Source organism: Pseudonaja textilis, chromosome 1 (assembly GCF_049901715.1).
Source record: "Pseudonaja textilis isolate UNSWEBS1 chromosome 1, rPseTex1.2, whole genome shotgun sequence".
Taxonomy (NCBI): domain Eukaryota; kingdom Metazoa; phylum Chordata; class Lepidosauria; order Squamata; family Elapidae; genus Pseudonaja; species Pseudonaja textilis.
This window is the reverse complement of record NC_141990.1, coordinates 272,971,398-273,259,755: the sequence shown is the minus strand read 5'-3', so window position 1 is coordinate 273,259,755 and position 288,358 is coordinate 272,971,398. Positions and strand designations below refer to the sequence as shown.

Genomic DNA, 288,358 nt, shown 5'->3' with positions numbered 1-288,358 from the left:
TGTCAGCTTATTGATATAATAACTGATACTTATGAACATGTTCTGTCTTACACCCTTTTTGGAGTAGTGTTATACAATTTTATTTATTCATTTATTTGTGTTCCTTCCAGTTAGTTTTTCCTTCCAGTTAGTTTTTCATTCCTGACAACTTCCTGAACAAGTCCCTGCAATTTTCTCTTGGAAAGGTTTTTTAGAAGTAGTTTGCCATTGCCTGCTTCCCAGGGCTGAGAGAAAAAGTAACTATCTCCTGGTTTCTAGCCTGATACCTTAATCATTATACTAAACTTGCTCTCAATGTTATGTAATATATTGATAGAATTATTGAGAAAACTGGATTTTAAAATATGCATATTACACTGAAATGTATACCGATTACTGGGAATTTGATTCTTTTTCATTTTTCCATGTTCTAATGACAGCAAAAAGAATAATGAAAAGTATTACAATTCCTGGCATAAATAATTGGATTTTAGAAATGTGTAATTTAACATGGTTTGATATTTTATTAATCCAAAATCTCTATCTCTGGGGAAAATATCGTTAGACAGATTGGTCAACATTAAAAGCTTAGTTTTTCCTTTTAAAGCAAAACTGGATTTCTTTAAGGGTCGGATCAGCATTGTAATTGTCCTCCACGAGCTGGGTGGGGGAGGGGGACAGAGCCAGATCTAAGGACCCATGGGCCAGATCTGGCCTGTGGGCCTTGAGTTTGATACCCTTATTTTAAAGACTTAAAAACCAGGAGAAATGGGGTATAGTTGTAATTTTTGTTTGTTTTTTTGTATTTATTTATGTATCTTTTTAAATTTTTGTTTATGGTAAATTGTTCACTTTTAACCATATGTATGTTTGAAAATGGATTAATAAAAACTATTTGGTGACTTTAAAAAAAGTCTTCCCAGAATGTGTTCATCTCCTCTACAATTTTATTTATCCACCTTCTTATTATTATTATTTCATCTTTCCCAGAACTATAGACTTCTCCAGACAGCAAGGCTTTCACATAATATGTGTAAAGTATGATAATTTGAGCTAAATCATGAATGAGACTTGAATGAGAATTCTGGAGTGGTCAGTTTGATTATCTATTTGTTTATTCAGTTATATGAATGTAGCAATAGCACTTAGATTGAAGTACTCTACCCCACAGTGGGCAGTTTACAGAGTCAGCATATTGTCCCCAACAATCTGGGCCCTCATTCTACCAATCTCAGAAGGATGGAAGGCTGAATCAATCTTGAGCTGATCAGGATCAAACTCCTGGCAGTGGACAGAATCAACCTGCAATACTGCATTCTAACCACTGCGCCATCAGGGCTCCTTTTCTTAAGAACCAATATTTTTTTTCTATCTTGTTCCTTCAAAGTCCAACTTTTACTTCTATAGAGTATCACAAACAAAACTGTTGCCTGCATGATTCTGATCTTTGTAAGCATAATGACATCCCAGCATCTTAGTACTTTTTCCAAAGCATTCATTGTTACCAAGTGCCAGTTTACTGTATATTTCTTATTGGTGATGCTTGATCCTAAAAGCCAGAGGCTATCTGGCACCTCAATATTTTAATTCTTTATTTTAAGGCTGGTTGCTGTGTCTGTTAAAGGTATGGTCCATCCATGCGGTTTTCTTGATAAAATACGGAAATAGTTCACCATCACCCTTTCTATACAGCAGGGGTGTCAAACTGATGGCCTGCAAGCCAAGGCATCACACGCAGGCCATGCCCACTCCAGCTCCACAAAGGGGGTAAATGTTGCGGTATGTCATGTGATGGCAATGTGATGCTGCAAGTTTGACACCCGTGCTATACAATATGAAACTATTGACTGCTATTGACTCTAAAGAAAGTAGATTCTTCTAGCTCCAGCGTCTTCCTCCAGCATCTTCCTGCATCACTACTGCTCAGTGTAGGTCCCTCTTGTCTTAGCTAGGCAACTGCAATAATGTACAACGAACTTAGGTAAATGCCGGGATTTTATTCATGGCATATACTCTGGGCATTCTTCATCCATCCCAGAATCACACATCTTGCCACCATAAGGTTTCACAGCAGGGCTCAGAGCAGTATTGACCAACAGACATTCTTACTGATAGATCATCTTTGACAAGTAGTCACATTTCACAGAAAGGCCGAACAAACGATTTCATATGTGTGGGTGGGAAGTATGATTTGCATCATAAATTTGTAAAAAAACAAAAACAACTAGAAGGGGGAAATAACATTATGGAGATTTGTCCAAATCTTTCAATTAGTAATTTTAAAGGAATTAGTGTTAACAGCCTAAAACCACATCAGAAGGTTAGATTGAAACAGATCTCATGTTAGATAACTATTTGGCCTCTTTGGCAGCACACAAAGAATAATTAGTACCAAGTGTTTACAGCATGTGCTTCTTTCCTCAGTGCAAACTTTCCTATTTTATAATTTTGCCATATTTTAAAAACTCATAATTTGCTATAAGTATTAAGTATTTCTTTTTATAATCCATGACAGATATATTTTCAGGGTGAGATTATTATTTTTCTTTTAATTTGCTTAATCTCAAATATTGGTATAAATATGAATGTTTCATAAGATCCCATCTGTTGTTTCTCATCCAGCATAGGAACTTTCAATGCTGAATTTTGATTGTGCATTGGAATCAATACTCCATTGAAGGAAGGAAGGAAGGAAGGAAGGAAGGAAGGAAGGAAGGAGGGAGGGAGGGAGGGAGGGAGGGAGGAAGGCTTCTCAGCATTTACACTTTAGTAAGTTTATAAATACATGAGTGGCATGTGCACTCTATCTATCTATCTATCTATCTATCTATCTATCTATCTATCTATCTATCTATCTATCTATCTATCTATCTATCATCTTCCTAAAGAGCCATGGTGGCACAGTGGTTAGAATGCAGTATTGCAGGCTAATTCTGTCATCTGCCAGCAGTTCAATTCTTGCCGACTTAATTTTCCATCCTTCCAAGTTCTGTAATATATGGACCTAGATTGTTGGGGGCAATATGCTGTGTAAACTGCTTAGAGAGGGCTGCGAAGCACTGTGAAGTGGTATATAAGTCTAAGTGCTATTGCTATCTATCATCTTCTTTCACTGGGAGGAGGTTCATCATTTATATGCCTTCCACATGTTGCATTCTTAGGTGGAAAGGAAACAGATGATATCTCCTAATTCCCCACAGTAAACATAGTCTGAAAAGTCCACTACAAACATGATACATGTAACAGCGAGTCCAGCACATAAAAACATGAAATGAAATGCTAAAATTCTTAGTGTCTTGGTGTCTCCAACTATTCCTCATATGTTTTTTTTTCCTTCAAGGAAATTTGGTAGCTAATTTTTTTCTCCTCTGAATTTATTATTCTGGTTTCTGCCTGCCATTCTAGACTATCAAGATTCTCCTGAATGTTGTCATCTCGGGGAATTTGTGATCCCTTTAGCTTTATGTTATTTAAAGCTACATAATTAGAATGGTATTTTCTAATCCCTTATTCAAATGTATAAGTACAGATAATCCTTGATTTACAATTACAACTGAGCTTAACATTTCTGTGGTGAAGTCAGACATTTGTGAATTTTACCCCATTTTATGATCTTTCTTGCCACAGTTGTTAAGTGAATCACTGCAACTGATAAATTAATAACCTAGTAGTTAAGTGAATCTGGCTTCCCCATTGACTTTGTCAGAGGCTCACAAAAGGCGATCACATGACCCCAAGACACAACAACAGTCATAAATATGAATCAGTTGCCATGCACCTGATTTTTGATCACATGATCATGGGAATGCTATCAAGGTCATAACTTTGAAAAACAGTCATAAGTTGCATTTTTCAGTGCCGTTGTAACTTTGAACAATCACTAATTGAATTGTTGTAAGTTGAGGTCTACCTGTAATAGTACATCAGATTGGTTTGGCCTGGCCAAGCCATGTTGGCTCCTTCCAAACAACACATTCCTTTCTAAAATGTTCACAAACTGCTTAATTAAATGCCTTAGAGTTTTGCCTGATATTGATGTCAAACATTATCATTATATTTAAATCCTTTCTTTTCCTGTTTTAAATACAGGAACAAAAACTGTCCTGTAGTCCTTTGGTTCTGTATCTACCTCCTATGGTTTTTCAAAAATTGCAGAAAGAGACTCAAAGATAACCTTCATAAAACTTATTCAAAGCTCTCGAATGTAACTGATCTGCTGCTGGAAACTTAAACTAATTCATGGTAGTTAGGTGCTCTGAAACCATTTTTACTTACTTTACTTACTCCTTATATCAATTGTTATGGTTAGATCCAAATTCCAAACTCTTGTGGAGAAAATGGAAGCAAACAACCAGTTCAGGAAAATTCCTTGTCTCCAGCATATGTTATCATCTTCTCCAAGCAATGGATTTAACCCCTTCCTCCCTTCCCCTTTTTTTCTTCATTACATTTCTTTTCCATTCCTAAATCCCTTTTGTCCTTTAGTATTTCTGATTTTTTTTTCAGATATTACCTACTTGTTGCCATGCTTCCTTGATGACTATACTTATTTTATTTTCTGTTCAGCTTTTATTTAACTCTTAGATTACTCAGCAGCTGCATATGCATCCACAACAGTTTCCTAAACCACCCTGGTCCCTACCCCATCAGCATGACAACTGGAAGAAGAATATGCAGTTGTACATACAGTATCTTATTTTGACATTCTCAACTCTATTGTGATTCCTTTGACATATTTCTGTCCATGAGACCCCAACTATAATTTTTCTAAGCTTGTTTAAATCGAGTCTCTTAAAATCTAATGTGCATGTACGACTATGCAGAAAATCAAACACAATGTTGCTCTTCAGATTTAAACCATAAAACATATTAAAATATTTCTGCCTTTCCTTGAGACACATACCCTTTTAGGCATGGATATGTCTGAATCCAACCAATGTTATAGAAATATGAAGAAAATAAATTCAAACCAATATCCATCACTATTCCTATGCTGACATTGGTTTTGCTTTGTTGATGCTTAGAGTCTTGGGTAGCAAAAGGCTGAAAATTGTCAGTGCAAAAGACACAACAGTTGACAATATCCCAGGCCAAGGACAAAGAAAAACTTTTCAAGAATTCTTCTCTTCATAGCTTTGTTATAGAACTTTGATGGATTATCCGTTGCTGGTGTTGCTAAGTGACCAATGGAATTCATTCTTTTCAGGCTGCAGTGGTGTCACAGAGGGGGTTATGATGTCATGAATTTGTCTCCATGTAGTGCTCTCCTATATGGTCCAAAGTACATATAGCTTTTCATATGACTGAAAATTTTGAGTTGAATCATTATCTGGGCAACTTTGTTTACCAAGATAGTACAACATTTGTGAAGTACATTCTTTCCCTGTTTCTAAAACAAAAGGCTTTAGTAATTATCAGGAGAAGCTGGGGAGGGGAATGGAAAGGCAAAAACTGACATTGGGAGATTTATTAATGTATTCATGTATTCATTCATTCATGTATTCATTCATTCATTTACACCACCCAATATCTAGCACATAAACTGTAAACTGATCCCAAACAATAAAAATGATATAATCAAATGATACAATAATAAAAACAAAGAACAGAAGGTGGCAAAAGATTATAATAGATAGCAAAAAAAAAACAGGCAACAGAAGAAACAAATAGACACCGCCCAGAATTTGCGGCACAAGCCATTTTAGTTTGTGTTGTACATTATTTATAACCTGACCAAGACAATTTAAAAAAAAAGTCTTCTGTGAAAATAACAATTCATATAATATGAACCTTTCCTAGGGAGGTTTTAATACAGGGGAGTTTCTCGATTGTTTAAATTGAGAAAAATATTTATTTGATCTATTCATATGCAGCACTTCCTCAAGTCTTCCCAAATTTATGACAATAGGTTGGAAGATATTCTAGAATACCATACGGTAGGTGCAAGGACTGTTTTCCACTAGCAGGGACAGTAGCAGAATAAAAACGTAGGGAAAAAATATAGACTGCCACACAGATAGGAATAAAGCCACAAATAATATCCCTCCAAAATTAACCACAGACATTTCCATTTTTCTTCATATTAATATCATTACTATTTCAGTTGCAGCTCTCACATCCCCCTTCTTTTCTCTCTCAGGGTCCTTCTAGCCTTCTGTCTGTCATTTTTTGATTTAGATCAATAACAACTGAACAAACAACTTGTTAGTCATGAGGGTCACTGACCTTGTCTCGCCTCTATTTTTTTCTTTTCTGGATTATGTTGCTCTGTTGTTTTGCAAACGTGGAAGACAGAAATGAAGGCATGCATCCAGGCCATCAAAACAAGCTACACAGAGTGGGCTTTGGAGATCACAGACATATATTAGAAATAAATCTAAGAAACTTAAAGTTACATCATCTCCCAATAGGCTACATTATAAATAGAGCATGCAGAACAATTTTGGAAACAGCAAGAATTTACTATGATTGAACTTTGGGTGTATTTACCTTTCAAAGTATTGCTGCAAAAACTATTGCTGTGTGAGGTAAGAATATATTTAAACATTGCTCTGCACTGCATATGTTTTCTAAGAATTTCCATGTGTGAGATCAATAAAGATGCTGCTGGATAATAAAACCTTTCGCTGGTGACAGACTAACAGCTTTTGATTAATAGCTATGACTTATACTATTCTAAGAAAAGAGTATCAGATGAAATCTGTTGCATGAGACTAACAACCAATCACACCATACATTATGTCTCAGATATGGCCAATCAGATACCTACAAAATGCTCTCCTGTTTTATTATTCCAAATTTGCTATATTCTAAAGGATGTGCTATAGGAAACCAGGTGATTGATCCATTTAGTCCAGCTCCATGCACTCAACATGATAGTGGTTTTCCAAGATTTAATGTGGAGCTCTTCCACTACTAGACCTTCAACCAGCTCTTTCTTCTGAAAGTTCAGATGATGTGAAGGATTGAAGTTAGAAGTTTTTTAACTGTATGGCAGTCATGAGTGCCTAGGAGATTTGAACTAGAAGAGTCCTAATTGTTCTAAATGAAAATTTAATTTTAAATGTAAAAATTTAAGTGACAATCATTTATCTGAAATGGTATGGGGTCTCCTGTTTGAACTCCAAGGTCCAGGTTTCTTCCAACTCTATTATTCTATTTGCTATTTAATTGGGATGCTTCTTAGGTATGTAAAAAAATAAAATAGGAAAGCTGATTCTATGGTTTGAAAGGTTTATTTATATAAGTATGACAAGGCAGGTATTGTCAGACTAAAATAGTATAATCTGATTTGAAATTCAATACCAATAAATAACTGGTACCAATAACTGCCTTTTCACCCCTTCAAGAATGATATACTGCACCATTTAGCATCAGAGGCGGTATTCAGCAGGTTCTGACCAGTTCTGGAGAACCGGTAGTGAAAATTTTGAAAAGTTCAGACAACCGGTAGCAGAAATTTTGAGTATTTCAGAGAACTGGCAAATACCACCTCTGACTGCCCCTGACCCCATCTATTCTCTGCCTCCCTAGTCCCAGCTGATTGGCTGGATCTTCTTTTGTTGCCCTGCACAGGAAAACAGAGCTGGAAAGCAGGTTAGTGGGATGGGGAGAGAATGGGATTTTATAGTATACTTCCCCTGCCACGCCCTCCAAGCCACACCATGCCCACCAAGCCACGTCCACAGAACCGGTAGCAATTTTTTTTGAATCCCACCACTGTTTAGTATACTTCATGATGAGTAAAACGTTCTTCTGATTTACTACTATATTATTACAATGGTTTCAGTTTTCATTACAGCTGTATAATAGTACTATTTGTCTAGTATAATGTTGACCAAACTTTTAAATATATGTGTAAACATACAAACCAAAAACAAAATCGTAAACCTGGAAAGCCATTGCCAAAAACTATGCAGCACTGTGCTATGTGGATTGGCCTAACTTCATATAAGGAAGTTTGCCAAATCCTCACATTAAAAAAAACAACACCTGTTTCATTTGGGAATGTTGTGTTATCTGCTATTGTCAGTGGTATCCAACCACTAAAACAAATTTTCACTAACAGCAATACATTTATTATACTGAATTCATTTTAGCTACTTCCAAAGGTTTTAATCTTTCCAAATTCAGATTAAACACACCCAAAATGGATCTGAGATCTTTGGATAATTCTCAGACCTATTAAGATACCAGAGTAACAAGAGCAATAGCGCTTAGACTTATATACTGCTTCATAGTGCTTTACAGCCCTCTCTAAGTGGTTTTACAGAGTCAGCATATTGCCCCCAACAATCTGGGTCCTCATTTTACCCACTTCGGAAGGATGGAAGGCTGAGTCAGCTTTGAGCCTGGTGGGATAGTCAGCAGAAGTGACCTGCAGTATAGCACTGCGCCACCGAGGCTTAGCACCGAATGCGAAGAACACGGGCTTATTTGCATGTTTACACATTTATGTATTGGCAGAGAACTGCTAGATAGTCAATATGGTTGAGATCTATCAGCCAGACAGTGCTTTCCTAGTACCAATAATTGAATTTTTCATCCCAACACCTCAAAATCATACTTAAACACACACGCCATCTTGCTGAAACACGCATCCTTTCTTATATTTCCCAGAGTAGAATATATTACTTTTTGCCCATGTTAGGAAACTTCTGTTGCCTTCAAATTTCCAAACTCTGGAGTGCTGGCACATCTGCATGTTGGTTTTCTTTTGTCATCATGCCAATAAGATGCTACAATAAAATAGTAGCAGTAGTAGTAGTAGTAGTAGTAGTAGTAGTAGTAGTAGTAGTAGGTGGAGAAGGAGGAAGAGGAAGAGGAAGAGGAAGAAGAAGAGGAAGAGGAAGAAGAAGAGGACTCCTTCAAGTACAAAGCAATGATATGTTCCATTTCTGAAGTGATGTTTACTGTTTTGAAATGGCATTTTCCAGTTCATAATTTCAGTGTTGCTCATACACGGATATATACTAATTGCTTACATTTGGAATCCTCTGGTTACATCATATGAACACCAGGGAGCAAATTTCCCACAAGTATTATGGTTGAGCTTTTCTCTGGAAGAATCCAATGACTTCATACGAGATTTTTGAAATAGTTAATGATTTTACATGAAGACATGGGTTCCACTTCAAGTAATTGTTATAATAACTGTACATAGTTATAATAATAAAAAGCAGATACTTGAAACAATGTGTTTTTGCATTACAAACTATACAATTCCAACAGATCTCTGTTCAAGGACCATAAATAAGTGTTAACTATGTAATGGCCCAAGATTTGATCCAAAATAGTAAAGAGCTCCATGGTAAATGAATATGTCATAATTTTATTTATTTAAAATATTTATAGCCTATGCAGATAAACCTGTGGGGAGTACAGTCCATAAAAGATGAAACAATAAAAACAAGTAAAATAAATAAATAACTTAAGACATATGACAATAAACAAACATCTGTAACAGAGAAATTGAAAAGATAAAAGGTATGGTTGTTAAGCTGTAGATGCAAAGGTCCCAAATGCAAAAGCACAAAGGCAGATAATATCAGCATTTGCTTGGCTTCCAGAAAAATAAAATTGCTATGCAAGAGAACCACAACAGAAATGACTTTCTCCTGTATCATTACCAAATGTGCCTTTCCCTGCTGTGGTCAGTCTTAACTTTTGGAAAGGCACATACTAGCAGAGCTGTTCTCTATAGCAAGGATTCCCAATCTTGGCAAATTTAAGGTGTCTGGACTTCAACTCCCAGAATTCCCAACAAGTTAGTAATATTGGGAAATCTTGCTCTATAGTATCAGGATGTTAAACTACTAAGGGATGTAAACAACATTAGTAATATGTTAAAGTTAAACTGGTAATGTATCAGTGATGGTATTCTACCAGTTGGCCCGGTTTTGCAGTGGAGACTGAACCAGTTCTTTTCACCACTCTGCTGTTGGCCCACCTGCCTGGGTTCCCATACTCACCTTTATCCTCTGAATTTGAAGCACAGCTGCTTTTTGTGGCACAGAAGAGTGCCGTGAGGCAGCTGCTGAAGCGATTGGGATCATGCAGGCTTGCAGGAGGTGAGTTAGAATGCCTCTGTGCCTGCACAAACACCTCTGTGCCTGTACGAAATGCGCCTTTGGCGCATGCATGCATGCACCCACCAAGCCACGCCCACTGAACTGGTGGTAAATATTTGAATCCCACCACTGTAATATATATGGATCTACAGGAGGCAATTCTTTTAAGACCAGAGTTCAGTGCATTCCAAAAAGTGTTTCAGATAACAGCCTTGCTACCAGTTTCTACCTCATCTGAACTCCAGGTCACCTTAAAGGGCTGACTCACATGGAGTATTTTGCAGGATCCAAATGGGTAGTTAACAGGGAGTGAACTACTGGAACCAAGATATTTAAACAAGATATTTAGGAAAGGTTGCAAATACCAGGAAAGACCCAGTTGGTCAAATGAACTCTGGCCCTCTGATGCCCCTCAGGCTTATGAAGTCAATGATATATCCAGCACTGCGCTGAGGCTGGAAACCTGCTTCTTTAGAGGCATTGCTATCCCAAGTAGAATTAGAGTGTAATCTACTTTGTGGATCCGTGACCTTGCAGGCCAAATAGTCTAGATAATGTCATGTTTGCCCTCATCTAACCCATCACAACCCAGAGCACTAGTCCAACAGCATCTCTTCTGACTATGATGATTTAACAAAAAGAGCTGAATGTCATGAACACCTCAGGGGCACCAAGTCACAAATTATTGGAAGATCATTAGATGATATGAACCTAGTAGCTTCATATGTCTGAATGTTAAATCACAAGTTTAAAGCGCAGCTTAGCCACTATGGAGTCCTGAACAGGGGTGGAATTCAAATTTTTTGACACAGGTTCTGTGGGCGTGGCTTAGGTGGTGGGCGTGGCTTGGTGGTCATGTGACTGGGTGGACATGGCTTGGTGGTCATGTTATTGGCTGGGTGTGGCCAACTCAACATCACTCACTTCAAGGCACGCATCTCCTCGCCTGGCCTCTCATGACTGTGGGGATGCTGCAACAGTCGTAAGTGTGAAAAACACCCAATTACAATGGTTATAGCTAATCAGAGGTGGTATTCAACAGATTTTGACCAGTTCTGGAGAACAGGCAGTGGAAATTTTGAACAGTTCAGAGAACCGGCAAATACCACCTCTGACTGGCTATTTTACAGTATCCTTCCCCTGCCACACCCACCAAGCCACGCTCACAGAACCGGTAGTAAAAAAATTTGAATTCCACCACTGTAGCTAATCCATTTCCATCAAGAAGTTCTGAAACTGATTAGCTACTGTCTGCTTGAGCACCTTGTCTTAAAAAAAGTAAGGTCTCAAGTAACACTACTAGGCCCATAAACATGCTATTGAGGAACAAAATATTTTAGTTTCAAAATAATGAGGAATCAGCATTAATATAATAAGGCATTTACCACTTTCTTGGATCAATCTACCCCTCAGTTAGATCTTGGACACCTAAGATCTCAGTTAAAGAGAATATATGTAGCTCAGGATTAAACTGTGGAGTCCTTGGTGCTCTCTGAGTTTGCTTGCTTGCTTGCTGATGTTTCATAATCAAACTGCTGTACATAACACTGAACATATGTAAGCAAACAGCCAACTCAGAAAGCACCAATGATTCCACAGGAAGAATCCTAAAAGCATCTCACTAGCTGATCTTAAAGCTTCAGGTACATGACCAGTCCTTGATATACAACCATTTGTTTAGTAACCATTTAAAGTTACAGCTGCACTGAAAAAGCTATTTGTGGCTGTTTTTCACACTTATGACCATTGTAGTATCGCCATGACCAGGGGCTTGGCAACTGGCATGTACTTATGATCTTTCTAGCTGGCTTCCAACAAGCAAAGGCCATGAGGGAAGTCAGATTTGCTTAACAACCACATGATTCACTTAAGAACCATATGATTTGCACAACTGTGGTAAAAATGGGGTGCAACTCACTTAACAATTGCCTTGTGTAGCAATGGAAATTTTGGGTTTAACTGTGGTCGTAGGTCGAGGACCACCTGTATGTCAATAGTTTTTCCCATGATTTTTCGTTTGTTTCTTCTGTAATTCTGTTGAAAAGTTCCAGGCCTTTAAACTTAATAGGTAACAGAACAAACATCTGGGAAAAACCTCTAACATTGCTATTTTTAAAAATTATGTTTAAGTGTTGTTTTACACAACAAGTCTATTTCTTTCATGTTGTTTCTTTTGTTGGCTTTGTTCTAGTGTTGTTTTTCTCATTTGTTCACATAGTTTGGGTTTCAAAATTATCCTGAAAATGTGATTGCCTCACAACCCTCTGTGAATGTTAAATTATAACACAGTTTAAAAAAAAATCTAAAAAAATCTGAATAAAATTCAGTTTGGGCATCTTGAAAAATAGATCCGTACCAGGAAAGTCTATCATGTATGTACTAAATCAAACTTATTTCTAAAGTAGTAAGAGATGTGAAAGATGAATTCATTAAAATGTGATCTTACTAGAAAACTATTGAACATATAACTGGGCTGAGAAGTTCAGAGCCAACATTCCATTCGACAATATGGTGACATTCTTAGGCAGATGATGCTGGGAACAGCAGCTGAAGGGAACAAAGATTGTTTCCACCATTTCCCCAGTTATCCTGATGTCATGCACCCTGCATCCTGATTATCCTGATGTCATGCACCCTGCATCCTGATTATCCTGATGTCATGCACCCTGCATCCCCTGGTAACTATTAGGAAGTAGTGGGATTGATTTATTTTTTTTAACTACCGGTTCTGTGGACGTGGCTTGGTGGGCATGGCATGGCTTGGTGGGCATGGCAGGGGAAGGTTACTACAAAATCCCATTCCCTCTCCATCCCACTAACCTGCTTTCCAGCTCCATTCTCCTGTGCAGGGCAACAAAAGAAGACTCAGACAATCAGCTGGGACTAGGGAGGCAGAGAATAGATGGGGGTGGGGCAGTCAGAGGTGGTATTTGTTGATTCTCTGAACTAGTCAAAATTTCTGCTACTCCAGAACTGGTCAGAATCAGCTGAATACCACCTCTGGAAATGATGGAGAAAAATGTCCTATCCGTAATATTTAAGTAACATTCTAATGCCAGGTTTTTGTTTCTGAGAAAAGGTGTTGGACTAAAAGTTATTATTGAAAAAATGATAAACTGCTTAAAAATATATCTCTGATGGATTTGCAATGGCTACGCAAGAATTTTGGACTTTCATTTTCATCAGCATTTCTTAAATTCTGGATTTCAGATCAAAATCCTAATAACTGCTGATTCTCAGTTCAAATACCTGAGTTAACAATATTTAATTCTGAGTGTATATTGTTTAATGCCACTATTCTGTCTTTTTGACACCTTTTGACACAGGTTTTGTCTATGAGAGACTCCAGACACTGAACATGTAAGGTGAAATGGAAATATAAGCTTGTGATTTCAATATTTGAAGTTTTACAGAACAATTTGGTGAATGTATATATCACAAATCTCTCCAAACCAAATGTTATTCTCCTCATTCTATAAACTCATGCATCCTCATACAATGAGGACATACCTGTAGCTGTAACTTTACAGAGAAATACATGAATAGGAAGTGTTTATGTATATGAAAAATTCAATTAGAATGCTCCTCATTCTTTCCCCATATTATGTTATACAACCATTGGATGGATAAACTATTACAAGGTTTGAATATGGGTAGAAGCAAAATAAATAAATAAATCAAAGCAGAGAGACAAGTTGGAATTTTCAAAAATGAAAAGGTCAAGTGGAATTCATTTTATAGGGTGAACTGTTATAATGGAGGTAATGATTATAATGTATGTGAGTTTAGAACAGACAATAGAAGGACTGGAACACCATACCCATATGGAGACAACATAGTGGTACAAGGTAGCAACTTTTTAACCACATTTTAAAAGCTTCATACTTATGGGGATTTTTTTCATGTAAATAAATATTCCCAAAACAGGAGTTATCAATTAACACATAACACTGAATTTGGAATGTCAACAATATCCAGGATTTGTTTTCATAAATTAAAAAAAAACAGATTCAGTCTTACCATGATGGAATAACTGCCAGATTAGCCATACAGATTTTGGTGGATGGCTCATGAATACGCTTTCAAATTGTTTACAAAAACTTACCACAAAATTGTGCGCTTTGCAACCTGAAAAAACCCCTATCCATCTGTGACATTTTTCTACAAACAATTCACTCAGTAGAATGAGTGAATGAAAGATTTGATCATGCCTTTTTTCCTGCTTAAATGGCAACCTCAGAGATCAACCACATTTCCCTCCTTGTCTATTTACACTTATAGTACCTTTAACAGAAACAGGCTGTGCTCCTTGACCTAGCAGGAAGAACACATTATTTCCAATGGGATTTAAGCCATTGAAATTCTGGGAGAATCAAACTGTCAAGAAACAGGGACAATTTTGACAACTTATTGTGAACAATCTGAGCAGAGTATCTCTGATTACCTTTCATAGGTGAATACATTTACAATCAGAATAGAGCTGGAAGGGACCTTGGAGCTTCTAGTCCAGCCTGCTGCACAAGCAGGAGATCCTATATCATTTCAGACAAGTGATTGTCCAATCTCTTCTTAAAAGCTTCCAGTGATGAAGTACCCACAATGTCTGAGACAAGCTGTTCCACTATTAGGAAGTTTCTCCTTAATTGCAGGTTGCTTCTCTCCTTGATTAGTTTCCATCTGCAAAAAAAAAAGAAAAGAAGAAACCACGCCCACCCAGTCACATGGCCACACCCACCTAGCCACGCCCACAGAATCAGTAGTAAAAATATTTGCATCCCATCCCTGCTCCAACTGTTCTTCATGTGTTTATCATACATAGACAATTGCCCTTTGATTTTTAAAAAAGGTGACAGTACATATACTAACAGCAAGAAATTAATCTTTGGCACTCAGAAGTTGTACAAAGAAATCTATGTTGTTGATGAAAATATTTTTGTTGAGGCTGCCATTTCTACTGGTATGATCCAACCAAACGGGGGGAAATGGTTCATTGTGTCTAATGACTTTTATGCTTTGCTTATTAATTAGGTATATCAAATAAAGAGATGTTTTACTGAAAGCCACAATTCATATCGCTGAAAATCAGAATATAACCAAGCAATTTTCAGAATGTATGTGGAAAGTGTTGGTTAGATAGGCCAATGTTTAATGAATTGTCTGGGCCCATTGTCTAACTGAGAAATTTGAAATCTCGGTCTCCCTCCAAAAAGAACCATAAGCTTTCATTACTATCATCCATCTCAACATTTCTCTTTGACAACATTACTTCAGCATTACTTGTGGTACAAGCCAGAAATAGCAAGCTTTTCAGTAAACACATGTTCTGTAGGAGAAAATTATAATTAGTAACCCTGGAAGGCTTGGGCCATTTCTTTTTCAGACGTTAACTCCTAAATTCTGAGAAGTTGTTCATTCAAAACTTCCCTGTCATAAGAAAGCAAAAGGGAGAGGAGTTGAATTATAATGAGGACACTGAAAAAGCGGACATATCTAATGGATAGAAATCTTAGATAGTATATGCGTAAAATAATCTACACATATTTTTCAGATATGTTCAATTGATCTTTGAATTAAAAAAAAATCAGGTGCAAAAACCCACCGTATGGAAGAAATTAAAATTAATCATGCAAAAATGCATTGTCTTGATCTTCCAATTAGTTTCATAATCATTGCACCCCAAATCAAGTTTCAAAGTCCCACAGTGGGAATGTTTCCCCCAAAATGAGATTGTGATTAACCCATTCTCAGCCATAATTTCTTGCTGGCTCTTCTGGTATCTGTGAAGACATCTAAACAGAACAATGTGAACTTGCTTTGCTAATGTAAGGAGCTGAGAATAGGCTTTAGTTTAGATTCTGATTAGGAAGTAATTCGCATACATGAAGGAAGGGAGTAAAAATGGAGTGGAAAGCCTTAAAAACACACAGGAGAACTCTGGAAATAAAACCCTGGAAATGAAGGTGTCTGAAATCTATGAAGCAATTTTTTTGGCACAATGCAGGGGGAATGCTGAAAGGGGCTGTAGGATAAGATGTGGGACTTTAGCTATTCATTGCAGAGGACATTGATGGAATGGAAGATGACAGAATTACCCATATTTTTCGGACTATAAGACGCTCCAAAGTATAAGATGTACCTAGCTTTGGGGGAGGAAAACAAGAAAACAAATCTTCCTCTGCTTCTGCCTCCCAGCAATTTGCCTCCTTAGAACAAACAACAAACAGCCTGATCAGTTTCAGCCCAGCCTGATTAGCACAAGCAGCTGATTGTTGGTTAGATCGGCCTCCTGACGATCAGCTGTTTCAGGCTGCAGGGATTGACATCACCTATTGCCACTTCCACGTGCCCTGTTTTCGGCCTCTGTGCCCTTCATTGTCAGCCCGTACCAGGCAGCAGGGATTGGAACAGGCCGAAAACAGGGCATATAGAGGCTGAAAACGGGATATGGAGGCTGAAAATGGTGCATGTGGAGGCAGCAATAGGCAATGGCAATCCCTGAAGCCTGAAACAGCTGATCATTGGGAGGCCGATCCACCCAACAATCAGCTGCTTGTGCTAATTAGGATGTGCGGAAGCTGACCAGACTGTTTGCTGTTTGCTGCCAGGAGGCAAATTGCTGGGAGGCAGAGGCTGAAGGGTGTCGGCCAGTGGGTGGGCTTCACTGTATAAGACACACAGACATTTCCACCCACTGGGGGGGGGAGTGCATCTTATACGCCAAAAAATATGGTACCTATCAGAGGAACACCAGCTAAGTCAAACTGCTAATGCATCTCATTGAACCACAAAAGAGGAAATCTTGTCACTAATACCAGCAAATCCTTTCTTGACTCTACAATTGTGGGTGGGGGGGAGAGAAGAGTAGTATTATAATAGTCCATATAATGGTTAAGCTTAGATCTTAATTTACACACATATTCATGTTTAGAGTTGGCTAGAGCAGAAAGTTGAAATTAAGAGGGAAAATGCCATGACTTCTATTTTTGAAACACTGTCTTATCAGCTAAAGAGGGAAAATTGTTTGCCCTGCAGAGTAATTAGAAGCGTAAATACTACTTCTAAAGAACTGCTGGAAATGAAAACATGTTTCTGTTATAGGTTTTATCAGTAGTTTACTAAAGATTGGGAGATAGGGAGAGAATGAAATGCTGTTCTCTCTCTCTCTCTCTCTCTCTCTCTCTCTCTCTCTCCCTCCCTCCCCCTCCCTCTCCCTCTCTCTCTCCCCCCTTTCTCTCTCTATGAAAAATCTCTGCTGATTGAATTCTCACATCATGCTAAGGCATAATGTGGTTGCTTATGGTTTAGCATTATTTAAAAAAATATCCAATTATCCAAATTATCCAATTATGGTGTAGTATGCATCAATTAGTTCATTCTTTGTGGAAATAGCATCTTTTGTTACACTTAAGAAAGCTTTTTCAGTTTCCCCCCTCTACTCACACCATCTCCACTCTAAACATCCCTATATTTGTTATACATCTCTATATTGTGATCTTTTTAAGCATACCAAACCTTGATCAAGAAAATGCACTACTGTAAAGTCAAGGTGCTTTTTTAGGAGGCAACTGGACTTTCTTGCTTTTTCTTTGAAGACGTTTCACTTCTTGTCCAAGAAGCTTCTTCAGCTCTGACTGGATGGTGAGGAATGGAAGGATTTATATTCCTTGCAGACAACTGGTCATTTGCATCCTTTTTTAGGGCTGTTGAAGCCCTTGGAGGTTTACCTGTGTCCTCAAGATCACCTGAGTAGTGCTAATGGACTTTTAGCTATGCAATTTGGAATGAACAACCTTTGAATGGTGTGGGAGTAGGAATGGATTTCCAGAGAAAAACATTAATTAACTAAACTGAATAATTAATTAAAACTTAAGATTTCATAAAGAAAAGGAAGGGAAAGAATATGGTGGTTGAACTAAGCCTATTGTACCATGAAAACTGTATTCACAATCAAAAAAGAAATCCAGATCCTTAAGAACTATTGCAAAATTGAATAAAGGCTAATGTAGTCCTTTAACCTTGTAATTATTATAAAACTTTAGTAGTAGCAAAATTCTTTTTCATTACTACTTGTCCATAGATCACTTTAGCAATTTAAATACAGTTCTAGTTAAATGATATTGCAGAGAAAATTATTTTCTTCAGAATACTATCAACAGATTTTTATCAAAGATGTTAGGATTCAGAGCATATAACGACAAAGGAAAAAGTGAATAACTTTATACTAATTCAAAAAGCAAATTATAAGGAAAAGAAAATTACACAGGAAAAGATAAAAGTTGACCTAAATAAAATGTCAAGTGTTGAAATAAATAAATTTGATAAAAGACCGCAGTTCTGCAGTTATTGAGTCAGCAATTGGATTTTCCCAGGAAATTAGAAAATTTGGCACCAGAGGTGGTATTCAGCAAAGTCCTTACCAGTTCTGAAGAACCAGTAGCGGAAATTTTGAGTAGTTCAGAGAACCGGTAGTGGAAATTTTGAGTAGTTTGGAATACCACCTCTGACTGGCCCTACCCCATCTATTCTCTGCCTCCCGAGTCCCAGCTGATTGTCTGCATCTTCTTTTGTTACCCTGCACAGGAGAACGGAGCTGGAAAGCAGGTTAGTGGGGTGGGGAGGGAATGGGATTTTGCAGTAACCTTCCCCTGCTATGCCTACCAAGCCACACCCACCAAGCCATGCCACGCCACACCCACAGAACCAGTAGTAAAAATATTTGAATCCCACCACTGTTTGGCACAGCAGAAATGTATGATGAACAAAATAAATATTATCCCTTCCCACACTTGTCTAGTTATTTTATGATGAACACGAAATCTCTTTCTTCTTTTCCTTACTTGCAATGATTTCAAGTACAATTATCATCAATAAAAGTACAAAACAGAAGTAACACCAGACTCTCTTCTTTTTCCTTCCACATGTTTGCTTTCCCCACAAACATATATGCAGTTACAACACTTGTTAGACGCTCTGCCTTGAATTGTTACAGACATAAATATGACTGAAGAATACCTGCATCCAAGCGGTTCTCATCTTGACTGTATGCTCTGCTCTGCAGCTGGGAAAAATAGGATCCAATGCTGCTCACCACCATTGAAATCCTTTTCTTTGTCCATTCTAGAGCTCCTAGGGGGAAAAAAAACTTGAGATGACACACAGAAGATGGCAGAATTTTAAGAAAGAAACTGCTTGCCATTTTCTCAGCCAATTTTATTTATTTATTTATTGACTTTATATTGCCGCCTATTCGCCCATGGCGGCTCAAGGTGGCTTACAGAATATAAAACCACATTTAAAACAATAAAACTAATGAAAAGAATCAAATAAATTATTATAGTATAATATAATAAAATTACCCCCACCCCCTGCACCAGCAGATCAGATGAAGCATTTAATGGGCTCCATCTGGGTTCCCCAGACTCTTGTGTTTAGCCGGCAGCAGGTACAGATGGCTGAGGAGAGCGACGACTCTGATGAAGGCCCAGGACCATCAGGGAGTGGACTGCTGTCTTCAGAGATTGTGGGGGCTGGCAGCAGTGACAAGGAGGTTCCCGAGGAGCCTGTGCCAAGTGCACGTGCACACAGGATTACTCAGAGGAAAGAACAATTACAGCAGTACAGGCAACTCAGAAGTAAGGCTGCATTGTAATGGCCCCTCCCTCAAGAGGATAAAAGCCAGGATTAGAAAAGTGTTCTTTGCAGACAGCAAAAAAGCTCTTAAGCTCAACTGGTGGACATCTTAGTTCATGTCTGGAGAATCTTGTAAATTAGTTCTTATCTCTGGGTTTTTGGCAGCCTTGACAAAGAACTTGACAAGACTCTTTCTTGTCAGAGCTAATTAGTGGAAAGCAGCCTTCAGAACAGAATTCATTATTAAACTTTAAAAGGTGGGGGCTGCTGCCTTTGTCTGTGTTTGCTCTTTGGAACCCGGTTGGGTCAGAACACAGACCCGCTGGCAGAACCAGGTCTTCAGTGCCTTCCAGAAGAGTATTAGAGTTGCTAAATGCTTAAGGAAACAAAATGGCTATTTACAACTTAAGGGACACAATACACAGAGAGACAGAAAATGTTAGAAGAGAAAATAAATGCAGGCACCAAAACATTTGTTGTGGGATATAATATAAATATGTAAGGGCCAGATGGAATAGTAGTCAATGATGGTTCAGGAAAACAGTTGGCCCCAGTTTGCTGTGTTCTCTCTTGTCTCCCTAAGTTGCTACTGGGAAGGACGGAGGGTCATACAGCAAGAGAGAAGTCATTGCCCTAATTGGGTTCTCACTTCTCTGTCTGAACCAGCCACATGCCTTAAGCTTGAGATGATTAATAAATGTGCAAATGATATATTTATTTATATAGTGCTCTTAGTGTTGACAGAGGTACACTGGTAATTTATCTTCTAATAGGGCACTCAGACTCCAACTTTAAAAAGAATCAGAGTGGACTGACTTCTTGGATCTTATACAAAAACACTAGAAAGCATTTTACAAATGTCCATTAAACACTCAAAAGATGTGTGGCCTTGTTTTTTTGCTAATGCTGTGGTACATCTGAACCATTTTTTTACTACCAGTTCTGTGGGCATGGTTTGGTGGGCGTGGCAGGGGAAGGATACTGTAAAATCTCCAGTCAGAGGTGCTATTTGCTGGTTCTCTGAACTACTCAAAATTTCCACTACTGGTTTTCCAGAACTGGTCACAACCTGCTGAATACCACCTCTGATCTGAACACAACTCATTGATGAAGAGGGATTTTATATAATTCATTCCACAGAAAAAAAGTGAACATTTTCACTAATTTACTCAATTACTTTTAAAATATCGCAAACAAATAATTTTGCTCATGTTGTATTTGTTACTAGGTTATATTAAGATTTATATTAAGATTTCTTCTGCATATTCTGAAGTTTGCAGCATTATATAGTAACTAGATGTGGTTACTTTGAAAGAGAGCCATTATTCTAGCATTTTTGTTATTTAATATACACATTATAATTTATATAACTAAAGTAATATATGTTGGGTTAGGCAATATTTTAGATGCTGTGAATCATATTTAACCTGAGGGAAGGAGGATCCAAAGGCCACATTATAAAGGATACAGTGATGAAAAAAGTACAGAGCTATAGCTATAGATGCACAGAGAAGAGGCTGAGATTTCCCCTTTGTGGTGAAGAGGGTTGAACTGTTCTTTCAATATTTAACTAAGGGCGCTGCCAAATGGTTGCATTAAAGGGCTATCCATAAGACTTGGGCCAGCAAATATATATATACTGTAGCAGCACTACATTTATGACCCCAGTTGCCAATTCTTACCTTGCCACAATAACAAGGACACCAGCTGTTGCTCTCCTTTAAAGTGGGACAAGCATAGATTTCATACATTCCTCTGGATTTTTCCCCCCTCTTCTTCCACTAAGCATGCATCATCTTCTAGCAAGAAAATCACCATTCTCCATAATGTGAGCAGAGCAAAATTTGGTATTGTCCATACGGGCATGGAATGACATGTTTAGATGCATGTCAAGTAGTCCATTTAATATTCACTTGAGAACTAGTTCTATTTATTACAGGTCTAGAATGCTCTACTTGAGCTTTAAAAAGGACTACCTAATATTTGACAAGTGCTTCAGAAAATGCCAGTCGGGTATTATGCCTCTGAGGAAGCCAAGGGTCTGTCTCTACTGCACCTTAGCCAAAATGGCCATGAATGGCAGAGGGAAGGCTCACAGGAGCCGTAAGTAACATCTCAGGAAATCCCAGCCCCTGATTATATCTGAAACCACATCTTCAATACAGCAGATTAGATCAGGGCTGCCAAACTTGCAGCCCGGGGACTGGATGCATCACACACTGGCCACACCCATACCTGGTTTAGAAAAGTCGGGAAAGTCACAATACATCAAGTGGCAACACCATGATGATGCAAGTTTGACACCCCTGGACTAGATCATATCCATATCAAATCTGTATGGGGCAAAAAGGGAAACATTATTTGGAAACTGGAAACCATTACAGGCAAATTTTTGTGCCCATTGCTTATCGCTCCTATTTATTATCATTTCAGCTGCTCACTTATGAAAAAGCTAGATATACTTTTCTGTGCTGATTCATTTTATTTAAATTCATAGAAACACTTTACATTTTTTAATTACAATAATTACATCTGTTTCAGAACAAGGCGTACTTAAAAGTGATATATAAAAGAGAATTTAACAAATTTAACAAATAGTAAAATCTATCCAAGTAACAAAATCAACTGTTTTTATGACAAACGAGGTCAAATGAGATGTTTGTTTCCAAATATTGCCTTTTGCTCAAATTACAATATTGAAGATACATCAAAACAAAATATTATATTCCACTTTCCTATATTTGTTTAGTTATTCCTGTGCAGAATGTACATTTTGTAACTTTTTGCACTCTTTCTCCTACGAGAATAGTCGATAGTGCAAAATTTGGAATGCAACCCCATAAATGTCTGCTTAGAAGAAAATTTCACAATGTTGAACTGAATTCTGCCCCAAAAGTGTGTCAGGCAGCAATAGGAAACCTGATGTCCTGCAGGTATTTTAGACTTGGCAGCAATTACGCTATCTATACTTGATGACAATGGAAATCCCAAACACTGGAAACAGCACCAAATTGTCAACTCTCAATGATTAGGTTTGCAACCTGAGTTGCTGAAATACTCAGCATTCAATTATCATTGTGCATCTATTCCCTTAAATTGCCTGTTTATCAATGCCATAATTAGATGTATTATGATAAAAGTAGTAAATGTGGAGAAACTTCATTCCCAAAGGCACAGATATAAGGGTCAAAAGGAAGCCAAAATCTAGTCTTAAACAGGGAATGGCCAGAGACAATCAGACTGAGGACAGTCAAACCAAACCACATAATTGAAGATGCTCTCTCAGATACACTTTTAAAAATAGGAATGGCCATGATTGACACTCATTGGACGATGAAGTATCTCTCTCTCTTCTGGCTGGCTCAAAGATGTGGGATTGGAGATCCAGATGTTATACAGCAACTGAGGAATTAAGTGGGAGCTAGATCAGCCATAGAATAATTTGTATTATGGGAAATCATTGGAATTGTGGTACCATTGTTTTGTGGGGTCCCTCTGTGTATTTCTAGCTAAAAGAGCAGTCACTGGGATTAACCCTACAGCAGGGGTGGGATCCAACCAGTATAACTACCGGTTCGATGATTTACGTTTTGCACTGAGAATTTTTATCAACCCACAATTGGAGTGTTACTTTTGAAAAAGCCTTCCCAGTAATGGTGAACCACTGTAGGGCAAAGCCATCTAAGGGCTTGAAAAGATGATCTTAAAAGTTCTAGTTTGAAGGATAATCTAGCCCCATTCATTTGGGATCTTTAGTGTTAACCAGCACTTTGAACAGATTTGGAAAATAAGATGGGAAGTCCTTACAGATGACAAAGCAGTGGGATCCCATTGTTAGGCCCAGTTATTTATCGGTACACCATGTGTAGTTCACCACAGTAATGGGGCAATTAATGTTAAATAATTTGTAGTATGGAAAGTATATATTTCAGCTGGTATATCAGTATAATCTAAGACAGGGGTGTCAAACTTGTATTGTCATGGCATTGTCACATGACATATTGTGACTTTTTTCCTTCACTAAACCAGGTGTGGGCGTGGCTAGGTGTGGGAATGATGCATCTGGCCCGCTGGCCATGAGTTTGACATGACCTAAGAAGTGCTCTGAGCCACCAAGATCATTTAGATCTGTAATGACAATGCTGGATAAAAGAATATCCTCAAGGTACAAAGCATTCTGCCCCAAAACAAGCCAAATACTACTTGACTCTATTGTCAGAAATAATCAGACCTACTTATTTCCTTGATTATTCTGACTAAATATGTTTCTCCACTTAGGCCTCTGTAAATAGATGATCATTGGGGAACACTTGATATTGTTAAGAGACCACAATGCATTAGATTCCATTATTTTCATTGTTCAATGTAAGGCTTGAAATCTGTGAAGAGCCAATAACATGATGAAAATCTTGCTTATTTGGCTTCAGTCCAAATACAATTCTCTGAGGAATTTTTTTTTTTTAAGATTCCTCATATTGGATAAGGACCTTTCTTTCTTTTTTTAAAAAAAAATCAATTGTCTTTTGAAAGTTTCCCTTTGTATGCATTTATTTATACTTGGATAGTAGACTACTTAACAATTGTAATGGAAGGATGGGTGGATGGGTGGATAATGGGGAAAGGAGGGGGAGAGATAGATCCTTCCTTTATTGCTTTTATAAATAACTCAAGGTAGCAAATATACGTAATTCCTCCCCCAATTTTCCCCACAACAGCAACTCTCTGAGGTGAGTTAGGCTGAGAGTAGCTGGGCCAAGGTCATCCAGCCAGCTTTTATATCTAAAATGGGACTCACAATCTCCTGGTTTCTAGCCTGGGGTCTTAACCATTAGACCAAATCTACTCTCTTTGTGCTTATGAATCGTCCAATCCAGGGGTCTTCAAACTTGACAGTTTTAAGACTTGTGGACTTCAACTCCCAGAATTCCTCCTCCAGTCATGTTAGCTCAGGAATCCTGGAAGTTGAAGTTCACAAGTCTTAAACTTGCCAAGATTGAAGACTCTTCATCCAATCCCATGGAAAGGAAGAACCTACAACCTAACTAAAGGGGCTAGCTTCTGCTGATCCACATAGACTCAAGGTTTATCTTGTGGGAAAGCTCTTTTTTCCCCCCCACCCGTCCCAAAGTGGGGCCAGAACTGCTCCAGCTAATATAATTTGGCATGGGCTCTAGCGCTGTTTTCCTGATTAAAACGCCTGGCATGAGCACTTTGATTCGATGCCGTGGGATTAATCGATTAATCGTTCCAATGAGCCAGCGGGCCTTTTGGGGGCATAATAATGGTCTTTTCAAGAGTTGGGCATCACCCCCACCCCGCTTGGTTCTCGGGGAGCCTGGCTCCGTTTTTGTTTTTTTGTTTTTTAAGCGGGACAGCCAAGAGCAGCGGTCAGGGAATGGAAGGTATTCCCCGTTCCGTTCTTGCTTGGAAGGGAACCAGGATTACCTGGTGTTTGTTTGCTTACCTAACAGTCACAAGGCAACGAAGCGCAAAGAGCAGCTTCGCCCAGAGCAGAGGTCTCCGAACTTGGCAACTTTAAGCCTGGTGGACTTCAACTCCCAGGATTCTCCAGCCAGCATAGCTGGGAGTTGAAGTCATCCAGGCTTAAAGTTGCCAAGTTCGGAGACCTCTGGCCTAGACATTTGAGGTCAGCCACCCGCCCCTCCATCCCGGGTTGCCTCCCGTTCCAGGTTAAGAGGTGGAGGCCCTGGATGAGAGTCACGCTCGCAACGAGAGGGCTGCAAGCCGGCTCCGCCAAACCTGCGCAACGCGAAGCTGCCAAAAAAAAAAGGGGGGGGGAGCATCGCACCTCTGCTAAATCCCCGTTTAGTCTAGGTGGGGAGATCTTGCAGCAGGGCCGAGGGGAAGTGAGGCAAAACAGGAGCCGGCCAGCCAAACCTCATTCCTTCCGATGTAAGAAGTTAGACGGGGCCAGCCAGCTTCCTCTGGGTGGTTTCTTCCCACTCGCATCCAAACAGGAGCAAGTGCTACGAAAGTACGCACGGGGAGGGGCGGGGGGGAGACGTTTGACGTTCCTCTTCCCGATTTTCTATAAAAGGGAAAAGGCAGCCGCCCGGCCGGCCCGGCCGCCCTCCCCCAGCCGAGGAATGCCGATCTTGAACTGGGATCCCTTTTTCCTCGCTTGACCCGCAAGATAAAGAATTCATCCGGCGCCCCCTAGCGGACATTCCCGCGGCAATCGGAACAAAAGGGGAACGCGCGCGCCGGTCAAAAAGGAAACGTGACGATCCAAAAAAAAAAAAAAATCCTCCGTCGCTATTCGAAATAGCGGGGTCCTGAAGTAGCTGGAGGCCCGCCGTGCATTGCCCTCAGTTGTGTCCAAAGCCGGTTAAAGAGAACAAGCTAGCTTTTGTTTACTCACAGGATGACTTTAGTAACAATGATTTTTAAAAAGGAAAAGAAAAAAAAAACTAGACGGTCTCCAGACGCTTTTGATAAACCTTGTTTCACGCGCGCGCGTGAGAACACCTGACCGAGTTCAAGTTAGAGTCTCCTAACTGGGGGGGGGGGGTCAGAACCCTTTGTCCGCCCCCTCCCTTCTCCCCGTCCTCTTTTGTAACTCTGGGTAGAGATAACGGAACTAGAGTCTTGTTCCAAGGTGGAAAGTAGGGAGAGGAGGAGGACAAAAGGCGCAGGAGGCTGTCAAGAAACGTTGTTTGACCACTGAAGTTCTTGAGACGAACGGTAGCAAAGTTGAACTTTGGATGCAGGTCTGAAGCACAGATGAAGGAGAAGGTGCTGGAAGGAGCAAACGCCTATAATTTGTTCTCCTTTGAGGTGCTCTTTGTTTTCGGCAGGTCCAGGGAGGGATAGGGAACCTGTCTTTCGGGCAATTTAGCTACACAGATCCCGCACAGCGCATTGGCTCCCTTGCTGAGAGGACTTTCCCCGCACCTTGTACACCCAGGAATTCACAACTGCCCGGAATGTAGAAAAATATCCCTTACCATAAGAGAAAGCTCCAGGGACAGCACAGCCTCCCCCTTCCCCCAAGCCTCCCGGGACAACACGGCCTCCCCCCCACCACCACCAAGGTGGCCAAGGAGTGGGTGGGAATTCCCACTGATCGGAACGAATCTGTCACCAGCCGCCCCCGCGCATCACTGACTTCTCCCGGACTGCGTTTTAGGTATGGGGGTGCCTGGGCGCGCGCATGCCTGTGTTCTGCCTCGTTGCGAGTTAATTGGATTCGTTCCAGCCCGCTTCCTGTCCGCCCGCCGCTGATTGGCTGGCGGAGTTTCGGGGGTGCGAGCAACCGACCTCCTTAAAGGCGAGGGAACTCCTGCCGCCGCTTCAGTGCAAAGAGCGAGGGTGATCACCAGGGGAGACCTGCGGGGAGGGGCGAGCTCCTCTTGATCCGTTTCAGTCCGCCGGCAGCAAAAAGACCCCTCGCGCTCTCCGGACTGCTCCAAGGACCGCAAAGGACACCACTGGCTCGGACGTGTACAAGGTGTTAAGCCCGCGCTGGGGAAACTTCGCAGAGCCCAAGAACGCCAGGAAGGATTTTTGTACTAAGCTCTATAAAACCACATTTGCTCTCAAAAGGATCTGATTCTGGGGGATCCTTCGCCGCCTCCTACGAAAAGTAAGTCCTGAAGGCATTTTTTCCTCCTACAACTTCGCTTGGAAAAGACAAGATAAATAGGGAAAAGCTACAGCGCCCTTCCTTCCTTTTTTCCTTCCTTCTTTCTTTCCTTCCTTCCTTCCTTCCTTCCTTTCCTTCCTTCCTTCTTTCCTTCCTTCCTTCCTTCCTTCCTTCCTTCCTTCCCTTTCCTTTCCTTCCTTCCATCCATCCATCCATCCATCCATCCATCCATCCATCCATCCATCCATCCAATGGTTTCCCCTTCCTTCTTTCTACCTTGCTCGCTCGAGGCTTCGGTCGGTCTGTGGTCACGTTTCTCCCTCTTCTTCCTCCACTTCACCGCCCCTTCCTAGCTTGCGCGCTTCTTCTTGGAGCCGGCTGCTTGTGTTTAGAAGGTGAGAGGGCGAGAAGTCCGAGGTCGTCGAATGACCGGTGACGGTTTGTTTCTTGCTTGAAGGTTGTCCTTTGGGGCGAGATTCCTGCCATGGAGCTATCCGGTGGTCTCTTTCTCTTTCTGATGCTTGGAGTCTGCACAACGAACCGGATTCCAGGTAAAGATTGTGGGATCGCAGAGTGGGAGGGAGGAGGCGTCGCGGGTAAATAGGGAGGCTATGCCGAATTGGGAGACTTTCCGGTCGAAATCGGGATTAAGTGTCGAGGGAGAGAGAAGGGAGAAAGGCTCTAGAGGACCCTCGTCCAGCTTACGTTTATTTAGTTTATTTTATTTGGTTTGTCAATCGCTTACAAGATAATAGGTATAAGTAAAAACATAGTTATGAATACATGGATACATAGAAGAAAAATAAAAGAAACCATAGGACAGGGACGGTAGGCACGTTGGTGCGCTTATGCACGCCCCCTACAGACCTCTTAGGAAAGGGTGAGGTCAATAGTAGTAGACAGTCTAAGGTTACATCAAGGTAGGGTTGGCAAAAACTGCTTAAAACGGACCAATACAGTGGGTTACCCAGTACAGTGGCTAACCTGGCGCCTTCCAGCTGGACTTTATACCATTTATCTGAAGTGGTGTAGGGTTTCCTGTCTAGGCAGGGGGGTTGGACTAGAAGACCTCCAAGGTCCCTTCCAACTCTGTTATTCTATTCTATTCTATTTTATTCTATTCTATACCTCTCGTTCTCTTCTGTGGGCAACGCCAAGGAGTTGCAACCAACAGAGCCGAGAGTACCTGGGTTGAAAAGACAGCCTCCGTTCCCTGAAAGGATGTCCCACTGCCCAAGCGACTTTGCCTGCGAGGCGGTGTCCTCCACCAGCCAAGGGTGGGAAGCTGCCTGTGCCAAGGGATGGAGCCGCGATGCGGTCAATTGATTGTCCCGCTTCTCTTGCTTCAGCGGCTCCTGTGCCCAGGGCTTCCCCGGCTGGGCTTGATATTTGAGAAGGGACTTGGGGGCTCGAGGCATTTTCCTTCTGGGCTCTGGCTCCCAGTGGACTATTGACCTTGGCATCCGCCTTGCTTGGGGCCAGGGCGCCGTGCCAGGGACGCTCCGAGCCAGACCAGGCACACAGCAAAGGGGCAGGTTGGCGGGCTGTCATAGTTCTGTATGGAAGTGTTTTTTATCAAGTAAAAGAGGTAGCGGGAGGGGAAGCTCAGCTACCGGATTCTGTCGCAGGAGGTGTATTGCAAGAAGCGATGGGTGGAAACTAATCAGGGAGAGAACTAATAAGGAGAAAATTTCCTGACAATTAGAACAATTGATCAGTGTAACAACTTATCTTCAGGAGTTGTGAACGCTCCAGCACTGGAAGTTTTTAAGAAGAGATTGGATCACCATTTGTCTGAAGTGATGTAGGGTTTCCTGCCTAAGCAGGGGGTTGGACTAGAAGACCTCCAAGGTCCCTTCCAATTCTGTTATTCTATTACCCTCAACCAGATCCCTGATGCTTCAGGGGATTCTTGTGTGTCCAATCGCACTTGGCCCATAAAGAATTTTATCTATCTGTCTGATCCAAGGCATTGTGCCTGACTTCTAGGTTGAGCCAGATGCTAGCAATGCTATTTATTTTTTTCACCTAGCTGCCCTGAAGCTTTACTGAGCTCCTGCGGTTCGGCTCTGCTTCTTTTGGGGAAGAGTTGGCTTCCCATCCTCCTCTATTGCTTTGGGCTCCCTCTTTTGGGTTTGCTCCTCACACAGCCACCCTAGGTCATAACTTGGGAGCCTCTGCTTTACGTCTTTGTCTTGCTCTCCACTTTGTAACTTCAGAGTCCCTGGAGGAGGCAAGGGGAATGACAAGAAGAATCCTGGATTTTGCTTTCTTTTGTCCTTTGGCCAAATGCTCTTCTTTGATCCTCTTGGCTCATCCAAGAAGAACTGGGAAGCCAAGTATTTTTTGCAGCTTGCCTCCATTGCTTTGCTGCAGCAGAACCCAAGCTGTAGGGATGGGAAACTGCTGTGGGACCAGAGGACTATAAGATCCAAACCCTTTCCTCTATAACTTTTGATAGCATATATTTCTTGGGACTCCTCTTATCAACAAAAGAGAGTGTCCAATAAGAACAGCAGTAGCAGCTGTTTAGATCGGGGTCTCCAACGTTGCTGGCTGAGGAATTCTGGGAGTTGAAGTCCACAAGTCTTAAAGTTGCCAAGATTGGAGACCCCTGGTTTAGACCCATCCCTGCCCAACATAACCATCTCTTTCTGCCTCTCTTTTCCCCTCCCTTATTTTGACAGAGACTAGTGATGACAACAGTGTTTTCGATCTCTTTGAGTTAATTGGCTTTGGCCGCAAGGGAGCTCACAAAGGCCAGGGGGTACATTCCATTAAAGGACTGGAGACTTCCAGCCCTGCCTACCGCATAGATGATGCCAACCGTATCCCGGCAGTTTCCGACCACAAATTTCAAGACCTTCTTTATGCCATCCAAGCCGAGAAGGGCTTCATCTTGTTAGCTAATCTTCGCCCCATAAAGAAGGACGCTGGCACCATCCTGGCCGTGGAGCGCAAGGACAATTCTGGCTATGTTTTTAAGTTGGTGCTCAATGGCAAGGCAAAAACTTTGGACCTGAGCGTCTTTCCTGATGAAGGCAACCAAAGTTTGGTGTCGGTGGAGGAGGTGAAGTTGCCCCTGGCGCGATGGAGTAGCATCACTCTCTTTGTGCAAGAGGATCAGGCTCAGCTCTATGTGGGCTGTGAAAAAATGACAAATGTTGAGCTGGAAATTCCTATCCAGGACATCTTCACTCGGGATCTGTCCAACAGAGCCAGACTCCGTATTGCTAAAGGAGGAGTGAATGACAACTTCCCGGTAAGATACTTTCTAATAACAAATTCAAGAGTCCAATTCAAGGAAGCCAATTTGATTTGCCATGGGGGGAGGGGGGGAATAGTTTCAAGAATGTAAAAATTTTGCCCCCGACTACTCATTATTGACTACTATCCACAGCAAAGGGGATTTAACTGACACTTGGAATATTAACATGTACGGTTAAAATGTTTCCAATGGTGTAAGCTTTAAATTGAATTTGAGTTTTTGGTTAAAAATTAGGCAATGTTAAGATTTGATCGTTGTTGATATGAAAAGGAAGTGAAAGACTGACTTATTATCAATTCATGAGAATTCTGGCCAGTATAGTTTACGCTTGCCTTACAAATTAAAACAATAACATCTTTAAATATAGGTATGAAAATTCTTACACATGCTGAATTAAATATAGGTCATTCCTAACCCAAGCTGACTAATAAACTACAGGAGAAAACAATGTGAGAGTTAAAATATAAATTGATGGTTGTGCCCACTTAAAACATATATGCATCAAGAATTCCCCTGGCAATAGTGATGGATTCTTTCAATCTTTATGTTTTCAGGGAATGCTTCAGAATGTTCGGTTTGTGTTTGGAACTACACTGGAAACCATCCTGAGGAATAAAGGCTGTCAAATCTGTACGTTAGAAACCTTTTTCTTCAAATGTATTGGCCCATTCATTGATTATAAGATTCCTGTTTATGTGAGATGAATGAGTTTAGACACAACATGAAATGTAGACCACTGTATTTTAAGGAAATATTGACTTACATTTGTTTAAGCTGAATTCTCTCAGTTTTTGACAGTGTTTCTATAGATAATCTGTATGTGTTTCACTTGTTTCTTTAGCTACTGGAACACTTATTAAATTAGACAATCCCATGAACGGCTCCCGTCCAGCCATTCGCACCAACTACATTGGCCAGAAAACCAAGGACGTCTGTGGCTTTTCTTGTGACGATCTAACCAAAATGTTCATAGAACTGCAAAGCCTGCGTGCCCTGGTTACGAAGGTTGAAATCTCTGTCAACAATATGGTAAGTGGATATTAAATACCCAAGAAAGTAGCAAAAGCCTCCTAAGGGCTCCTTGACTCATCAATGCTAACTATTTTGCATTCCAAAATGATGGGAAACAGACATTCACTTACAGTACTGTAAGAAAGAAACATTTTTAAGTGACCAGCCTGGACAATGTTTGTGCATAAGAAGAAAGTTACTACTTTCTTCTCAGCCACCCACCTAAGATGCTTCATACATGTTAAGCCATGATTAGATCTGTGTTGTAGTATGCTGAATGAAATATAATGTTTAGCTCTACCTACTTAGGTTAAAGCAAGGCCAATATAGCATTACATTAAATTTAATCAGTGTCTAATATCAATAGTTTTTGTAACTGACCTAAAAATAGATATATCCTGCTGTACAGGTAATCCTCTACTTACAATCAGTTGCTCAGCAACCATTCACAGTTACAATGAAAAAGCTACTTACAACCCAGATTTGAAGTTTCAATGGCCAGCTGCCCCGTATCGTCATGTGATCACATTTTGGATGCTTGGCAATTGGCCTGCATGCATGATTGTTTGCATGGTCACATGACTGGGATGTATCATGCTTTTGCTGGAAACTGGCATTTACTTCCAGTTTCCAGCAAAAAAACCACAAAAACCTATCCTATAGCAAACAATGGGCTTACTTATCAAACAAAGCATTTGCTTAAAGTCATAAAATTGGGTGGGGGGTCACAAGATGACCCACTTAACAACTAGATTCAATTATGGTCATAAATTGAGATCTTCCTATAGTCATTTGCAGTATTTTTATTAAACTTTCTCTAGCAACTACAGTCCTAGACAGCTGGCTAAAGCTTGCATCTGTATATAGTCCAGCTTCCCCTGAAGCTTCTCCCTATGGTCTAACATAGGTGAGCAATCAAACGGACAAAAATAAATGTATTACTTTAGTTATATCATTTAAATACTGCGTAGGTATTTAGAGCTATAGCATTTAACATGGAAGCATAATCCTTTCTAAGTAAGTGTAAAAGCAATTTTCTTGCTCTGTCAGATTCAGACTGATTTATAAATTTTTATTATTATCTATTCCTTTTATGTCTGATGTAAAGGAACTTATTGCCCCACATAATATAAAGAAAGGAATATGTCTCCACAATAATGTTGTGTATGAAAATACAGCTGAGTGGACCACTGACACCTGTACCACATGTACCTGCCAGGTGAGATTTTTTTTACAGCTAACCAGGTTTTATCATGCATCTAGTTAATACATTATGCAAAATGTAACCCATGCAGAGAAATTGGTGACCCAAATACCTATTACTTCATAAGAAAGTTTGAATTCATTCTTTTCAACTTAAACCTGCCACCTTCTATATGTTGTGAATGAATATTTGCAGCAAGGAAAGTTCTATTAAACTTGCCTCCTAATCAGAGCTGCCTTTTGACTGTTTAAGACAGTTGTATTTGGCTAAAGCTTCTGTGTTTTTCTTTGTACTACTGACATCCAATTCAGTCTTTGTTTATGTTATCCCCTAAAGCTACAAATCATGTTATCTATTATCCTTTAAAGAACAGAATTGGCAAAAGTTATCATTCCTTCTTTTGCACAGTCATTTGTTTTGTTTTTTGGCATAAGATGAAAATACACATCAAACTACAACATGGACTGTTTGAATGTGGAGCCAACTTTCCTAAATCCGTTCTCTGATGATCAAATAAAATTCAGGCAAATAACCAAAATGGCAATTTTGAGAATTTTTATTAGCTTAATGAGACAAGATCTGGAAAGCTACTCCACAAGATTTGGTTTTCCCATTTTAATAGTAGCTGTTGATTAAATGAACAAAGGGATACAAAAATAAATAAGGGTTGCAATTGGTTGAAGGGCTTCATATTCTTGGGTTTGCTTTGACTTCAAAAAGCTTCAGTATACTCCACAAAAACCAAACTACCCATTGTTTAGATTCCAGGAAACAATCACCTGCATACTTATTAAAATTGCATTCAGCTTAATGGGACTGTAAGTCAAAAATAGGCTTCAAAACTTACAATCTGGACTAAAAATCAGTCCTGACTGTAACATTTTAAGCCTATTTTTGGCTTCATGGTTACTAACTTGATGACATAAGTTGTTTTAAAGTCCATTCCTAAAGTATCCTTACTGCTTCCAGTTGGAAAGGAGATGGGTTTATTTCTCTTTCTCTTCTCTCGTACTAATTATAGTCTCTCCTTTTTAAATGTTAAACAGCTGTTGGGAAAAATACTTTGCACAATGGAGTATGACTGGTTGTAGTAGAGCATTAAGGCATTGGGAAACAAAATGTCAGATTTATGTAGGGTGTTTTATTTTAATATGAGGGTTCCTTCTTCCTGTTTAGAATTCCGCTGTAATGTGCCATAAAGTGTCTTGTCCACTCATGCCTTGTTCCAATGCCACAGTTCCTGATGGTGAATGCTGCCCGCGATGTTGGCGTAAGTACCTACATCCCCTTAACTTATTTAATAGGATTTAGGATTTGTTTGTTTTTGTATTTTCAATGCCTGTGCCTAGAAGGTATAATTTACCTTGAAAAGTGTATATGGAAGAGAGCACAGTTTCTAGCCTGAGATTCTGAAACCAAGGTAGACATCTTTGAAATTGCCACTACATTCAGGTTCAGCTATAAATATTAGATTTTGAACTAAGCACACAATAGCAATCATTGTTATTGTTTTTTAGTTTGCAGATAGATGGCTTATGTCAAGGTAACTTGAATGAGGTAAAAATTAAAAGACAAATAAAATCAAGAAAGAACTACAAATCCAGTCAGGACAGCATATATGAGAATAAAAATGCGTTAAGAATGATGAAACTCCCATGAATTTATTCTGAGTTGTGTTTCATAGTTTGAAGAAACTACAGCAAAATCTTAATACGGTTTTTCATATCCCTTGGGAGATTTCAGGAACTTTTAGCATGAATATCTGTGTTTATTTTCTTTTCCTGGGTGAGCACAAGGTGTCCCACAAATCTCCAAAATATGCTACAAGAGACCTTAGTCATCTGGTTCTGAATATTTCTTACATTCATATGTAATTTGGATAGTTCAATTATCAAATATCAGAGTATCTGGAAACTTACAGGGCAATATAGGATCTGTCACTATATTATTTTGGCAATCTCTGCTCCCTTTTGAGGTAATTTTGAGGTGGATAAGAAGATACTCCAGAGAGTTATAAACACAGCACACACAAAAATCAGTTGCTCTCTTTCTTCTTTGGATGAGATCGCGAAGACCAGACTCCTCTCTAGAACACCAAAAATCTCCACAGACCGTTCTCATCCTGGACATTCATATTTCGAACTGTTACCATCAGGGAGGCATTACAGGTGTCTTAAAATGAGGACTAATATATTGAGAAACAGTTTCTTTTCCAAGATATAATTGTCTTGAATCAAACAGTGCATTTGTGATTTGGTCCTATTATTATTATAATTATTTTAATTTTTAAATACTCTGTATTGTGATTGTGATGTGGTGTTTGGGGTACTGTGCTGGAGTAGCTTTCAAATTTCATTCTATTCATGGAATGCAATGACAATAAAGATATTTTATTCTAAGAATGGTGATTATTTTTATTATATATTTATTATATTTATTTCTCTTCTTTTTACAGCAAGCGATTCCGCAGATGATGCTTGGTCTCCCTGGTCTGAATGGACCACTTGCTCTACAACCTGTGGCAATGGGATTCAGCAGAGAGGTCGCTCTTGTGACAGAATCAACCATCTTTGTGAAGGCTCCTCAGTGCAAACACGGATATGTAACATGCAAGAATGCGATAAGAGATGTGAGCATTCAAATTCTTTACATTATAGATAAATGCTATCTGTTCTTACTCTGTCCTTCCATGCTTAATATTGGGAAACATTGGTTTACTTCAGATTAAGTGTAAAACATTTGGTTGTGATAGGATTTATGAGATGGTTGATGATTTAAACTTCCTATACCTCCTATAAAAATGATTTTCTGAAGTGACAGCAATATCTAAATATTTTTTCAGTGGGGTAATTAATAGAAGATAATATTTGTAGCTCGGGTTGAGGTGTGGATTCTTTGGTGCTCTCTGAATTTGGTTCTTTTCTTGCAGACGTTTCATTACCTACTGCAGGTAATGAAGCTAGGTAATGTCATCAGTGCTAGCATAATCAAAGAGTTCCAAGAACCCTACAGTATGGTGATTTCCTAATCTACTATAACAATATTTTGATACTTACTAAGCAACATTTTACTGCTTACAGTCCGACAGAATGGTGCTTGGAGCCACTGGTCCCCTTGGTCTTCCTGCTCTGTTACTTGTGGAAGTGGGTTAATCACTCGAATCCGTCTGTGCAATTCTCCACTTCCTCAGATGGGAGGCAAAACATGTGAAGGAGAGGCACGAGAAAACATGCCTTGCCAGAAAAGCCCATGCCCAAGTAAGTTCACTGTCTAAAATGGCTTTCTACAAGAAACATGATAGCATTTTAATATTCATCATTTGAGATTGAGAACAGAAATTATTAAAACTTTTTCAAAAAGTCACCCAAATCAACCTGGATTTCTAATACCAATGGCATTTTCCCCTTCAGTTCCAAGATACAGAAATATTTGTGGGTTTTTTTCAGTTAATGGAAACTGGGGACCATGGTCGCCTTGGGATGCCTGTCCAATTACGTGTGGAGGAGGCATTCAGAAACGCAGTCGTCTCTGCAATAATCCAGAGCCCAAATTTGGAGGGAAGGATTGCATTGGTGATGCAACAGCCACTCAGATATGCAACAAGCAGGATTGCCCAATCGGTGAGTAATGGCCTATCAAGAACTATTAAGCAGCGTATGTAAGAGTGCTGTGTCATTTTCAGAAGAGTATGGCAAAGTAGAGAATGCAACAACTTAAATTTCATAAGAAAGAAATGTGAAATAGTTTGGCAAAATAACTGCATTATGACTTTCATGATCTTGTTGCTATTTCTGATACTCTGTCAGGTATTTTTAAGGTGCCCATCTCATTCTGTCTAATGACGAGAGCAGCCAAGAAAATAAAACTTGATTTGTGCCAATTTTCTTGTCGTTTTTAGATGGATGTCTATCTAATCCTTGTTTTGCGGGAAGTAAATGCACTAGCTTCCCTGATGGTTCCTGGAAATGTGGCCCATGCCCTGTTGGCTATCAAGGAAATGGAATTAGATGCAAGGATATTGATGAAGTAAGATAATTTGCATGCATTAATATAGTCAATGTTCAAGATGTTTGTAAAAGAACCTATGGCCAAATTTTTCTCCCACTTCTTCATATTTCAGTGCCAAGAGATCCCGGATACTTGCTTTGTACTTGGTGGAATACACAGATGTGAGAATACTGTACCTGGTTATCACTGCCAGCCTTGTCCCTCCCGCTTCACAGGACCACAGCCTTTTGGTCAAGGCGTGGAAGATGCAATGGCAAACAAACAGGTACTGTCAAAATAGAAATGTTTCCTGTTTATAAAACCTCAATCCCTGTTGAATTAAGGCCTTTACAGTCTTGTAAATGACCAAGAATTAAAGAAGATAATAGGTAGCAGTTTATTTTAATTACATGCAACCATGTGATTCTGTTCAGAGGCAACCAGTTGCATATAAGAAATTCAGTTTGAATCAAGCTGGAAACCCATTAAATAAGCAAATGGAGAGCCACAAATGGTAGGTGGAATTCACAGGGCAGACCTTTCTTTTGTATAAAGAGAGTGACAATTGAGAATTGAAGCCCTAGTCCGTATCTAAAACATGATAAAGAAAACCATATGCCTAATTCTCTTTAAAGAGAATTCACACATAATCAATAGCTGCTTGCTTTGAAAACACAGTAGCAATGTCAGGTGTTGGTTCTTCCATTGATTCATTAAAAGAAGAATGAGGTAAAGGCATCTCTGTAAGTGTGTTCTTACATCTGTCTTAGGTATGCAAGCCACGTAATCCATGTGCTGATGGAACTCACACCTGCAACAAATATGCCAAATGCATCTACCTTGGACACTTCAGTGACCCAATGTACCGCTGTGAATGTAAACCAGGATATGCCGGCAATGGGATTATCTGTGGAGAAGACAGTGACTTAGATGGATGGCCAAATGAGAATCTTCAGTGTGTTGCCAATGCTACTTATCACTGCACTAAAGTAAGCCCATTTCTTGATTATATGCCATTCCATCCTTCAATACTGGGGGAAAGTGGTTTGGTTAGCATTTTAATATATGAGCTTATTGAATTAATACTTCTTAAATGAACTTCTGAGATGAAACAAGAGTTTTTCCATTTTTCCAAATTTTGTGATGCAAACTTCTGGGGAAAATAATCACATGCCAAAAGGAGATAGTACAAAAGGGCACAATATTATGAAGATCTGATGGTGGACATATTAACTATGCAGTGTAGTATATTTAAATAAATTAGTTGCCATGGACACAACCCAAATTTAATGAAATACATTAATCATAACTCACATGTATTTTTAACTGCTTAGTTTGAGTAAGCAAAAGTGTTTCAGAATAATTTCTTGTTGTTGTTGTTCAAAAGTCATGGATTTTAGTGATGCTGGCAGTGCTCTAAATTAAAGAATCATCAAGAAAGGGTCTGTCTTTGTAATCTGAGTATTAGTTTGTGTGAAATTAAAGACACAAGTTCTGTATCTTTTTCTGCAGGATAATTGCCCCAAACTTCCCAATTCTGGACAAGAAGATTATGATGATGATGGAATTGGTGATGCCTGTGATGATGATGATGACAACGACAACATTCCTGATGATAGGGCAAGTTTAATAAAAACATTCATGTTCCTCTGTAGTATAGACAATGTCCATCTCAGTGATAGCCAAAGACCACAAGAAAATTGCCTATACATCCAGTGAAACCTTGGAATGGATTAGTAGATTTCTCCTCATGCAGTCAGTGGAAAAAAAAGTAAAATGTGAAATAAAATCCTTGCCCATTTACTACTCTGTTCATAGTAAAATGACAAGTCACAGGTTTGCCCACCAATGTACTGTCCCTCCCTACTACTAATGTAAAACGAGGAAAGAGGAGGAGATTGAAACCATGATACAAGATTGAAAAGTAGCTAGTCTTTGGCAGTAATTTGAAATAGTTATCTAATTTGTAGCTGAAAATGGATTTTTTTAAAAAAGTTTCACAATAAAAGATGGATGCTGCATCACATATCACTTTTACATGGCAAAGAAAGAATTCCAGCAACGTGCCTTTGCTACCCTACTTACTCTAGTAACTCTACTGAATACATTATTAATGACACTTCCTGCGCCAATATCTGAGCAAATTTTAACAAGGCTTTTCAATTTTTCTTCTGCAGGATAACTGTCCATTCAATTTCAATCCACAACAGTATGACTATGATAGGGATGATGTTGGTGATCACTGTGATAATTGCCCATACAACCACAATCCTCTTCAGATAGACACGGACCAAAATGGAGAAGGCGATGCCTGTGCTGTGGATATTGATGGAGACGGTAAAGTTTGGTTGCTTCTTCTTTTCTTCTTTTATGGCATGACTCTCCAAGTCATCTCAAGGTAGAGAATCTGCCCTTGAGCACGTTCTACTCTTAATGATGACCTGGACATACCAAACATTTCAAGTAAATAAATGAAAAACAGAAAAACGCGAGTTATGCACTCGCCATTTTGGAGGTACTTTTGCAAATTCGAATACATTGCATATTCTAATAGCATCCCAGGTTTTTTATCTGCTTACTTTATGTCATATATGGCAGCTTCTATAGAAGCAGATTTTATTTTTATACTGCATCCTATTTGGTTTGTAGATATTGTTGAAGATACGCTGCCATTGAATGGTTAACTGAAATGACAGTTCTATTAGTATTAGATGCCTAAAGAGATAGACTATTAGTATGGCTTTTATGAACCATTCTCTCTCAATTACTTTTATGCAATAACTGATTATCTAGATGCATTTACTATTAAAGATACTTGAATGGGTTCCTCTACATTTCTAGGCATTCTTAATGAAAGAGACAACTGCCAATATGTGTACAATGTGGATCAAACGGATTCCGACTTGGATGGTGTTGGAGATCAGTGTGACAACTGTCCAATGGCGCACAATCCAGACCAGGTCAGTTTAAGTGCCTTTAGGCCATCAAAAATTTATTTCATCTTCTAATATACAGAATGTCATGTACAGAACCTGGGTCTCCTCAGCCCTGATCTAACAACTTAATCACTACACAGTACTCAGGTGAAAAATTATATTTTGTACTGCAACAACATTAGCCAGCAATATAGTGAAAGTAGTAATTGGAAAGGGAGGTCTATGTACCGTTTACCGTTTACACGTTTATTAAATGCAGATTAAATAAAATAAATACCCCAAATTATTGCTTTTCAACCTAAGCATTTCAGGAATTTAGCAATAAAAATACTGTTAATATGTCAAACAATATATAATCTGCAAAAGAAAAAAGTTTGTACGTGTTGGGGTATCATGACTTATGATGTCCTGAGGTGAGGAATTTAGTTTTACAAAAGTGCACCCCTTAAAAGGCTCATCAGGGATAAAGGATACAGTAGTACCAAACACTTACATCACTAATGTTTTTTTAATTAAATTTTAATTTTTTAAAAAAATTTAAAATTAAAATAAAAAAAACTCAAAATAATTTTACTTGATTAAGGACTAAAAAATATGGAGAGATCTATTCCATCCCATTTAATTCACCCAAGTCTAAAGTAGCAGTGGGAAAAGCCTGCACAGTTCTATCCTGTATAAAAAGTAGGATTAATAGCCTCAGCAGCATAATTGAAATGCTTGAATTGCCACATTGCAATAAATAGCTGGAACCTAGATTTATACTGTAGATTATCTAGTTAAAAGGACATGTACAGTCTCAAAACCCTATTGGTTTCTAAAATAATGTGCCACACTAAAGCACTACAATGAATTATGTCTATTTTTAAGATGAAAATCTGCTTCAGAGAACTTATTTTATGTGGTGGCTAAAACTGGAGACCTGTTGTTTTTTATATGATTTATGAACAGTCTGAGGTTTTTCAGCTGCCCTTGCAGCAAAATAAAGCCAAACAATTTAGGATTAATATAGCCTTCTAGATCTAAACATTGTTTGATTATATTTTAGAAAGGCAGAACCAATACAGTTGCTACCAACCTGAAAAATGCACTGTAGATAATAGAAACCATAGCTAAGTTTGACTTTTCCCCAATATGCCAAAACAAACTGGCTAGGCGTTAAGAAGTTATCTTTCACTAACTGAAGGTGAATCCTACACAGAGCTAAAGTTCCCAATAATTCCAAACTTTGAGTGCACATTAATATCCTATACATATTTATCTTTGCTTGTTCTGACAAAGGCTTCCTGAGACCATAATTAATCACACAGTCAAAATAACTCTTGTTTTATTTCAACACTGGGAATTATGTTCATTACCAGCCCATAATGAGTCCCAAACAGTCCCTTGAGATAAGCACCCACCTTTAATCTCCTTTGAATTGCTGCCAACAACTAAAGTGCCAAATTAACTGGGGGGAATCAACCGAAGTACAAGGTCCACACAGAGCTTCAAGGTTTAATCAGAACAGAGTGAACAACTTTGCTTCCTGCAAAGGTTTCTCTACCTTTGCACCTCCTTTATACCTTAGGGGAGGGGTAATCACCTCCAAGCCTTACTCCCAAGTTGCCCCTTTTGTTTCAACTGTTCTTGCCTTCCAGCAGCTCTGCGCACACCGCGCACTGGGAACAGGGTCCCCTTGTTCCTCTGCCTCGCTGCTGCCAGACTCTGAAGGCTCTAGAGTCAGCACACAACTCCCAGATGGTCCTGGCCCCATCTCTGCATTGGAGTCCTCTCCAGACTCCTAGACTGGTCCCCGTTCTTCCCCACTGTCCGATTCCGCTGCCATCTGCACAGGCTGCCAGCGAACCACAACACTGCTCATGTTACTAAAGTGAAAGGCCCATGAGTGCAAAAAGCACTTCTTCACAAGCTACTGAAATGAAGGATTCAATCTGACCATTGAATCCAAGCAAGACCTCTGGATTGCCTCCTGTTTCAAGATACTACCTTTCAGGGTTGGGTGAATCTTTGCCCTGATGTGTTCCACATTTTGCTTTCAGATGGATTCAGATTCCGATCGCATAGGGGATAAGTGTGATGACAACCAGGATATTGATGAAGATGGCCACCAGAATAATCTTGATAACTGTCCTTATGTGCCCAATGCGAACCAAGCTGACCACGACAAAGATGGGAAAGGGGATGCCTGTGATCATGATGATGACAATGATGGTATTCCTGATGAAAGAGATAATTGCAGATTGGTTCCCAACCGTGACCAACTTGATTCAGATGGTAAGAAAGACAATTTGCATGAAATTACAAAGAGACTGCATAACATTTAGACGTGTAATGCAGTCTTCAATGTGGTTTACTAAAAAGCATTAATATGAATATGTTGTTTTGCAGCAAATGCAGCATTCCTTTACTTCTTGTAATATTTAAATTTTGTTTGTTAATTTATTAAAATGTTAGGTTATCCCAATTTGTATGTCTCTGAATGGCATACTGTACATACATAGAATACATATATGCATACAGGCATACATACTTTTTCTACATCTAGAAAAAAAACAATAGAAACAAAGTCTAGAGAAAAAACAATGAATTAAACAATGAAATATCTTCCAAGGGGAATATACTATCCATGGTAATCCAGGATCAGGGAACCCAGCCAGGTTTTAAGGACATGTTTAAACAGGCTCTTCTGTTGAAACATTTAAAACTTGTTGTTATTTAAAGATTACTTTAGCTACTAAGAATTCCAGCCACTTAGCTAATTCTTGAGCTGGTTCATATGTATAATTGCTCAAGCCATCTGCTACTGGAAGACTAAAATATACCACATATTTGGCTCTGGTGTTCATTTCTTTCTTTCTGAACTCATCCTTTATTCCCCTCTTTTTTGCCAGGTGATGGGCGGGGAGATGCATGCAAAGATGATTTTGACAATGATAAGGTTAACGACATTGATGACATCTGCCCTGAGAATGTTCACATAAGTGAGACAGACTTCCGTCGATTCCAGATGATTCCCTTGGACCCGAAGGGAACATCTCAAATTGATCCCAACTGGATTGTTCGTCACAAAGGCAAAGAACTGGTTCAGACAGTCAACTGTGATCCTGGACTTGCTATTGGTGAGCATCAAAGTTTTGCACACACATCCACTGAGAATCCCCTTCTTCTGGTCAACAAATATCATATTGCTGTATTAGGATATAGGTATTCTTCATCCTCACATTCACATTCCTTCACCTCATCACCACGTTTATAACTGTTTTAATAATTTATTTTTTAAATGTTTTTCATAAAGCATTCTTAAAAATACCAGCTGCTCAGTTTTTGGAATGAACAGGCCCTGAAGGAAAGAGGGCAAGGATAAAAACATTGATTTCAGGAAATTAAACAACAACAATGTTACTTAAGCTCCTTTAAGCCTTATCCAATAGGACAGCAAGTCTGTATAACAGAACTTCTGAATATACATACAAAAGCTCTTTCTGAATACTGGATCCCTGTTCAGTATGCCATTCACTTTTGCTTTTGCTGGAAAGATGCAGCTTTGCACAAGGCAATGGATGTAAATTGTGATTTAAGATGTGGTTATGAATCATAGTTGTAATTCCATTTAATCCCAATTCGTTGTATAAAAACACTTTGACGATGCAAATAGTGAGGGGAAAAACATAATCATCCAGAAAATATATGCTTTCATTAGAAGTTTTGAACGCAAACCCCGGGTCAATTTTGAGAGAGAGATTTGTTAATGAAAACCTTACATGGACTTTAAAGCATGAATTGACATCTTATTTTTCTTTTTCTTAGGTTTTGATGAGTTTAATGCTGTTGACTTCAGTGGTACTTTCTTCATTAACACGGAAAGAGATGATGACTATGCTGGCTTTGTATTTGGGTATCAATCCAGTAGCCGTTTTTATGTGGTCATGTGGAAACAAGTTACCCAAACATATTGGGAAGTACAGCCTACCAGAGCTCAAGGATATTCGGGTCTTTCTATCAAAGTAGTAAACTCCACCACAGGTCCTGGAATACACCTTCGAAATGCCTTGTGGCATACTGGAAATACTGTTGGACAGGTAATAAATAATTTCTACTATTAATGAACTCATTTTTCTTTTCAAAAACCTTAGCAAATTACACTAATGTAAGGCATAGCTATCTTAATAAAATATTTTAAGGATAACAAGCTTTTTTTTTAAAAAAAAAAGAAAACTCTTTCTGTCCCTGCTAAGAGCTGCTGGTTTATCTCCAGGGCTTATATAAATGTAATTGCAATGCACAATTAATTCTTTACATTTACCTTTCAGGTAAAGACTCTGTGGCATGACCCTCGTCAGATAGGTTGGAAAGATTTCACTGCTTATAGATGGCGTCTCAGTCACAGGCCAAAAACTGGCTTCATTAGGTAAGTATCACTGATATAGACTGAACCATTGATATCTTTTGGGAAAGTCTTGTTCAAGGTTACAGTGTAAGTATGTTGTTTCATGCTAAAGATGAATTATCACTGCTCTTCCTTACAGAGTGGTAATGTATGAAGGAAAGAAGATCATGGCAGACTCTGGTCCTCTCTATGACAAAACCTACGCTGGCGGTCGCTTAGGACTGTTCGTCTTCTCTCAGGAAATGACATTCTTCTCTGATCTAAAATATGAGTGCAAAGGTAAGAACATACATGAATAACCTTGTATTGTTAGATTTAATATCATGAAGTATTTAGTATATCTTTATAAACTCTTTTTTTTTTAAAAAGGAAGTATTAGATCACACTTAATAAATGTAAATAAGAAATGTATTTGCAAACAGTTTATTTGCTGGATGAGAAAAAGATGTTAAATTTAAAGTGATTTAAATTAAATAACTATCTGAATTACAGGTATCTGAGTTGGGCAACTGCTTCATTTGAGAAGCAGTAGGCTTGTTACTCTGATATATTTTCCTTTGAAATAACCCCACCTTTTGTACAAGAACAAGTCGAGTTAGGTGTTTATTTTGTATGTTGATTACTATTTTATAAATGTATCTCTAATTGTAATTGCTTAAATACTAAACAATTGATGGTTTTTGTCTCTTTTTTGCAGATCAATGATTGGAAGGCAATTCGTTATAGAAATTCAAAATGCTGGTATTGCACCTTCTGAACTGTTAAATTTCTAGGACCCCTGGTGGACCTTTTGTTGTGTTGTGTTTTGCTTTTGCTCATTCCTCTCTTCCTGCCTTCGTGAGACTCAGACTACATGACCTGTTTCGAGGGAATGCTTTTGAGAGAGAGAGAAATTTGCAAATCTTCCCATCTGATCTCTGTTAACACAGAAGAAACATGTCTTTCAGGGACAAGGACATTCCTCCGCTTCAGAAATGAATAGTTATTTCTTTGAGAAAGATGTTTGTGTAGCTGGGCATTGTCACTGCCTCTTTTTAACTGGAGGTCCAATGGATCAGCACTTTTGCAACAGCGGTATCTTTATGTGGACTACTTAAATATTAAACCAGAGGTTTCAACCTATAGAAGAAGGAAGGGAAGAAGGTTTGAGTTAGGTTTGAGTTTTAGAGTTTTCTAAAAGACGGTTATGCTTCCTTGGGTTTATGTCAAGGTAAATTGGATGGTAAGATAAAAATTATTGCATATTGTCCTGCAGCATTATCCAATGCACATTTGCTCAGGCATAAGCCCCACTTAATTCATCAGTATGGATCACTTTATGCTCCCACCCAAGATTATACCTTAGTTCTATTTCCACAAATAGTGCCTACTTTGCTTAATTGCGTAGGAAAATACTTGCAAGTTATACTTGCTAACTAGCCAGATGCAATATTAATGAATTAAAACAAAATCTACAATGGGGCAAATGAAACCACAATTATGGCACATTTGATTGAAGCAGGTTTATGGCGGGGTGGTGGTGGGAATGGACAGCAAGGAACAACATATGGGTAAAGCAAGATTTCCTGTGCTGCTGCATCCATGGTCTGGTTCTCATGCAGATCCAGCAACAATATTAAAAGTGTCAAAGAGCACTTTCATCTCAATTTAGCACTTGTGGTCGCCTTCAGTAACTTTTTAAGCATTTTTTAATGAAAGTTTCAAAAGCACAATGAGTGATAAGTGCAGTTAAATGCTAAACTTCTGTTCTACAAAATGCAAAAAAAAAAAAAGTTCCAAAAATGATTTTTGTGGAAGACATCTGTAGATAAAATAAATGTAAAATATTTATTTTTTACCTATCCTGCCGGTTCTGAATAACAAAAGACTGTAGATTGAAACGGAAACAATGCGTCAAGACTATCCATTCTGCTACATTTTTCTATGACAGAAAGATTGTAAATAAAGGTTATTTATTGTTCTAAATGAATTTTTATAGTTACTTGCAATAGTATTTTAGATTGCAAATAATAAGTTCCCCTAAGCAATGTGGAACAGTAGGGTAGGCATTGTTCTCAGTGTGTTTTCTTCCTCTGTGCAAAACAGCTGACAAAGTAACCAAGCAGGCTACTTATTGTTGTATTGCCAAAGCAGAAAATGTATCGATGTTGAGTCCCTGTCAGTCAAGGGAAAAAATGGAATAATTTTAAATTATTTTAAATCACGGTCCTTTGACCTGTTATTTGCACAGGGGGTATTCATGTGTTGGCCTTATCACCTTTGCTGGTTAAGATTATAGTACTGTTGGTCAGTATGACAAATAAAAAAGAAGAGATCCGTTTGGAGGATACTGAGGACTAAGGGCATCATTTCATTCCAACAGAATACCCAATTTTCTCACCAGTATGGACTGCAGAAGACACATTGCATAGGGGGGCGGGGGGGGTGTTGTTTGGGGCATCATTTGAAGACTGCTTTTAGTATAAGACTAGCTTCATTTTCTCTACAGCCCTGTTACTAGAAAACAAGGAATGTCAAAGGCAAAAAATTTTATCTACAAATATTACCTCATTGTTGTTTGACTGAAAAATGAAAAAAAAAAACCTTTGGATCAAGCAGAGTTTAAATATCTAACAAAATTTAAAGCTACTGTAGTATTAGAAGGTTTTTTTAAAAAAAAAATATTGCAAGTTGTATATAGTCAAAATTCATATTCCCAGTAAGAAAACAGCATTGGAATAGTGCTGAGAACAATTTCCTATATTCTTGTTAGATTTTTTGTTCTCTAACATCTTGTATTCCATTCTTTGAATTTTGTATAAATTATTTTTTTCATAACTGTTGGAATAGTCAATCTCCTGTTTTAGATGTTCTATTTAAATAAATTATCAGGAAATGCTACCTGTAGGGCTGTAGTGTTTCTATTTTTATATTTCATTTGCACACTGAACTGAAGAATAATTTGATTTTCCTCCCCACTAGTGTTGCTATTAGTAAATACTTTTTTCAAAGAATGAGAATATTTTGTACACATTTTAACCATTTTACAGTTTTCAAAGATGTAAATTGTGTGATAAAATTTCCCATGTACATGAAATAAAAATTTCAAAGTTTATATTTACAACTTTTAGCTATGGCTTCATATTTTTCTTCCTATTTTCATTAAAACAAAAAAAGTATTCCAGTTCAATACTTCTTCCATCTATATACCACTAAAACTATCCTGTTTGTTTGTAACCTTCAATTAGCTGAAACAATTTAATATAGGGCAACAATTTTGGAATTGTGGTACCTCAAGTGCAGTAACTTAAATAAGGCATAGAAAACCCAGGATCCATTAACTTCCACTGAACTGAATTGAAACTTCAAGGATCCTCAAACCAGTTGTATTCACAAATATGTGGTCACTGCAGTGCCATTGCAATCAGCTGAGGTCATGTGATCATGATTTCTGACACTCTCTGTGAGTTTCTCACAAGCAAAGGGTCATTCCCAGTCTCACTGCTTTTTTGCCTGCCCGTGGTCATTCTACAGTATATATCTCTTCAGGTAAATAGGTACTGACAAAAGAATGCTGAATGCATCATAGGTTGCCTAGTTGCTATATATAGCAATTCAAATCAATGGTAAAATATTAGTAAGGAAACATACTTAATAAAATATAAAATAGTAATAATTAGACATATGAAAATTTTTATGTGTGGACTATATGTGTTTGGGTGATCGATCACCAAAATAAAATTTATCTTTGGAATATTTTATTCTTTATCTGGAACAACAAGAAGCTCTTTTGAGGAGAATGGGGTCGCAAGATATGGAAAGAAATATGGTTGTTCTGGGCAGAAGTGGGTGTTTGTGGGATGGCAATGGTAAGAACCAGAAAAAGCCAATGATATCAATGAGGAGAGGAGGAGACTCAGGAAGGGAGGACGGAAAGCAGGTGGCTGGGATAAACCATGCTGGGAGCTGTTCAGAGAGGGGAGAATGGAATAAGTAGCACCCATTTTGTTCAACCCGCTGGATGTTTCAGCAAAAAAAAAAAAAAAAACCAGAACAATCAAAGCATTATGGATTGCATTTTGGCAAATTATAGCTAATCAAAAACTATTTTGTGAGACTCTTGGAATGTGATAACTTGTTCAGGACAAAATGTGTTTTCCTTTTATGCTGAATCATTATTGAGCCAGCCATGGCCCAATAATGATTCAGCATAATCAAAGCCTGCAATGCAGTTCAGGTGAACATAGAAAGGTTTCTTTCCTTTGCGGTTCCCAGTCATTCCCAGATGTTGCCACTAACATTGATATCCAGCATTGAATATCCCACTGGATTGCCTGCCCAATATCTTTCAAGTGCCTTCTCATTCCTCCCCTCAGCTGCTGCTATACAACATCCATTCATCCAATTTCTAAGATTAGCAAAGCCATCTCCCATCTTAAACTACATCCAGTGCAAACAGCCAATTCTCAAACATCTTCCTAAAAGCCATTGGGGTCCTGTCCATATGGATCTCAGGAGTAATATTATTTCAAAGGGTGAACATAGAAACAAAGAAATGACATTTGCTGGGTCCAATTACTTAACTTAAGCATGCTGTCCGGGTCTGATTTTATAGGACAGAAAGAAACAATTCAGGAGGCAGAGGTTGTCCTGTAAATATTCAAATTTTATGCCATAAAGAGCTTTATACATGACCACAAGAATCTTGAATTCTTTCCAGAAGCCAACTGGTAATGAGTGTAGCTTGCAAAGTTACAAGTTTACATGGACATATTGTGGTGTGACCATAATTACCTGTGTGCTAAATTCTGGATCAGCTGCAGGATGTCAAAATGGCGGCCCGTGGGCCAGATGTGTCACACACAGGCCATACCCACCCCAGCTCTGCGAATGGGAAAAACATTGCGAAACGCCACATGACAGCAATGAGACATGGCAAGTTTGACATCTGTGAGGTACAGCTTCCAAGATCTTCAAGGTCAGCACCACATATTGCAATCAAATCATGAAGTGTCCAAGACATGAATTATTGTGAAAATAATCTTCTCATCTCACTTGTTCTCCTGGCCTATAATTTTCCCAGTCTTCTCCTATCCTCTCTTCAACCATCCCAGCTGCTGTATTTTTGACTTTTTCCATGCTTTCCCTCTCTTCAGTACGTTAGCCTGGAAGAAGTACGTTTCAGTCCAGGCCCAGGGCAAAATGGTCCAATTTTGTTCCGCAAATGGAACAAAACTTTTGAAAGTTGAGTTTCAGTTCTGGCAGACACCACCCAAAATGAGCTGTGCAGAGAAACATGGAACAACTTGTACACATAATGTTCTGCACATCTCTAAAAAATAGCCTATTGATTCCTACTGTTTGTACAGATTCAGTGCTGTTCTGGTCTTCAGTCTTTTCTGATTACTTATTCCAAGCACTTCAATCCCAAAAGAAAAAAAATGATAGAAAAAATGGTTAGAAAATTGATTTTAAGAAGAAATTACCAAGGGAAAAACTTTATCAACAACAAATGAAATATATTCAGAATTTTTTAATTGGCAAGATGAATAATCAGTATTTAATTTATGCTGGAATTCATGTTTACTACATATCAGGATCAAGGTGAAGAATCTATGTAGAAGTGTTTATTTATCAGATCTACATATCAAATCTATCTTTAGATCCTTATTATCCTCACCCCCCAGTGATACTTCTGTAAAGTAGGTTGTGCTGAAGGAAAGTGATCAGTTTAAAATCGCCCAGAATTTCCATGGCTGAAGGTGGGCTTGAACCTGTGTCTCCTTGTTACAAGTTCAACACCTTAACCACTATGCCACACAGGATCTGTCTTTATATCTGTGAATATTTATACCTGTGAAACAGCTTTCCACAAAGTGAGGAAGATCTATCTCTATATGAGTGCTAAAATGTTACAGAAGAAGCAAATGTTTCTTATTTGGATGGCATTTTGCATACCATTTTCTAGGATAAGGCCTTAATGGTGTGCAAAATACCATCCTAATAAGAAGCATTTCTTGCTTGTGCTGTAACATTTAGTACTCATATGACAGATCTTCATCATGTTAATATTGCTATTCAGTTAACCAAAGGTGAGATTAGCCCCAACCCTTCTGGAAAACCCTGAAAACATTTTTTTTCCCATCAGGCCTGGGAATCCCGACAGCAGGGAGTGATGACATCACACATAACTTTCTGATTTTGACTCTTTTGCAACTCGCTTTTAGTAATTATTGTTCGAATTGGTTGTATAATATGTATCAATCATTGGTATTATTGGGAGTCACCTTGTGTGAGACAGGCGGCCATATAAATTGAGATGAGAGAGAGAGAGAGGATAGATAATAAAAAATAAGCTGGTCAATTCTAGTAGTCTTAACATATAGCAGGCCGGTTAAATTAAGCACCCACCATCTAGGCAAAGTTATATATAGCTGTGGAACCCCACCCCCTTCATACATGTATATACATGCTTTAGTACTGAACATCATATAAATAAAAATATGCTTTATGTACCTAATAAAAAGACATTTCAATGTTAACAGCTTTGAAATATTTTACGTAAATAAAAATAATATATGGGTTTGCAGAACTTCTGTCTAATACATGATGGAAACAGATGTACATAATACCCTGTTTCATGCAGTTTGTTTGATGTCAGTGAGGCACTGGACCAGTTTCACCTGGATAACAGCCAATGCCTTTGTAAAGTGGATAATTGTAGCTCACAGCTTTAAAAGTTTAAAATGGGTATACTTAACCAGCCACTTTAAAATGGCACACATAAATCATCCAGAAATAGAATGCACTTTTGAAATAAAAAGAACTGTATGAAAGTAAAGCCACGGGCTTCTCTCAAACAGATTCAGACACCAATAATTTGAAATTTTCTCTCCATATTTTTAATAAGATATACTATTGGTCTTGGGGAATTTGACAATTGCCCCTTTGCTGGCAGCATGTTATACCCATGTTAATACCAATCTTATATTTTTAATTGGGACCAACTCCTCTCAAAATAAAATCCCATGTTTGTAACAATGGTGTTCTGTATATACTAGAACACTTGTTTGTTCCATATTTTAATTACAGCTATTCATCAGTGTGGGACTTTCTTTGGTGTAGAATTACTTCATTTGTATATAAACCATAGTAATGATTATAATAATATAATATAACATAATAATATTATTATTATAATTTTATAAATAACAGTCTATTTTAGCATTTTTAATTAATGAATTTATATAGCTTCTCATCTCACCTAAAGTGACTCCTTTGGGGTACTAATATGGTTAAAATTTTCAGATTTTAGCTTTAGAGATACAGTCTATTTAAAGTAGTAAATAAATGTGATGAGTTAAATACTTTCTGGATATAATGCAAAACAAATGGTTGGTCAGATCAAACAATAGTCTGAATGGAAATTCCATTCGAATGAAATGTGATATAGGCAAGAGAAGAAAACATCGTAGGCTTCAACAGTCTTAAGTAGTACACGGAGAGAATATGAAACAACTGAAATGTTTGAATCCTGCTTGAATATTAATCCAATGTAAATTTTCTGGAACTTTATTTACAAAGTCATTTTTTGTAGGGTGTGTTTTAAAAGTAATGCTTTGCATGCTTGATCAATACATGGTGAGGAACCTATGGCCCTTCAGATACTCCCAATACTCCTAATCAATAAGTACAATGATACAAATAGCTGATTTGCAACAACTGGAAGACCAGTGTCCCTCATTCTGAAGACAGCTACCCTAGGGCAAAGGGAAATGTAAATGCAATTACCTCAGAGCTTATGTCTTCTGGAACAAATAACTCTTCATAGAGAAAGATGATCCTTAATCCTGTGTGAAATTCTCCTATAGCGGAGGTGTCAAACTCAAGGTCCATGGGCAGGCTTGTGGGGTGCTTAGATCTGGCCCGCAGAACAGCCCTGGAAATAGTGAAGGACCGGCCCATGGTGCCTCTACCAGCAAAAACGAAGTTCAGGAGGGCCGCATGCACCCCCGAGCTCCATTTTCACTGGCTGAGGGCTTCAGGAGGCCTTCACAGCCAAGAACGGAGTTCGGGGGCCACGCACGGCTCTTCCGAACTCTGTTTTCACTCAGAGTTGAAAACGTTGAAGCCAAAAATGGATGCCAAGATGGCCATACCAACCCTGGTGAAGGCTCCATTGGCCTCCCTGAGATCAAACACAACCCTGATGCAGCCCTCAATGAAATCAAGTTTGACACCTCTAGGGTTTTCTTTTATTTAAGCAACTAGAATACAATCTAATCCAGAGTTAGGATTGCTTTCCATGGGCAGGTATTCAACACTTGATTTAGCTTCAGAAAATAAGAACAGAATACGTAAAGGAAAAGGGTGAGAAGGATTACGCAGATATTACAAAACAGTTTTAATGTTACATTTGCTATTACACAATGAGGAAAGATAGAGAACATCAAAAAAGGGAAAAAGTATTTCTCTAACGCAGCTTTGTCAGCATAATTTTAAATGTAGTTATGATTTGCACTTTTTCTATATCTGTTAGTGTGACAGGGTTCATTTTAAAAGTGGGGGTGCATCTCTTTCCAAAGGTGATAATGGACAAAGAAATACACCATAGTGGATGCTTTTTATACTTTTTACTATATACAATTATTTTCAGCAGGGATTTACAAGAGGCTAAACAACAGAGTGTTGGTGCTGCCAGGTCTTCCAGCACTGACTTTTCCCTTCTACCTCTCCTTTCCTCCTCCTTTTGCTTCTTTTCCTCCCCTGTTTTTGAGTTTGACAAAAGTGAGAAAAGGACCTGCAATGTTGGATCTCCCAATCAAGGAAAATATTGGTAGCTCAAGGTTGAAATGATGCTCTCTGAACTTGTTTTCTTGCAGACGTTTCATTATCTAAACTAGGTAACATCATTAGTGTTAGTCCTAGTTTGGGTAATAGTTGAATCTCTTCTAGTTTTTCAATGTCTTGGGTCTTGGATGGAGTTCCCTCATCCCTCTGGACTTCTAGGGAAGTCATCCTGGACTATTCTCTACCAAGGAATTAACACTTGCCCTCTAAACTTCGTTCTCAGACTTCTGTCCAACCTTTCCTCTCTGCCTTCTCCAGTCAGTCGGTCAGTCAGTCAGTCAGTCAGTCAGTCAGTCAGTCTGTCAGTCTGTCTATCTATCTATCTATCTATCTATCTATCTATCTATCTATCTATCTATCTATCTATCTATCTATCTATCTATCTATCTCCAGTTGTTGGATTTCATTCTGATTGTGTTCCTTTTGAACTTGAAAACTTCTGAATAATCTGTTTTTATTTCATTTAGCATTAAGAAAAAACTGTTGATATTATTTAGCATTGAGAATGCTATGAAGATAGCTAACTGCACTTATCAGCTTGCAGACATGAGCAGCAGAACAAAGATGATGAAAGGGCAATTGTAATACTCTTTATTTGCTGAGCAACTGTCTTCAGTAACTGAGTTTTAATCCTAAAATGGATTAGAGAGCGGTGGACACAGGAGTTTGAAGTGATGGCACATGTTTCTGGAATATCTGAATTAATCAATCGAAATATAATGGTAAACTGCAGCTGGAATGTTGTTTTTAATTTAAGCTACTTGTTAATTTTTATTTATTTATTTAGTACAGAAACCATTGTTTTTAGTTGGATCTCTCCTAAAGGCACTTATATCATTTTAAAAGGTCCAAGAACTAGCAGGAAAAGTAGCACTATAAAGTAGCATTATAAAAGCATTATAAAAGCATTATGACTGCATTTTCAAGAACAAAGCAGTCATTCCCTTTGACTGTTTCATTGGCAGGATCGGTCCTACTATAGCATCTTTTGGGCTTAGCATTTGTTAAGAAGAACAATGGAATAAGAGATAGAGGGCTAGAGCAGGAATACCCAAACATTTTCTTTCCAAGAGCAGTTCTCAGATATTTAATGAAGTAATATCACCAGTATAAAAAATTGTAGTTCCATTGTAAATCAAAATTAATATATTAATTACAATTTGGTGGCAAGACATAGAGGCATAGAGTCAGGGAAAGGCCTGCATAAAGAGAGGACTTTAGATAATGCCCCAAATTGTAAAGTGCTTATTGTAATTAGATAGGAAGGGGTTTCGAAAGGATCTTCTCAGATTGCCAAATGCCAAGGTGTAACTAGTGCAGCACATTCAAAGGAAGGCCCTGGTGTCCTTTAATTGCTGGGCAGGTATAAAAATGGAATTAGTTATCTTAGTTATACAAGTCTTTATATATCAATATAAGCATTTTGGCCTAGAGGCTGCTGTAAACTGCCAAGAAAGACAATGCAGACCAGAAGCATGGGTGGACTCATACATTTGTCAGACACAAAAAGTAACTGAATGAGGATTCAATATTCCATCATGACCTCTGGTTGGTATTGATGATGCTAGGCAAACTGAAATATGTAATTGCAATGCTTTTATGACACATAATGCACAAATGTAAAGTCTCTGTTTCTTCATTTTACTGCTGATCTTGATGTCACATCAGCACATGTATTGGGAAATCTTGTGGGGGAGGGAATTAAACAACATGGCAAAAATGTTGTGACAAAAATGGGAGTTCAAAGGCAAAGTTCCTCCACAAAATGGTCTGCACAACTATGTTAAACTCCATGACATTTTAGTCATCTGCACCCTCCCATCCTACCACCTCTTACAATACTAGATAACACAGTATCAACAGTAGAGACCTTCAAATTTCTAGGTTCCATCATATCACATGACTTAAAATGGACACCTAACGTCAAAAATGTCATCAAAAAAGCACAACAAAGAATGTTCTTTCTGTGCCAACTCAGAAAGCTCAAACTGCCCAAGGAGCTGCTGATACAGCTCTACAGAGGAATTATTGAGTCTATCATCTGCACCTCTATAACTGTCTGGTTTGGTTCTGCAACCCAACAGGACAGACACAAACTTCAGAGGATAATTAGGACTGCAGAAAAAACAGTTACTACCAACCTGTGTTCAATCGAGGACCTGTATACTGCACAAGACAAAAAGAGGGCTGTGAAAATATTTACAGATCCCTCACATCCCGGACATAAACTCTTTCAACTCCTTCCCTCCACACCAGAACAACTAGAGACAAGGACAGTTTTTCCAGAAAGCCATAACTCCGCTAAACAAATAATTTCCTCAACACTGTGCAACTATTTACAAAGTCTGCACTACTATTACTGTTAATCATCTCATCACTCCTTATCACCCATTCCTTCCCACTTGTGACTGTATGACTATAACTTTATCACTTGTATCCTTATGATTTATATTGATTGTTTCCTAGTATGACGTGATTGCTTATTGTACCCTATGACTATCATTAAGTGTTGTCACTTTATGATTTTTGACTTTTGATGAATGTATCTTTTCTTTTATGTATTCTGAGAGCAAGACAAATTCCTTGTAATTACAGGTAATCCTTGACTTACAACAGTTTGTTTAGTGACTATTCAAAATTACAACAGCACGGAAAAAAAGTGACTTATGCAGTGGTGGGATTCGATTTTTTTTACTACCGGTTCTGTGGGAGTGGCTTGGTGGGCGTGGCAGGGGAAGAATACTGTAAAATCTCCAGTCAGAGGTAGTATTTGCCGGCACTCAAAATTTCTGTAACCAGTTCTCCAGAAATGGTCAGAACCTGCTGAATACCACCTCTGGATGTCAGCTATGGAATTCATCGCTGCCACACAGTTGAAGAATGTGGGAGGGGTGATGTAAATTGAGTAGCTCTTAGACAAAATATATTATTTTGATAGTTCAAGTTTACAGAGTGTGGCGCAGAGAAGAATAAAACTTACTGTGGGATTGGTGCACGTGATCTGGTGATGCGGGGAAAAAGGTGGGGGTTGTAGCTTGGGACTGTGTGGGGAAGCCGGGAAAAATCAGTTCTGGACTTTCCCAGTATATGCCAGGTACTGTTCCAATAAAAGTGTGTTGAGATGGTGTGTGTTTTGGAGTTACTGGAAGGAATGGATTTTCTCTGGAACGCTGACACTGGACTTATGACCATTTTTCACATTTATGACCATTGTAGCATCCCCATGGTCACGTAATTTACATTCGGATACTTGACAACTGACTCACATTTATGATGGGTGCAGTGTCCCAGAGTCATGGGAACCCTTTTTGCGAACTTCTGACAAGCAAAGTCAATGGGGAAACCAGATTCACATAACAACCATGTTACTTATTTAACAACTTTAGTGATTCACTTAGCAAATGTGGCAAGAAAAGTCGTAAAATGGGGCAAAAGTCACTTAACAAATTTCTCACTTAACAACATAAATTTTGGGCTGAATTGTGGTTGTAATTTGAGGACTACTTAAAGTTCTCATTTCTATTTGGGCCATGTTGAATATTTTTAAAATATATTTATCTTTTTCTTTAAAAAGAATATATTCTGGGTATCTTGACTTGCTTCGCTGTTGCATATATGCTGCATTTAAATGAACAATTCCTGCTTGAATTCGATTAGACTTCTGCTGTGAATATATACAGTCAATTTTTCAGTGTCTGCATATTCTCCAATATTAGTCTCCCAATCCTGTATTGAAGGCAAAGTTTCCCTTATCTGGTGTTATGCCCCATTGATTCTTATCATTGTTCGAATATACTTTAATCAATTCTGGTGCTTTTAATTTAACCCTATGGAATTATATCTAATAAATATATATTAGATATTAAATATATTAATTCATTTTTTCCCCATAAATTTTTTGGACAGTTTCCCCTTTCAGCATTTTTAGACTTTTTTTTAAAACTAGAGTAAAATATTCCTTTTTTGTCATTTCCAACATTTATAGTTATATGATATGTTCATATTGCAATCAGTGAAGATATAAACCATCTATAGAATATTTGCATCAATTTTTCCTCAAACTGCAACTTGGTGTACATTTTACTGATTTTTCCTCATAGTTTTGCCCATTGTTATTACTTCTTTGAAGTTTTGTGTCCATTTTATCACATGTTTTTGTCTTCGTATCATAAATGAATAACAATGTGTAAATACATCCTAATAAATTACCTTGATTCTCTATAAGAGTTTAAACTTGTGTTGTCTTTCTCAGGGTCCCTCCTTCTTAAGATCATTTTTTTTTATTTTTCCAGTTATTTACAAAATGTATTAATCATGATAAATTCCTTCTTTCATTAAGCAATTCTTGTTATGTCTTCAGTGTACTTCTTGAGTCCAGCTGTATCATTGACCATATGTAATTAGATTAATTTTTAACATACTTTCTCTTATAATATATTCTTGTCTTTTGTTTCCTTACACCACAGATGTAGGATAAGCTTGTTCCGAAAAGATAGGAAAATATACGGCTGAGTCACAGTAAAAAAACAACAGCATGCAAAATGGTAGGTTTCCTCGCAAGTGGATGGCATGCTTATGAGTTAGGGGTTTTGCCTGTTAACATAGCATTTTTATCCTAATTTGTTATATTAATCCTTTTCATTATTTGACTGACTCAACAAACTAGATGAAATACTTATAAATCATTAGTCCTCTTGTGGATATTTGAGGAAAGGCTTAGTATCAAACCAAGATCAAATGAAGAATCTATGAGCTACAAATGATGTGGAAATGACTTGATGGACTTTTTTAGCAGATGCACATTGAGATTGGCCTGATTAATATAGGGAACACTATAGGCTGTAGGTTCAGTGATCAAGATGAAGGCATATCTGCTTCAAAAAGCTATATTAAATATTATAACTTAATATTAAATATCAATATTTAATATTATTAAGATTTTAATTGCTTTAACTAACTTATAAATTAAATTATTAAATTAAATTATTGATTAAAATTTTAGTTTATTTAATTAACACAAAATAATACATTCTTGATTTACAAATTGAATTCTTTCAATTCAATTTGTAAATTGACCCTAAAATTTGAAAAAACAGGAACCTGGAATGATGAGCCGGTTAATTAAAAAAGGCTGAATTGTGGAATACTTGTGGTTAAGAACAGAACATCTGGTGCTTATGAGTAATGCCTTGCATACATTGCTAAACAACGTAAAGCTATATTAACTAATAAGCTGACATGTTTTGTCAAACTTATGTCAGAATACAGTGGCTTGCATCTAATTTATTGCTGCTTTCTTAAAATTTCGCAAAAATATAAAAAGAAAGATCTATGCAAAAGGACTGCCAGAGAAATATACCTCATATTGCTAGGCACTTTCTCCATGTTGTTCCAACCAGGACAGAGAGAGACCTGATTACTGTAGTCTATCATGAACAACTGTACTAATTTAGCTGAATTATAGTCAAAGTTTGTCTGCTTCTTCGAGTGAACATTATTTTTCCCATTATTTTTCCCATTATTTCCAGTAAAATAGTAATACCCAGCACCAGCCTAGGATTTCCATTGCTAAACTGATTGCTGCAAATCTGTTTGTATAAATGGAAACAGTCAAGTTTGTTTCTGCTTCTTGATTTCATGCACCCTTCTCCTATCTGCCAAAATCTCTGTATGTTTTTAGAACATGAGACAACAGCAGATCTAAACCTGGCTCATTTGTTTTCCTTTTAATGCATGTATTAGTAGCTGTTGCACCCACCGTCTCCTCTATGACAATGCTTCTTAGGCCAATCTTCAGAGGTGGGCTGCTACCGGTTCGGGCAAACCCTTAGTTCTGGTGAGGCCCCACCCACCCCTGACCTAGTCTGTCCCTATATTTCCATGTTTTACAGCCCAGCTGATTCACACAGCAGAGTGGATTGCTGTGCCTTAGCTGTTTAATTCACTGAGGCTGCAATAGAAGGTATATTTTAGAGCTGAAAATGGGCGATTTTTAAACACTACACACACACTCACCAAACCAGTTTTTACAACAGTTGAATCCCACTCCTGCCAATCTGGTTTGTTAGGTAGTGTGTCTGAAATCCCTTCTCATTTCAAAACAAAGTTGAAAAGTCACATTAATTTTTAGAATCAGAAGTTTGTTAAAATTACAAAATTAAAAGGAAATGTCAAACTATTTTTGTGAGGCAAGGCAGGGTATTAAATTGGCAGCCCACGGGCCAGATGCATCATGCACAGGCCATGCCCACCCCAGCTCTGCAAAGGGGAAAAACATCACAATACATCATGTGATGGCAATGTGACACTGTGAGTTTGACACCCATGATGTAAGGCAACCATAATCTGCCTGCATTTTATTGATACTGGATATCTCCATTTGCTACAGATTCTCTTTAAACAAATACAGCTTGCTAATCGATAGATGATCACATGAGAGATCTCAGACAGCGAAATGTAAAGAAATGGATTAATAACTGCCAATAGCTTATGTATGTTATCCACATTATTCTTTGCATGTTTGCTTTATGTTTTCAAAAATCCAGGATGTTCAGCTATCGAATGCTTCAGATAATCATCCACCTCCAAAAATGTTTATTCAAATGATACTTATATTTAGAAATTATTGCATGAACAGGAAAAATGCTGGAAAACATGACTGTACATGCACTGGGTTTCTTCCATAGGAGGATAATGCATATAACAAGCATAAAAATAGTCCTATTAATATTTACATATAGCTTATGGTTAGAAAAGTGCTATTATTATCACTTACATAAATTTGCTGGACATTATAAATATTGATATAACTGGAATGTATATGTGCAGATAGAGGAGCTTAATAGTTTTAGATCTGTAAAACATTTGCATGTACATAAGTCATCCCCAAAAAGAAGTTAATCTGGAGAACTTTATTTAGAAGTCCTATTGCAACATGAAAATAAGATAAAAATATTATGACATAAATTTTTCTGAAACAATACACGAAGAATTAATGAAGCAGATTTTATACCAATGTGGTTTAAGTTGGTAGAACATCACTTTTCATTCACATCTTCATCTTTCAGCTCATCTGCACAGAAATAAAATCATTCATGGATTAATGAAAGGTCTTTAGTATCCAACTTGAAAATATAGATTTTGAATTTTATTGCTCAGAAGAACTCTCATCATCACCATCTTAATATTTTGCTACACTACCCAGTTCTATACAACCACATATTTTAAAATGTATGTAGAATTTTATCTATAGATGTATATTTGTATATGTGCTAGTCAAAGTATAATAAAGTTTACCTATCTATCTTATTTACCCTCTGCCAGTCAATACTAATATTAGCAAGAACATTCTTTTTCATATGATCTCTATGTCATATTGGAGGAGCCAGAAATACTTTGACAAATTTCATAAATTATACTGCAATGACCTCCATTCTTAATCTTTTCCCCAGAGAAGTTAATTGCAAATCTATTCTCACACAATAAATTTTTCAATTTGTTATCACTTGAAACAGGAGTATTTAAAGGCTATTATGCACATGCTGGAGAGTATGCAAGACCCAGCCCAAAATACTTAATTGTAGTTAATTCAGTGAAAGCTAAAACTCTCAGGAAGCCTAACAAATATTCTTAATTCTCCAAATATATAAAAATTACAATGGCTCAAGCTGCTCCAGAGGAAGAGAGGAATTAGTTAAAATCAATTTTATCCTCTAAATTCATGAGTGGAAAGAATAAGTCTTGCTGTTCACAGATAGAATTTGGATTTAAGCCATACATCTGAGTACCATAGAAATCATTTGAAAGACCACTTTTTACTTTTTATCTATATCCAGGTTCAACAGAATAACTTTAAAGGTTGAACAATATATATCAATATTAAAATTTTAAAATGTCTTATACTTAAAATAAGTATAACATTTTCTCATATTTTTTAAACTACAGAATCTTTTAAACTATAGAATCACTGTGTGTGAGTTACATAAATCTGTTTAATTAATAAAAAATAAAATATCATCTCTTATCAATTCAGACATCTATTGTTTATTTCTAGATAACTGGAATATTATGAATTCTGATGAATAATTCAGGATAATTTTAGACAAGTTTGGTATTTCATCTAATAGAATAATAATATCAGAAGATTATCCAGGTTTGAAAAAGTAGACACAAATACAGATGAGAAGACTAAAGAGAAAAATGAAAAGCTTGGTAGCATGTTTAAAATAATTTGCCATGGAAAAAGAGGCACAGCTAATATCCTTAAATAGGTTGAAATTTAAGATGTTTATGCGTCACAAGCAGCATTATTTGATTATATAATTAAGAAAGATTGCCAGACAATTCTGGTTTGTAACAGGAAATATATCTATCAAGATACTATTGCCAAGTAATGTTAACAGTTACACATTCTCTTCTATGATTTTGAGCTTGTTTATATTCAAAACATTATCAGCTGATTTTTTTGAAACTTTTGTACAATTTATAAAATAAAAACACAAGAAACATACTTGTCTAGGAAATCATAACTTATGCCTACCCACCTTACAACTAACTGACAAAAACATTATATTTCGTACTTTTAAAAAAAGAACTAGTAATCATTGCTATTTAGGTCAGTTTAAAAATGTCAGAAAACATTTTGAAATGGTCTGTTATTCTCAACCTCATTCTGTGCTTTTGCGCATAACCAGCATAACCATCAAACATTAGTGCATATGTTTAATGAAATCCTGCCTGACTTGTCTGGGCTTTTAAAATCATAATCAAATGCTTGGTCTAAAAGTTTATTCATAGCCTCACCTCCTCTGGTTTTTAGTGGTATGCTAGGAATGCTGGCATCTGTGGAAAGTTCATTGTTCATGCTGACACAATAAAAAGGTTCATCAAGAAAAGGAGGCTTTTTCATCTTGTCTATACTGAGAACCTTTGACATGAAGAAATCTTCAGAGCCATTAGCAGTGTCTGGTGCCTCCTCTTGGTCTTCTTCATTTCCCTTTTTCTCCGACATGGGAAATTCGAAAAATGTCTTGCTGGGATTAAAGCAGGAGTCTATATTTTCCTTTGAAAATATATCTTTATATTCATCTCCAAGCATTTCCTCATTTGCTGGTAGCTGAATATCATCTAACACTTCATTCCTAGAGTCTGGCATGTTCTCTTCAAAAGTATCACAAGGGCTTATCCTCTCAACAGAATTTTCTTCACATCTGGTCAAATTAAGATCACATCCTCTTCTTAGGTTTTGCATACAGTCTTCCAGAAGGGCATTAAGTTGCTCTTCTGAGAGGCAAAGGGGTATATCTGACTGCGAAAATAAGGGAAAAGTTGCCCCCATCAAAACGAAGTTACAAATAATGTTATCATAAAACAGCACAGAAAAATAATGGTACCGTTGAACCATGATGCTAAATGTCATAAATTAAGATCCGAAAGAAATGAAGATGGGCAGATTATAAATCAAGGCATTTTTAGTGTGATCTGTTATTAGAAATACACTTGTCACCTTTGAAAAATTTTTAACAAAGCATACACAAACTTGCTAGAACAATGAAATGAAGCGATCCTGAGAAACACCTCACAAGATAGCCTACTGACAATATGAGATCCCATTGTTAATTTAGATTTTATCTCTCTTTTTTTTCACTGAACTGACTATCAATATATAGTATTCCAGATGAATGATACCTTAAGACTAATGTATATTTTAAGAAGGATTCAAATATTAATTCCTAACAGATATTTTATGGAGGGATGCAATGGCTCAGTGGTTAAAGATGCTGAGCTTGTCAGCTGGACAGCCTGGGTTCAAGCCATGGAAGGGGTGAACTTCCATTCCTTGTCCCAGCTCCTGCCCATGTAGCAATTTGAAAGCATGCAAATGAGTATAGATAAATGTGTACCACTTCTGAGGGAAGTTAACAGCATTCCATGTACTTTGGTGCATAGTCATCTGGCCACATAACCATGGAAAATAATAACTGATCTAGAATTTAACTCAATATGGAAACCATTTTCAACAATGATCTTCATTGATGATTAATAACCACATCTGTTACCACATCTTAGTTACCACAGCTGAACTTTGAATTTTCCTGACCTTATATTCAATTTTTTAAACTTGCAAAATTTTCTACATTAGTCAGAAATTACTGTTAATTCTTTTACTTCATTTTGTAATGTATATAGTAATATTGGTCACAGTTGTTAACAGAAACCTAATTCTAACACTGTCTAAATTTAATGCCAGTTTAAATATTTGAATTAATATATAAGGCATTTCAAGATGCAAATTTAAACTATTGCTATTTTTAATAACTATTGTTATTGTTATTATTCAAAATTTTACAGCAAAGTAGCATGATGTTAAATTATATTCCTAAAAGATGGAATTTGTCATTTTATGAGCCATCGGCTTTATCAAATGTGGTACTGAGCAAAATACTCTTACATAAATGAAAAAAGAAAAGAAAAAACCTTCTTGATCTTAAGGAATGGATTCCAGATATTTGTTATCTATTTTTTAATATTTTTATAGTCCAAAAACTAAAAGATGGAGCAAAGTATTTCTATATAGTCTATATTTAGTGATAAGATGAATAAATCCCAAATTGATATTATATGGGTTTTTATATATTAATATAGTTTCTTTTCCTGTTCATTTTATTTAATAACTACGTAGTTTATATCATACTGACTAAATAGTGCATTTTGTTGTCATTAGTTATAATCTCACCATTGATAAAAAGAAAAACCCTTACAATGGACCATTGAATCACATTTTATAGACCGTACAGAAAACAATATATAATGGTACTTCCGTAAAATATAAAATTATCAGATCAAGTTACCTAAACACATAAAGGAATCAGGAGACTATTATTACTTAAGTAGAGATTACTACAACTACTTTCAATAATTACATATTGTTTTTTTAAAAATTGTGCGTCTGCTGATTTTTTTTAAAAAAAATTCTTCACATAATCTGAAAGACCTTTTGTATGATCTCCAAAGATCCTCAGTGCAGCTTTGGGTCCAGAACAACGTATGTAACAGGACTGTGAGCTCCGCTTTTCACAAATGCTAATCTGGACCCAATTCATTGTAAGAGAGCTACACAGTGAGCTGTCTGCATCAACTGGTATTGAAAATAGTATGGACAGGGGTGTCAAACTCGATTTCATTGAGGGCCACATCAGGGTTGTGTTTCACCTCAGAGAGATGGAGGACGTGACCAGGGTAGACATGGCCAGCTTAACGTCACTCATTTTGAAGAGGAAGCATCTAGTGGCCCAAGCACACCATCAGCGAAAATGGAGCTTGGGAGGCCGAGCTATATTTTTGCTGGCAGAGGGCTGTAGGAGGCTGTGGCAGCCAAACACGAAGCTCTGTTTTCGCTGGCAGAGGCACTGTGGGCCGATTCTTCACTGTATCCAGGGCAGCCCCGTGGGCCAGATCTAAGCACCCCATGAGCAAGATCTGGCTCAAGGCCTTCAGTTTGACGCCCCTGGTCTACGACAAAGGTACATTTTTATTAATCAGGAGAACTGATAGAAATGTAAAAACTGGGTAAGTTCTGTCAACCTTTCAGATGGCTACTCAAAAAATGATTAAATCTACTCTAGCTATTTTGATTGACTTTTTATTTAATTAAACATATTTCCACCAACATTTTATTATTTATATTGAAAGCAGCTAGAATCAAAATACAGACATAAAATGAATGACATTTCTTACTTAAAATCAATCAAGGTATACAACTAAAATGTTTGCATAATAAATGACATCTAAATAAAACACACTAACAGTTTAATATCAACTAAATCAATAACACATATAAACCAGTTAAAATTCAATATATAGTACAGTAACATTGAAAAACTAAATTAAAGTGATTGCTACTAAATTCCTGCTGATTTGTGCTGATTTCCACAAGTAAGCTATTCTCTCACTTAGGCACCAAACAGACAAAACTTTGTTTGGGATGGTCAGGAATTATCTATAAAATATCCATTTATACTCCTGAAAAATTTCAAGTTCTACTTTTCTAACCTAAAATCAGCACATTGAATGTTTTAGGAGTATTACCAATTCTTTCAGTAAAACAGTATTGGATTCAATTCAGCCAATCATTTCAATTCACCCAATCATCCTTGGGTTCACTGGGAAATATTTATATGTATACTGAACGACAACATGAAAATTAATGGAGCTTAAAGGTTTTGGCTGGTGGGGCCTTGAAACTACATGGTCATGGTTGGATAAATTTGATGAGATTCTATAAAAGATAAAGATGAGAAGTTAAAAGCATAAAAGGCTTTGTTAGGATGAAGGATGCAAAAATAGTTTCGTGAATAGATTGGGACTGAAAGTTATAGTAATGCTATGACATGAACTAGTTTTAACTATATTTCCCTTGCCTTTCTTATTTCAAGACTTTATTTTGGTTTATGTTTTTTGTTCCTTTTCTGAACTTTACAGAATATATTTATCTTGAAATGAATTAATATGAGGATTTTGTAAGGATGATCAATTATTAACCATTCAGGAGAATGTAACAGGAAGTTTTGTTGTACAAAATCAAAATGAGTTTAGATTTTGTATGTAATTTTCTCTTTTTTTCTGTATCCAGGAACAATTGCCTATTCAGTAGATGTAACAGTAAAATCACTCTTCCAATTTTCTCTAAGGGGAAGTTCCTTAGAGAACGGGGTTCCTTTCTTCTCATGTTTCTTGTTGGCCTCCTTATACAAATAGTTCTTGACAAGAAGTAAATCAGCTGAGACAATGAGCACATGGCCTGACATTTGGATAAATAATTAAAAGATTGGGTTACATATATCAACCCATTAGTTTTCTGCTTAAAGACTTGGTAGTCATAATGTACATAATTATACTAAAATTATTAAGCTGTAAAATGCCAACTTAGAGGAGACATCTATGTTCAATGGAACCCAACAAAGTTCTGGCAACAGAAATCCCATTTCATTTCTTAATTTTCTCTTGTCAAAGATAAAATGCAACACCTTAATTGTATATTATTGATGTGACTAATAGTAACAGAAAGGGCAAAATCTGGCCAAAGACAGCTCTTCGAGGTTTCATGGGAGAATTAAGTGGGAAAAATCAAATCTCTCCCAGAAATCATTAAGACTTGGGTTCTCTGGTCCCGTTGAACTTTTGTGATTAGCAAGCTCTTATTTCTTGAAGCCAAAAGAAAAAGAAAATGTGTAAGGCAAACAGGGAGAATACGGGGTGCAAGGTGTTTTGTTTGCACTAATGACATAATAATTATGTGGAAGTTATTCCTATTTCTCCAGATAAAAAAAAATCTGCCTCAATCTATAAACATTCTTGGTCTTTTATTAGTAGACTAGAGAAAAATTTAGCATTTTACAATATTTTACAATTTTTAATAAATCACAATTTACTGTCTGCTTAATTTGCTAAATCACAAGCCACTATTTATAAACTATGAGGCTAGATTCATATAAATAGCTAAACCAAAAGTAAACAAATCACATTAAAGTTTGTGCAGTGTATGAATACAATCACTGCCGTTCCTTAATTTATTTCACCATCCTCTGGCCTTTTCCTGCAAACTGAAAGCCCTCTGGAATTCACAATACTTGTACAGTCTTTCAATATTTAAAACATTTAAATAAATACTTGAAAGCTAAATTAAATATATTTAAAGGTTAACTCTTTAGACATACATTTTGACTGACATATCTGCATACCATTCATAAAAGAAGGCCACATTTAAAGAAGAATGAATATTGTTATGCAGTTCAGATCGAACTGCAGTAAATAATGGCCTCATTATTTTTCTTAATTTTTAATTGGATTCGGTGTCCATGTAGATGATAGCTTTTATTGCAAAAATGGAGAATGGAGGCTGGGCGAATGAAACAGCTCCTTATTCATATTCAGTCATGCTGGATCCCCTCTAAAGAATCTTCCTGGCAGCTCTCTTTATGTAAGCTAGAGGGAGGCTACTAGCATGGTACTCCTGACCCAAGATGCCATTTTCCACCTGACAGTTTTTGAGCTTAGCTACATTCCTCAGTTGTATGAGGATATAGGATAAATCCAATCTATAGGACTGGTCCTCTGCATGTGGTAGGAATGTCCATTCATAATCACCTTGTGCAAATCCTCTTGGAAATCCAGGGTTTCTAATTCAAAGTTTTCTAGCTGTTTTTGTGAGAGCACTACAATGGGAACTGGTCACCAACAATGGTTATTAAAATGTGTAACTTTTTTATGATTCTTCATATGCGCTTTAAATAAAGAAGTTTAAAACCTAGCTTCAAATAGCACTCAGAGAAAGAAAAGAACATAGTTCAGTTTGCTTCTCATACAGATTTCTCCAGCATGCATTCTAGAAACAAAATAAGAGGAACAGCACGCATATTTTAAATATTGTACTTCGCTTCAATATATTATTCAGATCTACAAATAAAAAACACGTATAGTGATGAGGGCATTAGAGAAAAGTGTGCTGCAAACTTTACGTATTGCTAAAAATCCTTCCTGAAATGAAAAAAAACATTTCTTTCAGAAATACATAAAAAGGTAGCATTGAGCAGTAAGGTGTCCCAGAAATGGGTCACCTGGAGCTTGATCTGCATAGTTTTGCTCACCAGAGACAAAAACCCAAGTACAGGTCCTAGGGGGAGTGCTAACATCTGTCCTAAGCCCGTTAATGATTACAGTGCTTTTATTTCTTATTAACATTTTATACCAACCAATAAACTAAGCTTTCTGCAGGTATACGGTGGGAGAAAAAAAGTTTAGATAAAAAAGAAAGGAGGATAATGGGTAAGAAAAGCTGTTGGCATTTCAGTATTTAAAAATTAAATTTCCTTTGCATTAATTAAAAATTACTGTATTTGATAACGATTGTTAAATGATTGAATTATTATATGGGGATGTGTAACAGCTGTGAATCATGCAACATGTTGAGATTTTCTTTTTGCACAATTCTGAAATCATGAAGAAAACGTTATATAGTAACAGCTGAGCCCTGGAAGAGAAAGTATAAAAATATATAGACCCAGCTTGTATATTTTTACTAATGGAGAAGTAGGATTTGGTGTAAAGTTTTTTACCAGAAAAATGGCATTAGAAATATGAGTATCCCCTGCACCAGGGAAAATATTCTCTCCTTCTCTTTCTCTCTCTCTCATGCATACCATATAAATACTTACAGCAGCAGATACTGTACACTGAATCATTTCCATTAGATAGTCAACTTACAACCATAATTGAGCTGGTCCGTTATGTCATAAATCATAATGCTCATAAAATAGATCACCTAGGTGACCAACCTAATTTTACAGCCTTTGTAAATTAAGCAAAGTCATTAAGCAAATGCCACAGTGATTAAGCGAACCAGTAGTTTGCTAGGAGTCAGTTTTGCCAAAAACCAGAACGAAATGCTGGTTTTCTGCAAAAATGTTGTAAAACTCAGTCACATGACTGTGGGATGCTGCAAATGGCCATAAAGTACAGCCGGTTCTTGAGCACCCAAAATGTGGCCATGTGACTATGGGGGCAGCCTTCACAACTTCAGAACTGGATTGTAAATACCTCCTAAAGGAGTCCATTGTAATTTTAAATGGTTGCTAAGCAACCAGTCATAAGTTGAGAACTACCCGTATAATGTGGAAAAATGGTTTCTGAAAGATTGTGTAATAATAGATTTGTGTTTAAACAGCTCTCAAGAGTAATAGTCGATTAGTCAGAAAGTGAAAGAGTTTTCAGTAAAGAGTTCTGACCTCTTTCTGATCTTTTGCTTATTTCCTGCAACCCTCTTTCTGAAATACTTTCTACTAAGTATGCGTCGTTTTATAATTTCATATATATCTGACACATGTACAGTTCCCCTCAAATTATTCTTTAAACATATGAAGGGACAATTACAAAACTTTGCAAAATGTAAATGATATATAGCAATAGCACTTCAACTTATATACTAGCCCATAATATTGCTTGACAGCAATCTCTAAGCAGTTTACAGAGTCATCATGCTGCCCCCAAAAATCTGGGTCCTCATTTTACCGACCTCAGAAGGATGGAAGGTTGAGTCAACCTTGAGCTGGTCAGGATCTAACTGCTGGCAGTCAGCAGAGTTAGTCTGCAATACTGCATTCTAATCATTGTGCTACCACAGCTGTTATAGATCTTATAAATTTTGCATTTTAATAATCTATGGCTTAATAGTTTTCATTCCTGTATACAAATACTGATGTTTCATATTATTCTTTATACTAAACTGGCTCTAGCTCTCCACTTAAACATTGCTTCTGCTCTTAAATCAAATCTTAAAATGGTGCCTTTTCCAAAATCTCTAGGAAGACCTAGAGGTTAGGAGATAAAACTGTTAGTGCCATATACGCTGCTTGAGTCTCACAAAGAACCCTTTCAGTATACTATTTGACAATCCGATTTTGCTTGCTCAGATACAGGCATGTGCACGCACACACAGTATTTAATTATTCCATGTTATATGCCAGCCATTTTTTAAAGAAAAATATGAATCTTGTTTCATCACATAGTCCTTAATTTTGTCTTTCAGTTAAAGCATCTTCGTAAGCCAAAAATATTTCAGTGTGGTTTTGGCTCTTTTCAATGACAAAAAGCCACATAATAGTCTAGTATGCTTTTATTTTCTACTTAGATATCAAGTGATCTCGGTGATCACCATCTGAAAGTTTATATTGAAGAAGTTAGAAAAACCTAAGAATAACATTCATTATTTTTGTAAAGTTTTAAAGAGTGATGCTTTGTATAGTAATAAAAAAAATTTTGAGCAATAACTCATCTTGTCTATTCAAACAGTTATTTCAGCTCACCAAATACCTTTTTAATAGCTACCTTGATTCTTAAAGACAATGCACTTTCAGATAAATTGGAGAAAGAATAACAGGATCTCACTCTTTCAAGAGAAGAAGCCTTATGCATTTCCTTGTTCCTCTGAACTTTATGGAAATATGTTTGAGTGGGACCGGAAAAATTCACAAAAGCCCAGTTCCATTTCCCCAGTAAGAACAGGGACCACTAAAGCCATTCAGCATTAAAAAATAAATAAAAAATAACAGATTTTTTTTAAAAAGGACCGGAGAATAGAAAATGGTACAATCACACTTTTTTTAAAAAAAAAATGGATGTCACTACGTTTGATAGCACTTCCTTCCAGATGTATGTTTATATGACTGCATTTTGAGAAATAATTTGACAGAGATAGCTTCAATATTACCACCCTTAATTTAATAGGGAAAAAAAGCCATTGGTCTTTGACCATTGGTCTTTGCATTCCCATTCTTAATTAATCTCAGACGTACAAATAATCAATCAACTGCATATACAGTAACTGGCTTTAAAGAGTCTACTATTTCTCGATCAATCCCCAATGCCTACTTTAGTGTAAACCATATGGGATTGTCTTGCATTTATTTATTTATTTTCCATTAAGACTAAGACATGAAAAGCCAGAAAAGTGGATGTGGAACCCTTAAGCTCATTTATAAAAGTTTATGCTTTTCAATAAAATGTATTAGGTGGAAATGCAGCTACCAGGCTCCTGATCATGTCAACTTGATATAACAAGTTGAGATAAAAATCCTGCTATTGCTACTTTACTGCTAAATTAAGTTTACCACTTTACTACTACATTAAATTTACTACTTTACTACTAAATTAAAATGTAAAATTAATAAAAATTCAGCTATAAGTCATTAACCAAGCAGTTTGGGATATAATTTTGTGTCTGTTCCTTTGGGAATTATAAAATAATAACTAGCAAAAATAATTCCTTTTTTATATATTTTTTACATTTTTTCCCGTTTCTGTAGTCCATTAGTTCCTAAATTTTATGTTTTGGATATTCCCATCTGAGATTCCCAGCTTTGTCTTTGCTTGTTCAGGTCTATTCTTACATCTTCTCTTCTGACTTCTTTTAGTTTTTTTCAATGTTACTATCTTGGTTGGAGCATACAAAAATTTGCTACTTTTTCTAATATCAAATTCCACTAACTAAAATGACGACCTTCTTTTTGCTAATAGGTGAAATCATGGAACAAAACATTTTGTGTTTTTTTTAAAGCTTATACATAGTTTTGCTCATTATGTGTGCATAACATAAATAAATAAATTGACAAAATAATATGAATCAAAAGTTTTAAAATTAATTTGTTCTGAGATTAAAACATCCCCCCCCAAACAATTATCTGAATCATCACAGGAACAGGTTGCTTTCTATTCACTAACACAGTTTAAGAAGATATTGCAAACCTATGATTCTACCCAGATTGTTATTCTCCCATCCCAATCTTTTAAAGTTTTTTTTTTATTGTTTTATTGTCCTGTTTTTCAAGTTTCAAATCAATTTGTAAAGTGCCCAGAGCCAATGAAAGTCAGGTCACATATAAATTTAATATGATGGTGATGATGATCAAAAAAATTTGTGTGGTTATGAAGCGATACCCAGGGACCCACAAGATAGCATGACTCTCCTTAGGGCAAGAAAAATAACATACACGGTGTAAGTACACTTTAAATATTTCATGGATGATGCAGAACTTTATTCAGATAAGCATATTTGTGAGTGAGGTCCTTGGTGCTTTCCAACCGTGCACTGAGTTGCACTGATGATGTTACCTAGTTTGGTAATGAAACATCTGCAAGAAAACAACCGAGTTCAGAGAGCATGAAGTTCAACCCTGAGCTACATATATTCTCTTCTATCGATGATTGTGTATTATTACTAAAAGTCACTTTCTTGATCGCTATGCAAATTCTTATGAGTGTATTTCAGTGGATAAGAACATATCTAAAGAAACTTGTAACTGATGTTTAACTGGCACATATGCAACCCTATTATGCACTGTTGGTTTTATTTGCTTTTTCTGACTCATCATGGGAGGATTATTTGGTTTGAATGTGCACTCAGCACTTTTTAGTTCAATAAGCATTCATACCTATCAATAACACAGAATACATGAACGACAAGTAATAAGAGATTAACTAGACTATTATAGCATTTGGAATTATAGCATTGGACCATCATTCCTCTGTGGTAAGATTAGCCCCATCTCTGTTAACCTTGGAAATCCCTTTAAACCTGTTTGTTTCCACCAGGGATAGCTGGCCATGTGAGATTAAGTTATGTTTGTTCTCCCATTTTCTTGGTATTTTTTTTTATATTCATTCTATTTCCCTTTTATTTTTAGGTTGTTATGGAGATTTAAAGTGTTCTATTGTGTGGTATGCAGCCCCAGTCATGTGTTTGTGCAATGGGTGAATACATAAATTAGATAGATAGATGATGACAGATAGATGATAGATAGATAGATGATAGATAGATAGATAGATAGATAGATAGATAGATAGATAGATAGATAGATAGACAGACAGACAGACAGACTATCCAGCAAGGCTTTCAAAGGATTTCATGATTTTGAATTAGACTCAGGATGAGTCAGAACAAAAATAAGAGATGTAATAAAAAAAAGTTATTTGATTCCTCTAACAAATGAAAATCACTAGTAGAATTCTACTGTAAACTGTGTGACCTAGAGAGAGAAAGTGATTGTGACTTGGTTGATGATTAGATTATTTTTCCCAACTGATTTCAGTAAAGGTCAATTTAAGTGTTCCTCTTATGGGTTTCCCAAAGATTTTAAGTAAATATGCAATGTTGAAACTGTGCTCCTTAGTGTAACTAAATTCAATCTTCAGCACCTTAATTCAATCTTCAACAAGATTATATGATAAAAGTAATCAAAGGTGGGCAGTTCTGGCAGTATTTCCCAGTTAGTCTATGTAGCTCAGAACAAAACAGAAGTTTTGAAGGAAAATTTTGGATAATTTTCAAGGAAGATGTAAGGCACCAAAATAGGTGCATTTCCTGAAGCCATCTGAGCATCATCTCACCAGTGTGGTTTTTCAGGTGCTTTTGTAATTATATAAATAAGATATCAGCATCAGATTTTAAAAGGCATTGTACTTTCACTCTCACTACTGCTGTTCTCCATTTGTGTTTCCTTTTCCTTTGGGATTTGATTTGCCTGATCCCTGGAAAGAAGGCGTTCCTGATTTTCTTTTCTAGTGGTCAGATCATAAAAATGCATAGGAGAATAAGAAGCCTCCGAAAGGATGAACAACAGTAGCAGGGTATGGAGTTCTGAAGATTGACAGCTGATAGGTTATGGGACTTAGAATATGTTGAAAATGCTGATCCCTACTGTAGGCTTTTTATTAAATTTCATTCACTCATGTCTGATTTTCAGAGATTGCCTGCAAAAACATGCAGTTTTCTTGGCAAAGGTTTGCAGAAGTAATTTGCCATTGCTTCCTTCCTAGGGCTGATAGAAAGTGAGTGACCCAAGGTCACCCAGCTGGTTTTGTGACTAAGGCAAGGCTAGAATTCATAGTCTCAAGGTTTCTAGCCTGATGCCTCAACCACTATACTCAACTGGCTTTCTAATGTTAGTTTTATATACAGGGAAATGTTATTTTAAAAATATTCCTTCTTTAAAAACACACAAAAAGGAAATGACATATGCATCAAATTGACACAAGACAGCAATTAGTATGAGAATCTATTATAAAAGTAAGACTGTTCTTTGTTTTCCTTTTTCTTTTATTTCCTATGGTTTACATTTCTTAGTGGGAATTAAATAACTTTTGACTCTTTTCTCATATTTCTTGGCTCATTAGTTTTGATTTCACAACATTTAATAGCATCACAAGCATTCCCTTAAACCATTTCTGCCTTCTATTAAACTGATATAGCATACCATCAGCTGTCTAAATTCTGCACTATTTCAAGAGGATGAGTTGCCTAATTTCTGGATTGTTTAAACCAGGACATTAATTCAGCTGAACTCTTTTGTGTAGTACATCCAACAACTACAACAGCGTTGGGAGAAACTCCAGTTAATATACAGCTCCTGTGAATCACAAAATAGCCCCTCGGAAAGAATCAACTGAAACATCTCTGAGTGAACAACTGCTATATGCAATTGCTCTACCAACTTGGCCTCTGGGAATAAACAACACTGCTTTGTCCTTAAATCAGAAGTGACTGAATGCTTCAGCAGCCCTTAACACTTGCTCAATTGAGGTAGACGTTGCTGCTCTGCTTTTGTTTGCTCCTAATCAGGAGGCAAATCTATGGAGAAATACCGAGAAGTGTATAACTCTAGTGAGACAGATTATTTTTATCTTTATGCACGCTAAAACCAACTGGAATTGTAAATGTGAAGTGCATCTCTTAGTCTAAGGTGGGAAAGTATGTTTCAGCAGTCAAAAACTGTCAGTCACTTGTAAGCAATTTATTTTTCCAAGAGGAAAAAACTAATCAACTAAAAGTCAGGTAGGAATCAAGAGCGTGGGAATCAGCTGGGGAACGGCCAATGTTATACTCTAGAATGGGAGTTCAACTCCAACTCTATCTGAAGTGTTGTACCCTGGTATAAATAATGATATAAACTTTTTATATAAAAGGAATGTGGTAGAACAGGTTCCTTCATTTTTAAGTAAACTGAACTTGCTGGAGGAATGTGAACGCGAGACCAAAATGGACAAAAAGTGAGTGTTTAATTTTTCCCATCTGTTTCAAATGATCCCCAATCTCTTTCTCCCCTTTTATTTCAGTGGGAAATAGATTTTGTAAAAAAAAAAAACTGCTGAAAGTCACTCTGGCAACCAAAGTCACCCAGTTAAAAGTCACAAATCACAAAGTTAAGATTGTTTTCAAAAGTTGCCTTGAAATTTTATACCCAGATTCTGCTGTATAATTCTACCTATACTCCCATCAGGATATGCTTGGGAAACTGGAATGGAGATCTATATATAATACTGTCCTGGCATCACTGTTAGGTATTCCCCAGTACAAGCATGAAGAAGGCTATACTCACCAAAGCCTTGGACAAATACTTCTAGATATGATGAGAGCTAGGTAAAAAACAAAAAGCCTGAGAATGGATTGATCCATTATAATAACAATATGCAGGCATTAAACAGCTCAAAATAAATAGCCCACTAAAATATACAGACAGAAAAAAGCACCACAAAATTTGAACATGGAACTATTTTATACACGACTCAAATTTTGTAGCTACTAGTTTTGTTTTATTAATATTTTTTCCAGTATCTGTAGTAAAACTTACAAATAGTTGTATTTTTACTTGTGAGCTATCTACTTCAAATACTGGTATGGCTGGGCAGCTATCAGTTGAGAAATTAAGTATTTATTGCTACTTCTCTGCCAGGAGCCACAATATACCGACCACTGATAGTTTATGAGAAGCAGGAAACATAATAAATAATTTATATGCAGTTCTTTAAATCCAGCCTGCTCTTTTCCCATCTCTTCACATCCAGAGAGGTCTTAGCCTTTTTATTCTCATGTCCCCAAGTCTCATCTGTTGAAGATAGTTGCAAGTTTGCATATTCTACATTCCTGCTCTCCTGTCCGGACAATTCCCTCTTGCTGTACTCAGATTCTTCTGCAGTTAACACAGTCATGCCAGTTATATCTAATGAGTAGTAACTTGTTCTTGTAAGAAGATGGAGGGATGAAGGGGTTACTCATAGTAGATCTCTATAGTTGTTAAGCATCTGGGATGCATAACACTGAAATCCTGGTATACATTTTAATAAATAAAAATGATGAATTAAATTGAATGCTACTGACAAGATACGAAAAAACTTCAGCCTTGAAACTATAGCTTGACAAATCACACTGTACAAAAAGATTACACTTTTGATCTGAATTGTTTTTGATGGCAATTGAGATGCTAATATTAGATCAGGCCAATGCGGAATATTTTTTGGGCTACTGCATCCCATGGTGTTCCTGAAGATCATCAATTACTTCTGGGAACAAATAATTGTTTATTATTTCACAACATTTCAATAATCATAATCACAAGCCTTATAATCTAACATTTATATTAAGTAATTTGCATGTGAACAACTTTTTCTTTCCTTACTGGATATATATAATTTATTTCTCTGTTATTTTCTGTTCTGTTTTTTTTATAGTTCCAGTCAATCAGAGTCACTTGGATTTGAATGTTAAGTCTATGAAAACAAAAACAAAAAACTACATATGGAATTACCAATTCAAATCAATAGCAGTAATGTCAGAACAAAGGAATGCAAAGGGATTCTGTTTAATTACATTGTTAATTTTGATAAGACAAATTGTGTTAGGACTTTTCCAAATGACATGTTCCTATTTATTGTATTGTTTCAAACAATTATGCCTATCCAATAAAGAGGCTTTTCCCTTTCTTCAATTTATGTAACTGACAGTGATTAGAAAACAAATCTTGTCTGTGGTAGCATCCAAGTTCTAGGACTATTTGGATCACAAAATCCATCTAAATGCCTTTCTTGAATTTTCTACCAGCTAATGAAGCCCACTCCATTCTGAGGGGAATGGGGCAACTTGCCACAGCCAAGCCAACTTACTGCAGCCAACTTACCATGGCTACCTCACCACGGCCAACTCATTGCAACCAACTTGCCATGAACAACTTGCTGCAGAACAACTCGCCATGGTCATCTTGCCACAGGACAACTCGCTGTGGGACAATGTAAAAATGCTATTTAATTACTTAAAATAAATAAAAAATATTTTAATTTTTGCCATTCACATTTCATTCTTTCCCTCCTTTTGTATCCTTTCTTTAATGATTCTATGCGAGCATTTCTTTGATATTATTGTAACTCTTGTCCCACAGCGAGTTGTCCTGTGGCAAGATGACCATGGCGAGTTGTTCTGCAGCAAGTTGCTCATGGCAAGTTGGCCATGGCGAATTGTCATAGATCCATTCTGAGCGCTGACTACTTTTATCTGTACTGCCTCTACTGCATTCAATTAAAGCTATACTTTTCTTGTGGCATTTTCATTGGTATAAAAACCAATGGCGGGCATAACAGATGGCCATGTTTTTTGCTTTAAATAAAAGAAATCAAACAAAACACTCAGCTGGTCTCCCTCAGAAGTCTATAAGCAGGGCATGCATGTTTGTTGACTGCACCTGGTATTCAAAGTATGCCGTCTTTGGATTCCATTTAATAATAAATTGTCCATCATAAAAATTTTATAAAGCTATGCTATTTCTGTCAGTAACATTCTTGAGTTTATTATGTTGTATATGAATGGTTTCTTTTTGGTTTTGAATGAGAAACAAATTAGTTCGTTCCGCTGAGTTCTAGCATCATGAGCAAGAAAAGGAATATATGGCTAAAGATATCTTTAAGCCATATATTCAACAAATTTAAATATGTATAATTCTTATCAAGTCTTCTCTCAACTCAAAATCCCCAGTTCTAGTTTGCTAGATACATGCCTTTCCCATTGCAGCCCCTGTCCAATGGAATATCCAAGCCTTGGGGATCTAACAGGCCCCCATCATTTTAATCTAGAGAATATCAAAACCTGGTTCTTTCCCCAGGCCCTGGGATAGGATGACATCATAATAGGAGAATATGTAGCTATGATACCAGATTTTCCTGTTTTTTTCTTCTTTGGTTTTATTGCTTTTGGGTTAGTTATATATATGGTTTTATTGCTGTGCATCCAGAGTTTGGTTATAAGATAGGTGGAAACAGAAACATTTTAAACAGATAAAACTTTTATTAAAGATAAGATACTGAATACCATTGAAGGTTCCTGGCCTCTTTTTATTTCTTTAATCTGAATAAGTCAAAATACTGTATAGTTTTATATAGTTCGGGGAGTATGACTCCCTGCTTGATAAAGAGAAGTGACAAATTTGCAGAGAAAGTTTCATTACTACATGACAACAATCTGTTTTCAGGTAGTATATACACAACTTTTCTTCAGTAACAAATATACAGTAAGAAACTAAAAAGAAATATAATTTGTTCTAGCTAATACCGTGAAATCAGCAAACAAAACTCTGACTACATGCATGGTTATCAGCCATGTATACACACCCTTTCTTTGGAACCCAGCCTAAATCTATTATAGTAATTCATTTAAATAAATTCAGCCTAAATCTATTATAGTAATCCATTTAAATAAATTCAATAATCACAGCAAGCTAGCTATTTAGTTTACTTTCCAAGTATATTAGCAATCTTATTCACAGAGATCCAAAGTAAATAACAGCCTTCATTAGTGCCAAATACTAAGAACATTGTAAAACATTTAGAAAACAAAGCCAACGATGTTTAAATATACTAGAAAAAAGCAGTTTTATTCTTTTCTTTCAGAACTTCTGAAGATAATCTTCTATCAGTTTTAAAGATCTCTTAACAGCAACAGTGCTAAAAAAGATCCTTGAGATTTGAAAAGCTGTTATCATAGCGGAAAGTATGCTAGATGCACCATGATCTTATTCAACCATGCTGTTCAGAAAACTAAATTGAGGTGCCAATGTTTAGCCTCCACCCAATTTCTACAAAGCCTCAACACATACTCTGCATTTTACAGGAATTAAATACATGCACAGAACATATGGGATTATTATGCATACTTTCATACTTTGTGTGAAAGTTTCTATACTGATATTCTATTCTGTATCCAGACAAAATTGTAAAAAGCAGCTTGATAATCTGTGATTATGTCAAGGAAGGAAGGAAGGAAGAAAGGAGAGAGAGAGACAGAGAGAGACAGAATAGTACTACTACAATCTGTCATGACTGATTGGGATGATGGGGATAAATTTAAATGGTCTCACACATAGCAGATTTACATAAATGTAAAATATCACAAAAAAGGCCTAAAGCAAACTCTCCTTAACATATACATCTCTTGTCTTCAAAGGAGCAATATAATGAAATATTCAACCATAATGTGCAACTGAAAATTTATAGTTTAAAAGATTGGGAACTAAATTATATTCTTGTGTTTGTCTGTTTGTCCCCTCAAGTTAGCCCAAATAGTGCATTATACCAACCATTTTAAAATCAAGATACATAAAACCCACTAACCTAAAGAATCTGGCAAAAATTGGGACCCATTACTCCATGAAATTGAAACTTCCACAATGTTCAAATTAATTTTGTTCACAGGGTTTCTGCAGTCAATGCAGATCATAATTTCTTGCATTACTCTAGTAAAGTGGGTGGGGAACCTAGCAGGAAGTCAGAAATCACTCTGGATTTTTTGCTTGTCCATAGTCACTCTGGGACTCTGCTTAGATAAGAAATATTAACTTATTGTTGATGTTGGTTTGCCACAACAATTATTTTTCTATTTACCATATACTCTGTAAACTGCTTAGAGAGGGATGTAAAGCACTATGAAGTAGTATATAAGTCTAAGTGCTATTGATATTGCTAGTTTTGTAATTCTGGACCATTCAGTGTTGGGAGTAAAAAAAAAAAAACAGCCTAAAATGTAATGTTCATTCTGCCAACATCCAACTCATCTTTCCCACAAAGGATGACCCAACCGGTTGTCTCGTTAGGTGTAAGATCATGGAATCCTAGGTTCAACTCCATCTTCAATCATGGATGCTCAATGGTTGATTTTTTTTTCCTCTCAGGCCAATCCATATCTCTGGTTTGTTGTTGTGGAGGAACTTTAGAAAAAGGAATGACATGAAGTTTCTGAAGGTAAACTAGCACATATACATTATACATATACATACATATAAGTGTATGTATGTATGTATGTGTATGTATGTATGTATGTATGTATGTATGTATGTATGTATAAAGCTTGCTGCCTGCTTTTGCTGACAAAATGCTATCAGACACATCTTGCCAGCTTTTAATACTGATTGATGGCCTGTGTAGCCACACAGCACCCTTTTCCTGTACATTGGACAGAATAGCCTTTTGATTCTGCCACTTGCTGTAAATTTCTTTTTGAAAAATAAAATAGAGCATTTAATATAGTAAAATATATAACTAAAAGGCCAAGATTTCTAATTTGACTGGTTTCTTAGCACTGATGTTTGTGCAGCTTCAGTTAAAGCCAAACACCAAGCCTCAAGATACACAATTTCTAAGGTAGGGCTGTCAAACTCACAGTCTGCAGGCTGGATGAGTCATGCTCTGTCCAAGCCCACACCCAGTTTAGCAAAGGGGGAAAAGTCACGATACTATATGTGTCGTGTGACGATGCCGTGACAACATGAGTTTGACGCCCCTGTTCTAAGGTATCTGTTAGAAATCATTGTTTAAGCAGTAGAAAATGCCAGATTCAAATTTCAAATCCTAGATTGTGTCTAGGATTATCAAGGATAAATGTTATGCATTTGTTTTATGTTCCTTTGAAAGCTAGTGGATAACCAGCATATTACCCTTTGCTGGCAAAACAACTAAGCCTATACATAGTGACTAATTTTATAATATATAACAGAAAGCAGATATCCTGTATTTCCAGAGGAGAACAACATGGTAGGGATCCCATTTTTTTTCTTGTTAAGACATCTGAAAGCCATACATAATTCTTATAATTGAACAGAATTAGGTCAGAGGAAGATATATTTATCTCTAACTAGTTTCTATATATTAAGTTTTCCAATCTGCACCTTAGCCCAAAGTAACAAAAGATTGTACTTATCAGGAGTTTGCATGATGTCACTTGTAAAAATACCCTATGATGAAATATGCTGGCCATGTGCAAATGCCTCTCAAAATCAGGCTTTTATTTCATACTTACCAAAACAGGTGGGAATACTTTAAACTGCCTGCTTTGTCTGTTTTTAATCATCCTGAAAAGACATTGTGCCATTTGAATTATACAGAGACAGAGAGCAAAAAAATAAATGAAAGATTAGAATTAACACCGATGCTTTAAAAATGGAAGGGGGAAAAAGTGAATTTAATTCACTTTTAAAAAGTGAATTTAACCTATTCATGTAACTGCAGACATTTATACTCTGGAATTCTTACTTTATAATTTACAATTTTGTAGGCATGGCAAAAGTAAGGTACACCACCTTTGTATCTAAAGTATATTTAGCATTTTCTGCTTTAATTTAATTTAATCTAGTTTAATTTAATGCTAAATTGTGTTTAGCACTCTCCCTTTTATTGGAGCTTCAACTGTTAAGTCTAATATCATACATGGTACAACTTCACATTAGACCGGGGGTCAGCAACATGTGGCTCCAGAGCCACATGTGGCTCTTTGGGCCCTCTCCTGTGGCTCCCTGTCGCATGATCCCGCCACTGGCTGGCTCCACCCCTCGCCCTCCACTCCCCCTCACTCCTCGCCTGTCCTGAGAAGAGAAGGGCGGTGGCGGTGGATGGAGACCCATTCCATATTCCAGGGTGGGAATGAAGCACCCCTTTACTTGCCTCTTTTTCCGGCCCTTGTTGGTGCTGTGCACCCTGAGCCGCTGGGGGAGACATGTGACTTTCTGCCCCGAGAGACTGGCCAGGCCGGCTACAGCTGATGCTCTGCGTGGTAGTGGTCTCCAGGAGGAGGAGAAGGGGAGGCAGTCTCCCATTGTGAAGCACACTAAGTTTTAGTGTGCTGCGCAAGGTGCTGCAAGAGCAGCGAGTAGCCATGGAGGAGGGAAGAGCAGCGGCATCAGGGTCTCGGGCATAAAGAAAGTCTCCCCATATTCCTCTCGCCACCTTCATAGCTGCTCACTGCTCTTGTAGCGCCTTGCGCAGCACACTTAAACTTAGTGTGAGATGCGCACAGCACCAACAAGGGCTAGAAGAAGAGGCGAGCAGAGGGGCGCTTTGTTCCCGCCTTGGAATACGGAGCGAGCTCCCATCCGCCGCCATCGCCCTTCTCTTCTCAGGGCAGGCAAGGAGTGAGTGGGACAGAAGAGTGAGGGGTGGGGCCAGCCAGTGGTGGGATCATCCGACAGAGAGCCACAGCAGGGGAACAAAAAAGCTTCATTTATCTGGCAACCTGAAATGACTCTTGATTTAAATCATATGGTAAAAAGCACTCAAAGAAGGAACAACATCAGCAAAAAAAAAACAAGACTCCCACACACCCTGGCGGGGAGGAGGAAGAGGAAAGAGAATGGTGTCTTTCTTGCCCAGCAAGATGCAGGAAGTCAGATGACGCCCCGCCAATTTCCTGTCTCAGTCAGGAGAAGGGAGAGAGAGAGAGAGAGAGAGAGAGAGAGAAGCGCTGTCCTGTTTCTTTTTCTTTCCCTGAGAAAGAAAAAGATGGGGCTAGCAGAGTCCTCTGGCTGAGCATGCTCCTCACCCATCTATGCACTTAAACTCAGCATGGGAGAATTGGTAGTAGAAATCCCATCTGGGCTGAAAGGGAGAATTACCCCACTGAATGGAGAAAGTAGGCAGGTAGGTAGGGTGCCACAATCTCGCAGGTCGAACCCCAGCACAGTTACAATATTCTCTCTTTCCCTCTCCCTCCCACCCCCAAACATAACAATAAACACATTGGATGGAAGGATTATATACCAAAGTGTCAGCTGAAAAATGAACGGTTATCTTCTTGAAGCTTTACCTCCTATATTTCTTTTTGGGAATGAAAAATCTGAAGAAACTTCCCAAACTTTCTAATCCACTCACTTTGCACCTGACATATGGAGTCCCACTCCATGATGGAGATGTGGTATAGTTTTGCTGAGTGCTGCATGCATGCAAGAGAGAGAAAAAGAGAGAGAAGAGAGAGAAAGAGAGGGGGAGAGAGAGAGAGAGACAGAGAGAGACAGAGAGACAGAGAGACAGAGAGAGACAGAGAGAGAGACAGAGAGATACCAGTTTCCCATAGAAAAGAAAATACTGGGAACCACAAAACCTGGGTAGGCATGGCTGGGGGGTGTCATGTGATTGGGTGGGAGTGACATCGAGTTGGCCACACTAACCCAGGTTTTGTGGCTCCCAGTGTTTTCTTTTCTATGGGAAATGGGTTCAAATGGCTTAAGGTTAAGGTTAAGGTTAACCTTAATTTATCTGCTTAAGGTTGCAGACCCCTGCATTAGAAAGTATGCTTCATTGCTTTATAAAAAAACCTTTACCATGAAATCCTCTGCCAGTGTTTTCAGCTGCATTTATTAAAGTACTGATTCATGTATTGTAATTTCATTTAATAATTTAAAGGCAGCATTTATCATAAAAAATTAAATAGAAATATTTAAATTTAAAAAGGACTGATAAAGACTGAATAATTATTTATTTTGGAGGGTAGAAAAATAAGTCAAACATGCACAGAATTTCAGCAGAAATGTTTATATGACAACTTGTGGCTTTGTGTAGATTAAATTAACTCATTGCAGGGAGCATTTAATTTACCTTGTTTGTGTTAATGATTAATTAAATTATATTTTAAAATACAGTAGCTCTTGTAGCAATTGGTAGCTAGATTACTTTGCTCCAATAACTAACTTGTGTAAACTAAACAAGTTCAGCAAGACTCCAGAATGGAACAGAACAGATTGTTTTATTTTCTTCTATTGTTTAACATTTCTCAAACTTTTTAAGACTAAATAACACAGACTATTTTTAACAATAAAAATCAAAGACTGTTGCTTTCCTCATTTTGACCTCCCCACCCTTTGCAGACACCACTGCCCAACTGTGGATATTAAAGTATTGAAGGGCAAATGCTCTGACTTCTGCAATCAGAATTGAAAAATCATAAGCCATCAACAAAATTATCTATCTCTCTATCTCTCTATCTATATTGGGGGGGGGGGAATCGTCAAATATAGATAGAAAGGAAGCTAGATAGTTTAAAGCAGGGGTGTTAAACTCATGGCCCGCGGGCCAGATGCATCACATGCTGGCCCCGCCCCAACCCAGTTTAGCAAAGTGGAAAAAAGTCCCAATTCATCACATGACACCACCATGATAACATGAGTTTGACACCCCTGGTTTAAAGTTACACAAATATGCACTAAATATACAGTATTTTGCTCATAGCCACTTGTCTCTTGCCTCTTGAGATACAAAAAATTTTCTCAGTCAAATGTGGTCTTCAAGTAAAAAAATTATGGCATCTAGCTTATACAGGAAAGGGCTCCAGTGAAATAACATTAAAGGAAACATACAGTTAAGTCCTTTTATTTTACTATCTCTCAGAATTGTATTTTAAAGTGGCGCAGTGGTTAGAGTGTAGTGGTTAAGGTGCAGTACTGAAGGCTACTTCTGCTGATTGCTGATTTGCAGCAGTTTGGCAGTTCAAGTCTCACTGGCTCAAGGTTGACTCAGCCTTCCGTCCTTCTGAGGTTTGTAAAATGAGGACCCAGATTGTTGGGGGCAATCTGCTGATTCTGTAAACCACTTAGAGAGGGCTGTAAAAGCACTGTGAAGCAGTATATAAATCTAAGTGCTATTATTATTAAATGTTTATTTGAATAGCAGACGCATAATTTATGCAAGCTTCTGAAAAGGCAGATTAATTCCAAAAAAATTAATAATTCTAGTAATAAATATTTGTTGTATTGTTGCAGCCATGAGGGGTGGGGTAGGGCTTTTAATGGTTTTATTAGATAATGAGTTTTTTAAATGTTGTAAGCCATCCAGAGTAACCTAAGTATGAATTAGATAGCAATATAAATTTGTAAATAAAATAATAAATAAAAATATAATAAAATAATAGCCTTTGCTCAGCATGTTACCAAGCTCATTGCTGATGATTATATAAACCTTATCAATCTTGATTTGAAACAAAGGTTTTAATTGTGTCAAATATTAGAATAAACTCATGTAATGAATGAAAAAGTACAGACTTTCCTTACCCATCATATTTTTAAAATTAATTAAAATTTATTATGGTAAGAATACATAAGGTCTAAATCCTACAAATGCAAGCTGTAATACAATGAACTGCTATGAATTAACTTTGGGTGGATAAAACTCATTCTTGGAATGTTATTATTGAGAGCATGTTGTAAAGAAATAATGACCTTTCTGTTTGCACTGTAGCTAAATAACTTCAATTTACTTTTGACCAGAATGAGTAGAAAGAAAAGGACAACACTTCAAACTGTGGCATTCTAAACATAATTAGCCTGAATTATGCTTGTTTTACTATGCAGAATCTGGTTACTGGCATAAAGGATAATTCTGTATTAAGCTTATTTAACTGCCTAATTTATATGGTAATTAGCACAGTATATTCAAGGTAGAGTCTTCCAAACCCAAGATGCCACAATAATAAAAATGGAAGGATGTTCTTATATTGCTGAAATGCTAGCTAACAATTACTTCATCTCTTCTTTCAGCTATAAAAATGGGGTTCCTGTTAGGACTAGTGTGGAATTTTAATAGCACTGCATAGACGGCAATTATGTAACACATGGGCAAAACAACAGAGTTTCTCATCATTTAATAAACCCTTGAGATTTCCTTAGTTCCAGTCCTCTCACTGGCTAGATTTTATGGTCTGCTGGCTCCATCTGACCTTCAGAATACCCGAGTACATCCATAACAAAAGCGGGAAAACATTGCTAGAAACAAATGATATAGATTTGCATTTGATTTATTTGATGAACAAGATATAGTGAATATTTATGATATAGTGAAAAGAATTTGCTCAGTGACTTGGTCTTTGTGAATAAATTTGCTTCAATCTATTCTTCTTGCAAAGGCAACAGCACTGAGATCTAAAAACAGAGTGGAACGCCTACGAACAAGGGTTTCCTCTTCACTTCAATGAAGGGGAGCTTCTCTTTCCTTTCCACAACAGCCGGGCAGCCTATAATGGATTAATCAAATTCCCTGTAACTTGTTAATTTATGTAAAAGGAAAATGATCAAATTACAGGGAAAGTAATTGATTATGATATTGTCACTTGCAGTCTCCAATAACAAAACGAACAGATTGGATGTGGGGATGGATCAAGTTTGGTGGTCTTCATATTCGTTGATGTGTATGCATTGTTTCTTTATTTAATTTACCAAATCTCTCTCGCTCACGCTCACACTCTCTCTCTTTCTCTCTCTCTCATTTAAAACAAGATTTGGATTTATTTTATTCTTGATTAGCTGTAAAATTATTCTACCTGATTATGGAAAATAATGCTTTCTTTCTGACCAAACTGAGATATCTTGTGGCTTGATATTCTGATTACTTAATTTATGGCTTCAATTAATTAGCATTTACCCTTACATGCACTAACAATTTGTTCCTAACCAATAACAAAGCTTTGAAATATCCTTCATTCGCATGCAAAAAGAGCAATGGAAAGAGGAAAGTTATTATAGCTATAGAAGACCTATAAGCAAAATAAACAAATAATTTTAATCACATTTTTGAAATTATTTTCACTGAAAATAATTTCAAAAATGTGATTAAAATTATTTGTTAGCTAATAACTGTTTTCTGTTGCATATTTTTATAAAAAAATAGGGGCTGTTGCTGACCTTACATAACCTCATAGCACCATGGAATTTGGACTAAGAAAATGAACCAAATTAACTCTGCAAGTTAATTAATTTGGCTTCTGGTCAGAGAATATACGATGACAATATTTTCACAATATTTGTTTTTGTGCTACAGGATGGGACAGCTTTCCATTGGCAGGAACTGTAAAGTGAAAGAACATAGAAAAAAGAATAACAGTCACAGAGAAGAGGAAATGAATTGAGCTCAAAATAATCAAGAGTAGATTAAGACTTTGATAAGGACATTGCTTTTCTTTTGTATTTTAATTATATTTAAAATATAATTATTTGGATTAGGATGATGGTTAAGTCCCTATTATTTTTGTTTTTTTTCTTCTACTCAGCTGTATTCTTTTTCATTGTCTATTTTAACTGTAAGCAACTCAGAATCACAGTAGATTGAACTTGATATAATAATATATCTATATTTTGTCCTCCTATCCTTGGCCTTGAGTCCTTCTATTCCCCACCACCACCACCACCTTGCAGATGTTAATTCTTCTGCTCATACAGTCGGCTTTTTAGCTTGCTATTGGATCCTCTGCAGTTTTATATAATGGTATAAAGAGCTATTAGCACTTATTTTTGTATATTCATTCTGCAATCCTAACACAACATATCACAGATTTTTATATTGTAAAAATAGTTCCTTAGTTATTTTTTTACTAATGAGCTCAAGAAGCCAGTGGCATTCTTACCAACATGCGATGATTTCAAAATATTTACATGTGTATGTAAATGCTGGCATTTTATATTTGTGCTTGATGTCTGCAGCAAGTAAACAAGGTATAGAATTTGCATAATAAAATAATGCATATGTCATAATTTGCCTTCTTTTGTCCTCCCAGCAGAAGATCCTTCAAAAACGTCTTGCAAAAAGTTATTAAATAAAATGAATAATAAAGTAAAATAATTCAAAACTAAATGAACAAAGCAATTACAAAACTTCTAGGAATGTATATAATGCTGGTATGTGCATATGAGGAAAGAAGAATGAATAAGGCACGATCCTTAGCATTACAGATATCTGAAGCATATTTCCATTTTCATCTACACTACATTGGTAAACCCACAACTGAATAAGAGTCATTGTTTTTCTACCATAATACAACTTTTTTTCTTGCCTATAAACTGTCCCAATACCTCACATATCTCTTTTGAAAATGAGGGTCAAAAGTACCAGAGTTTTCACAGTATAAAGAAATGCCAATCTGGCTCTAGGTTATGCAACAATGCAGGTGGTTTATTTGTTTATAATTTAATAAGTGAAGAATAGTTTCTACTTCCATAATGTCTTATGGGCATTCTCTCAAGTCAAGAAAAAATGTCTGGTATGCAGTGAAGGAGTGGAAAGCAGCTGCTAAGCAAATTCCAAGAAACAGTTTTTTACTAATCAGACCTTGAAACTGACCTGTGAACATTCATTGTATTTTAATGAATCAGTGGCCCAAAGCATTCCAAAGCATTGGTTATTGCAGACTAAGCCACCAATGGGAGAGTTCCTGTCCAGACTTGTATTCCCATAAATAGCAAGGCTCAGTGACCGAGTGAGAGAAAGGAAGCAAAGGTCAACAGCAAAAAGAAATTACATAGCCTGGATTTGTTTTGTTTGCAGGTTTCACCACTCACTAAACTGACATTACAAAACAGATATAAGCTACTGTAGATTTCTCATTCTAAGAAGGGATTCTGACTAAATTTTGATGAAACGGAATCTTGCTCTTTGTTTGCACAAGGGCAAATCTCATATTATGAGATTCATTTATGTTAAAACGCAAGATCAGCTAGGTGGCAATATACTTCTCAAATGTAAAAAGTGAAAGTAAATGTAAATGTAAAAAGTGAAAACAGTGACAGGCAAACATTGATTCACTCTTATTCTTGGTTTGGCTTTTCTTGCCCTACTTTAAATAAGATAAAGCTTTTTTTTCCCCCTTACAAAAAAATATCTCATTGTTTAACTGAAGGCTCTTATTGGATAAGGATATTCCATGGGAATCATTAATACAGATGCTATAAAGATGTAGCATCTTTTCAAGACATTGTTCAGTCTTTCTCCCCATTTAGCTTTTAAAGTTACACACAAAAAGAGATTATTGTTGTCTTTTTAGCCTCTACTATTTCTATCGGTTTATTAGTCTTTCAACATGAAGTTGAAGAAGCAGCACAGAAAGAATTTTGATACTTTTGAACTTTGGAGTTAGAGAAGATTTCTGAGAATACCATGAACAGGCAAGAAAACAAACAAATGCATCATCAAATAAATCGATCCAGAGTTCTGAGGCACAAGGGACTAGGCTCAAATTATCCTAGTTCAGATACATTATGGAAAGACTTAGCTCTCTGAAGAAAGTTCTAGTGCTGAGAAAGGTGGAAGGAAAGAGAAGAGAATAACCAAGAGCAGGGTGGATGGATTCCATTATTGTAGTGATGGGTACATTGGAAGACATCAAGGATCAGGTTAGGAGCACATGATAGTGGAGAAAACTAAAAGTCATTAAAAGTCAACTCCAACCTGATGATGCATAAATCAAATTGATATAGTTTTAGCTACATACATTGTGAAGATGGGGGGAGAGTTTTTTTTTAAATATCCTTAGTAATAGATTTTAAATGATCATACAATCTGATCTGTTTCATTTTATCTAGACACATTTATAAATAAGCAGAATACACGTTTATTTCTAAGCTACCTAGACACACATTGTTATAATTTATCTGCTGTTAAGATCACAGTAGTACTGCAATAAAACATTTACTGATTAATCAGTATTAGCAACTTTTTCTTCTGCTTTGTATGAAATACTTTTTAAAATTATAGATTTTAGGAGACTTACAGTTTCTTCTAGGTTTTTAAGTTGTTGGTTGATTTCTTTAAGCCTGTTTTGTTGATCACGTTCTTCTTTAGTGTCTCTTAAGATCTTTTCACCTGGAATTTTCAGCTTTCTATTTGCATAAGCCAAGGATTCCTTTAAAAAAGCAAATAATAAAAAAAATACTGAATTTTAAAAGAAAAAGAAAAAGAAATGATCTCGACCAATCCCTTGTTACTGAAGCATGGTCCCCATATATTAAATACCTTCTACAAATTAGCCTGAGTTCCAGTTCAATTATGTGTGCTAAGTAAAATTCATTTGTAAGTCTGGCATAAGCTAAAATTTGAGTTTAGTTACAATATAATTAGCATATATATATATAATGCTTCCGAAAATGTAAAATTGTCCCATTTCTGTTCCAAAATAAAGCAAAATTAGTCATGCCAGCAATGATAAAATAATTTAAACCGCTAATTAGAATAAGCTGTTTTCTAAAATACTAATTAAAGTATGGACTTTTCTTAGCAAAATTAGAACTTATGTATCAGTCAGATTTTCAAAAAAGTTTCAAATCTGTTTACACAGTGAGCTTAACTGGGGCAGGGGAATAGAATTAATTGTGTTATGTAAGCAATCTAATATAATAAATTGCTCACAACAACTAACCCCCAAAAGCCAGACTTTATCCCCAAATAGCCCCATGGTAATGTGGAGCTAAAGTAATCCCCTTTTGCTAATACTACTGTGCAAAGTATCTACTGAAGAGGTTACCTATCCTTTCCTGTTTCCAAAAATAAGATTCTACCTATAGCAACTCTGTGAAATCAGCTTCTCAGTTTGTCTGTTTCAAAGTAAATTGATAGTTCAGTTGAACCAGTCTTACCAAACATTACTGGTATAAAGAAGCAATAGCTATTTCTCACTTTAAAAGTGCAGACTTTTGAATTAGAAAATCAATATTTTAATTAGAAAAATCATGCTGGTAAATGTATTTTACAGGAAAAACACTAAAGAAGTGGAAAAAAAGATATCAGCCCAGCAAAGCCCATTTTTAAGTATAAGATCAAATATAAAATAAAGGCTTAGCAGCTTTTACTTAGAATTACATTGGGGAGTTATTTGTAATTAGTGTTTCCCACAGCACCTGTCTAAAAAGGATTATTACATATGTACATTCAGAATTACTGCAAGCTGTGATCCATGTATACACATTCGATAATCTGTTTACACTTCATTCGTCCTATATTTCAAAAAATGTGTGAAATGAACCTATTCTTATCTGCTGCTTATCAGGATTAGAAAATTGAACAAGCGACAAGAATAATATTCTTCATCACTGGAATGAAAGTTTCAACAAAGTTCAGCTTTTTACTCCCCCTCCACTTGTTGCTATGACCATTTATTTCTTAAATAAATATTTGGCAAATATGAATGATCAAAGATAATCTCTGGCTACACAATATGAAGATGAATGGCTTTTCAAAATTTGCCAAAAAACACACAGTTCAAATCTTAACTAATACTGTACATTTCTTACATAAGACATATGTTTCTTCCAATATTATGCAGTTTAAGCCAAAACACTGAATAGAATTTAAAATATTTAGAGTTCATGAACCACAGGAAAATTGTTAGTAGTGTTTCTAGAACACAATCAGCAGGTATGCCAGTTAAACCAATGTTTTTCCAACTGTCTAGATTTATTGTTATTAGCTTGTTGAAATAATGAATGGATATATAAAACATATCATATGAAGCCAAGATTTATTGAGCCTGGTTTGGAAGCCATACTTTATTGGGCCTGGATTAAAAAAATCACAATCAGATGGATTCACCCAACATCATTCATTACTCATTCATTTGTAAACAGGTTCACTCTCAAATCAGAGTGGTCCTCAGAGGTATCTTCAGGAGGCAAGGGTCAGGGGCAACTAACAAAAGCAGTGTTGTACTATATCACAATGCAAGCTCTTTAAGCACACAATGGTATTGAAGATTAAGTTCACAGAACACTGTCTTCTATATATTTCCTACGACAAAGTAACTTTTGAGATTGTACAAAACCAAAATCCTTGGCAAGAGTTATAAAGGCATCCCCAGGAAATTATGGTTCATCAGTGGATATTTTTGCTGCTGCTACTTTACAAAAACAAAAAAACTGTTGTGGGGTGTCTGTGCCTGCATTGAATGAATCAAAAATCAAGTAATATTTTTAAAAATAATTAGTAGCATACGTATTCCTGAATTTCTGTCTCAATTTTTTACATTTAACTTAGCTGAAAACTGTTTTTATAAAATGGTCATTCTATGTACAATCTTCCTAAGCAGTTCAAGACAGAAATTTGTCTTCAGTTCTGGGGGGCTTCTCCCGCCATGCTGGGTATCTGTCTCTCCAGTGATTTGGAGACTGAAGTGATCTGGAGCATTGATTGTCTGCTGTTCAAATATCACAAAGAATCTAAATAATGTCCTTTCTGACTAACAAACCCTATTAAAAGGCATTATTTTTTGTGAGATGAAGCTCATTTCATGAGATTGTGTTACTATCACAACTCTATCCACTCATGATGGAAACAGCGACAATCCAACAGTGGTGGTAGAAGTGATTGCTACTAATATAAATTGCCATTTATATTAGTAGTTACTCTGGGTAAGTTTGGTGCAATACTTTCTCTGGCTCTGAGAAAGTACCCTGGCCAGGCTGCTTCTTCCCTCAGGGAGTCAGAATTGTAACTGCAGTTCTTGCCTGCCTGACTGACTGCTTTGCGACCCTTCCAGCTGCTCAGAAAAATTGAGATCACTGTCAAATTCCTCACAGAATCCTTCAGGGGGTCTTGATCCATGATTTGAAAATCTCAGACATAATGCTTCACCCAAAAAAGAAAAGCATTACAATCTCCTGAATTCTTTTAAGGACCAGATTGGAATATTCCCATGTCCCAAACTGCTTGCTTCCACCCTTTTTGCTGATTTTGTTGGGTTCCACCAATCCTAATTCTGTAAGAACAATTGCCTACACTCTTGGTTTTATTAGGAAATACAGAGTATTGAGAAGAAATGTGTATGTTTTTCTGTGCTTCTGGGTTATAATGGCACTGCAAAAGAGAAGTGACCTAGCTAGGAAGCTAAAGCAGCAAACAGAAAGAGAATTTCATCTGGAGAATGGGAGGAAAGGAATCAAAATATTCACAGCAGGTGGGAAAAGAACTCTAATTATTTTGGACTGGACAGAATTAACAAAAAGATCTGGAGACGGAAAATTGAAGAATCCCTCCAATTTTTAGAAATGAAGTGCCTTGGGTGGGGTGGGTGGGGAGAACTAAGAAAGATTATTGATATCTGCTGATCATTAGTTATATTGGGTTTTTTTTTAAAGAACCAGCTAAAAGTGGTTGAAGAATACAACTCTCAAGACTTCCCAGTCCCCAATTACATTTCCTTAATAAATCTTTAAGAGAAACATACTTTTCTATCTGACTGAATCTATTACAGAATGTATATCAATTAAAAAAGAGAGTAAATGCCAATATTGTCAAAAGAATAATAATTTTTAAAAGTATAATATTGCCACAACAAGGCTTCCTCTAGCTATTCTGTACCTGATAAATCTTATTGGAGGCTTTTGAACAGGAACCCTGAAATACAGACAGATCTCCATCAGATATTATTATTTTGAGTTTAGCATCAATTTCTGCAAGGTGATAATATTCCATTGGTTCGGGTGTATATCCTTCACCTGGTACAAATATTCCAATTGCTTCTTCCTATTAAAGTAAAATGAAATAATTATTTCCCCCTCAAATTACATGATTAGAAAAAATAGATTATAGATTATATAAAAATGCATGTCATACTGTATCTACAGACTGAGAAGTTAGTTTACTTTTATATGCATAGCTACTATGTAAGAAGTCTTTTCTTTATACTTTTTTCTTTGTTTCTTTTTCTTGGCTTTGTCGTTTTCCTATTTCATTTATTTTTTTCTTCTCTTTATTCTAAACATTTGTTCTTGTTAGCATTTACCTTTTTCCTTCAAATTTTTAATAAAGTTATATGAAAATGAATATGTATTTCTGTTGACAATGCATATTCTAAATCAGAGCATGCATTTCCGTTATCTGTTAAAGTCATAGGCACTTTAAATGCATTGTAGTTTTTGAAACACGGAAGCCTGTTATGTCCCCTAGTGAGTTCTTAGAATTGTTTTAAATATTAATTTTTAAAAAGTCTCCAATGCCATATTTCCAAGTTACAAGTGCACCCTCTACTGGCATGTATAAATACAGAAGGAAGACAAAGCTTGAATTTACAGTAGGCAGAATTTTTCAATATAGTATGTTGGAAAATCCTGTGATAATTAGGTTGCTGATTTATTTATGGAAATAATTTATATGCTAGCCTTCCAAATAAGTTTCCATGTGATACTTTGAAAGCATACTTAGAATGACCCAGATTACTCAGGAAATGCAACATAACTTCAGCTGGAAACAGCGGTTGCATCTGCACAAATTGTTGAAGTGATGATTCTAAAAGAAATGTTTGGACCATCAACGCCATGTAGGAATCCAATATCACATCTGCCACAAGAGCATTCAGGCAATTATGTCTATAGAACAGGATGTATAACTTTTTTGATAATGATCTGTCAATAGGTGAACACAATAAAGAAACTACTTGGAAGTAACTCTACATGTCAGTGTTGGTTCCTTTGACCTTACATTAATCTTGCCAGACTCAAGACAACAGTCTGCATATCTGCATACTAGATATACTTTGTGAATTACTACGGAAGGTCCACCTTCGCCCTTTTCCTACATACCAGAGACTCCAAGCTTTTCTCTCTTTGCTTCCTCCTGTGACTCTGGACTACATTCTGCCACAGATATATCCACTGACTGGGATGGATTCTATCACTCAGCCCCCCTCACTGGATCACGTTCATAATCAATGGCTGATTTATCTAGCAACTTGTACTGGAATGAGTCTCTGGCTTATGTTCCATAAAAGATGCACATCAACCCCAGCTTCACTTAAGTTGTAATGGAAGCCAGATGCCATCCATCTTTAGGTCCTGTCTTATAACCAACAGTAATGTTAGTAGGTTCCATCCTCCTGGCTCTGAGGCTCTAAGTAGGCCTCCACATAGATGGAGGTGCCTTGGATGACAAAAGTTGAATTTTTCCCTGCTTCATGCCATTTCCCACAAAAACTCAGAAGCTAGGATACTGTTACTCTTTAATTATAACTTGGCTTGTTACAGGAAAGTTGGATTTTATCTGAACAGAACTACATAAGGCAGGTAAATGCAAAGGTGCATGATTACATGTATACGGCTGTACTTTGTGTCTTAGCACTGGATACTAGGAGCATGAAATTTAAAGAATACCAATATAACACTGTTTTGAGCTGGTTTGTTGAGTTTATAAATACAATGTATCCATGCTTTTGTATTGTGCTGATGTTAAATTTCAGGACGCCTTTAAATGTGAAAAAGATTTATATTGTTTCCAACGGGTGGAACATATTTTGATTTTTATTCTGACAGAAGAAGGAAAACAAATTAAAGTTTTATTCCTTTGCAACACAGTAGATTTGAAACATTCATTCATTCAAACTACTTTGCTCCAAACTCAAAACAAAATACACTTCCATTTTCTTTAATCCCCACAATCTCCTGAGGTAATTTGAAAGAGAATAAATGGCCCGAAATCACATAATGAATTTCATGATCAATTGGAGACTTGAACTTGGATCACCAGTCCTGGGCTAGTACTTTCTCCACAATGCCACATTAGTTTTTCTCATTGCAACAGAAGCAGGGGTGGGATGCTTCCGGTTCTGCCTGGCTCTATAGAACCGGTAGCTCTGAAGAGCAGCAAACACAGAACCGGTTCTGTGTTTGCTGCTGTTTGGCCCACCCGCCCGCTTGGGCTCTTACCTGTCCTTTATTTCCTGCTTTTTCAACCTCAGCTGCTTTGCGTGGCACAGCTGAGATTGAAAAAGCAGGAAAAAAAAGTGGCTTTTCAAACGCTGTGCACCTGAGCGCAGCACTTTTCAGCTGTCCGGGCAGCACAGCTTAAGGTTTTTTACACGCGCGCGCAGCAAAACGTAATCACTGAACACTGGTTGAATCCCGTTCCTGAACAGAAGCACTACAGTGAATTATTTCGGTTGCCCAGAGCTTGTGTTGAAAAAGTGCTTTGAATCAATATTATTAGTTCATACCTCATCGTGAAGTTTATTACTATCATTTTCTGTGTCTTTCAGTAATTCGGATAGTCTCTCTCTCTCTTCATCCAGCATAACTTCACTTGACGAATCTTTGGCCAGCTACATAAAGAGGAAAGCAATTTGGAAATTGATAGTTTTGAGAAATCAATAATAATCTTTTGAAAATCAGTAAGGATTAGACTTGTGCATGCTTCAGAAACAATATGGATGGAAGATGGGCTTTGAATCTTACACATCTCTCTGCTATTTCAATAAACCAACAAGCTTTCTGACCAAGACAGAAGAAAGTGGCTACAACTTTAAGGGGTGATTCCTTAAACAGTAGCAACTTTTTTGAAGGTTCACCTGGAAGTGGGGAAAAAACAGGATACATACATTAAAATATATTGTATTGTAGAGGTGCTGCACCTTGGTTCAAAAATGATTTCTTCCAAATCATATTGGAACCAAGCACATTCTGAATAAAGAAGGAAGAGGACTAGCTGTGCATGTAAAACACATGTAATCCTAGATTAACACATGTAATCCTAGATTAGCAACTTCATTTGGGACTCCCACATTGGTCACTAAATGAAGCAGTTGCTAAGTGGAAAATCACATGATCGTGACTGAGCTTCCTGTCAAAGCTGACAAGAGTAACCAGTTTCATACCTTAGCTTTTGTTTGCCTCCTAACTGATCTCCCACCCTATAAAATGTTTGCTGCAGTGCTGGATAATAAACAAGAAGGGAATTAATATTTGTATTTAAAATTCATTGGAGAGAAAGAGTTTAGAAATGAATAATCACATCCAAAGCAATCCCATCAGCAGCAAACAGCCTGTGTATTCACCATTGTGTGCCTGTTTACTGCACTGTCCTCCAATCCCATCATCAGCAATCTCTCTGTTCTGCTGGGGGATAGGGGGCAGAGTAGAGACTGCCTACAGAAATCACTTGGCAGGGCTCTTTTTTCTGAGGGCAGTGAGGGAAGAAGAGGGGACTCAGTTGGCACATGAGAGGGAAAAGGAGACAGAAAAGCACTGGAATGACTGGTGGCCATCAATTATTTTCCAAATGGGGCACTGTGCCATGATGGTGCTCGGGGTTAGAAGAGAATAAACAGGCATATAACGGCTGCTGAATACCTCAATGTTCCCGAGAGTTTTATCAGCATATTACTTTTCATGTCTACTCCCCATTGTGTGCCTGCTTACTCTTTTCTAATCTCTTCTTCTCCAGTCTCCCCATTCTGCAAGGTAGGGAAAAAAAAGAAAAACAACAAGTCAGACGCAGGACAATGTATATTAATTGTAGCAGAGATCACATGAATGAGGGAGGCTGAGAATGTCATAAATAGTCATAAATTGGTCATAAAGTTATTTTTAGCACTGTTGTAACTTCGAATGGTTGCTGAATGAGTGGTCGATATGGTGTACTATCTTTACTGTACAATATTGTCACTTAAGTTGGCACTGCATGTGCCAGATGCTACATAAGTTCCATAGAAATCTTTTGACAGATCCACCACATCATTCATAACTTTTAGTTATAATAAATTTTGTAAACATTCTTATCAATAAATGTCACAGGCACAGCCTAAGAACAAGAAATAGGAATGTGCAATTAACAGAGGACATTCCACTGTGTAGATATAATTACATGGTGATTTAAAACATTCTATTTTTCCAGAAAAACCTGATACTGAAAATAATTAGAATCCAATCATTAATCTCATATATTTCAGCTAAACTGCAGAAAAATTTTAATAAGATGATTTTCTAAATTAGTAACAAGATAAATGTCATGGCCCCATCGGAACTTGGGTCCGAGGAGAAGGACGAGACAGAGCTAGAGCTGATGGAGGAATGACCAGAGGAGCAGAATGAAGCAGTCCTAGGTCCTTCAGGCCTGGGAAGGGTCACCAGCGAAGGAGAGAGGTTGCAGGATGACCAAGCAAAGGGGGAGGAGAGGGCAGGCAGCAGAGCAGAGGAGCGAAGGAGCTCTAGCAATGAGCAATTACCTTCCCCCTAATCCCCAAGCCATGGAGAATGGAGAGGAGGTGGGATCTGTGCAGGCCGACCCGAGAACTCGGGAGGAGGGCGCCCCGCCCCTCTTCACAAGGCTTATTTGAGGAATGAGATTTAAAGAGACACTGTTTGGGGGAGTACTTGTTGAGAACAAGTGCTGCCTTTTTCCAGTTTCATGGGCTGTTATCAACGTCTGGATATTTTGCTTGTCATGCCCTGTTTGCCTTTCCCTGCTTGCCTGGCCTGGCTATGTGTGAGTTTGCAGCAACCCAGTTCACAACTTGGGTTGTGCTGCAGTCCCAGTGAATTCTTCTTGTGACGAGGACTCCTTGGAACTAAATTCCTTGAATTGTGGCTGCTCTCAGAACTGTGCTGCTCCTCTGGACTAACAGCAGCCAAGAACTAATGGAGGTGCGTGTTTATAGCTTCGTTCCTGAACTTGCTGTGAATGGTGGGACTTTTGGAGGAAAGTTGGAGCGATAAAGGGGAGTTAATCCTTCATTCCGGCTATGTTGATTCCATGCCCAGCCCCAGGCCATCACAATAAAGCTTAATAAAGAATTCTAATCTTATGTTTAAATACATACCTCTATGTTCTTTTTAATAAAGTTTGGGGTTTTTTTAAAGCTTGCTGTACTTTTGGGGCAAGTGTTTTCCATTTTCTTCATTGAACTTCCTATTACACTATCCGCTGAATCACCTTCAGGTACTGAAAGAGAAAAAAAAATACTGAGGAAACAAATAATAAAGAAAAAAATAGCCATCTCAATTACATTTTGGACTTGAGTTTCACTATTTTATGTACAAGTTTTTATTTTGTTACTATATTGTAGATTGTAAACTATGTTTCAATATTATCCCTAACAAAATATTACACGCTTTACCGCAAACTCATTGATAACACTAATTAAGAACAAATTGCAGACAAAAGAAAACTAATATGAAATGCAAAGCCACGCCAACCATTCTCAAATCCAAAATGCATTTTTCTGTGAATGGAAGTGAACATGAAACTGAAACTTTTGATCTCACATCAAGTGTAATAAAATGTGAGGGAAGGCTCATACAAAACAATTCTTAGGAAAACGTAGTTTTTATGGTATTACATCTAAATATCTCCAATGCTGGGCCAATATTTAGACAAAAAATGCTTCTATTTCATGCAGCCTATATAATAATAATAATCAAAATAATAATAATCAAAATAATCAATAAGCATGCTTTCACATATTTGTTATTATTTTAAAATTATATCTGGATTGTATTGTACCTTGCTTTGTTTGTCTTCCATTAGTCTCATAATTTTCCGGAGGAAGCTGAGTTTTAAATATGTTAAATGTTTCATTATCTTCGCAAGAAGAAAGATCTGTTAATGAAACATAATGTGAAATAAGATGATTAAGGATGTGAGGGATCACTTTGGATCTAAACTGATCTAAAGAGGCTGCTGGATTGGGTCCTTCAGCAACTGTGTTAGGCTGAACTAAATTAGCTACAGTAATCACTTTCCCTATATTTTCAAGGTGAATTTAAAAATAACAGACATACTTGGTCAGGAAAGCCTACGCTCTGGTATACCATCCAGTCCTGACTGATGTGAGTTGTAGGAGTTTTGAATTAGAGGACAAATTACCTTTTTGCTATAATATATCAAATAAGAGGGCTAAACAACCTTTTGACAACCCAAAACTGCACTCAACATTTAGGAGATGCTATGAACCACAGTGATAACCACAGTGCAAACTCGGTGGAGTTTTAAAAATATGTGAAGAACATATGCTACAAATTTTTTGTTTTCTGCTCAAAATGGAAAGCAACAAAGCCACCAATTTTTATCAATCACATTTAGAGGAGGTTCTGAAAGCTGTTACAAAGGATTCAAAGGCTGCAGGTTGCTAACTCTACATTAGAATTAATACCAAAAATTTTATTTTTTAATTCTTACCAGGAGTTCCAGATAATGGTGAGTTTAAAGCTAAAAATCTGCTAGTGTTTTCTTCCTCTTCGGTAATTATTGAAGAACTTCGAGATGTCATAGACTGCATTCAGGTAGTGAAAGGATACATATACATATAAGGAAGGATAAATGGACATTCCAGAATATTTATGCATACTGCTAAACTTTTCCTTAAGTTTCTAAAGGGCTCCCCCACACAACTGCAGGTTTTACCACTTTGTTTCTATCCCCATGATTTACACACACTTTTATCATTGGGCTATGTATGTACCCAACAAAATTTCTTTGGTATTTGCAGCTTTTAGCAACAGATTTAAAAAGTTATAAGCAAAGATTTGAGCAGAGTATTTTCAGAAAATACTACATGATATGCGTATGTCGTAGGAACTCTAAGACATAATAAATTCATATAAATTTAGCACAAAAATATTTTTTACTAAGAGATTTTAATATTCAGTTCTGTAGCAATTCATGAAAAATATCCGTAATTTATCAAACTAGATGAACTTCTATCAGGCCATATCTACAGACTTACTAAATAAATCAAGAGCTAGCTTAATTGAGCAGAAAATTAGCACACAAGTCAAATACATACATAATAGATAACTGATTTTTATATGCCAAAAAGCAATTCAAATGTAAATAAACATAGCCATTCATCATCATATATAAATTGTGGTTCATAGAAGTATTCTGGAATTGATCTTGTATTTCTAACCTGAAATTCTTCCCATAGTTTTGCTCTCAATTCTCTGCTTTGCTTTTTGACTGCTCTTTCCTGGGATTGTTTATTTGCCAATATCTGGTCCAACCTTTTCATCTTCTTTATTGCTTTCAGGATGAGAAGATCTACACCTTTCTCCTTAGAATCATCCAGGTTTGCAGACCTGGATGTCACTTAAATATAAAACTGACTATTAAAATCAAATCATCTTTCCATCAAAAATATTCTTGATAGCATTTCAAGTTGATCTACTAAAATGTCATCAAATGAAGAATATTATTCAGTAATCCACTAGGAATACAATACCAATGCTACAATATTTCAGCGAAAATATTGCTCTTCATTAATGAAGCTGAAAATTGATTCAAAACTATTGTTGCTAATACAAATATTTATGAAATAAACGGATGTCCATCCCTAGACAGAGAAGTGATATAGCGGCAATGCAGGACAAATGCCTGGAAGCTGTAAGGGCCTGGATGGGGAGGAACCAGCTTCGACTCAACCCTGGCAAGACTGAATGGCTATGGGTTTTTAGCCCCCAGGACCAGATGATTCTCTATCTTTGACTCTGGATAGAGTGGCACTTCCTTGGAGTGTGTGAATTGGGGTGTAATTTGGGGTTCCTTCTAGAGTCATGCTCCAGCTTGAGGAGCAGGTGGCAACTGAGGGCAGGAGCCTTTGCACGGAGTCATCCAGTGCACCAATCACACCTTTTTCTGGCCTGGAAGTCCTTGCTCAGTCAACCATGCACTGGTCATCTCTTAGTTGATTATACACGAAGGAATTTATGCTGCAATTATGGGGCTGTTCTTGAAGACCACCCAGAAACTTCAACTGATCCAGAACAAGGCTACACACACAGTAATAGAGATGCCTAGGTCTGAGAACCCCATAGGCTTCCCATTTCTTCCTGGTTGCAACTCAAGGTACTAGTCATCACCTTTAAAGTCCTACATAGCACAGGGTCAAGCCACTTGAAAAACCATTTTTCCTTAAGGCCATGCCAGATAGGGTGGGCACATTCCTGATTCCTTCCCACAAATGTTGTTATATGATGGGCAGCATGCCTTTCCATGATGGTCTCTGCCCCATGAAACATCTTGCCCCCTGAAATTCAGCAGACTCCCACCCTTTTAGCCTTCTGTAAAGTCTTATAGACCTGGTTTTCCCCCAAATGCTTGGACTGATGACATGTTTTTGTTTTTCTTGTTTTTTTTTAATGTTTTATGTTTTAATTTTCAAATTTTAATGTTAAGTAGTGTATTGTACAATTTTTAAAGGATTTTATTGAGAGCTGCCCAAAGTTATCTGAAGGATATAAATGTTATAAACAAGCAAACACATAAATAAATACTAGAATTTTCTCCATCTTCTCCTGTTTTATATGTGTTTAATCATTTAAATTATTATCCTGATAGAAAGCTCAGAAACAGATAACTTTATTGCAATCATTAAAAAGTAGAAGGGAATTGGTATTCAAGTATCCAAACTAACAATATCAGGATATGCAGGAAAATAGAAAGCTCAAATGTGCCATAGGATCTGAAGCTTTCATCAAAATGACAAAACAGCATCATAGCACCACAAAACAATCTCCATTCCTTTTGTACAAGTGTGCACCATCATGACATACATTAAAAATTGCTTTAGAAGACTTGTACTTACACTATTTCATAATTTGCATTTCCTTCCCATTACAATTATTAATGCTTATAAACTAAGATGGCTTTCTAACCCTAACTATAAGACAGAGTACAAAAGATAAATACCTTTTTGTGGTTCAACTGGCTTATTCTGAGAAGCACTGCTGCAAGAGAGTTTATTTTCAGCAAAGTCATCTTCAGAATCTACTGAACTTGAAGAATATTCTGGAAAAAGAGAAACAGTGCATAGAAGTGCTACTTAAAAGTGTTATTAAAGAAACAAACCTACTGTAAAAGAGAATTACTCCAAGGTGGTTGCAATCTGGAACAAACGATTTAGTCTTATGTTCAGGCCACTGACCCTAATTTTGTGAAATATTTATATATGTTCTTTAATGAGTTTAACGTTTATATTTCTATATTCATTGTTCCTTATTTTTCCATATTGTCCTAAAATTTTATAAAGATCCAAGGACAGTTGGATTGCTCTTCTTTACTGGCAAACTCTTGGTTTCTTAACAGGCAAACAGAAATTCAGCAACTGAAATTATCTTAGTATGTAACTGCTATAGTAAGCAAACCTATACAACTGTTCAATGACACAGTCAAAGCCTAGACATAAGCATTAATTTAGCCAGTTAAATTTACTTTTATTCTTGTTTATAAAGTCGTGTAATTCACCTGAACCTCATTTTTATTAAAGTTCTTAAGTACAGTAGTTAAAAAGCAACATAAACTAGAGTTTCCAATTCTTTAAATTCCTACACTTTTTCTTTTGCTCAAGAAGAAAAGTAAATTCACTAGATGGTTTTTCAAATTTGTCATTTGAAGATTTCTAACAGCCTTAGAATAGTAAATAAGTCATTTCTAAAAATAATTAGAAAGTGAAGTTTGAAAACTCAGTATCCTCAGGCTCCACTACAACTGTGAGCATGCTGGCTAATTTTTTGACCACTCAGCTCTTTAGACCTACAGAAAACTGCTATCCTGCACTGTCCACATGTGGAACAATCATCCACAGCACCTGTAAGTCATCACCCATCCCTCACTATTTGGAAAAGTTCTGAGGAACCAGAGTATTCTATGGTTCTTCAGTCTTTACCATGGTCATTGACTCTATCTTTGTTGGAGACATGTTTAGTTTGCATTCTTTACACTGGAAGTCCCTTTTGAACCCAATAAAAAAATCTAAGATATTGATATAGTTATATCATTGTCACAAGTATTATTATACATTATTATTTACTCTAAGTAAATGTGAATAAGGTTACATTGATCTTGTAGTACTTGCCATACCTGCCACCTGATTTGTATGCTGTCCCACCAGTTGAAAATCACCAGTTTTTTCTTCAGATATTTGTTCTGAGAAACTCATTTGTTGAGTTTCATATTCCTCCCCATTTTTATCATAATTTTCTTTTGAGTTCTCCCCTATGTGATTATTGCAAAAATCAACCTAGAAATGATATGGAATGGAAAGTTTTATGGAAAGTTTTAACAAGTATATCAATCTTTTTTATCCAAAGCTCCTGATTTATTATCATAACCTAATATCCTTGGGTAAAGTCCACAAATGTGACTTTGTACATTCTTCTTACCAAAATAAATAAATAAAGTATGTAATTATTCACTTACCTAGTGGCTTGTGGTACACATCTGAAATTCTATGCAAAACTTTTAAAGGTCTATAGAGAGTAGAACAAGTAACAGAGCAGAAAGAGTAACTACCTTAGATTGGTCTGGTTCTGGCGTTAAAATCTCTAGTGATGAACTTGAAGTTTTGTTTCCATGATTATTTCTTGAGTTAGATGCTGGTCTTGAAATTCCATCCAGACTTCCTCTTGTAATATCCATTCTAACCTTAAATGGTTAGAAAAAGAGAACTTAATCATATGGAATCTATTTTAAAAACTCTGCTTCATTTTCAGCAATGAACTTATCTTCTTAATTTTGCAGTTTATATCAGTGGTTCAATTTAATAGGCAAAAGAAATGAGTGGATATTATTTTATTCTCTGTTGCCAAAAGCAATGGTCCTGATATGGTCAGGAGACTGCAAGACCTGACCCTGAATGGTTGGCACATGAACAAACAACCGTCTGGGATTTTCAGAGCTTTGAAGCTAAATGAAGCTTCTTCCCCTTCTCCTTTATTCAGAAAGCAAGAAAAAAAAATCAAGCAGACTAACTAAGAATGAGTTCTAAACTTCTACACTTTTCTTAATATGAAGGAGAAAACAAAGTATGTGACTAACCTCTTGCATAATAATGGTTTTCCCATATTGCCACTATAAATAAATCCAACAATAGGCCTTGTTGGAGAATATAGAGGCAATATCAGTTAGACTATCTCTAAATTTTAAAAAAAGTAAGTTCATGACAGTTAGGGGGATCTTTGAAAGCTATACATCAATAGTAAAAAATATTACTTCTGGAGATAGCCTTATTTCATCATAGAAACCATGACAATTATATGTGCATGTTTACTCCATCGGCAAATATATGTGTTTAGGTTACTTTATGTTAGGAATACTTCACTATTTGCTGATAGGCACCATATTTCCCATTGCAAAATAAAATACTGATTGTTTTACTATCATTGTGTGGTTAATTGAGACAGCCATAGGATAATGAGCTACTATTTAGAAATTATTATTTCTGTGACTCTTTGGTCCAAAACAATCTTCACAGTATCGTTTTGCATTCGAGCATGAGTGGAAGCAGGAAGTTCAGCCAGCAAATTTTTACAACAGTCCAGCCATGAAACATCAACCATTGACCCTTATAGGGTCGTTGTTAAGGGGAAAATAGAAGGAGCGAGGAGTATTGGATATGTTTACCACCTTGAGCTATTTATAAGATAATGAAGGCAGGATAAAAATCTAATAATAAACAACTTAAAAGCATTGCAGTCAAGAATCTGGTTTGTATTGATATTTTACACACTGTAGATGTATTTTATTTATATTATATATTTTACATAATTTTATTACATGCTAACCTGCTACTGACTGTACAATATAGCACATTTTGTCCCAATGTTTAGACTAAATAGAAAAGTGGTCAATTATTAGAGGTTTTCTGTTGTCTTCGACTTTCAGTGCCAATGTATTATAGAAACTGTCATCTGCACAAATAACCCTATAAGAAAAGACCCAGATCACAAAATTTGAGCAAGAGCCCAAAGTAACTATAAATAATATGTCTCAAAATGGGTGTGGGGAGGGCATCTTTTGAAGACCATGCAGCCCATGTTTACTGCTTTGGGAGTAAGTCCCAGTGAACGAAAATAAATCAATTCTGGTGCTGCCTGTAAATACAGACATATAGAAAAACAAAACAAAATACATAAAGCCGATATTGGGCTTCCTGCTACTGTATTGGTACCCAACATGACCATGAATGCAAAAGGTTCATCATAACGATTGCTGAAAAAGATAATTTTCCCCCACCAGAATCGGCTGCATACAACCCGCGGTCTACCTATACCCCGAAAGAATATTAGAAATGCACCTCCCGAGGCAGACAAAACAAGCAACAGTTTCCATCCAGAAACAGCAACTAGTCGCCGCGCTTCTGCGTTGCTATGGCAACCCACGGGATCGAGCGGAAACAGGAAGTAGGGCAGCCACTAAGGGCGGAAGTTAAAACGCTGGCTTTTTGACGCTTTGCAGGTGATGCTTAGTAGTTTAGTTGGCGGCGTCGCTGCACGGAAAAAAGCAAGAGTTCGTTAACAAAAATGAGCCGGAGCATTGCTAGAGATGCCCGGGGAGTGATAGCCTTTTTTTTCCTCCACCTTATATATACGTTCTGAAGAGCTTCCGTATCTTCCGATAGGACTGCAAAACTCTGGACAGACGCTAGAGACACAATGAGTTCAGTACAGTGAGGTTCCGGATTTTTACACTCCGAATCTAGTGTCCTTATTTACATAGTCCATAGGTCTTACAGAGCCTATAGTTTCTTACGGGGCCCATGACGATTTTATGGGAACATCCGTGTAATTTTATTTGCAGTAATTACTTTGCCTTCCATTGTTTTGCCATTTTCCAATCTTATTCTCTAAGGTAGCTTTTGTCAACCTCAACAACTTCGTGGTCTCTTCCAGAATTCTTCAGCCAGCATGCTTGCAATTTAGGGAGGTGGAATTTGGGGGTTTAAGTGGACTTTTTAAAAATAATTTCTTTGTGGGGAGGGTGGATGAATAGAGAGAGAGAGAGAGTTCATTTTTTATTGTTGTGGGAGCTTTGTTTTATGTTGCTTTAATGTAGTCTTACTATATCAGGAGTCATCCCCTGAATGCATATGGTGTGATATGTACCCATTGATAATTAAGGTGTTTCTACTATCTATCCCCCTGGATTTAAGAATTTCAAAAAGAAAGTGCTTTGCTTGAAAATAAAAGCAAAAGCATATCTCTTTATTTTATATGTGAATAAGAAGCCTAAAAGAGGATATGAACGGCAATGAATGGATGATTTAGCTTCCCCTATGGAAAGAACCAGAAATTCTTTGATGGATTATTCTTCACCCACCAGATGGAGTCTTCCAGCTTGCAATCTATTACTCATTTTTTCTGAAACATATGGGTAATTGCCTTGTATCAGTACAGTGTACTTGAACTAAAATAGACTATGCAAACTTTGATTTTCTTCTTCACATTCAGAGAAGCATAAATTTGCTGTGTCAATTTCATTCCACTTCTTTTCCAGCTAAATCTTTACATGGGAAGCTAGCAAATGGAGCATGCAGACTAGACTTGAGAAATTGAAAAATCCAGGACAAAGGCGATGACAAATCACTTCTACTGTGTTGTCATGAGAACAACTTGGACACAAACACATATTATTGGGAATTGAATCTGACTTGGAGTTGACACCTGTGGAGTAGTTTCAGAGGCCTAGGTGGTTAAAGTAGTGTCACAATGGAAGCCCTACCTCATTTTGTGTGTACAAGAGGAGCAAGACATGCATCATGATATTGTTTCTACTCTTTTTGACACACACAAACATATATTGATGCCATAATTGACTTTTTAGATATATACACCATGAATAATAGAGTGCTTTCTTGATTTTCTTCAGGGATTGCAAATGCAAGTGAAATTGACTATATGACTCACCCACACAAAGATTGTATTTGCATGAAATACTTGCTCATGGTAATCTAACCATGATTTGCTTGTTAGTTTGCATAATACATTGAAACAAAGTAGCTATTTAGGGTGAGTTTGCCCAGCAGCCTAAGTTGACTAATCTGTGGTTCAGTGTGTCATGTGTAAACAAGCAATGAACTAAAAACAGAATTAAGCACTGGCAATCAATGGAATACTATTTAGTGATGCTAAATACCCAGAGGCTTTGGGCAAGAGATGTAAACATGATATACATATTGACATTGTTGATGTCATTGGAATGAAAGAGCAGAATAGAGTCTCTTCAGACAAGCTGGCAATGGCAAAGTCCTACCTCAGATTTGGCATCATTCATGAATATTTTGCCTAGGAAAGTTGGAATGCCTAGCTGCACTTTCAGAATATTAACTAAGAGTGTGATTCACAATCTTCAGAGGTAATGTTAAAATATCTCAGCTTTCTGCCAGCCTATTTGCAGAAAGAAATCTCACATTGATTTTCTAATATCCTCTCTCAGCTCTTTCTCACTGTTGCAGTGGGACGCTAGATTGGAAGGTCATCCTAATAAGCTGCAAAATACTTTCTGAGACTCTTTGATTTGGAGATCAGGGTCAAACATGTGTTTTGTAACATAGTTCTATATTGTATGTCCAGGGAAGCTGATTGCTCATCTGTATGAAACGGGAGGTTATTTCAGAGTTCTATGTAACTTCCTATTTTCATATGTCTTGTCAGATTAATCCAAAATGGAGCACATTCTCTTTCTGGCAGTGCTCCTAATTATGACAGGCTTTGCCCATTTGAATAAAATTTCTACTTTTTAAAAGAAACTCTTGACTTTTTTAAAATGGTTAACCATTTAGGCATTCTCTTTGACTTTGTTTGCATAATGAGTTCACAGAACCATGAGCAAAATTGTGAGTAACAAATTCACTTAGTATGGAGTACTGCATCCCTGAACTAAGTTTGAGTAGATCAACCTGTCAACTCTACATTTGCTACAGCTTTGGCTATAATCTTGGCTATATCTAGCCTTATGGAAAATTCATAGTTGACAGTCAGTATTCTGTCCCAAAAATGAGGCAAACGTGATGGGGATCCGCATATTATCCCTATCTATGGCACTTTCTGATAGTCTTCTTTCTTGCAATTAACGCATTACACGCAAGCACATCCTTTGAGCTGAAGGTAACTTTTCTAATCTGTGACGTATTGTGGAAAGAGTCCTAGTATTATGGCTTTAAATAATACAAGTGAGTTGGAAACATGACCCTGCTTTCCTTTCCTTTTCCTTTTCGTAAGATCCTCTCTGTGTCTGTCTGTTGAGTGTGTGTATGTGTGTTTAAATTTATATGTTGTCTGTTTTGAAACCCAACATTGATTACATTGGGTTTTGTGAGCAACTTTTTTCCTAGAAACATGTTGCAGGTGAGCAAATGGAATATTTTTCACCAACTTATTTTATTGCATAAAAGAACATCAGTGGTGCCTATTCTAGGCAGAAACTATGAGCAATCAGAAAAGGTTTATATTCACTATTTATCACACTGTGGATTTCTGAGGTGCAGCAATCTGTAAACAGAACTCTTCGTAAAGGAGCTGTGTAACAAGCGGGCTATAAAAGGTCTTAGTAGCCTAGCATTAATAACCACATTTATTCCTGCTGCTTTCTATTACAAGCATTCTGTTATAAGGCAGTTTTAAATCCAAACAGATCAACTGGTGGTGTTGGTTTTGAGGGATTCTCAGAAGAGATTGTTCACAAAGCTCATCTTGAGCCTTTGCATCTACTAAGATGGGGTACTGCTAAAATGCAAACGTTTTTACATGATTTTTGCAAATATCGAACCACTTCCCTTCCTGCTCCTGGTTCTGTTAAAGATTAATCTTATTGTAATCCAGGTCAGCTTCTAGTGAAAGGCATCCATCAGGGTGGATCAAAAAAATTCAAGATTGTAGCTATAACCATGTGATCAAAGCTCTGTTTCCTCCACTTTTTAAAATATGTATGATACATGTAAAAAGGGAAGCCAGGGCTTAAGTCATACAGTGATGACTACAATCTTGACTTTTTCTTAACCTCCCTTCTCCCCTCTCAGCCAAGATGAATTAAACCTAGTTTAGTACTGTTGTGATAGTCTAGCTCTTAAGAATTTTTTATGGATACGTATACACAGACACAAAGACTGTTGTATTTTGAAGCCTAGCTTTTATTGTTAGACATGTCATCAGATGAGGAAGAGAGGGAGGAAGTGGACTGAGGAACAGGCAGTGAGAAGTCTTGGCATGGGTGATTCCCTATTATATAGCCAAGGACTCTGGTCTGGCTGAAACCAGGACTCCCTGCTTGCACCCACTGTTAACTTCTCAGATTCTGAAGTTAGTCACCCTATCCCAAGCAGAGGTGTATGATAAAGATCCAACAGAGAAGTGAATTCTATAGCTCCAAGAGGCTTGCCAACAAATAGGTCCATGAAAGAGCAGAGTCTGATGTCTAGCATCCTCAGCTACACATTGATTGGAGGCTCAGTGTGGTAGATTTTTGTCCTCCGTGCTAGAAAGCAAATGTCAAGAACAACTGCTCAGACATCTGTTTGTGTACCTTGCTGTGTCATGCTTAGAATTCTGGATTCCATTCCACCATGTCTCCTGTTCTTTGTTCAGATTTGTTAGTTGCTTATTGGATTTTTACCGGACCCCATGCCAAGCCAGTTAATTGTTTACCATTCCTGTCTTAAGATGCTTGTAAAAAAAAGAGAGACTTTTTTCTTCCAAAAGCTGTTCTGCCTGAGCTCATACATCATTAGGTTGTGGCAGGCATCCAGATCGCTATCACTGGTAGCCAGAAGTGACAATATAAAAAAGAAATTGCAAAGAGAGGTTATCAGCTTTTTCTGTACAAGGAAAGCATTTGCTTAACAGATAATTAGATTTGGAAGGGACATTATAGGTCATCCAGTCCAACCCAAGCGAGAGAACCTACACCATTTCTGACAAATGGCAGTCCAATCTCTTCATGAAAGTCTCAAGTGATGGTGCTCCCACAACTTCCGAGGGCAAGGTGTTCCATTGGTTGATTGTTCTCACTGTCAGAAAGCTTCTCCTTATTTCCAGGTTAAATCTCTCCTTCAGTTTCCATCCATTATTCTGCGCTTTAGAAAATAGCTTGATCCCTTCCTCTCTGTGGCAGCCCCTCAAATATTGGAAGACTGCTATCATGTCTCCCCTGGTCCTTCTCTTTATAGACTAGCCAAGCCCAATTTCTGTAACCATTCTTCATGTTTTAGTCTCCAGTCCCCTAATCATCCTGGTTGCTCTTTTCTGTACTTTTTCTGGAGTCTCAACATCTTTTTTGTAATGTAGTGAACGAAACTGGATACAGTACTCTAGGCGTGGTTTACCAAGGCTTTATAGTGTGGTATTAGTACCTCTCTTGATCTTGATTGTATCCCTCTGTTAATACATTAGTTTTTTTGGCGGCGGCTGCACACTACTGGCTCATATTTAGCTGGTTGTCCACTAAGACTCCAAGATCCCTCTCACAGTTACTGCTATTGAGCCTGGTTTCACCCAGTTTGTATGTGTACTTTTGGTTTTTCTTGCCTAAGTGTAGGACTTTACTTTTCTCTATATTGAATTTCATTTTGTTAGATACGGCCCAGAGTTCTAGTCTGTCAAGATCCATCTGGATCTTGAGCCTATCTTCTTGGGTGTTAGCTATTCCTGCCAGCTTAGTATCATCTGCAAATTTGGCAAGTTCCCCTTTTATTCCCTCATCTAAGTCGCTAATGAAGATATTGAAGAGTACTGGGCCTAAGACAGAACCTTGTGGCACCCCACTGTTTCCTTCCCTCCATGTAGACTTAGACCCATTAAGGACTACTCATTGAGTACGGTTTGTCAGCCAGTTGTGAATCCATCTAGTGGTGGTGCTATCTGTTCCACTTTTTTCTAGCTTACTAAGAAGTAGGTTGTGGTCTACTTTGTCGAATGCCTTGCTGAAATCTAAATATATTATGTCTACAGTATTTTGCTGGACTACTAGTTTAGTCACTATGTTGAAGAATAAAATAAGATTGGTTTGGCATGATCTGTTCTTAACAAACCCATGCTGACTCCTAGTTATTGCTTCACTTGTTTCTAGATGTTGGCAGATCTGGGGTTTTTTTTTAAATCTTTTCCAGTATCTTCCCGGGTATTGATGTTAGGCTGATTGGTCTATAGTTTCCTGGGTCTGTTTTTTTTTCTTCCTTTTTTTGAAGATGGGAACCACATCAGCTCTTTTCCAGTCCTCTGGTAGTTCTCTGGTGCTCCAGGATTTTGAAAAATATGGTGCAGTGGTTCTGAGATGACCTCTGCCAGCTCCTTTAAAACTCTGGGATGTAATCCATCAATTCTTCATAAGGGTAGTTGTGGGAAATGGTTTCAGAATTAGAATTAGATAAGGTGATTAATATACAGGTGAACATGAAGTGAAAGGGAATAACATTCTTGATCTTTTGCTATAAAATCTGCTATAAAGCATATTATTTTAACTTCACAACAATAAGGACACAGTGTTCTTGAATCAGCAGTAACACCACATTGATATTACTGGGAGCAAGTGTTCCAAAAACTCTTCTTTATTTAGCTGCAGCTTAATTGAATTATGCAAATGATGATTAATTAGTTTGTTTATTCATACAGCAAACAGGACAAATCAATTAAATTTACGTAGTTAATTTATGGCACATATGCGCTTCTGTTCAGTACACTAATCACATATTCTATTATATTGAAAAAAGTTTTATCTCATGTGGTAGGGCTGTCCTATAATATTGCCCAAAATATTATCTATGTTTATCCTCTCCTGTGAAATTTTAATTTGTTTTTCTAAAGCCTTTTTATATACTCTTGAAGCAATCTTTTATCTAGACACAAGTGTCATTAATACAAATCTTGAATGATATTTAGGATCAAACTCTACAGCACCACACTTGATACCATTCTCTGGTTTGCTGATGCGAAAGAACCACTGAAGAGCAGAGTAGTTTTGAATTAGCTTTGTATCCAGATAGTTGTCATGCCATTTAGCAACAACTAATCCTATAAATTCAGGATTTAATTAAGAGCAAAGCCAACCAAAAACCATTTTTATCATGAAAGGTTGAGACACAAAGACACAGAAAAACTTGGTCCAGTGGTAGTTTATTTATTTTATTATTTATAAAGTTTATTGCAAAGTTTACTGTTGGCAACATATAGAAATAACTCTTAGATTTCTGCAGACCCCTTTGATATTCCAGCAATAATTAAGGAAGAACACCTTTGTTTTGTAAGCTCTTGCTTATGCTGTTTTGTTCCCTAGAATTAAACATGGTGCTATTTAAATATGATTGCTACAAACATAGCAGTTATTTCAGAAAATGGTATGTTAAAAGTAACAATATTTTACTAATAGTTAAAATTCAGAATCCTATTATATTCAGTGGCTCAGAAGCACAAGCTATCTATAGTATTCGAAAGCAAGAATGTCTAAGTTTATTAATTCAGTTTAGGACTTTGGGAATGAATTGCAGTAATCATTTTTACAACAAAGGAATGGAGGAAAGGAAAGAGATTGCTTGCAAACTAGTAAGCGGAAGAGTCAAAGGATCTTCCAAATTGGTTTACAGTGGAATAAATAATAAACCACCGTCAAGATACAGAAGAGGGGAAAACAGACAAGAGTGAAGTATCTGGATACATGTAAGATTATTGTGATTGCAATAGATTTTGATTTCTATAAATGTGTAATACTGTAGAGTTAACCACTGCATTAGATACTCAGGAATGATTTTCAAATATTTGTTTGTTTGCTTGTTAATGTTTCTTATTTCCAACCCCTCCTATCTCCCTCAGAGATTACTATGATGTGAACTATTCACAGCATACTACACTTTTATATGTGTATACCAAAGGGGGGGAAAGTGGTGCTTGTCCAGTTATTGAAATAACTCATAAAACTCCTAGCAGTTGGCTAGACCCCTTTGATATTTCAGCAATAATTGAGGAAGAATTGGAGGAACTGGAGTTCTAGTATCTGAGATTCAGTTTCCCTAACCTTCCTGTAATGTTCAAAACTTCTCTGTCTTTATCACAATATTTAGGCAACTTGGTTCCAGATAGAATGAGTTAGCTGTGATAAGTTCTTGAGGAGATTTTTTTTCAATTATGTTTAGATTAATACGCCCTTCTTCTAAGCTTTTCAAATGATTGACATTGTCTTAAATATTGTAAAGCTATTATTATTTTATCATTAATCTTTTTACCTGTATTTCCATATTCAGTTTGCATAAACTGCATATCAATTTGATTTAAAAGAACCTAGGTCAGATGTATTTTGCATCTCTTCAGCTACATCATTACATCAGTACTAAGATGGAATCCCACAAAAGTCAACAAATCAAAGCCAAAATGCATGTTAAAATCCTTTCTTTTCTTGCAACAAACCAAAACAAACTGAAGTGAATTTCCTGACAGTTAGAACAATGAATTAGTGGAAGGACTAATTGTGGGTGCTCCAACACTGGAAGTTTCTTTAAAAAAATGGACAATTATTTGTCTCAAATGGTATAGGGTTTCCTACTTGAGTAAGGGGGTTGGATTAGAAAACTTTCCAAGGTTCCTTTCAACTCTGTTATTGTGAAGCCACTCCCAACAAATAAAAGGATGAAGAATCATAGGCAAAATGATTAGATAGTACCATTTAATCAAAATGTAATTAAAAAACAAGGCAGGAGAGCAAAAAAGAATGCTGTGTTTTATAAGATTTTTAGAATCATAATGAAGAGGTGCGTTCTATATATTATACACTTAGAATGTGCAAGTGTGTAAAATTAAGACTATTTTTAACATAGTGGCTTCTACTTCAGTCTATTGTATATCAGACAAAATAGCAACAACCATCTTAGTGCCTTTTCATCAAAGATGAACACATTATCAAGAGAAGCAGAGGAAAGACTGGATACAAGAGTGAGAGTGAGTGAGAGTGAGTCTGATTTTTGAGGGCATGGTATTTATTAAATATAATACTGTAATCATATATCTATATAGCTAGTCCTTGACTTATGACCACAATTGGAACCAGAAAATTTGTTTGTTAAGTGGTGCAATCACTTAATTTTACAACCATTTTTTGCCACACTCCGTAAGCGAGACATGACATGCCTGTGACTTGCAACCACCTGCTGGCTTCCCCATTGATTTTGCTTCTTGGAAGTCAGCTGGGAAGGTTGCAGATGGTGATAATGTGATCCTGGGATGCTGCAACCATCATAAATACCTGCTGGTTGCCAAGCACTCAATTCATGATCAGGCGATGCTACAACAATCATAAATGTGAGGACCAATCCTAAGTCACTTTTTTCAGCACCACTGTTATTTTGAACTGTTGCTAAATGAATGATCATAAATCAAGGATTATCTGTATTCAACATGTGCTGTGTCCATGTTATGCAGTAGCATCATCAAATGTATCTGTTATTTTATCTCAGTCAGGTTGCTACAGCTTCATTGATCAAAAGCTTGCAGGACTCAGACTATTAAAAATCAGTCCTTAAAGGAAACCTAAAATTGTATGCATGAATTTGACACATGCTTACTGCAAAAGCAGGAACCTGCCGAACATACTTAAAAATAACAGTCCAAAATAAACAGGCAAAATGCTTAGTAAATTATAAAATATAACTGAAATGCTCAAGGTCTTTTAAATTGTTAAAAGACATCCCAAATTGCCAAGTCAAATAATGCTCCAAAAAGATTCTGGGTGCTTTTTATGTGAGAATCCCAAGGACTGGAATTTCCTAGATATTTGTTGAATTCCTTTCCTTGGAATTCAAAATCTGAAGTGCTACATCTCTGTAAGGTGTGTATGCATGCACATGTGCATGCCTGAAGTACAGCAAACCTCCAAATGACCACTAAATGTCAGTAAAGGTACTAGTCTTTCTGGGCTGCCTTGCTGTCCTCTAGTGCAGGGGTCCCCAGTGTCAGTCAGTGGACTGGCACTGGGCCGCAGCATGCCAGAAACCAGGCTGCGCAAAAGCGAAGCCCCATCTGCGGGATGCAGGCTGCATGTGAAACCACGCCCCCTCTGATCCATGGAAAAACCTCTCTCCATGGAACCGATTCTTAGTTGGGGCCCACTGCCCTAGTGTTCATCCTAATCTTTGCAGTCCATATTTTTTAGTCCTAATTAAACAGATTTGCTGTGCTTAAAGTCTTATAGATCGCAGTAGAGGGAGCTATCTGTAGAGCAAGAATAAACCAAACTTACCTCTTTGGAAAACAGTCCATTTGTCTTGTATGTAATGGGGGAAAGGGATATTGTGAAATAAGGAAATACGTGTTCATAACAAAACCCATGTATAAGGAACACTTAAGTTTTAGCTTTTACATAAACTGGCACAAAAATAAGCCTTTAATTTCATTTTAGCACAGATCCATAGGATCACATATATGCAAAAAGGCAGTCTTCTCTCATCATATGGAACTCCTTCTTTGACTAGGAATCCATTTTGGGGAAGATGCTGACTTTATTGTTTCTGCTCATTTTTCGTTCTGATTTACCCCTGGGTTGCTTTGTCTGGATCAGCTCCTCTGGTGTATTTCCTAAAGGAGGCAGCAGTCGTTTCTTACCATTCCGGTTTTCTGATAGCCACTGTGGGGGCAACTCAAAAGGTCCAAAGCCCAGTTGCGTAGAATACTTTTCTTTGGCCAATTCGGCTTCTGTAGAGAAAGCTGGTGCTATTTGTACAGCAGAATCTGCAACTGCGGGACACACAGACCTCTGAATTTGGGCTTGTTCTACATCTAAGCTGGTTGTAGGTATCTCTTCCTGTTGGCAGTCATTGGGGTCCACAGACTTAGCTTCATTTTCATCCTCTGTGGGCTTGAAAATTTGCTGCTGCCCAATGTGAAACATTTCTAGGAGTTGGCTGCCAGAACGACCATGAGAGTCCAGATTGGCCTCCCCAGCACTCCCAGAACTGACTATGTTCCTTCGACTATACCTTCGGTGTAATTGCAGTATCATCCCTACTAAACATTTCCGAACAGATTTGTTAACAGTCAGGAAGAGGAGAGGGTTGGCCAGCAGTGATATTTTAGGCAACCAGATAGCAGTGAGAAGCAAGTACACAGAGGTATCTGAAGAATCCAGGACAGCATGATAAACCACCATAGTCATATAGGGAATACTGCAGAAAATGAAAATAATAACCATAGACAGAAGCATGGCATGAAGTTCAGACTCTCTCTGGGAGGCATAAGGAATAGAGATTGTATTTTGAGGAGTTCTTAAGGCAGCTATAATGACTTTTTTCTTCTGGCTGGTGCTCAGTGCCTTGCGGATGAGGATCATAAAGAGAAATACCACAGTCACTGGTAAAATCACAGTGGTAAGGTTGTAAGTGATAATATATGCTAAATGGCCAATAGAGTAACTCCAGGGCCCAGTACAAGTGGATATAGCATATATGTCTGACACATGGGTTAGAGCAAAGACTGGAATGCTGGCCACCACTGCATGAGCCCAAATATAGATCAACAGATCTCGTGATTTGGCATCTGATATCTTTCTTTGCAGTGGGTATAAGACTGAATAGTACCTAGCCAAAGAAGAGAGAGCAGAAATATCTATAAGGGATACAGAAATGCCATTCCTTCTTATTCTACCAGATTAGACTCCATCTCCAAATAATTAAATATGCAGAATGCTATTCCTTGATCTATTATGTAGATCAAACTTGAACTATCGTCAAAGATACCAGGATTTAAGATGTTTCAATGTTACATCTAGTACAGATAATCCTCAACTTACGACCACTATTGTCATAAATTTTATATTGCTAAGTGAGACATTTGTTAAGTGAATTTTGTCCCATTTTACACTTTATCTTGTCAGAGTTATTAAGTCAATTGTTGTAGTAGTTGTGTTAGTAACACAGTTGTTACGTGAACCTGGCTTCCCCATTGGTTTTGCTTGTCAGAAGGTTGCAAAAAGTGATCACATGACCCCAGGACACTGCAACCATCATAAATACAAACCAATTGCCAAGAATCCCAATTTTGATCACATGACCATTGGGATACTGCAATAGTTGTAAGTGTGAAAAACGGCCAGTTGTCATTTTTCTCAATGCTGTTGTAAACGAAGGGTTGTAAGTCAAGGAGTATCTGTTTACACACTTTTTAGCCACTAATTTAACCCTATATGAAATAATGACAAATGCAACTTATATTGATCAATTTGTGTCAAAGATGGGGGTTATAATTTAGCCTGAAACTTCTGTTTTTCTGTATTATCTCATAACCTCTTTTGTTTCAAACTGGTTTGTGAATAGAATTGAATCAACCATGTTTCTTAGCATGTAGCAGTTCCAGCCAAGCTGTATAATTCACTGATGCATCAGAAAGAAGACCGTCACATTACAAAAAGAGTAGGTTTGCTAAATACTTAAATGTTGCATGTGACATGAAAATTCCACTATGGTACACAATAGCTCAGTTCACATGCCACATTAAGACATAATATAGTTTCTTACTTTGATCTTAGCATAAGATCATTGTGGTTTATAAATAATGCTTTATGATTTAACCTTAGTTTCGCTAGCTATGACTTTATTCAATAAATGATTATCCAGCATCAGCTTTGCTAGTAATGGGAACTAACAAATAGATAAGAGCAGTAACTAGCTAGTGAAAAATCAATAAAAAAAACTTTACAGATTCCAAGGCAGTAAAGTTGAGAGTTAGAATTCATAATACCTCTTAATAAGTACTTTAAAAAGTAGAATTGTCTTCCTTACTTCTAACAGATGCACAAAGAAGTTAAAACAGCCAGTCAGGTTAAATTAGCAGGGTTATTTAAAAAGAACAGCCAATACCCATATTATACAGATCAGTTTGTCTCTCTTAACACAACTCTTTTCACAAGTTGTTTACATTTGATTGTATGTGGAATCTTTTTATTTTTTTAAAAAGAAATATCAAGTTGATATGGAAATAAGACAAACAAAAAAACTAGAAAAATAAATCAGAGGAACAGTAGTTAACAGATTTGTCCAGGTTGAACTATGAAGGGAGAAAGCTGAAAGATAACCTGTGAGTAATCATAGTGTCTTACCGATCCAGAGCAATGACAGGAAAGCTAAGGATGGTCACCGAGCAGAAGACTTTATGCAAGAATTTGATGACTTTGCAGAAGATCATGGTGTAGACCCACCCACAGCAGTGCGGACTGGTACTGAGAACCATGTCAAAAGGCACACAGACAAGGCTGGCACAGATCCCAGAACAAGCCAGGTTCTTAATAAATCGGTTTGTTACTGACTTAAAAACTGATGTCCTGCATGTCGACCACAAGACCACAATGTTCCCTGGATGAAGAGAAACAAAATTCAAACTATGAAAATTAAGAAAGACGTATGTAATGATACAGTTACGAGTAATTCTTTCATTTTATTCAGCAAACAGCATTAACAGATTAATTCCAACATAACTATATACATTGCTAATCTTTCTCAAACTAGGATCACATTTAATTCTGTAGATATTTACCCAGAATAAAATGCTGCTCATTACTCACCCTAGGAGTAATGATGCTTCCGAGTAAGGACACTGGATTGCAACATAAGTTATAATTTCAATAAAAAGTATTCCATAAATGTTCCAATTTCTGAATAAAATGGCAGTTAATATAACAGATTGGTTCATTATTAACTGTGTAACTCATTCCACACAGTCCTATTTAATTAACATATATGCGACCTGACTCTCCGTGACTTTCAACATCTTACAAACTGTTTTTTTTAAATTGAAACAAGTAAATAACTCAAAGAACAGAGAAAAAGAGAAAAGAACACAGATGGCAGAGACAACAGACCCAGGGAGAAACAAAGAAAAAGATTAAAAAAACAGGCTTCAATTATGTTCACTACAGCCTATATGAAGAGCCATAACTTCAAATACCTCCAATACCCAAGAAGGGTTTGGGGCTGTTTGAATCTGTGGGAACCTCTTTCCAGAGGGTCTGTGTTACTACGGAGAAGGTGCATTTCCATGATCCAGAAAAATGGCGTGGTTTAATTGATGGAACCCAGAGTGATGGATTATTTGTCCAATAAGGATGGAGTTCCCTTGTGAGTCATTGCTCCCTCCCAATTCATTTTTCACCCATCCTTTGCATTTACAGCCAAGCTCTTTTTTTGACACAGATGTGGCACTTTCTCCTAGGCCCCCCTATGCCCAGGACCTGCTTGTCAAACGTTTTTTTTCAGGGGGATAAACCAACTGTTTCATGCACACATCTCTGACCCATTTGTGGCTGCTTTTCCTACTGGCAGGCAACACTTGATTGGAAGAGAAACCAAGATGGAAATTCACTGATTGCTTTCCCTTAGTTGTTCCATAGTAAACCATAACAGTATCCCCATTGTTACTCTCAATAGGCAGAGTAAGAACCAGCAAGTTTAGTTTATTCTAGCCTGTTTTTCTGCTGTCTCACTGACAGGAAGAAAATACTTTAATACAGTAACCTGGCTATGCCCTGAACAAATAAAGAAAGCAAAGCCAGACCACATTTCCAAATCAGTTAAATTTTTTATCTATTTTTCTTTGCTATTCTTTATATTTTATTGTCTTTTTGTTGGTTAATGTTCTCTTGTTGTCTGGAAGAGAAACACAAAGGAAAGTTGCCAAAATCATTCATCAGTTTTTCTTTTCAATACATGCTATAATTTATTCAATTTATTTCAAACTGGGGAGATGGGGAATGGAGTTGTATGTTGTGGATTTTTAATGCTGTAAGTCACCCAGATATTTCATGTGTGAGATTGGCACCTCTGTGTGTATGTGTGCGTGTGTGTGTGTGTGTATTATACATATACACATGTAATATATGTATGTATGTATGTATGTATGTATACATTCATTTTTTCTCATGGCATACATATAATAAATTGTGCATGTAGCAGATATTTTCTCTGGATCATTTGTGTACTACATTATATTAAATGAACTGTGATCTTCTTGACTGAGCTGTCAGTAAAGGTCTATTTTGAAATGTTGTGTGTTACTGGAGATATTTTTTTTTAAAGAATTTCATGGTGGATATATATTATGGACTGGCTTTTTTTTGCCTCCTTGTTCTATTCTTCATTGTAAGTATAAATATTTGAAATTGCCTGGCAGTAGGGCAAAGCAGTGTTAGTACAGCTAGGGAAAACAAATCTAGATGCAACAGTTCTAATTTGGGGAAGGTACAAGAGAATGAAACACGCCCAATAAGGTGGAAAAGGCTTAAGTAAAGGTTTATATGAAGTGTAGTTTCTCTTTAGCAGATGAGTTCTGAGAACTCTGTCACATAGGTATTTTACAAAAGGGGTATCTTTCAACCTTTTTATTTGGGGCTGTAGGTACTTAGTACCCAACCCCTCTCCTAGAAGAATGAAATGTTCTAGGAAATATTAAAAAGGCAGAATATTATATTTCCCGGGATGAGAAATGGATAAACATGGTTTTGGGGGGGCAGGAAGCAGACTCACTCTTAATAGCCCCCACCTCCTCAATAGCTAGGTCTATTCATAAGCAAATGCCTTCACTCAATATCCTTCAGGGCATAAGCCATAATAGAATTTGCCCAAAGCCCCTTCTTTACATCATCCAGCAAGATTCAACCAAGCTTGGAACTCAAAAAACAACCTACAAAGTTACCTCTGCATGGCTCCATGGGAGTCTGACAACCAATCAGCCTTAAAATGCTTAACTCTGGAGAGATCTTCTGAATGATTAAACAAGCTCTGCCAATATATTATTTTCTCCCCAGCTCACTCTGCCCATTAAGTTTATGGTACTTACCTATTAGCAACAGCTTCAAAGAGAGAACGAACAACGGAGGCTACTCTACAGTTACCATAGCAACAATAATCTCATGAAGCTAAAATCATTTTCTTTGGCTTGTCGATTGCTAACTGTGACTCAATCATTTTGCTTTATGTCTAACATGGCAAATGGGAACCTAGTACCATTTCTGTAGCAACTTGACTTCTTCAGGATTTTTTTTTCTCCTTATTGAACAGAAGAACAAGAACTCTGACTTATTCACAAATACACACTATGTTGTTTATTGACCTTGACAGCTAGCTTCAAATTATTAAGTTATATTTAATTTTACATGAAGTAAAGAATGTGGGCATGTTTACTTCTTCCCTGAGACTAGTAGAGTAGTCCTTGGTGGAAGAATACTAAACAGTATTTTTACTGCAGCAGGCAAAAAAGTTCTCAATCTCTTTCCCCAGCATAGAAATAATCAGATCTGACTAAATATTCATTTCCTATAGACTGGGTGAAACCAAGCCAATAGCAGTAACTGTGAGAGGGATCTTGGAGTCTTAGTGGACAACCAGCTAAATATGAGCCAGCAGTGTGCAGCAGCGGCCCCGAAAGCTAACGCAATCGTAAATTGTATTAACAGAGGGATACAATCGAGATCAAGGGAGATACTAATACCACTCTATCAAGCCTTAGTAAGACCACACCTAGAGTACTGCATCCAGTTTTGTTCACCACATTATAAAAAAGATGTTGAGACTCTAGAAAAAGTACAGAGAAGAACAATCAGGATGATTAGGGGATTGGAGATTAAAACATACACCGAACGGTTGCAGGAACTGGGTTTGGCTAGTCTAGTGAAGAGAAGGACCAGGGGAGACATGATAGCGGTCTTCCAATATTTGAGGGGCTGCCATAGAGAGGAAGGGGTCAAGCTATTTTCTAAAGTGCCTGTAGGCCAGACAAGGAATAATGGATGGAAACGGAACAAGGAGAGATTTAACCTGGAAATAAGGAGAAACTTTCTGACATGTGAGAACAATCAAACAATGGAACAGCTTGCCCTCAGAAGTTGTGGGAGCGCCATCACTTGAGACTTTCAAGAAGAGATTGGACTGCCATTTGTCAGAAATGGTGTAGGGTCTCCCGCTTGGGCGCGGGGTTGGACTAGATGACCTACAAAGTCCGTTCCAACTCTGATTATCTGTTGTCTGTTATCCTGTTGCCTTTGTATCAAGAGTGTTTCCAAATCCTAAATATAAATATTATTTCTCAGAAATGTATGAAAACTTATTTCTAATATGTTTATTATTATGAATGGGGACTGGAGAAAACAAATTTAATTAAAATTAAATGAGTTACAGTAATACTCTCCAAATGTACAGTAATACTCTCCATATATTCTGTCAAATAAGTTTTGTCAATTTCCTTGCCTATTCCCTGATGCCAAAGTGCTGTTTTTTGAAGCATATGTCAATATAGTTGTCTCTAGCAAGTTTTAATGAGATGAACAGGGTTTGGCTGCAAGAATTTCAGGAAATGAATGTGCTTAATTTAAAAGAAATATATATCCACATCTGTTTCTGATTCTTTTCTCACAACTTCATGTGAATTGGCAAGGAGGTCAGTCTTATTACTGATATTTGGGAAAGTCACAGCTTGTTGTTTACATAATCCATTTACATAATGGTGCAAGGGTTTTTGTAGAGCGTAGGGGAGTATTGTCTGTTTTGGATCACTAAATGGAAGTTAAGAGATCCAGACTGTGCACATTTAGTCTTGAGTAATATTTTTCAAACTTAGTAATGTTAGCTGGGTAATTCTGGGACTAAAGTTAAAGTTATCTTAAAGTTGCCAAACTTGAAAAATACTGGGCAAGAGACTGGTGTAAATTGGTAGAAATTATGTAACCTACAGAAGTCAATCCATCTAGAATTTTCAATCTAAGGTTCTAGGTAATCCAATAGTATACAGATGGAGTCAAAGGGAGGAAAATTTACTTCAAGGTTATCCAATAGTATACAGATGGAGTCAAAGGGAGGAAAATTTACTTCATTATGTACAATAACAAAGTTTGTATATGTGTGTGTGTGGGGGGGGGGACATAATAAGCTTATTCAAGAGTGGAGAAATTGTATCAAACAGTTTAAGGACCATTTCATCAGGTCCTATACAAATGTTCGAACCTCACTTTACAAATGAAATTAAAAAATAAGCCATCAACATATAATGATAGTTCATGTTCAACTCCAACTTGTTATGTTGAAAACATCTTCCATTTGTCTAATAAATCAGTTCAATTATTCCATTGCCACATAAAAAACAAGAGGGGATAAAGAACATGCTTGTTCCATGAGACATTCTGATAGCCGAAAAGGTAATTCAATTTTATTAGCCTTAACAAATAGAGTAGACCATCTTATATTAATCCAAGGACTCAAAATATTTTTAAATAAAACTGGATTACATTTTTTGACTGAAATATAGGCACATATTCCTCAACCCACAGGACCATCATTCCAGGTACCATTTTTTCCTGTACCATTTTTTTCCTGTTTCCAGAATGTCAATGAGTAATCTAATATCATCAGAAGATTTGTGACTTTCTATAAAACCAATTTATGACAGACCATGGCATAATTATCTACTTATATATATTTTAAAGAGTTTTTTTTAAGAAGAAAAATAAAATATAGTACAAACAAATATAAAATAAGAAAAAGAAAGTAATTAAAGAGAAAGCGGGGGGGCACTAAAGTAGAAAAGAAAAAGACAGAAAGAATTAGCTTCCAATCTTCTTCATAGCAGTAAGTACACTGCTCAAAAAAATAAAGGGAACACTTAAACAATACAATATAACTCTAAGTCAATCACATTTCTGTGAAATCAAACTGTCCACTTAGGTAGCAACACTGATTGACAATCAATTTCAAATGCTGTTGTGCAAATGGAATAGACAAGAGGTGGAAAGCATAGGCAGTTAGCAAGACATCCCCAATAAAGGAGTGGCTCTGCAGGTGGTGACCACAAATCACTTCTCAGTTCCTATGCTTTCTGGCTGATGGTTTGGTCACTTTTGAACGCTGGAGGTGGTTTCACTCTAGTGGTAGCATGAGATGGAGTCTACAACCCACACAAGTGGCTCAGGTAGTGCAGCTCGTCCAGGATGGCACATCAATGCGAGCTGTGGCAAGAAGGTTTGCTGTGTCTGTCAGCGTAGTGTCCAGAGTATGGAGGTGCTACCAGGAGACAGGCCAGTACATCAGGAGACGTGGAGGAGGCCGTAGGAGGGCAACAACCCAGCATCAGGACCACTACCTATGCCTTTGTGCAAGGAGGGACAGGAGGAGCACTGCCAGAGCCCTGCAAAATGACCTCCAGCGGGCCACAAATGTGCATGTGGCTGGTCAAATGGTCAGAAACAGATTCCATAAAGGTGGTATGAGGGCCCAACGTCCACACGTGGGGGTTGTGCTTACAGCCCAACACCGTGCAGGATGTTTGGCATTTGCCAGAGAACACCAAGATTGGCATATTCGCCACTGGCACCCTGTGCTCTTCACAGATAAAAGCAGGTTCACACTGAGCACATGTGACAGACGTGACAGGGTCTGGGGATACCGTGGAGAACATTCTGCTGCCTGCAACATCCTCCAGCATGACCGGTTTGGCAGTGGGTCAGTAATGGTGTGGGGTGGCATTTCTTTAGGGGGCCGCACAGCCCTCCATGTGCTCACCAGAGGTAGCTTGACTGCCATTAGGTACCGAGATGAGATCCTCGGACCCCTTGTGAGACCATATGCTGGTGTGGTTGGCCCTGGGTTCCTCCTAATGCAAGACAATGCTAGACCTCATATGGCTGGAGTGTGTCAGCAGTTCCTGCAAGATGAAGGCATTGATACTATGGACTGGCCGACCCGTTCTCCACACCTGAATCCAATTGAGCACATCTGGGACATCATATCTCGCTCCATCCACTAACGCCACATTCCACCACAGACTGTCCAGAAGTTGGGGGATGCTTTAGTGCAGGTGTGGGAGGAGATCCCTCAGGAGATCATCCGCCACCTCACCAGGAGCATGCCTAGGCATTGTAGGGAGGTCATACAGGCACGTGGAGGCCACACACACTACTGAGCCTCATTTTGACTTGTTTTAAGGACCTTACATCAAAGTTGGATCAGCCTGTAGTGTTTTTTTCCACTTTAATTTTGAGTGTAACTCCAAATCCAGACCTCCATGGGCTGCTAAATTTGATTTCCATTGATAATTTTTGTGTGATTTTGTTGTCGGCACATTCAACTATGTAATGAACAAAGCATTTAATAAGAATATTTTATTCATTCAGATCTAGGATGTCTTATTTTTGTGTTCCCTTTATTTTTTTGAGCAGTGTACAATCATAAATTTACCTTTCTCTAAAATTACATCATAACTTTCTTATACCTATCATCAAAACCATAAACCACATTCATTATTTTTCATTTTTATGCAGAAGGTTCATAAGGAATTTCCATTTAAGCCATGAATCCTCAAAGAAAAATCCCTAATCTCAAACGTATATTAATCTTCAAAATCCTCTGAATCAGTTTATATTTGAATTTTCCAGGTTTTTAAATGCGTCCACCAAACATGATAAATTGTCCCTTGTTTTTGCTCACATTTCCAATATAAGTTTGAAATGCTTCAATACATTCTAGACAATTTCTCTGGTGACGTACTAACAGTGTGCTGGAAACATAGTGGAGTAATATTATCAGTTATCTCTGCGCTAGGTTTGCTGACAAAATTTTTGTATTAATATTTTACAAGGAAATTGGGTGAGACCTTGCAGAGTCAGCAACTATGATTTTGAAGTAAATATCCTGCCGACTCTGCAAGTTCTTAGCCATTTTTTTCCTACTGTAAAATGTAAATGCAAAAAAATTGACATTAAGCTTGGCACCAAGAAAATTCTGTTTAGGATCTCTTAGACAAATCTATCCCTTGAAATGGCTATTTTGTCTCTAGTACTTTTTTAACATTTTAAATAATATTTTAATAAAACCATTGAAGGAGCTACTCAGGAGTTTCAAAGTTAAATATTCACATACTGATGACTCACCAGAAAGATTACATTAAAGTCTGCTTGAATGCATGTTTAATTCAGATTAAATTTATGAGCTCAAGATTAATTTGATGGATTTATTAGGGCAATAATGTAGATATGAACAACTGTTTCCCTGCCAGTGTATTTAGAATACTATATCCTTCTAGTTCACCTTCCCATCTACTGATCTGGGTGATGGTTTTATCAACATTACCATCTGATATTTCTGTTGAGTATCTGCATTTAAAGGTTTATAAACTGCCGTGCTCTATCACCCCCAGGAAAGCTTACAAAAATAGAACAGATTAAAAGTAAAGCAAGCATCACTTCACACTGGTTAGGAAATCCGATAAACAAGACACTGTATCTCCACTGAAATATATGTTTCTTAGCAATTAGAACACTTTTCCTTAAAGAAAGCAAAACAAACTTGTAACCATTCCAGATGTTGCTCATACCAGTATAATAATGTATAAATGGAATATAAGTAGGTCTCAGTTTATGACCACAATTGGGTCTGGAATCTTGGTCATTGAGCAAAGCAGTCAAAGACATCATAGTAATAGTACTTAGCAATAGCACTTAGCCTTATATACCGCTTTATAGTGCTTTACAGCCCTCTCTAAGCAGTTTAGAATCAGAATATTGCCCCCAACAATTTGGACCCTCATTTTACCCACCTCGGAAGGAGGGAAGGCTGAGTCAACCTTGAGCCTGGTGGGATTCCATCTGCCAAATTGCAGTAGGAGTAGCTTGCAGTACTGCACTCTAACCACCGAGGCTCATGTAACCACTTTGCTCAATGACTGCAATTTTGGCACTCTCTGGGTTAGGCAATCTTGTAGATTGTTAAGCAGACAAAGTCTGATATAAGGATCATGGGGGTAGCTCACGGGGGTGGGGGAGGCATTGGAAGGCCTTTTGCAGGCTACCGGGTTCCCAGCACATGGAAATCTGCTACAGCTTTAGAGGCCTTGACTGCTTCCCACCTGACAAGCCTGGGAGATTTCAGCCATGTATAGGGTCCACCAGCTGAAGCAAATTGCTGCACTTATCTTTCTGTTGGTTTTTTCTGCAGCTACTGACAGGCATAACCAATCTATTGCCTTCCTATCCAGGCTGCCTCAGGCCTTTCTGCAAATGGACATCTTTCTTGTGATCATTCTGAAGGGTCCTTCTCCAAATCGTGCAATTTGGAGAAGGAATTTTCCAAATGATCATAAGAATATCACCCCCTCTTGTGAATATATCCCTCCATCTATGAATAATCACAATAGCAAGAAGAATGCCTGCTGTCATTGTCTACTGATAGGTCTTAGGCACTGGAGCTATTGTATTTTTAAACAGAGGTTTCAGTCTAGTTTAGGAAATTTACTGGCATGGAAAAAGGATTGGGAGGAGCAACGGGAGGGTACTTTCTCCCACTTCACTGAGCATCCCCGCATTAAAATAAGCATCCCTTCTACTTCTTCATTCTAACTAATAAAAAAAATAAAAATGGAACCTTGTCTCATATTATGCATTATTGCAGTCCAACCTGATAGGGAGACATTTTGAGCATCTATTTATCCATGTAATTATATCATGTTCAGTCTACACTGAATCTGAATGTTATGACATACCTTGTCAAATTGTTTCCTGAAATCAGGATATAATGCTTTTAAAGCATTGCATAATCTACGGTGTAACTAAATAATAACAATAATAATATTTTTTCTTGATGATTTCATATAAATTTCTGGTAATCACCAAATAGTTTTTAAAGTGCTTACAAATCACTCCATTTATAATATTCTATAGTGGTCAGACATACTCATTTGTTAGTTCCCTACATTTTTCATTTTTTTTTGAAAATAAGGTTAACATTGCTGTTCTCTAGTCATCTGGCACTTAATTCATTCTCAAAATTAACATGTAAGGTTTTAGCCAAGCCAATTTCCAGTTGCTTCAAACTCCTAGAACGCTACTGATCTGGATCTTGAGTTTCAAAATAATTCAAAGTATTCCCTAATTATGCTTTTGTCAATTTCAAGTTTTAAAGTTATTTCTTCATTCTATTCCTCATAATCTAAAACACATTTCCTTTCATTGAAAAAAAGTAATTTGAAACAGGAATAGATTAGCTCTATCTTTTCTTTGTTACCCATTAAATACTTTGATTTCTCCACTGAAAATCTGATATTTTGATTCTATTTTCTAAGCCCTTATATGTTGCTTCTAGTATCAATTCATTCTGAGTTTTAGCTTTTTTTAACACTTTCCCTAAAGTATTTTATCCCTTATGTTTGTTGTGTTCTTAAATATATTTGTTTCTGTTCTATCAGAAACTGATCTCCCAGTCTCTCATTGAATGGTGAGATGATTAATTTTCATTACTGTATCAAAAAGCTTATACAGGAGAGGCTTTTTAGAACACAAACTATGAATTCACTTTATTTAGACCTCCAAGCCTGGATTTACCAGAATCAGCTGTTTTAGATTTTACTGTCATGCCACATGAGAATCTACAGGCTGTTGTGCACAGACTGTGGTTCCTGGTATCTGTTGCAATTGTTCAGATTAGCAATTTGGGGCTTTGTGCTGTGTACGTATGATATGTTTGGACACTGTAGCTAACTAAGTGTCCTGAAAAATGTGGACAGACCATCTTTTGAATCTCAGTGGACCAATGGAAGGAGTAAGATGAAACAGGTAAAGGGGTTGGCATGATTTGAAGAAGACAGTTTTTTTTCCCACTACTGAATAACGTGATCAAATGGAACTCTCTTGATCCTTGGTGACATGCAATTGTAATACATTGTTGAAATACGCTAGGGTCCTTACAAAGAGGGAGGAAGGGAGAAAAATACATCTAGTTCATCCTCTCTAGCCAGATGTCTAAATGACATAGTTATTCTGAAAATAAATGGGGAATCTACAATCAGCTTCTAGCAAAGCCTGATTTCTATAAAGCAGAATGAAAGATATCATAATGGGCAATCTTTTATACATAGACTATAATTTCCTATTATGATACTCTGCTTGATACTCTGTTTTCAGACATCTCAAATATAACGTAATTTAAAATTCCCCATCAACTACTAAAAAGAAGTACCCATGGTAGTTGCCTGCCATATGCAACCTCTATAAGGTCTTGATATTACAGTATACATGTAGAACACACAAAACATAACTTACTGCACTCAGGAGGCCCTAAGAGAAGAGAACAAAAAGTCCTTAAGGTTAAAAGAAAACTGAGGATCAGCATGCTGTTCCTTACGAAGCCACAGATGTTGTTTTATAGTTTCTTTCACACTTCTTGCAAGTTTGGATAGCTACCCACAATGCCTTTGGAAATCTGAAGAAGCAATTAATCTGAGTTCCAAACCTGGAACAAACTGTAATGCCTGATGCTCAGCAAATTAAAGGTGAATAAGAAATGGCAGTAGAACTGAGTAGCAAATGCCCACTAGAGGGATTGATCTGAAGGCAATATTCCATTTAAGAAGGAAGGCACCTGCTTAAGTGCCTTGCACTTGTATGAAACCTCAGTCAGATAACCCAAACATGATGCCGGAGAAGTCTGATTAATACTTCTCTTTAAAACAAATACACTTAAATACATGAGGAGGTGAAATAGCTTCAGCAATCAAAGGAAGATTATTCTTTTGCTGTAGTTTTCTTGATTTAAGCCGCCAATTGTCACACACCAAGTTTATCCTGTAAGGAAAAGTTAAGATATTGTATACCTACACATATTATATTTCATATCTTGGAAATCATGAGAGAGATAACCTAGTTCAGGAAACTTGCACTGGGGGAGCAAGAATTAATCCCAATTCATAAAGCAAAAGGGAAAAGAAAACCTTTTCTTTGGTTCTCAGGCTGGCTTGAAAATTCTGAAAGTTGAAGTCCACACATCTTAAAGTTGCTGAGGTTAAAAAAAAAAACTGGTATCGATCTATAACTGCCCACTGCTATTAGTAGAAGCAATCCCATGATCACCATGTTGATTCTCAGCCAGACCATGAATATTACTTGCCAAATTTTGGCTTCTATTCTTGGGAGCCAGACATGTATTTGGATATCATAAAGAGGGCTCTTAAAAAATAGCAGTTTGTCATAGGCACCAAAGTTGGAAAAGAGTCGTTACACTCAGTGAAAGAACTCAGCTATTGTTTTTGCAATGAATTTATTTAGCTGCAACTAGAACCTAATTCCCTCCTTTCTGGCAAAATCTTATATTCAGTGCCACAATCTTTTGAGCTAAGAAAGAATTACAATTTATTTCTCATTTTTCTTTCTGGATTATTAAAAACTGTTCCTGGATATTTAAAGCATCCAACTTGATCAATGAATAAGTTAGCTACCTCTATACTAGTTATTAGTTAGTTTCCAGGGGGTTATAATAAAAATTGTGGTCCCTACAATGTTGAACCAAGGCCCTAAAGCTTACTAGATTAGAATCTGTGACAAAGTAATAGCAAGTTCTTGTATGTGTGAATTTATCAGATGTTGTCAAAAGATGCAAACTTGCTTTAGCCCTTTTGTCTGCTGGGATCAAACTGGAAAGCTGACCAACTTTACATTGCTCTTTGTATTAGAATACCATTTGTAAACCAGTACAAAGACATTGATTTTTTTTTTTAGAGAAGGGCTCTTTAAGTTGAATTGAAGTCCACAAATACTGCAGTAGTTTCACAAATGCTTCAAGAGTTGTGATTTAGTACTGAAGACATTTTGTTGGCTTCAGCCTACAGACTGATACAAAATAGAAGGCAATTTAAATCACATAAAAGGAACTGTTTCTTTTTACAATGCAAAGTATAGAATTCACTTTCATATGAGGTGTCAGTAGCAGATCTCTTCATCAAATTCATGAAGAATTCAAACTATACTGTTTGTAAGTACTATTCATGCTGGCTATATTTTATCTGCAAAATTGGATACAGGGCTTGGTTTTGGTTTTGGTTTTTTGTAACACTTGCTGGTTACAGTAGTTTTCCATTGAATTTCATTTTCCACTGTGGAAACAATACCTTGGACAAGACAAGCAATCCCCAATGCTTCCTTTTAGAAATGTGTTTTATGTTTCTGTGTTATCGTTGAACAATTTCTTGTCAAGTACTAAGAAGAAAACAAATAATACAAAACAACCTTGGATTTTTCATGCTATCATAATTGGTTTTTTTTACTTCGCTCTTTTCCATTTGACAGAATAATGCTATTGAAGCAGGATCCAATCTGTTATTTTGGTTAAAGATTCAAGGGTCTTCTTATCTGCGGATGGGCTTATACATGGGTAAAGTAAATGGGTATACTTTTAAAAAGTATTACCATATATGCTTTCATTTCAAATGAATGGCTGAAATATATTTGCTTTCTGCATATGAAATGTCTTTTTTATCAAGAATGATCAATATTATTTAGTGTGATTAAAGTCTATATATTACAATATGTTTCTGTTTGGTTCTCTTTTTGGAAAGGGTAGCTTTTGGGGGGAGCTTCTTTTTATATACTAATGCATGAAAAAAAAGCAACTTTCTAACCATTACCATAAAAATGATATGGCTGAACTTAAAATAGGCAGTTTTATTGTAGATGTAGAAATTTTAAGTTAAAAAAGGGGGATTTCACAGGTTATTTTCTACAGCTGATTTATCTCCTAGAGACCTGTTATGGAAGAACCCAACCATGCTGAATCCCTGACCATTGATATCTCTTATTCTTCCTTGGCAGTACTCAGATATCACAGCTTGAAGATTCTTTTTTATTCTAGGAAGTGCACAAAAGGATCTGGTGGCTTTCAGCAACAACTAGGATACCTTGAGAATGAAAGTAGATGTTTCATAGACGTGACCATGATTGTTCAGGTACTTTCATCAAACCATTGTCTGATTCAATGAAAAGGCGTTATTGGCAAAAAAAAAAAAAAAAGTACCAGCACCTGTCAGTGGCTGCCAGTCACTACCCTGCCAGTAACTGCATAATACAAGATGGAAAAACTAATCGCATCCAGAATCGTTGTTGTCTCTTTATGTTCTTTTGAACACTATTATTATTCCCTGTGATGTCACTTTCCATTTTCTCCCTGCAGTCTATTTTTGGTTAAATGGATCTCAAGGTAATCAAGCAACCTAAAATTCTCCAGAATTCTTTTTATTAATTCAGATTTAAAATTGTTATTTTCTTCTTTCTGTTTGACTCTGAGCACATCGCTTTTCTCAAAAACTCAGCTGCTTACACACAGCTTACTTTCTTTAGTCTTCGTGGCCCTTGGGATATTTTTTTTCAATCTGCAAATTGTGGGAAATGACCAATTTTGGGTGAGTCAATTCTAATCAAAAATGATGCAAAATAGATATGCTAAGCATTAAAAATGCTTAAAACAGCTAGCTTGCAAATAAAACTGCTCTCAGAGCCCAGAAGGGCTGCAAACATTCAGCACATAGTTCTTTAGACACACACTAAAACCTATATAATGCATCCCATTCCCCCCAGGAAAAACATATTTTCAATACTCAGCATAAAACATTTTTTAACTTATACCAATCTTATTATCAGTAAAGAATGAGTAGGGCAATGGAAGGTCTACCCCACTCTCTTAAAGGTTGTTTAATCCTGGTCTGGGCTTCAAACTCTGATTTGATAAAAGAATGCTCTGAATTTCTTTTCCCTCTTAGCTGTTCTTTAACAGTTTCTCTATAGGATATAGAGAACCTAATCTGATCAGAATTTGTGTTCTCTTTTTCTTGAGCAAGATTAGCACCTAGCTTCACATCATATGCTATGCCCAAACAAATATAAGCCAATGTATAATTCATACAATATGCTTCGACGGTAACTTAATTCACATAATAATGCTGCACCCACAGACTATCAAATCCTTTCTTAATTTAGACTATTCTTGGCTTACAAATAGCCATTTCTCCTTTATGTATGGTCAGAGGAAAAAAGTGTCCATGTTCAGAATAAAGACATTTATCCTAACTATTTAATTAATTGTTTTTATAAATTAATCCCTTTCTACATTCATTGCACCCTATTTTTCCTTTTCAGTTTATTTTGCTTTATTAATTCAATATAAAACCAAACAAAATAAGCAATGTATAGTACAAATGATGAAGAAAGAAAAATAAACAAATTAAAATAAGAAACAACATATAGGACATATTTGCACAGATACATTCTCTCTCTCTCTCTCTTACACACACACACACACACACACACACTTCAATAAATGGGAGCCATATTTCATTATAACCAACATCCACAGGTAATCTATGTCAATACAGTGTACAGTTTGTTCATAAGTTGATAATAACATCAGCTCTGTATATAGATGCTATTTAATGGTATGCAAGATTGAAGTTATCTCAGATTACTCAATTTCCCCATTAAAAGATTGGTGTGCAGTCTGAGGCGGGGTTTGGACTCACTGCTCCTATTTGAATAAGAGATGGAAGCTGTGGCCAAGAGGGCCTTTGCACAGATCTATCTAGTATGTCAGCTGTGCCCCTTAATGGATAGCTGACGATTTGACTATTAATGCCCTATTCATCTTAAGAATGGATTGCTGCAATGTAAATAAGTCAATAATTCTTTATATAACTTAAAATCAATTCATGTCATGTCTCTTAGTGCATAGCAGGGGAGACACCAACTGGGCAAAATGATACAAAAGTTCAATGAACAAGTTTTGCAGCCGTTCATGGGGAACTGCAGAATGGATTTTACATATACAGCCTCAAAATGGCTTACAGTCTTAGAAGGATGGGTCCTCTGTATATACAATTAGTGTTTGTGCTATAAAAGTCACTATCTGTTTCTATTCTGCAACTATTTGATTTGCATTTTAATCTTTATTTTCTATTATGGATTTCATTTGATTTGCATTTGATTTTTCATTTTGTATTTTGTACTTAATTATTAATTTGCTCCAGCTCAAGTCTTTATAAATTATTAATTTGTTGCTCGTTCTGAAGGAAACTGCTTTAGTTCTTTCATTCTGTTTGTGTTACATGTATCAATGAAAATCTGTTTACCTGGAAGAAACTGTAGTGCGTATGATTCATTTCCAGCCATTGTTTAAAGTTCCTTTGGTGTCGATATTGTAGAGAGGTCTTAAATCTGAATGCCCTCCTGAGAGGAGAAGTAGCACACAGACTTAAGATGACCAAATTATCATCTATCATATAATTAGCAAACACTACCTATACTTGAGTTTAAAGATAGGAAACCCACTTAATAGCACAAAAAATTGCCTTACTTCAGACAGTACTCAAGAGTACATGGATGTCTTTGGAAATTCTCAATCATCCAGGTCATGACTGTCCCAAGGTACTTTTCCAAAAGGCAACAGAACTGTAGAAGCTTCTTGAAGGAGAAGTGAAATGTTTTCAAAGAAAGAAGAAGAAAAAACCAAGAAAGTCCCGTTGCCTTTTAGAAAAGCACCTTTAGAATACATGGCATTACAAAGATATTTTTATGCATAACATCCTATGGGTACAAAATGCTACACAATCATCCAGTTATTGTTAAACAATTAAATCCAGGAATTTTCTATGAACTCATATATCCCTGTTCATTCAAAAATTCCCTCTTTTCTTTTTCTTTTTTTAAATTTTTTTTTTGGCATTCATAGTATTACAGAGTTGAAGAAAAAATATTCATTACAGTCTCAAAGGTGTTTTTTCAAAAGGTTTTTTTTTTCTTGAAGACATTTCACTTCTGATCCAAGAAGCTTTTTCAGTTCTTCAGTTAAAAAATAAAATATCTTCAAGGAAAAACAAAGTCCAGTTGCCTTTTGCAAAAGCACCTTTGGCAGAACCATGACCTGGATGATCCATAGAAATTTAGTAGTGTTATATGTTCATCGGCAAAGTTAGTCCATATTACATTTTGCAAATTTATTTCTATCATGGTGGCAAACTGAGTTATTTTATTATACTTCTGTATCTTATATATCAAGGAATAACGATGAGCAGTTATCTTTTATAAAATGCCAGTGAACTTCATGTAAAATTAACTTAGGTTTAGTTCAGAGCAGATACAAAGAATACCAGCCCACAGGGGGTAATAGGGTACAACAAACAAAATATATCTGGAAGCATCACAAAGCAGGAACCTTTCTTGGAAAGAGAGATAGCATTATACAGGACCCAGGTGACATGATAAACATATCTAATAGATTAAAAAATCACACACAAATAAAAATAAACTAATATAGTAATACAACTAGGAATTCTAGGACTCACAAATGTACTTCCAAAACACTAGAAGCAACTGTATTTGGATCTAATAAGGAAGCACTGGATATGAAGAGAGAATTACAGCTGCAGCGAATTACAGTTGCCTGAGCTACAGAGATGCCTAGAAAACAGGGGTTTAGCTATAAATTCCAGGTATCTCCCAAAAGTATACAGGTGGGGAACTGTCTAAATGCATCTAGCCATTTAGTTTAAAAAATTAAACACTTTTAAAAGAAATTTCTCAGGAAGGCCTTTGACAAAAGAATTGTCTATACTAATGACCAAACTATTGTTATCTAAGAGAACAATCAACTAATCAATAAGTAGTAATCTCACTAAACTTGGTGTAGTAATTTTAGTATCAAATAAGCATATTTTAAAAGCCATATTTTAAGATATCAAACTTTACTGTATCCAATTGACAAAAGTGGAACCCACAGCCCTTCTTTTTGCTTATGTTTTGTGTTAGAAATTCAGTAAAATCCTCAAATATTTCTCTTTTAACTAGTCCCTCAATTCATAGTAAGATAAATGGCAGGGATGCTTTCATTATGTTTGCTTTCTAATAAACAAACAGAAAAGTTAAGTAACATCCAGACATGAACACCATACAATTCTTCAGATTTACATCCTACAACTCCGCATACAAGATTGCTACGGGAATTATAGCTTAAAACCTCATACAGATTTTCCAGGGACTTATATGTAATTGACACAAATAGACCATTTCTGTAGAAAGGTAGTAATCCTGAATGCATGATCAATAGAGTTGGCTTCAAGCAAGGAAAGAACTAATTTGAGATAGTGATTTCCCTGTCTAGAACAAGTGGAACCCACAGCCACTATAATATGAGATGCTGCAGAGGACTATCATTATGCAACTGGCCTGCCACTAGAAAACTTTTCTAGTGTTGCAGATGCATAGAATGTAAACAAAAAGCAGAACTAGTGCATTCATAGGGAACTCCTATAGGAAACTAGACTTTTTTTTTAAAATAAAGCTTTCTAAATGAATATGGGCAAGCCCTTATCTCTCCCTCACTATCCAGAAAGTTGAAAGTATCTGGACTTTTTTTTTTTTTAAGGTTACAATCCTGCATGGAATTTAGCTGGGTAATTACCTTTGCCTTTATTGGAAATAGGCCGGCTGTGCAGAAGATAGCAATCTCTGATGGTCAAAGCACAGCATGTTGTCATCTAGGGGTGGTAATCGTAAATCTGCTAAATGATCTTCCTTCTAAACGTGTTATCTCCTGTAAACCATAGCCCTTGGAACAGTTAAGTCCTGTAAACAAGACCACTTCAGAGGAGGAAAATAAATAAAAAAAACCCCACCCTGCAACTGTGTTTACTTACCCAGCAAAGAACCTATTAAGATGACAACCTGCATAACGGTAGTAAAATGTCGATAGGTTTGCTCTTCCCTATACGCCTCGTATTCTGACGTCCCGACCGCGTGGGCGCTTCGGTTGATTCCCACGATCTGAGCACTGGATGCGTTCAGGGAGCTTTTGACAGCCTGAAAGGGACCGCGCTCGCTCGCGTTGGCTGAAGCCCAGCTTGCATTGTAGCCCATGGCGGGGTGTCCTTCTGCCTCCCTCTTACTTAACACAGTCACCTCCGCACGAAGCCAGCGCTCTTCGCCGCACAAAGCACGCAGTTAGCACCTGCTTTTCTAAGCGCAGCCGTTTTTCCATTGTGTTTCCACTTAAATGTCTGGACCCTGGAGAAGCCGTCTGACGTTTCAGGTCTGCATCTCATTCCAAAGAGGGGCACACAGCATGGCAAAATGGGAGAGGGGGCGGGGGGAAAGCTGACTGCATCTGGCACGCCGTTGTCCCATATATCTGGCTTCAGTCCCCCCCACCCCACCCGCCCGCCTCCTTCGCTTCAATACCACTGCGCGCCCGTCCCCTTTCAGCGCGTTTGCACCGCCAAAAGCGCAAACAAAGCCTAGCTACGATCCATGCCATCTGCTCGTTTCCCTCTAGTACGTGCAACCGGCGTGCCTCCAAGTGGGGCGCGCGACGTTTTTTGGAGAGGTTCTTTCTGGCACCGCGAGGCTCAAGGCAGAAGCTCGCACGTCTTGGAGAGGCATTTCAGCCTATCCTTTTTTTTTTTTTTTTCCTAACGCGGATGCCGTTGCAAGTTTTCTGCGAGCCTCTGGTGGTTTCCGATCAGCGAGGCTTTAAATCAAGCTTGATTGTTCTCGGGCATTTCAAGAGCTCGACGCTTCTGCCTCTCACTTTACAGATTGGCATCAGCAACTGTTCAAAGGTTTGGGGGAAACCACCTTGTTCGCCTTCCGCGTTGACTGCAGGCAGTTTTCTGTTTTCCTAGAAAGCAAGCACGAATCACATGACACGCGTCCTTCAGCGGGGTGGCTCTGATTTAAAAAAAAAAATGGGTGGGGGGGGGTGAGGCAGCCATTTTGCCTTTTGGACTGTCAATTTAAGGACTGAATAAAACCACTTCGGGGAGGTGGAAAACTATTGTGCTGCAGAAAGTGGCTGTATTTATGTATATTAGAGAAGATAAAAGTTTAACCTACTGAAGTTTTAATTGACAAAGAACTTGGCAATTTAGCAAGCCTTGCAATACGTTTTTTTTTTAACCTCCCATTTGTAATACACATATAAAATACTTCTTTTAAAAGCATTTTGTATATGAAGTTATTTATTTAAGTGAAGGTGCCATTAACTCTCAAGGAGTATCCAAGCATTTGCAGTTTTCTTTTAAAACTATTGGAAGAAATATAACAGATAACAGATAATCAGAATTGGAAAGGACCTTGTAGGTCATCTAGTCCAACTACACCCCACCCCACCCCCCGCCCAAGCAGGAGACCCTACACCATTTCTGACAAATGGCGGTCCAATCTCTTCTCGAAAGTCTCAAGTGATGGCGCTCCCACAACTTCCCAGGGCAAGCTGTTCCATTGGCTGATTGTTCTCACTGTCAGAAAGTTTCTCCTTATTTCCAGGTTAAATCTCTCCTTGTTCAGTTTCCATCCATTATTCCTTGTCTGGCCTACAGGCGCTTTAGAAAATAGCTTGACCCCTTCCTCTCTGTGGCAGCCCCTCAAATATTGGAAGACCACTGTGGAAAGGGAACTCCACGAAGACAGTGGTGTCACTCAAACAGGAAAAGCCCAAAGGGAACATCAGACCAGTCATAAAACAAACTTACATAGGAAAAGGAATCAAATAAAAGGTATTAAAGAATCCCTATAGACAAAAGCCCAAGTAATTAAGAAAACTAGACAAATAAGAAAAGAAAACCCTTACAAACACAGGACATGCCAAAGAAGCAAAACAAACAGACAAAAGACACAAAAATATATAAATTATAAAAGAGACAGACAGCAGATTGCCACAAAACAAATATAAAAAAAAAACCATTGTAAAGCTAAAAGAGATTAGGAAAAACCGATAATACAATCTAACCACCCTGCAGAGTTTGCCTTCCGCACCCCGCGGAGTTTGCCCTCCAGTGGGAATAAAGACAAACTCCTACAGGATTTGAAACATTAAGCACAAATACAAATATTCACACGAAATCAACTCACAAAGGGAGAAAAGGGTATAAAAACCAAGGACTTACTGTAAGAAGCCAGCTAGCCCAGGAACACAGACTTCTCGCTGTCCCTCGCCTTCCTGAAAAATAAAAAGATCCAGCTTTCAAGTAGTTGTCTGTATCCTTGCACCGGAGCTCTTGCAGCGGGAAAATCAAATCCTCGAAGGAAAGGCATTTTGACACCTTTCAACACCACTATCATGTCTCCCCTGGTCCTTCTCTTCACTAAACTAGCCAAGCTCAGTTCCTGTAACTGTTCTTTGTATGTCCTTCTGGGTTCAGTTCCAAGTGGGGAAAAAGACACTGGAAACATGGAGGCTGATTGGAAAAATAGTTTAATGGTGGACAGGACCACATGGCTTGAAGCTCCAAATATATTATCTTTTTTTAAAAAATTCATATTAGTGGTCCTTGGGATTTAAAAGTATGAGTTTGGTGGTCCCTGAAGTCCAAAAGGTTGGTGACCCCTGATCTAGGGTGTTGGGTCATTCCTCCCAGCTTAGTATCATCTACAAATTTGGTAAGTTCCCCTCTATTCTCTCATTTAAGTCATTTATGAAGATATTGAAGAGTACTGGGCCTAAGATGGAACCTTGTGATACCCCACTGCTTACTGCCTTTTATGATGTACAATTGTACAGATGTACAAATCCATCTGATGCTGATGCAATCTACCCCACTTTTTTCTAGTTTACTAAGAAATAGGTTGTGGTCTACTTTGTCAAATACCTTGCTGAATCTAAGTATATTATGTCCACGGTATTTCACTGGTCTACTAATTTAGTCAACTTTGTTGAAGAATGAAATAAGATTGGTTTGGCATGATCTATTGTGCTGACTTCTAGTTATTACTTTACTCGTTTCTAGATGTTGGCAGTTGTTTTATTATCTTTTCCATTATCTTCCCTGGGTATTGATGATTGGTCTGTCTTTAGTTTCCTGGGTCTGTTTTTTTTTTCCTTCCTTTTTTGAAGATGGGAACCACATCAGCTCTTTTCCAGTCCTCTGGTAGTTCCCCTGTGCTCCAGGATTTTTGAAAGAAGATTTTTTGTTATTTGTAGACAGATAGTTGTGCTAAAACTAATAAGGTAGACATTTTTTATTGGTTAAGGCAGGGTTCCAACCCCTGGCTGCAGTCCATTTGGAACCAGGCCATGCAAGTGGTGGGTAAGCATGTGTGTGCAGCTTAATTCACGAGGGGTGGGCACTTGCATGTGAAACTCCATTTTCATGCAGCTCCATTTGTGTGAGTGGCAGGTGTCTGTGCCTGCCCCTTGCACAAATGGAGCTGTGCACATGCACAGCTGCCTAACACGCACACAAAACCATCCTCTCTCCCACCACCCACGCGACAGGATGCTAAACCGGAAAGGTTGGGGACCGCTGAGTTAAGGTACCAGGCTAGGAATTGGGAGATTGCAAGTTCTGGTCCTGCCTTAGGCATGATGCCAACTGGGTGACACTAGGACAGTCATTCTCTCTCAGCCATAGGCATCAGGCAATATCAACCACTTACGGAATCTCGCCCCCCAAAATGCAGACTTGTCTAGGCAATGCTGATTCAAGGGCACCAAAAGGAGGGAGGGAGGGAGGGAGGGAGAGAAAGAGAGAGAGAGAGAGATGCCAACAAAACAGTTTATCCATCTTCCTCAATAGCTGCAACAATTTGTCTCCTATTGCTTTTATGTTATCTATTTTATTATAGTAATATATGTTTTATAAAGCATTTTTATTGTCTAGATGTTTTTAACATTTGAAAGCAATTTTAATTTCATAGTATTTGGCTAAACAAAGTATTAAAATATTCAAATTATGATATATGGAAAAAGTAACTGAAACTAGCAAACATAGAGAAATTGTAAATAAACATCAAAATCCCATAATGCTTTTCAGAACTGCAAAAATGGGGTTTTGATGTTTATTTGCAATTTATCTATGTTTGCTAGATTTAGTTACTTTTTCCATATATATGATAATTTGAATATTTTAATACTTTGTTTAGCCAAATACTATGAAATTAAAATTGCTTTCAAATGTTAAAAACATCTAGACAATAAAATACTTTATAAAGCATATATAAAACATATCTTACTGTAATAAAATAGATAACATAAAAGCAGTAGGAGACAAATTGTTGCAGCTATTGAGGAAGAGGTTATTGTTATTGCTGTTTCAAAGTCTTTCATTTTCTGAATCACTTTAATGGGAATAGGTGCAGTTGCTGTATTTAAGAATGATAACATTTTAAAATTCTGTTAAAGTAGAATAACCGAGTCAAGCAGCAATAAAAATAATGCACATAAGTATTAGAAGCTTTAAAACAAATACCTAGAAGAGTGAGAGAGATGAGAAGAGAATACCGATTCCTGACTAAAAGGTTATTGGAAAAAGAGGTGTCTTACAGATGGTTGATTCCAGAAGGATTGATGTTTACGTGGCAGGAACAGAGACATAGAATTGATTCAATTGAGAAAGCAGAACTGTTTTGTGCAGAGGTTTTTGGAGGCAGAGAAGGAGGAGCAGGAAAGGAGGTCCCATCAATTGAATCCCAAGAGGAACAAATGGAGGTTGGAAAAGAAGAAGGTGCAGTAGGTGGACAAGTGGATATTAAAGATCAACGTGAGGCAAGACCCACGAGAGTGGTTAAATCTAAATATAAAACATAATTATGGAAGAAAAAAATTGATTACAATGAATATAAATGGTCTGAATTCAGCTGCTAAGAGAAGGAAGATTTTCCATAAATTAATGAAATTAAGGTTCGACATAATTTGTTTACAAGAAGTTCATATTAAAAAGCAACATGAACAATTGTTATTACAACCAAAATTAGGGAAATTGTTTACCTCTTTGACACAATCCAAGAAAAGAGGGGTGGTTTTATATATTAAAGAGGCCATTCCAGCAAAAATGATTTATACAGATGATGATGGGAGAATATTAATGGTAGAAATAATGGACAATAATAGAAAGATACTTTTGATTGCAATTTATGCACGAATGATAAACAGGAAGAATTCTATAGAAAATTACATACTAAGACTGCCGAACTTGACTATGCTAATGTAATTATGATGGGAGACTTTAATGGAATTGTGGATAATAGACTTGACTATATTGCAACAACAGTAAAGCATAACAGGAAAACTCTTCCTAAATCCTTTTTAAAATGATAGATGAATTAACTTTAAAAGACATATGGAGAGAAAGAAATGATAAATCTAAGCAATTTACGTTCTATTCAAATAGGCATCTATCATGGTCCAGACTGGATATGATTTGGATCTCAACAGATTTAATGTCTAGTATTCAAGAAGTAAATATTGAAACAAGTACTTGGGCTGACCATAACCCATTGACAATTGAATGGAAGGGACAAAGGAAAAGATCGAGATGGACATTAAATAATTCTATTTTAAAGGATAAGGAATTTATACAATGGATGGAGAAAGAATTGGCCTTCTTCTTTAAAGAGAACAGAAAAGAAGACACCTCAATACAGAATGTTTGGGACACAATGAAGGCCTATGTTAGAGGCTTGATAATAGACTATACAAGAAAAAGAACAACAGGAAAAGGCGAACTCTTAAAGCCTTGGATGATGAATATAAGGGACTTGAAAAGAATTACAGAAAATGCCACACAGAAAAGATGTTAAAATGAAACTGGATATAACTAAACATAAAATGGATTTAATAGAGAAAGAAGAACTGGCACAGAAAATTAGGAATGCTAAACAGAATTATTTTGAGGATGCAAATAAGCCAGGTAGATGGCTAGCATACAAATTGAGAAAGGAGAAAGAGTCGAGGAAAATACCGCAGTTAATAGACACCAAGGTAAAATTTGTTATGGCAGCAAAGAAAAAAAGAGATTATTTATGATTTTTATAAGCATTTGTATAAGAAAGAAGACATTGATGAGGAGAAAGTTAAACAATACCTACAGAATGCAAATCTACCTAAGATACCTAAAGAGATTGAAGAAATGCTAGAAAGTAATATAACAATGATGGAGTTAAGTCAAGCACTTAAGAAACAAAATAATGGAAAGGCACCAGGTCCAGACGGGTTTCCTGTAGAATTTTATAAAATCTTTCAAGAATCACTGTGTATTCCACTGTTAGAAGTTATGAATGAAGTTATGTTAAAAAAGATGATACCTAAAACATGGTCAGAGGCTTACATTACACTTATTCCAAAAGAGGAGGCGGACCTACTGCAAATCAAGAATTATAGACCGATTTCTTTACTAAATGCAGATTATAAAATTTTTGCTTCAATATTAGCAGAAAGACTTAAAAAGTACTTGAATAACTTTATCCACCCAGACCAAAATGGGTTTTTGCCAAAGCGACAAATCAGAGACAATATGAGAGTAATTCTGGACACCCTGGAATACTATGAGGCACATCCTGAAAAGCAAATGGCTTTGATATTTTTAGATGCTCAAAAGGCATTTGATAACGTGAATTGGAGATTTATGTTACTTTTAATGGAACAGATGGGCTTTGCTAGAAGATTTATTCAGGCAATAGAAGCAATTTATAATGAACAAACAGCTAAGGTAATGATGGAGGGAGAATTTACAGATCCTATTAATATAAGAAAAGGCACAAGACAAGGTTGCCCTCTTTCTCCCTTGATATTTGTATTGACTTTGGAAGTGTTGAATAGAAATATCAGAGAAGATAAAACTATAAAAGGAATGAAAATTAAAAAGGAAGAATTTAAACTACAAGCCTTTGCAGATGACCTAGTCTTTATCTTGAAGACCCTATAGAAACAGCCTCGAAACTGTTGGAAAAGATAGAGGTCTATGGGGAGGTGGCTGGTTTGAAAATAAATAGTGATAAAACAAAGATTTTGTCAAAGAATATGTTGCTGAAACAAAGGGAAGAGTTGGCAGAACTGTTAAAAATTCAAGTTACAAACAAGGTTAAGTATCTGGGGATATATTTGACATCAAGATGTAGTACATTGAAGGAGAATAATTATATTAAACTTAAACAACAGATAGCTCAAGATTTGAAAAATGGGAGAACTTACAATTGTCATTAATAGGAAGGATTTCAACAATCAAGATGAACATTTTACCCAGAGTCTTATTTTTGTTTCAAACAATACCAATTAGGCTTGGAAAAGAATATTTTGAGGATTTAAATAAAATTGTTTTGAAGTATATATGGCAAGGCAAGAAAGCAAGAATAAAGTTAAAGCTTTTACAGGATGCTAGATTTAGAGGAGGGTTTGGACTGCCTAATTGGGAGTTGTACTACCAAGCTGCAAACTTGACGTGGGTTAAAGAATGGATAACATTAAGGAAAACCAGATTGTTGACATTAGAAGGTCATGATTTGTTGTTGGGCTGGCATGCTTTTTTATGGTACAAGGAACTAAAACACAGGGTATTTTAGAAGGCATTATATACGGGAGTCTCTGTGGTTGAATTGGGAGAAGATAAAAACAGTGTTATTTGAAAATTCCAGTTTGGTTATCGACGATAGAAGCGTTTTCTTATCCTATAATTTATAAAAGGAACAAACAGTTAACTATGGGGAATTATTAGATGAAAAGGGTGAACTTAAATCGATGCAAAAATTGGAAGAACAAGGTATACGGATGAATTGGTTTTCATATTTGCAAATACATTCAAAATACTATGAGGATTCCAAAGCAGAGGGATTTTATGATAAGCAAACTGACTTGGATAAGATTTTGATGGGTACTGATGAAAAGGTGATTAAAAATTGTATGGTTATTTATTGCAAATTAAGCTTGAGGAAGAACAAGTTAAAGAAACTATGATTGCGTGGGGGAGGAATTTTGGATATGGGATTGATTTAGAGAAATGGCAGAAATTATGGTCGCAAAATTATAAAATGACAATGTCTACAGCCTATAAAGAAAACTTGTATAAGATGTTTTACAGGTGGCATTTTCCCCGACAAGGATAGCAAGAATGTTCAAGAACAAATCCGAAAAATGCTGGAAATGTCATCAGAAACCTGGTTCATACTATCACATGTGGTGGACTTGTGAGGATGCTAGAAAATATTGGACTAAAATCCACATGTGGCTGGAAAAAATGACAAAGAAGCATATAGACTTGAAACCGGAGTTTTTTCTATTGGGAATACTACCAGATACTTATAGTAAAGAGTTGAAATATTTGATTGTAAATGTATTGACTGCTGCTAGGATTGTATTTGCAAAAAATTGGAAAAATGAGAAAATTCCATTGCAAGAAGAAGTTGTAAAGAAAATTTTGGAATGTGCTGAGATGAGTAGATTGACTTTTGAAATTAGAGAGCAAGAAGATAAACAATTTTATTTAGTTTGGGATCTTTTCTATCAATGGCATACCATCTTAACTTGATAACAGATACGCTTAGCCATTGATCATCTGTATGCAAACAAAAGGAATTTTCAGACAAGATGCATAGTTTATATGCTTACATCTACACACAGCACACAATCCTCAGCTTGCTTGACTATAGTAAAATACATGGTCTGGATTCATGCAATGAGAGGATTATAATTGGTGGGTTACAAAACCACTGTTGATAGAATTCATTTTGGCTTAATGAGTTCTCAGTCTTTCTTCTGCTTGCCAAGACACACCTCAGAAGGCAGGCACCTATCAGTACAACTGGGAGCTGCTAATTGAAGCCAGCAGCTGCCGCCTGGGAAAGCAAATGGAGGAAAAGTGCCTGATGGGACCCAAATTGTCTTCATGAAATCCACATGCCTCTGTGCCCTCTCTCCACAACGAAACCACTCAAACTAGAAAACAGCTTGAACTTCATGTAGGAAGTAGAACATCTGGAAAGCACTGACCAGGCAGCCCATGTAAGGAGGATTAAGCTAAAGATACCACCTAGACTACATAGGATTGAGGAAGGTGAGGTGGTCCTTCATCAGCCCCAAAGACTTTACAGAGCTGGGGAGGAAAGTATGGTCATATATATACATACATACATACATACATACATACATACATACATACACATATATATGTATGTGTATAGATAGATAGATAGATAGATAGATAGATATAGATATATGGATATGGATATATATATATATATATATAGGATATATATATATAGGGATATATATATATATATATATGTAGGGAGCGAGATAATAAGAAAGAATAGACTGTGAATGTTCCAGAGATACAGACATCAGCCCTGCCTTTTCTTTGTGACTGAGGAATTCTATATATATTTCTACCCAGGAGGTGCTTCCCCTCCCAGTGGCTCTTTATATATAAAAATACACACATTATCTGTCTGTCTGTCACTATCTCTATCACTCTTATCAAGAGCCACTGGGAAGGGAGGGACGTCTTGGGTAGAAAGTCGCGGACGTCGCTTCATCCGCAAAGCAGCAGCATTTCCAGTCTAGGTTCCTGTTTCCCCCGCTGTCGCAGGGGGCAGCACCGGCCTTCGGCGGGGCCTGCAAACAAGGCGGAAGAGCGGTGTGGTCCCGCCCACCACCGTGGCGACTAGGCAAGGGCCCGGGGCTTGAGCGCTGGGCTTCTGCCCGCTGGCGCTGAGATGGCCCATTCGAACGGGGTCTTGCAAGCGCGAGCCGAGAGGGCCGAGGGGACCGCGGAGCAACCGGAGAGCTACCAGCTTCGTCAAGAAAACGAGTTGCAAGTGCTGGAGTCCATCTACGGACAGGACTTTCAAGACCTGCGGCTTGGCCGGCCGTGGAAGGTAATACGAAAAAGCTAGCCGGGTTTCCTGTTTGTCGGTGTTGTGCAGATGAAGTCCGGTATTTGCAAAATTGGGAACCCAAGCAGAAACCCATGTGGATGTAGATTTATTGATATATGCATTAAATGGATTTAAAGGTGGCTAGAAGTTTATTTTTTGAGACTGAACTTTTAGCTTTGTTTGCCTGACTCGCCCCAATCTTTGTTTTCACCCGTCCTTTCCTAAGATTGTCTGCTTGAAATCATTTAATATTTGAAAGTATATTAACGACCTACATCTTTCGTGTCTACATCCAAGATGATTATTTTTAAAATGACCGTAATCCACTGAAACAGCCATCCCACGAAGTAGTATGGAATTTGAGTCCCATGGCAGTTGTGCCTCATTCTTGTGTATGTGTAACAGAGATCTATTTAACCAGGTAGCATTCATCGTTTGCTACAAACCCATCTAGCACTTGCCATTGTCTATATGTCAATTGAAAGGAAGTAAATTACAACAGGATGTATTACTTAAAATTAACATGCAGTATGCTTCAGTAGCATGATTTAATTTCAAGCTATGTGTGCATGTGTATGTATATACACTGAGTTAATTTTAAAGGAGACAACTTGATTGTTATTTGTAAGATAAGAATTACTAAAGGGTAATTAATGCCAAACAGGATGATGCAGTTTTCTGTCCCTCACTTAAGTCTTCAGTATAATTTTACAGTTTTAATGCCCTGGTCTTGTGGTAGTAATATTCTTGTTACTGTTGGAAACCTCACTTAGATAATCTAATTAAAGTGCAATATGTAAATTTTGTAAAAGTAAATAAAATGGGAACACTGGGAACTCAGTAAAGATTCATTCACAACCAGAGAAAACGTGAAGAATCTATACTACAGTATAGAATTTGTCAGTTATGTATTTCTGTGGATTCCTAAAAATATATGTTCATCATATACACATCTGTTATTAATAAGTCCTATTGTTGCAAGTACTAACTAATTAAAAGGCTGAATGTATACACCCAACGCACTACTTAATTTACCCTTTCATATTCTTGGCTGAAAATCAGAAAAAACTCTTAGTTTTGTGGGTTAAACTCAAAACACCATCCAACTCTTTAGCCCAGCCTACTTTAGTTTTAAGGGGATAAAACTCGGCAACACCCTATATAATCCCTATATAATCTATGTGAACCTCCCTGGAAAAAATGGATATTAATGAAATAAATATGTCATCTCCCTGGATCAATTATTTAAGATAAAGGGATGAAAATATATTCTGGCAATCACAGGTATAAAAATGATTCAACCCTAGTTCTACTATCTGATTTTTTAAAAAAAATAGCATAAGAAATTGTGGGCTGTGTCCTAATGTGTATTGCTTTAACAGTGTTGTAAAATATTTGGCAGGGTTTGGGTTTTTACAAGTCAGCTATCAATAATGGTATGACAATGTCCAGCCAATGATCTTCACCAAATAAATAATTAAATTCACTCCGTCTACGTTCTTCTCTGGTATTAATCACTTGAGATTAAATAACTTTAAATTTTACATAACCCAGGGCTAAGCATAATGAATTATAATGGGAGAATAAGATTATCCCTAACAAGTTGATTTTTTTCTAGTGTGCCTTATTTTATTTTTCCGTCCTTTTCCTTCTTGAATTTAGTTTGAGACACATGAGTATCAAATATTTCTTAATATGACTGCTTATCAAAATGAGCAATTAGGATAAAAAGTATGACAGGGAAGATTTTTTTCTTTTCCCAAGTGTTGCTGCTGTTTTGTGAACGTGTTGTGAATGTTAAAAGAAAACCTTCAACAGCTTACTTTCAATAAGTAATTATGTTTTATTTAAACATAATTAGCAAGGTTATTACTTCCCCAAAGACTATGGTTTTCCCCAAGACATTTATGTATGACACTTGATACAATCTTTCCTTATTCAAAGCCCTTTCACATACTTAGTTTGTAATTTCCCTTGAGAACAAATTGCACTTACCAGAAAAATAAAAACTTTGAATCCACTCTTATGGGCAAATAGAGAAAGTCTTTGAGGTTTTGTTGAGCCCAGTTTCTTAACTAACATTCAGAATTTTTTTTAATGTTGCAGATACGTGAGTCTCCTGAAATCAATCTAGTCTTAAGACCTCAGGGATTAACTGGTGACCACGAAGTCTATGCCAAAGTTGACTTATGGGTCAAGTGTCCCCAAACATATCCCGATATGTGAGTAAATTACAAAAAAAATTTTTTTTATACTTTTTCTAAAATAAAAAAAAAAGAAAAAATTTTCTGAAAAATCTGGACATAACATAACGATGGATATGAATGAATGAAAGGATATTTATTTGAGGAAGCAGGCATTGGGATAGGAAGAAGATTGGATCCGGGCAAATGTTCTGTGTCTTCACAGATAATTTGGAATACAATTCTTACTGTCCTTGCCTTTGCTCATTGTTTATGTAGACAGGGCCACGATGGGCTTGAATCCAAAACATTTAGACAAACCAGATGTTTTTCTACCTGGAAATTCCTTTTGTTGTATGCATGCAATGTGTATCAATAGCTCAGAGTATCTTTTATCAAGTTAAGATATATGTCATCTACAACCCAAATCAGAGAAGATGTTTTCACTTCAATTATTCATAAATTGTTGACATCCAGAATGGTATAATTTCATTTATATGCTTGAAGCTTCTAATATTAACATGTGTCCCTTTTACTGGTACATTTCCAAATTTAATTAAAAAACTAGACCTGTTGGGTTTTCTTTCTTTCCAGTTATATAATATAATCTGGCACTGTTTCCCCTCACCTCATAATCCTCAGTAGGGCCCCAGTGAAGCCACCTGCTCCTTGACTAACCTGCAGAACTGCCTGACACTTTTGGGGGGGAAGGGGAACAAAGGGAGTCATAGATGTGAGGAAAACTGTACCCCCACTATCCATCCTGGTGTGTCCCCAGGGGCCGTCTCACTCTGGGGAGGAAAAGTTTCATATATTAACCACCAGTACACCTCAGCCAGCCTTACTCACCAGCAGGCATCCAAATCATCCTTCCCTCACTACCTATTGCTGTTAACAGATTTTAGATTCTGGCCTGATTCCAAAGCAGTCAACTGAAATGGGCAAGAGGACAGCGATACGTTTATCCTTATATCATACAACCTACAGGTTTCTAGAAAGTATAGTTGAAAATCACAATCATGTGACTGCAGCTAACTAGCAACACTGTAGCAGGCACAACTTTGTGACTACAACTGATGTAAAGGTCCTTGAAATTTCAATTATAGGAGTAAAAGGATTTTGGATGCATTTTTTAAGTTAGCCTATTTGAGATACCTTAATTAAAAAATTCCTGCCACCATTTCACCCAGCTGAAAGTTACAGATAGACAAATAGGAGAGAGTTTTTATACTATATGGATAGATGCTCTAATGCAGGGGTCTCGAACCTTGGCAACTTTAAGACTTGTGGACTTCAACTTCAAAGCTGGCTGAGGGACTCTGGAAGTTGAAGTCAACAAGTCTTAAAGTTGCCAAGATTGGAGACCTCTGCTCTAATGCCTTTCAGAACTCTATACATTTGGGTGCCAATTTGCCTGGAAGAACATCTGCATTTATATGACTCTGCCTGGGACTTCTGGCTTAAAAAACCTGTGAGACAAGTTTAAAAACACTTACTAGTAAACCTGAGCAACTGTGCTTTCTCAGTGTTGCTTGATATTTTTAGGATTAAAGAAATGGCTGACTTTACAATGGTTCTTGAGATTATTTAATCAAGATTTCTTTGATATAAAATTATTTTTAAATGTTTTATATTACTTAATAGCTGTTTAAATTAATTGGCATGGCATGTTCTTTTGAAATGTGTAAGTACACTTTTACAATCTTTTATTACAGTTACTGTATGTTCTGTTGTATTTAGGTAGGGACCTTGCAATAAAAAGTGGCTCCACTAGTCTTTTAAATATGTCAATACATGTTTTCATGATTTATTGGAAATAGTAGTGCTGTGGTATAACTTATGTAACTCCTTGTAAAACTCCTGTTCTACTGATTTCTTTTTCTTCCTTCTAGTGTTCCAGAAATAGAACTTAAAAATGTGAAAGGTTTATCAAATGAAAATATAAACTTGTTAAAATCCAAACTAGAGGTATTAGCAAAAGAGCGTTGTGGAGAGGTAAGCGTGTCAGTTTAACTCTAGATGTTCAGCAACATTGTTGGTATAACATTTGAGGTTTCAAATGAATATGGCAAAGTATGTGTGTGTGTGTATGTGTGTATGCATGCACATGTGTGTTTTGTGAATATCATCATCACATTTCAGTGCTGTATATTTTTGCTTTCTGATTTATTTATTGTACTTCTGTACTGCTGCAATAATAATAACTCTCAGTGGTAATCAGTCAGTGAAAATATGAAGAACCATACTATTGCAATACTATGATAATAAAAACAAGACAGCAATGAAATGAAGATGTATAAAATTAAATAAAAGTAAAAATAGACAAGCACGGATATGAAACCCATTGTAGTAAAAGCAGCTGTATAGTTTAAAAAGCCCTACATAAAAGTTCTGCTTTAACAGCCTCAAGGAAGTTAGTATAGGGGCCAACCTAGGGAAGGAGGCGTTTTATAATTATTAATTAACTTATACATTACTTTTTAATATATTTTTGTGTTACTTTGTGAGTTTTCACTATTTAGCAGGGATAGCTATATGAGTGCTTATTATAAAATTCTTGCAGAATATTAACAGGGTCTCATTAGAGTTGGCATTAATGCTGAGAGAGGGATCTAGTTGCCTTTAGTAAGCTCAATGAGGTAAATTGAATGGGACACATGCATAGGCACACACACACACACCACAAAAACTTTAGGATACATGGAAAGTTGGAAAAAATAAAACATCCCAGAAGAAGCAGTGGTGCATCACATAAATAATGTTTCCCAAAATATACGAATATACCTGGGAAGTCACCAGAAATTAGGCTTGTCTTAAAACATCACGTTGGTGATGATGCTTTATCTTTAGGGATAAAGAACTCTTTAGAATTAAGGATTTCTGAATGGACTGTTGAGAAATTATTTTGATTCTGCTTTAACTAGTAGGATTTAGAACTGTAATACATTTAAAGGCAATGTGTTATGCCTTACCACAAGGTATGCATTTAATAGAAACATTTATGATACTCATTACTGAGATGGGACAGGATCTTCTGAACTCAAGTTGTAACATGCTATTTTAGTTATTTAGTTTAAAAGAAAAAAGTCAAAATTAGCTGTGTTTCATTGAAGGATGTGCTGCTGTATATATAACTGCACCCAGTGCAAGCATTTAAACAGCTGTGTCTTTCCTTACTAGGTGATGATATTTGAGCTGGCAGAATACATACAGTCATTTCTCAGTGATTACAATAAACCCCCTTCAAAATCTTTCCATGAAGAAATGCTAAAGAATCAACAAAAGGAACAAGAAAGACTAGCCAAGGAAGAACAACAACGAATTCAAGACCTGAAGAAAAAAGAAGAACAGATGGTGAGAACATAATAGTATTTCTATGCTCTCCATCATATTTATTTCATTTCTGTTCATCTGAGAAGAAAAAAAGCCCATGCCTACAATCTGAATTATTCATTTATATGAGTATTATTACTAATATATTTTATACTACTCAGTGGGAAAAAAAATTTCTATCAGTTTTGTGGGCGTGGTTAGATGGGTATGGCCATATGACTGGATGGGCATGGCTTTTTTTCCCATTTTTGCAGCCAGCCCACCACCTGTTTTGGGGGGTCTTCTGGGGTGAGTGTCAGGCGGGTGGGGTAGGTGAGCATCGGGAGGACGGGCAAGTGAGCAAGTAGTGACTGGGTGATCAGATCGGGGACGTCGTCAACCAGAACTTACTACCAGTTCGGTGACCCACACCAAATCCTTGCTATCGGTTCATGTGAACCAGCTAAATACCACCACAGATACTACTATTTCACAGGACAAAGAACTGTACAAATTAATCAGTCTGTCCAATAGAAGATAATAATGAAATTCGGATGTCCCAAAGGTGCTTTTTCCAGGAGGCAGCTGGACTTCTTGTTTTTTTTTTCTTTCTTTTCTTTTTTCTTTTCCACTGTCCTGTCAGAACTGAAGAAGCTTCTTGTATGAGAAGCGAAATGTCTTCAAAAGAAAAAAATGAGAAAGTCCAGTTGCCTCCTGGAAAAAGCACCTTTGGGACAACCATGACCTGGCTGACTGAGAATCTCTTCAGACCATTGTAGCTCAGAGTTGAGCTAGGGAGTCCTTGGTGCTCTGTGAGCTTGGTTGTTTGCTTGCAGATGTTTTATTATCCAACATCATTAATGATAGTGAATGTGGAGTTTGCTTCCTGTTTATATAGTAAAGCAAAGCCCTGCCAATGTTGATGAGGTTATGATTTCTTCCTTGGTAATTCCTTGATTACTGTATTGTTTTCTGCTTGATCGTTTACTGTTCTGTGGCATATCAATGAATGTATTTCAGCAACGTGAAATTCTTGATGAAATTCAAAGAAGAGAAGAAGAAAAGAGAGAAGAAAGAAAAAGGAAGGAAATAGCAAAACAGGTATTAAAAAACATTTCTGTATTTCCAAATAGGAAATACGTGTATACATCAGTATTCTTTAGAAAGATTGAAAGCAGACCTCTTCTTTGTGAAGCTTCATACCCCGCCAAGCTTTTTGTGAAGCAGTTCCCAAATTGAAAACATCTCCCAAATAAGTTTAAGATCAGAATTTCTCTCATGATGGATTTAGGAATAAGTTGGCTGTGGAATTCTGGATACTGAAGTTCAAACGTTTTAGTTGCCAAGTTTGAAAAACACTGATATAATTCTCTGTGGGAGTCACAGACTTATTTGCTGTTCATTTTCTAAGACAGCACAGGAATAAAAAGGATTGAGGATTGCAAAAGAAAGTTGGTGTGGTTTATATGTACCAAATAATAGAACGGTGGGTTTTACCAATGCAACCCCCCGCCTTTCCTAACGGCTACAAATATGGTTGACCTAGATTATCCTGATGCTTACATTTGCACTTGGACACAATAGAGATTTTACATGCAAAAGCAACATAGAATAAACGTCTCTGCCTGTTTCCTCAGGTTGCAAGCTTACGTTGTCAACACCGACTTCTTGAATAGCAAGGAAAATATTCAGTTAAGAAAGTACTTACCATTCTTTAATGCCCTCTCCCCCTCAAGGGAGCTGTAGTCAGGAGTCCATCTACAATAGTCCTTGACTTATTGTTTTAGGACTTTTCAAAGTTATAACAGCCACAGAATGGTTGATTTATGGCCTGTGAAGCACTCTCAACCATCGTAAATGATTCTACTGCTCCCCCAATTACATGACTACACATTGGTGGGTCAGCTTTACAGCTGGTCAGGTCATTTTGTGGTCACCTGATCGCAATTTGATTTTAATTTGTTTGCTTCTGGCAAAAAAATACCCGTTCAAATGAAAGGGCTAGCTTAATAGCAATAGCACATAGACTTATACACAGCTTCACAGTGCTTTTACAGCCCTCTCTAAGCGGTTTACAAAGTCAGCATATTGCCTCCAGCAATCTGGGTCCTCATTTTACCCACCTCAGAAGGATGGAAGGCTGAGTCAATTTTGAGCCTGGTGGGATTCGATCTTCCAAATTGCAGTCAGCTGGCAGTCAGCAGAAGTTGCCTGCAGTACTGCATTCTAACCACTGTGTCACTGCAGCTCTTTTAATGACCACGGCATTCACTTAATAACTAATGCAAAAAAGACCCCCAAATTACTTCCTCTCATGTGAGTGCCTCAATTTATGACCATAATGATTTACAACCAAATTACTGATCCCAATTCTGGGTACAAATCAGTTACTTAGAAGATTTTAAAAGTAGTTACTTAAAAGATTTCAGTGCACTATTGTGATTCACTTTCACCTCTATCTTTCCAGGAACGCTTTGGTAACACTACACTGACAACCCAGGATCCTTCTACTGTTCAAGATGTTGCAGGGAGCAAAACGATTGTCAGCATGACATCTGGTGCCACAGATCATGTAGGGAATAATAAATATCGTGCAAATTCTGCAGGACGTTCAAAGTATGTATTTATCACAACGGGTTAAGATATTTTAAAAGAATTAATTGCTTTTACTCATGAAATGTCTTGGTTTTTGGAGGCGTTCATGTCATTTTGAACGGTATACAAATGTGTGAAAATTAACAAAAGAACAAAAATAATGAATACCACATACATTACAATTAGAAAAATAATATTTGTAAGGCTGGATGAATAATTGTTTTCCATCTGTCTTTGATTATTCTAGTGCCAGGAGACTTAGAGATTTTAGAAATTTGCTTATACCATTATATATGTTTAATTTTCCACTTACTGAAGATAAGTTAGATAAATATAGTAAACTTTGATTTTTCAGTCCTCTCTATACTCTCTACTTTGGATGCAATAAACAAAATATCAGTCAGTATCATCAAACAATAGACTTTGCCCATTATTAGGCAAATCAGCCTGAACAACATGCATATTTAAAGCAAATATGTAATCTACTTCTAATTTATGCAAAAGCTATATAAATTGTTAAGTTTTAGTTCATTATGTAAATTCAGAGTTCATAGGCATTCAGTTATAATTGACTCCTCTTTCACAAGAAGTCCATGAAGCTGAGGGTATACTACATAAATAAATGAATTGTATGGTATAATAGGAACATATATAAAAATTCTTCCTTGGTTATCCTTTTCTTTTGAAAATAATATACATTTTCTAAAGAACAAGAGATGACTTGCTTTCTACTGTTGCAAATGCACAGTTCTCTTTTGTTTTATAATATAATTGAAATAAAATTAGAAATGTGGAAAATCATTAATTTGCTATTAGTACCATACACACAAACTAGTATTTTGGCCATCTTCTCAGTGAATTGAGTGGCTATAACATATATACAGGGGGGCAGGGGGGCACATATGCATATACGTGTATGCGTGTATGTGTATGTTTCTCAAAGAAAATATCAATGTTGGCTGTATAGGAGAGAGCGTCAGTACTCTAGCTGCAGCAGTGAAGAATCTCCAGGAACGTGTGAAATTTTGAACTTTAATAGCAGTGCAAATGGTCAGCTTAAAGTACACAAAGGAAAATGTATAGGTAAGTTGAACATCAATATGTTAGAAATGCAAATATATATTGTGTAGGTTTGTCCATTTCTTTCAAGGTAAAAACATATGTACCTATATATACTTTGTGAAAGAGGAAAGCTAATTCCTCCTTTCTGTGATCCAGTATTTGACTAGTTAAAGGATCCAATCTATTCATTTTTTATCGTTGTTAAAAGTTACAAAGGTGAACCAGCCAAATATTACATTTTTTCCAGTTCTGACATGGTGCTTTTACCATTGTTTGCATCAAATTAGGCCAAAAAGGCTATGATTTTTCCACCAAATGGAATCTTCTCTGGGTATGGAATATCTGTGATATCAGATACTTATGCAAGTAAAATCCCAGGGTGTGTCTAAGGCTGCGTTGGTCATTCTGCTGAAGCAGCAAGCCACTTCTGAAGTTGAATAATAATATGATGGATTTTATGGTAGTAATTGTGAGAACGATTGTCTCTCTTATCATGAATGTGTGGTCTAATTGGGCAATTGTGAATATTAACATCTTTTGATTATTTCCCCTTTCATATGAGAGATGGTCAAAATGCTGCAGTTTAAGCCCACCAAAAAATATTGACATTTTTTTTATTATTTTTGAATTTAACCCTACGTCACCTCGATGTATCTAAAACAATGGCAACAAAAGGAGAGAATACATATCTAATGGAACTAATATCTGATTTAATATGAACTTGGAATCTATAGAATATCTGCATTAATAACTGATATCTTTATCTACCTTTATCTAAAGGCAAAGATGAACAACTTGGTAAATCAATCTATAATGCTTTAGATATTTGTTCTGGCAACTTTGTCCAAGTGCATGAATGGCTACTTCAGTGGCAAAAGAAAATGGGGAAATTTCTCACAACTCAAGAAAAGGAAAAGGTTGAAAGGTGTAAAAAACAGGTAATCATTCTTTTGTGTGTGTTTTCTTTAGTCTTGTGGTCCCTTTGATTATTGCTACTTGAAAATTATAACAACATCTAGCACCTGAGATGTGCTGTATAACAAAGAACTGAATATCAGTAATGAATGTGAAACTCTTCCTGGCTACTTTGGAACAGAACAGAACAGACCAAAACTTTAACCTTAGACTGTCTGCTATTGACCTCACCCCTTTCCTAAGAGGTCTGTAGGGGGGCACGAATAAGCGCACCAACGTGCCTATGGTCCCTGTCCTATTGATTCTTTTTATTTTTCTTGTATGTATCCATTTCATGTATTCATAACTGTGTATACTTATACCTATTATCTTGTAAGCGATTGACAAATCAAATAAATAAATAAATAAATAAAATACATACATACATACATTCATATTTTTGTAGAAATTATTAAGGATTTATCAAATGCATGAAGAAAGATAATTTTTCTCTAGTCTGTGGTCCTACAGATGCCATGATTCCATGAGAATTTGAAGCACAAATGAAAGACATTGGATTGAGCAGGATTAACATAAATTTCCAGTACAAATCTTTAGGCATGTTATTTTAATCATTAGGATTTTGAATGCTATAAAAAACATTCAGAAGCAGTGTTTTACACTTATGCAAATGTGTGTGCATGCTATCTGTTCACTATTCATTGAAGAATAGTCTGTTCGCCTTCTGGCCTCCAGGTCAGCATGCTTCAAGCAATCAACTCATTAATTCAACTCTTTCAAAGACGCCATCTTGCTTCCTCTGAATAATTTTGGTAGCTTGCACAGCCCTAAAGATCATTCCTATAGTCCTTTCCTTCCATGATTCAGTTCTTAGTGAAATGTTCTGTGCAAAAACAGAAACAAATAGGTTGGACACATGATTAATAGCTTACAAATGTCTTTTATTTATCTTCCTATTGAGGGGTACTGATTGGGGTTCAGTATTTTGTCCGGAAAATATCTTGAGTGAGCATATTCCTTCCATAATTCAATACTAATTTAAATGTTTGTTTTTTTTCAACAGATACAGGGAGCAGAAACAGAATTCAGTTCTCTGGTGAAATTAAACCATCCTAACATAGTTCGTTACCTTTCTATGACCTTTAAAGAGCACAGTGACTCAATTGTAGTACATATATTGGTGGAACACATCAATGGATCTAACCTTTCTGTGTACTTGGACAGAGAGATCCCACTTCCCGTTGATCAGTTGCGCCATTATGCAACTCAGCTTTTGTCAGCTCTTGACTATTTACATGGTAATTCAGTGGTCCACAAAGTTTTGAGTGCATCCAGCATTCTGGTAGATACTGAAGGAAACATCAAGATGACTGACTACAGTATTTCCAAACGGTTAGCGGAAATCTGTAAGGAGGATGTTTTTGAGCAAATCAAAGTCCGCTTTAGTGAGGATGCCTTACCCAACAAACCAGGGAAGAAAGGAGACATATGGAGATTGGGTTTGATGTTGCTTGCTCTCAGCCAAGGATGGCTAACCAGGGAATATCCAGTCACAATTCCAAGTGATTTGCCTGATGATTTTCAAGACTTTTTGAAAAAGTATGTAAATAATCCATAATGTTTTAACTATAATTGAACACAATAATGCATAATTATAATTTAGGATACAGGTGGAGATCTTAATGATTTAAATAATTTAATAATTGCTCTTTGCAGGGGTGGGCTGCTGGGGGTTTACAGGGTTTTGGGAGAGCCCCTAGTTAAGATTCTGTGCAGTTCGGAGAACCCACAAATCCCACTCCTGGCTGGCTCCGCCTCTCCGCTCCCAGGAGTTCCCACGTGGCCCGTTTTGGATGCAGGAAAGTGCAGGGCGAAAGACGGACCTCCCGGAAGTTCGGGAAGGCTGGAAATGGGCCCGTTTCTGGCTTCCAGAGAGCCTCCGGAGCCCAAGGAGGCAATTTTCGCCCTCTTGGAGGCTCAAGGAAAGCCTTCAGAGCCAGGGGAGGTTAAAAAAACCCCACCCCCACTGTGGTGCAGAAGGCCAACTAGGCCACGCTCACCCAGCAACCAGGCACAGAACCCATTGCTAAAATTTTTGAAGCCCACCCCTGGCTCTTTGTGATTTTAACATGATTCAAGGTTTACAAACCAAAATAATTATTTAGGTGGGCAACTGGAATTTATGCATACAGGAATATGGGTTTTTTTTAAAAAAAAAATGTTTTTCCCCTATTAGTTGAAGACAATAAAAATCATGCATTATTCTAAAATCAAATGTTGGTAAATCATTAAAAGTATTTTTACACCTTAAATTGATTTTATAATGCTGTGTTAATTAACTTGGGATGGGTGGGTTGTTGTTAGTTTTGGTTCTACACTTAAATTCTTTCCTCTTGATTTTTTTTTCTATTTTTTATTGGCCAGCTACTTATCTAATTTTCCTTTGTTTATGTTTCTTTATAAAAGTTTATGTTGGATAGTTTTCCCCTATTTTTTTTCCCCTTGGAAAGATATAAGCTGTGCATATGTGTTTCTATACTTTGAGTTGTAGCCCAACATGATATTTCTGTTAGTTTTGTGGGACATAAAGAGCCTCAGGCCCAGAGGAAGTAGATTCTTACCAAATAGAACAATGTAAATCCTAAACTTTTATAGCTGTACTAAGGATTTCAAGAAGATACTTCACAGATAATTTGCATGCCTAATTTTACTTTGACTGTAGATCAGATAATTATGACTAGGGATTTTAATCAAGTTTTAGGTTCTTTATTAGACCAGAATACTATCCACTTAATTTTTTGTAGATAGAAAATATTGCAAACATATGCTGCAGTTTAATTTGGAGGATGTAGTGCAGCTTTTAAGTCCTTTGTGTTAATACACTTTTTTTGGTGGACATAAGAGTATTTTTAATTTAGACTGTGTTTTGATATCTTAAACTTATTAACAATAATTAAATGGATTAATACATATAATATTGGACTTAAGATCACATCCCAACTATAAGAACATATAGTGATCCTTTTTTCCTGCATGGTATTTATCAGGTATATCTGATTAATGTTCTAATGTTTCATATTGTTGCTTTTATTGATTTTAGATCACATAAAATTGCTACTAGGTTGAGATATGTGATATAGAAGTTTAATAAATAAATAGCAGGACCAGCCTGTAAATTCATAGCAATCAACGTATGTTGTGGATTATATGTAATTTTTGTCCATCTCCTCACATCCTTTACTTTCTGCTCTAGAAGGAGAATTATTTTATCCAGTGGTTTCTGATCTGCTGACAGAAAACTATACATAAAACCTGGGATTTTTGAAATGCTAAAATGTGATTCGAACAATATCTGAAAAAAGTTATGTGATTTGGCATTATTATCTAACTTTATTTTTTTAGGATGTTGCTACCTAATTCTTCTTGTGATAAAATTGCATATTTCTGTATTAAGAGAAATTAATTAAGGAAAACATTTTACTTCCTACTTAACCATTTCCTTCAGAAAGATCTGAGACTCTGTCTCCCAAGATTTCAACCCTTGAAGAGCACAAAGCTATAGAAGGCTATATGAGTAATCCTCAACTTATGACACAATTTACCCCAACATTTCTATAGTTAAGTGAGACATCTGTTAAATGAGTTTTGCCCTATTTTACAATGTTTCTTGCCACAGTTGTTAAGTGAATCACTGCAGCTTTTTAGTTAGTAACCCAGTTGTTAAGTGAATCTTGCTTCCCCATTGCCAGTAAGTAGTAAAAGGTGATCCCATGACTCTGGGACATAGCAAGCATCATAAATATGCCAGTTGCCAATCATTTGAATTGTGATCACAAGACCATGGGGATGCTGCAAAAGTTGTAACTCTGAAAAATGGTCATAGGCCACTTTTAGCAGTGCTGTTGTAACTTTAAACAGATTTTAAATGGTCACTAATGAACAGTTGTTAGTCGAGAACTATTTATACTTAAGTTTTGCAGCTTTAATTGCAAAAATGTCAAAGATTCATATAGTTACAACCTAAATAGCAACATTAACCTTCTGTTTGTCTGGATCGCATTCAGGTGTGTTTGCTTGGAAGATAAAGAAAGATGGGGTCCTCAGCAACTACTACAGCATAGTTTTATAAATCCACCATTAGTAAAAGCACCCATATTGGAAGAAAGCCCAGATGGTAACTATTTCAATGTTTCTAATGTGTCAGCCTTTTAGGTAAACATATAACTCTGTTTTAAAAATGCACGGCATATATCTTTAGATTGTGTTAAAAGAGTTGCATATTTAAATATAAAATGCCTGTCAAAATAATGAGGTTTTTGGTAGATGTTTATTTAAAGATTTTGTTTGAGTGAATTTCAGACGTACAATATCATGATTTCTAACACCAGTTGGAATCAATAGGCAGTAAAATAATTCTAAACCATTATTTATGCCTGAACCATCAAAAAATGTTATATTTTTCAGATAGGGAGTATTCTTGATATAAATATCCTCATGATGTGAGTTCTAAGCTTCCCTTAGGCTTGAAAGCTGGCTGGGTGACTTTGAGTCACCTGCCAGTACATCTTTGTAATAATCAGCACGTTAGACTGCAATCCAGTAGAGCAGTGGCCCCCAACCTTTTTTGTGCCACGGCCCGGTACCGGCATCACAAAATGATCCGCAGCCCGGTACCGGCATCAGCACACGTGACAAGGCAAGGCAAGCCGAGCGACCCCAAAACAGGAGCCCCCTTTTTCGGCTTCATTTGTTCAACTAGAACCCATCCAACAAAGTGGAAAACTTGTCCTTCCACTAAATCCAAATTAAATTTGTTTTCGCTCAGGTTTTTTTTTTTTTTAACAGCAGCACCCCATCTGACCCCCCCCACAGCACTTACCCACCCGCTTGCCTTGCAATGGAAAGATTCTCCCGCAACCGACTCCCTGATATCCTCCTACACGGCCGTTTGAATTTAATCTCGCGCCTGGAGGTCACGTGAGCGACACGGCCCTGCCCAATTAGTGCAGCCGGGAGCTTGAAATTAGTCAATCAGGAAGCAACAAAATGTTACTCGGCTCACTCTTTCTGTCCAGGGCTCAGCAGCCTGTGTGGTTCTTTTGAAAAATGCATTCCAGCTGTTATCATTCCCTGCCCACCCCCTTCCCTCAGGGCTAACCGCCCAGATTGGCTAGTTTTTGCATATAAAGTTTTGCGTCTGCCTATATCCTGGTCCTACCTCTCTTCTTTTTTTTTTTTTTTGTTCTGTAATTTGTGAGTTCCTTTTGGGGGGAACGAATGCCTGCTGTAGCAGAACTTTATGCAGTTCATTTCTCGTATTTTTATTTTGTGAGAAAGGTAAGAAGAAAAATTGGAGTCTTTAAACAAAACTTTCTCATCAAAACAAGATGGCGGCGCCCAGCAAACCGGCGGCCGGGCAGAAAATATTCCACGGACCGGTACCGGTCTGGGGACCGGTGGTTGGGGACCCCTGCAGTAGAGGCTTTAATCTCCCACACCAAGAGTCACACCAGCTTTTGTTAGTTTAAAATATCAGGTTGTATACAAATCATTTCCCTTTCTATTATATTTTTGTAAAAAATTTCAGATTCACCAGCAATAGATGATACCGAAACTGTTATTTCTAGTAGTCAGATTGCTAGTGATCATGTCACAGAAACACAGAGGCAACTTTCCCGGTATTACAGTGAATTTGAAGAACTACAGTTGCTTGGAAAAGGAGCCTTTGGAGCAGTCATCAAGGTAAAGCAGTGTTCAGCACGAAACAAATTTTACTCAATAGAATTACTTTGAGTTACATGTGTAAGTGTGGTGACGTAGTGGTTAAAATTCAGTACTGCAGGCTGCTTCTGCTGCCTGCCGGCTGCCTGCAGTTTGGCAGTTCGGTTCTCACCAGGCTCAAGGTTGACTCATCTTCCATCCTTCCGAGGTCAGGAAAATGAGGGTCCAGATTGTTGGGGGCAATAGGCTGACTCTATAAACCGCTTAGACAGGGCTGTAAGGCACTGTGAAGCAGCATATAAGTCTAAGTGCTATTGCGGTTGCTAAATAAAACAGGGATTGTGTAACAAATGCTGACCTTATCCAGCTGTGCAAAGAATAAAGAGAAAAAATAGAATTTATTTTGGACAAAAAGAAATGAGCAGATGCCCAGAAGGAATTGTTTTTATATAATCTCCATTGAAGCATCTGTCTTGTACCCTTTTTCAATGGACAGGTCCAGAACAAACTAGATGGCTGCTGTTATGCCGTGAAGCGAATTCGTATAAATCCCACAAGCAAGCAGTTTCGAAGAATCAAAGGGGAAGTAACACTTTTGTCACGGCTAAACCATGAGAACATTGTGCGATATTACAATGCCTGGATAGAGAAATATGAGGGTCCTCTGCTTAATAATTCTGCATCGGAAAGCACAGAAGAGAAGAAAGTAGCTGAGAAGCTGGTTGAGAATGGGAAAGGTGAGCAGGCTTTTGTGGATGACATAGAAGCAAATGCCCCTCCTCCTGTCCTGACCAGTTCAGTGGAGTGGAGCACCTCCTGTGAAAGATCAACCAGTGCCAGGTTCAGTGGAGCTGATCAGGAATCCGATGATGATGATGATGATGATGATGATGAAGGGGAAGGAGTCTTTTCGCAATCTTTCTTGTAAGTAGGAACAATTAATTTCTGTGCTTTCCTTTTGCTTGTTTACCGTCGATTGATTTGATTGTTTATTCACCTTTAGTTTTGGTAAATAACTCAAAGTGTCTAACATATCTAATACTCTTTTCTCCACAACAATCATCCTGTGAGGTGAGTTGGGCTGAGAGAGAGAGAGAGAGAGAGAGTGAGTGACTGACTGGCACAAAGTCACCTAGTCAACTTTCCTGGCTAAGGCAAGACTAGAACTCACAGTCTCCTGGTTTCTGGCCTGGTGCTTTAAGCACTAGACCAGGGGTGTCCAACTTTGACAACTTTAAGACTTGTGGACTTCAACTCCCAGAATTCCTCAGCCAGCTGGCTGAGGAATTCTGGGAGTTGAAGTCTACAAGTCTTAAAGTTGTCAAGGTTGGACACTCCTGCACTAGACGATGCTGGCTCTCTGCTGTGTTAAGTTTGTATTATGCAGAAGTTATGCCACCTGTTGTTCACCAATATATTCATTGAAACATGTATTTTGACTGGCAGTGCTTAAACTGTGTACAGCACCTGAAATGGAAGATAAACCATCTTTTAGGATTTTTGCCTGTCAGATGAGATGAGATATTTTTATATAATTATACATTGCATTTAATTAAATAGGCCATATCTATTCTGGTGTACAATGTAATTAAAACAACAAAAACTCATAAATTAATAAATGGAAGCTATAAATATCACAGCAGTAGAGTAATTTTTAACCTAATGAATTACCATTAAGCATATCTCTGTGGAACATGTGAGGTAAAAAGCACCTTCTGCAAAGATTTGGATATTTAAAAGCTCTTGTTTCTTGGTTTAGGCCAGCAGCAGATTCTGAGAGTGATATCATTTTTGATCACGAAGAAGACAATAGTAGAAATCAGATTATGGTAAATATTCTATTGAAAATACAGCTTTAAGCCGCCTCTTTCAAATCTGTGGATTGATAGTGATATGGTTCTGCTCACAGTTAAAAGCCACAATAACATTGCAATTGCTTTATTGATAAGAGTATTTGTACTCATTTGTGATGATGGATGGTAAAATACAAATAAAACAAGTTTATTTGGCATTTTAGCAAATAAAATGTTGTTTTTACATGAAAGAAATGTTATGGATTTATGGACTGATTAAATACATGTAGTGAAGAATTAGGCTTATATTGTACTTCTCTATTTTTGTGATCTAGGATGAAGACTACAAGGAAAAAGATAGTCCTAGTGAAGAAAACAAAACATCTGTGTTTCAGACTGTGCACCATCTTTATATTCAGGTTGGAAATTATCATCTGGTACATCCAGAATATATGTATTCAGAATAAAATGAACATTGTTTCTGAGATAGAAGGAATGTTATAGTCAGTATCCAGAATCAGAAGCCATCTAAGAAATCTGATATTTTTTTCAGGCATACAAGTTTTAGAAGCAAACAATTTATGATTTCAGAGCATGCTTAAAATAGTGAAATCTCTCTCAGCTCAAGCTCAGCTCCTAATAACTACATAGATGCATGCATGTTGTTTTCAATATGGACTTTGGATGTTTGGCTGGGATTTTGATTACTCAATTTGGACTTTACTGCTGTGGGATTTGCAACTCTAGTTTAAAGCTTTGGGATTTTCTGATTGTGTCCCCTCCATGTATTAATCCTGTCAGTTTCTTAAGGTCAGACAGATACTGCCATCTGCTGTGGGAGAAGAACATGTCTACCTATTGCATCTGATGTGAGAAATAATCCACAAAGAGAACATGTGTTAAAAGCTTTGGCTGATCTTTAAAAAAACCCACTTTATATTAGATTTGCTTCATCCCATGAAACATTCAAAATTGCTGTACCTGGGTTAATCAAATATTGTGTACCTTTGAAAAGGGTAATGACTACAAGGACTGAGTGTTACACACCCTTAGAATTGATCAAACAATATAAGTATGTAGAAGCATTCTTATGAATCACATAAACTTCTTCCTTAGCATAACAAAGTGAAAAGACATTGATTTCTTTGAAGGACTGGGTTTTTTTTCCAGTCAGGTAGCTAAGCAAATGAAATTCAGGCAAACAAACCTATGGTTTTCATTCTTTGTCTCTTTCCATTGTCTGCCCTCATAAAAGGATTAAATCTAGCCAGTCAGAATACATTTCTTTAAATAAATTTCTTTTAAAGGGGAAGCCTCCAGTATTTAAATGGTTAATCACCCAAAATCTGGGTGGTAGAATATCTAGGAACAATTATATTTATGATGACATTCCCAGATGCTTTCAGCTTTTTTTCCCCTCCTTAATCTTGCCTCTAAAGATGGAATATTGTGAAAAGAGCACATTACGAGATACCATTGATCAAGGTTTATACCAAGATGTCAATCGTCTTTGGAGACTTTTCCGGGAAATATTGGATGGTTTAGCTTATATCCATGAAAAGGTCAGTGATGGTCATTCCAAGCAAATGCACATCTCTTGTACTTTGTTAGATTTTAGTTAATTATTTAACAAAAAAATATTCTGGCCTTGATAAAGGCAGGGGAGGTCTCAATTATTTCATTGCTATCTGATTTTCATTTTTGCTTCCCAGTATATCTGACAACATACGTTTGATTTTACCAGCAAAATCCTGACTAACCACCCGACTAACCAACTGATGTATCTCCTTAGTCAGAGATAAATAACCTGCCAAATCCTATTTTGTATATCTGGTGTCCTTCCTGGTTGTACCAACAAAATTTGGCACATTTTGCTGTTTGTAGCTGTATTTGTATTTTCTTAGCCTTGTAAAATTAGATTGTATGGGATATTTTAAAAACCTTTTTGTGTTTTTTTTTTAAATTTAATATTCTGGGCATGCTTATGTTGATGCTACTGATTGAGCTAATGAAGCTATGGACAATATAATAGAATGGGACAAGTTTTAGCTGATTTTCCTCTCTTTCCACATCCCCTTTGAAAACAAGTGATTCTGGGAGATAGGCCCTGTTTCAAGCAAGTGCTATTTTTGAACAACAGTGTTTGGATTTAAACCCAGCTTCAGTGCAATTTTGCAGGGTAAAGCTTCAGTGCCAATTCTGCCTGCACAATTGGCCCTTGGAGGCCGCCTGGTAACAGCCTCTCCAAACATTCCAGACAAGATAGGTTATTGTTCATATCCCAAGTTTGGGATATTATTGATTTGCTATTAATACTATTATAATATAATTTTTCTTTATCCATTCCCAGTTTTCCCCCCATGTTCTAACGTTTTTATTATTTAGTTACCTCTGGCTGGTTTGCAGTATTACCTTTATTGTAGTAATATTGAATTGAAGTTATGCACATATATCTTTGAAATCTCTTTGTGTCTAATGCTACTGTTAATAATGAAATTATAAACAGTAGTAGTAATAGTAGACGAGTGGTGCGATGACCTAGAGGTAGAGCTCTCGCCTCATGATCAGGAGGCTATGAGTTCAATTCTAGGTAGAGGCAGATTTTTTTTTTTCTGGGCACACTGAGAATATATCTGCTGAACAAAACTTCCCATTGGTGACAGGAAGGGCACCCGGCCATTAAATCACTCCATTAACTCCATTCAGTTGCACAGACTCCACCCTGCAAGGGATTATGGGATTGTTAAAATACTATGAGTAGTAATACTAGACGGTTTTAGGGGGCGGTACCTTTAAGTCAGTTTTTGACTCCTGGTGACTATCTAGACTAGACACTATAATTTTCTTGGCTAGGCTTGCCAGTGATTGCTTCTTAAGGCTGAGAGAGAGTGACTTGCCAACTTCACCCAGCTGGCTTTGTATTTAAGACCAAACTAGAACTCACAGTCTCCCAGTTTTTAACTGGATGAGTTAACCACAGTAACTCACAATAACTTTTAGTGGTATTAGTGCTATATTTATTAGTATATCCTGTTTTTAGAATATATATCCTACCAGGGAGGCTTACAGGTAGCATTAAGAATAATAATAACAAATATAACATATGCTATAATACTCTGGGCAGTTTTCAAAAATTGTGCCCATATAATCATCATCTTCTTACCATCTTGATCATCGTTTGTGATAATCATCATGCCATATAGAAACCTAAACGAAGTTTGCCCTGCTACTCTTAAAGGCTGAGCTGACTCATACTAGAGGGTCCAGTGTTATATTTTGTTTAAGGTGTGATTCATATACACACTGTTTCATATCACTCTATTTGATTTTATTAAAGGGAATGATTCACCGAGATCTGAAACCTGTCAACATTTTTTTAGATTCAGAAGATCATGTGAAAATTGGGGACTTCGGTTTGGCAACAGATCACCCAGCAAATACAGTAAGTGTTTATAAGAAAAGGTGAATGCTGTAATATATAATTTGTGATATATTATTATTTATAGAACAAGGCAATGTTTTAATTTTAGTTTATATGGCTAATAAATAAATCTTCACAAGAGATGTTAATTCTACTTACACTGTGCATCATATGGCTTGCATACTTGTCAACATCACATTTGTATCCTCACTAGCTCAAGATCCAGCTAATCAGTTTCATAGCTGAACAGGGACTGAAGTCTAATGCATTGCCATTTGCATACATTTTCAAACAACGCAGTTTCAAACAACACAGCTATTATTCAGATCTAAGAGTGCGAACTATAACCAGATATTGTGTGTTTTCTTTTTTAGGTAGACTCTAAACCTGAAGAAGAAGTTTCCAAGCAAAATGTGGTTAAAAATGATCCATTGAGTAGGTATAAAGCAGCATGTTTTCCGGCTTTTTTAAACATACAGTTTTGAAATGCAGATTTCCAAGATTGAAATGAATTAATATGTTTCAAACTGCAGGATCAGGGATAGCATTTGTTCTTCAAATGCTGACCAAGCTTTATTTTTAAGAAACTTTATGTCAGTTGCTGGCAAGTCCCAATAATACCCAACCATTTCCTGTATTAATGGTTTTCATATTTGAACACTAAGAAATGTTCATATTTATGATTTTTTTTGTTCTAACTAGTGTTTCTGGCATTCTGTTGTGAACAACAGCAGCTCCATTGAATACATTAGCAGTTTGAACCTCTCTTGCCTTTTCTTGTTAACTTTTAGTCTAGTTCTGCTTAAGGACTTTTTTTCAACACTTCCCTAACCATTTTGCAATGAAACAGGGATTCTCTTCAAAAAAATAATGTACATAATATTGATAAAAATACAGTGAACACCTGGAATATAAAGAGTTTCAATAAATACTGAAAGCTTGGATTTTAAAATAACACATAATAACCACACATGCATATTCACAGCTCAGATTATACAGCGAAGGAGATACAAGAAGTCTGATTTGGTAAAATATTTTAGGCAAATACTTCTACTTGGCTTCATACTTGCAAACTCACTGTAAAATGATTGCATTTTCAAGCTATAAAAAATAATGTAAAACATGTGAGTTACTTTCTAAACATTCAGAAGACAGTAAAGCAGTTAATAAAGTTCAATAATTAAATCTTTGGTTTTTAATAGGAAACTTAACAGGAATGGTTGGCACTGCTCTTTATGTCAGTCCAGAAGTCCAAGGAAGTACTAAATCTACATACAATCAGGTAAAAATGTCCATCCCACATTCTTATCAGGGAAATTGCCACAGTGATATCGTGTGAAATCTACAGAGGGTTTTTTGGATCCAGGTTTCTTGCTTAGAGCCAAAGATTGCCATTTACTTCTATTACAACATGGAGTTCTTGTGAATTGGTTTTGCTTTACTGAAGTTCCCTGCATGGTTTATAGCACTGTGTTTCAATCTTGGCAACTCTAAGAAGTGTGGACTTCAACTCCCAGAATTCTTGGCATTGAAAAGTCCACACCTCTTAAAGTTGTTAGGCTTGAGAAACACTGATTTATAGGCAGAAAAAGAGGATATAAAAACAATAACAGTTTTAATAACCTTTTATTATTGATAGGGGAAAGCCTTTAAAATGGCATTTGCTATCATGTAGAAGTTTTTTAAAAGGATTGATTTTACATATTGACTATTCACATTTTTAAGCACACTATCCTCTTGCCGAGCATTTGGATACTATCTTTTGTTTAATTCAAACTTTCGTATTATATAAAAGTATAATGGCAGCATGTTTCTTGAATGTGTACTAACTTCCAGTTTTCTTTTTCTAGAAAGTGGACCTCTTCAGCTTGGGTATAATATTCTTTGAGATGTCCTATCATCCAATGACTACTGCATCGGAAAGAATCTTTGTTCTCAGTCAGTTAAGGCTTGTATGTATAAATTTCATTTATAATTTGTCCAGCAACAACTTACTTAATAAGGCAGTTTTTTAAAAAAAATCCATGCCAATTGCTCTAGGTCATATAAGACTAACTTAATTGCTAACAAGTGTGTGTGTGTTTCACATGATCAAAATTGGAGTGATTGGCAGTTGCCATTTATTTATGATTACAGCCTCACATGCTCATCATTTGCTACTTTCCCAACTGGTTTCTGACAACTAAAATCAATGGGGGAAGCCAAATTCTGTTAACAGCCATGTGATGCATTTAAGAACCTTGTTGCTTCGCTTAATGATCATAGGAAAAAAAGTTCATAAAAGCAGGTGTGATTTGCTTAACAATTAACTCACTTAGCGATGGTAATTCTGGTCTCAATTCTGGTTGTAATTCAAGGACTGCCTGTATCAGGGCAGAGCAAAGCATTAATAAGAAGTGTGTCAAAACATTTTAGCTTAAATGAAGAATTTTTCTTTGGACTATTTAAGCAGCCACATCTTTTGCAAGGGATACTTAGCTGCTTCATTGCTGTGCCTATATGGACAACGTAGCTGGGTATGCGTGTATGTATGGACATGGATGGAAGCAGCTATATGGGAACTAAAAAAATTGACGTCTAATTCTCCTGAAAGTCATTAGGTTGGGAAAGGCTACCCTCCATAATTCTAAATGACAAAGTTATTTTCATTTTGATACATACAACTTTTAAGATGAATCTAATGTATTTTATTTTTCAGCCATCTATTGAATTTCCAGAAGACTTCGATGAAGTGAAAAATGTAAAACAGGTATTCAATTTTTTTTAAAAAAGTAATTATTACATTGTGTGTTAACGGTTTAATCTCACTGCCAGAGCAACTCTGGGTGGTATCTGTTTCTGTTACAGCGGTTTCATTATCCAAAGTAAGTAACATTATCAGTGATAGTCACTGATGATATTACCTAGCTTGGGTAATGAAACATCTGCAAGAAAACAACCAAGCTCAGAGAGCACCAAGGACCTCTCATGTCAACCCTGAGCTAGAAATATTTTTCTTTATTGACAGTTAATAATAAATAATCAATATCTGTTTGCCCTATTAGGATTTAATAATACATATCTAGTTCCTTGAAGCAAAATAATGTTTAGAAAGTAATACTGAAGTAATGTTTTTCAAAAATGGCTCAAGTATTATACAGTTTACAGATTTTATTAGCATGGCTGAAGGGTTGTTCAATATTTTTGTATTTTCTGACATCAGCTGCAAATATGATATAATTGATTGTGTGTAACTAGGAAGACATATCTAAAGATAGAAGTTAGAAAGAAAACTCTTCGATTTACAAATTTAAAATGTCACTATATATATTTTGGCTTTCTAGAAACTGGTGATTGCTTGGCTATTAAACCATGATCCTTCAAAACGACCAACTGCTATGGAGCTCTTAAAAAGTGAACATCTTCCACCTCCTCAGTTGGAAGAGTCTGAACTTCATGAAGTCCTTCATCATACTTTAGCAAATGTGGACGGAAAAGCATATCGGACCATGATGGGCCAAATATTCTCCCAGCGCATTTCTCCCGCAATAGATTATACCTATGACAGTGATATCCTCAAGGTGTGTTCGTAAGTCTGCATTGAAAAGAAACAGCAACTTAGATATGATTGGAATCTTATATTATTGCTTTTAAAATAACGGAACAAGAAACCACAAACAGAAGGGGAAAAGCGGGGAGAAAACTAATGGGGAAGAAAGGTGAAAAACATTGGGAAATATTGCTTTGACTACTTCTAATGCTTCCAGTGTAGTACTTTCATACACATAGTATTAAAATTGGCAGGGGAAGAAGGTATTAGTGGTTGTTTTGGTTGCTGCTCTGTGGCTTCCCATTATGTCTTAGAAGCTCTTTTAATTGGTAGTGATATTTACTTTTGAAGCCATAATAATAATTTTATTTTATTAATCAATTTATAGGGCTGCCCATCCCAAATTAATGACTCTTAATCATGTTAGAAATATTAAAAAGGGAGAAAAAAACACATACAACAATAGCCAGAGTAAAAACAGACTCATCCATAACAATTAACGTAGCCAATGCTCAACCCCATCTTAGGCCTAGTGACAAGCCAGTCTTTAAGCCTTACAGAACATTGACAAAGTTGTGGCCAATCTGATTTATTATTGCTTAATAATAATGTATTAAACTTCTATGCTGCCCAACTCACATACAGTAGGTGCTTTCTTTTCAATCTGAGTCCTTTCAAGGCAGAATTTCTGAGGTATATTTAAACATACTGCCCATTATTATAGGCAATAGCTTTTTTAAAAAATCAAGACATGGTACACATTCATTGCAAAAACATATTACATGTTTAAAAAAACAAAAAAGATAATAAAAATCCTAGGATCTATTTCCTGCAGACCAGGAGAAACTCAGTTTAATGTGTGCAAATAAAATGTAAGCACTGAAGTGCCCAGTCAGGCAGTGTTTCCAAAGTCATCTGTATTAATTTGTGAGCTGAGGTGGAATATGGGAGTAAATTGCAGGCATGAGAACCAGATTTCAAGCATATAAATTCTCAAAGGCTAATGAAGTGAAAGAAACAAATACACATTACTTAATTCTCCCTTTTGGGGAATAGAAAACTCATTTGATAATTTGAAACTGCAAATATTTACTGAAAACATATTTGCTAATTAGTAAAGTATATTAAGCTGAATGAATATAAACCATCTGCTCATGGTCCAGATGCACACTGTATTTTTGTAACTGAAGAGGAAAATGCATTGCTTACTTCTGATCACTGTTAATTTTAGGGTAGCTTTTCAGTTTGGTCGACCAAGATTCAACAACATGTGTGTGAGACAATTAGCCGAATATTTAAAAGACATGGTATGTATGCTTATATCGAATATTCTTGAATTAGATTGAGATATTTTGATAAGAAAGGTATGCAGCATTATTATTCTAACAGCACAAATAGATACTGTACTTCTGTACTCTTCATACCTTGTTCTTGAATTAATGTCAGACATATTCGGTACTATATTTACAGTATATGACTACTAGGTAAGAGTATTCACCTATCAGATAATTACATTTATTGAAACATTGAATGAATAAATATGCACAGAAGTTCAAATGTCTCTACTTGAAATAAGTCATAAACACATACTTTATTTGAAAATGAGAATGAGAATGTTAAGTGAGAATGAGAAAGTTAAGGTTTATGAAACCATTTCTTTAAAAAAAATTATATTTGTTCTGTGGAATTTTAATAGTTATCATTTTTGCACAGGGGCTGTCAAGATGCACACTCCCCTGCTGATGCCTAGGAATAGAAAACTGTATGAGCACAATGAAGCTTCATATTTGATGGACCACAGTGGAATGCTGGTGATGCTTCCTTATGATCTCAGAGTGAGTAGGATTATCATCTTTAAGGATCTTGGACCATCCTTGCCTAGTCTAGCCTCCGGATTTCTTAAGGAGTACAGCTTCTGTAGTTCTCAGGCAGTATCGCCAAATCAACTACTGTGGATAAGAAACTGGTTTAAAGAGCTTTCCCAAGGACATTGGGAAGGAAGAAAAGAAGTGTCAGTATAATTCCGTGTTTGATAGGAAGATAAGTTTACATTCATAGTAAAACATCTTGGTTTCTTTATATTATAAACTATATTTTCACTTAAAGATTGCTGCTGTTTAACCATGAAAACGATACTTTGCTTTATACTGATTTTTTTTCAAGTTTATAACCTGCTTTTATACCTCCTTTCAGATTCCATTTGCAAGATTTATAGCTAGAAATAATATAACAAATTTGAAAAGGTAAGAGAAATCTCCCAGGTATATATATTTATTGTTTTCAAAACTGGACAAAGATGGAATGTTTATGGATTGTACTTCTGTAAAATAAAGCTGACTTAGAAGAGGGACCAAAGTTTATTGAAAACCGTATGTTTCAAATGGAACTTCCTGGCATCTGCAGTTAAAAGAAATCTCCAGTAATATATCTCAGAAAAATCCTTTTTTAGGGCCTTGAAGCAACCATTCCCAACATAATGCACCTTAGGTATATTGGAGCACAATCCCCATCATTCATTGTCATAGTGCACCCTTCAGATAGTTACTCATGCCTGGTTACCTCATGGCTTGAAAACTGCAGTATAGTTTACTTAGGCCGTACCACCCAGAAACTTCAACTGGTGATGCAGGCAATGAGAGCCACCTCAATTGGTTGTCTGTTTGCTTCTGACCATGATTCAAGATGCTGATCGTTACCTGTAACATACATGGCATAGGACTGATTAATTCCGTGGCTACCTGTCTCCCATAGTATCTATCTGACTTATTTGATCTTACGTGGTTGGTGTACTCCAGGATCCTTCAGTTAAACTATGTCATCTACTGGGGTCCCAGAAACACACTTTCTCTGTAGCAGCACATGGAATGAAGTTTTTGGAATGAGTTCTTCCAGGTGACCCCCTGCTTTGCTGTTGTTTAGAAGGGCCATGAAAACCTAGCTCTTTGCTCAGGCTTTTTGTGAGGGAGGGGGAGAACCTTCGCTTCATACTCATCCTTTCTGCCAATCTTACCTTTTATCTTCTTTTTTAAAATTGATGTTTTTGTAATAGCCTTCTTGTAAACCATCCAGAATTGTTGAGAGCCAAGCTGCATAAATTTGCAGCCAATTTTGATAATTAAATCATGTCCCCAAATATAGGGGAATTACAGGAGTGTAACTTAAGAGGTCTAAACAATGAGAAATATGCTTTTGGAAATCATGGCCAATGGGAGAAGATAAAACTGGATAGATTGATTAATATATACTAGCACTTCTGATGGTTTCCTGTGTTTCATCTGCAAACATTTATCTCTTCAGATACTGCATTGAGCGAGTTTTCAGGCCTCGGAAATTAGATCGTTGTCATCCAAGAGAACTCTTAGAATGTGCATTTGATATAATCACACCTACTGGAAATAGTTTTTTACCTATTGCAGAAACAATCTATACAATCTGTGAAATAATCCAGGAATTTCCAGTGCTGCAAGTAGGTGTTTTTCTGCCATGTCCTTTCCAAAAGGTATAGGGTCAATATTATTTTCTTCACTGAGAATCCGGGATTTAACTCCTCCTACTTGCTAAGAAGACTAGTAGACATATGACCTAGTTCCTTCTCTGTTCTTATTCTGAGTAGATGCTTTAATGACATATCCAGTCATAGCAGAATATTTTTCATTAACGAAATCCAGTGCAATTGGATTAAATCTAATTCATTAATGAAATTCAGTTAAATTGAATTAAATCTAATACATTAATCAAATCCAATTCAGAAGATTTGTGTTATCCCGGAATATTGTTAAGAAGGAAGCTTCTATTCCATAAGAGCCTCTGTGGGTCCACGGGTCTTCAGATTCTTCATTTAGGAATTAAATTCATTGTCAAGTAAGATTCTCTTAGTGTAGGTAGTCTCAGTTGTGATATAGCGCACAAAGAAGTGGGATAGGAGAAGATAGGCTGGATACTGAAATTTAAGTTTAGTTTTCATGAAAAAGTAATGGAAATGCAACTGAAATTAATTTGTGTTTGTTAGGAAAGAAACTATAGTATCTACTTAAATCATACTGCCTTGCTGAAAGCAATCCTTTTGCATTGTGGGATCCCTGAAGATAAGCTCAATCAAGTTTACACAATCCTGTACGATGCTGTGGTAAGGCATTACGTTGTTCTTGAATTGCATTTTTATGTTATGGATTACAGGATACGCTGGTAGGGTACCTCTGTCACTGACGGAAGGATGTTGAAAAAGAGCGGGAAGAGTAGCTATTCACTAAAAGATGAAAAAAAAATGTCTGTCCATTAAAATATCCTTTAGGACAGGGGTGTCAAACTGGCGACCCGTGGGCTGGATGCATCACGCGTAGGCCATACCCACCCCATCTCTGCAAATAGGAAAAATGTCGTGAAACATCACATGACGGCAACATGACGTGAGGAGTTTTGACACCCATGCTTTAGGACAGTGACCCCAGAAAGCTATGACAAAAAAAAGAGAGCAAAGGTTTACTTTTTTATAGTGAACTGCACTTCAAAGCCTCTACAGCAGTAAAAAATGAGTACTCCGTAATGAAACCAATACATACTGTCTTTGAATACACATACACTTTCTCTCCCCTCTATGGACAATTTTTTATATTTATTTTCCTCCCCATACATACAAAAATAATTTAAGTAGCTGGTCATGGCAGCATTAGCTTCTCTGTAAATAAAAGGAAAGTGCTTGGAAAGTTACCTCAAGGTGCAGCTGCAGTATTTATTTTGCCTTCTCTAATCTTTCTTGCCCATATCTTCAGCCTCACCACCACATAGACTCTTCGAAGAACAGCCCAGTCGGCCTGCACTTTGGCTGCCTCCAAGTCCTGCCTTACAACTGGACTTAAAAATCTGAATACCCATTAAATGACAGCAAAGAGATACAGAAACATCTATCTGTTTATTGCCATCTATTACTGTTTAGATTTTTGTAGCTCAAGACATGTAGGAAGGGAATAAAAAACAAAGCAAAACAAAAAGGGGGACAAAAGTTTGAAGGGCAAACTTTGAAAAATCTGGATCAAGCATCCATCGTTTCATGGTGCATTCTAAGAGAAAGATTTTAAGTTGCATTAGAACAACCATGTTGGATGCTAAGTAAAATATTTCAGTTGCAATTAGGCAATGGTGCAAGCATTCTACTTGTCATGAGCCAACTAAAAAACTGTAGTGCTGCTAAACTTAGCAATGGCTGGAGATTCAACTCCATACATTGGATGCTTATGCTGTAAGATTTTAAAAGAGAGTAGGGGACCTCTCCTTACCTTTGTCTTTACTACAGGAGAAATGGAAATATTGCATATTACTTCTTTGTTCTGTAGCTTTCAAAATCCTTAACAGTGAAAGGAAAGGGATGAAAGACATGTTAGTGCAACCATCTCATAAGGTGGATTTGGTGCCAGAAAGAATAATAAGAGATGGTTGAGGATATAGGGAGAATAAAAGAAGAACTAGAAGTAGGGTGATGCATCCAGAACTGTGTTTGGCCCTGCAGAGGGTACTGTTTTTGGGGATTCCTAGATCCTGACATGTCCACTGCTGAGCAGACCCCAGACATAGGTTGCTTGTGTTTGTACTATGTTTCTTTCACTGCAGTAAACACTAGAACATGCACTCATTCTCTTATAAATAGTGATATGTTCATTTTTAAAGTGGCATCATAGTATTTAGTCATTCCCCCAAAGTCAAGATAAAGTTGGCAGATCTTACATGAAATGAAATTTATGGTAATTAGTAGCATTAACCATATTTACCTATAATTTCATTAATGATTAGCCTGTAATTGCTGAACAGGTAGGTGTTAGAATGGAAACCACTTTTAACATTTGCAGGATATTTTTTTTAAATCAGGGATAAAGAAATATCAACTAATCTGTTACAATTATTTGTTTTATTGCAGACTGAAAAGCTAACTAAAAGAGAAGTAGAGGCCAAGTTCTGCAATCTTTCTCTTTCATCAAACAATGTAAGAAATTTGAAATTTAACTTTATTGTTTATATTCCATTCATCAGTCCTGCAATCTTTCTTTGATTAGTCTATACACTCTCATTCCTGTAAACTTTTAACTGGGCAAAATGGTTCATAATACAGTAACAATTTTTAAACCAAGGTACCTTAAATGGGCTAATTTACAGAATGTGTTCAAAATCTGAGACCCATGTCTCCCATGCAGAGGTGCTATTCAGCCGGTTCGCACCTACTCGGGTGAACCGGTAGCAAGAATTTGGCGTGAGGTGCCGAACCGGTAGCAACATCTAACTGGCCACGCCCCCAACCCGGTCACCCAGTTTCCATTCATTTGCCCCGCCCACCCAATGCTCGCTGCCCCAGTTTAAAGGAGGACTATTCCCCTACCCTAGCCATGCATTTTCAAGCAGCCACTTGAAAACACGTGACTGGGTGGAGCAGCGGTCCGTTAACCTGCAGAACTGTTCCAAGGCTGGATTCTTCATGGACACTAGAAGTATTGCTTCCCCTTGTGAGTAAAGTGTCTGGAGCGAGAAGGAAAGAACACTGGGGGAGAGGGGGGAAATCCAGCCATGGGGAAGTTTGCAGGAGCTGCAAAAGCAAGTCTGTTTACCTGCAGAACTTCTCTAATGTTGGATTCACTTCCCCTTGTGAGTCAAGTGCCTGGAGCGAGAGGGAATGAAGGCTGACGGGTGTGTGTGTCTGCGTGAGAGAGAGAGAGAGAGAGAAGAAAGAAAGAAAGAAAGAAAGAAAACAAGAAAGAAAACAAGAAAGAAAGGAAGGGAGAGAAACACCCACCCAGTCACATGACCATCAAGCCACACCCACCAAATAAGCCACACCCACAGAACCGGTAGTAAAAAAAATTGAATTCTACCACTGCTCCCATGGAATTCAAATCCAGTAAATTTTGTGAAACATTTTATAATTGTAAACATTACAATTACCATAAACAGTTCATGACATGATACGTTTTCTTTGCTGATGATTGATTGTGTTGTACAATTCAACCTGGACTACTTTTAAGGTCCAGATACATTTCTGAAGTATCCCAACATATGCAGCGAAGATAGTATAGTATAAATTCTGTCTTTGTTGAAGGCATCGAGGAATCTAGTAAAGAAATACAGTACCTCTGAAAGAATTCCCTAACAAGTGGGTTATCTAGTTAATTATTAAACCCATTGTTTTCATTTTTTTGTCTTACATACACAGTATCAAAAAGTTAAGTTGTCAAATAGTCCTATTTGTCTGAAAACATGGTTAACTTTTTCTTTCTATTTTTCTCCATCATCAGATGAGGCACAGCACTTCTGGGCAGAGTGCAGAAAGAATACATAGTTGTTTTGTGTGAACAAATAAATCAAGTAGTTCATTAGATTAGTACAAGATTGTGTACCTGCTTATTTCATAAATTTACTGCCTCATCTCACCACATCCTCTCCTACCAGCTATTTTACAAAAAGGGATGAGGAGGATAGAAGAGTCTTTCCAATGGTTTGCTTTGAATTACTCAGTAGTCCTCAACTTGCAACCACTTGTAAGTTGTTAAGTGAATTTTGCCCCATTTTATGACCTTTCTGGCCACAGTTGCTGAGTGAGTTGTAAAAGTAATGGCATGCTTGTTAAGTAAATCTGGCTTTCCCATTGAAAGAATGGCCAATAAATCATGGGTTATCTAGTTAACTACTAAAGCCAATGCTCGTCAGAAGATTGCAAAAAGTGATCACATGATCCTGGGACACAGCAGCCACCACAAATATGAGTCAATTGCCAAGTGTCTGAATTTTGATCACATGATCATGGTGATGCAACAGCTGTCCTAAGTGTAAAAAATGGTCATACGGAACTTTTTTCAGTGCCATTGTATTTTTTTGGATGGTCACTAAATGAACTGTCAAGGAATGTAGGGTATATTTCATAGGTTTTTTTTAAAAAAAAGTGAGGTCAAGGAAGTTAAATAATACAGAAATTAAACTGGATATAAAGCTAGCTTTTGCACCTTTAGTTCAGAACGCCAGCATGCAGCCGTTCATATTTATGTTTCTTTTCAGCTTGTTCGGCTTTACAGATTTATCGAGCAAAAGGGGGAGTTGCAAGATCTAACCCCATTGTTGAATACTATGGTGAAGCAAAAGACAGCAGTTGCCTCATTGGTGAAACTTGGCATGAAAGATCTGGAGGAAACAGTGGGTCTGTTAAAAAAGCTTGGCATAAAATTCCAGGTTTGTAAAGCAAAGTGAATTGTATCATTAATAGGGTTAGGTCAGTCAGCTGTATAAAGAATATTCAAACATCATAGAGAAAGAGGGACCTGGGTGTAAAATTTTGCATGGTATAAGTTGGAAGCTTGAAAGAGGCAGTATTATTTTACAAAAAATAAGCAGGTTGCAGATTTAGCGACATTATTTGATTCTATTTAAGGGTCAGTAAATATATCATTGCAAAGGAGATGTCCTTCGTTTACCTCATAGGGGTGTTTATAGCTGGGCCAGTCAAAAAAGTCAAAATGGTAGCTACAATCTCAACATTGGTGCCTGAAACTTCACAGAAAAATAAATGGTGTATCCAAAAAATTTAGCTTAGCTCACTCTAGGAATTTCGGGAGGTTGAAAATGGGTCCCTGCAGCTCACATGTAACTTCAGGCTTATCCACCTCTGAGGTGTAATTAAAATGATGAGATAAGAAATTTCTCTTACAGATATCCATAAATTTGGGCTTGGTTTATAAAATACAGCAGCACAATGGGATTATATTTCAGTTTATTGCATACATTAAAAGAAGACAAAGAATAGTTACTGACATTCTTGCTGCTGGAGGTAGATATGATCATATGGTAAGTGGTACAAATTTGTCTTATTGGGCATAAGAAAAGACTGATCATTTTCTAGCATATATTTTTTTTCTGGTTTCTGCAGATTTCACAGTTTAGAGGCCCAGATGCAGTTGGTCTGGTTCCTTCAGCTGTTGGAGTCAGCATTGCTGTGGACAGAATAAGTTCCACAGTTTTGAATATGGAAGAACCAGTATGTTTGTCTTTCTACTTTGCATATTTCAGGTAGACTCCATAAAGGATAGGAAATAGAGATCCTTCTCGAGCAATCTAAATAATGAAAAGAGATAACACAGTTTCAAATTGACATTACTATTTCCATTACCTAATTGTAGGTAATTGTACCTAATTGCAATTACAAATAAAAGAGGACAGGGCAGATATGGTAACTTCAAATTGCTTAATATATCTCTTCAGAAGAGCCAAGATGTTATTTAGGAGGGTCTCGTGCATCCCAAAAAACATGATCATAATTGTAATATGAATCATATTAAGTGACCAAGAATATCTTAACCTTAGAACAACATTGCCTGTCTTTCTAGTTTAAGTGATTTCAGAACAATCCATATCCAATTAAGTAACATCCTGGTTTCCATTTCTTTTTTCTTCTAGTTTACAGTGAGCTCTTGTGATTTGTTAGTTGTTAGTGTTGGCCAAAAGTCAATGGAAAGAGCCATAAATGTTGTTCAGAAGCTCTGGGCTGCAGGAATTGCAGCTGAAATTATGTATGACTGGTCTCAGGTAAGTTGTCATTTATTACATGTTCATTATTGTTGTTTCTGAGCTTATATGCATTCCTTTTTCCAAGCACATCAGGAATAGAACAGTAAGCAAAGCTAAGTTAAAGAAGATTTGGGGTTATCATTAAAGGAGGAAAAATTCAACTACAAGAAAATTCACCTGTGAACTTCTTGTCTGTGCCTTTGAAAACAACCAGTCACAGATTGGTCTATTATTACAAGGTGTTGGAAATTTTGTAAGGATTTTTTTAAATGTCTGACATCCTACAGGCTTACCACAGCTCCGAGTACTTGCTCTAGAGTAAAGGGTCTTTAAAAGAGCATTAAACAAGACTGTAATCAACCTGCCTCCTGTTGGAAACTGTGGGGCTCTGGAGAACATCTCAGTTTTGCAGTTAGAACCTCCCGTTGATGTGTGGTACATTGGAACAAAAGAAATGCTTAGTGTATTTTGATATTATAAAGTAGCTTTCCATAAATATTAATTAATAATGAACCTGGATGTGCTAATAGAATCTATTGAATTCAGTGTAAAGATCTTTATTTTCTAGCGTTATTTGTTTCATTATTTGCATTATATCTTTCACATTGAATCAAAACAGTTTATTGGTTTATTGGTGTTTATTGTATGAGTACTTAGTTGGACTATTAGATAAATTATCATTTTTATTCTTTCCTTTTCCATGGAATTAGTTCCATATCAATCATATAAAATTTATTTGTATTGTTCATTGCACTGTTTTATAATGGGTCAGTTTAATTATTTTAATATATTATACTAATATTTATATGACTACGTATTTAATATTTTGAATTCCTTTTTATTTTTAATATTTCAATGCAAGGCACTGGCGGTCCTTGAAGATTATATTAGTATATACATTTAGAAAAAAGATAGGTCAGTTGATAAGATAATGATTAGCCTTAAGAAAGCTATTAAATAGAAAGAGATTTGAATCTATTTCTGTTCAGTTGACAAGTACTACTCAAATGTCTTTGTGGGGAAGAAAACCCTTTAACTATTTAAAAGTAATTGTATTCCTTTTTTTTTTATGTGGTAGTCCCAGGAAGAATTGCAGGAGTATTGCAGATGTTCTGGAATCACCTATGTGGCCCTCATTTATGATAAAGAAGGAAATCACGTTAAAGTAAGTGTGAAGGTGGCATCATGCCATAATTCCTTTCTTATCTCTGTCCAGTAAATAAATAAATAAATATACTCTGTCAGTATATTTATTTATTTACCAGAATTTCATGCCACCTTTATTTATATAAATAACCCAAGGAGATTGTGTCTAATTCTCCTTCTTCCTATTTCCCCTACAACGTAAATCCTTGAGGCAAGTTGGGCTGAGAAAGAGTGACTGGCCCAAAGTCACCCAGCCAGCTTTCATGCCTATTTGAAAGTTTTGTATGAATATAACTGGAGCAGATATCAGCTATGAAGAAAGGTTTTGCAAAGGCCTTGTCTTACCAGTCAGTGCTAGTTTCATTCCCTAAGGCTGCTGGTTTTTTTTTAAGAGGTCTTTACTTGCATCTCATCCATTTCTGATTTAAATCTGATAATTCGTTCTTTACATTTCGCAGTATAAAGGCTAAAACGCTTTGTGGGGCTATTTTGCAGGTAAAATCTTTTGAAAGGGAAAGGCAGACAGAAAAAAGAATCTTGGAATCTGATGTAGTAGATCATCTGGCCCAGAAATTGAGGACCAAATTCTATGATGAAAGAAATAGCAGGTAGCAACAAGTACTATAATTTGAAGATTAAAGATTATTTGCAGGAGGAAAATGAAATACCATAAACAAAGTGCTTTTGCAGTGATTCACCTCAAAGACTATAAATAATGCATCATACAGTGATTTGGCTTTATTGTAATATGCCTTAAACTGAAATGTTGTAAAAGTTGGGGCTGTAAGCTTGGGAAACAAATATCTTCCCTGTATAAATATTGGATGGAATTCAAATTATTTATTGTAATATGCACTGAATTGGTTCCAAACTTCCATAAAGTACAAGGCTTGAGAGGTCTTTTGAAACAATAGGGCTGGAAAATGCTGAAAAATGACTTCATCAACAAAGGATTAAGTCTGGATCCAACTCTGTGAATGTTACAAAGATACTGAATGAATATATGCTGAAAAGCAATCTATTTATTATATGTTTACCACTACCTAGCAGTTCTTGGTAGTTTACAAATAAATGTACAAATGCTTTCAATTACTAATAAAACATCAATTTCTATCCTAATCTTTTATTTTGAAAACAGTACTGAATAATAAACTTTGATTTCTGAATCCTGTTTTAGAGAAATTTCTGATAATGTCACAACACAAAATCTAAAAGGATCATTTTCCAGTAATTCAGGTATGTAATGACTAGTGCGTTGTATTTTCAGAAATCTTGTTATTTATGTAGCAGAGGTGGAGATTAAAATGGGAAAGCAGTCCTCCTCCAAGGTGGTTAAATAGAATGAAGGAAATAAATGAACGCATAACTATATTATTTTGCTTAGCATTCAAATGGGACCTTTTATCATACAAGATATGTGGAGTGGGATGGGGTAGTTTAAAAGGAAGGGAATAACAATAATAACAATAACTTGTGAATGGTCCAACATTGAAAATCTGAATGAGGATACAGACAGATTTTCAAACAAAACTTTTTATAGTCTTAGTTCTAGTGCGCACCTATGACAAATGAAACTTTTAACTAAATCTGCATTTCAGGTTTGTCTGAATCACACGGAACAGTAGTAATACCAAATGTGTGCATTATTCCACCAGAGAAGTTGTCAACAAGTGTCAAACGACGTTATGAAGCTCAGGTATTATAGATGTATCCCTGCATGTCACTTTTGCATTAAGAATAGTTAACAGGTATATTTGCTTAATATAAAAATAAAACCTTCTCTGTGTGACTACGTTTGTTAATTATTTTTATCCAATGTGACTTCCAGGTACAAACCAAACTACAAGCTTGCTTTACTAATTTCCCGTTGAAGCTGAGTGAAGTTGAAATTTTAGCAGTAAGTTACTTTGCTTTTTTTACAACAAACCAATTGTATCTAATAACTGGATAAGAAACTGGATAAGTAACTAGAACTTAGAATAATATTGTCACTTTGAATATACACTAATCGGCATACATTAAAATGAAATGTCATTGCATACAGCTCTCTATTTAAAGCCGTATCAGAGGTACAGATGTAATTTCCAGGAATCAGTTTGTTTCATTGATGGTAAATTTCCTTTTCATTTATATGAAATCCATTGAAATTCTTTGTCCTGAGTCTTTCTAAAACCTTTAAATGATTGCCTCTTGTAACTTTCCCGCAACAAAAGGCAATAATGGGCATGTGGAGCATTGAGTATGGGAAAGGAGTGACTCCATATTAGGGACTTAATTGACCTATTAATTTCTTAACTAAGCCTGGGCCAGAATATTCTGAAGGGAATCCAAAACCTCTTTTAGAATCCCTGTAATGTCAGAGTTTAGAGTTTCAAGCTCAGTTCTGGTTGGGATTTGGGAATTTGTTTATTGGTCATCAGAATCTGGTATGAATATGAATCTGTATGACTACAGATCAGAGCTTCTGATGTTTTTATTCTTTCTTGCAGCGAATGAGTAGAGCTTGAGGATATTTAATTAATTTTTGTGCTGATAAGGAGTCCAAAATTTGGATGCCTTATAGATCTAGCCTTATGCAATATCCAATTTAACATGGACTAAATGAAACAAATGTAACTCTAACTCAGAATTTATGTTATCATAATGATTCAGTGTTGTTTTTTTTCAGGTTGATCTACCAAAGGAAACTATAATACACTTCTTATCATTAGAGGTAAACCTAGGAATTAAGTTACTGGCCTTTACTTGTGGATTTAATTAATGAATTTTTTTAAAAGCTTAAATAAAGTTGAACATTTATTGTATACAGTAAGCAAAATCTCATTCCGGCATAGAAGAAATTTAATGTCCCCATTTTTATAAGTTGTTTTTCCAAGAAATCAAAGGTTATAATTTCTATTTACACCCCCAAAATATATAATAAAAGCATCCTGATGTTCTCAGCATTACTTTTTTCACAGTCCCTGTTTCAGACTAAGAAATTGGTTTCAATATTTTCCATCTTCTCAGTTTGATGACCAATCTTTCTATACAACTGTGAAACAATTGATGTCTCGATTACCGAAGCAAAGATATATTAAACAAGTTTGTGATGAAATCTATACCATCAAAATTGAAAAAAAGTAAGTATTCCTAGGCATACTAGCTGTCAACTCATAAAACGTTTTGTATATACAATGTTTTATAGTTGACAACAGAAAAGGGGCGGGGGGGAGTTTCAAAGAGCAGGCGGCAGTGTGGAAACGAAAGTACATTCCATTCATATTTTCTTCAAACACTGATTAGATGACTGAAGCTTCTGCCATGCAAAAATCTAATTGGAGAGCATAATTGATGACTCTTGGCTATGGACTTTTTTTGTTGGATGATATACCCAGAGGGGTGGGGGTGGGGAAGCAGGATGAAGGGTGACAGTGAATTATGTATCTCAGAGTTGGCTATGCCCAGGTAAATGCCAGACGTAGAATGTTACCTTCAAATCTTTTTTAGTTTTGGGAGTGTGGCTTGAGGCTCATGATTTAATTGGAGTAACTGCCAGAATCCTGACACTAGCAATATAGTATAAGACTCTCATGTTGAATCACATGACATTTTGTGACATTTTTCCCATTCGCAGAGCTGGGATGGGCATGGCCTGTGCGTGACACATCCATCCCACGGGCCTCCAGTTTGACACCCCTGGTATAAACATTGCGAGAGTTCTATAGTATCAAAGACTGACATTAGACTCTAGTGTTAAAAGGCCACTAAATTCTCCCTTTGTGAGATTCAGTAAAGCAATTGCAATCTTGGACCATTATAATGTGAAGTCCTGAATCATACGGCATTATGATTTCAGTTGGGATAGAAGATCTTGTAGAATAAAGATAAATTTGTCCAATAGCTGTTTGACAAATTTATTTGGTTTCTTGATGAGGAAGCCTAACACAAATTTGAAATACAATAGCATCTTTTACCAAAATTGACTTAAGTTTTCTCAACTTTCTTCCTGTTTATTTCTTGCAGAGTACCTGTCCTTGTTCTCTACAGTTACAAAGATGACTACTACAAAATCCTGTTCTAGTTATAAGTCAGGATTAAAGTCAGGATAATGAGTGGGACAAAATGTGTGCTCCCAATTATGAACTTGCACTTCGTTACTGCTGATTCCCCAATCACTCCTTGAACAATCGCTGCCTTTTTAAATATTATGTTGAGCTCATGTGCCATAGATTGGCATCTTTAAAGGTGTAAATGTTTTCAAAATATATTGTACATATCTTTTTCAAAATAAAATAATGTTCTGGTACCTTAGGATGTACTTGTTTTCGCTTAGAGTAAAATGGACAGATTGTGGCATTTGGTTATGAAAAAGTCAAGTAACTGCAATTTTGATTGTTCAGTCCATTAATCTCCTTTCACGTCTTTTGCAATTGGGGAGGAAGGCTAAACAGAAAAGCAATAATCTCCAGTCATCCCACTATTGTGAACTGAAAGGAATTAATAAGTAAGAGGCTCAGACACTTGGATATCTGTTTTTTTTCAGTGGAATCATCTAAGACAAGGATGTCAAAATCAAGGCCCATGGGCTGATTGTGGCCCACAATGTGGTCGGATGCAGCCCGCAGGGCCCTCCTGGTCTTCCAGTGCAAAGAGGAAAGATCAGGCCAGCATAGCTTCGGCCCAGTTACAAACTGTGAGGAGGAACGATAGAACCAGGGTGGCATCAGCCTGGTCTACCCAATGGAAAGAGGAAACATGTAATAATATGTTTATTTGTACTAAAATGTATGATACCCAGGTATCACACTGTTCACACATTGATATGTATAAGCAATATAAAATAAAACTTGGCCCCAAAAATGAAAAAAAGGGAAGAGGAAACATGCCAGCAGTTTGGGGAGTGGCATCAAGATAGCCACACCCACCCAGTTGGCTATGGCCATCCAACCCCTCAATGTCAACCACAACCCTGATGTGGCCCTCAATGAAATTGAGTTTGACACCCAATCTAACACCTTCTCTAGGACCTCCTGTTTTTCATAGATGGGACGTGGCTATTGGGCTTTTGTTAAATCTGGAGTTCGTGAAACAACTTATTTTAGTTAAGTTGTTTAATTTTACTTGTGTCTTTAATTTTCTGGCTTACGTTTTTTCTCTGTTCTACATAGCACTGCTTCCCCAAAAGGGTATATTGTAATTTGTTAAAGGGATGCTTGCACATGAATGCAGGCATGGCCAAATTACTCAGACATGGGTACAGTGGCAACCTTTCCCCTAGCATTTAGTGGGGGGGGGGGGAGCTTACCCAAACAGCTGATGCTAAGGTTTTTTTTTCTTGGAATGACAGTGCTAGATCATTAAGCATTTAAAATTTTATTATGTACAGTATGTCAAGATTAAGGAAATTGGAGAAAAACTGAAAGAAGAAAAAAACAAGTACTTCTAAAGGGGTAATCCCAGCTGTTGTTCATTCAATTATATGCACATATCACAAAATAAGTAAAGTATAGGAAAGGCAGCACTACATATTTTTTCATAAACAATTAGTTCTAAGATTGCTGTATTTTTCCTGGATCTCCAACTCGCCACTGGGAAGGAGTGTTTGTTTCTTCTACCAATGACAAAGATGAAATGGAACTCCTACTTTTTAAAAGCCTATCTGAGAAAGAAATCTTCCTCTTCCTGATTGACTATTTAATAATTTTTGTCATTCCTGCTTCAATATGAACCTTTAGTCAAGAATGATCCTTGACTCTGTTGAGAAAGGTAGTTTACTAAAGATCAAGTGAAATACAATAAAGCAAAGCCAGAACTGAAATTCATGTGCCAAATCTGGAACTGAAAATTTATCGCTGCTTAGGCACTTCCCCTTGCTGGGCCCCTCCATCGTCCAATCAATTTCTAATATGTTTTTGAAATGTTCACTCTGATGGTAGGCTGGCTTGCAGCTGCATTCTTCTCATAGCAGAGCGACTTTGAAATGCCACCTTTACTTTCTTAACTTTCACTTTCCCCCCAGGCACCTCACCTCCCTCTCGCCCTTTCCCCAAGGTTCACGATAGACTGGCATTGGATGATCACTGAGAGCAGGTGTGAGGTGGCAGTATTGAGAGTTTTTCTTGTATTTCGATTGTCTTTGCTTACTACTTAGATTGATACGTGTAGGACTGATAGCTCAGATACAGACTTTTAAATACCTTTCAGCCTAAAGTCTTTTAAAAAGAGATTTTTTTTCCATTCAGTGTAAAGACACAGGCTAGTTCATTATTCATACAACATTTAACATAAAACTACAGAATTACATTATACGAAGTATAAAGATAGCTCTATAGCAGCATCAATCATTTGTACTTATTGGTCATACTCAGGCACCTAGCCATGAGTATGGGTTTTCTTAACCAGTTAGGTTCTTTAAAATGGCTCTTCTGCTGACCAAGTTTCCAGTAATGTATTTGCACAAAGGATTCCCTGAATATCATATTTTCCCAATATTTTAGTTGCCAAATTTTGTCTCGCTGGAAAAACCCTATACAAGAATATACAGTCAAACTGTAACATTTTTTAATAAAAGAAAAATATCATCTATAGCTGTGGGCCAAATTCACTTCTATAACTATAATAAGATGCATGTTTCTAATTATAATCCTCTAGTTTCCACACAAGTCCCCCTGAAGGGAAAATATTTAAAAATTAAGATACTAGTAACTGAAAGTTATTTCAATGCTTTTACCTAGTAGATAAGCAAACTTTACCATTTTTAGTTCTTTGCTTCTCTTCTAAATCCCGCAGCAGCAATTGAAACTTGCATATAAACTATTTTAATCTGTTGATTCCAGAATTGTTTCAAGAGTGTAAAACTTGCTTCTTAAGATTAGCTTGGTCACTTGCCTGCCACCATAAAGTAGTACTTTAAAATTCTAGAAAACTTCTTTTGTGAAATGCTTAACAAAAGTAACAGATGTACTCACCAGTTCACTATATAAAAAAACCTATGTTAAGCACAGGCATAGTAAATGCTCCTTAGAAACTCAGATCTATAAAGCGTTGACAATCCATTTCCAGTTGTAACACAAGTTTTAAAAGCGTATCTGAGAAGGAAGTCTTCCTCTTCCTGATTGGCTATTTCACAATTTTTGTCAAGCCTGCCTCAACTTGAACATTTAGGCAAGAATAATCCTTGACTTCGTTTGCTGAAAAAATATACAGTAGTTTACTAAAGGTCAAGTGAAATACAGTAAAGCAAAACCAGAACTGAAATTTGTTCTCAACCTTCATTCCACTCAAAACTTTTGCACATACTAAACACAAACTGTTACATCAAAATTATTTTTCTGAGTAAGGATATTCCAGTAATACTTATTGAAATAAGTCAAAGATATGGAACAAATCAGGTGCGCAAATTTATGCATTAGATTTATTTTTGTGTATCACAATCCTGAGAGCATTGTCTCTATAAGAACCTTATTATTCAGTTACTACCTGGAAATGAAGTCAAAAGTGGTTACATAAAGAAAAAATGTGGGATAAAACATGGGTCCATTCTTTGGAGAAATGTTTTTTATATCATTGTGTTGCTTTACTTTTCTTGTTTTTGCTTTTCTTGTCTTTCTTCTTTAAACCATCCATATTGGCTCTAATCAAATTTGAATATGCCTGCAATCAAAAACAAGTTTTTTTAAAAAAAAAACCAAGTTTCAAGAAATTGCTAATATTTGACTCAAAATATTTGCAGAGATAAAGCAGCTACACATTTCTATAGGGTTCCAATTACTCAGTCTTACATTCAGTGTAAAAATTAGAAATTATTTGATTAAAAATCTGAAGTCTATGTGAATAGATACAAACTTACCATCTGGAATTTGTTAACTTCCCTTGAACTCACCTGTAAGAAATCAATTACATGATAGAATTATTGGATGATCAACCAATATATTCAAAAACAGCTGATTGTGATTATCACAAAATTCAGATAAATAAGAATTGATACATTAAGTACTAGCTTTGGTGCATTGGTTAAATGCTGGACTAAAAACCAGGAATATTATGAATATTAGGTCTCCCTTAGGTATGAAAGTTACCTGGGTAAGTCATATTTTCTCAGTCCAATCCACCTAACAGGACTATAGAGAAAACAGGAGTAAGAGGATAATGTATCTAACTATGAGGTGTGCAAAATAATAGAATAATATGTGGCAAAAGAAAGCAATAGGGGCCTTAGCTGCAATTCCAAAACATCTCGGTACCACTTGAACACCCCTTGCATTGACAAAATCACCATTAGTCAATTGCAAAGCAGCTTTATTTGGAACAGTTTGCATCTTTTTATGCCATCAAATCAACATCTTCCCATCCTAAATATTTGGGAAGGACTGAATATGTGAATAAAAATGCCTAATCTAGTCTAATCATATGGCTGTGCGACCAACAATTTTCAAAGTTACAAGTTCATTATATAAATCACATACATAGAAAGGTGAGCAATGAAATCTCTTTGAAAGGTATAATTAATAATTTTGAAATCATACTGAAAACGTACAAATTAAACTGATGACTGGTACACAGAGCGAGGCCCATATTTTGCCCAAATTGAAATAGCTAGGTTTTTACCAGTTCTTTTCTGAGCACATTTAAAGTTCCAAATAAACTTGCACAACTCAGGGGAAAGAGCCACATTGATAAATTAAAAATAAATGTGGACCACAGCAGAGTAGCTGATGAGCCAATCGGCTGTTCAGCAGCTAGTGACACATCAGCGATGGGTTGGTAGTGTTGCTGAGGTATGGAGGTACTCAGTGGTGTGTCTTTCAGGGTGACAATTTGAGTTTTTTTAAAAAATACCAGTAGATTGCATGCTATGCAGCACTGGTTGTAGGTTCCAATTATCTGAACCCCATCTTTCTTTGTACTGATCTTAATTACTATAGTCAATAACCAAGCCTCTTAAAGATACTTGTGCTCCATAGGTTCATCTACTGAATAAGCTGTATATCCATCACTCATGCTGCTTTCAGGAAGTGCTGAAAGCATTTCTCTTTCTTGACCTTTTAATTCCTTTGAACTTGATTGTTCTGTTTTTGATAATTGTCTAAATTTCATTTTAAAGTGTTAGCTACCTTGAGGGTGAAAGTTAGCCTGCTTGTTAACTTGAAATACATAAAATAAAATTCATTACCTATTTTATATAAGGTCTTTCTCCCCACACTTACATAAAAATGCAATGGTGAAAAAATATTCTTTCATAAAAGAATAGCACCTACCACTGTGCTTATTTTTTTCTTCCCATCTGTGGCTCTAAGAAGACATTTGTTGTCTACAGGCTCAAAAGTCTCAAGATGGCCCTTCCGTGGAATTGGTCTTGTCCGACCATCGTCTACATTAAACAGAAGCATCAAAGTTATATATTGTATTTAGCAAAACTAGCAAATTAAATTATATAACATCTAAAGATAGCAAGAGAATTTTTAATAAAATACATTTCTCCATTTTTGAATGTGCTTCATATATTAGAAATCTAAAAGTGCAGATTGGGAGGCAAGAATTTTGTTAGAATGCTAGTTATTATATTAAGCTGGGCACAATAATAAGGTTGCACAATATTAAACACAGGTGAAGCTGTTCTTTAATGCTTAAAGGAGCCAACTCCCCAGTTGTGGCAATGCCATTACAGATTGCTCATTTGAAAGCAAACATTATTCCTCCCATGCTACAAGACCAAAAACAACATTTTTCCTTAGAGAATTTATTACCTTTTCATAACGTTTATGATTTAAGCAAGGGGGGGAGAATAAAAATTGGCTTGCTCTTTTTTTTGTTACCCCAATACCAGGTGAATTGGAGGCAAGATACCTTAGAAAACCCTATTACTGCTATATTCCTTTTCTCCCATCCACTATTCCGGTGTTTCTCAATCATAGCAATTTCTGTGGAGTTCTATTCTCAGAATTTCCCAGTTAAAGGCTATTTTCAAAAATGGGTGCACACAGTTTTCTCTGTGAAAGCTGTGAGGAAAAAGTTAGACGATTCTATCCAATAAGAGGACAATATTCAAATTAAGGGAAAATATACTTAAGAAGCATTAAACACCCTTGACTCAGTACAGATCTAAATCAGTTTTTCCCCATAGATTAAGTTTGATGTAATTACCTCCTATATTATTCCTGTGATTACTGAAGTTGCTACTTACCCATTTACTAACTGAATTGCAGTTCCACTACTCAGCACAGTAGAATCTTCATCTGATTTGTTATGAGAAAATATTGACAAGCTAATGTGAGACAAACAGGAATGTAATACTTACATTTTTTTAATGTTATATAGACACTGCCTGTGGTCCTGCATTTCTGAAAAAGCCTGGTCAGCTCTGTCAAGAACTGCAAAAAAAATAAACAAACCATCTGTTATAAAGATCACAATTTTGAATTTTCTTTTTCCAGCTAGTGAACAATCTGATCCTAAAGCTTTGTCACGCCAAATATTGCAACAGCTGCCCTTGACTATTCAACTACAGCCTTATAATCTATTTATGGAGCTAGATACACACACTGAATCTACACCTTTCACTGCTCCTTACTCCCCGACCAAAGAGATTCTAACTTGCATTAAGCTGGACCTCTTGTTACATCACAGCCAATACTCTTTCAGGTGCAATGTATTGTAAACTATTTCAAACGCGCCCCGTAAGCAATCAATTTTTCCATGACAAGGAGTATTCAACAAGGACGTTGACTGTTGCCAAATTAGGTGGGGCCAGAAAAGGAAGTGGCACGTAGTAGCAAAGAACTGATGCTATGGGTTGGAGCTTCTGGCATTCATTAGGCATTTAAGCGGGCCCCGTGCAAACAAATACCGTTGTGGGGGGAGGGGGGCTTAGCAACTTTCAAGAATGACCTAATATTATCAGAGGGGAGTGATGGGCGCTCCTCCCTGGCTGTCCAATCACTAGACCCGATGCAGAAGAGAGATAAGGCCTCTGGAACTGCCACCTTCGTTTTGTTTAACTGTTCCCCCCACCCATCCCACGGCTGCCCATTCTGCTTCACACAGCAACTGCGGGAGGGCAGCCTTCCCCACTACAATGGTGCCAGGTCGGAGGACATTTGCGCCCATAGCAACGGGGCTTTGCGAGCTCAAAGGGCGGACCCTTCCCTTAAAACGCAAAAAAAAAAACCAAAAACCCCAGGATGGAGCGTTAGGCCGCGGCACCTGCTCGCTCTCCAGCAGCACCATCGCCCCGCGCGCTTCTTCCCAGCAGCTGACGCAAACGCAGCCCACTCCCAACCGCCGCCGAATGGACGGACACCCGGTCAGGAAACGGAAGTTGCGAGGCCATGAGAGGCGGAAACTCGAGAAAGAACCTCCCTCTTTTTTCTCTCTGCTGCCCCCCGCAGGGCTCCAGACGGAATTGCACTCAGAACTGTTCTCGAAATTGGAGGCCCCTTGCGGGGGTCAGCCGCGAAGAAGTCGGTTCGAGCTGATTGGTCACGACTTTTCCGCTGCGCGCGCAGTGGAAGCTGAAGTGTGCCACCGGGGGGAGAGGGGGGGAGGAGCGCTTAATAAGCGAGGTCTCCCCTCCGATCCCTTTTAAAAGGAGAAGAACCCCAGTAGTGGTATATAGAAGATAGTCCCACCTCACCCCACCCCCGGTGTTAGGACTGCTGAAACTGGGCTGCCAAAAAAATCTGCACGGCCACAAGATTACAGTGATAAATTGTTTCTTTTTTTCCTTTTTCTTTTTTAGTATTGGCTAAGTTTTGACAACCCAGATCCAGTAAATCCTTAGTTGCCATATTTTGAAAACTATGGAAATTACCATCAATGGGTAGATGGTCAGGAGCAATACTGAAACTTAATAAAAGCCTTTGCTATTGTATTTATTATTTTATTTTATATTTTATTTATTTTGGTTCCTTTCAGGCCCTGGATTCCTGACCATTGCTTGGACAAGTCCCTGCATTTTTCTTGGCAGGAGTTTCAGAAGTCCTATTGCCTCCTTCCTAAGGAGGAGCAGGGGTCCCCAAACTTGGCAACTTTAAGACTTGTGGCACTTCAACTCTGGGAGTTGAAGTCCACAAGTCTTAAAGTTACCAGGTTTGGGGAGCCCAGCCTCAAACTATAGTGTGAAATAGAGCAGGTGGCATCATCTTCCAGAAAATCAGCCTTGGGTAGAAATGCATTTTGCCATTCTAACTTGGGGAGTTACTACTGTACTTTGTTGAGGAGGCAACTTTAAGACTTGTGGACTTCAACTCCAGCCAGAGCTGGCCTGTGAATTCTGGGGGTTGAAGTCCACAAGTCTTAAAGTTGCCAAGTTTGGAGACTCTGGTTTAGAAAAAAATGGCTGGCCCAATAGCCACCCTGCTTGCTTCATGTCAAAAGTTGGACTAGAACTCACAGATTTCCACTTTCTAACCTGATGCTGTAACTGCTACATCAAAAATCACACAAAAATCACACAAAAATCATCACAATGATGGAATCCCCAATTATATCTTCAAAAAAAGGCAACTATGATCTTATAAACAACGATCTCTCATCCCTTGATTGGCAATTTCTATTCTCTGGATGCAATACTATAGAAGACCATTACAACATATTTTTGCTTGAAGTCAAAAGAGTCATCAAACTATATGTACCATTAACAACTCCCAAAACCAGAAAAAACAAATTACCCAAAACAATAAGGAAGCTTCAATCCAAAAGAAATCACTTTGGTGGAAAAGCAAATCTGGTCACGTTGCCAACTTCAAAAGCCGATACAAAAATTTATGCCACCAGATAAAAACTTAATGCACCAATTATCACATTAAACAAGAAGGAAACCTTCTATGCACCAATTTCACCCGCACTTTCTACAATTTTGTAAACAACAAACTAAAAGACTCAAGTTCCATCCCACCCCTGAAAGGACCTAATGGTAAAGACTGCAATGATGACACTATTAAAGCCAACCTCTTTAACACATTCTTTGGCTCAGTATTTGTAAACAGCAATGGATCATGCCCAGTATTTCCTAGTTGAACCACAGACAACTACAATGATCTAATACATATCGATTTTACAGAAGACAATGTTGAAAAAGCACTACGCAATCTAAAACCATCTCTATCTATTGGACCGGATGGAATATGTGCCTACTTCTTTAAAAAGCTATCCACTGCCATAGCCGAACCTCTAAGCATAATCTTTGAAAAATCTTTCAAGACCAGCTCCTTCCCAAAACTATGGTCACAAGCCACGGTCATCCCCATCTTCAAAAAGGGAGACCCCAGCCTAGTTGAAAATTACAACCAATCTCCTTATGTTGCGTCACCTGTAAAGTTGTGGAATCAATTCTTAACCAATCCATTATGCTCCACTTAGAGACAAACAACCTACTCTCTAATAAACAATTTGGTTTCAGGAAAAAACTATCCTGTAATCTGCAACTCTTACACTGCAAAAACATATGGACGACACAACTCGATCAGGGCAAAGCAATAGACTCAATCTACATAGACTTCTGTAAAGCCTTTGATTCAGTGGTACATGACAAACTACTCCTAAAACTAAAATCTTATGGTATCTCTGGACACCTGCATAACTGGATAGAAGCATTCCTGTCAAACAGACAACAAATGGTCAAAATTGGGAGCGTCCTATCAAATTCTCTACCTGTCAACAGTAGTGTCCCCCAAGGCAGTGTTCTAGGACCAACTCTTTTCATACTCTACATAAATGACCCCTGTGGTTATATCAAGAGCAACTGCATTCGCTGATGATGTAAAGCTATTCAACACTACAGACAATATGGCTACCCTTCAAAAAGACCTCAACTATGTATCAGAATGGTCAAACAAATGGCAACTTCAAATCTCAACAAATAAATGCTCTGTCTTACATATTGGCAAAAAAAATCAGAAAATAAAATACAGGCTGAATAGTCAAGACCTTGTTGATGATCCAAACTCTGTCAAGGACCTTGGAGAACTCATCTCAAATGATCAAGTGCTAGAACCCACTGTAACTACATAGCCAAAAAGGCATTAAGAGTTGTTAACCTAATCTTACGTAGCTTTTTCTCTGGTAATATTACACTACTAACTACTGCATACAAAACATTTGCTAGACCAATACTCAAATACAGCTCATCAGTCTGGAACCCACATTATGTATCTGATATTAACACAGTTGAGAAAGTCCAGAAATATTTCACAAGAAGAGTTCTCCACTCCTCTACTCATTGCAGAATACCTTGTGCCACCAGACTCGAAATTCTAGACCTAGAAAATCTAGAACTATGCCGCCTGCGGTCCAATCTAAGTATAGTATATAAAATCATACATTGTAATGTCCTACCAGTCAATGAATACTTCAGCTTCAACCATAACAACACAAACAGATACAAACTCAAGGTTAATCACACCAAACTTGATTGCAGGAAATACGACTTCAGTAACAGAGTGGTCAATGTCTGGAATACTCTACCTGACTCTATGGTTTTTTTCCCCAAACCCCAAAAACTTTAACCTTAGACTTTCTACTATTGAACTCACTCCTTTCATAAGAGGTCTGTAGGGGGCATGCATAAGCGCACCAACGTGCCTACCATTTCTGTCCTATTGTTTCTTTTATATTTTTTTATTTTTCTTATATGGATCCATGTATCCATAACTATGTTTTTACTTATACCTATTATCTTGTAAGCAATTGACAAATAAAAAATAAAATAAATAAATAAAATAAAATAAAGCCATTCTTTTTATTAGGAATTATCTCAGCCATAAGAGTAGCAAAGTGTTTTTTTTTTTTTCTGTTCAAACAATGTCTGCATCCTGTCATCCATCACTTTAGAGTGATCTAGTCCCTCCTGCATAATTAGAAACCAGTGGATTAACTGCAAGGATGCTATATGTTAGATAAAGTCATTCAGATCTAGCCTGAGTTGGACACTTGTTATGTAGGTGTGGTGGAATTGATTCAGAAAAACTCTTCATTTGATTGGGAGGAATTTGAGCCTGCTAGTACTGAGGAACTGAATAGAATTCCAGAGTCTTCTCCATCTGTGTTACAGACCCATGCATCTTCTAGCAGGTTAAGGCGCCTTGGGAGGTGATATGTGGTTGGTTCCACTTGATGGTGAAGGCATCTTTGGATGGAGGGATTCTCTCCCCATTCCTTGGGAAGCCTTTGGTGGATCCAACAGAGCTGGATAATTTCTGTCCATTCTCCAATCTTACTTTGTTAGAGAAAGTTGCTGAGAAAGTCATCGGGCTGTAGCTTTAAAGAACCTTGGAAAAAATGAATTATCTGGACTCCATTGGATTTCAGGCCAGGAGTTAATACTGAGACTGTGTTGGCCATACTTTCTGGTGATGTACAGCAAGCCCAGGGTGGGAAAGTGAACCCCACTTAGCCCTTTTTAATCTCTCAGCAGCCTCTGGTGCCATTAACAACAGTTCCTTTCTGGATTGGCTCAGGGGGACTGGGAAGCATAGTGTTAGAGTAGTCCTAGTCCTTTCTCAGGGATTGTTGGTGTTGTGGAAGGAGGGATCTGGCCATATTCTTTCCCTGATTTTGTTTAACATCCACTTGAAGTTAATGGTAAGGCCTTCCATTATATACATCTTCCTGTGACTGCCCCAGTGGTGAGATTTTAATTTTTTACTTCTGATTCTGTGGGTGTGGCTTGGTGGGCATGGCTTGGTGGGCATGGCAGGGGAAGGATACTGTAAAATCTCCATTCCTTTCCCATTCCATTAACCTGCTTTCCAGCTCCATTCTCCTGTGAAGGGCAACAAAAGAAGACCCAGCCAATCAGCTGGAACTCGGGAGGCAGAGAATAGATGGGGCTGGGGCCAGTCAGAGGTGGTATTTGCTGGTTCTCCCAACTACTCAAAATTTCCACTACTGGTTCTCCAGAACTGGTCAAAACCTGCTATAATATCACCTCTGGACTGCCCCAGTGAAGCTGTCTTAGGTCTGTCCAGTTTTTTGGAGGCTCTGAGGATCTGGATGGAGAAAAGCAGGTTACAACTTAGGAAGAATGAGTAGCTATGATTTTGCCCATTGGGGGAGGGGGCTGGGATCCAGTTCTGGAGATTTTTTTCACCCTTGGTTCTGGATGGGATAGGATGGCACTTTCTCATTCAGAGCAGTGGTGGGATTCAAATTTTTTACTACTAGTTCTGTGGGCATAGCTTGGGGTGTGTGGAAGGGGAAGGATACTGTAAAATCTCAGTCAGAGGTGGTATTTGCCAGTTCTCCGAAATACTCAAAATTTCCGTCATCGATTCTCCAGAACTGGTCAGAGCCTGCTGAATACCACCTCTGATTCAGAGCCAGCTTGAAAGTTAGGAATCACTCGGTTTTGTATGAATTTACCCAGATGCTAAGATCATATTCAAAATGGTCTTGAGCCCTAGAAGCCATATTTAGATGACATTATTAGTATTTACTAATGAAGAAAATTTTTATGGCCATTGAACTCACTCGGGGTGACTCCAGGTATGTTACAGAAGAGATGTGGTTGTTAATATTTTTAGAGATTTTCAAGGCACACCTTAACCTAGGTTAGTTTCTGGCACTTTATTACTTAGCAGACCTTTCAATTATTTTCTTGAAATAATACATTACCACTGATATCAATATTTTAGTGGATTATTATTTAACATGAGCTATTGCAGGTTCATAACATATAAGAAACAAGTTTGAAAAATAGTTCCTTTATTGGAATAAGTTCATCTTTGTATTTAAACCAGAGGTTTCCAAACTTGACAACTTTAAGACTTGTGGCTGAAGAATTCTGGAGTTGAAGTCCACAAGTCTTAAAGTTGCTAAGTTTGGGGGAGCCCTGCCTTAAACCATAGTGTGAAATAAAGCAGGTGGTATCACCTTCCAGAAAATCAACCTTGGGTAGAAATGCATTTTGCCATAGTAACTTGGGGAGGCGCTGTGACTTCACAGCAAAATGAGAGTTACTACTGCACTTTGTTAAGGAGGGGGAGAAATGATGAATGCAGATCCATTTCAAAGTAAATTAGTGCTATCATAGGAAGCTCGGTGCTAAATAACCATTATTATTTTTTAAAAAAATGTTTAAGAAGAACCATTAGAACTAGAAAAATATTTTTATTTAAAAGCAAATTTTATTAACTTTCTTTTCCAAGGGCACTATTCATATTTCTGGAATTATATGTAATTGAACTATTTTACAGAATAGAGCTATTTCCTATGGTTGTTAAGCATATGCTCTTTTTAGTGAGAAGTATTTAAACAATAATCAGTTCTACAGGAACAAGTTTTTTATCATTTAATTGTCCATTTTATTTTCATATGGTGTCTAGAATCAAGATAGAATCAACATCACATTCTTAATTAGCTTTACAGTTCATTTCTTTTCAAAGCTGTTCAATAGTATGAATCCAAGTGGAGACTATAAACTACAAGTTTGCATTAAAATAAGAAAGTCTTTTAAAAATGATAAGGCTGTTGAGCCTTTAACAATTATGTTAGAGCTATAGATTTCACAAATAGAGTGTTTTTCTTGCCTCAGCTAATTAATTTCTCCTTGCTACAAAAGTGTTAAAAAAATTGTGCAAGACTAAAAGAAAAACAGTTGGCAAACAAATCAAAAGTTTTGTAGGTCAACTGGCAAGACTGAATTAGAGTTTACGCTGGGGAATTGCACAATACAAAGCTGCAAAGAGTATTTCTAGGTCACTCTTTGTAATAGATCCTAGAAAAGCCAGAATTCTTTGGTTCGTGAGAGACAGCTATTTGGAGACTGTTGTTCTCACAAGCTCCTGAGAAATAAAAGATTGCAGGAACTGCATCCAATATAACACTGGGCAAATTCAAATAGTTGTAGTCTTTGCTACTGAAAAGAAGATAAACAAGCCTGGCCCCATCAATGAGAGTGACTGTGAATCAGCCTCTCAGCATGTAGATACAGGGAAGGGAACAGATGTGAGGTTTGAGAAGGCAGAACTCTCTGCATCATACAACATGCTCAGTGTCCCCTGAATTAGCCTGCCTTCTGCTGTAACAGAAGTTGATATTCTATCACCAGAAATGAAACAAATCTAGCTGACTTGCTTGGACATTCTCTTTATTTTTGTCACAGGCAGCTTAAGAGAAAAATCTGTAGAAGATTCAAGAAATGACATTTTATTTATTTATTAAATGCATAGAAATTATAAATGTATAGATATATATTGTATTTTCACTAAGGCTTGAATTTCTCACAGTACAACTTTAAAGCAGAGGTGAAAAACTGATTTGCCTCCACTTGAATATATCACTGGAGGATTAGACTGAAAATTATTCAGCATTAAAGACAAGGATATTTTAACTGAAGCAGAGATTAAACAGCTACAAGTAGTCCTTGTTTAGCAACTGCCTCATTTAGCAACCATTTTGCAGTTATGATGGCGATGAGAAAAGAGTAAAAACTGCAAGAAAAAGTGAAAAGACAAGAGAAAAGTAAAAATATAATAATACTGTGGTTGCTATTTTCTGATTCTATTCTTTAAAAGGCTGCTTCAGTATTTGTATTGTTAGAAAAAATTCATTTTTCTGGATTGTAGAACTACCCTCTGCCTAAAATTTTTTAGTGCCTCTTAGTGTCCCGTTTTTGAAAGCATAAATTGCTTATCTTTGTTTTGTCTTATAAAAACCAAAACAAATCCATTTCCCACAAGAAGCTATTTGTTCTTAATTCCAAAATCTTACTGTAAAAATTTCAGTATCCTAATTTATTTGAACCCTTTGTTCATTTATAACTTTCTAAGTTCAAAATCTTATTTAGCATTTTGCTGTTCATTTTAGATTCTTTAAATTCTTAAGCTTACGATTATTTTTTTCATTCATTCATTGAAAGCACACTTACCTGGTGTTTTCAAACGTATCATTCCAAGGATCTCTAACAGCTTAAAAGTAGTTAATGGGTAATTTCCAAAAGTGATTAGAAAGTGAGGTTTATGAACAGTGTCCTTTAAAAAGCCCTGAAGCAATTGCAAGCAAGATGGATGATCTTTCTTCCTCAGATATACTTGTTCTTCATCTTCCTTTATTTCTAGCTTGCTTGCATCTGATCTTAGCATTCTGGTCTTATTTTCAAGCTTGATGTTCTATTTTGGTGATGCATTGTATCTCTTTTTTTCCTTGTTGGTTGATTTTGCATTCAATATATTCATTTATAACTGCAGCCATGGTATACATTAGTAGTTGATTTGAATGCTACTGACTCTCAACAACTTTGGGTGGCTCAAAACAATCAAACAAAGAAATTGCAATAAAATATGCAGCACAGACAAATAAAAGATGGCAAGTATGATGAACTAAGGTCAGGATAAAGACCCAGGGCTGCTACAGAGAAGGCGGGCTTCCAGGGTCATGAGAAATCATATTGTTTAATCAAAGGAACCCAGAGCATACCAACCCTGCAGGATCAAATGGGTTGAGAAGATGCCATGGGAGTTAGGTGGTCCTTCAAATAAGCAAATAATTATTGAAACTCCCCCTTTTGGTGAATTTAACAGATATGCATGCTTGAGAAGAGATTTCCATGGTATTTTGCAACATATACTGTGTTGGGATTATCTTTAAAAAGGACAAGGACACATTTACATGTCACCCTCATACTGATAATATGAGGATCTCTCTCTCTCTTTCTCACTCTGTGTGTGTGTGTGTGTGTGTGTGTGTGTTTGTGTGGTATTCAGCTTTGTTTGGGTATTTTCCCATGTCATTATAGTTGTGCTTTTAAAGTTGTAGCAATGTTTCGGCAGAATCTCAGACGAACTGAATACAGACGAACTCAATACAGAAGCCTGATGATGGCAGATGAGATTCTGCCAAAACATTGCTACAACTTTAAAAGCACAACTATAATGATGTGGGAAAATACCCGAACAAAGCTGAATACCATATATATATATGTTTTCTTAAGTTTTTGCGGGTACTTACATGTATGGTATTCAGTTTTGTTCAGGTATTTTCCCACGTCATTATAGTTGTGCTTTTAAAGTTGTAGCAACGTTTTGGGAGAATCTCATCTGCCATCATCAGGCTTCTGTATTGTGTTCGTCTGTGAGTCAGACTTTTACAGTTGTTTCAGTTTTAAATTTGGTATATATATATATATATATATATATATATATATATATATATATGCAACATGAAACTTCAAGTTTCTAAAACTAATCAAGTAAAAGTCAACTCATATTTCTGAAAATGTGAAGATTGAATGATAGAAGATTATTTTTTCAAACTGGGTCACAGACCCTTTTTCAAAGGAAGATTATAGCATTGGACAGACTATGAAGTATCAGAGCTCAGGGTTTGCTTGCCAGAATATTATAGATGAGTTAATAACAGATAATGGCTCGTAGTTCATGACTCATTTGAGTAAAGCTCTTTGATCATTATGTCCAGGAACAAGATGCTATTATGAAGAAACTGGATGGGAGAAAAGGAAAGTCAGTCATAATAGATTATGAGGTTCAAATTAAATGAGATATTAGGATGTTCATGGAACATTTTGACATTAAATGGCAGACCTAGATTGAGACCCAGGCTCATGGGAAAGAAGACCTGATTGAGATCTGCCTCACACAACAGTACGAGGAACTTCTACTGAAGAAAACTGATCTAAACATTTTTATACCACACAATCCCAAGAAAATCAGCCCACAGCAATTTCTAAAAATATTAATAAATGACAACATATTCAAATAAAACACTATAAACTTATAACACAATAAATAGCTACAAATTAAAATAAACATTCAGAAATATCACATACCCAAGCACAAAATGACATGAGAGTTAAAAGACCAGACAGCAGATAAAAACACATCCTCTACGGGGTAAAGACTGAAGTATAAAATTCTGAAACACACCAAAGAAGTAGCAGACTACAATGACAGGAGGAAGAATTGCATAGGTCTCTGTGGAAAAGGCCTATAACATTTTCCATTCAATCGTGTCAGACTCTTAGCAATTCTATGGGCAAGGTATGTCCAGGTCTTCTGATCTTGCACTACTTCTTTGAGTTTTGGAAAAGGCTCTACCTTAACAGATTCCCACAAATCTTCCTTGTGGGCTGTATGCATAAAGAATGCAAGAGTGAGTGAGTGAGTTTGATATAGTAGTTAAAGCCTCAGATTAGAAACTGGGAGACGGTGTGTTCTAGTGCCACCTTGGGCACAAAACCAGTTGGGTAACCTTGAACTTGTCTTTCTTTCAGCCCTAGGAAGGAGAAAAACTTTGCTAAGAAAGCTGCTGGGACAGAACTCCAGACAGTCTCAGAATTGGACACAATAGGATGGGAGAAAAAAATGCAGGGAAAAAACATCACTATTTAAAGAATCTGGCACCTTGGCAAATATTATATAGAGTTGGCAATGCAAAAGATATATATCTATATGCAATGACAAGTGCTCTGAATTTGGAGGTCTTTTGGAATCAATGCATTCCTTCTGGGATATGTATCTTCGAATACAGGAAGGAAGGTGACCTCGACAGAGATCAGTTACCAAGGAGAAAAACCACAATGTAATGCAAAACAAAGAGAATGTATGCATAAGAGGTTCATAGTCACCTCCCTAATTCACATGGGTGTAAGAAGGGCACACCATAATCAGACATGAAAGATTCTATTGTTATAGCAGCTGTCAATAAAAGTAGTTGTGAAATTGATTTCTTGATCTATGTTGGGGCTGTTGATAATTTGACTGAAGCCAGATCAGATCTCTTTTCAAGAAGGACTGTAGCAGGCAAATTTTATGCAAATAGTAAAAGGAATATAGTACATGTAGCCCTTGACTTATGAACACAATTGAGCAGAACATTTCTTTGGTTAAGTGAGACATTTGCTAAATGTCCCATTTTTGAACCTTTCTTGCCACAGTTGTTAAATTGATTAATTAGTAACCCAGTTGTTAGGTGAATCTGGTTTCCTCATTGACTTGTCAGAAGGTCTTAAAAGTTAATCACATGATCCTGGGACACAACAATGGTCATAAGTATGACCCAGTTGCCATGCATCTGAATTTTGATCACATGTTCATGGGGATGTTGCAAAGGTCGTAACTGAAAAATGGTCATAAGTCTCATTTTTCAGTGCTGTTGTAACTTTGAGCAGTCACTAAACAAACTGTTATAAGTCAAGGACTCCTTGTACCATGAAACTGCAGATCTTCAGGAGAAAAAAAAACCGTATTCTTAGAACAATAAGAAATCATTGGAAAAGGATAAGATTTTCTCTAACTTCATAACCGTCTGATTTGTCTGGATTCAATTTTAATCAGTCCAAGCATGAACGGCATCCTTTTGGCACCTTAGGTTACCAGATATCCAAATAGACAAAGAAAACACAGATAACTGGAAAGGAGACAAATGTGGGGATGGAAGGAAGACAGATCCAGAACGTTTTTGGATCAACAACAAAAATTACAGCAAAAATCTGCAAAAATATGTCATTAGGTGTGTATGTGTATATATGTGTGTATATATAGTACATACGTATGTATGTATAATTTTTTCCAGCATCAGAAAGATGATTTTTCAATCAAAACATTTTTCCAATAAATCTATATTTTCAAGAACATATGCTAGTGATAATACAGAATCAACAATGATTCTATTGACTACAATGATCATTCAGTTAAAGGGCCAGGATTGGCAAATTTAGTACCAATCTACATTTGTTTTTGTTTTTTAAATGACCGATTCAATTATGGTTTCTGCAGAATGAGCTCTAAACTTCTAGACTTTTCATAATATGAACGAGAAAACAAAATATGTCACAAAACACCTTGGAATAACAATGGTCTTTCCCCCTGCTACCATACCACCGGATCTGAGCTACAAAAGTGACTACAAGAAAGCTATGAAAAGGTAACAGAAATTTTTAATTCACACTTGTCACACAGTGGTCATGGAGTGTTTGCAGCCACAGCTAAACTAATCCCACCCAGTCAATCACATTGTGTTGAAAGAAGTTAAAAAGCCTTTGATCTGCCCACCCCTCATTTTAAGATCTGAAGTCAGAGGAAACCCATCTCCACTAATAAAATACAGTGTTTTCTTAAAGGCAATAGAATGCTGACAGGGAGCCGTGGAGTCAATCAATATTTAAAAGGCACGAGAGTTTTTAACACTTGTACCCATGTTCTTATACCTCTGCCTAGCCAGGAAGATCTCTTCTGATAAAGAAGATAACAGAATATTTCCTCTAACCATAAAAGCTATATTTCCTGCTTTCGCATGCTCATAAAAACATATTTCACTCACACCAAAAATTGCATATAAACCTTGCTGATATACCAGCGTGTTGTCAACTTCCCAGAAACAAGTTTTGTACTGTTTCTGACCCAAATAAAATAGGAACCTTCTTCCCAAGCAGCCGCCTTTTACGTTCCACCCCGTCTCAGAGAAAGGATTCCAGGGAGATTCTCGCAACAGTGGGAATACTTAACCCAGTCCACTGACTCACAGTGCAGAGCTCGTCTCCCAGAAAAAGAAGTGAAGCAAAAGAACAGCTGAAAAGGCCAGCCTGTTACAAAATGCAGTGTCAAGGACTGAAAGCAGAAATCACACCTACAGTACTGTACGTAAGTAAGCCTACTGTCTGGTTATGGCGAAGCGCTAATGATGCTATCATCAGGACTCCTGGCTCTAAAGATAAGTGCTCTGTCAGTTGTTGCTCACTTGCTGATGGTCAGCAAAGCAAAGCAGACCATCTCAAATGTGCCACAGTTGCTGATGGAATATCAGGAAACCTGTCATCCACATTGAAGCCAAATCTACCGATCAGATACTGACAGTGAATGTCTATATGATGATGTAAGTACTTGTCAGTACTTTTCCAGTGCAACAGCTTGTGGAATACTCGGCCAACACTGAAGAAATTGAGTAGGGTTTCTGTTAAGTTTGGGCAAAGAGAGGCTGAACCAGAGCATGAGTGCAACAATACTTTATTATACAATAAAGGGCTGATCGTGCTTGCCACGCCTGGAACTGGCTCGCAGCAATCAGCAACTGGTTGGACCCCGCAGCCTGCTTTTATAGCCGGCTGCTGGGGAACCAGCCAATGAGGAAAGGGGGAGAACGCCCACTCAAAGTGAATGGACCTGAGTGAGAACTCCTAGAGTTCTCAGGACATAACACCCTTCCCCCAGATGCGAACACGCATAGTCTTTGAGGTAGGCAGGAGGTTTATGTTGGCGCCGGAACGGCGCAGCTCTGGAACGCTGTCTGTCCGTTCGGGGTCTGCCTGGGAAGGCAGAGTCGGCAAAGTGTCACCAGTGTGCCCCTCGGTTCGGGTATGCCCGGGGCTCGTAGGGTTGGTCGCTGGGGATGTGCTCCCATAGACTGGATCGGGCTGGTCAACCGTCTGGGCGCTGCTGTCTGTGTTCGGGCTTTCGGGACCGGTTGTAGGTGTGAACTGGTCGCCGGGCATGATGTGGATGTGGGGCTGAGGATGAGGCCCCTTCGCCTTGTGACTCTGGGTCCCTGCTGGCGAGGGTGCTGAGGCGCCACGCAGTTGGTCTATGTGCCTTCTCCAGATGCGGCCATCCTCCAGTCTGACCCGATCGACCGCGGCCCGGTGATAGCTACGATCTCGCCCGGGATCCACAGGGGGTCTCCAGCGAAGTTCCTCGCGAAAACTGGCTCCTGTAAGATAAAATGTCTAACCCCGATGTGGAAGCGAGGGGAGAGTCAGGGCAGTATTGTGGGTGAAGTCTGTCCAATACAGTCCTCAGACGCCTGCCCATCAGGAGCTCAGCTGGGGACTTATTGGTGACTGAACAAGGAGTTGAGTGTTGGCTCATCAGGAACCGCGAGAGTTTGTGGTGCCAGTCATCCTTGCTGAACCTAGCCAGGGCTTCTTTAGTGGTCCTGACGGCCCTTTCAGCCAATCCGTTACTGGCAGGATGAAATGGGGCTGTGAAAATGTGGCGGATACCCAGGTTGGCAGCGAAACGGCTGAACTCGGTCGATGCGAACTGTGGGCCATTGTCGGAGACAATGGAGTCGGGTAGCCCGTGCGTTACGAACAGGCGTGTTAACACGGTGATTGCTAGTGTGGTGGTCGTGGATAGCTGTGCTACGTCAATCCATTTGGAATAGGCGTCCATGACCACTAGGAACGTCTTCCCATGCAAGGGGCAGGCCAGGTCGATGTGAATTCTGGACCAAGGGGGCGCTGGCGCTTTCCCATCTGGTAGGGGTGGCAATGGGGGAGCAGGACGGGATTCCTGGCAAATGCTGCAGGAACTTACCCAATTGACAATGTCCTCGTCGAGACCCGGCCACCACACGTAGCTGCGTGCTAATGCCTTCATTCTCACGATGCCAGGGTGTCCCTCGTGCAACGCCTCCAGAACTCGGGTACGCAGTGAGGCCGGGATGACCACTCGAGTGCCCCATAGTAGACAGCCCTGCAAACTGGATAACTCCTGCATGCGAGTCTTGAAAGGTGTGAATTTGTTTTCAACATTTCCACCCGGCCACCCCCTCCTCACCCAGTCGAGCACCTGGGCGAGCGTTTGATCTGCCTTGGTTTTAGCAGCAATGTCAAGGGAAGTGATGGGTAGGTCCAACTGGGTGATCTCGAAAATAGCGTGGACAGGAGCAGGGTCTTCAGCCGGAGCCGGCAAGGGCAGCGACTGAGAGCGTCAGCGTGGGACAGTGTTTTACCCGGGCGGTGTATAAGTCTGTAGGAGTAGGCTGCTAGGAAGAGGGTCCACCTTGTCATCCTAGGGAGAGGACTTGAGGGGTCTGTTTGTCCCGGCTAGTAGGCCCAGGAGGGGCTTGTGGTCCGTGACCAGCTCGAAAAAAATGGCCAAAGAGAAATTCGTGAAATTTTTTCACGGCTGCAACAGCTGCTAGGGCTTCCTTATCGATCTGGCTGTAATTGCGCTCCGTTGCAGAGGCGTCCTTGAGAAAAAGGCGATGGGGGCCTCGGCGCCATTGGGAAGCCTGTGACTTAGTACCGCCCAATTCCAAAAGGGGATGCGTCTGCTGCCAGCACTAAAGGGAGGTTAGGGTCGAATTGAATAAGTACCGCCTCTGACGTGAGTAGTGATTTGACGCGTGAAAAGCATGGTCTTCTTTGTGCCCCCAGTGCCACGGTGACTTTTTATCCAGTAATCTGTGTAGGGGTTCGGCTACTGATGCTTTATGGGGCAAGAAGGATGCGTAAAGTTCAATAGCCCCAAGAACGCCTGAAGTTCAGTTTTGGAGGTTGGAGTGGGTGCCTCGTGGACTGCCTTAACCTTGGACTCCAGGGGTGAATGCCAGAGGCGTCAATTTTATAACCCAGAAAGTCCACCTGTCTAGTGGCAATGGCACATTTTTTTTTTTTCAACTTGAGGCCATGCTGTCTGAACCTCTCTAACACTGCTCGAACTCTCTGGAAGAGTTGGGGTCTGTCCCTGGCCGAGACTAAGATGTCGTCGAAGTAGGGTACTACACCAGGGAGGCCCTGTAAAATCCGCTCCATGAGGGATTGAAAAATACCTGGGGCAACACTTACGCCAAATTGGAGACGCTTGCATCGGAAGGCACCCCTGTGAGTGACAATTGTCTGGAGTTCCGCTGTTTGGTTATCAACAGGGAACTGCTGATATGCTTGAGACATGTCTAATTTAGCAAAAATGCTGCCTGGTTCGAATGTGTGTAATAGATGCTGAATGACAGGCACAGGATAAGCGCTAACTTGTAGAAACTTATTGATTGTCGTCTTGTAGTCCGAGCAAATTCTCAGGCTACCGTCTTTTTGAGGGGTGTGACAATGGCGTCTCCCATTTGGCGAAATCTGTTGGCTCAATGACCCCTTGTTTTAACAGTTTATCCAATTCCGCATCTAGTTTTGGCCGAATAACGAATGGGACCCTACGCGGTTTTAGCCTGATTGGGACCGCCTGGGGTCAACTGAGAATGAGATGGGGGTACCGTTATAACACCCCAGCTCTTCGCTGAACACATCTGCGTAATCAGCGAATAAGGAGTCAGTGTCTGAGGTTGAGACAGCATGGACTCCTGTTAGCCCTAGGCCGAGATGGGGAAACCAATCGAGCCCCAATAAGGTGGGGAGATTGCCGTTAACTACCACTAGAGGTAGGTGACCTTTAAAAGCTTTAAAACTGACAAGGAACTTGCCTCTGCCGATTACAGGAATGGTCTTCCCTGGTAGTCCTTCAGGCTGAACTGGCATCTCTGGAGCCGGCTAGTGGACAGGCTAGGTTGGAGCCTCTTGAGGGTGTTCCACGAGATAATTGAGAGCGCTGACCCAGTGTCAACCTCCATACGGCACGGTTTACCTTCTAAGGAAACGGATAAAGAAATTTTACTAACAGTGTGGCAAGTGTGCTTGGCATGGTGGTGCGTGCGACAGTTCAATACTTGCCTCTGTGGTCCCGAGTGCGAGGGGGTGCCTTTGTGCTGAGCTTTGAGGGGCTTGGCAGACTCTCGCGATGTGTCCCCTTTTATGACAGTTATTGCAGGTAGCTCCTTTAAACTTGCAGGTGGCCCTCTGATGAGATCCCCGCAGGCTAGGCACAGGGTGATGTGCTTGGGTGGACCGATGTTTTCTTGTTTGGCTCCTACCTGCGGTCGTCTGTCGTTGGAGAGGCGGTGGACGTCGTTTTCATCACTGATGGTTTCCTCTGCTACCACCTCCTCGGAGTGGACTGGAAGCGATGTCAGCTTGGCACTAGGGCCATGGATTTCGGTGGCTGAGTGTGCTGCCAGCTCAGCTGCCAAGGCCTCCTCGACTGCTTGTGCGAGGTTGAGGTCTCTTTTTGCGAGAAGGCGCTTTGCAGGTGGAGGTCCTTGACCCCGCAGACTAATTGATCGAGGAGCATGTCCTCCAGGTAGGTTCCAAACCCACAATGCAGTGCTGCTGTTCTGAGGGCGGCCATATACTGATTGATGGTCTCCTTGTCCGCTTGCTTCCTCATACGGAAGGTGAATCTCCTGGCAATCTGTGAGGGCCTGGGAGAATAGTGGTTAGTGAGGATTTCAAGTAACTCAGACCACGGAACGTTTTTCAACTCACGAGGGGCCACGAGGGCCGTGGCAGTATCGAAACGGTGGCTCCACAGTAGATCAGGAAATACGATTTTTCCGATGTTCTCCAGCATCCGCCAGGCCAATTGCATCGATATAATGATTAAAGCGGTTCTTATATGATTCCCACTTCTCCTCATCTGGTTTGAATGCTGGGAAGACTGGATTGGAATTCATGGTGCTGGGACCGGTAGAACTTCCTGTGGAAAAAATCTCTCTGGGGCAGCAGACAATGTTTTAGTGCCTGTGGCAGGCAAGTGATTTCAGCTCCGGAGAGGCTTTTCGCAGTCCTCTCTTTCTCTCTGGGTTAACCATGTTTGGCTGTTAGCCGTTGGCGGCGTTTGGATTCGCGCCTGTGTGGGTGTCAGTGACTTGGCTACAGCGCTGTGCTGTGCCCTTAGGGTTGAAATTCAAATGGCAGCCGTTTGAATTTCGCGCCTAATACTGAGCGGCTGCGGCTCGCAGCGCTTCACTTTCCCTGTAGCTTGGCTAACAAGCGGCTACAGATGCTTCTAACTATCGATTCTGACCGCTCTCTCTGGCTGCGGATCAGCGTTCGCTACTTATCGCTTGCTGGCCGCTTTCTCTGTCAGCGGATCAGCGTTGCTCTTTTGTTTGCTCTTTTTGTTTGCTGACCGCTCTCTCTGGCATGCGGATCAGCGTTGCTCTTATCGCCGACCGATCGCTCTCTCTGGCTGCAGATCGGCGGCTAGTGACTCAGCGGTTGCATGGTGCTTCTGGTAGCCATCCCATCCTCGTCGCCAGTGTTAAGTTTGGGCAAAGAGAGGCTGAACCAGAGCATGAGTGCAACAATACTTTATTATACAATAAAGGGCTGATCGTGCTTGCCACGCCTGGAACTGGCTCGCAGCAATCAGCAACTGGTTGGACCCTGCAGCCTGCTTTTATAGCCGGCTGCTGGGGGGAACCAGCCAATGAGGAAAGGGGGAGAACGCCCACTCAAAGTGAATGGACCTGAGTGAGAACTCCTAGAGTTCTCAGGACATAACAGTTTCTATTCCCAGAATGGTCGTTTTTCATACAGCGTGGTGAATAAGTTAGAGGCTGACTGGATAATGTGATTTTGGGGAGGGGTCCAATGTCTATCTGCAAGTGACAATTAGGGGGTTGGACTAGAAGACCTCCAAGATTCCTTTCAATTCTGTTACTCTTGAAAATACTAGTGCCACTCTAATATCAAAACTATGGATTTACACAAGCAAACACACATAGATACATAGGAAGGTGATTTATTTGTTAGCTCTGTGCATTTCGGTTTGATAACACCTTAGCTTTATTGCTGAATACATTTCATAAATATGTATCAGACAGAAAAAGATATCAAAGAATTTGAAAATTCAAGAAAATTGCATAGCGTAGACTATTATTCAACCTGCAATTTAAAGAGTGCCTAAATCATTTCTATTTTAAAAAGTTAAAAGATAAGGCCACGATTGTAAGAGTAATTTAAATTCTCAAATATTCCCAATAGAGAAACTAAGCATCACTACAAATATTCTGTTTGGCTTATTTTCATCTTGCACAACCTCTTATTCTCTTGGAGAAACTGAGAAGGTGTTAACTCATGATGGAACAAGAATGCCAAACTGCAGAGAAGGCAGATAGTCCTGATACTCTCAGAGCTCTTTAGCTTAGGTTAAAATGACACAACAATGAAAGGAAAAGACCATGTCAAGGACAGCCTGACTCATACCCAATCTATTAGTTTTAAGTCTTTCCAAGTTCTGATTTGTAAACAGAAGTCATAAAACCTGCTCATATCTCACTGGTTTTCTCAAGTCTTTGTGTCAGATTGCTGTTTTTTTATTTATGTGCCTACCACAAACCAGAGTCTAACATGACTTCACATTCACTCTTACCACAAAAAAACTTCTGTGTATGTCTTCCCCAACTGGGAGCTCTTAATATCACCAAGAATCTTGGAAGTTGAATCTACACAATTGGCAAACACCCAGTTTTGGGAAAGTTGCTATAGATGTTAGAGTGCAACATGAAACGCCATCAAAAATTTCTCTTTAATGTGCTACTCATTGTTCAGTATAATTACTTGTATCCAAATGTCTATATGTGGAAAGGGACCTTCACGAAGACAGTAGTGTCACTCAAACAGGAAAAGCCCAAGGGGAACATCAGGCCAGCCATAAAACAAACTTACATAGGAAAAGGAATCAAATAAAAGGTATTAAAGAATCCCTATAGACAAAAGCCTAAGTAATTAAGAAAACTAGACAAATAAGAAAAGGAAACCCTTACAAACACAGGACATACCAAATAAGCAAAACAAACAGACAAAAGACACAAAAATATATAAATTACAAAAGAGACAGACAGGAGATTGCCACAAAACAAATACGAAAAACAACCATTATAAAGTTAAAAGAGATTAGAAAAACTGATAATACAATCTAACTACCCCGCAGAGTTTGCCTTCTGCACCCCGTGGAGTTTGCCCTCCAACGGGAATAAAGACAAACTCAGACAGAATTTGAAACATTAAGCACAAATACAAACATTCACACAAAATCAACTCACAAAGGGAGAAAAGGGTATGAAAACCAGGGACTTACCATGGAAGCCAGCTAGCCCAGGAACGCAGACTTCTCGCTGTCCCTCGCCTTCCTGAAAAATAAAAAGATCCAGCTTTCAAGCAGTTGTCTGTATCCTTGCACCGGAGCTCTCCCAGCGGGAAAATCGAATCCTTGAAGGAAAGGCATTTTGACACCTTTCAACAATTGGCGACCACAAAGGTTTTCCAACCAACCCTGCCACTGGACCAGGCCCGTGGATCCAAACCCAGCCGGCATGGACCTTCTTTCTCCAGGGACAACATCCACGGACCCAGCCCGGAAGGTATAGGGTAGTAAAGGGAGTCCTTGGGCTTTTCCGCTCAACAGCTGCTTGAAAGCAGGTGAGTACCACTTCAAATTTATAACCTTATTAATGAGGGGAGTGGAAGCATGAGTGGACCAGGTGTGTGATTGTGGTTTTCTCTGTGGAAACAGCAGGACCTCACCTCCTCCGTGATTGCCAGCCGCACCCCAGCCATCTGCTAGCTCAAACATGAGCCATGACCGGCTGGATTTGGGAATGCAAGGGGTGATCACAAAGTGTGAGTCCTTCTGAAGGACGTAAGAAAAACCAAGCGGGCTGCAAAAGGAACTGGTGTTAGGAAATAAATAAAAAGCAGAGAAAAAATAGTCCCGGTGCATCCCGCAAGCAAAGCCCTGTGCATTTAGAAGGGGCCCCTACTGGCTGCTGACAAACAAAATTGGAAATAGTTTGTCTAAAAAGCAGAATAGGTCCTTCCAGTTCTCCCCCTTTAAGGAAGATCTGAAAACTGACGGCTGAGTGTAGGGATGTACCAGAGCTGCTAGAGGGCAGATGGTCCTCTGAGATCCCCATTTTTTAGGAGGGGATCTTAAAACTGACGGCTGAGTTTCCCTAAAAGAAAGGGGCCCATACTCCGTGTGGGGGGAAACTGGACTCCCCTTTTAAGCAAACCAGTGCCAGGCAGAAATAGGGGACAATTAGAATACATTTTTACCCAAACTCCCTTCTCTGCCTCTGACTTGGTAATCTGAAAAAAGGATACCCCAGCTTTCAGAGCTGATCCTCAAACAGTAATTCAAACCCTGAAATTTACCATAGATAGCCATAATCCATCCTGGGGTAATATAACCCAGCTGCTACAAGTCTTTCTAACTAAAGATGAACTATTAAAACTATTTGAAAAAACAGACCAAATAGCTAAACTACCAACTATCCCTGGACATGCAGCCCCAGCCCGCATCGCATGGCCAGTACATCACCCTGACTGGGACTACAATACCAATCACTGGGATGAATACACAAGAGCAAAAAATAACTTACTAGAAGCTTTAGAGGAAATAGGTAAAAAGCCTTTAAACTGGTCCGAATTCCAAAAAACAACACAAAGAGAAAAGGAAAACCCTGATGCCTTTTGGGTCCGCCTGTCAGAAGCAGCTATTGCATATGCCCATCTAGACCTTAGCTGCCTGAAGGACCAAAGGATTTTAGCTTCAGCCTTCATGGACCAGTCCACCGTGGATATCAAAGAGCATTTCCACCGCTTCGTCTCTAACTGGCCAACCTTAGAAATAGCAGAGTTGTGCAGGATCGCTAACTTTGTCTATGATCAAAGAGACAAACTGAAAGAGGAGGAGAAAGAAAGAAAGAGGAGGATAGAAAGACAGGAGGACTTAAAAATGTTTGCTGTAATGCAACATGATGCCAGACAGACACCAGTTAAAACCCCCTATAATTCAAGGAAATGCTGGCATTGTGATAAAGCAGGCTGGTCCCAAGGCAAATGCCAGCGTTGCTATAGGTGCGGATAGGAAGGGCATTTCAGCAGACAGTGTAGGCAACACCTTTCCTGCAACCGGTATCACCCACTACCTAGAAACATGAAGCCAGGCAATAATCCAATAATCCATTACACCGAACAACAAAGCTTTAATCATCATGCACCACCCAGCGCTCCTTTTCCTCAAATAAATCATAACAATGGACCTCAATGGGAGCAAAGAAGGGAAAATGACCTGCCCCTTTCCTGAGTAGAACATGAGAATGAAAACACTTAATTCATGGCTACCTTTAACAGGCTGACTATTCCCCTAAAAAACGGCCCTGAAGGGGAACCCATTGTCACCATTCTTATAGGAGGAAAAAAATACAATTGCTTAGTTGATACTGGAGCCACCTCATTAATTACTGAACCACCATATAAAGCTTCAGTGGCTGAAGGGGCTCGGGATAGCATAATGGGAGTGGAGGGGAAATAATCCCTGTAGAATTTACCCACAATGTAACAATAGAACTAGGACCTTTCACAGTAGACCATTCATTCACTATTTGCCCCCAGTCCCTACTATCCCTACTAGGAAGGGATCTCCTATGTAAAATGGGAGCTACCATAACATGTGGCAAACAGGGGCTGCAATTGGAGATCCCAGGAAAAGGCACACACAAGACAATCATGCTGATAACCAGCAACAAAGGGCTTCATGAAGATTTAAAATTCCAAGTATACCCAGACACTCAATCAGAGACCACCCTCTAAATAAAATAAATAAATAAATGAAGGATTGTGGAAAGGGAACTTCATGGAGACAGTAGTGTCACTCAAACAGGAAAAGCCCAAGGGGAACATCAGGCCAGCCATAAAACAAACTTACATAGGAAAAGGAATCATATAAAAGGTATTAAAGAATCCCTACAGACAAAAGCCTAAGTAATTAAGAAAATTAGACAAATAAGAAAAGGAAACCCTTACAAACACAGGACATACCAAATAAGCAAAACAAACAGACAAAAGACACAAAAAATATAAATTACAAAAGAGACAGACAGGAGATTGCCACAAAACTAATATGAAAAAAAAACCCATTATAAAGCTAAAAGAGATTAGAAAAAAAATGATAATACAATCTAACCACCCCGCGGAGTTTGCCCTCCAGCGGGAATAAAGACAAACTCAGACAGAATTTGAAACATTAAGCACAAATACAAACATTCACACGAAATCAATTCACAAAGGGAGAAAAGGGTATAAAAACCAGGGACTTACCATAGGAAGCCAGCTAGCCCAGGAACGCAGACTTCTCGCTGTCCCTCGCCTTCCTGAAAAATAAAAAGATCCAGCTTTCAAGCAGTTGTCCGTATCCTTGTGCCAGAGCTCTCCCAGCGGGAAAATCTAATCCTCGAAGGAAAGGCATTTTGACACCTTTCAACATATATATTGCCTCCTTGATGCCTTTCAACTTTTATACATTTGGCTTTAGATTAAAAATAATATATTTTTTTTACTGGGGTTTATTATCATTACATACAATACTCTGTTCTACATATGTAAAGAAATGGTAAGAGTATGTAATAAAATAAGCTTAATACCATGAAATAATTTCAAAATTTTACAACCCTGCTGTTATTTTTCAGAGTAACTTCCTTCTAGGGATCAAGTTGCAGTGATTTTTAGCGTTCCATAAAAGTTGGTTACCTTTCATTGTGACAAATATCTTTGGAATTTTAAGAATATATGATGGATACAGTCAAAAAGTGGCTGCTGTGGGAAAGTAAATTATCTTTCATGTGTCCCTTATGATTTGAAAGGCCTTCACTGTTGCAGAATGCAGGACAGAAAACAATAGATTCAAGTTGCAGGAAGGTCAATTCCAAATGTTTATATGAAAAAAAAATCAAACCAAACTTGTAAAGAAGTCATGGGGCACTACATATTGTTGCTCTCCTGTTTTACCTGTGCATGTTTTATATGTTTATTATAAGCCTAAATGTGCCTCTCTCTTCCCCACATTTATCTACAAGAGAACCAGGATCAGATGTGAGAAATTGTCTCGAATTACATGTTTGCTTTGGAGTCAGATTTTATTTATCTGAGCATTGTCTTGGTTGTGGATTTTCTGTTCCCTCATTATTACAGATATTCAGGATACCTCGCTATGCATCTCAACCTCAAGCCAAACAGAAAATTTGACATAAATGCTGACTCAGTGCCTAGAGACTGTCAGAATCTCTGAGGGAATGAAGAAGTTCAGTCTGAGCTTCATCACTTCAGACTTTCAAGAAGAGTTTGGACTGCCATTTGTCAGAAATAGTATAGGGTCTCCAGCTTGGGTGTGGGGGTTGGACTAGATGCTGTTAATCTGTAATCTAATTTTTTTCTGTTGTTGTGACTACTAAATTTAGCCCTCTGTTCATAATTAAAATAGTCAACCAAAATTTTCTTGCTGTACCTCTTTCAATGTGAATTGGCTTATAAGTTAGAAACGGAAAAGCCAATGAACAAATGTGTCATTATTCTAGTTTTTCTGTCAAATAGAATAATATTGTATTTAGGCAGGATGGTAAAATAGCAATAGCACAAACACCCTATCTGAAGCTATCTGATCTTTTGAAGCCTGATCTGATATACCAATAATGGATTTTCTAGTTTGGCATCCTTCAGATCAGGAGTGTCAAACTCACAGTGTCATGTTGTTGCTAAAATGGGGGTGGGCATGGCCAGTGCATGACACATCCTGCCTGCAGGCCACAAGTTTGACATCCTTGCTCCAAATGCTTTAGAGAACAGCAACTCCCAGAATTCTTAACCAGGCTGAAAAAGGCAGTATTTAGAAGAAATTAACAAATGAAAGAAGATACACCTTCCTAATTCCAAATAACTCCAATCCATTATTCTAGCTCCATGATGGTGAACCTATGCCACACGTGCCGGAAGTGGCACGCAGAGCCATCTCTCCGGGCATGCCAGCCATCACCCCTTGCTCTTCCTGGTTTTCACATGCGCAGGAATGCCAGAAACTGGAAGACCAGCTCCCCAGCGTGCATGCGCATGCCAGCCAGCTGATCTTCGTGCATGCGGGAGCGCTGGAAACCAGAAAAGCAACTCCCCAGCATGCGTGCATGCCGGCCAGCTGGTCATGCAGATGGGGTTGATGGAAACTGGAAGAGCAGCTCCCCAGTGGACATGCATGCACCGGCCAGCTGGTCTTCGCGCATGTGGGAGCACTGGAAACTGGAAGAGCAGCTCACCAGCTGGTCTTTGTGTGTGCATGCTTCTTAGAAACTGGAAGACCAGGTGGCCGGCATGCAAACATGCCCCGGGAAGCTAAGCTTCCAGTTTCCAGCATTCCCATGCGCGTCCACTGGGGAGCTGCTCTTTAGGTTTCCAGCATGTACACACACGCATGCACACTTCAGTTTTGGCACTCGTTGCCAAAAAGGTTCGCTGCCACTGTTCTAGCTTCATTAACCATTTTAGTTTTCTCTCAAAAACTGAATGAGTTAGTCAGGGTTGACTGATGCAGTCACTGAGAATGAGACATGACAAATGCATGAGGACTGTTTACTACTCAGAACACAAATAACTGGCCAGATGTACGAATGACACATGTTTGTTTGATTTACCATACAAAAATTGGATGGGAGAGGAAGCCGCTATATATCAAGAATGGTGATGTCATTACAAAATAATTGTTTTATTTTTGCCCATACCTAAACAATTTTTGTGGACATTGATTCAACAGAGGGAAAAAATTTCCAAGCAACATTGGAGGGAAGCATCATCACTTAGCTGAAGTTATTTCAAACTTTTCCTTCTAGGAAACCCAGACCCTGTTGGTTTTTTTACTGGTCTTGCCAAACTGCAGCAGCTTGATAGAACGATAACATGGTAATTTTGAGGACTAATGCCATATTTGCCACAAGTATTTTCTTTTTTTACTTCAGGGGAAAAGAGCAATTTAGGTTAAAGTGGCTCACCTACAATAAAAGTCTACAACCTCTACAATCCTTCAGATTCGTGAGAAAGCAGGTAAGGAGAGACATAATATAAGCATAAACTGAGGTGTAAAATGGAAAAGGAAATTTTTCTCCCTATCTCAAAAATGATAAATTCAGGATTTACAAAAAGGTATTCTTTTGTTGATCTTGATTTTAATGACTCACATGTCTTTCACAGCAGCAGTACAGAAAGTGTTTTTCTGGGATGTTTTAATTTCTCTATCTTGTCATCAGCACTGGGATTCCTTTGTGGTCTTCCATCCAAATACTAACCAAGATCTATTCAGACTAGTTTTCAAGATCAACCAAGGTTGACTAGGCAGCTGGTCTCTGAGAAATTAAGCCTTGGACCTCGTGAATTCTACAGGAGATGATTAGGAAATCCTATAGATATAGGCATAGATGTAGAAGTGGATACATATACATAGACGCACATACACATATACACAGAGGTGATATTCAACAGATTCTGACCAGTTCTGGAGAACCAGTAGTGGAAATTTTGAGTAGTTTGGAGAACCGGCAAATACCACCTTTGACTGACCCCGCCCCATCTATTCTCTGCCTCCTGAGTCCCAGCTGATTGGCCAGGTCTTCTTTTGTTCCCCTGCACAGGAGAACAGAGCTGGAAAGCAGGTGAGTGGGGTGTGGAGGGAATGGAGATTTTGCAGTTACCTTCCCCTGCCACGCCTACCAAGCCACACCCACCAAACCATGCCATGCCCACCAAGCCATGCCCACAGAACCGGTAGTAAAAAACTTGAATCCCACCACTAACATATACATATAATTTTATTAAATTTATTAAATTAAATTTTATTAAAGTTCAGAAAGCAGTACAATAAAAGAAAAAAGAACCAGAAAAAAATAAGCAATTTTCAACCTTCTTTTCAGCAGTTACAAACAAATTAATTATTCTTTTCCCTTTTTTAATATTACAAAAATCCCTTCAAGTTTTCACTCATTCCTTTTTCATTCCTTTTTATATTTTTTTAACAAATAAAAATAATAAAGGGAAGAGTGACATTATTTTAAAATTTTTGCCAATACATTCAATGTCTGGCAAATAACTTTCACAAACCCCTCAGAAGGTTTGGAGAAAGTCCCAGGAATCCTTAGACCACTCTTTAAGAAAAAAAAAACTGATGTAAATAAACTTTTGTGAAGCTAAATGAAGATTTTGCATTTGTGTGCGCATATATTTCAACTTCCACTCTAGTCCACAACTCCTCCTAGGATTGCCAGAATCTGACCCAACTCAGTTCTGTCCCCTGGCAGGTCTTCCTTAGTTAGACTCATACAAAACCAGCATGGTGGAGTTTGTTAACTTCCCTGTTTCGTTCCGCTGGAGACCAGCCACCAGGCAAAGCAACAGAAAACAGCTCTAAGTTGCTGTGAGATTTGGTTGCAGCAAAATCTTCTCACTTCCTCCAGAAAGGAAAGGTTAAAAAAATCAAGCATGGCCTTTTTCTGCTAGCTGGTTCCTTGTGGAGAGAGCAAGACGCAGGCAAAACTTTTGTCGGGCTCAAATCTATTTATTCTCAACATTAATAAAATCTTGCTTGCAATGTGCTACATATATTTGCAACTGCACTTGAAGCGTAAGACTTGATTCATGAGAGCTCACTGTGTGTAATTCTTTTACGTGGTGTTGCTTGGAATTGCAGTAGAACTCTTGTGGTTTGTGTCTGTTCTATGGATTTAACAAGCTGCATTTGTCTCTCCTGGGATGGAGTGAAGAGCACTTTGGCTGACAGTATGACTCATGAGCAAGTTGAAGCTTACTTTATAGTGACTGCCCCTGCCAAGACTAGTGTGCTGCAGAACACTGTTGTTCAAGGAAGGAAGAAGGAGAGTTGCAGATAAGTCAGAGGGGAGTCTAATGGAATTGAGCTGATTATGGTATGTCCCACTATATTATATAATTGATGGCCTGAGAGATTTTAGTATACATCCAGATGTTGGCTTTACAGTATATATCATGTTGCAAGTAAATAATGGTGTATCTTCCAATACTGTACAGATCTTTAGGATGGAATATATAGTATCTCCCAGGCATATAGGTGGTCATTACAGGATCAGGTTATTGTTTGGGTGCATTCGATTTGTCCCTTGGTTTTGTTGAATGGCCATCAAATTGTCTTCAGACCTAGATTATCCCATCCATTCTATTAGAGCAGTGCTAGTCAGGCCCAAATAATACAGCAAGTCCTCAACTTAGGCCTACAATTGAGCCCAAAAATTCTGTTGCTAAACAAGACAGTCAAGGGAGTTTTCCCCATTCTATGACCTCTCTTGCCACAGTTGTTAAGTGAATCACTGTATTTAGTTAAGTTTGTAACATGGTTGTTAAGTGACTCTGTATGTATGTATATATATATATATATATATATATATATATATATATATATATATTTGTTTTCTGAGGTTCTGTGGGTATTTGTATGTGGATCTTTGGTTGTTCGGGTTTTCTCGCGTAAGATTGAGTATCTAGGCAGCGTTTGATGAAGTCTCATTCATCATCTTCAGGCTTCTGTCTCCGGCTCTGTGCTTCTCACATCACTCTGAGAAGCACAGAGCCGGAGACAGAAGCCTGAAGATGATGAATGAGACTTCATCAAACGCTGCCAGATACTCGAATCTTACGCGGAGAAAACCTGAACAACCAAAGATCTATATATATATATATATATATATATATATATATATATATATATATATATTCATATTCTTAAGTTTTCGCAGGTACTTACATGTATGGTGTTCAGCTTTGTTCGGGTATTTTCCCATGTCATTATAATTGTGCTTTTAAAGTTGTAGCAATGTTTCGGCAGAATCTCATCTGCTATCATCAGGCTTCTGTAAACTTTGTCCCATATAAAGTTTAAGGAGAAAACACACCCACTTTTATCCCCTGTGGAGTGTGGCTCAATGACTCAGCTCACTCTGTGACCCTCCCACACCTCCTACATTGCTGCTTACGTTTTTCCCTATGACACTGCTTGGGGTCACTCTTCCTCTTGACTCCCTGTCAGGGGCTGCTCCGACATGCCTTCCTCCTGATTAATTTCAGGCTGTTCCTCTCAGTTGTCTGATGGAACCTGAGGCATTACCAGGGAGGAAGGTCCTGGGGAGGAAGGCATTCCCAGTTTCTCCCCCTCATCTTCCAGGTCCTCTTCCTGACAGCATAGGCTTGGGAATCGGGGCCACAACATACATACATACGTACATACATACATACATACATTTGCAGGTCTTGAAGTCTTCGGGTCTTTTCCCGTGTAAGATTGAGGGCATGACCCTGTGTAAGATTGAGAGCAAGACCCAGGATGTCAAAACAATAGAACTCTGAAGGTCATCACACAGCCCATTACCCAGGTTGTTACAACACAGGAGGCTGATAGACACACAGCCAATACCTCAGCCACACATATTCTTACGAAAAAGCCAGCCAATCTGCAAACATCAACTCCATCAAACAATCAAGAAATGACAACACAGCCAACCTCCCCACCAGTATATATAGGGAGATGGCAGCTCCGATCATGCTTTGCTCGCACAAATATGAAGCTGAAAGCACCAGCCTGAAGATGGCAAGTGGGACCTCGTCGAAACATTGCCAAGTTGCTCTCAATCTTACACAGGAAAAGACCCGGACACGCCAAGACCTGCATACCTGTACCTGTGAAAATCTACAAACGTATGTATGTATGTATGTATGTATGTATGTATGTATGTTGTGGCCCTGATTCCCGAGCCTATGCTGTCAGAGGAAGAAGACCTGGAAGATGAGGAGGAGGAACTGGGAATGCCTTCCTCCCCAGGACCTTCCTCTCTGGCTATGCCTTCCTCCCCAGGACCTTCCTCCCTGATAATGCCTCAGGTTCCATCAGACAACCGAGAGGAACAGCCTGAGATTAATCAGGAGGAAGGCATATCAGAGCAGCCCCTGACAGGGAGTGAAAAGGAAGAGTATTGGCTCGACCCCAAGCAGTGTCATAGGGAAAAACATGAGCAGCAACGTAGGAGGTGTGGGAGGGTCACAGAGTGAGCTGAGTCATTGAGCCACATCCCACAGGGGATAAAAGTGGGTGTGTTTTCTTCTTAAACTTTATATGGGACAAAGTTTACAGAAGCCTGATGATGGCAGATGAGATTCTGCTGAAACATTGCTACAACTTTAAAAGCACAACTATAATGACGTGGGAAAATACCCGAACAAAGCTGAATAGGATTTAATTTGAGTAAGTGATATTTAAGCTCTTTGGAGTATATTTTATATTTTTCTTTTCTTCTACTCTTTACATATATCTGATTGACTATAGATTAATGATTTTAATATATTAATATAATGATAAGATAATTACTTGTTTCTTCCCTCTCTTTCTCCTATCCTTCTTATATTAAATATTGTGAACTATTGAAATATATTAAAAAATATTAATTAGAAATTTAAATTTTCATTATATATTTAAGGAAATATTAACTGAAATAGAATAATTAATTTAAATAAGTAATTTGGGTTATAACATTGTTATATACTTAAACATAGTTGAATGATTTTTTGACCTGTTAGATGATTTAAGAATTGATGATTTATTGAATTCATTAAGACTAGATACAATACTAATAGAATGTGAGGTGAACAATTAGAGTAATAATGAGTAAAGTGGGCTGGAAAGTTTGAAAATATAGTTAAGTAACTGATAAGAATCTCCTTGCCTAATGGTGCTAAGAAATTAGACCAAGCAGATAAACAGTAATATAAAAGCTTAGAGAATTGAGAAAATTGAATTGTAAAATATAGATAATGTTGATGGTAGTAGGCAATACAATTTGGGAGAATATAGCCTGGATAGTGGAGAAACAACAAAGAATTATCAAAGATATGACCAACATATCTACCACCATTACTAAAGTAGGAAGAAAACCGACATCAGCAGTAACACCATCCACCTCCACAGCAACATCAACCCAAAAAATGATTGAAGGGATGTTGGTGCCAGAAAAATCCGCAGCCCAAACCAGCACACAATCAGTTCAAACCACATTATTAATATCCAAAGCATGATGTTGACATTGCAGGAATTGATGTCCAAAAATCATATGGAAAGTAAAGTAGAAAGAGAAACAATGAAAGAAGAATTAAAAAATGAGTTAGGGGAAATGAGAAGTGAAGTCAAAAATTTGGATGGAAAGATAGGCCAGATCCAAGAATTGATTAAAATAAATGAAGAGAAGATAAAAGCGATTGGAAAACAAGCTAATCAAATGGAAAAGAAGTTGGAAGGCATGGAACAAACAATTAAGGAGCAGAATAAAGAGACCAATGAGACCCTGACTCATCTTGAGATGGACAAGGCCTCCTATTATCTTAGATTCCAGAATGTGGAGAGGAGAGAACTTATCATTGGTGATGGTGGAGATGTTGGTGGAGTTTCTGAACAGAGATAGAGATGAGATTGTGAATGAGCTGGATGATGTATACAGAGTGCATATGAGTTATGCAAGACGGCATAGACTCCCCCGAGAAGTGCATATTAGATTTGCAAGGAGGCGAATGAAAGATATAATTTATAGAGCTATGAGAGATGAAGGAATAAAATATAAAAATAGAGAAGTGATTGTTCTAAAACAGATGCCGAGGAGAATTCATGAACAAAGGAAAGACTATCAATTTCTTATGAATTACTTGAACAAAAAAAATATATCTTTTAGATGGATTACCCCAGAGGGCATACTAGTAATATGGAAGGAAAAAAGGGTGAGAATAGATAACCTAACCAAAGCTCAAGAATTCTTTGACCAAATAGGAGGAATAGAGAAAGAACTGAGTAGCAGAGATGACCATGCAATTTCAAGTCAAGAAGAACTACAATCTAGAAGCAGGGGGAAGGAGAAGGAGAAGGAGAAGGAAGGAGATGAGGAGATGTTGGGAAGAGAAGAAATAGAAGTGAGAACGAGAAGTGAAACAACGAGTAAAAATATTAAGGGACAGAAGTAAGAAAGGAATGGATAAAGGAGTGAATTTGATATCTATAAATATCAATGGGTTAAATGATCCAGTTAAGAGAAAAAGAATATTTTTTAAGTTAGAAAAACAAAAAGCGGATATAATATGTATTCAAGAGGTTCATATAAAGAAGAGAGATAAAGAGTACTTATAAAATAAAAAGTTGGGGAAAATGTATTCAACATTGGCAGAAGAGAAAAAAATAGGGGTAGTATTATATATAAAAGAAGATATAGCCTCAGAATTTATTTATAAAGATGAATTGGGAAGAATAGTAATGGTAGAGGTGGTAATGCAAAATAAAAAGACATTATTAGTGGGGATATATGCCCCTAATAAAAACCAGAATGAATTGTACAAAAGCTTATATGAAAAACTAATAGAATTTGGAAACCCAAGAATTTGTATTATAGGAGACTATAATGCAATAACAGATAATGGACAAGATTATGCTTGTGAACAAAGACAATATAAGAAACAGAATACATTGCTTAAGAAATTTATAGAGATGGTCAAAGAATTAGAATTAGTGGATGCATGGAGAAAAAGGAACCCAGGAATATCACAGTTTACTTTCTACTCCAGCCCACACAAATCATGGTCCAGGATAGATATGGCCTGGGTATATAGTGAGCTATGCAAAGAGATTCAGGACATAAAATTTTTGGCTAACACGTGGGCAGATCACAACCCGATACAGATAGTCTGGAAAAATAGTTATTATAAAAAAGGTAGATGGACACTTAATTCCCAATTACTGAAAGAGGAAGAATATATTCAAAAAGTTAGGGAAGAATTGATTGGGTTTTTTTAAATTTAATAAAAAACAGGATACCTCATTGCAGAACTTATGGGATACAATGAAGGCATACTTAAGGGGAATATCGATAGCTTATATAGCAAATAGAAATAAAGAAAGAGAGGGGAAGCGGAAAGCCCTAACAAAAAGAATAGAGAAATTGGAAACAAGCAAATGGAAACCCCGGGAGATGAGCATATTAGAAATGAACTAGCATTAGTTAAACATGAGATGAATATCTTAGATCAAGAGGAACTAATTAAGAAATTATTATACACAAAACAAAATTATTTCGAACATACAAATAAACCCAGAAGGTGGCTGGCACATAAATTAAGAAAAGAAAATCAGAAAAGAACGATATATCAATTACAGCATAAAAATGGAATAATAGAGACAGATCAGGAGGAAAAAAAGGAAATTGTAAGAGCGTACTTGAAAGATCTTTATAAACAAGTAGTTGATTTAAATAAAATTGAAGAAATTTGAAAGAAGGAACTCTCTATCCAATATCAGAAGATAAAAAAGAGATGCTGAATAAAGGAATAACTTTAGATGAACAAAAGGCAGTGATTCAAAAACAAAAAAGAAACAAAACGCCAGGCCCAGATGGGCTACCAAATGAGCTATATAAAGAGATAGGTGATATTCTAGAGATAATGCTATTAGAGGTTTGCAATGGGGTATTACTGGAAGCCAAAATTTCAGAATCTTGGAAGGAAGCATACATAACATTGATTCCGAAAGAAGGTGCAGATGCCAATCAAACAAAGAATTACAGACCAATATCCCTTTTAAATTCAGATTATAAAATTTTTATGGCAGTAATGTCAGAAAGATTAAAGAAAATACTCAGTAATAAAATTCACCTGGATCAAAATGGATTTCTTCCCACGAGGCAGATCAGATATAACACAAAAATAGACACAATGGAATATTATGAAAAGCATCCAGGAAGCCAAGTGGCCTAGGTCTTCCTGGATGCACAAAAGGCCTTTGATAACTTAAACTGGGACTTTATGAAAAAGCAGATTAATCTGATGGATTATGGAGATAATTTTGTAAAAATATTGAATGCAGTTTATGCCACACAAAAGACCAATCTATTATTAAATGGAGAAATTACCAAATCTTTAAAGATAAGGAAGAGGGTCAGAAAGGAATGCCCACTTTCACCTCTGCTTTTTATAACAATTTTGGAAAATTTGCTGGACAGAATTAGATCAAATAAAGAAATTAAAGGAATTAAAATTAAAAGTCAAGAATATCAATTACAAGCCTTCACAGATGATATGGTTTTTGTTATAGAAAATCCAATAGACTCAGGACCAGCTTTACCAAATGAAATAGATAAATTCGGTAAATTAGCAGGATTAAAAATCAATAAGGATAAAACCAAAATACTAGTTAAAAACATAACAAATAGTAAACAAAAAAAATTGGAAGAAAAGATGGGATTACAAATTGTAAATAAAATTAAATATTTAGCAATTTGGTTAAGAGCTAGAACATTAAATCTGCGAGAGGATAACTATACTAAATTACTGAAACAATTGGAGGGGCATGACTTACAGCTAGGTTGGCATGCATTTTTATGGAATCCGAATAGTAAAAATAATATATATTTTACTAGACATGTATTCCGAAAGTCTTTAATTGAAATTTGGACTGATATAAAAAGGAATCAAATTCCGGGGTGGTTTTCAACAATGGAGGCGATGTTTCATTTAAATATGATGGATATTAGTAAAAAATTGGAATCTTACCAAAAATTAGATAGTGAGAGAAGAATTAAAATGAAACAGTAACTAGAAACACAAGAGATAGTTATTGATAACTGGTCATATTTTCAAGTAAAACTGAGCTATAACAAAGATGTAAAGGGATATGGAATTGAGGTAAAAGACACACATTTAGATAAAATACTTTTAAACCCTGAGAAAAGTTTGATTTGTAAATTATATAATTATTTACTAGAACATGAAATGGCCGAGAAAATTGTGAAAGGTCCTATGTTAGCTTGGGGGAAAAAATTTGGTTATAGTATCGATCTGGATGCCTGGGAAGAAATCTGGCAGAAAAACCTGACATTAACCAAATTAGTACCATATAAGGAGAATCTATACAAAATGATGTATGGATGGCATCTGGCACCCTCTAGATTGGCCAAAATATTTCCAACAGCCAACCCTGCTTTTGGAAATGTAAAGGGAAATTTGGTACATATTTTAATTTATGGTGGACTTGTCCTGAGATAAAGAAATATTGGTTAAAAATAAAAGTGTGGATAGAAGAAATCATAGAGTGTGGGCTGGAGTGGAAACCGGAATTATTTTTGTTGGGAATGATCAAAGGGGATTACCCCACTAAAGTAAAATATCTGACCATCCATTTATTAACTGTGGCACATATTTCACTAGCACAATATTGGAAGAATCCAAATGTACCATTCAGAAAACATATGAGTGTGCCCAATTGGAGAGGCTTACACTTAAAATCAATGGGAAGGAGGATACAGATCACTACCGGATATGGGATAAATGGTATAAGTGGGTAGATAATAAAAGGGGAAACACGTAAATGAACCTAAGATTCAATTTATATTCAGCTGTTCAGATTAAATGTATAAAAACAATTAAAGGTTTTAAACCTTCTTTTCTCTGTTGCTACTACTATCATTATTATTAGTCATTTATAATATTTCCTTGTTTACTAGTTCAATAACATGAATGTATTTGTAATTGAAGAGTAGTTATAAACCAATGTTAAAATAAATAGAGCATATTGTGAATTATTTAGTGTTTAGGATGTGATAATGAATGAAGATGTGACTAGTACTAGCCAATAATGATTTTTAGGACTTATCAAATTCAATAACAAATGTAAAGAATTATGTGTTATTCACATATTATTGTTTCTGTATTTTTGAATTTGTACATTTTTAAATTTGTAAATAAAATTGTTCTTTAATTTTTTTAAAAAAAGAGAGGGGTATTTATACCTTCTTTTGAGCTTTGCACTTGAACTTCCTGTTCCTGTGCAAGAACATGTATTCTATTGGCTGTTGTAGGGGTCTTAGCTGGTTCTTAGGTTGTCTGAGTTAAGTTTGGTTAAAGCCTGGAGGGTGATGTAATGTCCCCAGGAGATTGTGCAATGTGATGAGCTCTGCTGCTAGATGGTAGAGGGTTAATTCTATTATGTCCTGAATCCCATCATCCTGGAGCTGGAGATCTTTAATTTTGTAGCTAGGTAGACCCAGTGGTGGGATTCACCTAATTTAATAACCGGTTCTTCCTAATGACCGGGTGGGCGTGACTGGGGTGGTGGAGTCATGTGTCTGAGTGATCACGGCCAACTCGATGTCACTCATGGCAAGGTGAGGTGGCACAGGTGGGCTGAAGCAGCAGTGGGGATGGCCAGAACCTTAGACTTACCTTTGTGTAGCAACAGCAATGGTGATTCTTCAATGCCTCATCTCCTGCTGGGTCTCACTGTCTGACAGTCAGGGTTTTTAAAAAGATTTTTTGCAGCAGGAAATGGCAGGCAGCTTCTTCCGGCCTTTGTTGGTGCAGCTGGGCATGAATCCACCCTGAGACACTGGCCTGAAGCCACATCCTCTTTGCTGGCATGAGGGGGCTCCAGCTGCTGCCTCTTTGCTGGCACAAGTGGCCTCCAGATGACGCCTCTTTACCGGCGTGAGGGGTCTCCAGCCGCCACCTCATTTTGGGCCAGCAAAGAGACAGTGGCTGGAGGCTGGTCGCACTGGCAAAGTGACATCAGCTGGAGGCCCCTCGCACCAGCAAAGAGGCAGTGGCTAGAAGCCACTCGCGTCAGCAAAGAGGCAAGCAGGTTGCTGAGCCCCATTGGAGGTTGAAGAGAATGGTGAAGAAAGCTCAGCCGGGAGCTGGGCCATACGGGAGGCCAGGGCAAAGGCAGGCAAGTGGGCTGGGTGATGGGGGAGGCACGTGGTCAAGACAAGCAAGCAAGGGAGCCAGGTAGCAACAGCTGCTATGCCATGGCCAAGGCAGACGAGGTAAGATAAGGGGTGACGGGGAGGAGCGAGGGGGGCAGCCAGTGGTGCGATTAGCCGGTTCTCCGAACTGTGCAAAAATTTAAGAACCGGTTCATGTGAATCGGTCCAAACCGGCTGAATCCTACCTCTGGCCTGACAAAAATCAATGGGCACAAAAATCTGCTGCGGGGAGGAAGATTGTCTCTGCTTTCTGTCTTTTAAGAAAAATATATTTCTCCACTTCTCATCCAGGGAAATATAATATTCTGCCTTTTTAATATTTCTCAAAATATTTCATTCTTCTAGGAGAGGGGTGGGTACTAACTTTCTACAGTACCATATAGCACTCTCCATGTTTGATGGAAAACATTTACACAAAATATAGGGTTTATAACTACCTCATAAAATCGCTAGTATCCTTATATAATAGAGTAACAGAAAAGTAGCTTGTTTGCAGCCAATCATTACAAGTATAAGTCTTAACAATCCATTCAGAGAGTGAACCAGTTCTTACTTTACCAAGCAATTTTTTCAAAATCATTTTTTATTTAGGTAAAGTTAAAACGGTATTTTAAAATAACACCAATGTGGGGTGCCCATTAAAACGTTGAACTTTCTATTCTTTACTTTTTTGTATTAAGAAAAACTTGGATTTTGAAGAGTGCTTCCACTTTAGAAATTTATTCTGAAATTGCCATTATTTTATTCATTAGCTTTTAACAGGATATCCATGCAATGCTGTTTTTGAATAGATCTTCCCTCTTTCCTTCATTAATATTTGGTGTAAGAAAAAAGTGAATTGGGGGGGGTAATTCAACCTCTTGTAAGGCTCATAATAAATATATAGTGTACAACAATGCACACTGCCCATAGCAAAAATGTAGCTGTAAAAATATCAGAAAATTACAAAAATATAGTAACATTTATCTTAGTTTTCCATTTGTTCCTAAGTTAAAAAAGAAAAGTCAAGGGTTTCTGCTGTTTGAGAAAAAACATAAAAGAATCACATGAAAAAACAAAACCAGAGAGACTATGACTAGATTTGAAGAAGCCCTTGTAGAGAATGAATGAAATAAAACAGTTTTACACCAAACACATAATGTGGAAGCATTCTGAGCACATAGCCATAAACTGAACTAACTAACTAGGGATATTGTTCATAGAGCAGCATCATTGTACAACTGAAACCATAAGCCACCAGATGTGCTACAGACAAAAGAGCAAATCCTTTGGTCGCTAGTCAATCAAGCTGTAGTGGAGGATTCCTTACTTATTATCAAAGTAGAACGGCAAGAAATTCTATAAATGAACAAATGCTTACTGTGAATTATTTAAACTCAGGTAATATACTCCCTCTACTTATATGAGTTGATAAGAAAGAAAAAAAAAGGGTGAAAGATGAGATTATTCACACCTAGTGAGGGAAAGTAGTAAGAGAAAGTCCTCTTCTTAACTTAGTTGGCTATAAGGAAGACTCCTTCAGGGATTCATCCAGCTTTTAGAAATCAGATATATGCCTTGTTCTTATTCTACAGCCCTTTGTTCTAAGAAGACTTTTTATAATAGCTGGATTATTATCATCAGAATTGCAAACTAAAACACTATGATGTGAACCACTTAAAGTGGAGATCAAAACCCTACAAGTTCTTTGCAAGAGACAGGTATCTTTAAAAGAGACAGAGTTCAGCTTTGCGGTTAATAAAAGCAGAAATCCCTGAGTCAAACAGTATAATGAGACTGACAAAGCTTTAGATTTCCTCCAGGCCCTGGTGAGATCATGTGCCTTCAGGCATATGTGCCTCGAGTTCCCTTCCCCTTCTGTTACCGAGCATTTGTCCCCAACCTCCACCCCCTCTCAAATGAACTGTGGTGGAGCTCAGAGGCTGTGGGTACTCACTGCTGATTAAATTCTGCTGACAGAGGAAGATGTCAAACTCTACCCAAAGCAATGAGCCGCCAAGGAAAAGCTGCTTTTCTTTGCTTTTGACAGCTGAAGCCATGAATTTAAGCAGAGGTCTCACCTTCAGGCAAGTCAACAGCTAGGCACAGAGTATACCCCTTCTTAAAGAGAAAGCTCTCTAAACTTTGTCAGTTTACTGTTACAGAAAGGTGAAAGAGCAGAGTGTACAGCTGAGAGATCCAGGACAACTGTTCTTTGAAAAGGGTTTTATGACTGTGTTTATAACCTATTGCTTTTTCTTCTTCTTCTTCTATCCTATTTAAAGGAGATTTCCTGGAAGTGTTGTCCTCTGTGATGTGGTGGACATCAATTCCCATCAGCCCCAGCCATTTTAACAATGGCAAGGGGTCATGGGAATTTAGTCCAACAATATCTAGAGGACCCAAGATCCCGCACTCCTATTTAGATTAAATGACTGCCTCCTCGTGGCAGCCAGCAGGTGTCTCTGGGATTTCTTGTGCAAGACATAGAGCTCATTCTGGACTAGGTGCAAAAGATCTCATGATGTCAGATGTGTTCGAGAACTGATCTCATCCATTCATTTCTGTCCCAGAAGCACCACATTTGAAATCACCGCAAAGGAATTCTATTTGCTCAGATCACTACAGTTCTGCAAAGCTAATGGGTAGATTGTATTTTAGGGGTAGGAACCTTGCCCTTTCCCATCTGCCAATTCCTATTTTTCAAGGTCAGGAATATTCTACTGGTTCGGCCACGTTCGGCCAAACCGGTAGCTCTGAGGATCATCTGTGAGCGATCCGGTTCTCTCCAACGATCAGCTGCTGGGCCCTCCTGCCTGCCTAGGCTCTATACTGACCTTTATTTCCTGGTTTTGAAGCTCAGCTGCTTTGCGTGGCACAGCGGATTGCCACACGTCAGCAGTTGAAGACAGAGAGAAAGTGCAGGATTGCAGGAGAAGGTTAGTAGCAAACCCTCTGTGCGCACACAAGCAAAGCGCGCCCACTAAGCCACACCTACAGAACCAGTGGTAAAAAAAATTGAAACCTACAGGTGCTTGGAGCTCCCCTGGGATAGATGTTTGCAGAGAGGGAAGGAGGAGAAAAAGAATGATCTGTGCCATGACATTGTCATGCAACTGATGTGACTTGTGTACTTGCATCAGATGTCATTACACCATTACTTTAATGCATTATTTGCATGATGTTGTCATGACACATGCTGTAACGTTGACAACATCATGGCCTGTAAGATGCTGCTATTCATCTGGGTGGAAAGAGTTATCTTTCCTGTCCCACATCTTTTTCTCATGGGAAAGATGCTCTTCACCAAATGCTTCATTTCATCTACACCGTATTCCTCCCCCCACACCAAAGAATAGGGGTGGGGTATTTCTAAGGGTTTAATTTTATAGTTTTAAAATGTGTACTTGGAAATACACTGCTCAAAAAAATAAAGGGAACACAAAAATAAGATATCCTAGATCTGAATGAATGATATATTCTTATTAAATACTTTGTTCATTACATAGTTGAATGTGCTGACAACAAAATCACACAAAAATTATCAATGGAAATCAAACTTAGCAACCCATGGAGGTCTGGATTTGGAGTTACACTCAAAATTAAAGTGGAAAAAAAACACTACAGACTGATCCAACTTTGATGTAATGTCCTTAAAACAAGTCAAAATGAGGCTCAGTAGTGTGTGTGGCCTCCACGTGCCTGTATGACCTTCCTACACTTGGGCATGCTCCTGATGAGGTGGTGGATGGTCTCCTGAGGGATCTCCTTCCACACCTGGACTAAAGCATCCCCCAACTTCTGGACAGTCTGTGGTGCATCGAAACGTTGGTGGATGGAACGAGTTATGATGTCCCAGATGTGCTCAATTGGATTCAAGTCTGGGGAATGGGCGGGCCAGTCCATAGCATGAATGCCTTCATCTTGCAGGAACTGCTGACACACTCCAGCCATATGAGGTCTAGCATTGTCGTGCATTAGTAGGAAGCCAGGGCCAACCGCACCAGCATATGGTCTCACAAAGGGTCTGAGGATCTCATCTCAGTACCTAATGGCAGTCAAGCTACCTCTGGTGAGCACATGGAGGGCTGTGCGGCCCCCTAAAGAAATGCCACACCATTACTGACCCACTGCCAAACCGGTCATGCTGGAGGATGTTGCAGGCAGCAAAACGTTCTCCATGGCATCTCCAGACCCTGTCACATCTGTCACATGTGCTCAGTGTGAACCTGCTTTTATCTGTGAAGAGCACAGCGTGCCAATGGCGAATTTGCCAATCTTGGTGTTCTCTGGCAAATGCCAAGCATCCTGCACGGTGTTGGGATGTAAGCACAACCCCCACCTGTGGACTTCAGGCCCTCATACCACCCTCATGGAGTCTGTTTCTGACCATTTGAGCAGCTACATGCACATTTGTGGCCTGCTTGAGGTCATTTTGCAGGGCTCTGGCAGTGCTCCTCCTGTCCCTCCTTGCACAAAGGTGGAGGTAGCGGTCCTGATGCTGGGTTGTTGCCCTCCTACAGCCTGCTCCACGTCTCCTGATGTACTGGCCTGTCTCCTGGTAGCGCCTCCATGCTCTGAACACTATGCTGACAGACACAGCAAACCTTCTTGCCACAGCTCACATTGATGTGCCATCCTGGATGAGCTGCACTACCTGAGCCTCTTGTGTGGGTTGTAGACTCCGTCTCATGCTACCACTAGAGTGAAAGCACCACCAGCATTCAAAAGTGACCAAACCATCAGCCACAAAGTATAGGAACTGAGAAGTGGTCTGTGGTCACTACCTGCAGAACCACTCCTTTATTGGGGATGTCTTGATAACTGCCTATGCTTTCCACCTGTTGTCTGTTCAATTTGCATAACAGTATGTGAAATTGATTGTCATCCAGTGTTGCTACCTAAGTGGACAGTTTGATTTCACAGAAGTGTGATTGACTTGGAGTTACATTGTGTTGTTTAAGTGTTCCCTTTATTTTTTTGGGCAGTGTAGATCTAAAGAAGAATGACATCAAGCAAATTTGGTTCAAGAAAACCACTATTAATTTGCATCCCTCAAAAAGGCTTGTACAAACAAGAAAAAAATGATTTATATCATTGAGTACATGTATTTTGAGTATTCAGTTCCATTTTAGCAAAATTAATTAACAAATACATTATTGTTCATTTTACTCTTGTACATATACTCACAGAATAGGAAAACAAAGCTCAGAACACTTTTTTAAAATGTGCTTTTTAAGAGCTTCTTCTACAGCTCACCTAATTAAATGTTAGTAAAACCCAGACCAGATATCATACAACAAAGGTCCCCAAACTTGGCAACTTTAAGACTTGTGGACTTCAACTCCCAAAATTCTCCAGCCAGTTATGCTCCACATATTCTCAGCACAGCTGGCTGGAGAATTCTGGGAGTTGAAGTCCACAAGTCTTAAAGTTGCCAAGTTTGGGGACCCCTGTCATACAAGAACAGGGAAGATTTTACGGGTGAAATCACTGAAAATACTATTTGCCTACTTGAAGAATTTCACCTGTTTGGAACAGGTGGCACCTGTTTGAGGTGGTACCAGGTATCTGAGAAGCTGCTGACCTCTGCATTAAATGTAACAACATTGAGAATGAACCACAAAATATATCTGAGGGCAAGGCAATTTGGCTACAATCAATACTCTTTTTAAAATAAAACAAAAAGCTAGTTCTATTTTCTTATTCCCAAATTACAACCACTTTATATAATCTCAGGAACAGAACAGACTAATTTAAGTATTGTGCGTTTTAAGTAAGTGGATATTTGGATATGTAATTAAGAATTTCATCTGTTTCTATTCTGAAGACTACTTAAGAATATTTGGTGGACATGTGTATTCATTGTGAACTCTAATAAAGAGGCTTTCAGTGAACAAGTAATCTGTAGAATTATTCCAAAACATGTAGATATGCTGCTTAGTTTTAAAGCATTGCCCAACACAGAGAAAGATGAAGGAAATTTTCTCCAGGAATTATCATCTTTCCTGTGAACCTTAGTTAAGAAAAGTGATGCTTGATCTTCAGAATGTGGTACTAATGGAAATTCACGTCATGCTTATCCTGAATCTATTGCTGTTTTAACAGTTTATTATATTGTCAGAGTTCTTATTGAATATGTATCTTACTTTATTAGATGGTTGCAAACAAAATTTGTATTTGTACAAGTTTCCTGCCTGATGCACAGAATCTTATGAGACCCAGATGTTGCTGTATTCTATACCGAATCCGCCTGTGTTTTCCCATTAGTTCTCTCTTTTAAAAAAGGATCACATCTATTGAAGATACAACAGCTGCATTGGGCCTTTTGAATGACAGAAGATGCTTAGAAGCCTCCTCTGCCTTCTGCAGCTGCTGATTGAGGGTGTGTCCAGATGCAGTTCTTTGTACTTTCAGTCAAAATGACATATATGTTCTATTATTATTTTTTTTGCATGGAAAGATAACTGAAGCAATGGGGGAATCATAGAACTTGCTAATGGAAAATAACATTGTCTGGGCCACCCATAAAATTCTATGAAGAAAGCAGAGAGATTGCATGATATAAGACTCATCTCAAATCCTCTTTAGAGTCTGTCCATAGCCAAGAAATAACCCCCAGAAGGCAAACATTTTATCTGTTTATGTCACACATACCATTTGCCAAGCCTGTGAGCTAAGACCAGGATCCTGGGTAATCTCAGTTAACAAAATGGTTTGTCAGCAAAATGTAAACACAAGCCATTTACTGACAATGTGGTCCTATATTATTTATCAAATGAGCCATTTTATCAGTGCCATCATGACATAAGCATTTGCCCAATCTAAGGCTGCCAACTACTTTCTGGCCAGCTTCTGCCCTTTTATAGTTGTCTCAGCCTAACAAGAAGAAATTTAGCAGGTGAAACATTTAGCGTTAATTTTTTGTCTCTATGCCAGGAAAAGCTTCACCTGCTATATTTCTACCTCTCCCACTTGTCAGTTAAACAAACCAAGAGAAACAGCCATGGCTTCCAATTCCAGCAAGATATTATGCTGAACAAACAAATTAGAGAAGGTCAATGAGGTTTATATACAGTTGTCAAACACATACAGTGTTCCAGGCAAAATATTCCTGTGAACCTTAGCTCATTCTTATTTACTTGTAGTGCTCCAGGTGGAATAGAGTGGTCATTTCATGGATTTTACAGACAGAACCTGTAATTATTCCATTTCTTTTCAACCAAGTTGGGCCACCTCATCCTACCTGCTTTTTTTCACCTCACTTTGAAACCAGCAGTGTTTTTAGAAGTTGATTTTTGTGCCAAAATCCAGGGTGACATAAGTCATAGTCTTTAAACAGCTCTTCAAATAAATCTTCAGAAATAAAAAAAGAGGAATAGCCACTTATAAATTGACATGTGTGCTAGGATCATCAAAGTTAACAATGGTCATCACAGATTCCCTCCTCTTATATGTTTATTTACTTTTAATCATATTTAGAAACCACTTCCCTCCCTCACAGAGCAATTCTGAGTGGTGCACATATAGACATAAACATAACAGTCAGATATAAATATAATAAAACAATTAAAAACAATATAATAATTAAAATTAAAAAGGCACAGGCTTCAGTTCTATGGCTGCATGCTCAGGACAAGCATTCAAAAACAAAATACAGATACAACACACTTATTATTTTTCACTTTACAGTACACAATTTTCTTTAAATACTTCTTTTTCTGAAATGAATATATTTAGCATCAAAGCAGCGGAAGCAAATTTCATTTTATTTCTGTAGTCACCTTTATTCTCCAATTTGAGAAAGATTATCGTATGCAGCAATGCATGCTCATAGAGTATTTTTAAATTCAGAATGTGTTTAAGTCAATATGCCCCCTCAATGGGACATCCCTTAAATGCCTGCCTTATAATGAAGGCAACAACTCAGCATGTAATATCTTTGTTGGCACTTCCGAATTTTTGGAATCATTGCCTCTCTAAAAGTTTGAAAATGGCCTCATGGCTTTACAACACCACCTCCAATCGTACCCTCACCAGGTGTGTTTGGACTATAATTCCCAAATATTTAGGTCATAAAGTAGTTCTAACACATTACAGGATGCTGGGACATAAAAGGCCACTCTAAAGTAGAGTTTCCTGCAAACTTTGTCCTTGTATTGGAATTGTGTATCTGTGTTCAGTTTAATGGGAATATTTTTCCCCACAAGGCCCAGACATACCTGCACATTTGTGGTGTGTGGTTTCTTTTGCCAAATGCATCTGTGATTCTGCAGGTGACAGACAAGGAGTAGAACTCTAAATAGAAGTTTATGACATGACACTCTAGTGCTAAAATGCCTAAAGGCTAATTCTTATAGTGAAGAAAAAGGTTTCTCTGTCATCACAGAAACAAAGTTTTGTAAGTTAAGCATTTTGACTAAAATGCTCTTCTCAGATCTTATCAAACTACTGGCCACAAAGAAAACATTTCATTTTAAGAATAGAATATTTTTCTTCTCAACCACCCTGCAGGCCTGTATTGACAAGATGACACCAGAATCGTTTACAAACATACATAGCCATCATACTAATCCCTTTTGAGATAAACCCAATTTTTTCTTACATGCTCACATTAAATTGTGCAAGTTAAGATCTCTAAAATAGAGGCTACCTTGCAAATCACCACAACTGCTGGCATCGTACAAACTAAGAAGCAAATGTGGTAAACCAGGAAATGGACAACATGCAGTTTTTAAAGTAAAATTTTATTTATTCATTTTTAGAGTTAATTATTGGATTAGTTCTTTGATCAATAGCTTGACCACCTTTCAGTTATTTACACTACTCCTTATTTAGAGACCACAATTGGGATGGGCAACTCAGTAGTTAAGCGAAAAGATTGCTAAGTGAAACCACAACCATGCTTATAATCTTGCTTCAGCTTTCTTTTGCTTTACAAACCTGTGAAAATCATAAATGAGAAGATTTTTCATCATCATAATTGTGAATGGACACTAAATGAGGACTATTTTATATATATATATATATAAGCCTGATAATGGCAGATGAGATTCTGCTGAAAGCGTTGCTACAACTTTAAAAGCACAACTACAATGGCGTGGGAAAATACCGAACAAAGCTGAATGCTATATATATATATATATATATGGCATTCGGCTTTGCTCAGGTATTTTCCCACGTCATAGTAGTTGTGCTTTTAAAGTTGTAGCGACGTTTCAGCAGAATCTTATCTGCCATCATCAGGCTTCTGTATAGTGTTCATCTGTGAGTCAGGCTTTCATAGTGGTTTCAGATTTAAATTTGGGGCAGCCTATTGCTGTGCCAGAATGGTTTTTTCTTCACCCTGATTGGTTGGGAGTCTTGGTCTGTGTTTATTGGTCTTGGAGTTCGCTGTGTTCTGCTTGATTGGTGTTTCTAATATCTCCTGTCTGTTTTTTGGCTCTTTTTGTCTCTTGATTGGCTGGCAACATTGTGTTACTTTATTGGAGGCCTTTAGTGCAGCTTGGCTCTGGGTAAATGGACTATCATTAGTTAGGAAGCTAGGTTTCATCTGGGTGCCTGGTTGGGGTGTGTTTGAGCTGGAGGTATCAGGGGGGATCTGTCTGTGCCCAGGTGTTTGCCTGGCTTGTGGTGTGGAGATTTTTTTGTTTGTGAGTGCAGGCTTCCAAATGATTGACAGTCTGGTGGAATCATCTCTTCTATTCATGCTTTCTGGTCTTTTTTCAATCTCTATGGCTTCTCTGATGATTCTGTGGCTGGGGTTTTCTATAGTGGCTAGGGTTTTGGTGCCATTGAAGTTGATGCTATGACCTGTGGCTTCCATGTGTTGAACTAGTGAGGAAGTGTGTTCCAGCTTTTTGACTGCATTTTTGTGTTCATCCAGGCGGGTACTTATTCTTCTATTGGTCTGTCCAATGTATGTGGCCGGGCATGATGCACAGGGGACTTCGTATATGCCTTGGTTTTCCAGGTCGATTTTATCTTTGGGGTTTCTAAGGATGGCTGCTATTTTTCTGTCTGTTTGAAGGCAGTCTTGATGTGATGTCTGTGCAGTATCTTACTAATTTTGTTTGTAGTACCTCTTATGTAGGGCAGGACAGCTGTTCCATAGGTCTGTTCATCTTCTGGGTCTCTATTATGTCTCAGTGTGTTTTTGTGGATCAAGCCAGTGATTTTGCTTTTGTGGAAGCCGTTGGCTGTCAGTACCTTAGTCAGGGTGCATAGTTCAGTCTTAATGTGTGTCTTGTCTGCCAGGCGTTTGGTTCTAGTAATTAGTGTTTTAGCCACGGAGTTTATCTGTGCTGGGTGGTGGTGGTGGTAGGTTGTAGCCAACCTAGTGTGAAAGGGAATAATATTCTATATGCCTGCTGAGGGGGAAAAAGACTACTTCTGGGCCCAATCCTTTTTACCTCACAAAAATGGGTAGAATGGTGTTTCCTATCGTTTTTTTTCTCTGTCTTCTTCTAGTGCATGCAAGGAGTAGTGAGTGGATGGGCTTATTTCTTCAACCTGGCATTCCATGTTGCTGCACTGAGCTACTACTATTCTCATTCTTTGCTACCCCCAATGTTATGGCACCTTTGTGCAGGGCACAACTTGCACACCTGCTTGCAGTGGCTCCAACTTCATAATGGACATTTCCTCATTGCTGAATGAACTGTTTTTCACCTATATTTTTAGCCAGCAGAAAAAACGTATTAGTATGACATTTGCTGTTCCTATTGCTGATCCTTATTCTGCTCTATTGCCTCTACTGCTTCTGTTTTCAGTCACTGCGAACCACCTGACTTCAAGATGATGGGTGACAAAGCCTAACTGGTTTTATGTTCCCCTAAGGCTGCCCTGTGTCTGAATAAGAGTAAAAATGCCACTTAAGGGGTCAAACACTAGTTTAAGATCAATACAACTAAGGAACTGGGAAAGAAATGAGGGGACATGGCAGAAAAGATATGTTGCCCAGACATGTTTGCAAGGACACTAAGAATCTTGAAAAGTCATATTTTGTTTTGAGACTAAGCAGTGGCAATTTGAAGATACATAAAATCAAGCTAAACTAGTTTTCCCTGCTGTGGTGTATTTCAGATGTGACTACTACTAATCATGCTGTCTAGGAACCTAGAGAGGCGCAGTCAAAACATCTGGAAAGTAGCAGATTGGAGAAGGCTAAACTAAATATTGTCAATATGCATGAACAGGATTGTCTCTTTAACGAATATTTCCTTTTATTCTTTTTTAGAAGTGTACTTTTAATGAAAGTTTTAATAGCAGAAATAACTAATACAAACTGAAATAGAACGAAGAAAATGAAATAACATGCTAAAATGCAATAATAAAAAAGTAGAAAAAAGAGAAAAATATGAGATGTTGAGACTCTAGAAAGAGAGCAGAGAAGAGCAACAAAGATGATTAGGGGACTGGAGGCTAAAACATGTGAAGAACGGTTGCAGGAACTGGGCATGGCTAGTCTAATGAAAAGAAGGACTATGGGAGACATGATAGCAGTGTCCCAATATCTCAGGGGCTGCCACAAAGAAGAGGGGATCAAGCTATTCTCCAAAACACCTGAGGGCAGGACAGGAAGCAATGGGTAGAAACTAATCAAGGAGAGAAGCAACTTAGAACTTAGGAGAAATTTCCTGATAGTTAGAATAATTTATCAGTGAAACAACTTGCCTCTAGAAGTTGTAAATGCTCCAACCACTTGAAGTTTTTAAAAAGATGTTGGATAACCATTTGTCAGAAGTGGTGTAGTGTTTCCTGCCTATGCAGGGGGTTGGTCTAGAAGGCCTCCAAGGTCCCTTCCAACTCTGATATTCTATTCTATTCTATTCTATTCTATTCTATTCTATTCTATTCTATTCTATTCTATTCAAGTGGCTTCTGATCTCCTTCACAGTAGTTGTAAGTACAATTACATGTTAACTTCTCTCTGTAAAGTTATATCATGACTGTCTACAATCTATCCTGTCTAATCATTAAAACCATAAGTCACATTCATTATTTTTCATTTTTAAGCAAAAAGCCATAAGAGTTTTCCAGTCACCAATAAATATAAATATTGTAAACAAGTCAATTTAGCCATTTCAGTAAGTTCTCTCATCTTTATCAACCATTCTTCGATTGTAGATATTGTCTAATCTTTCCTCTTTGTGCTAATAGGTAGTCCCTGCATTAAGAATGAGTCTGTCTTTAACTCAAATTTACACATGGGCTGCCTATTACTATAAATAGCGGATAGCATTTTCCTTCCTTGAGCCAACAAACCACTGAAGCCACACCAGGAACAACCTACTCTTTCTGCAGCCAAACCAAACCATCTAAATGGCAATTAAAGTGATCAGATCAAAATAATAACACATCCACTCTTAAAAATCAGCAACGAAATGTCTAAAAGAACAACAGTAGATAAAGTTCCCTGACATAGCAGGAAATGGAAAGCAAGGAATACAAATTCGCAATCATTCCCAAGCAAAAACTGACAAAACAACCTTAGTAGAACATTTTTTTAAGAAACAAATAAATCAAGAAACCGGTCCTTCCACTATTTTTTTATAATTAGTATTAACTTGTGGAGATCAGACTGGCTCCCTCCTTGCTAGTTTTTCAAAGATTCATAAAAATCAAACTAGGACAGTCTTCCCCCAATTTGATATATTTTTATTTATTATTTATTTTGTCTTTGCATTGTCATAGTGCTGCTGTGTTTTTATTTTTATATTAGATACATTTTATATTACATTTTTGTATAGGTTGCCAAGAATAATTTTGATTGTGGCAGCAGAAAAATATGTTAAAAAATAAAGAATTAATGGGCAACAAAACAAAGTGTTAGTTGGTGCCCCCAACCTTGGCAACTTTAAGACTTGTGGACCTCCATAAATGCTTCAGCTAAATTTAGCAATGCCTATACATGGAGGGAGGAATCTGTTAAAAAGCAGGATTGATTTGTTTCTGATAAATTTAGGAAGGATGCAAAGGTGATGACAGATTCTGAATGTGGGACAGGCCATTTATAGCAATAGCACAGACTTATATGCCACTTCATAGTGCTTTAAAGTCCTCTCTAAGCAGTTTACAGAGTTAGCATATTGCCCGCAACAATCTGGGTCCTCATTTTATCAACCTTGGAAGGGTGGAAGGCTGAGTCAACTTTGAGCTGGTCAGGATTGAATTCCTGGCAGTGGGCAGAGTTAGCCTGCAATACTGCATTCTAACCACTGCATCACCACAGCTCATAGCAGACAAAGATATTGTCTGATGTGGTAGCATCTTGGATAGATCTAAGAATGGATTTTCTCCAAACATGGATCTTGTCGGGGGGAAAAGACATGGGGAAAAAAAGGCAAGAGAAACTAGAATGAAAAAGTTGTTATAGGAAGAAAAAATATGTGTTTTGCATGAAAAGGCATTAGAAGATTAATTTCCCAGCATGGATCTAAGGAAAGAGAGAGTAGAAGCTGCTTTTCTGGCTTCTTAAAGAGAAGAAAGAACTATATTACAGACTCCAAAGAAGTGTGTGAAGTTACTGTAGGTGGAAATATGAAAAATAATGCTTGATGGGAGGCGGGAAAGATACATAGAATTCAGCAAAAACAGGGTAACAGGATATTGTAAAATGTGCCTGGGGAGAAATATATTGTTGCAAAAATGTAATTAAAGAAAACAGGAACAATTAAGATATAAAAAGGCAAAAAATACAGAGTGCTTTATATGGAAATGAAAAGTTATTTTGGAAATGAGTATTCAAGGAATACCTAGCACATGGAGTAGAATAGGGAGTAGAATAAATAATAGCTACTGTAATAATAGTAGAATAAAACATAAATAATAGTGGAATAAATAATATAATAACAATTATATTAACATGAGGAAGTGCTGGAAGTAGTGATTTAGAGATCAATGTGAGATTGACTTTTTAAAAAGTGGAGTTAAAAAAAATATAAATGTGGTGTCCTTGAAATGATGAAAAAGAAGTCAGAAATATAGGGGGAGTGTCTAAAAATAATAAGGCTGTAGGAATAGATAGAATAAGTGAAGAGTTAAAATCTAGATATGGCTTTGCTATGGAACCACTTGTGCAATTTGTTCTATTATGTGTGTGAAGACTGCATCTATGCCTGATAATTGGAAGAATACTATTACTGTCCGCCTGTATAATGAGGGAAATAGAAAGAATGAGTGCAAAACCTATAGGAGGATTAGATTGTTAGGTGTGCCTGGGAAGGCATTTGCCAGAATTTTAATTAAAAGTTGTAAAAGGTGACTCCTTGAAAATATGGGAAGTACAATGCTGGACAGAGAATTGCTGATATAGTTTTTCCTTAGCAGTTCATGAAAAAAAATATGAGAAAGAAAATTTTGATTTAGCAAAAGCATATGATAAAGTGAATTCAATTAAATTATGGAATGTTCTGTGAACATATGGAGTCAAAGGTTGCTGAAGTCAATAAGAACATATATATATACTGTAAATGTGTGTGTGTGTGTGTTTGTGTGTGTGTAGATGGAGATAGAGATAGAGATAAGGATAGAGATAGATGATGTTGAGAATCTACATTATTTGCTGCAAAAGTTAAACAGATTATCCATCCAGGATGGAGTACATGTTGTCAAAAGATATTGAGGTAATCTAGTAATACTGACACTGCACACAATCTTGCTCTCTCTAGGAATTTCTAACTTGGCACTTGGTTGATTTACTAGTTTTGACTTTAGCTGGATCAAGATGTCCTGTCAAATACTATATCATGATACTTCACTTGGCTGAATTACTTATTCCACATGATACAGCCTTGGAGATAACCTAGAAACTTACCTGGTATAAATGTACCAGCTAAATTCCTGGGGCTCAGGAGGTAGCAATCGTTTGACTAGCAATCTCCTTTGGAACAGTTACTTTAGTCATACTGGTAGGTTTAGTTTAGTTTAAGTTAGATTAGCCATAGGTGTATGTGAGATTTTTTTTATATAGTTTAGATTTTGAACGAAGTATATATTTTATTTTCATTTCTAGTTTTTCTTGATGTGTATGATTTTATTATATGCAGACCAAGCAACCTAGAAATGTTAATTATAAAATATGAGCTCACTCAAAGGGTTAGATTATGGATTTCAAATCCAACTTTTATGCCCCCTCCAAATATAAACAAAATTTTGTCTGGAATTGATGGTTTTGTTTGCTCACACAAATTATTTGAGGAGTCCTAAAGGGGTCCAGAATAAGAGAACACCATGTTCACCACACAACAAAGAAGAGTTTACATCTCTTATACCGTCACCATTTTCATCAGCTATAAGTGATGATAATGACAAAAGCAACGACAATATCAGTTCATCCAATCTCTTGCCTGCATTTGATCAAAATAATCCCAAGAAACTTAATCTGTGTCCAGTGTTGTGATCAGCCTTATTTCTTGCATCCTGCATTTTATGGTGTCTCATAATTGGGAAAGGTGAAAGGCCAAACAGTTGAGCCATTGTACCAGCCTTCCAATCCTTTTTAAATGCATGCGAAAGACAAATTTCCCTAGAGACTCCATGGAATAGTGCCTTAGGCAAGGGAGAGAAAGAGAAAGAGAGAGAGAGAAAACACCATAGTCTGGAAGATTAAAAAAATGACATTAAAGGACGCAATGGCCAACTATCCATTTGGAGCTGTGTCTTGTTATAAAAGTGAAGTGAAACCAAATTGGTAGCTTTTAAGACTCTTACATGATAATAATATTTCTTTCACCAGGAGAAGGAGGAGAAAGTTCCACTGCAAACTAAAGTTGTTAGTTGGCTCGATGCCCAGACAAAATCATTTAAATCATGTTTAGTGCCTCCAGTATAAGTCACTGCCTTTGTTTATAACAATCACAAGAGAATCAAAACTAATATATTTCTCAAATCAACCTCTGAATATAAGCTCAGGATCAAAAATTAACATCGTACACTTCCAAAAGCCTTTAATTCTTGCAAACATCTTTAACCTTATCCCTGGGTCATTTTAGTGGCTCACTTAAAGAAAAAAATCCTACAAAATAAGCTTTGCAATAGAATGTGAACACTATTAACTTTCTGAATTTACAAAGCCAGCTTCATTTTAGAAATTATTTTGGTTCAGGCGGGTAATAATTACCAGTAACATTTGGAAATGTCCAGAGAACTTTATCTACTTGGACAATAGATAAATGTCACAAACTCAATCTAAAATGTTCTGTATGGACAAAGAAAGTATTATCACCTTGATCTTGAAACTATTTTCAAAACATCAATCATAATATACTTCTGGATTGGCTTTGAGGTTTAGGAGTGGAGGATCTTCTATCTTCTATAGTAATTTCAAATCAATTTTGGGAGAACAAAGGAAACAGATCCAGCCTAAGGGCTCTATACTGCAACTTTTCCCAGGCTCTTTTTCTCTCCATGCCTATTCAATGCCTATATGATATATCTGGGTGAGGTCAATAATAACAATAGCACTTAGACTTATATACTGCCCCATAGTGCTTTACAGCACTCTCTGGGCAGTTTATACCATCATCGTATTGCCCCCAACAATCTAGGTCCTCATTTAACCAACTTTGGAAGGATTGAAGGCTAAGTCCACCTTGAGCCCATCAGGATCTAACTCCAGGCTGTGGGCAGAGATAGTCTGCAATACTGCATTCTAACCATCGCACTACCATGGCTCATAAGTTTTGAGTCAGCCTGCAGGGGTTTGGATCTGAGATTCCGGAAGTTCTCTATCTTTGATTCTGGAAGGGTTATACTGATGTACAATTTGGAGTCTCGGATTCTGTTACAAGAGCAAATGGCCCCCATATCCAGGAGGGTCTTTACACAAATCTATCATGCCAACTGTGCCTATTCTGGATTGGGAGACGTTATTCACAGTGATTCCTGCCTTGCGCATCTACCATCTACATTACTGCAGCACACTATACATGATAATGTTCTTGAAAACGATCCAAAGCTACAATTGGTCCATAATGCATTGGCACTAGTAGATGTGAATGTACCTCAATTGCATTCAAGGTGCGGATTATCATCTGTGAAGCCCTTCTTAGCTAGGCCTCTATTACTTGCAGTACAATCTGTATCTGTCTGTTCTAACAGAGATCAAACACAAGCGTGCACACTTTGGATTACTTCCTTGAAGCAGTATCACTTTATTGGTCCAAGGAGGCATGTCTTCTCTGTTGAAAACCTGCCCTATGGAACCTCATTCTTCCAATTTTTTTCAGCTGTCCCCAACCCTTCTATTCCCCAAAGACCTGGAAAACATTGGAGCAAACTGTGGGATGAGTCCTTAGAGAGTTCAAGACTTTTAAATTAGATGTATTGGTTGGCCTTGGTTGCTTCTGTTATTACTGTAATCACTGCATCTTTTAATTCCTTGTTTGCATAGTTTTTTTTAATTGTTAAGTTTCCCAGAGACACTCTTGTGAACTGGGTTACCACAGAAACCAAATAGATAACATACAATCCCTATATCCAGATCAGTTTGATGTCTAAGCTTCATTTGTCTCATGAATTCTATTTGTCATTATTGTCATTCATGGAGGACTATAGTATTTGGTCACATAAGGAAATATGAAAAGGTAACACAGTGTTATCCTGTATCAACAATAACTTTCTCTGGCTCCCAGAAGTATCCTAGCCTGGACATTTTCTGTAGATGGGTAAAGGAGTTAAAAAGGAATATAATGATTCAAAACAAGGAATAAATCCCTTTGGGCTAATGTCTCCCAGTGCTATCTTCTGAAATGTCTATCCATGGGATATGTAGAATCTATGCAAGGCAATGTGTCTTCCTTTTAATTAATGTAAAAGTTCCAGAAGAATACATTATGCAGTGACTTCAGAATCCACTGAGACAGCCTGGAAGATTAATTGACCCCTTCGTATTAATTTTCCTAAATGTTGGCCTTAGGCCCTATTGAACCGATTCCAAAGACACCTGCTGATGATAAGCAACTGTACACAAAAGCATTTTAGCCAAAAATAGCAAATATGAAACTGTTCTATAACTTCCCAAAGAAGGGGAAGAAAATAAAGCGAGCTCTAGCCAATCTCAGAATAATGGTATAGTTCTATAAAGTACTATTTTCCATACATCCACTCTGAACTTTGGGAGAAGTTTGGGGGGAAGGCAATCTTTCTGCTATTTTAATGTCATGTAAGGATAAAAAAAAACCAAGGATTTTCATCAGTTAGAAGAAAATTGTGGTGGTACAGTCAGCATTTTGGAAAGCAACTTCACACAAATATGACAGAGAGAAAAGAGCCCGCTGATTTGAAATGTCAAGTTTTGTAGTTTTGTTCCTTGTTTTTTATAACCATTCTGACCGTTACTTGGGATATTGCAATTCAGAATTATAATCTTGAGAAAAAAGTCTTCAGCATGGAGTTACTCAGTAATTCCCTTCACAGAAATGTCAGCAACACTTCAGTACCACCTTTGTCAATGATATAACAACTTCGTCTTGACTCTTTCTCCCCCAGGCTATCTCCTGGCCTGCCCTGTGGCTTCAGCCTCTCATGGAAGGCAGGGGTTAATGTCTAGATTTAGCAGCAAAAGCTGACTTGGAAGCAATAGACATTAACTTCCACATAAAATCTGGCAGGAGTAGAATGATGGAAAAAGCAGCCAGAGGTCATGCCCAGCCTAAGCTCTGGAGTAATGAGTAGAAAATCAAAACAAAGGGAGAAAGGAAGTTACATCCATCCATTACCTTAGGCTTGGGTTCCTATCTCTTCTGAAGTATCAGGGGCCTGTCATCAGTTTGTTATGCTGAAAAGGTGCCTCCAGGAAGATGAGGTAATATTAAACATTAACTGCACTAGTAATCACTGCACAGCAGGCAAACCTTCACCCCCCAAACTATTTTCTTCTCTTCAATGACAAACAAGGTGTTTATTCCTGTGACTTTATTTTGAGAGTTGCTATCTTGCCTCTCGGCTTCAGTCAACAGATGTTCAAAAATTACATTTTCTAATTCTGCCTCTTTCAAGCCAGCCACTGCCATTTTCACTGGGATATAATTCCCAAAATTTCCAGTTGTTTTGGCCACACTGAGAAACCCTAAGAAGTATTTATTTCAGAACTTCTGGAAGGCTCTGAATTGAGGAAATCTGACTTAATCACACAAGAGACATAAGCTAGACTTAGTGCAAAACATGTGCAGGCTGCTTATTCGTGGTTGGTATACTCCATTTGGGGCAACTCAAATCAGCTAGCCAGCCAGGTTTATCAGTCACAGGTCTTGGCAACCAGCAGTTCTATCAATCTTGGAGCTGCTGGCATAACATCATGCTGTACTTTTGTTTGTTTTAGAACCAAAGAGATTAATATTTTATAGAGCTGGACATTTCTCCCTTATCGGTTAAGAAAACAGCCTCCTTACCTGAGTCTAAAAGCAGATTCAGATATATTTTGTGCTCCATTATCAGAACTGACAGGCAACTGTTTCTGGAAGGCAAAAGGAACAACATCCTTTATGAAATCTTTGCTTCCCCTGAGCGTAGCCTTCACATACATGGCTCTCCTCTGCTCTGCTCTGCTCTGCTCTGCTGCCAAATCACAACTTTCTGGAGTCTATGCTTAGTAGCTGCAGACTAAAGTCGGCAGTTCACTGGTTACTTAGGACAGCAAAGACCATCCCTTCAATTGAGCCATTGCTTCATACTAACTCTTGTATTACAGATAGTCCTCGACTCATGACCATAACTCATGAGCCCAAAATTTCTATTGCAAAGCAAGATATTTGTTAAGTGAGTTTTAGAGAATAGAGAAAAGAATAGAATACTTTATTGGCCAAGTGTGATTGGACACACAAGGAATTTGTCTTGGTGTAAATACTCTCAGTATACATAAAAGAAAAGATACATGTCAAGAGTTGAGAATCATAAGGTACGACATTTAATGATAGTCGTAGGGTACAATAAGCAATCAAATCATACTAGGAAACAGTCAATATAAATCATAAGGATACAAGCGACAAAGTTGCAGTCATACAGTCACAAGTGGGAGGGGATGGGTGATAAGGAGTGATGAGAAGATTAACAGTAATAGTAGTGCAGACTTTGTGAATAGTTGAACAGTGTTGAGGGAATTATTTGTTTAGCAGAGTGATGGCTTTTGGGGAAAAAAACTGTCCTAGTGTCTAGTTGTTCCAATGTGTAGTGCTCTATAGTGTCATTTTGAGGGAAGGAGTTGAAACAGCTTATGTCTGGGATATTTTCACAGCCCTCTTTTTGACTCATGCAGTATACAGGTCCTTGATTGAAGGCAGGTGGGTAGTAATTGTTTTTTCTGCAGTCCTAATTATCCTCTGGAGTTTGTGTCTATCCTGTTGGTTGCAGAACCAAACCAGACAGTTATAGAGGTGCAGATGACAGACTCAATAATTTCTCTGTAGAACTTTATCAGCAGCTCCTTGGGCAGTTTGAGCTTTCTGAGTTGGCACAGAAAGAACATTTTTTGTTGTGCTTTTTTGATGACTTTTTGATGTTAAGTGCCCATTTTATGTCTCGAGATATAGTAGAATCTAGAAATTTGAAGGTGTCTACTGTTGATATTATGTTGTCTAGTATTGTAAGAGGTGGTAGTTTTACCCCATTTTATGATATTTCTTGACATATTTGTTAAGTGAATCACTGCAGTTTTTATGTTAGTAACCTGGTCGTTAAGTGAATCTGGCTTCTTCATTGACTTTGCTTGTCAGAGGGCCGCAAAAGGTGATCTCACGAACCCTGGCTGGGACACTGCAACCATCATAAATATGAACCAGTTGCCAAGTGTCCACATTTTGATTATGCGGTCTAGGGAAGGATGCAATGGTCATAAGTGTAAAAAATGTCACATTACTTTTTTCAGTGCCGTTGTAACTTCAAACAGTCACTAAATGAACTCTTGTAAATTGAGGACTACCTGTATGAAGCCATTTCTCCCTCTCTGTTACAATAGCATATTACAACAATGACTTAAATTTTGTCTGGGACCCTTTGCTGGCTGGGGAATTGTAGGAGTTGAAGTCCACACATTTTAAAGCTGCCAGGTTTAGAAAAGGTTGTTTTATCCCATAGCAGTTAGGTTTGGTCAGGAGCCTTTGTTGTAAGATTGCTAAAGCTTTTTGAAAACCTAAGAATTTAATATTTAATACTGAATTATCTCTGCTTATAATATTGTTGACCTCCTAAATATATAGTAAGAGAATAATCTTGTTGCTTTATTCAGCAAGGCTTTCTTATTTTCTCTTTAAAATATTTTCAACTATTTTCACTGAAGCAAATGTGAAGCTGCCTGGTTTATGATTTTCCTTATTCTCTCACAATCCTTTAAAAATCAGAGTCACCTTGGCTATTTTTGAGTACAGTATTGACAAAGAGATATTGATTTTAAGGACAACAGGCATGATTTTGTTTAAAAGTCTGGCATTTTCATTTATAAGTTGTTACTTGAGAATTCTTGAATGAATCCATCTGAACAGAAATTTGTTTGTTGATTGGTTGTTGGTTTGCCTTATAATTTCATTTGTTACTGCAAATGTTTGTCTCAATATATTCAATCTTTCTCCTCAAAAATGTAATCAATGTTCTATTCTGCCTACATTTAAAGATATTTTATGGCTTGTCTTAATGTTCTTTATGATATTTATATTAATTTATCAAATTTAGTTACTGCCAATGTCACTCACAGAATCTGCTTACAATTTTTCACAGGGTTTATGTTGTTTGTTACATTATTAGGGCAAGACTTCAAAAAACCCTCATCTTTAATATCTATCCCTGCCCATTAAAAACTAATTTTTCCTTTTGAATCTTATGTTATATTTCCTGATCTGAGGTATACTTTCTAACTGAGATTCTATTATTTTACTTCTGAATAATTTTCAATTTGAAATTTCCCTTCTTTTCACTTCTACCTCCAACATCTTTCTTTCTTTCTTTCTTTCTTTCTTTCTTTCTTTCTTCCTTTCTATCATCTCTCTCCCTCCATCCCTATCTACCTACCAGAGGTGGTATTCAGCAGGTTCTGACCAGTTCTGGAGAACCGGTAGCGGAAATTTTGAGGAGTTCAGACAACTGGCAAATACCATCTCTGACTGGAGAGTTTACAGTATCCTGCCACACCCACCAAGCCACGCCCACAGAACCGGTAGTAAAAAAAACATTGAATCCCACCACTGCTACTTATTTACCTCATCTAAAACTTGCTGTTCTGAAGCAAAGTATTACATTAATGAACTTTTGAGATATTTAATTAAGGCACATTGAAGACATACCATAGTTCTCAATTGGCTCAATAGCTTTTGGAATTTGGACCAGATTCTAGGCATTATTTAACAGTAAATTCAGTGTTACGTTGTCTCCTTAGCTTCCTGAACAACAGTTCTATAGCATAATCATTAGGGAGTCAAGCTATATAGGTAATCTCTGTTTAGCAACAATTGGTACTGACAACTCAGTCATTAAGTGAAGCAGTCACTAAGTGAAACCACAATGGTGCTCATCATCTTACTTCAGCTTTCCTATGCTTTACAGATCTCTGAAAGTCATAATTGTAAGGATTGGTCATAAAGTTACATTTTCATCACCATCATTAAGTGCAAATGGTCATAAAACAAAGCAGTTGCTAAACTAGGACTAGCTAATTTGTCATATGTAGAATATGCATTTTTCCATTCTAAATGAAGATGACCAATACCATTATTTAGTATTGTTTCTTTTTTAGATGCCTGTTAAATAAATACATAAATGTTTCCATATGTACATCGGCTTTAGTTTCTCAATAGCACAGCTCTAGTCTTAACTTGCTTTCTAGAGCTGACATGTAACTTACTCCGACTTAGTAAAAGATTTGGCTTCATTTTTAAATTCTACTTCATGGGGCCCTATGTTCTTTTTATTGTAAATGGCAACTTTCCTTCCAGAATCAACTGAATCTCATTGGTTATTTCCATTCCGCTAGGTTTCTACAAAGCTCGCTATATCTATGATTTCTTCTAATAATAAGAACACCAAATTGCTCATTTTGGCTTAAAGATTCCTGACGTTTACATATAAACACCTTTGCACAGTTTAATCTTTGGGTTTTCTCTGGCATGTGCTTAAATCCTTGTGGCTTTCTTAATTGGCTACACACATTTGCCTAAATCTCACAAATCTAAACTCTTTCATCTGGCACCTCTATCTCCTTCTGGCATGACTACTCGGCTTTGTTTGCCTGAGTTTCTTAGTTTGTCAACCCTAAGTATCAGGAGCCCTCTCTGCAATTTAAATTTTGTTTTCAGAAACTTTCATTTTTTCTTCAAATTTTTGGTGCCAATTTGCACCACAAGCATGAGTTGTTCCCTAGGACTATCTATTAGGCTATTTAGATAGTGTGTAATGTTCAAACTTTTGGACTAGGCAGAAAAGCCACCATGTGATTGTCACGCTTTTCACCCACCCCATCTATCTGTGACTGTAATAAATCTCATACTATAATAAATCTTACCATGTTACTTCCAAAGTTGTCCAGATGCTTAACTTGTGTTTTTTTTTCACTGCAAATGATAAAGGATTATTATATTGTTGAGACTGTAGATGTTTTAGTATCATTTATAAAGGAATATTGAGACTGTGTTGAAAGGTATTAAATTTGCAAGCCTGGTTCCTTGTAATCTACCAATGCTTCTCACTAGGGATGGGATGCTTTGTGAGGTGGGGCTTCCTTGTTCTTGGGCAACAAACTGTTCCCTTTAACCCAACTCTAGGCTTCAGCAAATGAGATTGGAATGGCCAAACTGTCATGACTCCAATAAAGAACGGACTGGAGCCGAGACAGCCAGGATGTGATACGACCATACTCTTTTACTTGCCTTACATTGATTGTGTTACTGCGTGGATGTTATGATGAATATTCTTCAAATGACTGACATCGGCTTCCTGACAAGGAGTGGTGCAATAATAATGATTCATGGCTGGATGTCAAGGGGGTGGTGTTGTAATAATGATAGGAGGCAAATGGGGGTACATGGACTCATTGAGCAGGGGAAAGAGGCAGTTACCATGTTTCTTTAATTTAAGGATGCCGGATGTTAGGCTGCGAAGGTGGCCGGAAGGTGGTTATAGTAATTATGTTATTATCCAAAGTATAAGATGTATAAATACAGCTCTGGCTTGCAACGAAACCCAGAGCTGACTTTAAACATAACTTGATTGCTGTTACCTGTTGTTGTGGTGTGGGACATGAATAAAAAACTTCACTGAAGCTACACGAGTGAGTTGATATCTTATCGTTCACCCCCTCAATATCAGACGAACAGCTGACAGAGAAAGTCAGCTCTCCCCCTTCACACCATGTAATTCCTCCGGAGGCTTTTGTTCCTTTGGAATCCTGGGTGCAATGAACCATGGCTGAAGGTAAAGATGGGGAGGATGAATTGCAGTTGGAGATCGGGAAGGAGGAAGAGGAGAGCCAGCTGGGAGCCAACAGCACTAGTGTTCTTGCAGGGTAATATCCCGCCCAATGAAGGAACAGGAGGTTTGGACAGAGGATCCAATGACAGTTTGCAAAAGGTGGTGCGACCAAAGACGTGGCCAGGACAGAGGAGTGGGTTTGACTTAATGGAGGACATGGGGTTTCTTAGGAGTAAACCTCCTACCCATGTCCCTACACACTCTGACACCTTTGAGAAGTGGAGAGAAAGAAGGATAGGCGAGGGAGATGAATGGAGCACATCCCCATCCAGCCTTGGAGCTAGTACTCTTGAACTTCTCCGTGTAAAATATGGGGAATTGAGTATCAGCAGCCATGATACCAAACATCATTGGGGAAGCAGCACGGAGAACACTTCTTTCTTTAGTTCTCTGCCCTGGGATGAAAGAGACCATACCCATAGAAGAACAACACATGACTTTTCAGCCTGGTTTGATTCCTCGCTTGCAGAATTGGTGGGGGATTCAGAGCCCAGAAGAAGAGGAGCCACACACATGATGTCTAGTGGTGAATGTTCAGAGTCTTTACCTCAACATGAACCACAGGAAGAGACTTGGGGATTCCCCAGAAGGACTGGCTGCTGGGAACAGCACATGGTATGGGGTCCACCCCCACTGCAAACTTCTTTTGATGGAAATCCCGATTGTATGGCTTTATTTCTCAGCCAAGTAGTAAATCATTTGGAATTATATGGAACATATTACCCCTCCCAATGGTCAATGATGGTAGCAATTACTGGGATGTTAACCGGAGACACAGCAGACTGGGTGGCAGAGTTGCATAGTGCCCATGCTAGAAAATTGATTGATGTAGGGTTATTCTTGGATTTGCTTCATAATCAATTCAAGGATAAGTCTAGAGTACACCAGACTGAGGAAGCAATAATGACATTAAAACAGAATGGAAGACCAGCTATTGAATATGTCAGGGAGTTCAGACAATTGGTTGGAAAACTGAGAATTTGGCCAGAACTTCTATTGATTAGGGAATTCAGGGCTGGTTTAGATAGAGGATTACGACAGGCTTGTCTCTATAGGGGTGTGCCCCAACGAATAACAGACTGGTATAAAACTGTTGTTGAACTAGATGTAGGGTTGAAGGAATTTAGAGAGAAATCTGAAGGTCCACGGAGGACTGGTCTGGTTGAGACTAATGTGGGAATAGGAACAAGTGTGCAAGGAATTATGGCCAACAATACCAGGGGTCATTTAAATCTAAGGTGTTTTCATTGTAATATATTGGGACATAGGGCATTTGAATGTCCTATGATAGATACAGGACGTATGAAGAAAACAGTGAGGGGTCCTTCCAGAAATGTTTCACAAATTGGATATAGTGGCAGGGGAGTTAGTAGTCGTGAAAAATCACAGGGTGTCACACAACAAGAACCATCCATAGCTCCAGCCACATGAGAGATGAAGTAATACAGTGAACAGCGGCAGCTGAGATTTGTGTCAGGACTGTATGACAGTGGTGGCGACAGCCAAGAAGACACCATGGTAAGCTCTCCTGTTAGACCATTTACAATACCTATAGTATCAGATAATGTAGGACTTAGAGGCTGATACCAGATGTACCAGATGTCTGATTAGTCAACGTGTGGTGGATGAACTGCATGTGCCATTAGAACCCCTTCCTACCCCCATAAAGTTCAAGCAGGTTGATGGGTCATTGTTAGGGGGAGTACAGGCTCTGATGATGACCGTTCCTATTCGATTAGAAATTGGAACCCATTGGGAACGATTAAGATTCATTGTAGTATTGGAAATGCGAGAGGCAGTTATTTTAGGTTTAGTATGGTTGGATTGTTGGAAACCCACCATTTGGTGGGAAGGTGATTTTTGATGGTTGAGGCTTACTATAGGACCAGAACTGCCACAGCAAGAACCAGAAGTACAACAGCAGAGTTTAAGGGTAGAGCCCATTAGTTTGCTAGATGAACATAGTAGTTCCTCTTTTCCATCAGTATATCAGGATTTGGCGGAAGTATTTAGTAAGACAAAGTGTGAGCTTCTACCACCGCGCCGCCCAATGGACTGTGCTATTGAACTGATTCCAGGGGCAAAATTGCCAAAAACCCTGATGTATGCAATGACACCGAAAGAAATGACAGAAATGCGCAACTTTCTAGACAAGAATTTAGCTTGGGGATTCATTAAAGCCAGACGATCGCACATAGCTTCCTCTGTACTATTCCAAGAAAAAAAAGATGTTGGCCTATTTTTGTGTGTTGATTTTCGAGGACTTAATGCAGTCTGCGTCAATAACCTGTACCCGTTACCATTGATCAGTGAGTTGTTGGCTACCTTATCAACTGGACATTTCTTTACTAAATTAGACTTGCGCGAGGCATATTATCGGGTGAGATTAAGACCTGAGAATGAATGGAAAACAGCATTCAATTGTTCCCTCAGAAGCTATCAATTCTGAGGAATGCCTTTTGGATTACAAGGGGCCCCTGCGATGTTCATGCAACTTATTAATGGTGTACTATAAGAACATTTATACTGTGGGGTGCTAGTATATTTGGATGATATACTTATTTACACAAAAACTATGGAAGAACACATCCAATTGGTGAGGAGTGTATTAACTAAATTATTAAATGCCAATTTATATATCAAATTATCTAAATGTGAGTTCCATTGTACAAAACTAGACTATTTGGGATACCAAATCTCTAATGCAGGATTGGAGTTGGATCCCATGAAGGTAAAAATTGTAATGGAATGGAAAATCCCCCAAACAAGAAAACAGGTACAAAGTTTTTTGGGCTTTGCAAACTTTTATCGACAATTTATACCTAAATTTGCCCACATTGCACTGCCATTAACCGTTGCTTAAAAAAAATAGAAAAACCAAAGCCAACCCAACCAGTTAAATGGACAGAACAATGTCAACAAGCTTTTGAAGCATTGAAATCATTATTCTCTCAAGCACCCATTTTACAACATCTGTTTACGTAATTGGAATAACAGCATTGGAAGGCACCTTGGAGGTTTTCTACTCCAACCTCCTACTCAAGCAGAAGACCCTATATCATTCCAGAAAGATGATTGTCCAATCTCTTCTTAAAACTTCCAGTGTTGGAGCACCCGTACCTTCTGGAAGCAAGCTGTTCCAATGATTAATTGTTCTCTCTGACAGGAATTATCTCATTAATTCTGGGTTAGATTTCTCTTTGTTAGGCTTCCATCCATTACTTCTTGCCTTCAGGTACTTTGGAGTCTTTGTAGCAGCCCTTTAAATATTGGAAGACTGCTGTCATGTCACTCCAGTCCTCCTCTTCATTAGATTAGACATTCCTCTTTAAAATGAGATTATGTGAATAGTTTAAGGAGGAAAGGAGATTAATGACACCTGAGTGGTCAATAGAGTGAATTTGGAATGGAAGTACTTAGTCTCAGGAATGGTGTAAACCTTTGAAATGGATGCCTGCTTTTTTGCAAGCCTGTCTTAATATGCACCTTTTCTAAAGCTTCCCTCTATTTATTTATTTTTTGCCTTTTTGTTTTAAGTAGAATTTTAAGCTAGGTTTCTGGAGACTGAAATAATAGTTAGACTATGCTGTGAAAAATAATGATTTTGAGGATCAAGTTTATGTTTGATTCAGAAGCAAATTTTGTAACTAGATTTGTGGCTTTTCTTTGAAAGTCTTTGCTTAAAACACAATCCCCAACCCAGTTAATATTTAGAACAATAGTTAAAATGCTGGACCAGAAAATGGAAAACCATAAATTCCAGTTCTCATAGGGACAGAAATCATCTGGGTGACTGGGAACTGAACATTCCATTCTCTCTCACATCATAAGATGGTGTTGTGGAACAAATGGGAATGTTAAGAACACTGTCTGTCCTGCATTGTATAAAATAAAGGGATACACACGAATAATGATAATAATAACAATTGTCAATAAGAAAGATTAAAAAGTCTAGATAGTAGACATGGCAGCACCTGAAGACAGCAGAAGAGAAAAGAAGGAGAAAATCACAAAATACAAAGACCTACAAGTAGAAATAGAATGACAGTTGCAAAAAAAAGTAGAAATAGTAACAATATTAATAGGTCCCTTGGGTGCAATCCCAAAGCAATTGAAACAGTACTTGAACTGGCATCAACCAGCCAATTACAAAATGCAGTTTTACATGAAATAATATCTTTAACACCATCCTGCAATAATATCTTTAATACTATCAAATACCACCCTCTGCCAATTCCAGGTACTTGAGAGAGACTCAATATGTGGATAAAAATGTCAAATCCAGTCTAAATATCTGCCTGAATGTGCAATGGAACCAAAATAATAAAACCTCCAGGGAGGCCCTATCTTGATGTAGTTGTTGAGCTTGTGTGTTCTAAGGAAGATGAAAGCTACGCCAGAGTTCAACCATACTGGAGAGTATCATCAGAGGAGCCAGACAAAGAATGTCTCTCCAATAAACAATAAGGAGATACATACTGGATCATTTATTACCCAGTTCAACAAGGCCACTCTTGGTGTTGGGAGTTCTTGGATCTCTGGTGACAAATAGGCTACTGTTGACTGAACAACCAGGGCCAATAACTGCAGGATACTGGAAGAAAAGTTGTTTACCCATTATAAATATATAAAGTTTGAAAACAGAGAAATAATGCTTTGTTATTAAAACAAATCCAACAAGAGGAGGGCATTTGAAAAGACCGTTATCAGTTTGGGAAAGAACAATATCCAGAATTAGAAATTCCAAAACAGAGGCTATCACCTTATAAATGTTAACCAGTATCTTGGATTACACCTAGAAGTCTACATATAACTAGTAGCCAGACAATCAAAATCCAATATTTAGAAAACATAATGTGGAAATGAAAATATTTCTGGGATTTTTACATTCTTGTACATTTAAGTAATATTTAAAGGTAAAGGTTCCCCTCACAAATACGTGCTAGTCATTTCCGGCTCCAGGGGCGATGCTCATCTCCCTTACAAAGTTGAAGAGCCAGCATTGTCTGAAGACGTCTCTGTGGTCATGTGACCAACATAGCTAAACACCAAAGGCGCACAGAATGCTGTTACCTTCCCACCAAAGTGGTCCCTATTTTTCTACTTGCATTTTTCATGCTTTCAAACTGCTAGGTTGGCAGAAGCTGGGACAAGTAACGGGAGCTCACTCCGTTACACAGCACTAGGGATTCGAACCACCGAACTGCTGACCTTTCTGATCAACAAGCTCAGTGTCTTAGCAACTGAATCACCACGTCCCTATAAGTAATATTTATATGCGTAAATTAATAAAAAAGTAATGTTTACGTATTACTTATTAATCAAATTTGTGTATAATGGGATTCATCACAAGGATTAGAGGGTGAATTGAGGGAAAAAAAGACAAGATCTTAGAGATGAATAGGGTTTTCCTTAAGATCTCAATTAATAGGACTCAGATATTACCTTGATGGCTTGTTTTTAAGAACAATTGTGTGAGGACAGAGAGTTTCCAAAAGAGGAGCTTCTTCTATGAAGGGACTGCACAAAAGCAAAGAGTGTCCTATAGGAGTAGTACTATTCTTTAAAAAATAGTGGTAGTGGGGGAAATACTTTGTGGGGGAGGAAAGACTACTGATTCCCATCATGATGATGTTATGGCAGATGCCATTTTCATAAGATGAACTCACATGGATATATAACACACTCTCAATTCATTTGTTGTAATGAGTCCATTTGACTTTGGCTGACTGATTGTCACATGCATAAAATCAGCCTCCTCCTTGAGGCCATTCCAGTTCAAAGAGCAAGATTCATCAGAGTCTCTTGTATGTTAGAAACAAGAACAGGAGGCTCTTCGGCTGCCTACTGGAGTCTCCTTTAAGGCTGAATGCCTGTAGATAAAGCTGAAGGGGGAAAACTGTTTACTCATTAAACCTTTAACAAGCTATCGTCTATGTGGCTTGTCTGGTGTATAATAGGTTGCTTAATGAAGCAGAAATACACTAAAATAGGAATTCCCTTATTAAGAAGCTCAGGGCCATGAACTTCCTCAAAGAAGGGGCAAGAGCAACAGAGAGGTCCAAGGTCACCCCTGAGTTTTGCTGAATGCTTTTGTCTGACATTTTCAGGTTACAATGCCATTCCTGACTAAGTTTACTTTGTGCTAAATGCTGGGTTTGCTGATAAAATGTCCAACACCTTACATTTTCATTGGTGCACTTATGATGGCAGTTGCCTTTTTGTGAGCATAGTCTCTTCAAAAAGCAGTTGAGCCTGTTGAATATTCTCAGAGCTTTATGCCAATGAAGGGGGTCCATATTGTGTATTCATTTTCCATATGTGGTTTCATTAAGTCAAAACGTTATTTGGAAGGCATACTAGTTGAATGTTTAAACAAATGCATTCATTAAGTGCTTCATTCTAGACAATTGGTTTGGGGATGTGCATTTTGCACTGGCTAAGATCCAACTTTCAGCCCACATTGGATGGTCTATGGATTATATCTTGTCAAGCTAAAATCATACCTACATTTTAAAATGCTTTAATGATCACTTAAGGTCATCTTATGCTTCGGTGCACATTAAGCGAAGCAGGATAAGACTCCAAATGATGCTTCTTCAACATTAAATATCATCACACTCACTCCAAATGGGTGTGGGAGACGATATTGCTCCAATTTCTTATCCCACACGCTAGCTCATATTGCTTTTGACAAGGCTCTGGTGCAGTTATAAGGTTGGTGATAGTCCAACAATGTGAGAATTTGACACAGATGCAATGGTTTTAGTGGCAGCCCTTCACTGGATGTAATATGTAGTTTGGCTTTTTCAAATGTTGCTAAATCTGGATCAGATTAGCTGAGACTTATACATAAGTAGGTGAACTGTCAGAATACTTATAAAGCAACTGGTAATAGATGTAAGATTTGTAGCTTTCCATTGCTCAAAAATTGAAAGATGGGAGATTGTCCTGAAAATAGGAAACAGACCTTCTTCAATAAATCACTGCAGCAGTTCTGGTTCTGATCTAATTCATTATTATGTGACAGCTTAATATTGCTCATGGAACAGCCACATATATCTGGACAAGCTGAAGAACAAGAATGTGTCTGTGATCAGACTAGATGTCTGTAGTACGGTATACAGATGAATTAGATTTGAAGAAGGCTGAGTAGAAGAAATAACTCCCTATAGTCATCCTCTTTCAATTTACATAAGAATATACATGCTGACTCTAAGAAATGAAAGTATTTGTTGTTTTCTTCAATAAACTGTGCTGGTTCTGTTAAAAATAACTAAGTGATTTTGTAGATGAGATCCCAACTGATATGGATGGTCACATCTGGAACAGGAAACAGTAGTTGTTCCTTCCAGCCTTTTCTCTCAGACCAAAGAATTCTGAATCAGAGCCCTACAAATGGTCCAGGCATCCTTGGAGGCTGTTGACCACAATGAACTAGGCAATAATCCATGAACAGTGGGACTGTTTTACATGCATGATATAATTTTTTAGAATAGGTTTAGGGATTAAGTTTTCAGATAATTTACAGGTATCTTTGACTTAAAACCATTGATTTAATGACTATTCAAGGTTATAACTGTCAGCTTTGAAATTCAGCTGCCACATTTTTTTAAGAGAGTTGGAGGAGTTGAAAAGTTCAAGGTTATTCTGTATGTCATATTAAGAAATTCCAGTGGCAGTTAATTGGTTCTTGTGATTTATGAAGTGTAGAAGTGGGAGGAGAGAAGGGAGGAGAGAAGGTGGATTCTGTGTAACACATGAAAAATTTTCACTTTGGGAAATTGCCTTTGACAGGCCAGAACTGTTTCTAAATAAATCAATTGGAGAGAAAATGTCTTGGAGTGATTGATATCATTGATACTTTCTGGATGCCTTACATTAACAACACTGGAAAAAAGTGACTTATAATGAGTCCTCATGATCATTGCACAATTATCTTGGTTGTCCCAAAGGTGCTTTTTCAAGAGGAAATTGGACTGGTTTTTCTTTGAAGATATTTTGCTTCTCACCCAGGAAGCTTCTTCAACTCTAGACTTCTCAATGAAAGAAAACAGTGCTGAAGAAGTTTCTTGGATGACAAGCGAAACGTCTTCAAAGAAAAATCAGAAAGTCCAGTTGCCTCTTGAAAAGAGCATCTTTGGGCCAACCATGACCTGGATGACTGAGAATCTCCATGGACAGTTTCCACGGTCATACGATCAAAATTTGATCGCTTGGCAACTGTGATGTATTTATGATGATTACACCATCCTGTGATCATGCGATTGCCACTTTTGATTTTCCATGACTGCTTCTGATAAGCAGTATCAATGGGGGCAGTCAGATTCACTTAACAACTGCATGGCTCATTTAACAACTATGGTGATTCACTTAACAATCACGACAAAAAAGGATCATAAAATTGGTCACAACTCATCTAACAAACGCCTTGCTTAGCAACAGAAATTCTGGTCCCAACTGTGGTCATAAGTTGAAGACTAATTTTAAAATAGATGTGAGGGATCTGCCAAACCTTTTAGGTATTACTGGTTTTTATGTGTTTCCAGTCTAAAATGCTTGTTTTTTATTTGCTTGTATTTTAGACATATTTCTAAGCTACTGCCACTATTTCTAGTTCTATGCCACTTGGAGTTTACATAAAAAAACTATGTTGTAAAAGAAACAATATATTTTATACAACACACCCTGTACAAGATATAAAAACACAACACAGAGTACAGAGAAAATAGAATAAAGATGGCAACATCAAATCAAATCAGAGGTATACTCTCCAAAACTGCTAAACTACATTAGGACAATAATGGGAGGCTCTGGACGACATAAACACACAAAGTTGTAGCTGTAGATTAGTAGTACTTAAAATGATAATAGGAAAGTCAATATAATGAAATTCAGCTGCCTTTATGTAACCAGAGAATTGAACTGGTTTTTCATTGACTGAGCAAAAGAACGTATTTTATTATAGGATGATTTATCATGCATCTATTTCTGCATGGCCTGTATTAACAAAAATAAATATGTATGTGTTATTCAAGCATGATATTTATAGAAATACAACCCTTATCCCACCACAATTGTTCCAGGAAAACTCCTTTCTTATCCGAAAGAATTAGCAAGAAGATGAAAAATATCCAAGATGGTATGTGCTTAAGATGTAGCAGATGAACTTTATTCAAAATAAAACAAGAATTATTTTGAAATTGATTCATCTACATTTTAAATGCACTTTTTGCATCCTTTCAAATGTCACACATTAAGGAATAAAGTGGTAGGAGTGTGTTGCTTTGTAAATAACTGGGGTTTTTTTTGTAAAGTTGTTTGTAAGGTTATATGTATGTTTTGTTGTAAAGTGTTTTATTAAGTCTGTTTTTTTGTAAATATATACCTATAAAATGTGTGTGTATGTGATTCAGAAGAACTTATTGTCATGTTCAATAAAAGGGAATTGCGTTCAAATATGAAGCATGCATAAACTTATTTTAGACTTTTTGGAAGTAGATGTTTATATTTTACTCACATCATTAATTTATTTTAATTTATAGATTAATTTTAAATTATAATTTATTTATTTTCCCCTTGCTCAGTTCACTTTTTCCTTTCACTCAGCCCACTTTTTCTGTCCATTTTGGAGTCCTGCCTTTTACCTGTTACCCATATGATAGGCAAAACTGCAATGCTCATCTCCCTTCAACCAACTGTTGTCTTGGTGTTCACCAACTGTTGTTTTAAAACAACTCTGATATACTGCCATGTCCCTAAGACACCTATCACTACTGTAATCTCTGAAAGGCAGGAAAGACTATATATTTATTTCCTTGCCTTTGCCAGGTAACACAACTTTATTTAAAGCATCTCAACTTGGCATCCTTGAGATCTCTTGTTCCAAATTTTTGTTTTGAAGGACACTGTTGAGGTAATTACCCATTAGGAGAATGAGCGCACACAGGGAGACGTAGTGAGAGTGGTGAAGAATAACACACAACCAGCACACAGATACACTGAATAGTAAAATGTAGGTTTTACTTCCAGTAAACGGTTAAGCAAAGTCCAACAAGCAGTCCAAGTCATTCAGTTAAAGCAGTCAATTTTCAGTCCAGGGATAATCCAAATAACAAAGTCCACTATCATAAACAGTTCAGTAACAGACTTACTACAATCCAAGAAGAACTACGATCAGCAACAGTTAATAGGGAAAAATGCAGGAACCAAAAACAGTGAACATCAGAACATCGACCAACTAGCAACTAGCAACACTCAGGACAGAACAACCCAGGTTTCTGGCTCCATATTATGGCCATTTGAGGAACCACACCCAATTACAATTTTAGCATTCCCTTAAAGAGACAGTATTAAAATGTCTATCCTGGTTTATATATTTTGAACCCAACTGTTAGGTGACTTACATTCCTAACAGACACCATATTTATAAAGCTACTTCAGAACTATATAAGCCTGTGGTAACAATTGGAGGCCCTTTATTTAAGACAGGGGTCCCCAAGCTTGGCAACTTTAGACTTGTGGACTTCAGCTCCCAGAATTCTCCAGCCAGCATAGCTCCAGCATAGCTGGCTGGAGAATTCTGAGAGTTGATCCACAAGTCTTAAAGTTGCCAAGTTTGGAGACCCCTGATTTAAGATTTCTTCTTCTTCTTCTTCTTCTTCTTCTTCTTCTTCTTCTTCTTCTTCTTCTTCTTCTTCTTCTTCTTCTTCTTCTTCTTCTTCTTCTTCTTCTTCTTCTTCTTCTTCTTCTTCTTCTTCTTCTTCTTCTTCTTCTTCTTCTTCTTCTTCTTCTTCTTCTTCTTCTTCTTCTTCTCCTCCTCTCCAGGAATCCAAAGTAAACCTTTTATTCTGGCAAATGTGGTCATGAATAGAATGATGGCTTTATTTATATACTGATTGATTTCCCTGTATTTTTTACCCCAGCCATGTTGTTGTCAATCAGGGAAAGATGCAGCCCCTAAATCCAGATACTTTGCAAAAGAGCAAAGGCAGGTACATATCTATTCAAGAAAATATGGGACAATTCCCAACTTGAGTCTCTGGAAAATTATGTACCCCTGCTACTTTTTGATTAGGATGAAGGAGAGGGGGTGTGGCCAAAAAGCACACAGATAGAGGTGCTGCTGGTATATAATAAACCAGATGTCATATGTTATAATACATTGGTCAGGCAAGACTATCACAGAACAATTTCCTCAATAGAACTTTCCCATTATTTCAAAAGAAGTTTGCCAGCGTCTTGTTTTAAAATATCAAGCTTTCCAATTCATATTCCATAAGTTTTGGCCTTTAAAAAAATACTGCAAATGAAACATTTTCAGCATAGCATCTAAAAAGCTAGTTGCATTGAAACTATCTTATCACTGTCTTCTCTTCTGCCTGCAACTTGAATTCCTCTGCTGAGCACACACACTTAAAGTCCCAAAGGTGCTTATTTCAGGAGGCAACTGGACTTTCTTGTTTTTTCTTTTGAAGACCTTTCACTTCTCGTCCAAGAAGCTTCTTCAGCTCTGAAAGAATAGTGGGGAATTTGCTTCTGGATTTCCAAAGCGGGGAGAATGCAGACTACAGGAACTCAGGTGGCCCTGAGGACACAGATAAAAACCTACAAGTGCTTCAACGACCCTAAAAGAACATTCTGAATATAAGCAGTCAGTGCAGGGGTGGGATTCAAATTTTTTAACAACCGGTTCTGTGGGCATGGCTTAGTTGGTGGGTGTGGCTTAGTGGTCATGTGACTGGGTGGACGTGGCTTGGTGGTCATGTTATTGGCTGGGCATGGCCAACTCAATATCACTCACATCGAGGCATGCATTTCCTCGCCTGGCCTCTCATGACTGTGGGGATGCTGCAACAGTCGTAAGTATGAAAAATAGTCATAAGTCACTTTTTTCAATGCCATTGTAACTTTGAATGGTCACTCCACACAAGCAAAGTACCAGCAAAGGTGGAGGAAAAAACTCCAGAGAAGTTCCTGAGACAGGAAGTCTAGTCCTGCCAAGAATGTAATAAGGGTTAACAGAGAGGCAGTTTCTGTAAGCAACACCAGAATGTTTCCTTCCTGCCTTCCTTACAGGATTAGGCCAGTAATTTCTTCTAACAACTGGTTCTCCGAACTGCTTAGAATGTTAACAACTGGTTCTAGCAAATAGGTGTGAACTGGTAGAATTCCACCCCTGAGTCAGTGCCATGTTGGATTATATCCCTGGCCCATCTAGTCAAGCAGTCTGTCTTATTAGCTCATTAGTCTGCCAGCAGACTAATGTTGGCATTCAGCAGCAAACTCACTTTCATCAAGACTAATAGACATTGATCCCTTTAATCTGGAAGGACGGAAAAAGAATATGCACTTAGTAATATACCAAGAAGACTGGGATGGTAATTGCAATTCCATATTTATCTTATAGAGAAAGACCAATGAGATAACCCTGGGAATAACAGGCCTGATGTACAGTAGAAGGACCAAACCCCCTGTGAAAGCTCCAGGTACAGAGAAAAGGCAACACCCCACACATTTTAGATGTTTTGCTTAAATGTATGTATTACAAGGAAACTATATGTTCCAAAAATGTTTCAGATTTATTTAAAAGATAACAGACCCAACCATCAAATCTCTTGATTTCTTTAGCAGCTGGAAATGACACACAAGCTGCTGGTGTGGGGAAACCAGTGCTGCTAAATAGATTCAAAAGCTCCTTCCTCCTCCTTCTACAATTAAAATTTGGCGCTTTCCAACATGTGATTAATTTTAGATTCTGCTATATCATCCTAAGTAACATTTTATGGCTAGATCTGCTTAGATCCAGGATTTATGGCTTTTAATCCAAGGAAGGAAATCTGTCCCATAAGAGTTTCCACAAAAAGCATTATTAAGCCAAGAGGGATTCCCACCCCCATCATTTTTACTCTCTGTTGGCAGAAAAACATACCTTTGGAGCTTTTGCTGCCTCTCTACTCTTTAAAAACATCCCTTTGGAGAATATACATTTTTTTTGCTTCACTTTGCCAAAGAAGGAGCCTTTCCAATATCCATGTCTAGTACAATTACTGTTGAAAAACTAAATTGGGCCAGTCTGAATATGTTTTGTATTTCTTGGAACTTCATAGGGTATGTTTTTCCTTATCCTCTTGTCTGATTATCTTGAATTCACTGTGAATTCAACTTATTTATACTCCCTCATCTGTGCTTATGGTTCCCTGACCTTTGACCTTTCAATTCATAAGTAGCCATTGATGAATTAAAACAAGACTTTGCTTTGGGCATGTTCACAATGATCCTGAAAACTGCTTTGGAAACCTTCTTTGGGATGTGCTTATGGGTTTTTGGGGGTGGTGGTGGTGGAATATACATTTGTGCTGTTAATAGCGAGGTAGAGAATTTAGAAACCATAATAATTTTGTAATAAAATCCATCTATGGAAAAGTGCCCTCAGTCATTCTCTTAGGACTTCCAGATCTAGATGTAAAAATACAGTCAACCATCAGATGGCAGCAAAGAGAGAAAACAAAGCTCTTTACTATCCTCCATTGGTCTTGTGGGATTTTCACAACCCTGATCTACTAGCCTGAGTCTTATTCTCCCTCACCCTCTTCAACCCCCACCGTTTATCCACTGAAATGTTGCTCTTGGCAGGAACTGGCCCACGAGGGAGGTTACATTAGCATCAGCACGCATTGTTTTCTGAAATGTTTTTCTTAATGTCTCAGGGAAAAAAAGAAGTCAGGCTGAAAGGTTGTTTGACCTCTTTGTTTATTTTGGAATTCTGGACCAAAACCCTTCAAAATGTTTCATCTACTCTTCCCGTTTTCATATTCCTCAAAATGTTTCTCCTTCTTCTTCTTTTTGCACTGCTAACCTACACATGCCCCATTTCACAAAGGGTGGGGGGAGAGCTGGAAAAGATACTCTGCTGAGCATAATAAAATAATCTCTTCTCTTACTTACACATTAGGGATAATTTCAAGGGTTGATCTGGTATGCATTTACTCAGAAGAAAGACCTATTGAATTGAGTACACCTACTGAAACTGTAGCACCATCCTGCAAATCTAAACTTTGCTTGGAAACAAATCCTATTTAAATTAGTAGGGCTTACTTCCATGTAATCCTAGTCAAGAGTAAATTGCTGTCATTAGGACTCTTGAGGAGTCAAACAGATCAACAGCTCAGATGAAGTCTGAATGAGAAGACTTGTAGATATTTAAGTATGTAATTATCTATATAAAAATACATAGATTGCTAAATATTTTGTGTGTGTGAAGCAGGAATCAATCCTTGTCAATTTTAAAATATTGTATTGGACCTCTACTATACTAACATTTGTTACTTTATAGGTAACAGCAACAAAACTTTCTTTTTTTAATCCTGGATTCAAAGTTAACTCAGTATGTTTAAGCTATATTAACAAACTACTTGAAAAGCTCTAATGGTAAATAAAACTCAATTTAAAAGACACAACATTCAGCAGTATTTATATATACTATAAATCAAAATGTATGTTCCTTAAGGTATAGTAGTAGTTTGGTGGTTTCAGAAAGCCTACCCTGTACAATCAGAAATATAGAGCAATAGTAAATATAGGTAACAGCCTAAACATTGAACCGGATTCTTATGAAAATGTACGTGAAAAATTTATAGCGCATCATTAAAGCTCGTTGGAAAGAATGAGCAATAATAAAAAATAGAAAGAAGCTTCTAAATTATAAAGAAGATGAATGGAGATAAATCATGGGAAGAAACTAAATATGAAAAAAAAAAACCAAACACATTGGATCAGAGGGGCCAGAAATGAAGAACAAAGCTGGATCTTAGGCTGTTTAAGTAGAAATAAGAGAGAAATGGCTGGATGGAAAAATAGCTGTTCTTTGACAGCTATCCTGTGCATAAGGATTGGCTCATTGCTGGTGAAACTTTAGAAGCCTGGTCAGTTCCCCAAGTGGTAGAAATTTCATGACAACATGAGATTTGTAAGATTTCCTCTCTGTAATTCCCTCAATTAAAATCAAGGTTGTTTAAACATCTGTTTAGGATGAATAGTATCTTTGAAACAAAAGAAATACAGTACAGATATACAGTAGAATCCAAGTGAAGTGGCCTGTTGTGGCCTGTTGTATGCCGTCCCCTCCAGCCACCGAATCAGATGAGGAGGTGATATAGGAATCAGGATCAGCATCAAGGCAACCTTAGAGCTTTGAGAGGGAAGAAGGAATGGAGCTGGGAGAGAGAGACAGAAAGAGAGAGAAAGAGAGAGAGAGAGAGAGAGACAGAGAGACAGAGAGACAGAAAGACAGAGGTGGAACCTGGGCCATCTGTCAGCCCTCAGATGAAGAGTCCCCAGGTCTGGAGGTGGCTGATGAGGAAGAGGAGAAATAACTGGTCCAGTGCTTGATGCACGGATATGCAGAAGGCAGAGGAGAGGAGAGGAGTGGAAATCCATGGGCCGATCCTTGGGAAGGAAGAGTCACCGCTGGTAGTGAAGCCCCACTCTAGCTCTGGGGATAAAAGGCAGGGGGCAGAGATGAATAGGTATGGCAGACAATTCTCTGCCAAACAGACTTGTTAGCCTGTGGTGAAAGAAAAACTTTTTGCCAGTGCTGTTGGCACTCGTAATAAAGACATCATTGCTTCGACCACAGAGGGTTTGTCGTGTTTGGGGAGCTGGGTCCGAACATGGCCATACTATTTCGCAAATAGGAATTAGTAGGTCTAGGCTGCAAAAATTCTAAATGACCAGGACAGGGCAGCAAAGTGTTGGAGAAAATTCTCTTTGCTACCATCCAGTGTTGCCCAGATTACTTTAATTCAGATATGATATGCCTGACTCAAAGGACTTCCTATGCAAGGATAAATTCACACATATGTACATGAAAAAAGGTCTTCGTAGCTTTTTGTTTTTGAAAGCAAAAAGGTGCTTTAGGGCACCCAGGGGGTTGTCACAGAATACCAGACTAGTTGAAAAGCTGGATCTTTTGCTGCCCTTTGCAACGTCACTGTGATCCCAGAAAAAAGAAAGAAAAATATATTCAAAATATGATCATATTAAGAGCAACTGCGTTCTCTTCGCTGATGATGTAAAGCTATTGTCAGCTGTTCGTCCGAGATTGAGGGGGTGAACGATAAGATATCAACTCACCCCTGTAGCTTTAGTGAAGTTTTTTATTCGTCTTCCACACCACAACAGGTAACAGCGATCAAATTATATTTAAAGTCAGCTCTGGGTTGCAACGAAACCCAGAGCTATATTTATACATGTTATACTTTGGATAACAATATAATTACTATAACCACCTTCCGTCTGGCTTCACTGCCTAACATCCGGCATCCTTAAATTAAAGAAACATGGTAACTGCACCTTTCCCCTGCTCGATGAGCCCATTTATTTCTTATCATGACTACAACATCACCCCCTTGACATCCAGCCATGAATCATTATGATTACACCACTCCTTGTCAGGAAGCTGATGTTAGTTATTTGATGAATATTCATTTTAGCGTCCACGGTAACACTAGGCAAATGAAAGAATATGGTCGTATCACATCCTGGCTGTCTCGGCTCCAGTCCATTCTTAATTGGAGTCATGACAGCTATTCAACACCACAGACAATACTACTCCCCTCCAAGAAGACCTTGACTATGTATCAGAATGATCAATCAAATGGCAACTTCAAATCTCAACAAATAAATGCTCTGTCTTACATATTGGCAAAAAAAATCAGAAAATAAAATACAAGCTAAGCAGTCAAGACCTTGTTGAGGATCCAAACTTTGTTAAGGACCTTGGAGTACTCATCTCAAATGATCTAAGTGCTAGAGCCCACTGAAACTACATAGCCAAAAAGGCATTAAGAGTTGTTAATCTAATCCTACGTAGCTTCTTCTCTGGTAATATCACACTACTAACTAAAGCATACAAAACATTTGCTAGACCTATACTTGAATACTGCTCATCAGTCTGGAACCCATATCATGTATCTGATATTAACACAATTGAAAAAGTCTGGAAATATTTCACAAGAAGAGTTCTCCACTCCTTTACTCATTCCAGAATACCTTATGCCACCAGACTTGAAGCTCTAGACCTAGAAAACTATGCCACCTCCGGTCCAATCTAAATATAGTATATAAAATCATACATTGCAATGTCCTACCTGCAAATGAATACTTCAGCTTCAATCATAACAATACAAGAGCACACAATAGATACAAACTCAAGGTTAACTGCAGCAAACTTGACTGCAGAAAATATGACTTCAGCAACAGAGTGGTCAATGTCTGGAATACTCTACCTGACTCTGTGGTTTCTTCCCCAAACCTCAAAAACTTTAACCTTAGACTGTCTACTATTGACCTCACCCCCTTCCTAAGAGGCCTGTATGGGGTGTGCATAAGTACACCAACATGCCTACCGTCCCTGTTCTATTGTTTTTATTTTTCTTATAAGTATCTATCTCATGTATTCAAAACTATATTTATTTTTATATCTGTATCTTGTAAGCGATTGACAGATCAAATAAATACTAAAATACTAAAATGCAAAGCTCACCACAAGCCTTTTGTTTATTCTTTTTCCGTTTTTGCTTTCCTCCAGCACTTTTTAAAATATCATGTTGTTATGCAAATAGATCTTTCCTTGCAAAATGCAACTTAGTTTTCCCCTTCATATTCTTTGCAGTGGCAGCAATAGCAGCGGCTGGCAGTGGGGGGCGGGGAAGAGCAGGGGATGGTTTCACATGCATAACCTAATTCTGCACGTACACAAATGAAGGTTTGCAAGTTCACCTGTCACTTGCATGGCACAGCTCCCAATGGGCCACAAGTGGTACCAGTCCATGGAACAGGGAGTTGGGGTCCCCTGCTCTAGAAGGTACCTGTAAAATGCAAGGGAATTGCAGTGGTAATAATGCCTAGTGGCAGTTGGATTCAATCTGTTCTTTTCTAAAATAAGAAAAGAGGTAGATCTTCAGGCTTGGTGAACCAGCTTTCTTTTTTTTTTGAACTAGAAGGAACTACGGCATGGTGAAAAGATAATGACATTCTATGCAATTTGCTATCTACGAAGGGATTTTTGGTCTTAAAACAGAGGGCATCACATTGGAGGTGGTTTAATGAATTGAGAGGCCATCCCATTCCCCTCCATGCATCTCATTCCCTCTATCCCGATCTTAATTTAACTATAAATTTATTTAGATTGTGATTTCCATTTCTACGGTTTTAAAAATATTTATCTGTTAGGATTTTAATGTTTTAATGCTGTAAGCTGCCCAGAGTCATTTCAATATGAGAAGGGGGTCAAATAAATGGAAGGAAGGAAGGAAGGAAATAAATTATGATGTTACTACATGTTATGTTATATTTTCCATATTGCTAGAGGGGTTGTACAACTCAGCACGGCCAACTCGCCATGGCCAACATTCTGCGGGACAATTCACTACAGTCAACTTGTCACAAGATAATTCACCATAGGACAAGAGTTACACTAATGTAGAGGAAACAGTGGCATAGAATCATTAAAGACTGCATGCAAAAGGAGGAACAAAATGAAATGTGAATGACAAAAATTAAAATAATTTAATTACTTTAAATTAATACTTTACTTAATTAAATACTTAAATACTTGAATCATTGAATTGTCCTATAGCGAGTTGTGCCACTGTGAGTTAGCCATGACAATTTGGCTGTACCGAGTTGGTCGTGACATGTTGTTCAGGGCGAGTTAGCTGTGGCGAGTTGGCCACACCAAGTTGTCCCATTTCGTTGCTAGAGACAATAGGGTAAGCTGGCAGTGGCAAATGGTGGCTTGGCCCATATTTTCTGATGGCCTTATCACCTTAACAAACAGGATGTGGCTGATGCACCTGAGATCGATCAATAAGAGTTTGATGGAAATGTTTACGATAACTCCATGCTAACCAAAATACTGTTGCATTCAACAGGACCTACTGCCTCAAATGTGAGCAACAGACTGGGACCCTGATGAATTATCAACAATGAAATGGCACAGATTGCTAAAGATGCAATTTTTACAAGTACATATACCTTTAAATAGGAGCATGAAAAATCTACTGTCAAAACTGTGTTTTTAATTTGTACCAAAGATGTTTTCCTTCCTGATATCTTAAAATAACCTATTGGGCAAATAATGCGGTCACTTTTCCATGCCAAAGTCACTTAATTCCTTTACAGCAAGTGGCCATGTCAGATTCTTTCATCACATGCCAGCCGTTGTTCATGTGGAGAAATGGTAAATAAAATTAACCAGTTAGTTTAACATCAGAATGTTATTTTCTCATGTGAATGTTATTGTTGTTAATCCCTTTGTTTACTGTTACATGGAAAGCAGCATAACTAAAATACATGTACTGTGGAAGAGCAGGCTGCCTAACAAAATTGCAGGCACCCATTTGAACCCATTTGAACCTTTTCCTGAGTACAACAAACTTGACAAGTTGACTGTAGTGAATTGTCCCGCAGTAAAGCTACAACCTTGACACAGGTATGGGAGGAGATGTGCGTTTTGGAGTTCAGGCAAACCAATGGAGGCATTTTTCCTTCAGAAGGAATGGGTGATGCAAAGGAGATGGTTCTGCAGCCCAGCAAGATGAAGCACAATGTAAAAAACATCCAAGAGCTTCCATGCAGGCCATTAACAGAAAAAGAAGAGCGGATTTCAGGCAGAATAGGCTTCAGAAAGAAACACTGATGCATACAAATGGCATAGAACACAGTATATGGGTAGATTGAAACAGAGACATAGGTAATCGTAATCGTAAAGAGCAAGAGTACATTTTAATAGAAATTATCATAGAAATAGCATAGAGATAATAATAAACAGAATATAGGAAGCAGTCACATATCACTTATATATGTTTGTTATTAGGAAATAAAACATCTCCTCAATCCTTATAAGGTGATAGAAAGAAGTCATCTGTCCAGCAGGGTCTGGCATTTTTTTGACTCTTGAATCTTGATCATTTCAATTGGGCATGGTTTTTTTAAAAAGCCCTGTGACAATTAGTTGCAGAGTTGGGATTCATTCAGACTCAAAGGAATCATTAAGTACTGTTAATTTTTTTTTTTTGTATATATGCTAAATATAAGTGTTGAAGTAAAATAGATAACAGGCAAACTTTGGACCCTATCTACTAAATGAAATTCAATGGTGGAAAAGTACAGGTCTACATTTTGGCAAGGAAAAACAAAATGCACAGGTATAGTATAGGTGGTACCTGGCTCGATAATAGTAACTGCGAGAGGGATCTTGGAGTCCTAGTGGACAATCATTTAAATATGAGCCAGCAGTGTGCTGCAGTTTCCAAAAAAGCCAATGCACTCCTATGCTGCATTAATAGAGGGATAGAATCAAGTTCGCATGAAGTATTAATACCTTTTTATAATGCCTTGGTAAGACCATCTTAGAATACTGCATCTAGTTTTGGTCCCGATGATGTAAAAAGATGTTGAAACTCTAGAAAGAGTGCAACAAAGATGATTAGGGGATTGGAGGCTAAAACATGTGAAGAACAGATTCTGGAATTGGGTATGTGTTAGGGATACACCCTAGCAAGATCTGCAGGGCAGTCAGGCAGGCAGGCAAAATATGTGTGAGATAAACGTTGTTTTAGCTTACACTCAGTAAACAGAGGCACAGTGCTAATTAAATAGTTTTATTCCGGCAAGAGTTAAATTATAGTCAAAACAGTCCATATATCATTCACTTAGTTCAGTCCGTCCAGGGATTATTCATTTGCAAATTCCAGTGTCGAAAAAGAGAGGTCAGTAAACTTACAAATATCAGTCCGGTGATATATCTCCTTGCAGTAGAGAGATATGCAGAACTCAAAAACTCCTCTCTTTCTTCAGCAACTCTTCAGTAGGGAAAAGACGCAGCTAACAAACCATCAAGCATCCAATCAATCCAGTAAATTGTCAGTAATTGCCATCAAAGCGTCAGGGAATCGTCAGCAATCAATCAGGTTGTCTTGCTCCCTCTTATGGTGGTTTCACACCACACCCAAAATTACATGCTTTGCAGTTAAAGTGACACACACTTAAACTAACAATCATAGCTTATATATATTATTTTACCCAAACTACGTTAGGTGACCTATGTTATACCTAACAGTATGCCTAGTTTAATGAAAAGAAGGACTAGGGATGAGATGACAGCAGTGTCCCAATATCTCAGGGGCTGCCACAAAGAAGAGGGAGTCAAGCTATTCTCCAAAGCACCTGAGGGCAGGGACAAGAAGCAATGGGTGGAAACTAATCAAGGAGAGAAGCAACTTAGAACTAAGGAGAACATTTCCTGAAAATTAGAACAATTAATCAGTGGAACAACTTGCCTCCAGAAGTTATGAATGCTCCAACACTGGAAGTTTTAAAGAAGAAATTCGACAACCATTTCTCTGAAATGGTATAAGGTTTCCTGCCTAAGCAGGGGGTTGGACTAGAAGACCTCCAAGATCCCTTCCAACTCTGTTATCCTGTTATTATGTTAATAAGAAGCCGGCTTTTGTTATATTCATTTATTTATGTACTGTATTTATAAAAGGATTCTCACCAGAATCAATTATGTCTTCAGATTTTTCTTTCTTTCTTCTGTGTTCATATGCATGTGTTCTGTGGATTATACTTAGTCCATTCTCACTTTATCCATATTTATGGCTTCATTTCTAAAAAAAATACCCTGTTCATTCTGATGATAATTTTTTAGCAATGGTAGGCAAGATCAACACAATATTTTTTCTCAAGGTATTAAGCCAAATGCTCAAAGTTAAGCCAAATTGGCAAGTAAAAGGATTTTTCTCATGTAATGTTTCACTGTAAATATGGAACTTCAGTACTTTTGTTTCACACACAAAAATTAATGTTTTTGCAATACACCTGAGAAGTTCCAATTTTACCCTTCTTGCTATCCAGCCTGCCTGCCTTTCCAATACAAAAAGGAATATTTTTTTTCTTTTGAATACAAGCTGTATAACCACAGATACTCCAAGTTAAAAAATGAGACAAAAGATAAGTGTTTTGTCACTGACCTCAGTTTAATGCAAACAATAACTATGCATCTGTTGATCTTCCCACTCTGGATAAAGGAGGATCAATTTTTAAAATCATATTTTTTAAAAAAAAAAGCAATTGAGGAGGAAATATAGAGCATTAAGAATTGCATGTAACAAAACAGTTTATTTTTATGTTTTTAATCGTTCAAAAGTGAGTATTTTCTACCTCCACATAATTACAAAAAGGGGCACGGGTGCAAACTCCTTGGTAACCTGTGACTTTGTATGTGATGGCGCTGATATTCATCTCTGCTTCCTTGAGGAAGCAAGGAAATTTGCAGAGAGCAAAGAAAGATGTTATTAAGCACCCTGCCTGGTTCCCCAAATTCTTTCAGAGAATGTCTCCTTTGTAGCTTTATCTTGTCTTCCATTGGCTTCCTTAAGCAAATAAGGTTCTTTTAAGAAAAGGTTCCTTAGAACTAACCTTGACTCTTAGCAACTTTACAGGCAAAAACATTGACAACAAGACAAAACAGTGCAGACTGCCCACTTACTTCACTGATATTCCTGTTGGTCTCTCACCCAAACATCAAATAGGCCTATTTCTGCTTAAGTTTGCAAGATCAGCCAAAGTCGGGTAAGTATTGTCACCTTGATACACAAAGATCCATATAGACTAATTGTAGGTTCATAAGGGAATCTATTATTACAATTAGTCTATATTAGTCCATATTAGGACTAATATGGACTAATATAGACTCCTACAGTTAGTCTATATTAGTCCATATATATTAATTGTAGGTTCATAGAGGAAGCAGCTGCACATACGTGCTAGTTCTTTTTCTAGAGCTGGAAATGACTAGCATGTATGTGCAAGGAGAACCTTTACCTTTAAGGGAAGCAGCAGGAGGAAAAAAGAAATTTTAAGCACCCCATCCCTCTGTCACTTTTTAATGCAAATACTGCTTTTCAGACAAGACAGGCTGAAACTGCTGCCAAACTGTTTGTGCTTGTTGTTGCATGTCTACTGTATTGCACTGAATCCTAAAAATAAGTTTTTGTCTAAGGAGGTTCTCAGTCATCCAGGTCATGGTTGTCCCAAAGGTGCTTTTTCAAAAGGCAACTGGACTTTCTGGTTTTTCTTTGAAGACATTTTGCTTCTCATCCAAGAAGCTTCTTCAGCTCTGACTGGATGGTAGGGAATGGAAGAATTTAAGCTCCTTGCAGACAGTTGGTCATTTGCATTCTTTTAGCGGAAGACCCCACAGGAGCTCCTCCATAGCAGATAATGGGGAAAAAAACAATAAATGAAGCGACGTTGTCATTCCATATGTTGCAGGGATATCAGAAAAGCTAAGGTCTTCAGCCAACATAACAAATGTGCATACTTCAAACCCAAGAATACACTAAGGCAGAAGCTTGTCCACCCTAAAGATAAAACACCCAGACAAAAACTGAGCGACGTGGTACATGTAGTACAATGCAGCAAGCCATGTGCAAATCTGTACACTGGGGAAACAAAAACAACCACTTCATAAGTGCATGGCACAACATAGGAGAACAAACACATCGGGACAAGATTCAGCAGTCCACTTGCATTTAAAAGACACAAGCTACTCTTTTGAAGACAACAAAGTCCACATTTTGGACAGAGAGGACCACTGGTTTGAAAGAGGGGTCAAAGAGGCCATCTATGTCAAAACTGAACAGCCTTTTCTTAACAGAGAGGGAGGGATACAACATCATCTATCTCCAATCTACAACATAGTCCTTTCAACAATTCCAAGAAGGTTTCACATCCATTTGCACCACTCGGATGATCCTGATGACACAGATAAACCTCCAGGTGACCTTAACGACTGCTAAAAGAATGCAAATGACCAGCTGTCTGCAAGGACTATAAACCCTTCCATTCCCCACCATCCAATCAGAGCTGAAGCTTCTTGGATGAGAAACAAAAGGTCTTCAAAGAAAAAAACAGAAAGTCCAGTTGCCTCTTGAAAAAGCACCTTTGGGGCATGCCAATTTTTTATTTTTTTATGATGATGCTAGCAACCTGTGGACTCTTTTAGTAGCTTGTCCTACACTACTAGAAAAATGAACACGGAGCCAATAATTTGTCTCCTACGAGAGAACAGATATCATCAGAGGAGAGAAATTTTGCATTTCACAATTATGGAATGGGAGTGGGAAAATGCATTGTCCTAATATTAACCCTAAAGATGTCACACACACAAACACTCCTTCGGCTTCGCTGCAATCTCTATAGGGAGGAAACTTGTAATGTGGTAACAGTGATGTGACTGTACATCTGTGGGGTGGCTTCAGGAGAGAACCACCTATCTTTAGAAAACATTATAAATTAATTATGTTCACTTTTTCAGATGTGAACTTTGGCTACAGCAGTCACGAAGAGTTATAAATTGTTACTACTGACTCATCCTGAGAATACTGCTCTAATAGAGTGGGGGGGTTTGGCAACTTTATAATAGTAATCTTACATATATTTTATTATCTCCAAAAGATGGATCTGATTGTCCCATTCTACGGCAGGGTGACAAAAACTAAGCAAACCTATATAGAAACTTATAGGAAGGAAGGAAGGAAGGAAGGAAGGCTCTGCTGCAGTTTGTATGCTGTACTTTATGGAGATTATGTGTGTGTGCAGCTCTGGCCTTCAAAAAACAGACTTTTTACCCTCTCTTTAGGCACAATGGCCAACACCCTGGCAGCTTTCTGAGTACTCTGACTCTGTTACCTAATCTCCAGCTGTGGGCCCTGCTTTGTGCCAAGTCTCCTTTGGCTCTGTCTTGCAATAATGGTTTCTGGAGCCCAGCCAGGAACCCCTGCCAGTTCCAGTCACACTCTGCTAATGCAAGAGGCAGAGTTTATTAATTCACCGCCAAGGCCTATTGTCTGGGACTGCCTGGCTGTTTATTTACTCCAGTTGAGGGGGTTACATTTATGCAGAAGTAGCAAGCCAGTAAAGGGGTACTGGTTAAAATTGTGGCCCCATCTGATTGTGGAGAGGTGAGATCATTTTGCAGTGTAAAAGTTTAGAACTTCTCTTGAATTTCTTTTCCAGGAGAAAATTAATCTCACCGCCATATCCTCTTCTAAAGTGCCTTTATTTCTTTTCTGAGCCACATTGATTTATTTTATTTTTTAAACAAAAATCAGCAGAAAAAAAAATGAGATTTTAAAGTGCTAATCTAGAAAAGAGATAAGAAAAAGTACAATACTGTGCATAAAACTATAATTGTAAAGAGAGACTTTGACTTGCTTTAACTCTCTCGTACATGCCTTTCAAGGAGACTTGTTATGGCTTTAGATAAGCAGTACACTAACTAAACCAGGCAACTTTAAGTCTTGTGGACTTCAACACTCAGAATTATGGGAAGTCCATAAGTCTTAAAGTGGCTGAGTTTGGAGACCCCTGCACTAAATTGCAGAGACATCTGCAATGGCCCTTATCAGCATGTAGTGGTAGGAGCACATATGAAAGGTTGCTTACCTACAGTAAATGCCTTAATTTAGTCTTATCTTGATTACTGGGGACAGAGGAAATTTTCATTGCAGAGCTAGCTCTGAGTTTATGAGATATAGTTCCTTATCTCCCTTGCATCTTTACCATATGGTATAGGACTTTATTGTCTCTCTGGTCTGTTCCACTGGTTTTCCTATGGCTTTTTCATCTTGAAGAGAACAACATTTCTACTTTCAATACAGATGGCCCGTATCTTAGGAGCGGGAGAATAAAATATTTTGCCAATAAAAAAGTAGTGCAGAAAAGCACCCAATTTCTTTATCCAACTCATAGTTGGAGTTATTAATATAAGATGTGGTAATGGCTGCCAGTTGGACTGTCTAAAATAGGATTAGACATATTCATGGTGGATGAGACTATCCTTATGACTATATGCTACTTGCAGAATTAAAAGCAGAAGATCTTTAAATACCAGTCATTGGGAACCAATAGCTGGAACGGGTAAGAGGCTTATGTTCTCTTAACAGTTTTTCATAGACATTAGGTTGGCAGCACCAGATGACAAAAATCTGTTCTAACAGAGTTCATCACACATTATTCTGCTAGTGGAGAATTTAAAAGGTTGACTATCTTTTATCTTTTATTTTGAATCAGGATAAATGTTGTGCTCTATTTTCCCCAGACCCATTCAAGAGGTTTAGTAATCTCTGTACAAGAGACTTTGAAGTATAACTATTGGATTGGCATTTTATATAGTGATTAAGGTGCTGCACTAGAAACCAGGAGATTGTGAATTCTAGTACTCCCTTAGAAACAGAAGCCATCTGGGTGATATTGGGCCAGGCATTTTTTCTTAGTCCAGATACCTCACAGGACTGCTGTGGGGAAAACAGGAGGTGGTAGCATTATATACTTCCCTGAGTTGTCAAAAGTAAAGATGGGTAGAAATGCAGTGGAATGCAATATAATGCAAGAAAGTGCATTCTTGATTTGAATCTGATCCTTTTGGCTGTTGTTGACTAGTTTAACATGTAATTCCCTGGGTTTGTAATTTTAGACATAGACTCCCAGTGATGCATAGATTCTTGAAAGGACCTTACTGCAGAGTAGTAAAACGCATTTAAAAATTAAACAGCAGAACTGTAATTTTTTTCTCAACAGTAGATGGTTCTTGTTAATGAATAGTCTAGAAGACAACATATTAAGCATATCATAAATAGCAGATCTTAATTGTAATAACAGATAACTAGAAGAAGTTGTCTTATTCTCTGTTACAGAGAAAGGGAATATGTGGTCCTCATATCCTCAAATTATAAGTCCCTTATCCCTTGCCATACTGGTGAAATCACTATTTGTAGAGCTACTCAATTCTTATCACTGCTGTAAGAAACTTGCCAATCTTATCACTCTCTAAGAACAATGTTTATCTCCTACAGTAAAGTTTAAATTACTCAACCATATTATTTTAGCCTTGTGATTGGTTCTATGGTTTGGTGTAACAGTATGGCAGCTTTATATGAACAAGAAACAATGAAGTTGATAGCTATTACTGGCCTGGATACAAATAAAAATAACACTACAAAAATATTCTGGCTGATACCACAGGGCAGAAGTTCTCAAACTAGGAGTAATTTGGACAGAACCTGGAGATGATTTGTAATTTGCTTATTTGAGAGTTGGGGATCCAGTTTAGAACAGCCAATGCCAAGAAACTTGTGTAAAATAACATTCTGGTGTGTTTTTTTAATGGGGGTAATGATATTACAGTATTCGAGAGCAGGAAAATGGGTAATGGGATCAAACAATTTAAGAACTATAGTCATGAGGAGTCTTGGGTTTCGGCAAGTAGATGTGGGTCCCAATTTTCATAAACCTTGCTGAAGCTGTACAGTACTTTTCTCAAAACCCGAATTCTCCATCTGTAGGGAAAGCTCTGGTCAAATTTGAGACAGATATGCCCTTGGTCTGTACAGAAATTCATTCTCTGGGGGCTAGAAGGAGCCAGACAAAAGAAAATTGGAGACTTAGGGGGCCGTGCGCCAGCCAGTGTGGAAGAATTTGACCCTTCTATCTCTCATGCAGGACCAGATTGCAACTGGAACTTTTCTGAGTCTCCTGAGTATCCAAGAATAACAAATCGAATCAAGAGTGAGAGACATAGACATGCCAGGCTTCAGGAAGAAGCTCCTTGACATAAATAGTCTAGCTGGGTGTCTGCACTCCGAAATGAGCATATACAGGGTAATTGTGTTAGGGCAGAGGACTGAAGTCTGCAGAGAAAAATATGCCTTTTGAAGAAGACCCAGTGCTGAACAAAGAAGGTTTGACCTTGAACTGATTTTATATTCAGCTACTAAAAATCTTGCCTTTTTTCTCTAGGATTTATTACTTAACGTAGACCTGGTGGACTTGGCTCTTCTCTGTTATGCTGGGGCCTGGGGTTATTGACTGAAAAAGGCTTTGGATCTGGCAGGAAAGGATAAGTTCAGATTTAGCCACCCATAACTACCAATCAAGCACAGGAAAACTTTGGGAACAGATTAGGAGTAGGCTGTTTGCTGGGGCCTTTATTGGTCTCCACAATAAATCTGGTTGTAGCAAAACTAGGTTAGCTAGCCAGTGAAACTTAAAAAAAAACATTTTAAGATGAAATGACATCAAGTAAATGTTACAATTAAAGATTTCTTGGCTTCCACTGCATCCTCCTCCATGACCTTGTCTGCTAAGACAGATTATATGATTCGGATGACCAATAGTGTTTGACCATGGTCTAATCATTTTTGATAACTAGACATTTTATCCCCAAAAGATAAAAAAAAACTAACAGAAAGTATTAATTAAGGTAAGAGAAAGAAAAAAAAGAAAGAAAAAGAAAGAAAAAGAAATGATTTCTGATTTTCTTTTACAACAGTTATAAATTTAAGCTGATCTCTTAGTCTAAAGTTACAACATTATTTTTATGTTTTCTATTATCTATTCTATTGTGTTTTCTATTTTCTAATCATCAGACCTACATATCATATTTTCATATATTTTTTGTTTCACACAAAACATCCAAAAGAGGTTTCTAATCAGCATTAAAATTAATATCTTTTCTCTAATCAAAGCTATCAGTTTTGCATCACTCTTCCATGGTGAGTATTGTTGAATTTTTCTCCTGTGGCAGATGTAAAAGTTTAGCTGCTATTATCAGATATAAAAACAAAGTTTCACAAGTTTTTCCAGCTTTTGTCAATTAGTACCAAAAGAAACATCTCTGGTTTCAATTGTATCTTAATCTTTAAAATCCTTTGAATGAATGTATGTTTTTCAATGCAAGAAAAGCGGGCACAATGGCTCAGTGGTTAAAGACGCTAAGCCTGTTAGGTGGAAAGCCTCAGTTCAAGACCTGAACACTGTGCAATGGGATGAATCTCCATTACTTGCTTCAGCTCCTGCCCACCTAGCAGTTCAAAATCATGCAAATGTGAGTAGATAAATAGATACAACTTCGGTGGGAAGGTAACAGCATTTCATGTGCCTTGGCATATAGGCATGTTGGCCACATGACCATGGAAATATCTTTAGACAACACTGGCTCCCTCAGCTAAGACATGGAGATAACCCCCCTAGAGTCAAACCTTTCCCGTTCCCTTTATCTTTATTTCAATGCAAATGTTTTAAGCTTTGTTACATGTCCACTTTTGGAAGAAAAATCCAGGTCCAGTTCTAACCCAAGCATAAAACAGAGGCTGATTGGAAAGAAAAATGCTAAACCAACATACATACAGCATGCAGTTCTGGGACAGCTGAAAAAAATGGAATTGAGAGTAGGTGGGTTTTATATCTTTTGGATCCCTATGAGGTCATGTAGGGGTCATGGCTGGCGGTATAGGCAAAGGGAAAATGCAAATTCTAGGTGTATGTCTGAGATAATCTTGTCACTTTTGGCTTGTTGCTTATCTGAAGTTTCTGTCTGATCCAGTCTTTCTGAATGGATTACCAAAACTGCATTTCTAAAAGCTGGCCTCCACAGTTTCTGCTTGGGGCAGGGAGACTGGGGCTGGTTTCTGCCTCCCTTAAGATCCCCCCCCCCTCATTTCTCCTTTAGGGAAAATATTCTATCCTGCCTTTTTAATATTCCCTAAAATATTCCATTCTCTAGGAAGGTGTGTGGGAGCTGACTTTCTACACCACCAAAAGTGATAAAAAAAATTCCCCTCTTGTTTTTATTTCCAACATATATTCAAAGTATCTTTTTACATTTTAGACAATTTTTGTAGTGACATACCAGTAATACATTCTTTTATAAAAGTTGTCTTTAAGATTATAACGTAATGTTAATTTTAGTCTTTTCATCTACGTATTCTTCCATTGTTCTATTGTGTATATTATATCCAACATTTTAGCCCATTTTTTCGTACATTCTTTTACTTGATCTTCTTTTGTTTCAAATTTTAATAAAAGTCTATGCACTTCAGTAATAACATGCTCATCATCAGCACCTAATATTGCTTCAAATTCATTCTTGCATTATTCAAAACCAAAAGTCTTTCCATCTACTTTCAATCTTTCTAATAATTGTATATAAGAATACCATTGATATGTAAGTCTTCTCTTGTTTTTATTTTGAAATCTCCCAGAGAAAGTTCTAACATGCCATCATGAGTTAACTATTTATGATTAGTTATCATTTCTCATCAATAATATGCTTCTTGTGGTGAGAGCTGTAACAGTATTTTTGAACAAGCCTAAATTGACATCTATTCTATAATCTCAACATGGCACATCTAATAAAATGATTTTAACATCTATATTAATCTTGACTTTATGATACCATAAATAGCTATGCCACCTAACCTCAAATCATGTCCTTCTCAGTCCAATAACTTTCTATTTCTTAGCTGCACCCAGTCTTTCATCCAAACTAAATAACAAGCTGCAAAGTATAATTTCAATCATCATCATGGTCTAATCATAAAGGCCACTCTGATTGAAGAGCAGAACCATCCAATACTGAATCCAAATAGCCCTCCATCAACCTTCTGGATAAATAGCTTAAGCTGTGTCTGCCATGGTGTTGCCATTTGGAGCTTGCTAGCACTCATGAAAAATTGATTACAACCACAGCTTTGTTGGCACATAAATATAGAAAGCAGGCTCAGACCAATCTCTTTGCTTTACTTAAATTATCCCATGTTCCCTTGAAACTCGGGCTTTAACTAAATCCAGTGCACACCCTGAATTAATACCTTCATTAACTGCTAGTGTATATGATGCAATCATATTTTTTGAGTAAAAAAAGGAAGTTCATATTTAATTCTGAACAGGATAAATCAAGGTTTAAATATTGGATTAAGGCAATCAGAGACAAAAGGGTACCAACTATAAAGAAACTCCACGAGAAAGGTGGGAAATGTTATGGAATTGAGTTGTTGGTAAGAATTGGACAATAACAGGGAAAATGAAAAAGTCGCTTAAGCCATTTGTTTTAGAGAAAGGTGTGATTTCATGAATTGAATTACTAATATGCTAAACCACATCTACATTCCCTGTTGAACATGATGCAATTTGTATTGAGTACAAAATTTTAGAGGTTCTTTGCTACAACACACTTATTCTTGTCCCGCTCCTCCCATAAAAACCTCAAAAGACTGAAGTCAGAATTTGTATAGGCTGCATTTAAATGCTTGGTTCTTTTTCTCTTAGGGCATATCTCTCTATTGTGCACACACACACACACACACACACACACTGCTGGTTCTGTGCTACTGACAATTATCTAACCATGCCAGCTTTTGGGGTCATCCCTGATCCTCATTTGCCACTTTGAGACTGATAGCATAATTTCAAAACTCAACAGTATGAAAACATTACGCACTACTATAAGAATTCATTAATTACCTCCCCCCACCCCTTGCTAAGTTCTCCCTGAAGAACCCAAAGCTTTTTTCTTATATCCATTTCATATCCATTTGGCTGAACCTTTTGAAGAACCTGTTTTTGATTACACCAGCTGATTGTAATGCTGTCATCATTCTACATAGTTTTAGAATAATGTTATTGATTTGTGTTTCAGGGCACCATTAACATCTGGGTCAAAAAGTAGAGCATTACTTTAATTTAATTTTACTTTAGTTTTTCATTTCTTGCCCATCATCCAGAGAATCCAAACATGCATACATGCCTTTCTCTAGCAAGAGCAGGCCGGTGTTTCTCAACTTTGGCAGCTTTAAGAATCATGGACTTCAACTCCCAGAATTTTTCCAGCCAGCATTGCTGGCTGAGAAATATGAGAGTTGAAGTCCACACATCTCAGAACTGCTAAGGCTGAACAACGGATCATTAGGCTAACAGATTTCAGCTGGCCCAGAGTCAACCAGTTCGCTTTTTGATTGGAGAGAAGGATGCAGACTCCAATCTTTTCCATCTTCTTCTGACAAATTAAATATGGTCAATCAAATATATAATTAAATCATAATGCCATGCATGCCAGCTCTCATATGCAAAATTCAGCTTCCAGGACATATATATATATATACTTTGAAAAAGCAAATTGAGATTTTGCACGGTACGATTGTAAAATACCCCACTACGATTGTAAAATATCCCACTAGGTAGTCTTTGATTTAAAGCCAGTCAGTTAGCAATTGATTGAAATTACAACAGATCTCTCTAGGGATACTTACAAATTTCTGCTAGTCTGGCCCACATTATGGTCATGGGACTACACTTTGGGCACTCAGCAACCAGACTGCATTTACAACCATTTGCAGCATGACCATATTTTACCAGTTTTGCAAAACCCACATTTACTTTGAATTGGCACATACCATCGGTTTGCTTAATGATTATGGTATTCTGGCTTTTTTTCCCCTAGAAATCATGTATTTATAGTCCAACATATCTGGATATGTCAGCAAGAAGCAGCTAATAAGTTTGATCTTTTATTTATAATTATTTCAGTATCGTCTAATGTACAGCTTGGTTCTTGAAGAAATGTTCTCAGTGGCTCATATTTTGATCATATGATATTTTTCTCTAGTTTCTTTCTCCCAGAAACAAAGAACTTGGCTTGAATTCTGTGGGGATGTCATTGTAGACAGTGAGGTCGAATTCTGTAAACTTCAAAATAGATGTGTTAAGCTTTCTAGGATCTTAACGCATCTATGTATATATGCGGCAGGGGTCAGGTTACCTGCAGAACCATCTTTCCCCTTCTGTATTGGTCCATCCCACCAGGTCTAGCAGAGAAGGTATGTATATAGACCCTGTCAATTAAAGAATTTTGACTGGCAGAGCACAGGAAGACAGCCTTCTCTGTTCCTCCTCCAGAGGAGAAGTGGGCCCCCACTCTCCTCGCCTTTTGAGAATTTGAAGACCTAGCTCTGCCAACTCACATGGGACTCGCAGAAGAACACACAAGCTTGGGGTTGGTTAGTGCCTCTAAGGTCTTCCCCTTGCCTTTTTAACTTTAAACTATTCTATTCTTGTTTTATTTGCCTCCTATTATCAAGGCTGACATTTTTGCATGGTTTTTATGTTTTGATTGTATACTACCCAGAGTTACACTGTGAACAAGATGGGCAGTCTCTAAATTTGATAAATAACAATAAGTAAATAAAATGTAGGGCACTATTGCACTGAAAAACACAGACACGCAGTATCCTGCCAAATTTCAGTGGAGCAATCTGTTGCTTCCAGAACTTATGTTGTTATCCTCGCAGTAAGCCACTTTCTCCCCCCCACCTCCAAATCACAGGAGTTAAATTTGAAAAAAAAATGCTAAGTTAAACCACATAATATGGAAGCCATTGCTATACCATACTACTGAATCCAATACTCTGAGCCAAATTGAAGGTATTTTAATCAATACTACTTGTTTTGCAATAGGGCTGGATCTGCATGTTTTACTAAACTGTAAAACCATGGTTTACCCACCACAATCTATGATTTACATTAGCTTTTGCTTAAATCTGGAATGGAAAATTTTGATGCTTGATAATTCTCAAGTCCTATATGCAGGAAAGCAAGACCAAGAAAGCAACAACTAGATAGTGTTCTTGGTCTAGGGTTAAACACAGAATCTTGGAAATTATAATAGGAATTTCCCAATTTCATTTATAATGAGCTTAAATGGACTTCAGAAGATGGTAGAGGACAGGCAGGCCTGGAGGCTTTCCATGTTTTTCCCATGTTGTCTATGGGGTCGTGATGGGTTGGACACGACTTTGCAACTAACAACAACAACTTAAAGTAGAGTCTTTTGAAATATCTTGGGTTGTTTTTTTCCCCACCTGACCTTAGTTGTTGTTCATAAGGTAAGCAGCCAAGTGACTTGCTCACTATCTCTTCCTTTTCTTTACTAGTTTGACCACAATCTCTCCCAGTGATAGATTGGTGGTTTTATATATAGAGACACATACGCTTCTTCATATGCATGTATCACATAGTGTTTATGCCATGCCAAATCATAAATAAATTTGCTTTGGTTTAAGCCAGGCTACTGTAAATTACTTATAAAAGAATTATGACTATTCATGATCAAAGCTCAATAACTTACATATCTGCACAAATTTAAGTTCACATACATCACCTCTTCCTTCCTGTTTCCTGAACCAGCTCAATCAAATGAGACTGTACCTTTGGTCCTGAATTATTATTATGATCAATTAACTGCAGGAAGTGGACAATGTTCTGAAACCTTCTTGCTTATGAGTTGAGCTTGTTCAGGAAAGAAGACAGAGTATCAATAAAGCAGATGTGAAGAAACACCTTAAATGTTGATGGTTTACTCACCCATGGGAATTCAGCCCAATAGAAGTACTGTCCTAAAATCTCATTGCTGTTTTGAGAAGTGGGAGTAGTGAATATTGAAATCAATTTGTTTCAATTAGGAAAAATGTTGAGCCAGATAACAAAAAGGTGTTTTATATCAAGTTGAACAATATTGTTTCTAACAATACAGCCTCCTTTTCAAAACTAAATAAGAAAATTGTAGGATGCTCTCAGTTTCTTGCAATGCTATGTTATGAAGTGCCTTGAATTTTTCACTCTGAAGAAATTCCCATGTTCCTCTTTTCTCCAGTTAATATTTGGTCTGCTTTTGTATCTTTTCCCATTAAAGTAACAATTCTCAAATTTAAAGCACTTCATATCAAGGCTCTACCAGATTGTCTAAGTCTTCTTAAATTTTCATTTCCTCTGGCACTTCTTCCTTGCTTATAGTTACGCCGATGAGGGGAGGAAAGGTTTCTAGACTGAAATTTCCACTCTGTAATCTTTATTTTAATATTGTTTAATTCTCATGTTTCTCTGAGCAGCAGATGTACCTGCTTTAGTCTGAACCTATTACTTCACATGAACATGTTCAGATCTTTTCTGGTTCTTGTAAAAAATTTCCTTGCTGTGCAAAGACTTCAATGTCTCTTTTTTGGCTTGCACAATTTTAATAATGTATATTCTTGGTTACCCGGAAAATTTTGCTTTTCATACAAATTCTTCATTCTCGTTCCGCACAGATTTATTTACAGATGCAATAAGTGTTGTGCTTTGTTAAGAATGGGCTAAGGCAGCCTAAGAGGCCTAAATGGGTGAAATTGAACTTTCGTTTTCAACCTGCTCCCCACAGACTCCCATTTAATCCTGTTTATGCAAAATCACAACTGCTGAAAATTACTGTCGTTATTATTCAAAGGAAGGTGGATTTAGCACTAGACAATCTTCTGATTTGCTAATGAGATCCATGACATCAAAGATGGAGCATTCTGTCAGACTAGGTCCCGAGGAGAAAGACGAGTTAGTTCAATGAGGCTGTCTTTTTCTTTCTCTGTCCATCCTAAGCTAAACTTCCCTCCTTTTTCTCA

At 37.6% G+C, this 288,358-nt stretch overlaps 5 protein-coding genes and 1 long non-coding RNA gene across 12 annotated transcripts; 2 read left to right on the top strand and 4 right to left on the bottom strand.

Moving 5' to 3' along the window:
* Window positions 1-12,866: 12,866 nt before the first annotated feature.
* On the bottom strand, window positions 12,867-25,641 carry LOC148128212 (uncharacterized). Its single transcript, XR_015741479.1, has 3 exons — window positions 25,489-25,641; window positions 19,062-19,175; window positions 12,867-14,726 (listed from the first exon to the last, which is right to left on the bottom strand). It is a non-coding gene; the product is annotated as an uncharacterized LOC148128212 (long non-coding RNA).
* Window positions 25,642-26,994: 1,353 nt separating this feature from the next.
* Window positions 26,995-47,187, top strand: THBS1 (thrombospondin 1). The gene is made up of 22 exons (XM_026710368.2): window positions 26,995-27,285; window positions 27,743-27,836; window positions 29,973-30,547; window positions 31,108-31,183; window positions 31,395-31,582; window positions 32,673-32,783; window positions 33,945-34,038; window positions 35,224-35,397; window positions 35,849-36,025; window positions 36,215-36,388; window positions 36,667-36,794; window positions 36,889-37,041; window positions 37,526-37,744; window positions 38,268-38,375; window positions 38,933-39,092; window positions 39,597-39,715; window positions 41,731-41,965; window positions 42,583-42,810; window positions 43,499-43,770; window positions 44,002-44,099; window positions 44,218-44,357; window positions 44,776-47,187. The coding sequence occupies exons 2-22, from the start codon at window positions 27,770-27,772 to the stop codon at window positions 44,781-44,783; spliced, it is 3,504 nt and encodes a 1,167-aa protein (XP_026566153.1). The 5' UTR covers window positions 26,995-27,285; window positions 27,743-27,769; the 3' UTR covers window positions 44,784-47,187.
* A 12,298-nt stretch (window positions 47,188-59,485) lies between these two features.
* FSIP1 (fibrous sheath interacting protein 1) lies at window positions 59,486-136,342 on the bottom strand. 4 transcript variants are annotated; one of them, XM_087921824.1, is made up of 13 exons: window positions 105,124-105,201; window positions 103,341-103,472; window positions 102,909-103,068; window positions 101,739-101,837; window positions 99,961-100,139; window positions 99,231-99,324; window positions 98,556-98,651; window positions 97,873-97,994; window positions 95,272-95,376; window positions 92,646-92,810; window positions 89,068-89,199; window positions 61,710-62,214; window positions 59,486-59,979 (listed from the first exon to the last, which is right to left on the bottom strand). In XM_087921824.1, the coding sequence occupies exons 2-13, from the start codon at window positions 103,464-103,466 to the stop codon at window positions 59,945-59,947; spliced, it is 1,818 nt and encodes a 605-aa protein (XP_087777950.1). In that variant the 5' UTR covers window positions 103,467-103,472; window positions 105,124-105,201; the 3' UTR covers window positions 59,486-59,944. The 4 variants fall into 4 exon arrangements, with proteins under 4 accessions (XP_087777950.1, XP_087777949.1, XP_087777948.1 ...); XM_087921823.1 differs by lacking the exons at window positions 59,486-59,979; window positions 105,124-105,201 and adding an exon at window positions 136,271-136,342 and having other exon boundaries at window positions 61,489-62,214; XM_087921822.1 differs by lacking the exon at window positions 59,486-59,979 and having other exon boundaries at window positions 61,489-62,214.
* GPR176 (G protein-coupled receptor 176) lies at window positions 111,920-137,250 on the bottom strand. Its single transcript, XM_026710360.2, has 3 exons — window positions 136,271-137,250; window positions 117,891-118,143; window positions 111,920-116,373 (listed from the first exon to the last, which is right to left on the bottom strand). The coding sequence occupies exons 1-3, from the start codon at window positions 136,488-136,490 to the stop codon at window positions 115,269-115,271; spliced, it is 1,578 nt and encodes a 525-aa protein (XP_026566145.1). The 5' UTR covers window positions 136,491-137,250; the 3' UTR covers window positions 111,920-115,268.
* An 8,711-nt stretch (window positions 137,251-145,961) lies between these two features.
* On the top strand, window positions 145,962-185,715 carry EIF2AK4 (eukaryotic translation initiation factor 2 alpha kinase 4). 4 transcript variants are annotated; one of them, XR_015741042.1, is made up of 39 exons: window positions 145,962-146,216; window positions 148,323-148,438; window positions 150,292-150,394; window positions 151,580-151,753; window positions 152,732-152,812; window positions 154,179-154,327; window positions 155,274-155,389; window positions 156,149-156,306; window positions 157,347-157,882; window positions 160,348-160,457; window positions 161,871-162,025; window positions 162,501-162,928; window positions 163,764-163,833; window positions 164,133-164,216; window positions 165,237-165,359; window positions 167,135-167,239; window positions 167,593-167,653; window positions 168,421-168,500; window positions 169,069-169,170; window positions 169,917-169,967; window positions 170,542-170,778; window positions 171,979-172,054; window positions 172,461-172,582; window positions 172,941-172,990; window positions 174,045-174,213; window positions 174,757-174,873; window positions 176,656-176,721; window positions 178,779-178,949; window positions 179,427-179,561; window positions 179,644-179,751; window positions 180,171-180,299; window positions 181,360-181,446; window positions 181,923-182,035; window positions 182,605-182,663; window positions 183,026-183,123; window positions 183,256-183,324; window positions 184,096-184,140; window positions 184,388-184,549; window positions 185,433-185,715. XR_015741042.1 is itself a non-coding variant. In XM_026710340.2 (39 exons), the coding sequence occupies exons 1-39, from the start codon at window positions 146,055-146,057 to the stop codon at window positions 185,488-185,490; spliced, it is 4,986 nt and encodes a 1,661-aa protein (XP_026566125.2). In that variant the 5' UTR covers window positions 145,962-146,054; the 3' UTR covers window positions 185,491-185,715. The 4 variants fall into 4 exon arrangements, 1 of the variants encoding a protein (XP_026566125.2); XM_026710340.2 differs by having other exon boundaries at window positions 184,437-184,549; XR_015741043.1 differs by lacking the exon at window positions 181,923-182,035 and having other exon boundaries at window positions 184,437-184,549.
* Window positions 185,716-188,809: 3,094 nt separating this feature from the next.
* Window positions 188,810-192,722, bottom strand: SRP14 (signal recognition particle 14). The gene is made up of 5 exons (XM_026710326.2): window positions 192,612-192,722; window positions 191,707-191,779; window positions 190,667-190,779; window positions 189,259-189,291; window positions 188,810-189,062 (listed from the first exon to the last, which is right to left on the bottom strand). The coding sequence occupies exons 1-5, from the start codon at window positions 192,633-192,635 to the stop codon at window positions 188,973-188,975; spliced, it is 333 nt and encodes a 110-aa protein (XP_026566111.1). The 5' UTR covers window positions 192,636-192,722; the 3' UTR covers window positions 188,810-188,972.
* Window positions 192,723-288,358: the final 95,636 nt, after the last annotated feature.

Bases quoted from the DNA above. Each gene is read 5' to 3' on its own strand.
- THBS1 (XM_026710368.2), top strand. From the start codon at position 27,770: ATGGAGCTATCCGGTGGTCTCTTTCTCTTTCTGATGCTTGGAGTCTGC. The intron at 36,389-36,666 runs GTGAGTAATGGC...TGTCGTTTTTAG, and splicing joins CAAGCAGGATTGCCCAATCG to ATGGATGTCTATCTAATCCT. The intron at 42,811-43,498 runs GTGAGCATCAAA...TCTTTTTCTTAG, and splicing joins TGATCCTGGACTTGCTATTG to GTTTTGATGAGTTTAATGCT.
- FSIP1 (XM_087921823.1), bottom strand. From the start codon at position 103,466: ATGGATATTACAAGAGGAAGTCTGGATGGAATTTCAAGACCAGCATCT. The intron at 103,069-103,340 runs GTAGTTACTCTT...TATCATTTCTAG, and splicing joins CAGAACCAGACCAATCTAAG to GTTGATTTTTGCAATAATCA. The intron at 62,215-89,067 runs GTAAGTCTCCTA...TTATTTTCGCAG, and splicing joins TTAAAAACCTAGAAGAAACT to TCAGATATACCCCTTTGCCT.
- GPR176 (XM_026710360.2), bottom strand. From the start codon at position 136,490: ATGGGCTACAATGCAAGCTGGGCTTCAGCCAACGCGAGCGAGCGCGGT. The intron at 118,144-136,270 runs GTAAGTAAACAC...CTCTTCATCCAG, and splicing joins CTTAATAGGTTCTTTGCTGG to GGAACATTGTGGTCTTGTGG. The intron at 116,374-117,890 runs GTAAGACACTAT...TTCTTTGGCTAG, and splicing joins CCTGTCATTGCTCTGGATCG to GTACTATTCAGTCTTATACC.
- EIF2AK4 (XM_026710340.2), top strand. From the start codon at position 146,055: ATGGCCCATTCGAACGGGGTCTTGCAAGCGCGAGCCGAGAGGGCCGAG. The intron at 150,395-151,579 runs GTAAGCGTGTCA...TTTCCTTACTAG, and splicing joins CAAAAGAGCGTTGTGGAGAG to GTGATGATATTTGAGCTGGC. The intron at 165,360-167,134 runs GTCAGTGATGGT...ATTTTATTAAAG, and splicing joins TAGCTTATATCCATGAAAAG to GGAATGATTCACCGAGATCT.
- SRP14 (XM_026710326.2), bottom strand. From the start codon at position 192,635: ATGGTGCTGCTGGAGAGCGAGCAG. The intron at 190,780-191,706 runs GTAAGTATTACA...TGTTTAATGTAG, and splicing joins CTATATAACATTAAAAAAAT to ACGATGGTCGGACAAGACCA. The intron at 189,292-190,666 runs GTAGGTGCTATT...GATTTCTTACAG, and splicing joins AGAAAAAAATAAGCACAGTG to GTGAGTTCAAGGGAAGTTAA.